General features: G+C 44.9%; 3 protein-coding genes and 2 long non-coding RNA genes across 7 annotated transcripts; 1 reads left to right on the top strand and 4 right to left on the bottom strand.

Annotated features, from left to right (window-relative positions):
- Positions 1-66,236: 66,236 nt before the first annotated feature.
- On the bottom strand, positions 66,237-66,886 carry LOC135367379 (uncharacterized). Its single transcript, XR_010414446.1, has 2 exons — positions 66,621-66,886; positions 66,237-66,565 (listed from the first exon to the last, which is right to left on the bottom strand). It is a non-coding gene; the product is annotated as an uncharacterized LOC135367379 (long non-coding RNA).
- A 49,142-nt stretch (positions 66,887-116,028) lies between these two features.
- On the bottom strand, positions 116,029-252,640 carry LOC135367369 (uncharacterized). Of its 2 annotated transcripts, none has more exons than XM_064600613.1 (3): positions 252,552-252,640; positions 154,648-154,943; positions 116,029-116,353 (listed from the first exon to the last, which is right to left on the bottom strand). In XM_064600613.1, exons 2-3 carry the CDS (start codon positions 154,936-154,938, stop codon positions 116,114-116,116), a joined length of 531 nt encoding a protein of 176 aa, XP_064456683.1. In that variant the 5' UTR covers positions 154,939-154,943; positions 252,552-252,640; the 3' UTR covers positions 116,029-116,113. The 2 variants fall into 2 exon arrangements, with proteins under 2 accessions (XP_064456683.1, XP_064456673.1); XM_064600603.1 differs by lacking the exon at positions 252,552-252,640 and adding an exon at positions 251,623-251,764.
- Positions 192,595-194,793, bottom strand: LOC135378700 (uncharacterized). Its single transcript, XM_064611792.1, has 8 exons — positions 194,548-194,793; positions 194,245-194,446; positions 193,827-194,106; positions 193,701-193,769; positions 193,510-193,643; positions 193,357-193,421; positions 192,892-193,122; positions 192,595-192,621 (listed from the first exon to the last, which is right to left on the bottom strand). The coding sequence occupies exons 1-8, from the start codon at positions 194,755-194,757 to the stop codon at positions 192,595-192,597; spliced, it is 1,218 nt and encodes a 405-aa protein (XP_064467862.1). The 5' UTR covers positions 194,758-194,793.
- Positions 252,641-266,994: 14,354 nt separating the features above from the next.
- LOC135378535 (magnesium-dependent phosphatase 1-like) lies at positions 266,995-275,006 on the top strand. The gene is made up of 6 exons (XM_064611590.1): positions 266,995-267,209; positions 267,262-267,322; positions 268,035-268,145; positions 268,217-268,324; positions 274,594-274,679; positions 274,777-275,006. The coding sequence occupies exons 1-6, from the start codon at positions 267,179-267,181 to the stop codon at positions 274,872-274,874; spliced, it is 495 nt and encodes a 164-aa protein (XP_064467660.1). The 5' UTR covers positions 266,995-267,178; the 3' UTR covers positions 274,875-275,006.
- A 2,809-nt stretch (positions 275,007-277,815) lies between these two features.
- LOC135378536 (uncharacterized) lies at positions 277,816-279,097 on the bottom strand. 2 transcript variants are annotated; one of them, XR_010418444.1, is made up of 4 exons: positions 279,059-279,097; positions 278,644-278,970; positions 278,503-278,573; positions 277,816-278,448 (listed from the first exon to the last, which is right to left on the bottom strand). It is a non-coding gene; the product is annotated as an uncharacterized LOC135378536 (long non-coding RNA). The 2 variants fall into 2 exon arrangements; XR_010418443.1 differs by having other exon boundaries at positions 277,816-278,573.
- Between the last annotated feature and the right edge of the window lie 3,470 nt (positions 279,098-282,567).

Here is a 282,567-nt window from a genome sequence, read left to right as displayed (position 1 = left end):
GGAAAATGTAGTCTAGATTAAACGTAGGGTCATCCGCAAAGATGCGTCCCAAGAATGGAAACTATGTATATTAAATTACATGCCAATGGTACAGAACATACCACATTGTTTGCACACGGAACAAGATCTAAGGTTTTATTAGGTACGCTGCACTCTAACTGTGAAATTTGAAAAAGCGTGTAATGCAATCTAGCTAACTTATTTCGGAATAAAACATACCTTTAAGTTTGACAGGGTCTGCTGAGCTTGCACAGGTTAACTCGGGCGAACAGGAAACTGTTCTGAAAGCTTCTGTTCAATCAATATGAAATCATAACGCTTGCAATCATAGGCTTGCAATAACTTTTTCACTTGTTGTACTAATGCATCGGTAACCCAACTTTGAGCACAACTTCGTCAAAACATTTTTGATCAAGGCTTCTTCACTAACTTATGGTGACATGCTTTGAATGCTTTGTCTGAGAAGTTCTCTGATATGTTTTCTATTTGGTTTCCCATATCCTCAGCATAACCCAATCATCAAGGTGATATGCCGAAACCTTAGCTTCACATCAAGAGGGAACTCTTTCTTGACCACAAACACTACAGCAGAAACACACATGAAACATTGCAAATCTTACAGGCTGGATTTAACACGCTACAGCTCCTACTCTTCCTTTTGTGTAGTAACGGATAACGCCAGCTTTCATCTAATCCACAATCGAGATCTTTGGCCAGAGGGCTATTTGTCCCGTGTATTTTGTGACAGAATTACTTCACTGGAGGCTACTGTAAGTGCTACTACTTTATCTGTACATTCGGCATGACTAACATGTTTTCTGTATATTATCAGAACGCTAGAGGTCTCCGCACAAGGCAAAGAGTATTCTCAGCTAGCCTGTGGCTTCCAGTTACGATAATATATGGATTACCGAAACTTGGTTGCATTCACATTTTCTTAGTTCCGATTATTTTGGTAACGAATATCAGGTCTTCCAACGTGACAGAGCTTATGACTCATTGGGTCTACAAATTTGTGGGGGTGTCCTTATCGCTGTTCATGCATCTGTTCCTGCCTTTCGACGGTACAACCTCGAAAGTAATCACTAGAGCCCAGATTCTTAAGCAATTGCCTTTTTTTGTTTGTGCGGTTGTAATAGTGCCTTATCAATACAGGAGCACGAACTGGGTACTGAGGAACCTCCTGTATCGATTTGATAGTGCCTATAAATGCCTATTCCAGCATTAGTGCCTATTTTGGCAAATATGCCTAAAACTCCGATTACACATCGAAAAATGCCTTTAACAGCTCTAAGGCGGTGGCGAAACTTCATTGGCCAGGTGAAATTGACATTGGTCACGTCGCACATCCTTTTGAAGCCATCGATCGCTTGAAAGGCCCGAGTATCTCAAAGGTGCTGCAATGTAAAGCTGATAATTGAGAATCTGTTACTCTGTACAGTTGCTCGTTCTTTCTCTACCTTCTAGCATTGTGTGGTTTTGCACGTCGTAATTGTAAAATATAGGCATGTTTGTCGGGTGTGGGGTAAATGAGGGGTGTGATGAACAAAGAGAGGCACAGCACAGGCCCGGTACGACCCCTACAGTTTTGCAACATGAGGACGCTGAACTCCGCGCGGGCAGTCAGGGCCAGAGTGGAGTTTCTAGTCCACTATAGCCATAGGTACACGAGCGAAAATGACACCATGTCTAGTGTAAGCAGACTTGATCTTCCATATCTTCCTGCTAGTGCGAGTCTTGTGGTAATGCTGAAAACGAAATGTAGAAGGTGCAGCTTCAAAGATTCTAGGACTAAGAAATTTGCGTGTTAGGCTAAAACCTCCGATGCTCCAAGCCTATCTCGCATAGCGCCAGTACGCTGCCCGTGACAAGCCCTTCTGAGAAGTGTCAATGACTAGAAGCCTTGTGACCACAGTAGGATGGATAAGCTTTGCGTTTCGTGCAGCAAAAATGTTAGAGAAATAGTCACAACTCTCACGAAAGAAAGAAGTCACTGTGCTTTGGTGTGTTTATCCTTTTTCTGTGTTCCAGCCACAGAACATCAATTTCCACAACTCTCATTTATCATACTGTTCTTGCAGATGTAACTTATTTATTCACTTTGTTTTTGCACTTTCAGAGCTACAGATGAAAAAAATTAATAAATTTATGATGTCTATAATGCCATTTTTGGTGCCTAAATGTTTTTTTTTCGCCTTATATAGGTGCCAAAAACAAGGTTTTTTCGTGCTTAAAAATCCGGGCTCTAGTAATCACAAGTCTGTTTGCGTCGAAATACCAAGGCTCAACTGGCGAACTAAGGCTCAAGGTCTCTTATCTCCTTGAGTTTCTCGATTACCATAGCCTTGTCCTGTCAAATATATTTAAGAACTGCTCCTCCAACACACTGGATTTGGTAATTAGCAACTTTCATATGAAAGACATAATAACCACTTCAACGATGAAAGAAGGAAGTCACTGAAAAGCTAGCCAGTTGTAGTGGTTGGTTTGTCCCTTCAGATGACGCACCTTTGGAAGTCGCTGGGGACGTATGTTAGCTTAGCTTAATTGATAAGAGCCCTGGACCGGTAATCCAGAAGGTGTGGGTTTGAGTCCTACAGCTAGCTAACCTTTTCAGTGACTTCCTTCTTTCATCATTAATTTCTTAGGCACTTGAGGCTTTGTATGTATCTGTCCTTTCTATCTGTTCCAGCCTCAGAACATCAATTCCCGTCATAACTACTTCAACCGCATTAGTTGAGCCTGACAAATATCATCCACCCTTGATCACTATTTTTCCCCTTACTGCTAATCGACGGTATCCAGAGGTCAGAAACGGCTATGAGTACAGTAGGGGCAACTACTTACAGCTGTGCAGATTTTATGCAAACGCTGACTGGTCTCCAGTAACAAATGCTGATGACATTAATATTGCCACAGCTAATCTTACCAGCTTAGTTCTTGATGGCATCGACAGATCTATTCTAAAATGTAAAGTCAAATTGAGAAGATATCCTTACTGGTTTTCTCGGAAACTAAGATGCCTCATGCGCAGAAAGCTTCATTTTCACCACAGATATGTCACTATGGGCAGTTCCTACTGGCACAATAAATTTTCAGTTGTTTGTCGTCAAATAAAAAGCTTATATAGACGGGATGATTTCTGTAGAGGGTTCGCTTAATAGAAATCCTAAAATGTGCCGGAGATATGTTAAAATCAAAATGTCGCCTGATACCTGTTGTATGTGTATGTTAGAAGGCAATGCCTCTGTGACTCACTCAATTGAAGTTGCCAATGCTAAGCAGTTTGCTGAAGTGGTTTGAACAAAGCAAAACTCCCCTTGCAATTGTGCAAAGTGTACTTCCAGCATTACGACAACTTCTTTTACACTGTCACACATTTACATAACTGAGTGAGATGTTTATTTTGCTATAAAAGACCTGAAAGGTAACAGAAGTTGTGGCTTCAGCAAGATACCCAACTTCATTGTGAAAGGTCGTGCTTCAGTGTTTGCTCCCATAATAGCAACTATATTTGATAGGCCTCTTAGACAATGTGTGTTCCCATCATTATGGAAAAAATCTATTATTCCTGTACATGAATCTGGGTCGCACCAATTCTTCGGCACACTATCGGCTGATATCGCTATTTTCGTTTCTCGAAGTTCTTCGAAAAGATAACATTCATCCACCTTTCGTCGTTTTTTAAATCTTTGCTGTCTTCTGGTAGAGCAGTAGAAACAAACTTGGTCACTTTCCTTAATTATATGGGACAAAGAGTAGCATCGGGTTCACAAGTTGATACTATTTCTTTTGATTTTTTGGAGGGCTTCAATTCGGTTTGTCACCCATTGTTATTATGTACATTATCACACTATGGTATTAGTAATCCACTTTGCCCATGGTTTGCCTCTTATCTCTCTGACAGATTGAATGTTGTTCGTGTCAACGGTTATTCATGCTCTTATAATGTATCCGCAGGTGTACCACAGGGGTCTTACCTATGTCCCCTACCTTTTAACATCTTTGTGAATGACCTGCCAACTTATGTGAAAAATTAAAATGTTCTTCAATAAGCAGATGACCTGAAGCTGTTGAGAGAAATTAGATGCTAATTAGAGATTGTATATTGCTCCAGGATGATATTACATACTTCTGTTATTGAGGGGTGCTATAAAAACTTACTCATGCTTAATGAGGGTAAGACACTCATGATTTCATTCACAAGGAAAATTAATTGGGTTACCCACAAGTACTATCTTTCGACTTTAACAATTGTACGTGTCCATGTTACTTGTGATCTCAGCGTTTATCTTGAACACTCCTTATCTTTTGTTCACCATGTCAACAAAGTAACATCTGCAGCGATGAGAAACTTTGGTCTTATTGCCCGCATTTCTAAATTATTCTCGAGTCCTTCTTGCTTCTTACGTCTGTACATCACTTTGGTTGTGCCACATCTAGAATTTGCTTGTACTGCATGTAATTCTTTAGACTTGACAAGACAACAAGCGATCGAAAAAGTGCAGTAACTTTTCATCAGATTGTTCTATGATAGACAAATTGGCGTTTCTATTTATTACAACTGTCATCACCTGCTACGAAAATTAGGTTCGCCAACATTATTATCTCGTTGAGCTATTCATGATCTTTTGTTCCTGCACAGAGTGCTGCAGAGTTCATTCCCTCCTTGATTGTACCTATCGGCTATCGTCTCTTTCTTTTAATGTGCCGTCAAAGGTGCTATGTCATTCGCCTATTTTTTACACCGCTACACACAGTGACTATAGTCAATTAACATGCCTAATGACTAATTTCAATCACTTTTATCATGAGCACAGTGTCAGCATTTTTATGCCCTGTAACTTATTTTATATAGTGCTGTAAAACCTATTGTTTAGCCGTTTGTTATATGATGTTTCTAATGTTCATTATTTTGTTTTAGGTCATTGTGCACCATTAGGTAGACCTTTATAGGTTGTTAATGGGCACCTTATAAAAATAAACTTGAAACTTAGAATGAGACACAAGAACTGGTTCACCAATGAAACTCGCAACAGGCATGGCGCGTGCTAGGTTTATGTCTTTTGGAAGTGAAGACCAATAACTTAGTAAGCACATACCTTCTCTTCATCTCGAAAATGAGCAGCATACAAGCTGTGTATGTGTGTCCTCTTTTCTGCATTCCTTCCAGTTTCTGATAAACACCAAGGAAGGGAACCCGAGCCAGGGATGACTACACAACAAATTCTCAAACACAGCAAAAAACTTTAATGCAACTTGCCCTATATATCCAAAAACCTCCGTTTTTTGCTGCGTTTGAGAATTTGTTGTGTCGTCTCTTCATCCCTGTCTCGGGTTCCCCTCCTTGATCATGCACCAGCTTGTCAGCGCTTTGTCTCTTCTATCGATCATCTGATAAACACCCAGTGTGAAAACTTGTTGTTCGTACTGTCTTTCCCAGCCATGATCAGTTCATGAGTTCTGGCTGACAACTTCATGAAATTTGGTGTGAAGAAGTATAAGTTTACATACATGATGATATCATAATTTGGTGTGATGTGAGAACACAAGATGGACACTCATCATTTTGGCTAATGTGCACATGGTGCGCATGAATCCAAGGAAAATATAACTAATGGTTGTAGTATACATAGATAATGTTAATTATAAGTGCAGGCAAGCCGGTGGGTAAATTCCATACTCAGGTGTGAGTGTCTGCTATTCTTCCTAGTGCCCAAGCTCAGGCTTCTTCAAGTTTAGATATTATGTACACTTTTGATGACTAGCAAATAGTTGCATATTACACAATATATATATATATTATATTATTATAATATTAATTATATATTATTATATATTATATTACAATAGTTACATAGCACATATTACAGAAACAATAAGACGGAAACAACGGTCTCGTGGGGGAAGGGATGCCCCAACCGTGTGCTTGTCTAGTGTCTCTCATGGTGACCACTGGGGTGATTGGCAAAATGCAGGACATTGTTGGAGGCAGTACTTCTGCCTCAAGACCAGCCTTCTGTATTTTTCTTGTCTTTTGTCTTCCTTCTGTTTGCATTGACAAATCTCACAAAACCGTGATTCAGGTTTCTGAGGAAAGCAGCTGGAAACGCAGAATACTTGCAGATCTTCCTGGATAATAGAGAGTGACCCAACTTCAAATGGCATACTTTGCCAACTTGCACCAGCTTTTGGCCCACCAGCTCTCCCATATATTAAAACCGGAACTTTACACTAAAATGTGCCTTTTCCCCTTAAAACATAACTCGTGAAAGTATGACGTCTACTATAAAATAAGGCTACCATAAAGCAGCCTGGAAGCACCATCAGTTTACACGGGACAATTTTTCCTCCCATGCCAGCTGGGACATTGTCTTTGGTGCCATTCTTTTCGGGACCCTTTTTCCTGGAGCAGGTTTTTCTCTAACCCAGGACTTCCAGATCTCTCTTGAGAAGGGTCAACGTGCAGCACCTTGGGTTTGTGAGCTTGTGTGAGTAAAGCATTAGACCCCGACCAGGCAGAAGGCCCGTGCCGAATGAGGAGTGAGAGGGCACGTAAAATGTTAATAGGGAGTTTTAGTACATCGGCACATTGCTAAGCTTGGATTTGATAGCTTCTGTTATCATATCATTTTCATTCAAAAATTCCTTAATAACCGTTTATGAGGACGGGTGGATTTATGGAGGGGGGGGGATGTCCTGACCCCACCCTCAATTTTTGTTGTTACATAGAGTTTCAATTGACCTTGGTTGTGCAATAGCGTGTTGTGCAAGGCAGGACCCCCCCCCCCCGAAAAATCCTGGATCCGCCTCTGTACGAGGACACTAAGCAACAATGAATAGCAAAGCGACGGTGAAGTCAGTCATTTCTGTAGAGCATTCGTTTGCATGTGTAGAGCACCTATTCAATATTGGGTGTAGTGCTTCAAAATGAAAGGAAGAAAACTGTGAAGGCTATCTGATAGTAACAAATGTAAATGCAGCAAGTGACACACATGAAAGGAAGAACTGTGTGCGCATCCCTTCTATAGAGTTTAAGAAAGAAGAGCTCATGTTCGTATGTGTTCAGCAAGAATAAACGTTTTTGTCCTTGCAAATTCCTGTCTGTGAGTTACTGATGACACCCTAACAAAGCTGGTATTTTAGAGTGTGTGTTCCTTCTTCATTTCATGTGGATGTGTCACTTGATGTGTTTCCATTTGTTACTGTAACATACCAACTACCCTGCTTCAGCACTTCAAGATATTGGAAAGTAATTTCAAAAAGCAGTTCTCCTTGTGAACTAATAAGGACTTCTGATGCCATTCACAAATTCAAACACCTCAGGGAAAAGAGGTGCTGACGCCAGGAATCGAACCTGGTTCTTCTGGTCTGTTCAATCCTTGGTCTCGGCACCTCTTTTCCCTGAGTTGTTTGAATTTGAGAATGGCATAAGAAAGCTTTATTAGTTCACAAGATGAACTGCTTTTTGAAATTACTATCCAATAGCTTGAAGTGCTGAAGCAGGGCAGTTGGTATGTCATAGTATCAAACATAAATGCAGCAGGTGTCACATTCACATTCACATTTGATTTGATTTGACTTGGATTTTAGTGGTGCACTAGTTACTAAGGCCATAATGTGCCAAATACTACTGGAAGTTTTACCTAGGTAAAATTAGTGTCAATGAAAAAATGGCTAGGAAGCAAGCAAGCTGGTGAAGATGATGCATAATGTAAAACCCCGAGACTAGGGAACACGAAAGGACAGACACAACACGAGCAACATGACTTCGTGTTGTGTCTGTCCCTTCGTGTTCCCTAGTCTAGGGGTTTTACATTATGCAAAACTAGTGTGTTCACAAAAATTAAGATAAATGCTGGATTAGTAATTAAAGTCACAGAAAGGAATTTAATTTCTGGGCGTGGGAGGCTTACGTGTCTCTGTCGTCTCTAATTATGGTCTGCCTCGGCCAATTCTCGTTTGAGAGGTTTGGTTTTACGGACACTACATATTTGATTCGAGTGGGACTGTTGTTTCTGCACACTGTTACATGTTCTTTCTTTCTTTATTTTTCCTTTATTAGCAATACAAAACAAAAGAAAACATGCAAGAAATGGGATTGTAGGGTAAACCTGCGACGCAGTCCTAGATACAAAAAATAATATAAATAATACTAATAATAAAATAGTGTCACTGTCTTGTGAGGATACAGCAGAGTAGCAACAAACACACTTTGAAACTACAAACATAAATCTGATGTCAAAAATTAACAACACACAAAAAGTAACAACAAGCACACTTACAAACAGGAAACAAAATTTGACAATGTTAAAAATTATTTATTGCCGTTAGCAGTAGAAAAGAACACTTAAACTTCCTGTTGAAATTTACGAATGGACGAAGTCTGATGTGCAACCAAATGCAAAATGTTCCAGACCTTGACACCAAAAAATGCAACAGTAAACTGCCCAAAATTGGTTCTGGAAATTGGAAGCTTCAGAGTAAGGTTATCAGTACGCAGTGAGTATGGTCCCAGTAAACCACAAACGTCTATTAGACATACCAGAAAGATCCAAACATCTAAGACATTTGGGATGTCTAGTAGACATCCGGATATGTCCAGCTAACGTGGAATGGATGTACTATGGATCGTCGGAAGCTCATCCATAACTGTATAAATGGATATCCTCTGGATGTAACAGCTGGACATTTGTCACATCCGGTGGACGTGCTTGTGAGGCATTGTGACGTCTAATATACGTCCAATCGATATTCCTACCGGTTTAACATACGATAATATAGACGTACGTTTACGAAACGTCGTTTCGACTATCAATTCAATAGTAATTTTTACGTATAGCTGTAGAAGAAAGCGAATCTATCTTGCAAGAACGTGAGAAACTGGAGAACAAGTAAAAGCAATTTTTTTCATTTGTTCGCGTCTTGCTCTCTGCAAAGTATCTACGTGGCACTCTTCCACTAACACAGAAAACCTGTCAGTTTGCCAGCTCTACTCAGTAGGTAACCTCATCATAGACAATAGCCTGAATTACAAACACAATATTTGTTAGTAAGGAATATCAGAAATGTTAGCGGGCAGTTTGTCTCATTGCAGACGTACGAATTAATTGCAGAAACACATCCTCGTCACCGTTAGAAACGTTTTCGGCCCCACTGCACTTAACAAACATCCCGCAACTACTCGTATTTTAGTATATGTTCCATCCAGTACGCCAATAGAGGCTACTGAGAAATGCCCAAGCCGTGTCGAGTGCGGTACGGCCGCGGCTACGGCATTTGCGCTGTTCATGCACACAAAATAGCCGAAAAAGTAGATTTGCAATCTGGTCTCTATATTGTCGTATGTTAATCCGGTAGGAACATCGATAGGACGTATATTAGACGTCGCAATGCCTCACAAGCACCTCCACTGGATGTGCAAATGTCCAGCTGTTACATCCAGAAGATATCCATATATACAGTTATGGATGAGCTTCTGACGATCCATAGTACATCCATTCCACGTTAGCTGGACATAGCCGGATGTCTACTAGATATCCAAAATATCCACGGTGTACCATCCTCTAGATGTCTATTAGACGTTCGTGGTTTACTGGGGTGATGAATAAAGTTGTAAGGAGATCATTGATGAATTGCAGATCCTGCTTATGAATCTATAGACAAGGCTGGCAAGTTTTACCTTTAGTAAGTCAAAGACACTACTTACAGACAAAAAGGAAAGGTGAGACTAACAGAAGCGTGAGGATGTAACGACAGCACAATCCTAAGCGTCCTTTTTTGCGTAATACATCATCTGTTCAAATGGGATGCGTATGTGAGTCAGTAAATGCATAATTTATGTGGCTCTGGATCAATGCCCAATATATCAGAAGGACTCTGGTAGGTAAAATAGATTTGACTTTTGCAAGTGCAAGAAGACCGGGAACAATCATGGTCTAAACATCCAGAATATGTGGCTTCCATCAAGGTGCTCAAGCAGTAAAACACCCAGAAACTTTGCAGACGAGAATCTGTTCATGGTCTCACATGATCTCAGAATCTGCTCATGGTCCCCAAAATGCAGTTCATAGTGAGTAGTTGCGATTGCTTCCTGTTAAGGATGAAATATGATGTAGCTAGATTTACTAGGCATTTTCAATATTTCTGTTTGGAGATAACCATGTTGAATACCTCAGAAGAACTGCGTTAGCTTTGGAAAACAATGAGCGTGTATCATTAGCCTCGACAAGGATGTTTGTGCCATCCGCATATAATATACATGTAACTCGTAAATAGTCCAGTACGTCGTTTACATATACTAGGAAGAGAAATGGGACGAAAACTGACCCCTGTGGAATGCCGCTGTTTCTTGGCAACATGCGTGACTATGCTTCACAGATCTGTACATACTGATATCTGCTGTTAAGGTAGCTCTGGGGGACGTCACATACACCATACCTGGGGAGCTTCCTTAGTAGTATGCTGTGATCAAACTGATCAAATGGTTTTTTAAGTCAATAAATATGCCCATAGTCAGCAGCTTCTGATCAATGTTTTGTTTTATGTCTTCTGTTAAATTCACAAAGGCCAACTCTGTTGATTTTGCTTTGCACAAACCAAACTGAAAAGGTGTCAATAACTTGTGACAATCAAAGCAATGCTGCAAGCGCTTTAAGATTAGCATTTCCACAATCTTGCTTAGGACCAGAAGAATAGCTATAGGTCTGTAGTTCTGAACTCCTTGTTTAGCACCTTTATGTATATAGGTATGACCCTTGCTATTTTTAACTCTGATGGATACACCCTAGCCTCAAACATTTTGTTGACAAGGTTGCCATGGGTTGTGAGAGGAGGCTAAAGGAACCGCCTGACAAATTCAGTTGAGATCCGACCGTAGTGGACCGAACATGTTTTTTTGAGTCCGTTAATTAGCTGCTCAATTTCGTGGGGATCTGTAGGAGCAAGAAAAAAGTGTTAGGTATGTTCCAGTTTGATTATAAGGGTTCGGCTCCAAAAGGCAGCTACAGGGTGTGTGCACAAAAACATGACCCGCATTTTTACATGTAACTCGTTCTCTGCTTAGCCGAGGAACTTCCGGTGGCGCACGACGGCGTATTTATGCGTGCGAAAGCTACAAAAAAATCCTGGAAGCCATACTCAGTGTAAAAAAATAAACAGAGCGCGAAAACAAGGGCTTCCATGCATTATAATAGGGCGGTCATGACAGTGCATGGTAGTGCATTTCGGTCTCATGAGAGTTCTGTGCAGGCACCGCTAGGGGTACTGCCGATGAGCATCGCTGTGGGACATCGTTTCGATTTATGCACCGATAGCTCCCCTAGCGGTACTTGAACACAACTCCTACGTGCACCGTGTTGCCCTTTCACATACACCCTGTTGTCCACCATGTTGCCCTATTCTGATGCACGGAAGCCGACGTTTTCGTTGTTCCGTTTATTTTTTAAGCTGGGTATGGCTTCCACAATTTTTCTACAGATTTTGCACGCATAAATGCGCCATCGTGCGCCACCGGAAGTTCGTTAGTTAGGTAGGCAACAAGCTATGTGCCTAAATGCGGGTCACGTTTTTCTGCACACACCCTGTATAGTGGTTCAAACCTGTTATTTCTAAACAGTTCGGTCCATGAACGAGCTCAATAACATGAACTTGCCTCCATTGGAATGATCCACATTATGTCTACTGCACTACATTTGTTCGTTATATTTAATTTTGTATGGTGGACTGAGGCAGGGGATTGCAATGCTCATGACAGATTTTTGGGATGGTTTATGGTGGGCACTCTAGTGCGGAGAATCGGCAATGTGCACAAGGAAATCAGGCGTTCTCCTCCTACCACGTATGGTATCATTACTTCCTCTGAGAAGTTGAGAACAGGCGCTGTACCATTATCTGACACTTTGCATATATTTTAGCAGTAAGTGAAAGACGAGCACCCTGCTTTCATAGCAAATAGCAAGCTTAACTTCAATCCTTTAAACTTGCGCTAGCATTACTATAACATGTAACTTTCATCTTGTGAAGTAATGGCTCCTGAGCGTATTAAATGATGATGCCCTGCTCATGAAACATCGAGTGGCAACCACTGCCACTACCTGCTCAAAATCAGCAAAGCCATCACCTGTGAATGAAGAGAATGTAGAAGGCAGCGTATACTACATATGTCAGTCTGACTAAGTAGCGCTTACAATGACATTGGCCAGTACCACTTTGTTTAAAACCTGATCATGTATATGTCCTTTTGTAACACTATGAATGTTTCTGAGTAGCCACAAGGATTGTGCTCTCGGTCTCACCGGGGCATATGTTACCGGCAAAGTATTCTGTTGAATACCAAGATCTCTTTCGCAAAGTATGAAGTCTGCTTCCTGGTAAACGTCCTTCACACTCTGCCTAGGCATTCTGTACATTGCCAAAGCCGCTTCGGGCAAAGTATGAAAAATGTTTCTTCTCGACAGTAAACACTTGTTGACGAACGTAATCACTAATTTTTGTTATTTTTGGTGTGTATTGTTTGCAAAAACATGCGACCAGAGTGGGTCCGCCCATAGACTGTTCATCCGTCGTGACTTGGTTAGTTCTGAGTATCCTTTTGCATCAACACAGGGCCAGAGTGGGTACAAGTACACTGTTCATCTGTCGTTACAGACTTAGGTAGTTTTGTTTATATTTTGCATGATGAAAACAAAACATTTTCGCACTTTGCCTGCCACAGCGTACACGTTCTGTGCACATTCTATAGAATGCCTAGACACTGTATGAAATGCATTTCATTTCACACCTTGCCGGCTGATTTCGAATAGTTTATAAAATGGCTGGGGGGAGGCATTCTATGGAATGCCAGATTTAACACTTTGCCGGTAATATACGTATTATCATGAAGAAGTGTCTGCTTCGTGCAACAATTAATCAGTTCAACGCATTGATTCTATTACCTTGCATCCCACATAGGTGCCCTTTAAATTTCTTGAGTATTTTGTAGTAAACCTGTCTCTCCCTTCACTGCTCCTGTCTGATATTTCTACTGCTATTAAACTTTATACATGTTTTGCCTGTGTGTATGGTTAAACCTTTGCATTGTTCCATGTTCACTTTTTATATTTTTGCTGTCCTTCTACTGTTGCACATGCATGTGGCAGTGCAATTCTCAATTTCTCGCTTCTTCAGCAAATTTTACTACATGTTATACTGTTGAGCACAAAACAAGTGAGATGTTTCATAGAACAAATCGATCGCGTCACCTGATGTAATGCAGACATAGTGCAGAAATACTTGCGATTAAAAGTGCACCAGAGTGCTCAGTCCCTTGCATTGCATCTGCTTTTTCCAAACAACAAATGGACCACCTACGTTTAATGTTTTAACATAGCAACTTGTTGCAAGCGCCCACGTCTTGACACTCGACAACCATGCGTTTTGAAAGCCTCGGCAAAGTGTAAAATGCCTTAGACTTGGGAGTGCTCAAAAAGAAAACAAACAGGTGTTGGGGACCACCTGCACTCTGAGCAGGGAATGGCTTATTATCATTAACTCCATGCAGTGGCGTAGCCAGACCTCCAAGGTAGGGGGGCTCGATATGAAAACTCGCCCGACTCCCCACCCCACCCTCTGGAGGGGGTGGGGAAGCTCATATACTTGTGCGCACTGCAAAGTGCGGATGGAAAAAAAAAGGAACTCAAATAGTTGATTTGGACGTTCACAATACGATTACAGGTACAGGCTGTCATGATCATTGAGGTAGTGTCACGAGATTTGAAAAGCTCATGCTTTGAAAACCATTCAAGGGTGCTGCTTAGATAGACGCCATGAACTGCAAGAACTTTCGCGGTCGTCACTCTGGTCCCCCCTCCCACCCCCATATATTATGTTCTTCACTGATTTGCACGATTTGCCTGGGTCGGTCCGTGGCAGGTAGGGGGGCTCGAGCCCCCCCTAGCCCCCCCGTGGCTACGCCACTGATTCCATGCCATTGTGTTTGCGTGTCAGAATGGTCTACAGTTTGTGTAACTAAGCAGACCAAGCTGTTAGCGAAGTAAGAATCTATCGCCAGGCATCGCTGCTTCTCTAAATACATGTATCAGATGACAACGGAGGCGCACCGGCCGACGCCCGACAGAGAGAGAGAACCACGAGACACGAACGAAAGCGGACACGTGGCCGCACGGAGAGTTTAATTTCATCCTATATCTAGTATGTAACCTACCAAATAAAATTCAGTTATCCCGTTACGAATTCACTGTGACTACGGTGCTCACAAATGACACCACACTGCATCAAACTGTGCACAAATCCGATCATGACACTTAACAAGTGAACGGCATGTGTCTCGTGCTTCTTGAAAATAATGATTCAAAATAAAGATCGCGGCGTGGTAATCCAATTGTCTCCTCAACCGTCACCAGCGCAGGCAGCATAACATGAAACTCCACGTAACATCGGCATTTTCCGAGGCGCTGTTACACACTTCGGGTTTACGCAGCAGCACAGGTACACAATATCACACGATATCCGAATCCGATCGGGCACAGCGATGCCTTCCTTGCTCCTTCCTTCAATGATGATTTATGATGAGATTCACCAATAACAGAACAAGTAAACACCTAAACATTTGGCAGTGTGGCCCACGGCTTTATCGACACACACACACACACACACACACAAATAACAGCATATCAGCTTTCTTGCATGATGACAAGCACACTAAAGATAACACCGTGTCCGTGCAGTTGTTTCATGGTGCGAAGCATATTTTGGACCGAAAACCAGAAGAAAACAATGCAGCTAAAGTGCCGCGTCTGATCAGTCAACACAAAGCTCACAAGACATTTGGAACTATTAACTGCCGCGGGTGTGGCGCTGTCACAAGGATCATCCGGGTTTGGCCAAGCCACGACGAATGGAAGTTGAGAACTATTTTTCAGAGCGGACAACGACAGCCCCGTTTGCTGCTATACCACTTGACTACACCGACCAATTAAATCGGGTGGATTCTGAACAGTTCATTTTTAACGATATATTGTTAACCGTAGATTTTTGAGAATTTATTGTTAAAAGTGGATAGTTACGCGGTTTATTTTTAATGGTGGATTCTTAAGCGTATATTCTGGACGTTTTATTTTTAACGGTGGATACTTACGCGATTATTCTTGAGCGTTTATTTTTAACGGTTTCAAATAGGTTACACCCGTTTCGCCCGCTCGGCCAACTTTACGTCTGTTAGTCCTGCTTCCCCGTTGATTCCGCCAGACAAATATCACACCCCCCCTTTTGCAGTGTCCGTGCCTATTTCTTTCCGTAATCATCATGTAGCATCCGATACTTTCGATCTTCGTCGAGGTGATTACGTTGGTCTATATCATCATCTCGAGCTGCTAATTTTGGACCCGTATTCAATGGCACTGATGGGAACAGTGCTGCTGTTTTATTTACGGATATTGTTCATTCAGGTATAAGTTCCTTTGTCCCCACTCGGACCATACATAAAGTTCATAGATACCCTACTTGGTTCTCGAAGGAGACCAGGTCTTACCTAAAGAAGAAAAAATTCCACCACCGGCAATTCAAAAAGCATAACTCCATAACACACTACATACTATTTGCTCACTACCGGACACTCTTTAAGCAGGCACAATCACGTGACTATGCTAATCACATCAAATCCATTGAAATGGATCTCAAGAGTAATCCTAAACAATTTTGGAAACACGTGCGTCTTTCTAAAAACGAAAACAGTCTATGCGCTTTGAACACTAACGGTGGGGTATCTTCTAACCCAACCTCGATGTCTCAGCTCTTCGCTACACATTTTTCTTCAATATATGAACGCGGTAATGCACAGCCAATTGCGAATTCGAGCTCCGTGTCGAACGCATCTTATCACCTTCCTTGTATAGCAGTGTCCCACGAGGAGGTCATCGCAGCTATTCGGAAGCTAAAACCTACTTTGACCCCAGGGGTCGACAAAATTCCTGAAGTATTCGTTAAAGCCTACGGTGACCTCCTTGCACCCGTCCTCCTTCATGTATTCAACCTGTCTCTACGAGACTCTGTGTTCCCCACCTGTTGGAAAACTTCGGTTGTCGTACCAGTCCACAAGTCCGGCGATCCTTTAAATGTGTCAAACTATCGTCCTGTCAGTCTACTGTGCGCGTTTTCAAAGGTGTTTGAGCAGATCATCTATGATCGCACGTTTTCTTTTCTCAAGTCACAGATATGTGAGCAACAACGTGGTTTCATGCCAGGCAGATCCACTGTCACCAATCTTGTATCGTTTATGTCCGTTGTGGCTCCTTGTGTCTGAACACGAGGACAAGTAGATTCAATTTATTTCGACATTTCAAAAGCATTTGACACGATGGACCATACTATTTTACTTCACAAACTTCATATGACTGGTCTCGCAAATGCCCTCATTGCTTTCTTCCTTTCGTTTCTGAGCAGCAGATGCTGTGTCGTAAAGGTGCACGGTGCCTTTTCTTCTCCTTACTTTCCCCCTTCAGGTGTTCCTCAAGGCTCCATTTTGGGGCCGCTCCTTTTCAATGTCTTTATTAATGACTTAGCTGGGCATATTCGTCATTCTTATGTTCTTGAGTACGCCGACGACGTGAAGATATTTAAAGTTATCCACGACCCAAATGACGTTCATAAACTACAAACTGACGTTTCCTCTGTGGTTGAATGGTGCTCTAAAAATGGGATGACTATTAATCCATTGAAGACGAAACATGTGACTTACTCAAGAAAAACTAACATAATATGCAATACATACATGTGTTCCGATGCCATCAAGCGTGTCGATGTACTGAAGGATTGGGGGCCGTTTTCGACCCCCAGCTGCGTTTTTATGATCATGTCTCTTACGTACGCTCTTCAGCTCTCAAAATTCTTGGCTTGCTCACATATACATGCAAAATCTTTTCCACACACTCGGTATTTCTTCACCTGTATCGTTCCTTAATTTTACCGCGACTGGAATACGCGTCTCCAGTGTGGAACTCCCTTTCCTGCACTGACTCGTCACGGATTGAATCTGTCCAGAAGAAATTTCTACACATTGCACATAGCGTATTTTTGAGAAAAAGCCCTCACTTTAGAATGTATGTCTATAGTGAGATAATGTCATTTCTCAACCTCCAACCACTCTCAACGCGACGCCGTTTTCATGATATTATGCTCTGTTATAAGATCTTACACAGTTTTCTCGGTACACCATCTTTATTACATCAGCTTCATATCGCCGTACCTGTCAACGTAACCCGACACACGAATATATTGTACTTATCCCACCACATGCCTGCAAATCCGATCGTACGTATTCAACAAATGACAAACGCGATTCACCCTTCTGTTGATATCTTTAACTCCCATTGAAGCATTTTTAAAACTCTCCTCTTGCGTTCACTCAGTAACACGTGAAGTTGTACAGTTTTTCCCCTTTTTGTGCTATGTACTCTATATCTCTAGGTCTGTACAGTATGTATCAGTGTGAATATCTTCCTGTTACGTTCCTCTTCCTGAATATGTTATGTTTCGCCAAATCTGTATATGTATGTATATATATGTGTGTGTATATATTTGTAAATACTGTATTGTCTGCGTGCGCCAACACCAAGGCTTCGGCTGTTCTTGGGCACATTAATAAAGGTATTATTATTATTATTATTATTATTATTATTATTATTATTATTATTATATTATCATTATTATTATTCAATGACACGTTTTCTGGTACACCCTATGCATCTAAGCACTTCGATCATCTTGAAAAAGCCCTCATTCCTTTTAGCCGTACTAATCACTTCCAGAACTCGTCTGTTCCAGAGACAGCTAGTGACTGAAATCACTTACCTGCGCCTATCGCAGTGGCTCGGCACTTAAATAGGTTCCGTAATTTACTTTATGATGTATTTGCTGTGCAAGTTTTTATTGTCTCCTTCATTGTTATTGCCACTCCCCTCTGTAATTCCATGCGACCTGAGAGTAAACAAAGAAAGGAAGAAACAAGTACCTCTGAGATTTTTTGCTACGTCTTGCCAAGAAGACTTTGCGTGGAATGACTCCTTCTCTCCAACCTCCTCACAGACTTCTTTTGGCAGAAATGTGCATTTTGTCGAGGTTGTACAGCTTCCCGGTTTGCTGTTTTTTTGTGTGTTTCTTTTTTTGCTTTTTTTGCTGCGGCTTACATTGCAAAGACGCAGTCTTCTGTTTTTCAAGCAGAATACTAAGGGCGGTATTCGCCAACAAATTTTGAGGAAAAACTTGTGTGTGTAACTTGTGTATTTTATGTTGCCAAAAAAACTGGAACTGACACAAGCTGTGCAAGTTTCGTGCATGCCACAACCCTTGAGCTCGTAGAGTGTGATCATGAAAATTGCTTAAATACGGTAAAATTGCCTCTCTCCTATCGAACGACAGCTTTGTAACATGCTCTGTGCCTTACGTGGGCTGTAATGTTTCCACAAAACACAGATAGGTTTTCGCCAAGCACTGCAGCTTTGAGGGGGTCTGCGTTCCATAAGGTTCAATTACGTCAGAGAAGAACAATGTTTTGTTGCTTAAGGAACCACCAACAAAATTCATAGCAAATTACAGTGGGGTCGAGCGGCACCTGTGTATCATTTGGTATGCAATGGCCCACTATCAGTTTGAAAGAATGACAGGAGGGAAATGTCCAGGTAGGGATATGACCGCACCGCGTGAGCACGCAACGTACCAGGTGTAATGTCCGGATAATACGATAACATATATGAAAAATCGTGTTCCAATGTAGTAGACCCTTCATCCTCGATATCGTGAGCGTCGAAGAAGCAGACTAGGCATCCAGGTACTGAAAAAAGAAAACGTGCAAAAAAAAAAAAAACTGGAGGAAAATACTTACTTTCGAAGCACGTTGGACGCATACACATAAATGGGATGATAATGTGGTCGGTCATTCCCCGCCCTTATGGCACGTTCCAGGCACACTCAAAACGATCCAAAAACTGCGTTTTCTTTTTATGCTCCTTCCGCCCACCAATGGGCAACCCCGCTGTGTGCCCCAACACGCGTGGGGGAACCATCTTTGTGTATATCATAGCACACTACTACTTGTTCTGCATCATGAAACAAGTCGGAGCTTTATCAACTGACGGAGGTATCAACTGACGAAAAAAAATTTCCAAGCCCTGAAACATAAATTGAAGTCGCCCATTTCATGTAAAAGAAGTTGTGGAGTAAAATAAAACTAAAAAATGTCAAAAATGCGCTTCGAGCGGTGTGCGAGTTTTCCTATCACCCTCCCGTCGTCCCGCTTCCTAGCATTTCAGTCGATAGCATTATTTTTGTTTGGTTAAAACCTGGAGGAACGCGCCACACTTTTCGAGCAGCGAAATCGGCGATTTTATTGTTGTTATCTGCGTGGTTGTTGGAAGTTATAAATTGGCAGCTTTATTCCCTGACAGCCCAAGCAGCACAATGTACTGAAAGTCGAGTGCAATAGGGCTGGACGGTATGTGTCTTATCAATGTTCTTTAGTGTCACGAGTCTGTTCAAGGCCTTCCACCTACCGGTCTACCCCTATTGCACCCGACTTTCAGTACACTGTGCTTCTTGGGAATGTCAGATGAAATCCTGAACTGTGTGTTGGAGGAGGGGGGCGTTGACCAGGTCAAACAAGATAATGGATGGAACAAAATGAAAAGCGTTTTGGCGATAACGTAGGTTGAGGAACGGGATCACTGTTCTCCCTCACACTCACTCCTGGGGCAAAGCGGAGTGCTCCATGCTTTGCGGAGCAGCCTGATGAGAGTTGAGAAAGGGTGACAGACGAGAGCGGGTTCGGATAAGGCGGCAGCAAAACTCGGTCGACGCTGGAAAATTATGCATTTTCCCATATTTCTTACTGGAACACATAAAAGCGGTGCTGTTCGATTCTAGCGGACTAGGCTGCTCAATGTTATGCTCCACAACTCTGCAATTACGCGGTAAACCTATTTTCACTAATTAATAAGATTAGTTATGAAAGTTAGTTAACGGCTGCACTGATTACTGATACAGCACTTCCTCCGAGTAGGCCGTATCGGGAATAGATATATTCAATGTCTTCTCGAAAAAGAGAACAAATCGCGAATTAAGAAAAATCTGGTCAGCTTTATGTGACAGGCCCTGCATATACAGGGGAACGTGAGGCACACTGAGGCATGGGGCAGAGTGAACACTGCCGATATTTGGGGGTAGGGGGACATATCTATTTTGACAGGATAAGTTGGCCAGAAAGGACGGCTTGCTATTTCTTGGTAATAATTCATTTGTGCGTATTCTTGGAGTAGTTAAGAGTAAGGTGATGTGGGGTCACAGGTCGGAGGACTTCCGCGGTCCCACCCACGATGTCACAGCTGCTGAAGAAACCGGTATCAGGCAGGTAGCAGAGAAGCGCCGCGGTTACACCACTGATCCGTGTGCCTAGTAGTGTTGCGAGAGGGGTAGACTATCCGAGGCTGGTCAGGCGATGCTTGAGCTTGTCGCGGAAGGACTTGGAACGGCACCAGTCGACAAGAAGGTGTCGAATGCCTTCCTCAACGTTGCAAGTAGAACATAAGGGTGTGGCTTGCTTCTCCATTTTGAAGAGCAGCGACGGAGTGCGTGCGACGTTGAGGCAAAGGCGATGGATGACAGATTTTTCCCTCCTTGAGACACGACTGCAAATAGTGTACTCCATCGTTGAGTCAACTGACCCCAAGAATGGGTTGGTCCTTGCAACATCCTTGACAAACAGCTCCGTGCTGACGGTGTAGCTGCAGTTTGCTAAATCTGCGCTATTGCACTCATCTGATACGAATGTCTATTTTTAACATAACCTTCATTTTCTTCTATTCTGATCTCGTTAGATTTACACATAGTCGCACTGCCTGTGGGTGCATCACGACCTTCTGTTTACAAACATGTGATAACACTAGAATACCGGTTCGATGTTCTAGTTTGCTGTGGTGGGCAAAAATCGGGAAAAATGCATCGGCTGATAGGCTGATAAAGCTGATAGTGCCCACCAGCATGGTTTGCGCAGAGGCGTTATGTAATCAATGATGTAGGAGCGCAGGTCCTCCATAGACCAGTTTGCGCGCCTGACGTCACACTCAGCAAGTCATCTGCTTAATGTCGGCAAAACAGCAATCAATTGATCAATGATCGTTTTCATGCAATATGTGGTCATGCCACAAAGTGGTTCCACTTGACGGAACCTCCTGCAAGCGGTTTATGAAACCTTAAATGCAAGGGTCCAGGCGAGCTGGCACACTGTAAAAACGACAATAAAACCTGAGACAAGGAACAGAAAAATAACACCACGACAAGTTCTCAAACTCAGACTGGGTTGTTGAGTATGAGAACGTGTCGTGGTGTTATTTTTGTGTTCCTTGTCTCAGGTTTTATTATCGTTTTTATGAAACGTTTCCCACTTTGGGGAACCACTTGCAAGTGGTTCCATTTGGAGGAACTACTTGCAGGTGGTTCCACTTCTGTAGCCCACTTATTGCCAGCCATAGACGCATATTTAACAGCATAGCCTATTTAACAGCATTCTGATTTTTACACTCTCAGCTGGTTTTGACAAAGACAGAAACAGATGCTGCAACAATTCGTTTGTACAGGGCGGCTACAGAAGTGGGGCAAGCCAAGCTCAAAGCCGTATCGTGACCACGACCATCTCTATAATACACGACCATAACACTCGCACCTAGCCCCAGCGCCGCTGATTTAGTTTCGCCAAGCAGGTGCCGCACGTTTGTGGCGCTGAATACGGGGCCCTCGGCAGACGACGCATGCTATGCGGGTACCGTCGCTGCCGTCATTCGCGTTTGGTTTTGGCTTGTTTTCACGCGGTGGGCAGTGTTTGTCTCCAGTGCATGGTTTGTCAGACTTGAGACGTGATGGTGTACTGCACCGTCCCACTTTCCAAGCCGAAGAAAGCAGTGTGAGACCCAAGTGTTTCCTTCCACGAGTTCCGCTCAAATATTGCCTTACGGGAGAAGTGGCTCGAAATGACCTGACACAAGTAACGTCATTGCGATTGTTTCATTTCATATACGCTGTACTTACGGATGGCAGTGTGTACCATAAATAGTTTTATCTAATAGCTGAGCACCTTTTACGCATCTGTCTCTGAAAGAACGAATAATGAACCGTGGCCTACGACCAGGGATGAATACATTTTTCTACTCTGTATTTAAATACAAAATATAAATACGTGTGGTATTTATATTTTAAATAGTACTTTGATTACAATGTATTTAAATACTACCATCCCTGCCTCCGACAGACTACTCGACAGCGTATTCTCGTCATTTCAAGGACGAAGACTGTAGCATCGGCGCAAAGCGCAAAATCTCAGACGTGGCGCCGTGGTTACGGTACCGACGTTTAGTGATCACGAAGTTTACGCGGCTTTGCATCTCCCACGCGTGCAAAAGGAACATAAAAAAGGCACCACAAGGTAGCATCGCAGAAAAGCCACAATCAATAAAAGTTCTCAAAATGGCTTCTATCCGAACAGCATAATAAAGGTTAGCAGAGCACTGTAATGGCAGACCGCAAAAACAAAAGGAAAAGAAATGTAAAAGTAAAATAAAAAGGGACCAATAAGTAGGAAAACAAAACCAGCAGCTGCTGATTCCAAGCTGAAGTGTTTGCTTCGACAACAAATTCTTTTGGACGTCGTAACTGCTGTCAGTCAGCTGTTTGCCAGGAACAGTTTCTTCTTACGGTCGCACTCACCCATTCTCTGTAACTGCCCTGTATGTTAACACGGCACGCCTCTCCCGCTAAACGTAAACTCTGAACGCGCTTGCGCCTGCCAATCATAAACGCATGATAAATGGCCTAACACACAGGGTGCTGCTGCCAAGTTTATGTGTACGATGTACGGCACATAGCGCGCGAGTTTCACAGTTTTACATGCCACCTTACGCTTCACAGCACCTTCCATTTCTGAGTATTTAGTTGCATAACTCTTAGCTCTACATGCACAGAGAACTTTTTTTTTTTTTTTGAATAACAAGCCGACATCCTGTCTGGCTTACCTTTACCCCGTTCCTCTTCATTGTTATTATTAAACATATCCCCCCCGCCAGCGACAATACACAACCATGTACGCACGAAGAATTAACCACAAGGACCACTCATATTGCACACAGCTGAGCTACAACAGGCGCGCTTCTGGGTACGGCAGGTGGCGCCCCTGGCGGGCGCTCCGCGCGTAAATACTGCACTTCCGCTCCTCGATCCGCACGGGAGTCCCATAGGCGAACGGGCGAGAGTTATGAAGGAGTGTGTGGAGGCGGGGTAGTTGGTGTACATTCATCGTGATTAAGCAGCACAAAGACGCGGACAAAGAAGGAAGCCAGGACGACTGCTAACTCTCAACTGGCAGTTTTTACTAAACAAAACATGTTTATATAAACAAAAGAAAGGGGGGAGCCTGTTCCTAGTCACATGACACCATCGGGTTACACTGCAACGTGTTCCCGAGATAACTTATCTCCGCGGGGGAGAGGCTCAGTGACGGAGCGCTTACGCATTGATCATCGTCGTGTTTTGTAATGAAAAATGCCTCTACTATTTCCCTCGTTAGCTGCTCATTGTGTACTGATAGTACATCTGTTCGCGCGAGGTCTGGCTTGCACCCACAGTCACGACAGTGCAAAGCAAGGTGCCCGGGTGGTGTTTTCTTAATGGATGCCCCATGTTCTTGAAGTCTGACGTTAAGACATCTTCCGGTTTGCCCTATATAAACGCGTCCGCACTGCAGTGGGATCCGGTAGACCACTCGTTGTTGGCATTCTACATGTGGGTTCCTAAGTTGGATGGCACACCCTTGTTTTTTCTTCGGTCGTTTGACCTTGGCGCACAGGGAACTAAACTTGACGGGTGCTGACATGACGACGGGAACGCCATGCCTACTGGCGACGTTTTTTATATTGTGGGCTATGGCGTGAATGTAGGGGATACACACGGGTCGACCCGGGGGTCGCGGTCTCGCTGGCTTCGCGCTCCCTTTGATCTTCTTCAGCAATGTCTCGGCCACTTTTATTATCATCACCTCTGGGTAGCCACCCTTTCGTATCTTTGCTACCTGTGCGTGAAAACTGTCCGTAACACAGTGCTCGCATGACCTGGCAAGGGCTGAGTCCAGGGCGTTCATGACAATTCCCCTTTTGACGATCTTGGAGTGGGCTGACTTGTACGGGAGCACTTCCTTCCTTGACCTGGGATCATATGCCCAGCACATATGGAGACCCGCGTCATGTAGGCGAAGGTCAAGGAAGTGAATGGTCCCATCCACGTGGACCTCGTATGTGAAATTGAGGCCCTTTGCGCACGTCCTGAATGTATTTAGGACGTCCTCTTTTGAGATGGGGTTACTACTTGTCACTCCCCGAAAAAAGACCAGAAAGTCATCCACGTACCGGAAGATTTGAAAGTCACAGGTCCCTTCGAGAGCCCGGTTGATGTTAACGTCACAGGCGCCGAGATATATATCACACAGCACGGGCGAAAGTCCTGAGCCGATGGGGGTCCCACTCTTTTGTATGAAGAGCTGATCTGCTTGCCTGATGATGGTTGAAGACAGATATGCTGTAAGAAGCTCCATGAAAGCCGACGTCGCCATGCCTGTGTTGTTTTGGAATGCGATGATTCCAGACCTGTCGATCACTTCTTGCACCTCGGGGAGAAGGACCTCTTGAGGGATGGAATAAAATAGGTCTTCCACGTCGATAGAGAAAACGTTCATGTCCTTCGAGGAGCCCTTCTGTAGATATTGTAGCACCGGGTCCGAGTTTCTTACGAGGAAGGGATCCTCTATCTCTAGTCTGGACAGATGTTTCTGTAAAAAGCCCGAAACGCACTTCTGCCACGTGCCCTTCTCCGAAACAATGGCCCTGAAGGGGATGCCCTCTTTATGTGTCTTGGCCGTGTAGAAAAGTTCCAAGTGCTGTTTGTTGTTGCCGTCCTTGATGCGTTTAGTGACCCTTTCTAGGTTGGATTGCTCGCATATTTGCAGGACTTTTGAACGCGCCGTCTTTTCTACTTGCGTAGGGACTGGGCGAAAATTCTTCTGCAGGGCGGCCTCACTTTTCTGTTCATACAGTTGTGCTGGAATGATGACGAGAGTTATGGTCGTGTATTATAGAGATGGTCGTGATCGTGACATGAAAAAGAGTATAGGCCAGTTTACTGTTTACAGACAAACGGCGCAAACCGGAACACCTACGGAGTACAGAAGAGGTCAATGCGCGCTGGCGCAGCCTGGCGGCGTGGAGCTGTCGAAAAGGGTCTTTGCAAACGACAGGTGTAACCGGAAGGCCAACGGGGTCACGTCCCCACCTGACACGCGTTGGCACACCCTGGCGTCGCGAAGGGCTCTATCGCCGACTTATTTCCGAGTACGTATGTATGAAATGTGGACAGTGTGCTTTCAGAAAGGAGCTTGGGTGGACATCTTTCATATTGTACGAGGGGTGTTCAAGTCAAACCGGGACTTTTCATTTTTCGCATAAGTAAAATGAACTTACAGCGATAAATTATTTTTATTTTTCAACGTAATCTCCAGCTGCACTAATGCACTTGTCCGAGCGTTTCACGAGGGCTTGGATGCCAGCAGCGTAGAAATCCTTACCGGCGCGTAGCAGCCATGATCGGACCGCATTCTTGACCTCGTCGTCGCAGCTGAGGTAGCGGCCCCCAAGGAACGCCTTCAGTGGCCCGAAGAGATGGAAATCGCTGGGAGCGAGGTCTGGACTGTAAGGGGGATGTAGCAGCAACTTCCAGCCAAGTTCCTGTAAGGTGCGTGTCGTGAGATGCGCGGTATGCGGGCGGAGAGCTGCACGGAGAGCCTCGGGACCCAACAGGCACTAACTTTCCGAAACTGGAGGTGTTCATGAATGATAGTGTTCAACGTTCCCACAGAAAGGTCCGTCTTTCGAGCCAGTTCGAGACATGTTATCCGTCGGTCCTTGAGGATCAGGCGCTCCACAAGTTGGATGTTCTCAAGAACTCTGACACTGGGCTCTGAGCCGCCCCGGCCGGGATCGTCCTGCACTGATGTACGGCCGTCTATCGGAACCGTTTGCACCACTCAAACGCTTTCCTGCGCCTTAGTGTATCGTGGCCATACTGAGCCTGAAGTCTTTTGTGAATTTCAGATGACTTTACGCCTTGATTCACGAGAAACCCCATGACAATTCGCTGTTCGATGTGCGCGCTCACCTCGTTGTCGGCCATCTTGTCCAGTACATGTCTTCTGTTTTGCACAAACTTTGGACCACCACGTAGTGGACGCGGAGGCCTGTCGCGTGTGAAAATGGCGGAAAAGAAGTAGCGCGAGCCATTTGTACACTCGGGAGACAGAAAGTCCCGGTTTGACTTGAACACCCCTCGTATTTTTTAGAGCTGATGAGGCTGCAGTCATTTCTACTGCATCGTTGATCATTTGCCAATGATTTTTCTCTACTGAATGCTGCTGGTGTACTCTGCTACATCGTTGGTCGTTGGCTATTTTGTCAATGATGATTCCTCAGCATTTTATACGTTTCATCAGCCAGTATTGTACCGTGTGCCTAGTACGGTGCCTCGAAAACAATGCTTTATTGCTCTTGGTAATAAACAGCTTGCAACTTATATATTTTTCCTTGTTTGTGTAATGTTTACCTACACAGGTACATCAACCACATATCTCGCCGCTGCAAAAACAAAACCCCTGGTCATATCCTTCACAGGTACCCAGATATAGAGTGTCCCCTCGCTAAGGTCCTTGAGTCTGAACAGAGGGGCCTTGCAGTGAGACTGTAAATAAGTTCTGAACGGCATTTTGGACAATGTAGTGATGGGAGAGTAAATGGAAAAGCTATTTAGAAGCTATTTAGAAGAAGACAGAGATACGCACGGTGTTCCATTATGACATTCTAGCGAAAATGCCAGGGGTAGCTTCATAGCGGCATCTTTCCTAGCTGGAGAACGTAAGCAATGCGGTCATCGCTTTTCTCGAAGTAAATATCAAGCCGCACGAAATCCCTCGAGCATAGCAGTAAGAACAACCGGCCAGACTCGATGCCCACAGTCAGCCTTTGAGATTTCCCTCTAATCTTCCTGCGTTATGGACGACCAGTAATAACTGTGTAGCGCAATTTGTTATATATCCAAGTAACTTTGTACCGCAAGCTATTTGAGTATAACTATATTATCTCCAGGTGCAGCGCAGGGCGGAAACATTGCGGCGTTTTTACGGCGTACAGAGGCAATACACGCTATAGCAGGGATGCAATTCACGGGGAAGCGACAAAAATAAATTTTGGAACGCTACCTTTGACGTTTTGGAAGCTGTTATAGTAGCCAACTACGCAACAGTAGTGTGTTCCCGATTTGTGTTGTGGTTTGCCGTGCATTGGCTATCTGAATGGCGGCATATTTAACTACCATACATGCCTGGCTGTGCGAAACAGCCACTGCGCCCGCTCCCGCTTTGCCAGATTGGCGCTCACGTGAACGGGCAAACTTGAGCGCAACGGGCATATAGGAAGCATTTCAGTAACCACTTAAATACATGCCGTTGTGATCGAATCCTCTTGACAATGCTGTCGAGCTCTATACACAAAAACGCTAAACAACTAATGGGCGCCGCCGTTACTACATGCAGCGACCCACTGGCTGTCATAGGAACTGTGCACGTGTGGACTGCCGTTAGCAGAGTTTCTTCATTTTTCTGGGTGTGTGTGCTCGTTGATTTTCGTGTTGTGAGTGTTCATTTCGTCTTGGTTCTTTTTTTTTTCTCGATCTGGAATCGATGTAGAAACGATGTCGAATCAGCCAGCACTCCTGACGTGGAAAGCAGTGTATATCACTGAGCTGAAGCAAGCAATCTTCTTTTCCCTCAATTTTTCAAACATTCATATGGAACTCAGATTATTATCGCATGACGAGTTATATGGATTATTATATGGATTATATTATTATTATTATATGGATAGTTATATGGATTGCATTGCATTGGATTGCATTGCAGTTATATGGAATGCATTCATACCAACGGAAGCAGACGATTGTCACAGTTCACTTCTGTGACGTCGCTGGACTAAGGAGTCCACGGAGACAAGCGGTTTGAGAGTAACGTGACAAGGTCTATACGATATTGCTTTCCATTACAGTGAAATACCTCATAGACTTGAGCAGGGAAGTACTGGAAAGAATGCAGTGCAACGCACTTGATGCAGTATGTCATGCTCACTTGTGTTAGCATGTCACGGTTCATAGCAATCACCTATATCCGACTTCTGTACGAATAGGACCACTGCTGCGCTTCAGAAAAAGGCCATCTCGTGTCAGCCAACCAGGTCAAAACCAAGCTCCACCGGACGCAGCGCGGCAACGGCGGAGCGACCGACCGCACGTCCTCACTCCGCGAGAGCCAGCACGCGAGTGACGAAAGCGACTCCGCGGCCGCTAAGCATGCCACGTCTGCATGCAAGCAATCTTCTTTTCCCTCAATTTTTCAAACATTCATATGCTGCTCAGATTATTATTGCATGACAAGTTATATGGAATGTTGGCCGTCTTATGAGTCATACTCATTAAAGACGACGGCCAACGCCATTCATACCAACGGAAGCAGACGATTGTCACACTTCATTGCAGCATCTCCGCGGCCTCTACGCATGCGCACACGCTCCGAGCGCACTCTTCACCGCAGCGGTCGGCTGGAACGGCCATCTCCTCGCGGGCACTCCCTGTTTCGGTTTCGCTTTCTCCTTCCACTGCGCGCACACACACCTAGCGGCAACGGGTTGCTTCTCCGTTTCGGTTTCACTCTCGTTTCTTTGCGTGTGTTTATTTCAAAACGCTGTATAAAGGCAGCGCGCACTGCGCATGCGTCATCATTCTGACCAATATGTGGAAATGTTTAGCTACCTCGCTTTACAAACTTGTCCCCGTATCCACGCTTCTTGGGAAAAAGTGGAGAATGAATGTTTCAACAAGGAGAGTCCCCGTAACGAACTCGTCATCACTGCTTTTCGCTATATCATAGACATGGTGGGCTTTGGCAATGTAGGAGATGTCTCTCCGGGGCCACTGCAGGAGATGGTGCGTCGGATCTACGCCCGTTACAAGAACGTCTGTATAACGGTTCTGGACGGACCCTTGAGACTGATGAGCGAATATATGAGCTCGACCAACACCGAATTCAACCACGTCTCTGCAGACATCATGGACCTTCTCGCTCCTGCCATTGCTCATATTAAGTACGCCCTGCGGAAGCAGCATGATTTACAAGCAGTCTACATCTGCGAACTTTGTCACTGATTTATTGAAACGCCGTTCGGTTATCAAAATGCAACGCAATAAACAGCCTGAATAACTTTGACGAGACTCCGTGTTTTTTCAGTCTCATGGAAACATCTTTATTGAATATAAACATACAAAGACATCTCTTGAGTTTGTCGGTAGATGTCTGCACCCTTCATGACTTGCCTGATCTCACGAGCAGATCATTACGAGAAGATCAGACGTGACAAAAAAGATACGGGGAATCTTCATCGCAGCGTTGTCATTGCGCAGGTTACGCCACCAGCACGATGACGGAATGGTCAGTCTTTTTATACACCCATTCCGCTGCCACGATGACCCGTAATTCTCCTGTCTGTGAGAGAGAGCATATCTCGACTAGAACTTTTTATTTGTATTCTCGATGATATGCGCCTGCATGAAGGCCTTGCACCTTATTCCACGGTTACTCGATCCCCGATGACGTTCTCGGGCTCTCTCCCGGGTTTTCCGATGCTGCACAAAGAGAGAGTACTACCGTAATGCGATACACGTCAAAACACAACAACGCTCACCGTATTCGCAACTTCCGTAGGGGGAGGACTGTACGACATCCACGAGATAGCGCTTGTCGTCGTAGGGGACCAAGCTCTTCTTCAGTCTCGAAATGGTGTACATTGTTTGCTTTATACTCTGGGTGGTGCACTGCTTCTGAGAGACAGGGAATCTCGGTACACTTCGTGCAATAAGTGTTTCCTCACCACGTCTTTCTTTACTCCTTTCGCTCTAGCAATCTGTTTGTGTATTCCGGCCAAGAGAGTGCTGTACATTTTGCTCGGATGGCTACGACTTCCTGAATAACTCCACCTCCCGTTTCGTCTTTGAATTACCCCATCTGGTTCGCATGCTCGTCGTTGAAAAGCGGGTGGTCCGGTGGATAGGAGGACAGACCTAGCTCACTCTCAATTTCCATCAGCTGCTCTTCGAGGCTTTCACAAGTGAGAGCAAAAATTATAATGTCCGTATCTTCATAGATCACCTGCACTGGACACGTCCAGCGAAAAAAGAGCGACTCGTAGATGAAGCTGTACATTCGGACTTTGGATATCTCTAAAATGGCAAAGCCCACTTAAAGGAGGTGCGTTTATTTGATGCGACGTTGTTTCATCTCGTACAAGATGCACTTACTCAGAATGAGAAAATGCTGACAGTCGACGGAACTTGCTTTTTGGAGCGTGGTGTCTTTGTCGTAGGCTAGGGCATGCTTTTTTGTGCGTCTCACATTTTGTATAGTCTTACTGAATGTACTGTTTGACATGGATTTGTATAGGAGTCGCTCGAATTTCGTGGATGCGACGTTCCTGTGCACAAAAGTTCACAAAAAGTTGTCTTGGCGGAACAAGAGGACGCTGTGAACACGTTTTATTTTCATGTCCAACCTCACGTACAGAGCAAGCAACCCATAATGAACGATGTAGCGTTCTTTGTCGTAACACGTCAGCCAGAGTTTCTTTGTGGGTGGTGCGCTCAGTGTGAAAGCGTCTTTCAAGTGTCTTTGGTAAGGAGAGAGTTCGTTCTCGTCCACACACCTGTTTTCGGGTGCCTGGGGAAAATCTCCGGTGAGCGTGTGCAGTTCTTCGGGATACGACAACTCTACCACATAGACGTAACCCACTTCTGAATCGTGAGGAATGTTGAGAAAATTGATCTCGCTCCACCTCGAAAGATCGACCCATTCAAAAGCACCTCTCGGGAGATGGAAAGTCATCGCGTACAGGTACAAACTGTTCACGTCGAGGTACTGGATAAAAGTATTTTCTTGCTAGGGGTCGTAATCGTCACGCCCCTCGTGATTAGCCCGACAGTATCTATGGATGCTATTACAAATGCCTCCCTTGATCGTTTCGTACTTCTCTTGGCCACTTATGAGCTCAAGTTGGACCTTGGTGAGCTTCAGAGCGCGGCTCCATGCGTAGCTGGCGAGGGACACGGTGCGTAAGATATATATCCCATCTGTCTTTAGCGCAATCTTCCTGAAATACAGCACGATGTGGCACAGCTGACAGGTGTCGAGCGTGACGTTGAGACGCGTGTAACCGCCCAAGTCCTCACATTTGAACAATTTGAAAATCTCGAGGGCGTACTAGTAGTCACTAGATTAACTCTCCAGCCAGGAAATGACGTCGTCTGACGTCACTCGAGGCTGCAGCCACTCCCCCTCATATCAGGGGATAACATAGTTAATCAGTGATACGCTATCAAAGATAATCAGTGACATCATACCATAGTTAATCCTAGTGATATCATATCATTGAGGGATTATTAAGTAACAATAATGACGTCATGTTGAAACAAACTAGGAATCGAACGTGGGCCTTTTTGGTTGTCAGCCGAGCACCTTGAACCACTGGGCTCAACATGTTTATACGGGTCGCTAATCAGAATAGAATTTTGGGGGAAACATCGTTTGATTTCTTTTACGACAGATGGCGTCACGGAGTTGTTATAGTCCGTCTTCAAGAGATGGCACCACTTCCACCAAATATTAAATTTACCCCCGCAGCATTGACTCGCTGTAGTTTGCTGTTCAACAGATGGCGCTACTTGCGCCCGAAATTTACATTTCGCGCCCATTTGACTTCGCTCTTGCTTTAAAAGAAGTCCTCACGATCATGTTGTTTTCATTTTAGAAAAAGAAAAGCAATGGCGAGTCAGTTCTATGTCAATTTACTGTCAAACGCCTCGAGTGATGTATTTCCTAGTAACACAATGAGCAACTTCAGAATTAAACTAGCTCAGCCAGTGCAATTAGATGGAAAGTGGGAGGTTGCTCTGGCAGAGGTGAATATCCCATTTGCAATTAATAATGCCACACATATCGTTAATGCTATATCGGAGACTAGCCTTTTCGGTGGTGTAACCACGACAGAGCAAATTAAGTTTCCTGTGGGAGAAAACATTATTGTATCGTTTCGTCAACTGCTAATGAAACACTTCAAAACCCAAGCTAGAATAATACGAGTCCCCTAGTAGCACACATTGTGGCAGTGACGTTGAAGCAACATTGCAAATGTTGCCCAATGTGGAGCAACGTTTTGCAACATTCGTTAACATTATTGTAATATTAGCAAAAGCGGGCCAACGTTACTATCTGTTTTACTATGTTCCTGCAACGTGGCAGTGCAATGTTCCTCCAATGTTGCTAGGGAACAGTGTCGGAACTTTCCTCAGTCACCTTCGAGCAACATTACTCATCCAAGCACCTGACAGTACCCTATAATCGCGCAATATTTTTCAAGACGGTTGTGAAAATGTTATCTCAAACATTGCACAAACGTGGGTAATGTCCCCTTGAAAATTTTTCGCCAGCAGCGATGCTGGAGAACATTTCTGCAACATTGAGACAGCATCCCTTCAATACAAATAAAACATAGAGGGAACGTTTGTGTTATATTGCTGCGACATTGAGACAGCGTCACAGCCATATTCTGTCAACGCAAATAAAATATCGAGGCAACATTTGTGTTATGCTGCTGCAACATTGAGACAGCGTTACAGCCATATTTTTTCAACACAAATACAATATTAAGGAAACATTTGAGCTATGTTGCTGCAACATTGGGACAGCCTTACAGCCATAGGTTTCCAACAAAAATACAATACTAAGGCAACATTTGTTTTACGTTGCTGCAACATTGAGACAGGATTACAGACATATTTTTCCAACACAAATAAAATACTGAAGCAACATTTTTGTTATGCTGCTGCAACATTGAGACAACCTTACAGCCATAGTTCTCCAACAAAAATACAATATTAAGGCACCATTTGTATTATGTTTCTGCAGCGTAGAGACAGTGTCACACCCATATTTCTCCAACACAAATACAATGTGGAGGCAACATTTGCATTGTATTTTGCAATATTTAGACAGCGTTACAGCGATGTTTCTTGGAAAACAAATACGATATTTCAGGCAACATATTCATAATGTGTCCAGGTTCTGTGAAGTGGTATAGTGCATTCCTCTCAGTTAATATCCCATGTAGCACAAGCCTGAGTTACAAACATGGTACTTGATAGGAAGGGATGTCAGGAATATTGTTGGGTATACTTGACTCGTAATAGATACATGGGTTAATTGCAAGCATGCATCATTGTCACTGTTACAAATGTTTTACGCCCCACTACACTTAATGAAAGCACCCCAACGGTTTGTGTCTCGGTATATGCTCCATCCAGTGGGATGCCTAAGCGGTTTCCCCAGCAGAGTCTACCTCCATAGGTAGCTCTCCTGCTTGATGACAATACGGGTCTCCCCCACCCCCAGTCAGACGGGAGGGGCACGGCACTTATGTAGCCACGCATTGAAAAATGTGTACATGCGGTGCCGCAATGTTGTTGCAGTGTTGTGCACACATTGCTCGGGTGTTATAAATGAATGTTGCAAATGAAGTTAAAGTCGTGGACATTAGCGACGTTTGGGCAACGTCACAGTATGACATTGATGAAATGTTGCCATACCATTTGGTGCTACCTGGGGTTTGTTCAACAAATATGGATGCAACCCTTTTACAATGTTCTAGGAACGTTGCACAACTGTTGCCTAAATGTTATGTTGTGTTAAAGAAATATGGCTGTAACACTGTCATAATGTAGAAAAAACATTACCCAAATGTTGCCACAATATTGTGTGTGCGTTGAAGAATATTGCTGTAACGGTGTCACTATATTGTGGAAATATGACGGAAATGTTGCCTCATTATTGTATTTGTGCTGGGGAAACATGGTTCTAGTGCTGTCACAACGTTGCAGAAACGTTGCTGCAACAGCTTTTCAGGAGGACATTAGCCACGTTTCTGCAATGTTTGAGTAAAACATTACCACAATGTTCTGGCAACAAATTGTGCTACTAGGGTCAGTGGTCATTATGAAATACAACTTCCACTAAATACTGGTCTGGAATTAAGTTCAACTCTCTCTGCTAAGCTTGGCCTTCCTGAAAACATTATCGGTTCTTCGGAATTGGATGAAGGTCAGCCAGTAAAAGTATTGAAATATCAGGTGGACACTGAAGAGAAAGTCACCCTAATCACATATCGTTCACGTACAACCAAATACGAAGTTCCAGAAGGGTATTACGAGTCAGGGAAGGGCCTCGCCGATGCAATAAATCATGCATATCGAGTACACTTACACCTACCACAAGATGCTGGTCTCATATTTTACAATCCCTACAATGGAGTTTGTCAAGTGGAACGCCGCAATGAGGGTTACGTTACATTTCACCCATATTTAGCTCTGATGCTTGGATTTGGAAAACGAACAACCTTCTCCAGTTGCTCAGCGTGATGTCTGCCTCTTCCCAGCACAAAATTAAATTTCCGTTTACAGCGATATCATCGAAAGTGAAGCTGTAGGTGACATAACTGCAGCCCTTCTTCTTCTTCGTCTTCTCCCATTTAGACTGCAGAGTCGGGATGAGGTTATGTCCTACTCTTTCACAAATCTTTACTATAAATATGTGACTGTCAAGCAGCTGACTACCATTCAAATCGAACTGGCAAACGAGATAGGTGATTTCATTCCCTTCATTGCCGCTTCTGGTCGTATGGGAGTAACATTGCATTTTCGAAAATGCATATAACTCAGACACCCTGTTGTATATCGCATTTCGGTAGCGGTAAACGAGATCAGCCATTGCCACATTACTCAGCTCCTCTTTACCAAGTTAGATCTAGCTTTTTCTCTGAGTTGGTGCAGCGATTTATACATATACTGACTAAACAAGTAGCGCCCTATGTATGTCGGAAACTTCTTGACACAGGACGTCACATAGCGGAGGAAGTGAAACAGGGAACACCATTTGGAGAGGCACAGAAGGCAAAGAAAGGGGTTGGCCGCACCATCCATTCAACTCGTGACGAGTTGCTCCTTGGACTCAGAGGGAAGGGCAGGAAACGTAATAAAAGCAAGGGCTCCTTTAGGTTTGGTTTGCGTAGGAGTTTGAGTACTTGTTTGTCGGTTACTGTGAGACGATAGTTGACAAACTTTCTCACCTGCATACACGAACGTCCGTATACGCTATTAATTCCAGTCTTAGCTTGGGAGCTCTTGAAGGTGTTTGTAGCTCGTTTTCGAAGATCGTGATTGAAGTCCACATAGGATCGGAGAAAGGGCTTTTGATTGAACTTTAGAACCCTGCGAACTTTGGTGAGTCGCAAGCCCAAATGCATATACAACTGCAGATTGCGATAATGCAGAAAATATCTCTCTTTCTCGAATAATGTCAACACTAATTTTGCATCGGGCGCCTTCTGAGGAAGGTGGAACTTCTTCATCAATTCGTTTTGATACTCTGACAGCAGAACATAGGGAACTGACATTTTCTCGGGGCAACTGGCAGATCTCTGTGATGTTGGTGAACTTCTTTGTCCTACACTAGATCTACCTCGAGGAAGTAACCCACAGGTGCGTCATCTCGGAGGTGTTTTACATCCAAGTTCGCGATTTCATCCTCTGTGAGTCACTCGAAATCTCCGTAAGGTAGTGGCTTTCTCATTACTGAACCGTAAAGCCCATTATTTATTTTATTTTTTTTTATTTATGTGAATACCTCAAATGCCCGCGAGGGGCGTTACATGAGGGGGGGGGGAACTAATAATACAACAAGCACTATCACATAATGAATATATTAATATAACTAGTACGCGAGGTTACATATGTGAAGTAACACACAAACAAAATAATACAAGTAAATGAGACACACTTTATAATTCAAAAAAAAAACACAACTGTCTGCGAAATGCAGAAACATCAGAGATGATGGCAATGGATTGGGGAAGGTCATTCCAAATGTCAATAGCATGTGGAAAGAAGGAATTGAGAAACTGGGATGAACGACAATGGATATGCTCAACTTTGCATGTGTGATCAGTCCGGGCGGAGATGTAGTGTGCTGGTGCAATGAAAGAGGGTCGGATGGCTTGATTGATGTAAAACTTGTGAAAGAGACACAAACAAAAGTATCTTCTACGGAGTGCAAGAGGGGGAAGATCGATGGATGACTCTAACAAGGTAATACTAGACGGATATGAGTAGTTGGACAAAATAAAACGGGTTGCACGATTTTGAATGGACTCGAGAAGATCCGTAAGAGTTGATTGGTAGGGATCCCATATGCTGCAGGCATACTCTAATTTGGGCCTAATTAGGGTTAGGTAAGCAAGACGTTTGACGTCCGGGGGAGCAGGCCTAAGGTTACGACGTATGAAGCCAAGTTTACGATTTGCATCCCTTACAATGGTATGAACGTGATCTGACCAGGAAAGATTTGATGAGAAATGAAGCCCTAAATACCTGTAGTTATCAGAAGTGTTGACAACCGACTCGTCAATGTGGTATGGTATTAACGTCTGTGTAGTGGATCAAGCTACTTGGCCTTTTGGGGTCAAACTGCTCTGTTCCTGGTCCATTTGCAGTAGCTTTCCTCAGTGAACACTGTGTAATACCTCCTCGTCTACCAGTCTCAATCAGTAGGTATGCGTCAGGGTCGTAAATCAACTCTAGCTGTACCTTATACCCCTGTCACACGGGCATTTCGATCCTTCTCGAATCCGATCTGCATCGAACTTCCCGAGCACACTCGAGTTTTGACGCTGCTACACGGCCACTTTCAATGCGCATTGAATCGTTGACGGTGTCGAGAATATAGGCAAATGAATAAACGGAACTCATTAATTTCGCGTTTCCTATATAACAGCGATATTAGTGGTTTTATCGTATACCGATGTAAGCATCATTTGTAGCTTCGCGCGCATGTCCGTCTTAAGTTATGACAGTTCACCAGGGTCGGGGATGCAAATGGCGGCCGTCGAGCCGTCTTGAAATTCTCAATCCTGTCATGGGAACTGTCTTGAGTGAAGCAGGATCAAAGTTCGATTCTGCTTGGAAGCGGCCGTGTAGCACCATCCGATCTGCATTGGGTTCAAGCAGGTTCGGTCGAGCAGGATCCAAAATGCCCGTGTGACAGGGGTATTACTCAGTTTTAGGGCGCAAGACATGCTAATCTGGGAACAGACACAATGTGAAAAGGTTCAATCTTGTGAAAGTCAAGTGTCCACTTGCAAAAGCTCTGAAACACGTCTGCTAAAAGCAGCGCATCTGTGAGTTAGTATAGGTCTGAATCAGAGAGTCGAACCGAAACGTTTATCGGTTCGGTTCGGGTTTAGGTTCGACGATAAGGGTTCAGTTCCGGTTCAGCTCCGGAAGGCAACTATAATGGTTCGAACCGGTTTTTTCCAAACGGTTCGGTTCCCGAACTGGTTCAGGGGCCACGGGTTTGCACAACAGGCATAAAGCACAACAGGCATGTTAAATCACACTTCCGTTTGTGTGGTATAGTGCTTGAAGTGGACAGGAAGGCCTCAACAGTCGTTCGAGATTTTGAAAGATTTTGCGCGATATGAAAGACATGATTAGTCGTGGTTACGATAGGAGCATAACCATGAATTACCAGTTTGGATTGACGTAGCTCGTGTCGCGGTAGTTAATTAACTAACCCACCAGAATCTCGGCAGGTATATAACAGTCAACTAACCAAACCTGCTCCCTTAGCCTAAGCCTTTTAAGTCATTGAAATTATTGATTCCCAGTCTGTATAGACGCGAATACACGTTAAGCAGCGAACGACGTTTCATGACATTTCATGACAGCCGCTACTTTCGGTAGCCATTACTTCATGACACGACGTTTCATTCTTTCCATGCTTCATGGTAGTTGGATTAGCTCATTTTAGCTTCCAGGCATGGGGGTTCACGTGTTTTAATTAAATTGGATTGGAACGATGCCATTCTGAGACCGGGGTCCTTAGGTAAATGGCGCGTTAACGTGTTATCACTGACCGCCGCCGTGCTACAATGTCGCCGTAGCGTGAAGTGTCTGTGGAACAAAGAGAGTACGGGCAAGACTAAGTGCAAACCGAGAAGATCGACCCATTTTCGCCGCATTGGCGGTGCTTAAATGCGATGTTAGATGCAAACTTTTTTATGAACATGAGACACCATGTGGGTGTCAAAATTGTGGGTCCGTGTCCTACACCTAGCTAACCTTTTCAGTGACTTCCATCTTTCATCAACTTTGGTATGTTCTTAACTTTAAATAAAGTAGTTGTTCATTCTGACCACCATGAGGGTGGCAGACCCATTACTTTCTAAGTGGCTTATGTAAGCTCACACGCGATATGTGTCAACGATCAGTTCTGTCAACGACAACACTCCAAACACAACTCGCACACACACAAAGTTCACGCAAACTGTGACACGGAAGACCACAAGCACGCAAACACAGACAGATGACATCGAGGAACACAGCGAGTCTCCACAGCCACCGACCCCACAGACACGACGCACGCGCACATCACGCAGAAAACGCTGTTGACTATCTAATCACCAGCCTACCATGCAGTCAACGAACTTTCTACGAACGCGAAAACTCATGGAGAAACGTAGCCGATACCTACATCATCTACGGATCTACACCCACCACCTGGCTCATAACACAGTACCTAAAGGCCTCACCCCTAAAACAGTTCCTGCATTAGGAAAACTGACACCTGAACTAGAGCTAGAATTGGCATCAGCCCTTAGCAACACAGCCCGTACGCTTCTAGAAATATTAAAGGGACCGAAAAGTGAATATAAACCTATCGAAACTTTATGTTCAGTGAAAAGGTTGAACCTTCTAAAGTTCAAATGTCAAAGAACTCTGCTGAAATCGCTGTAGTTTTTTTTTTTTAATCGAATTTTCGATGATTCCATGTCTAGGTACCTAGTAGGAAACCGACAGTCTCTCAACAATGGCATCACACCGCGCCATCTGTCGAGGACGCATGTAATACGCGCGCTTCCACTCGCTAATCCGGTGAAAACGAAAGTGGCTGTGAGCGTCTGCAACCACTTTCTACGTCGAAAATGTCGAGTCTCCCGAACCTGAGTGCGCTAGAACTCCGCATTCTAGAACTATCGCGCGCACAGAACTTCTGTTCGTACGATAGCATGCCGGAAAGTGTGTGCGTCGCAGCAGAAGATTCATCGTCCTCAGATATACCGGAGTCACCGCCGTCCTCACCAGGATCTGATCGTACCGGGAACGCGGACTGGTTAGTGAAATTTATATGTATTAGGGAGAAGCACTTGTTTCACGTGAAACAAGCACTGTTTTTTCGTTGTGTAGGTGTTCCTGCGGGAAGTGCAAACCGATGGATACCGCGGACGAGTGTTTGTGCTGCCGGGAGGTAGAGAACGTCTGTAAAAAGCAGACGGTCAACTGCATTACAGACAACGAATATTTCGAGGTACTCTGCCTCGACACCGAAGTTCTGCGAGTGTCTTTTACGTACATCCGAGATACTGAAGAGTATGGCAACATACGTGACATCGCCGTGAACAAGTGAGTACGTGTTTACAAGCTACTTGAACGGCAAACTGAATGGGAAAACCTTATTTCTGCAGGAAATTCCGTTATATCGCCTATCGGCAATTCACAAGGTGGATATGAGGTGGTCTGCGAAAGCACCATAGGAAGATTCTTCCTGCCTGCGTGGTGCATGCCATTAGGGATGCTTTTCCATCAGATGTGTATAAGGGCTTTGAACCTGCACACTTGTAAAAATGTATATTGATGCCTGCAAATTTTCATTTCTAGCTTGCTGCAAATTTTTTCATTGCTTTTTCCTTTCAGATAGTCACACAATATTGTAATTATTATGTTTGAGCATGGATGCCTGGGGGCATATCTATTTGTACATTAGTGTACTCATGTCTTGTATATATGGAGAGTAAATAACATAATTTTTATCATTGTACTTCACCTGAACTGTGTTTATAATTTTTATACACTAGAGATTGACCAGGTTTGCAAATGATAATTAACGGTTGAAAACACTTAACTTGATTTCACTAAAAGGAGCACTTGTAACTGATCCATTATCATATGACCAACTAACATTTGTAAAGAAAGTCCTTAGTGCTGACTTAAATGGTACAGCACCTCTTCATCTCAGTTCACAGTTAACCATGCAGCATCGGTGTGGGCAAGAGTACTCCAAAATGGCTACATAATTTATTATGCAGTAACAGGCACACACTACCTTTGCAATGCTATTTTTTAAGATGAAATACACTGACACTTTTCTGCACACAGTATTCGATTCATCACCATTCGACAACAAAACTACTGTGAACAGTCTCTGTGAATGAGAATGACTGTACCCACGTATTCTTTTTTTCATAAGTTCGCGGTGACTGAGACCGAGATACTTTTGTAAAGAAATTTTGACAGGCCTCCAAATGGAAACTGGCTTCAGTGTACGCAACAGACTTCTCGGAACAATTAATTGAAATATAATAAAACAGCCGAAACAACACTCTGTATTTTTCTTTTTTAATGTCCAGCAATTTAGGAGACAGAGTAGGACTTTCTGCTCTCTGATGTTTTCATGTACTTCATAGAGCTGTAAAACCTGAAAAAAAAAGATAAGATACAGAATGGAAGTATAAACAGTTTTGCCTTTCACTTTCGAGCTTAACAAGAAAGTTACATTTTACCATATATGTGCTTTTGTATTCTCCTGTTGATGAAAAGGGTACAGGAATAATAATGGAGCACATAGATGAAGCTGAGAACTGTTCTTCGAGAGTGTGCTAATTGTGACAAAAGAAATATACGATGGAAGTTGTACAGAAACAGCAAATGTCTGCTGACAAAAGTTTTAGAAATCTGGATGTTACTACCCATTGTAGTTTCCGTCCAAAAGTAGGACTACTCGACATTCTTCAGTCGCAGCACGGTGTAGAGGTGGAAGTTGTGGCTCGAAAAAGATTTAGCATGTTCACAAGGTCATTAGTGCACACCAACATACATGACAACATAGACAACATGATGGCTGCAAACTCACAATTATTCAACAGCACAAGAAACGGAAAGCATGAGTAAAAAAAGATGGCGTCCATGCAGCACGTGTAGAACCACATAATCTCAGGGAAGGTAGAATCGGGAGAGCAATAAATGACTTGAGTCCGAAATTGGGTAACTTGGCATAGTTAGGATCAAGGATATGGGCTGCTCCAATACACACTCTGTTTCTATTGTACCCTTTCAATTGTCTCGCATGTATTTTTCAGCTGCATCGAGCGAAAGAACATCAAGGTACCTAGATTCACTCTACATTCAGAATTGCAATAAATATTATGGGGCTCTACCCCATTTCTTGAGGCAATGTGCTGAAATGGAGTAATGGGTTGCCTCAGAGCGATGACGGAAATCCTATGGTGTCCAAAAGCGTTAGAAGTGCTTTGACAATTTGTGTGGGGCCAGTGAATAGTACTGCAAGGCATATTTCCTTGAGCTTGACGTGCAGAAGCTGCATACGTGCATCAGTGCATAATTGATGTTAAGATACAGAAACTATAAAGCTACGACCTTAGGGTGTTTGTATGTCAAATGAAGTCCATTGGTAGCAGCCCAAAATTCACATATGAGGTCTTTACCAACAATATGCATGTTAGAAGTGTCCTTGTTTAAGAAAAAGTGTTCTGCTGCAATTGCCCCCCTTTGTGCCCTGGACTACGCCATTCTCTTCATGATCTGTGGTTATAGGGTCCTGTTATGTACCTGTGCGAAGACTTGCAACTGAAAGACAAGGAAAAAAAAGAGAAAAAATACTGGAATTACAATGTGAAAGCGTGATATAAAGAAGAGTGCAGCTACAGCCACATAGCGCGGACAATGACAGTGATATTTTAACATGCTGTGGTACGTAAGTGGTTGCAAAGTTTTCCATTAGTCTTGCCATGGTCACTTGACAGTTGGTTAAAAGTAGAAAAGCTTTTCATGCATGACACCAATCTCCTATTTCATTCTCCCAAGGAACCTACCTCCCCTCACTGTACAAAGAGTTGCGTGGCATGATGATGCCACAGACGGACACTTACAAAACATATGAGCAAATCTGTCTGTGCAGTCCTGTACTTCTCATACTATAGAGTACAACGAAGTCAAGTCAATAAGTCACATTGCAGTATAGTTAACTTCAATGAACAAAAACCTCAGATAAGGAGTCGCAACACTTTATATGAGTAAAAAGTTCTGCTGGCCACCTTATCATCACTGGCGTCACGTAACAGTATATACATATTCATGGATAAGGAAGCATTAGGTGCACCTTCATGCACTTTGTGAGTATGGAGATGGGAGGTAGGTTGTGGAACACACTTTCATGGAGAAAGGATTAAGATTTCAAAGAAAAGCAAGTAAAACAATATCAAACAAGTCTGGCATTCTATAACAGGCAAATAAACAGAAAGCAAGAAAAAGCGTATGCACTGCAAATTGCAGTGCAAATTGCAGTGGACAATGTGCTGGCAGCATCAGTAGTGTCATCCGATACGGTGACTTCCATGCACAAGTCCATGAAATCATTGCAGTCGACCTGAAACAGTTTTAAAACTATTTCGAAACAGGAATTTTCAAAAGATGACCAAATGATGAGATCTCTACATACTACGAAGCAGTCCGGCGCCACTTCAACGCCGGAATGTCCCTAAAATTAAATTTGTTCATGTTCACAATGCCTAGTAGGTAGGATAACACAAGTTAAATGGTATACGTCATCGCTATATTATAATTTATACATGTGTGACACCTGTACATACCTGAGACGTTGTGTTGAGCCCGTCACCAATGCGAAGCAGAATAACAGGTGACGGAACGGCAGTTTGCTTCAGACGTTTTCGCACTTCGCCGACTGCGGCACCTTCGTAGTCATCGGCAGAAAAATGGGATGAGCACACACGACACGACTGCTGTATCTCATAGCCGAGTGCTTCGAACCACTTTCGTTTTCGCGCATTGTCCTGTGGAATCTTGTGGTAGAAAACGCCCGTCGTCGAAGATGAACGATTTCCGCAACACCGAACGCCACAACGTACACCAGGCATTCGTAAATACGTGACACAACAGTGACAGACAAGTGATTTGATTACTTTCACTTTATGCTTCGCGCTGCCGGTATGACCACCCACGGCGTAGACAATAAGCGCGATAACACAGACGGCCTTGCAAACGGCACGGCGCGTCGTAGCTGAATGTTTTATTAGTATAGAAACTATGTTCTTGAAATGCCTGGAAGTGAACGTCATTTTTAAAATGACGTTTAGTTGTAACGATAATGTGTGTCAACTTTGTTCTCTAGAAACTAATTGTCACGTGGTACAGGTTGACCAATCCCGGACGCCCTGGACCTGAAACCCAAGTTACTCTTTTTTGCCGTTTGTTGGCAGCACCGTCCATGTTCCGGCAACCATCAAAATATTTATACGTAAAAAATATTCCGATTTGTGAGGTAATGCTTTCTCTGTGTTATCAAACAACGATAATGTGGAGGATGGTGGGCCAAAATATGGGGGTTATTTTACACTTTTCGGTCCCTTTAAAGAAACAGTGCCACGCGCAACTCGCTACGATCCAGGCCCATATAAACAATATCAGTCTCACCGACGCGGAGGCAAACACTCTCGAACTACACATTCAACAACTCAACCGCGAGCTAGCTAACAAGGAACACTCACAACTCGGAAAACCTAATTCCGACAACGACACGGATACCGGACCCACTAACACAACACACGCAGTAGCCGAACAAATCATTTCCAGCACCACAACCACAACTCTCCACAACATCGCTGAGACACCCCGAGAAAACGCTGACGCCAGCACCGTAATAGATATATCACGCTTACTAACCAGCGACGAACTACAAGTCCTCTCTAGGGGGTTAACATTCTGCCCTACACTCAATTCTGTTATCGAATACGAAATCCACAAAGACATATCAGACTTTGCGAGACGGCTACGCCTCAGAGAATTCTTCGCTGATACAACACAAGAAAACAACAACGACCTCCGACTACCATCAATCTGGACACCAAATCACGGCCGAGAACCCGCATTAGACCTGTACATTAAACAAGTAAGCAACGACATCCTTCGCGGTATTTGCCAAAGCTCGCGTGGTCACAACCTCACTAAAACACAACGTGACATCATCAAAGCGCTAGCTGACAGAGATGATATCATTATCAAGCCCGCAGATAAGGGTGGGAGTATCGTCATTTGGCCCACAGATAAATATATTTCTGAAGCTCATAGGCAACTCAACAATACGCAACACTACCTCAAGCTGGACCATGACCCAACAAAGGAGTACACGGCGCTAATAACCCATACCATACAGGACCTCCACGAACGAAAGCTCATCACACGTGATGACCTCAGATATCTCACTCCATCAAACACAGGCGCAGGTCGTTTCTATTTATTGCCCAAAATCCACAAGGTACACGCCAACGAGCTCTAGACGGCTGACATCCCCGGCAGGCCAACTGTATCTAATAACAACACACCAACAGAAAGACTCCCGAAATTCCTGGACCACTATTTAAACCATTTTCCGACAACACTGCCATCGCATGTACAAGACACTCCCCACCTCCTCAGAATAATCAGATATATAAACAACACTCGTACATTTGGTAGGGACACAATACTAGCCACGCTGGATGTGACATCACTGTATACTAACATCCCACACAACGACGGAATCACAGCCCTCTGCAATACCCTTTCTACAACAAACATCAGAAAAGACACGGAAACCATACTTGTTCTAATGGAATTTGTCCTTAAACTGAACTACTTCGAGTTCAATGGCGAATACTACCTACAAGTACACGGTACAAGCATGGGCACACCTGTTGCACCCACATAGCGCAAATATCTTCATGGGGTTCTTAGAAAACAAAGTTCTCAACGCCCTCTCATTAAAACCCACTGTGTACATTCGATACATCGATGATATACTGATAATATGGGAACACGGGGAACATGAACTTCAAAAGTTCGTTGATCTACTGAACACCGCGCATAGCAACATAAAGTTCACATCACAACAGTCAACTCACTTAATTAACTTCCTCGACACCACAATATCACTAGACAACGGCAATCTCACCACAACCCTGTACAAAAAGCCAACTGATAAACAACAATACCTTCACTTCAGGAGTCACCACCCGCGTCACTGTAAGGTTGGAATTCCTAATGGGCAGAGTGTAAGACTACGCAGAATTTGTTCAAACGAGACAGATTACGCTGAGAAGGTTGACGAACTCCGCAGTACACTTGCCCAGAGGGACTATCCAGACTCCCTCTTAACCGAATTCCGTCGCAAGGCACTCACACTCGATCGAAACGAGGTTCTGGAAAACCGAAAAAATCCTGACGCGTGCCAAATAAGCTTCATCACAAGATATTCCAACGCACTTCCAAACATCAAAGCCATTTTACAGAAGCACGAGCCCCTCTCCTCCAAAGCAGTGACCGACTTAGAAATATATTCACCCATCCCGTATAGGTGACACCCCCCCCCCTCATACCGACGCGCAAAAAACCTAGCAGACTCCTGGGTCAATGCCAAAATCAGCAAAACGAGCACCCCGTACACGGGAACACGACCCTGCAACCTCCCGCGCTGCAAAACATGCAAGCACGTTCAACACGCTAACTCCATCAAAAGCACTGCGAGCAATTACACCCACCCCGTTAACCACGCATTCACATGCACAAGCTCCAATGTCATATACTGCTTTGAATGCGGTGAATGCTCTATGCAATACATCGGTGAAACCGGCCAACAAATGAACAACCGCCTTACCGGACACAGAACCGACACGTCCAACAACAACAACAACTGCGCTGCTCTTAAGAGCAGTGCAGCAGGACTTTTATGAGTTGGCTGGATTTCCTGGGGTCGTGGGAGCTGTAGACGGCACGCACGTCCTCACCCAGGCACCGTCGGAACACGACGGATCCTACGTCAACCGCAAGAACTACCATTCCATCCATGTTCAATTGATCGTAGCGGCTGACTCTAGGATTTTGGATGTGGTCGCCAACTGGCCAGGAAGCACCCATGACTCCCGGATTCTGTGCGAAAGCACCATAGGCAGGGAGTTTGAACGTGGGGTCCACACTGGACTTCTCCTGGGGGACAGTGGTTACCCAAGCAAATGCTGGCTCATGACTCCGTTCCTCCAGCCACGAGACAGGCCGCAAGCGAACTACAACACTTCGCATTCGACAACGCGGGCTGTCGTTGAACGGTAAGCTCACTGACCCTGTACCTTTTGTAACGTTTGTGGAAAAACCGTGTTTCCACAACCTCGGGGCGTCAGTCCGTCCGCTCCGTCGCCGAGGAAGACACAGCAGGCAAAAGGTTCAAACAACAAACAAGGATTTATTCCATACCTTCGCACAGCTCTTGCCGTCCCAATCGCCACAGCAAGAAAGAGACACCCGCATCAGTCTCGATGCCTTTTATCTTGTTTACGGCGTACGCGCCCCCTACAAAAGTTCCAAAAAGTTCGGGGTGGAGGGGCGTCCGGAACGTTCAGGAGGTCTGGGCGTTGGCGCTGGAGGAGTGCGACAGCCGCCGCCACGTCGTTCGCCGCCGCACGCTCCCTGCGTGCTGTGCGTGCTGCATCGAGCCGGGACTGATGTAGGCGTCCTCTGCGATGAGCGGATCGGTGGATCCCCGGCACCGCACACGAAGGGCAGAGTGCCCGCCGTTCCTCTTCGGACAAGGGGGAGAGAGGGTCCGCCGGATGCCTCTCCTCCAACGTAAGGCCCCTGAAGGGCCGAGGCACTTCGTTGAGGTCATCGCCGCGCAGGGGTTGGTGCTGGGAGGCCCAGCACGACCGGGAGGCCCATGCCATCGGGTACTCATCCGCAACCACGGTCCATGTAGCAATGGTCCTCGGAGGCAGGCGTCGTCGAGGCTGCGGCGGCCTGGCCGAAGGAGGAGTCCCGGGTCGGGTGTTGGCGGGCCTCTGTCCTCTGGCGGGAGCACCCTCGGCTACTGCTCCGGCCGGTCTGGCTGTGACGTGGAGCCATCTTAAAAAAATGATAAAAGGAGGGAACGGTCAGGAGGGAACTCCCAGCCAAGAGGGTCTGTCCAGCCCTCGCACAACACTAATTATCGTAAACAGTCGTGAAAACGAAAGACACACAGATAATTAGCGAAACGGCCAAACCAAATCGAGAGCACTAGAAACTAGCGGCCGATGAGGTGGCGTCACGTGCGCTGTCTACGGGGACGTAGGTTGTAGCGACGTCTTGCAGGTCCGGGAGGGGCTCCCTGGTCCAAGTCCTGCAGGGGAGGAGGCGGAAGGTCGGTCTCGTCTTCATCCGGGTCTCGGAGATGGTAAGACTTCAAGTCCGAGATGTGAACTGGCCCAGTCTCTTCGCCGGTGTTGCAGCGACGAAGCCTGTAAGTGAGGCCGGAGGAGCACGCACTTACCTCGAAGGGGCCATCCCACCTATCTGTGAGTGAAGCTGCAAAGCCTCGTGACGCATCACTTACCGGGTGAGTCCGTCGAAGGACGAGGTCACCGACGCTGTAGGTGAGGTTCCGACGTCCACGGTTGTACTGGCGAGCCTGTTCCAACCTTGCGGCGTCCAGGTTCTCCCGAGCCGTCCGGGCTGCATCGTCCAGTCGACTCCGGAGGTCCTCAGCAAACCTTGAATAAGGAGGCCGGGTAGCACCATCCCGGAGGCCCAGAGCATTCTCCACTGGAAAAGGGGCATCTCGTCCCAAGTTCAGGAACGCCGGGGTGAAGCCTGTAGATCTGTTTACTGTTGTTCGTGTAGCGAACGCCAGTTCAGCCAGGCGAAGATCCCAATCACGGTGGTGCTGACTAGTAAAAGCAACCAACATCATTTTCAGGTTCCGATTAACACGTTCGGTAATGTTAGCCTGAGATAGCGTTATCTGTGATGAGCTGAGCAGGAAACCCGAACCGGCAAAAGGTGTCGAGTAGTCTTTCCCACACTCTCTGGGAAGTCAGCGTACTGAGAGGAAACAGCTCAACCCATTTCGTGAAATGATCAGTAACCACAAACAAATACTGGTTACCTCTAGGACTACGTGGAAACGGTCCCATCACATCACAAGCAACTATCTGCCAGGGCCTATTACTCTGAATAGACTGTAAGCGCCCAGGGGGTAAACCACCACGAGGTTTTGCTCTCTTGCATACGGAACAAGTACGAACATACTTTGTTACATCCTGCCTCAATCCTGGCCATGTCGCAACACGACATAACTCTTCATAAGTTTTCCTGCCACTGCTGTGACCTGCCAAGGCCGAATCATGAAAGTAACGTATGAAAGACTTACGCAACTTCCGTGGCACCACGACGCTGAATGGGGATGAGCCGTCATCGTCATCCGCCTGGGGTATGTATCTGAACAGGATGCCATCCTCGCCCAGCAGCTAGGAGTCGTGCCGTCCGTCAGTCGTTCAGGTGCCTGCCGAGTCCTGCTCAGCTAACCATTGAGACACCCGCTGACAAAGGCCGTCCGCTCTCTGAGCGTCTAGGAGCTGCTCTCTGCTCACGACCGTGCCCCAAGACGAAGATACGTCTCCTGGCAAGGCACCTCGGTGCCTTCTTCTCTCCCCTCCGGTAGAGGCGCACGGGAAAGCGCGTCTGCTACCACGGTCGTCGAGCCCCGCCTGTACTCCACGTTGAAGGAGTAGCTTTGTAGCGTCAGGGCCCACCTGGCAAGACGTCTAGATGGGTTGCGGAGCCGCTGCAGCCAAGAAAGTGCCTGGTGGTCAGTCTGGACGGTGAAAGTGGTGCCGTCCAGGTACAGATCAAACTTTCTGAGATCGAAGATGATCGCCAAGCATTCCTTTTCCGTGACGGAGTAATTCCGTTCTGCCGGATTCAGCGTGCGACTTGCAAAAGCCACTGGACAGAGAATAGCGTCATGCTCCTGCAGGAGAACTGCGCCAACCCCATAATCGCTAGCGTCTGTTTGCGCTACAAACGGTTTGTTCAGGTCAGGCAAATATAGCCTGGCCGTATTAGCAATTGCGTGAGAAAGAGCTCGAAATGATCGTTCGTGCTCCTCTCCCCACTGCCAGGGTGTATCGTTGCGCAACAACCGGTTAAGCGGCTGCGCTAACTCAGCGCAATTAGGGAGGAATTGTCTGTAGAAACCAACCATACCCAAGAAACGCTGCAAGGCTTTTACGTTACCGGGAACCGGATACTCCATGATCGCCTTTAGCTTGTCATCGCTAGGACTGATGGTTCCTCCGTCCACCATGAAGCCGAGAAGGCTGATCCTAGGCGATGCCAGCTGCACCTTGCGGGGGTTGATGGTTAGCCCCGCCTGCTTCATCCTTGCAAGGACGATTGACAGGTGTTCCAAGTGTTCCTGAAAGTTTCTCGAAAACACTACGACATCATCCATGTACGCCATCGCGAAGTTATACTTCGCATCTCCGAATACGGTATCCATTAGCCGTTGGAAACTGGCGGGAGAGTTAGACAGACCGAAAGGCATCCATACAAACTCAAACAAGCCCCTATGACAGGTAAAGACTGTTTTCGGGACATCCTCCGGGGCAACTTGGATTTGCAAAAACCCTCTACTACAATCAAGCGTTGAAAACACTGTAGCGTTGCCCAGGGAATACATAATAGACTCAATGGACGGAAAGGGGTAAGAGTCCCTTACAGTTACTGCGTTAAGTCGACGGTAGTCGATGCAGAACCTAGCCGTACCGTCACGTTTCGGAGCCAGAACAACAGGAAATGCCCAAGGGCTCTGAGACCTTTGAACTGCACCGGTTTGGAGCATTTCATCAAGAGCAGCGTCTAAAAAAGCACGCTTATGCACACTCAATGGTCTCGGATTACAACGCCAGGGCCTAGCGTTACCCGTGACTATGCTATGGTGTAACACAGACGACTTACCGGGTTTTTCCGTGAAGACACCGTCAAACTGCCGCAGTACTTGTTCAAGCTGACGGCGCTCCTCCTCGGGACCATGGAATGACCCCAAGACAGTCGGAAGTGGGGACGGTTCGACGGACGTTGCTGCAGCTTGCTTAGCTGAACTGCTGTCCTGTGGCATGGCGAAAGGAAAAAAATCCTGACGATCCGTGGTAGACGTATCCTCCATTCGGCAGGTCCAGCACAAATTTCTGCCGGATGATGAAGTCTCTGCCCAGGATAATGGGCACTGCCAGGCCAGGAAGGTGGACGAAGCGCTGCTTTCGTCGTCTCCCATCAAAGCGAAGCCAGAGCACAACTGCAGTTTGTGCTGGAATCACGTCGTTGGAAGCAAGACGTAGAGTGACATCTGTGGATTGCAATTCCACATTCCATGATGCGCAGTGCTCGTAAACACAATCGCCGATAAGGGAGACTGTAGCTCCCGTGTCGATAAGGGCGATGTAATCTCTCCCCAAAATTCGAACAGCGATGTTTGGTTCCTTGTCCTCGATGTTATCTCGGACAGAAAAAGCAAAAGGAGCTAAAGCGTCTCCTTTTATCTTGCTGCTTGCAAAGCCAGCTTCTGAATTATCAGGGTCACGGATTGTAGCCGTTCGTTCGCTCTTTCGGCAGATAGCCGACGTCGCTGAGCGGTTGTTTACCGGCGTCGGCTGCCACCGTTTCCCGTTGGCACATTACGGGGGTGTGGTCTTTGCTGCGGACAGTCCCGACGAAAGTGGTCCGGGCTGCCGCACCTCCAACAGCCTGCTGGCATTCTGCGTTGCTGCCACGGAGCATGCCGCTGCTCCTGCGGCCTCCTTGGGGTTTCGCCAGCTAAATAGCCGGGTTGACCATGATTATGGGACAGGACGGGTCTGCCAAGGCTCGTTCCTGCGGGGATCGCCCTCTGCTCATAACGGAAGGGATCGGGTTCTCGGCGTGATGGCTCCGCATAATAATTGCGGTTGTGCTCACCCAGTCCCACTGGGCCCAGTCCCAAGATAGGGCCGGTAGCGAGGATGACACTGACGGACAGCCCGCGTCACACGCTGCTCCTCTGTAGCAGTAGGTTCAGCTCTGCTATACAGGTCTTGCAAGGCCCGGACGAATTCTGCTAAGGTCTCATCTGGATGCTGAGTACGCTTATGCAGCTCCTTAAGGATACGATATTCGTAATCCGGGGGAAGAAATTCGCTCGTAAACCGCTTCTGAAAGTCCTGAACGGACGTAAACCTCGACTGTAGCCGAAGCCAGCGAGCGGCGTCTCCGATCAAAGCAACCTGCAGGATGCGTTGTGTCAGGACTTCATCTGAGATTCCCATACCAGTCTGATAGGCTGTAAGGTCATCCAAGAAGTCTGCGACCGACTTTTTATCGGTGTACCCTGAGAAGGTAGGAACCGGTAAATTCAGTCGCAGGGGCGCTTGTGCCTGCGGCGGCGAAACCGACCCGGCATCAAGACGTCGTGCCACCAACGAACATAACTCCGTCATGCGTGACAAGAGTTCTGTCGTTATAGTGGAGTCAAACTGCGGCACTGCAGGTACCGTAGTTAACGTACCTTGGGACGGACGCACTGCATATGCCCCTTTGTCCTCGACTGGTCCTTTCGGCTCCGAAGGCGCCGAGTTGTCCGAAACCAGTCTCTCCTCTGAACGGGACTGCTGATGAACAGGGCCTTTGTTCCGGAGGTTGTATCTGCCTGGCGGCGAATGGTGCATCGGCTCCGGGGCTCGGGCACCGAGTGGGAGCTGCGAAGCACTCGAAAACAACTTAAACACACTCAAAACAACAACGCTAGCTGCTCAAAAAAGGACAAGAAAAAAAATGACACCCCGGAAAAAGAACGCAAACAATCCGGCGGATCCTGAATGAAAGAAAAGAACAAGAAAAGACGTACCAAACAAAAAATGAACAACGCGTGCTGCGTCTTTCCCGCTGTCGAACGGACGAACTGTGACCCCAAACGTTGGGCGCCAGTTGTGGAAAGACCGTGTTTCCACAACCTCGGGTTGTCAGTCCGTCAGCTCCGTCGCCGAGGAAGACACAGCAGGCAAAAGGTTCAAACAACAAACAAGGATTTATTCCATATCTTCGCACAGCAGTTGCCGTCCCAATCGCCACAGCAAGAAAGAGACACCCGCATCACTCTCGATACCTTTTATCCTGTTTACGGCGCACGCGCCCCCTACAACAGTTCCGCAGCTACAACAGTAGATAACGCCAGCAAATAATGATAACAACCAACGACGATAACAAAGTTCAGCCCGGCGAAACGTGGAAACAGATAAAGTCCTACACGTTTCATTGTACACCACCCCTGTTGCGTGCCTTCGCCGCCTCCGCTGCTGCTGCTGCTGCTGTTGTTGTTGTTCCGGCTGTTACTGGTCGCCCTCCTCACTGCCAGTGAACTCCGGATAGGGGGAGATTCCTGCACCTGGCATGACACGACGACCTGGCCGCCCTGATCCAACACGTCGAATGGAACGCCATCCTGGACCAGGGCGTCACTTCTGTCGTCCTCTGATGTGGAAGGTCCTGGCAAGCTGACCATTATATTTTCAATCACAGCAGCACTGTTTGTGAAAGAACTCTTTGTTAATAGAAAATTAATTTTGACGCTTACATAATGTACCCCTCTATTATTACTGTCATTAATAATCATCGCAATTCAGTAATAGTTTGTAACATGCCGCGTATCCCCATTCTTCTCTACGTCTGTTTACAATTTGATCGTGCATAGAGCATTTGCTATTTTTCCTTTGTATATGTACTTGCTGGCTTGCACTGTGGCCTCCACAGGTGGCGCCGTCACCATGGAACATTGACGTCTCGCCGAAACGCACTGTCAGAGCGGACCCGAGATCGTGTCACTTCCCTACGCCGGGCTGACGAGTCCCAAGTAGGACGAAACAGCTGTACTCGGCTGGGAGTGCACGATCAAATTGTATATATATATATAGTTCTCCTTTATGATAAAAGTACATCATTTCTTAACTAGCTCATTGTTTCAATACAAAAGTATAAATTCGTGTTTTTCATCTTACAGTGCACAGCACTGGAGCGTACATGCGTGACGCTGCATTAAGCATTTATCTTCCCACACACTGCTAGTGTCCATTTTTACTTGTATTTCTTTTCTGCCGGTTGCAAATTTGTTAATAACTTTTTCTGTGTATGTTATGCATACATGAATGTATATGCTTCTCCAGTTTATCCAGGGCATAGGCATCACTGAGCATTGTCACGTTGTTCCCAGTAGCCGTTTTGTTGCAGTAGTGGGCACCACTCCACAAGTTATCGTGTTTCGTAAACTTTTGTCCCAATGTGTAGTAATTATTCTTGTTACTGCAGTATTGCATTCATATAACACGGCTGCATTTGAGCTGTGTGAGGTAAAGCATCAGAATGGACAGAGTGTGTGACATCACATGCTTTTAATAAACATGTGTTGTGTTGTACGACATGCTCTGTTGTTTGCAAACATGTTTTCGAACTGCTAGGCATTTCCAGCTGTTCAGTAACTATGCTTCAAATTAGTGTACATACCCGCGGCTGTCCATGCCACCCTCGACTCCAGTGATGGCTGGGTTGTCATACCCCAGTATATCGATGACCGCCTCAGTGATGAGAGACGGCGGCTGCACGTCACCTCCTCGCCCTGTAAATAGGATCCGCCTTCACTGTGTTGAAAGTGCAAGTGACACAAATATTCCTCTGAAAGCTGGACCATCTATAGCGACTCAAAATGTGCGTTACAGACCCTAGCTACCATGTTTACTACGGGATCTCTGGCGACAGCAGCACAAGATGTCTTACACGCACACCATGCAGCAGTTTTAAAAGGTCATGACATCCAAATGCAGTGGATCCCTAGCCACTGTGGCATTGCAGGTAACGAGGCTGTGGACGCTGCTGCACGCCGGGCTCTTCAACTAAGGCGCGCCCAGGTGTTGCCCATTTATTTCACCAAGGGTGACGCGGGGCGAATGCTGAACGAGTTCAAACAACGAATGTGCAATACCTCCTGGTTAACAGGATCGGCTCGGGATTCGCTTCTGTACAAGGTCGACCCAGGGTTACGCTTTCGAGTACCACCTTCCTTTACGCGACAAACGACAACTGTCCTACATAGGCTACGGCTCAATGTACCGTACAGCGCACGTCTCCTCTTCAAAATCGGAAAGCGAGACTCTCCGAACTGTAGTGAGTGTGGCGTTGTAGAGGATGTAGAACACATCCTTCTCAGGTGTCAGAAGTACGTCGATGCTCGAAGGACATTAGAGACAAGCCTCTCTCGTTTGGACTCCCGAGCCTTCGACATCACGAAACTATTAGGTCCTCCTTCGTCCGACAAGGCGCTAAGGGCACTTGAAGACTTTTTGCATACAACCGGGCTTATGGACATCCTATGACACGGTGAATGTGTGATGTGTCCTGTGTGTGCCCCCGGTGATTCCGCCACTTTACTCTAACTTGGGCGCAGCTCTTGAACTTTTGACCTACATGTTGAACTCGATTATTATCTCTGTTCGTCTCTGGACATCATCCTTTTGCGATTTCATCATATCATGGGATTGAACTTTCTGTATTAAGTGTACTGGGGTAGCCAGTTTGACTTCGTCGAAACTTACATCCCCATTTTTTTCTTTATTCACATCACATCACATCACATCATCCTCTGAAAGCTGTATGGGAGTGACCTCACATTTGTGGACTAATAGCAAAGTACTGCCTGATTAAACAGATTTTCATTTCAAATTACATTTTTGCTCAGATGAATTATGCAAGTGGTTCCTGACTGAACATGTGAAAGTTTTAGTTTTTACATCCGTGTGCTCACTGTATGTGCAACTTTCCTTCATTTCTGCTTATTGTACTCCTCACAGTTATAAACAACATGTACGTAGTAAAGGGATGTTTGTCACATACCTGTCTGCGCAAATTCCCTCCTGTACGCGGCAAACAGGGTGCGCTGTTTGGCGAGGAGGTTGTCCCATTGCTTTTTTAGCTCTGGGACCCTTCTCAGCACCGTCGGGTTGCGCGCGTTCATTGCGTGCGCAATAGCTTCCCAGGGTTCTTTTTTGGCCTGCTTCGTGACGCAGGCGCTGAACCTGCCGTGAATAATACCGCGCCTCTGCATTATCTCCTCCAACAGTTCCATAGGTTCCTCGTCGCTCCACTGTGCACACCGAGGTCTCTTCGGAACGCTCGCCATGGTGGAGCTTCGAGGAAAGGCGCGGGAATATTGCGGTGGCGACTGCTTGCAAAAAGCGCACGCGTTGCAATACCTGACATATAGCATCCCAGAACTTCACAAGTACGCACTTTCCTCGCAATACTAAAAACATTTCATATTTTTATTGTGTGGGTACTGTTCGTTTTGTGGTTTTCGTTAGCAACATCACTCAAAGTGATCGCCCCGCGAGGTGCCTGTCACCGGCGGAGGTAATTTCTCCATCATCAAGAGATACAACACATACTTTGGGCCACAGGCTTTATTTTATTCCACGAAAGTATGCAACAAGTGATCGAATGCGTTGCTGCAGCTACAATGGTATTGCAATTCTTTATTTTGGTTCTGCAAACTGTTACGTGCGACGGCAGAAGCAGACGACATCTCACAATCCGTGATTGGTCCAAACATGCAGTGACGCACGACTTCCTGGGATGAACTCCCGGAAGTTCTCTTTCTACCAATGAGAGCCCTCCGAAAACTGCTACTGCTCGTAGCCACGATCCACTTTAGAATACTTGACTTAGGGCGTTCGTCGAAGTGTTTGTGCAAGCCACTTAACTGCAACCCTAAACTTAGTGCACTAACGCGTTAGTGCAACACTTGTTAAGTGTTACACTTAGAAAGGTTTCGTGCAAGCGAGTCAACTACAGCGAGTCAATGCTGCGGTGGTAAATTTAAAATTTGGTGGAACGACGTTTCCCCCACAATTCTATTCTGATTAGTGACCATATAGACATGTTGAGCGCATGGCCCAGTGGTTCAAGGTAGAGCCCCTCGCGGATGAGATATTTGGTATCCGCATCCGCGCATACGTTATCTGCATCCTACCAGCTCCCGTGGCATAGTGGTTAGAGTGATCGCTTTCCACGCCGAGACTGGGAGGTGACACGGGTTCGAATCCTGTCACCGGCTGTGCTGTCTGAGGTTTTCCCTGGGTTTTCCGAAGACTTTCCAGACGAATGTCGGCACAGTTCCCCTTGAAGTCGGCCCAGGACGCATACTAACCCCCCTGTCCCCCACTCCTTCCTGCTGTCCTCTCTTCATCTGTCCACGTCTATACGCCGCTCATAGCCACAGTTGCTTCGCGGCGCTAACACGGAATTTAAAAAAAGAAAAAAAGTTATCTGCATCCGCAGCATACACAACAGTTAACATCCGCATCCGATCCGCTGAGGAAAACGCACCATCCGCATCTGATCCGCAAATCCCCACGTTTCAAAAGACGCGTAAAGACTGCCAGAAGCATGTTGGTATGATTTCGGATGCCTCTATGCTGTCACGGAAAGACTCACGACGACAAGAGCAAAGGTAAACCTTTCAATAAACGCGATATGGAGAGACATCTGGAACGCGTGGAACATTACCTCGTTGGTGGTCGCGCGGTTCGAGATACCAGAATGCCTCCTCTCCCATCTTTGCCGTGCATGGCCAAAGGTGAACCTCAGCATGCGCTCGCTGTCGGCGCGCAATAAAAATAAATTGCCGGTGGAAAAAATTATAGCACGCGGTATATCCGATCCGCATCCGACCTCGCGCCATCCGCATCCGATCCGCACACCGCAGAAAGTGCCAAATTTTCATCCGAATTCGCAAGTAAATTGCGGATATCTGCTTCCATCCGTGTATGGTGCAGGGCTATAGTTCAAGGTGCTCGGCTGACAACCAAAAAAGACCCAACTTCGATTCCTAGTTTGTTTCACCATGATGTCATAATTGTAACTTAATAATCTTATCAATGATATCGTATCACTAGGATTAACTATGATATGATATCACTGATTAACTATCTTATTCACTGAGGTCACTGATATGAGGGCAGAGCGGCTGCGGCCTTGACTGACGTCATACGTCCTTGATGACGTCATTTCCCAGGTAGCACAAAAAGTTGCAGCAAGGTTGTCTAAATGTCAGCTTGGAACATTGCTCAGATGTTGCTAATGTCCGCGACTTCAACGTTATCTGCAACGTTTATTTGCAACATTACCGCAACATCCATTGTAAACATCACATCAACGTATGCCTGTGATGTCCTCTTAACGTAAATTTTGCAACGACAGTAATGTACGCGTGCAACGTTACAACAATGTATGAATTTATAGCATAACCTCAATATGGTATTTGTCCAAGATCGTCGATTGGGAATGAGAAGTTTTGATTACTTTCAATGAGAATTGTGAATGCGATATCCACTTTAACCGAATGAGATTTCTTGGCTATTTTGAATTGGACTATTTCCAGCAGTCAAGAAGCTTCAACAGTGATGTACTGTACAGTATATCACTATTAAAGCTGCCTTACTGCTGAAAATAGTCCATTTCAAAATAGCCCAGATCTCTCATTCGGTTAAAGTGGATATCGCATTCACAATTCTTATTGAAAGTAATCAAAACTTGCCATTCCCAATGAACGATCTTGGACAAATACATATTGAAACAAACAATAATTTAGTGGGCTTCGATAATAAATCACTGAAATGTCAATGGGAACGAAATGGAGCAGAAAGCATGTTCTAACCGTAAAAAGAAATTACACTTGATGCCGTTTCTGTGTGAACATTTATTCTTGCACATATAACAATACAGTAGACGTGAAAATAGTACAAGTGATAGGTATAAGTGTGAAAGCTATTTCAGATGATTTTATACGTTTCAAATTTTTTATGTGGGAATATTCACCAAGCAGTCGAAATCGCTAGCAAGACATAGAACAACAACAGTAGAAACCTGGTTCACCACTTACATGTTCTGAATGCATACTGTCCATCACCAACACACACAACGTCGATCAATGATGAGTAGATTTATAGGGATATGTGTCCCCAATGTCTGAACAGTCCTGACGAAAAAGACATGCCTTCTGCCATGCTCTTGTGTTTTGTAGATGATTCGCGATAGCCCATCCAGCTTTTGTTTCTTGCGTGAAAATTAAAGCCATCAAACTTCAGCGAGATTCCGTTTTGACAAACTGCTGACAAATGCCGACGCACCTAAGTAGTAAGTACTGACCACTTTTATCCGGAAACGCTACAAGCCTTCTGGACGTCCTTAATTAGCAATTAGAGCTAATTGGGACCCCCCACATTAATCAGCATCATCCAATGAGTCATCACACTAATTGGGGAGCGTCTAATTAGTGTCCAGACCACCCTGTGCGTTTCCGGATAGACGTGGTCATAAAAAATAAAAAAATAGATAGAGAGAGAGTGGAGAGAAGGAGTTTAGTTGAAGATCAACGACGCCATCTTAAAGAAAGCGGCCCGGAAAGGCCGCTGACCGTCGCTCTGCGACGGAGCACAGAGGCGGGTTGCAAAGCATCGCAGCTATGACAACCAGTTCCGGACATCCTGTGACGTCAGCTGTGACGTCATTACGGCATGTCTGGGCAAGTTAGGACAGCTCTGGGCATGCAAGGAGAAAAACACTCGTAATACACAGGCTGGGAAAGCAAGAGTATGCAAACCATCAATAGCTAACAACAAAAAGAATTAGTTACACAACAAATGAGCCCACCAGAACAGGAGCGCAGAACCATGCGACTGCTCCATCCGGGAGGCAGGCAGAAACTGACTTGTAATGCTTTTTTGTCCTGTATAAAGCCCCGCAGCTGCACCCCCTAGCGGTTACTTTCACAACTAATCTCACAACAAAATTATTAAGAATCCCGCGCTACTGCCGTCCCCAAGGCAGAAGAAGATAGAAAATGGCGGGGATGCCCGGACAACAGCAACCAGCACCCGACGTGCACTGGCACGAAAATCGCAAACAAAGCGGGAACAAAGTTGGCGAAAGCATTAGTTACACAACAAATCACCTCACCACAGCAGGAGCGCAGACCGATGCGACTGCTCTCCGTGACAGCCAGCCAGAAACTGAGCGAGCGCGGGGAGCGCACGTCTGCTTTCCGCGACAGCCGGAGAGAAACTGACTGGGGCGCCGCTCCGCGGCCGCTCCGCATACGCCTCTGGGGCGAACACCTCGGAGAGGCTAAGAGTGAAGAGCATTCCTGCGGCCCCTGCTGGCCGTTCTCATTGGTCGTGAGGCTAAGAGAGAAGAGCATTCCTGCGCCCCCTGCTGGCCATTCTCATTGGTCGTGACGTCATCCTATTGTCTCAGGGCTACCCTGTTTTTTTCCACTAATGCTCCTTTGGTCAATCTGCAATGAAGCCACAGTATGACGTCATCGTGCACCTGCGTGGCTCAAGGACGCGTACGCTCTAGACAGGGGACCTATTATTTATTAAATCACTATCCCAAGATTATTTCCTTTATTCTTCTATAACGATTCAATAGGAAACTACTGCAGAAGAGCACCATGCATGAAAGCTGATCGTAGGAATTCCAAAGTCTTACTAAATGAGACTTGCAAAAGAACAAAATATCCTAACATATAACTCCATCAACGGCTAATAAGAGGACTAGGCACTCAACAAATCAACACAGAGTATGGGTAACAAGGAGCGCAGAACTCAGGGCAGCACTATCGTCAAGACAACAATGTTCCTTGTCAAAAGAGAAAAAGTACAAAGCGTCAACAAAGGAAAGCATGCATATCGGGTCATGTCAGAACACGTCAGGACAAATTGCACGACTGCTGGGCCATAGAGGAAAACAAACACTTGAACAGAGTGAAAAGACACTCACCATCATTTTTCTCGTTCACAGCATTACCTCATTGTAAATCCGCCCCTAGATTATTTCCTTTATTCTACTATAATGATTGCATAGGGAACTATTGCAGAAGAGCACCATAGACAAGAGGAGATTGTAGCATTTCATTCCCAAAGTCTTACTGTACAGGAAAAAAAAAAGGTTCAGCAAGACATGTCCATCCCAGCCGAGAGCCATGCAGCTAAGTGAATAATGACGCTTTATTCCTCCTGAATAAATTCACACACCTGTCCCCCTCGCGGTTACTCTCTGAACTAAATGAATTGCAAAATTATTAAGAATAGCTCTACTCCCATTCAAGGCAGCACTATCCTCATCGTCAAGAATATTCCTTGTACAAAAAGAAAAAAGCTACATGTAGAAGGAAAGCATGTCAGAACAGGCCCAGGCATGTCAGCGCATGTTTGTCAGACAACAAGGGGGAAAAAAGAGAAAAGAAACAATGAAGAAAACCAGTATCAAACTATTTCTAAGCACACGCACTCCTCTTATTCAAAAACAGTGCTCATCATAAATCCGTCCAGGACAATACACACCATCTTTCTATTTCTACACTTTTTTCCTGTAACGGTCAATGCATTGCTACAGACTGCGTAACGTCATCACATCCTGTCTGAAGCAGAAGACAGCGGCAAAGACTCCTATTATTTATTGAATCGCAAGTTTATTTCCTTTGTCCTACTCTTAATGACATTCATTCTCTCATTAAAATCCAACAAAAAAGCACCCCGCATATTAACGATTTTCACCCCAAAGGCTCATCATGGTCATTAGAATTACAGTAAACTACCACTGCTCTTTAAAATAATAAGTGAGTCCACTCAACATCACCTCCAGGCTTATGTAATACATGACCCTTTCTATGCTCATACATTCGTTGTCTGAGGCTACACCTGCGAGCAAAAAGGCGCGAAAGCCGGGTGGGCAAAGTTCCATTCGCGCATTGCGAGCAAAAAGGCGGGAAAGCCGGGGAGCAAAGTTCCATTCGCGCACGCCAAAGCACAAGACAGAGAACGCCTTTACGGGAACACGATGGCATTCCTATACTATATTAATGATTATTGCATTGCAGTTTAGAAAAACTACAACTAAACTATAATTTTAGGAGCCCATTAAAATTCTACTTTCTATGGAAACTATAATTGCCCTATTCCTTGGATCGCTATTAATGAAGCGCTCCATTTTTTTCTGTCTCCACATTTCAGCCTTGTCATGCAGTGAAGCAGACTCACATCCAAAATAACTAATTTACACTGAGGGTGCCGTGCTTCAGGAATTCCTATCCTGCGCTCAGATGCAAGCATTTCTTCACGGATACCTTTAACAGCTGACTTCCTCAACATACCGAGCTCCTAACAGCATCTAACAAACAATCAGAGAAACCCTCTTCTCAGCTGCACCATGCGACTTTCTTCTGCGTAAAATCGGTGATTTGAGGAAGAGAGCAGCGAAAAATTGCGCGCACTTGTGCTTGACTTAAAAAACATGAAGTATATGCTAATAAACTAAGAAAAAGACACTCATGTCTGGTATCTGATAGTGCCACATACACAGACGCATTGCCCTTGCATAAAGAAAGCACAGGACAGGGATACACAAATTTCCTTAGGTGAGCAGGCAAAAGGCTTAAGACCTCAGGTCACCACACATCGCCACGCGGCTATCACAACATGACACCAACAACATACTAGCAGCGGGAAGAATTGCAACACTGCTAAACAAGTCCAGACATGCCACGATGACGTCACAAATCAGGAAAAAAGCACACGCACGCACACACGCACAGAGGACAACGCAAAAAACACACGGAGCGCTCAGGAATAATCGTAGCGTTACCGCAAGTCGCTACGAAGCTCAAAGTCTAACACAAGATGACAGCAACAAGATATTAGCGAAGAGTAAGAATTGCAACACTACTGAACAAGTCCAGACATGCGACATCGCATACAAAACACTGCTCATCGGGGAAAAGGCCTAAGCCCGCGGCGGATCATCATAGAGGATACACAACTTCATTTTTCTACTTCGCGTAAACTAAACGCGGTCTGCTTGGAAAACGACGTACAAATTTTCTTAAGGAGCAGAGAAATATAGAAATTTCTACTCTGTGCTCAGATACCAGCATTTCTGCTCAAAAACCTGCAAAATTAAGCACTGCTTACTTCGTCAAGATATCGAACTCCCAACAAAATAAAACAAACAACCCCACTTCCACTGGTAGAACACTATTTAGCTTTTACGCAGGAGGCTTTCTTCTACATAAAAAGTAGAGAAAATAAGAAAAGAGCAGCGAAAAATTACACGCACTTTTGCTTGACTTAAAAAACCTGAAGCATATGCCAATAAACCAAGAAAAAGACACTCATGTCTGGTATCTGATAGTGCCACATACAGAGACGCATTACCCTTGCGTAAAGAAAGCACAGGACAGGGATACACAAATATCCTTAGGTTAAGGCTAAAAGGCTTAGGTTAAAAGGCTTAAGACCTCAGGTCACCTCACATCGCCACGCGGCTGGCACAACATGACACCAACAACATACTAGCAGCGGGAAGAATTGCAACACTGCTAAACAAGTCCAGACATGCCACGATGACATCACAAATCAGGAAAAAGCACACGCATGCACGCACGCACGCACGCACGAACAGAGGACAACGCAAAAAACACACGGAGCGCTCAGGAATAATCGTAGCGTTACCGCACGTCGCTACGAAGCTCAATGTCTAACACAAGACGACAGCAACAAGATATTAGCAAAGAGTAAAAATTGCAACAGTCCAGACATGCGACATCGCATACAAAACACTGCTCATCGGGCAAAAGGCCTAAGCCTGCGGCGGATCATCATAGAGCATACACAACTTCATTTTTCTATTTTGCGTAAACTAAACGCGGTCTGCTTGGAAAACGGCGTACAAATTTTCTTAGGGAGCAGAGAAATATAGAAATTTCTACTCCGTGCTCAGATACCAGCATTTCTGCTCAAAAACCTTCAAAATTAAGCACTGCTTACTTCGTCAAGATATCGAACACCCAACAAAATCAAACAAACAACCCCACTTACACTGGTAGAACACTATTCAGCTTTTACGCAGGAGGCTTTCTTCTACATAAAAAGTAGAGAAAAGAAGAAAAGCGCAGTGAAAAATTACACGTACTTTTGCTCGCATAGCTATAAGAGAAAAAATAAATAAAATAACGACGCACACGCTAATAAACTGTGACAAAGACACCCATTTCTGCTATCAGATAATTATTGCATAATGCTAAATACTCATTTGCATTGGCCCTGCGTGAAGAAAGCACAGGACAGGGATACACAATTTATCTTAGGCGAGCAGGGAAAGTCACTTCTACTCGAACAGCTTAATACCATAAAGTCTGAATTTTTACAAAGAAAATAAAGCTTGAACAGCGCTACGAAGGTGACAGACACATACTAACAAACAAACAAACATTTCTATTCATTTCTATTGATAAAGGCGTAAACCACACTACAAGGACAAAGCACACTGCTTCAGGAGAGCGCATCAAATGCAACGCAACAGGACCGGCTCTCATAAAATAGCCTACCCAAAACAAAGACTTCACCAGGTTCGCGAAGGCAATTCCATTAAAAACGCTCTCGATCTATCCTACAGATAGCAATGCAAGCGCTGCTACCCTTATTTTTTTAAACCACTATTCCACGCAATAGTACATAAATGTATCACTCGTGTCACATGAAAAGGCACACACAAAGAACTTACTTGTCAAGTGGGATCCCTGGTTCAGAAAAGCGTCCGCGCGCACACACAGACGCACACTCACATTTTCACACTCACAAACACAAAGTCTATTCTCACAACCACATAAATCCACATTATTCCTCAGGTCAATAATTATCCTACCATCGTCAAAAGATGGCTCACTCTTGTATGCGATCGCAAAGCGATAGGTCCTCGTTCCGGATGTAATAGGATATCGCCACTCCACGGACGCGAACCAAAAAAGAAAGAAAGAAAGGAATGCACGTTCGCTATACCCCCACGAAGAAAACACTGCTGTGCTTCTACCAGCGATCATCATACAGCAGTGAATTGTCTTCTTCGTTTTCCTTTTATTTTCTTGCACCCATATATTTTGCAAGAACACTATAGAGACCCAACAGAGCAGTAGTGCGCTCCCATCAACACATCTTGGGCTGACCTTACACACCCGAAACCTTTTCTGAATACATTCTGCTGGCGCTGGAATAAAAAGATTTATCGCAAGGGTACAACAATGTCAGCTCTGCTTCCGTTTAAGTGATAAAACAGTGCTCCTGCTCGGGGAAACGGATCGCGCGCGTCCAAACCGCGAGGCCCGCGTTGCGCTCGCACGGGGAATCGTGCGCGTCGCGTCCCGAGAACGGGCCCGTGTGCGGCTCGCGTGGGGCGCACTGTTTTATCACTTAAACGGAAGCAGAGCTGACATTGTTGTACCCTGGCGATAAATCTTTTTATTCCAGCGCCAGCAGAATGTATTCAGAAAAGGTTTCGGGTGTGTAAGGTCAGCCCAAGGTGTGTTGATGGGAGCGCACTACTGCTCTGTTGGGTCTCTATAGTATTCTTGCAAAATATATGGGTGCAAGAAAATAAAAGGAAAACGAAGAAGACAATTCACTCCTGTATGATGATCGCTGCGTAGAAGCACGGCAGCGTTTTCTTCGTGGAGGTATAGCGAACGTGCATTCCTTTCTTTCTTTCTTTTTTGGTTCGCGTCGGTGGAGTGGCGATATCCTATTACATCCGGAACGAGGACCTATCGCTTTGCGATCGCATACAAGAGTGAGCCATCTTTTGACGATGGTAGGATAATTATTTACCTGAGGAATAATGTGGATTTATGTGGTTGTGAGAATAGACTTTGTGTTTGTGAGTGTGAAAATGTGAGTGTGCGTCTGGTATGGTTTAAAAAAATAAGGGTAGCAGCGCTTGCATTGCTATCTGTAGGATAGATCGAGAGCGTTTTTAATGGAATTGCCTTCGCGAACCTGGTGAAGTCTTTGTTTTGGGTAGGCTATTTTATGAGAGCCGGTCCTGTTGCGTTGCATTTGATGCGCTCTCCTGAAGCAGTGTGCTTTGTCCTTGTAGTGTGCTTTACGCCTTTATCAATAGAAATGAATAGAAATGTTTGTTTGTTTGTTAGTATGTGTCTGTCACCTTCGTAGCGCTGTTCAAGCTTTATTTTCTTTGCAAAAATTCAGACTTTATGGTATTAAGCTGTCCCAGTAGAAGTGACTTTCCCTGCTCGCTTAAGATAAATTGTGTATCCCTGTCCTGTGCTTTCTTCACGCAGGGCCAATGCAAATGAGTATTTAGCATTATGCAATAATTATCTGATAGCAGAAATGGGTGTCTTTGTCACAGTTTATTAGCGTGTGCGTCGTTATTTTATTTATTTTTCTCTTATAGCTATGCGAGCAAAAGTGTGTGTAATTTTTCGCTGCGCTTTTCTTCTTTTCTCTACTTTTTATATAGAAGAAAGCCTCCTGCGTAAAAGCTGAATAGTGTTCTACCAGTGGAAGTGGGGTTGTTTGTTTGATTCCGTTGGGTGTTCGATATCTTGACGAAGTAAGCTGTGCTTAATTTTGAAGGTTTTTGAGCAGAAATGCTGATATCTGAGCACGGAGTAGAAATTTCTATATTTCTCTGCTCCCTAAGAAAATTTGTACGTCGTTTTTGAAGCAGACCGCGTTTAGTTTACGCAAAATAGAAAAATGAAGTTGTGTATGCTCTATGATGATCCGCCGCAGGCTTAGGCCTTTTCCCCGATGAGCAGTGTTTTGTATGCGATGTCGCATGTCTGGACTTGTTCAGTAGTGTTGCAATTTTTACTCTTTGCTAATATCTTGTTGCTGTCGTCTTGTGTTCCCAGGCAAAAATCTGGAGTGGGACCACTTCGAAGTGGATTATCGGACAGGAACCACTTGGAATGTGGAACCATTCTCTGGCTGGGACCAGTTAAAAGTGGAACCAGTTTCACGGTGGTGCCACTTGAAGTGGAACCAATGGAATTTATCCAGTGGTCCCCTCTGCTATGTGGTCTCGGATCCGACCACTTAGCAGATGGGACCACTAAATGCATGACCGAAAGTAATGCGTAGAAAAGCACATACAGTTCAAGTAACTATTGTTTATTCTGCTATGAGCATACACTAAGGATAAAGAAATAATCGATACATCTCTCACGTACTTAGTCGCACACGGGTAATCACTCACTGCGTTCAGACGAGGCATGTGCTTGTGTTGAATTTGCGATGCACTCACGGACAACATGAACAACAGGGAACACGGCGTTTTGTTGACCACCTGACACCTGTACTTTCTCAGAGAAGATGACACCTCCGTCCATGTAGGTCGCGGCATGTACCATTTTCCTCTTCACCAAACGATCCTAATCTCTATACTCGTCCTAACCATGTTTCTCAGGTTCCTCTAGCTCCTGAAATAAAACATATAATCAGTAGCAGTCGAAGCACCACGGTAAGCACTTATACCTCTTAACATCGGAAGAAGCATTATGTGCAGTCCGTTTGGCGTTTCATCGTCCGGTTCTTCTGAGGACGCCGTGTCTTCCTAGCGTCGAAACTTCTCCGAGATATCGCCAGTATGTTTCACATGAATCATTGTGATCACGTTGTCTTAGAAAACGCACTAAAACCACGTAAATAGTGCACAGGAGATGCCCGATCTCTGCCACGGCAACCGAAGAGAAAAAAACGACCTCGCAACGCCGCGTCAAAGTTCAAACTGACGCTGACGCCTGCGCCTGCGCACTGCGCTCGCTTTGCTCCCTCTCGCCTCTCGCGGCCCGCCGTTAGAATTTGAATTGAAAGCCTCCCGCCGCACCGAAGCGCCCTCATAATTATTGCATCTGCTTTGGGTCAGCCCGTGCAATTACCTGTTTGTTTTTAGTTCTTCTAATTATTTGGCGGAGTGTGTCATCTTTTGATTGTGCCTTTTGACATTTTGATGGTACATTTTATGACATTTGCCTTTAGATGAGAATATGAGCACGAATTGAAGTTACAGCATATATTTTATCGAAGACGTAAACGGATAAAAAACAAGAAATATAGATCATACGTGTGCTAAAATACATCAAAATAATGACTAAAAAAGCAAAAAACAAAAAAGAAACAGAAGGGTATATGGCAAGAGTGGACTCTTCTTCCCCTAACGGATCTCAAAGGGGGAAGCTGCCCAGCTTGGAACCTCAAGTGGTCCAATTGACCATTGTGGGAACAAAATGGTACCTGTGAGGCTCCCACTGTAAGTTCTGGAACCATTTGAGGCCAGAGTGGTACCACTGATTTCACCAATGTGGAACCAGCCACCCCACTTGCGAATCCAGCTGGGACCATCAAGATTCAACTGGAACCATTCCGGGACCATCCACATTCAAATGGAACCAGTCCAGATTCAAATGGAACCATTCTGGAACCAGTCCAGATTTTTGCCTGGGTTGGACGTTGAGCTTCGTAGCGACGTGCGGTAACGCTACGATTATTCCTGAGCGCTCCGTGTGTTTTGTGCGTTGTCCTCTGTGCGTGCGTGCGTGTGCTTTTTTCCTGATTTGTGACGTCATCGTGGCATGTCTGGACTTGTTTAGCAGTGTTGCAATTCTTCCCGCTGCTAGTATGTTGTTGGTGTCATGTTGTGCTAGCTGCGTGGCGATGTGAGGTGGCCTGAGGTCTTAAGCCTTTTAACCTAAGCCTTTTAGCCTTAACCCAAGGAAATTTGTGTATCCCTGTCCTGTGCTTTCTTTACGCAAGGGTAATGCGTCTGTGTATGTGGCACTATCAGACACCAGACATGAGTGTCTTTTTCTTGGTTTATTGGCATATGCTTCAGGTTTTTTAAGTCAAGCAAAAGTGCGTGTAATTTTTCGCTGCTCTTTTCTTATTTTCTCTACTTTTTATGCAGAAGAAAGCCTCCTGCGTACAAGCTAAATAGTGTTCTACCAGTGGAAGTGGGGTTGTTTGTTTGATTTTGTTGGGAGTTCGATATCTTCACGAAGTACCCCAAGAACACACGCGGTCCTCAGGATGTCCTCAAAGTGTCATCACGTCCTCGTCCGTGATGGGATGAACGGAGGAGGTCCACAGGCTGTCATCATAGGAGCTTCCAGTGATTGTCATTTGCGTACATCCTGCGGTCGTCAACCGGAGGACAAGCACAGGAGAAGTCAATTATTTTAATACTGCGTTGTGCATTTTAATACCTGTTAGCCAGTAATCAACTTCCCGATTTATTTCTCATTACCCAATACAATCAAAGAAGGAGTGCTCATGCATAAATTAAAAAAAAAACTAACAAAAATATAAAATAAAAAGAGATATAGGGGCGCAAATACTGATCGTCGGATTTTAAAGGAATCCGTCCATGTGCAGCGTTTGACGTACGTGCACTAAAATACAGTTTGCTAGACCTTTCACTGAGGACTTGTTGCATGAGTGTCCGCAAAGGGTCCCTGGCAGGAGGTTGCGCGGAGCCTTTTATTTCCGAAGAGACAAAAAATAATAACGTTTCACTGCTCAAGGTTCACTTACGATGCATGCATCAAACCAAAGCAGTAAGAAACATGGACACTACCTTGATAGCGATTTAATACTCCAAGGAATTTCTCACTTCATTGTTGGTTATGTGCGAAATCAAGTTAAACTTAGATACCTCACCCTTTGTTTTGGCTGAGATGCGAAGAGGACTCCCGAATCTGCTGAAGTTCGGAAGACAAGCAATAACTTGTATCTGTTCTGTCTTGGAAAGAAAATGCTGCTGCATCATATGCCTTTCTAAGTGGTTTCGCAGGTTTTAGTGACCTAGGGGCCTTTTATATATAACTTTTTTTTTGCCTTTTAAACTGTGACACTCATTGTTTGTGATGAGAAATACGCTGAACGAAATACAGATGAGAAACGACGAATGGTAGCTGGTGACCAAGGTTGAAAATATATAAAAACACACACACGCTGACTGGGTGCTGCAAATGTGCCCTCACTTCCCAAAATAAATAATTCACTAAGGTATCTGCTTGCTCCCAGAACTGTACTAGCCGCGTCATTTGGTAGCTCCCATAGGAGGTCCTGAGGATATGACGGGGAGTCTCACTTTGTCACATTTCTAACAAATTGAGGACCTGGTAGGGAAGTCCTGGGGATGTTATCCCTGTCCGCTGATGACTTTCCTCGGACGTACCCAGGAGGTCATTGTGTTCTTGGGGTAAGCAGTGCTTAATTTTGCAGGTTTTTGAGCAGAAATGCTGGTATCTGAGCACGGAGTAGAAATTTCTATATTTCTGTGCTCCTTAAGAAAATTTGTACGTCATTTTCCAAGCAGACCGCGTTTAGTTTACGCGAGGTAGAAAAATGAAGTTGTGTATGCTCTATGATGATCCGCCGCGGGCTTAGGCCTTTTCCCCGATGAGCAGTGTTTTGCATGCGATGTCGCATGTCTGGACTTGTTCAGTAGTGTTGCAATTTTTACCCTTCGCTAATATCTTGTTGCTGCCATCTTGTGTTAGACGTTGAGCCTCGTAGCAATGTGCGGTAACGCTACGATTATTCCTGAGCGCTCCGTGTGTTTAATGCGTTGTCCTCTGTGCGTGCGTGTGCTTTTTTCCTGATTTGTGACGTCATCGTGGCATGTCTGGACTTGTTTAGCAGTGTTGCAGTTCTTCCCGCTGCTAGTATGTTGTTGGTGTCATGTTGTGATAGCCGCGTGGCGATGTGTGGTGACCTGAGGTCTTAAACCTTTTCCCTGCTCACCTAAGGAAATTTGTGTATCCCTGTCCTGTGCTTTCTTTACGCAAGGGCAATGCGTCTGTGTATGTGGCACTATCAGATACCAGACATGAGTGTCTTTTTCTTAGTTTATTAGCATATGCTTCAGGTTTTTTAAGTCAAGCACAAGTGCGTGCAATTTTTCGCTGCTCTCTTCCTCAAATCACCGATTTTACGCAGAAGAAAGTCGCATGGTGCAGCTGAGAAGAGGGTTTCTCTGATTGTTTGTTAGATGCTGTTAGGAGCTCGGTATGTTGAGGAAGTCAGCTGTTAAAGGTATCCGTGAAGAAATGCTTGCATCTGAGCGCAGGATAGGAATTCCTGAAGCACGGCACCCTCAGTGTAAATTAGTTATTTTGGATGTGAGTCTGCTTCACTGCATGACAAGGCTGAAATGGGAAGAGAGAAAAAATTGGAGCGCTTCATTAATAGCGATCCAAGTAATAGGGCAATTATAGTTTCCATAGAAAGTAGAATTTTATTGGGCTCCTAAAATTATAGTTTAGTTGTAGTTTTTCTAAACTGCAATGCAATAATCATTAATATAGTATAGGAATGCCATCGTGTTCCCGTAAAGGCGTTCTGTGTCTTGTGCTTTGGCGTGCACAAATGGAACTTTGCTCCCCGGCTTTCCCGCCTTTTTGCTCGCAATGCGCGAATGGAACTTTGCCCACCCGGCTTTCGCGCCTTTTTGCTCGCAGGTGTAGCCTCAGACAACGAATGTATGAGCATAGAAAGGGTCATGTATTACATAAGCCGGGAGGTGATGTTGAGTGGACTCACTTATTATTTTAAAGAGCAGTGGTAGTTTACTGTAATTCTAATGACCATGATGAGCCTTTGGGGTGAAAATCGTTAATATGCGGGGTGCTTTTTTGTTGAATTTTAATGAGAGAATGAATGTCATTAAGAGTAGGACAAAGGAAATAAACTTGCGATTCAATAAATAATAGGAGTCTTTGCCGCTGTCTTCTGCTTCAGACAGGATGTGATGACGTTACGCAGTCTGTAGCAATGCATTGACCGTTACTGGAAAAAAGTGTAGAAATAGAAAGATGGTGTATATTGTCCTGGACGGATTTATGATGAGCACTGTTTTTGAATAAGAGGAGTGCGTGTGCTTAGAAATAGTTTGATACTGGTTTTCTTCTTTGTTTCTTTTCCCTTTTTTCCCCCTTGTTGTCTGACAAACATGCGCTGACATGCCTGGGCCTGTTCTGACATGCTTTCCTTCTACATGTAGCTTTTTTCTTTTTGTACAAGGAATATTCTTGACGATGAGGATAGTGCTGCCTTGAATGGGAGTAGAGCTATTCTTAATAATTTTGCAATTCATTTAGTTCAGAGAGTAACCGCGAGGGGGACAGGTGTGTGAATTTATTCAGGAGGAATAAAGCGTCATTATTCACTTAGCTGCATGGCTCTCGGCTGGGATGGACATGTCTTGCTGAACCTTTTTTTTTTTACCTGTACAGTAAGACTTTGGGAATGAAATGCTACAATCTCCTCTTGTCTATGGTGCTCTTCTGCAATAGGTCCCTATGCAATCATTATAGTAGAATAAAGGAAATATTCTAGGGATAGTGATTCAATAAATAACAGGTCCCCTGTCTACAGCGTAAGCGTCCTTGAGCCACGCACCTGCATGATGACGTCATACCGTGGCTTCACTGCAGATTGACCTTGTCTAGAGGAGCATTAGTGGGAAAAAACAGTGAAGCCCTGAGACAATAGGGTGACATCACGACCAATGAGAACGGCCTGCAGGGGGCGCAAGGATTCACTTCTCTCTTGGACACTGGCGGGTCTGGACACGCAAATTCTGCTCCTAGCAATTGCGTTGGCCGTCAGTGGAAGAGCGTAGCTTCGGTGGGGTTCTGTCTGCCCCTGATGGGGTGTGGATGTGTGGTTCGTCACTGGTGAATGGGGTTCGACGATGCAGGTGGATTTTGTGACGAGCGGATTTACAATAAGGGAATGCTGTGAACGGGAAAAATGATGGTGAGTGTCTTTTCACTCTGTTCAAGTGTTTGTTTTCCTCTGTGGCCCAGCAGTCGTGCAATTTGTCCTGACGTGTTCTGACATGACCCGATATGCATGCTTTCCTTTGTTGACGCTTTGTATTTTTTCTCTTTTGACAAGGAACATTGTTGTCTTGACGATAGTGCTGCCCTGAGTTCTGCGTTCCTTGTTACCCGTACTCTGTGTTGATTTGTTGAGTGCCTAGTCCTCTTATTAGCCGTTGATGGAGTTACATGTTAGGATATTTTGTTCTTTTGCAAGTCTCATTTAGTAAGACTTTGGAATTCCTACGATCAGCATTCATGCATGGTACTCTTCTGCAATAGTTTCCTATTCAATCGTTATAGAAGAATAAAGGAAATAATCTTGGGATAGTGATTCAATAAATAATAGGTCCCCTGTCTAGAGCGTACGCGTCTGTGAGCCACGCAGGTGCATGATGACGTCATACTGTGGCTTCATTGCAGATTGACCAAAGGAGCATTAGTGGAAAAAAACAGGGTAGCCCTGAGACAATAGGATGACGTCACGACCAATGAGAATGGCCAGCAGGAGGCGCAGGAATGCTCTTCTCTCTTAGCCTCACGACCAATGAGCGACCAACGGAGCGGCCGCGGAGGGGCGCCCCAGTCAGTTTCTCTCCGGCTGTCGCGGAAAGCAGACGTGCGCTCCCCGCACTCGCTCAGTTTCTGGCTGGCTGTCACGGAGAGCAGTCGCATCGGTGTGCGCTCCTGCTGTGGTGCGGTGATTTGTTGTGTAACTAATGCTTTCGCCAACTTTGTTCCCGCTTTGTTTGCGATTTTCGTGCCAGTGCACGTTGGGTGCTGGTTGCTGTTGTCCGGGCATCCCCGCCATTTTCTATCTTCTTCTGCCTTGGGGACGGCAATAGCGCTGGCGTGATTCTTAATAATTTTGTTGTGAGATTAGTTGAGAAAGTAACCGCTAGGGGGTGCAGCTGCGGGGCTTTATACAGGACAAAAAAGCATTACGAGTCAGTTTCTGCCTGCCACTCGGATGGAGCAGTCGCATGGTTCTGCGCTCCTGTTCTGGTGGGCTCATTTGTTGTGTAACTAATTCTTTTTGTTGTTAGCTATTGATGGTTTGCATACTCTTGCTTTCCCAGCCTCTGTATTACGAGTATTTTTCTCCTTGCATGCCCAGAGCTGTCCTAACTTGCCCAGACATGTCGTGATGACGTCACAGCTGACGTCACAGGATGTCCGGAACTGGTGGTCATAGCTGCGATGCTTTGCAACCCGCCTCTGTGCTCCATCGCCCAGCGACGGTCAACGGCCTTTCCGGGCCGCTTTCTTCAAGATGGCATCGTTGATCTTCAACTAAACTCCTTCTCTCCACTCTCTCTCTATCTATTTTTTTATTTTTTATGACCACGTCGATCCGGAAACGCACAGGGTGGTCTGGACACTAGTTAGACGCTCCCCAATTAGTGTGATGACTCATTGGATGATGCTGATTAATGTGGGGGGTCCCAATTAGCTCTAATTGCTAATTAATGGCGTCCAGAAGCCTTGTAGCATTTCCGGATAAACGTGGTCAGTACTTACTACTCACCTATGCCAGCCACGTCGCACAAGCATAACCTTCAAGAAATACAATTTCAAAAGGTGTTAGCACAGCACCATGTTGGGCGTCAAATACATTACATACCGTTGCTCACAGCGTGTGCGGTAACACTCTGACAGAACATCTCGCTCTCCTCCCATCAGCGGTCGTATTGCCTACGAGCAGCGGTAAAAACATGAGAAACGACGTAGAAACAACAGGAATGCCTGACACATCAACTAAACACCTTAGAAACGGATAAAATCCTCAAAATGAAGCCCGAATGATGCAAACTGCTCGTCAGCGCATAACCGAACACTTCAACATTTCATAGCAGACTGGCCGTTGACAACTGTCGAACGCTCCACTTACGTGCACAAGAATGTTGTACGAAATACAGAAACAATAGCTTAAAGTTGTTGTATCGGCCCGAGGGAAAAACACACGTCTGGGTTTGCCGGCCATAAGTACACAACAAGAAAACACGCCCCCTCACTGATAACACTTTTTGCCGGGGCCCTATCTGATCTGCTGTCAGATACAACATTCTCTCACACACACATCCGAAGCGATCAACAAAATACAAATACATGTCAAGAACAGTACAAGCAATTTACCCTGGTTCTCCAAACTTTTCATAAGTAAGCCTGTCTGGTGGTCTCGTTACTCTTGTACTTCTCCTAAGTCCTTCGTTAGGAGTACCATCATTAGAAACATCACCAGACGCTGGTGAATCACCAGATGCATCAAAATACTCATTATCAGACTCGCCAGAATCAGATGACGATTCCGGTGAAAGGCTCCTGAGAGAACCGTTGTCCTGCGGTCTTACAGCGTCGTTCACCTTCAACTTCAGGTGGTCAGAATGAACAAAACGAACTTTTCCGCAAACGCGCACTAAAAATGTTGTGTGGCTAATTTTCTTGATTACTTTTCCTGGTGACCAGCAAGTCTCTTCTCCCCGCACATTCTTTACCCAGACTTCATTTCCGACTTCAAATGTTCTTGGCCTGGACCGTCGCTTATCAGCGTAAGCCTTCATTTTGTTCTGCTTCTCGCGACGTCTGCGTCAAGTCCCGGCCACCAGACAATTTGGCGGCTCAGCATTTTCATCCTGACTATCCCCGGATGTCCTTCATGTAGAAGTCCCAGGATGACTTCCCTCAGATTTTTAGGTACAACCACTCTTGCTCCCCACACCAGGCAGTTCTCGTCAATGGAAAGAGAATCTCTTCTCTGAAAGTACGGTTGTAGATCTGGGTCGGTCACTTTACTCGGCCATCCACTCTTGACCCGTTCAATTACCCTTGGAAGCACAGGATCCTGTTTAGTTTCTTCTTGAACTGTCCAGTTGGTAATAGGGATCCTTTCTAACGGTGAAAAGTACTTCAGTGTGTCCTCATCTTCAGCTGTTGCTTGTACTGGAAGCCTTGATAGCGCGTCTGCATCTCCTATGTGGCTGCCTTTCTGGTAAACGATGTCGTAGTCATATTCTGTGAGTAGTAGGCGCCATCGTTCAATCCGGGATGCAGCAACACCAGTGGTTTTGTGGCCCAACTTAAAGAGGGACGTCAAAGGATAGTGGTCTGTAACCAGTGAGAACCTTCTACCAAAAAGGTATTTGTGAAACTTCTTTGTGGCAAACACAATAGCGAGCGCCTCTTTTTCTATTTGTGAATAGTTTTGTTCAGCGGTTGTTAGCGTCCTTGAAGCAAACTCCACTGGTTGAAAAACACCCTTAGTCACTTCCTGTGACAATACAGCGCCTAGACCGTACTGGGATGCATCACAAGTTAACCGGACAGGCTTACTTGAACAGTATATTGCTAACACCTGCGCGCTACACAACAAGTTTTTTACAGTCTGGAAGCTTCTGACACAGTCCTTGCTCCAAACCCAAACGCTGCCTTTTTCTAGAAGGCTGTACAATGGTTTCAGAATCGTAGCTAAGTCCGGAAGAAACCGCGCATACATGTTAACCATGCCCAAAAAACTTCGAAGTTCAGAAATGTTTGAGGGAGCGGGGGCTTCTTTAATGGCCCTGACTTTGTCTGGACAAGGGCTTAAGCCATCCTTACTCAGTACGAAGCCAAGATATTTGACTTCCTTAACGAAGAACTTGCTTTTTTCCACATTTAGTTTTACACAATGCTTAGCAAGTCGTCTCAACACCTTTTTTACATTTTCAAAACATTCATCATGGTCTACGCCTCCAATTAATAAATCATCAATATAACAGGCAACCTTAGGTAAACCCTGCAGTATCTTATCCATGGTAGCCTGAAAGATGGCAGGGGCACTCGACACACCATACGGCAAGCATGTAAACTCGAACAAACTCATGTGAGTATTCACAGTAAGAACCTTTCTAGCGCATGCATCTAACTTAAGCTGCAAGTATGCAGAACGCAAATCCAGAACTGTGAAAACAGAACACCCAGCAAAAGTTGCGAACAGTTCATCCGTGCGAGGAAGTGGGTATTGTTCAGTACGCAGACTAGGATTGACAGAAACACTATAGTCGCCACAGATTCTAATTTTGCCCCCGACCTTTGGTACAACAACAAGAGGAGTAGCCCAGTCACTTGTCTTAACAGGTGTCAAGATACCCTGTTCAACCATGTGCATCAACTCTTTTTCCACGGCGTCACGGAAAGCAAAGGGAACGTTGCGGTGTTTACAAAAGACCGGCTGAACGTTATCTTTAAACACAAGGCTCGCGCTGAACCCATCGATAAAGCTCTTATCCCTGTCAAACACGCTAGGAAACATTTCTTTTAAGGACTGAAGGGTCTTCCCTTGTGACGAGTGATAAAAAATAGCTTTCCAGTCCAACTTCAATTGCTGTAACCAGTTCCTGCCTAGTAAGGCTGGTAGATCAATCCTCGTATTCTTAACAATAATCAAGGGCAATACTTCCTTGCCTACTTCATTTTCTACACATACATCAACAACCCCTACAATAGGGACTTGATCACCAGTGAATGTATGCAAGACGAGGTCACAATATTTCATCGAACCCGACGGCCGTAGTATGCGGTACATTCTTTCGGGCATCAGCGTTACCGCGGAACCTGTGTCAACTTCAAATTCCACGTCATGACCTTCTACTTTCAACCTGGACTTTACAGGTGGCACGCCAGACACTGTGTTACACCGTACCACACTAACCCTTTTACCTGGCGGTCTCAATTTTGCGCGTGTTGATCTCGTAAAACACTGGCTCTTAATGTGTCCCTTTTTACCACATTTAAAACACTTAGCGCCAGTAAGAGGCGTAATACAAAGTTAGCACGGTACATGTACCTTTGTAGATATGTTCACAAACATTTTAAATAACACGAACTATTTTCAACGCGGACGAGCCACTATGTGGTGTGGCACAGAGACGTACGTGTTGTGTTACAACGCGCCCTGTTCGTAGTTCGGACTTGGTGAGCGTCCGCGGCCAGCCTTCGACAACATCGGCCAACGGCCGCCTGCTCAACAGAGAATAAATTTTACTTTCAGATTTACGTTCAGTGTTCACTTGCAATACTTGCGATACCATGCGTATTCGGAATTTCATTAGAATTGAACAAGTTCCTCAAAGTAGTTAATTTGCTACACAGACATACGGCGTTCTTCTTAATCATATTATTATTTAATTTGAGAATATGATGTACGATTGGTCGCCATTACACTCGTTGCTCCAACATCTCTCTTTGAAACACATAGGCCAATTCCTCCATTTTAAAATGTCGCAGTGTGAGCTCTGTGAAATGTAACAGTAATGTTCTGAGGAAATATCTAGACAACGTTTCTGATGCAACGTAGCGGTGTTGTTTCGTTATGTTGAAAACGTAACGTTTCTAAAGCAACGTACCAGCAATGTCTCTTTTTTGTTGAACATGTAGCATTTCCAGGAGGACGTTGCAATAACATCATTTTTTCTTGGAAACGTTGCTCTCACATCGGACACATTCAGGCAACATTGCTGCAACTTTTTGTGCTACCTGGGTTCCTGTTTGACATCATTTCATGGCTGGAGAGTTCATCTACTGACTACTCATACTGATAGTCCTCGTCCGTTATCCCTTGCTCTTTCAAGTCACTTTTGAAAGCCTCTTTTGTTGGTAGTGTGGGTAAATTATAGGCTTGGAACCGTCGACGAAGGTGTATGGATAAATGCCCTTCCTGAGGAGGCGACGCCTGGCCACCGCTGTCGAGCAGCGTTTCTACCAGGTTAGACAAGAACAGGTTGAAAAACTGCGTGGTACCGCGGAGAAGGGAGCTCACCAATATTGAAGCCTCATATTTTTTCTGTGGTAGACGCTAAGATCCACGGTTCACCCATATTTAGAACGTGCATGTGGCGGAGAAGGGAGCTAAAATCGTATTGCAGGTTGTGCACGCACACAACGAGTTATTTGGTGTTACGACATGTAAGGTTACACGTATCACACAGCATTACAACAAAATTCCGGGCTCTACGAAACGGGTGTGGTCGTGATGTGACACCTTCCACGTATGTCGGTTAAATTCACACCCGCTAAATTCGCAGTGCGTCGCGCACTCGTGTCGAACAAGGTCTTCCACACTCATGACCAACGGTGAGTGGTATTTTCCGGTTACTCAAAAATAACAGACTATTCTGTCACATAAAGTCCTTATGACCCGTTCTGCCTGTGATGCTTTGATTACTGGAAAGAAGGTGGAATACATGTGGGCCTTTTTTTGAGCCAGGTACTCCTTGACGGTCTTGTTGTAGAATTCCCCTCTTCTGTCGCAAAGGATGCGTGTAGGCACGTTACCTCCCCGGAAAAGTCTTATCACGGCCCTTTTCATTTCGGCGGGGCATTTTGGCGTTAGCAGGAGAGTGCGCACAAAACGGGAGAGGGAATCGGTCACCACGAGAATGTAGTGGTAGCCACCCCACCACTGAACCTCTTGTATTTTGAAAAGTCAGTGAGATCCATCTGCCACACGTCATTGATCTTGAGCGCGATGATCTCCTATTAAACTTTCTTCTCACCGGATGGAGTAGCGTGTAGGCGTCCAGCTTTCTGGGAAGGGCGAGAGCCGTCTTTTTGCTCAAGTGCCGGACTTTTCCATAGCGGTCCACTCCACCCCAAACCACCCTCTGGTTTCGCATATCCCTCCATAAGTTGTCCATGGAGTAGAGGCTTGCTGCCGCTGCTGCTGAGGCTCGCAAGATTTGGGCAGGGAAATCAGGCGCAATAGTTTCAAGACTTTGGGGAACCAGGAAGGTATGTTTCCCGTCTTACGTTGCAACACATAATTGACGAGTTTGTAAACGGAGGAGTGCCTCATGGGGTTGCCAGACACGGAGACACAACTCTCGCGATCCCAGGAAATAACCTTCTTTAATTCCGAGACGACCCTTTCTGCTTCCTCTTCGTCCACCTCTGCAGAGAGGAGCGAATAGTCAAAGTCATTTGTACCGTCGGACGCCTTGTTTTTATTGTCGTAGGGATCGAATTCGTACCGCTTGAGAATGCGATACAGTGCCTGCAGCATAAGTTTCACTTTGAAGCCGTCACTCTTCTTCGAGGAAATAACTTTTCCAATGGAGCCGGTCACTTTAATTCTCTTGGCCATAGGCGAAAAGGTTCAACATGGCAGAAAGCTGGAGAGCAGCCACCAACAAAAGAACGCCCTGCCGTCGCTGCTGAGACAGGTAGCGCTTCAAACGTTGCAGATTCTAGTGAATCTTTTTGTAGGTCAGTCGACGTCAGAAGCGTTTGTGTTTCTTCAAACGTGCAAACGTGTCTGGAGCTAGAGCTACCTTTCCATTCAATACATTGAGACAAATATCGGAGAGGTGTTTCATGTCGGATGAGGAAGAACGTCTCAAGACGTCGTGACGGCGCGGAGGGGGTAGAGTGGAGAGTACTTTGAGTAAAGTGAGGTGAGGGCGGAGATTCATTTCAGAGCGTAGATATATTGACGTTCTCCCGGAAAGATATTGCTACGCAACCTGTGATCCTCGTGCGTATAGTTGTGAAGATCCACGAATAAATAAGCGTGGGGTGACGACATCGCTTGTTTATATGCGTCCAGAAAATACTCCAATCTTTTTCTGCCAAATGGCTGTTGGCCGAAATGTTCCATCTGGTGCACGCTGCGCGCGACAGGACGACGTAACTGGCATTGTAGGATATAGTTCTAAAATGGCTACTGTCGAAAAAGATGTTTTGAACGAGTAAGAAGATCGACGCGTTGGCGTGGTGAGAACCCCGAATGAAAAGATCGGTCACCTCCTTCAAGGGACCGGCGTCGGTCATGTGATCGTCGACGACGATCAGCGTAGTGCGCGACGTGTCTGTGGAAGACGACTGATCAGACCAGGGCGATAGGCAGAACTGACCGTTTATTCCAGAGCGCGAGGGGAGACCGCGCTTGGTGTCGCGCGGATATGGCCGCTACAGGGCTCCCCCCCAGAAACGACAAGGTCGCTCCAGGATACCCGTTTGCGGGGTTTGGGAGGTAGGTCTAGTTGACAGGTGGGGGTGGAGCCTGAAGCGGTAAGGAAGGGAGGCTGAGTGTCGGATTCGGTGAAGGCGGGTTTGAGCCGATCGATGGACACCGTTTCCCGACGACCATTGTGGTCGATGATAAAGTATTTGGGATGGCGTTCGGGTCACCAGTGTGGAAGACGACTGATCAGACCAGGGCGATAGGCAGAACTGACCGTTTATTCCAGAGCGCGAGGGGAGACCGCGCTTGGTGTCGCGCGGATATGGCCGCTACATGTCCCACTCTCGCGGTAGCTCCTTGGTAAATTTTACAGGGTCACCAAATTCGTCCTGCATGCTCGACGAAGCATATTTCTGTACGTAGAATATTTATGACGGAGGCTTGTCCACCACGTCATTCAGGTTCCTCAGCACGTTCCCAACGAACGTAGATTTGCCGCACATGGAGGGGCCGCTTAAGATACAGCGAAAAGGATGACGGAAACGAAAAGCTTCTGGGGAAGACATTTTGCGTGCGTACACGTTACACGAAGAAAAAGAAGAGATTGAAACTCGTAGAGAAATGCATTGCTTTTATTTACACGTCGTCGCCGTCCTCCAGATCGGAACTGCGTTCCCAATACAGATTATCCAGGCTAAAGTTGGACTTCTTTTTCGTCAGGCTGTCCGCTGCTAAGATGCGGTCAAGCGTCTTCATCCTGTCCTGACACATTTCTTGACGTGCTTGCAACCATTCCAAGCGGTGGACTTGAAAGGCTTCCTTCACGATGACGTGAATAAATTCGCGAGGTTCTTCGTTTTTTGTCTTTCCTCGCCGACGAGAAACACAGGAGAATAAACCACACATAGCATTTTCCACGTATCGGTCAGAATGATGACGCGAGCACAGTGCACGCTGCCTTTATACAAATAAACATGCGCAAAGAAACGAGAGCGAAACCGAAACGGAGAAGCAACCCGCTGCTGCTAGGACCACGCGCACAGTGGAAGGAGCAGAGAGAGAAACCAAAACTGCCCGTGGGTGGGCAGCGCAGAGGGCGCTAGGAGCACACGCATGCATAGCGGCTGCCACGCGGCGCCCCAGTCACTCACTCGCTGGATCTCCTAGAGTGCAGACGTGCGCTCGGTCGCTCCGCAATCCCCGCGCCAGCTCAGTTTGTGCCTGGCTGCCGTCGGGAGCGGTGGCACCGTCGCCGCGGGGGGGAAAGGTGAGTGATTTGCAGATGTTTGTGCATTGTTTGACCACGCTCGTGTTAAGCCTTTTCTCGCATGTTTGCCGTAACGGATATTCGCCGATGTTTGACCGCGCTCGTGTTAAGCCTTTTCTCGCATGTTTGCTGTAACGGATATTCCCCGTACGTGCATGTTTAGACTTGTTTAGCAGTGAGCAAGCCTTTTGTCCATGTTTAGCATTGTGTGCCTAGTGGTTCCTGCCTTGTGTTAGCTGCGTAGTGTTGTGATGCTGTGGTTAGGCCTAACCCGTCGCCCCTAAGCCTTTTCCCCGATGTGTACTGTTTTATCTGTGCTGTTTAGCAGTAGCGGTTAGACCTTTTCTCTTGCATGCCGAGACTTCTTTAGCAGTGTTGCCAATTTTACCTGCCGCCAGTATCTTGTTGTTCTCTGTCTTTCTCACATAGAGTTATGATGGTGGCCATCTGGTGTAATGCCTTGCAACCAGGTGGCCACCTGTCATCGGTCTCTGCAACTGACGGGTGCCAACAAGCAACATGGAGGTCGCTGGTTCCGGAGCGGTTTCTTCGCCACAGCATCGTTGATTTCTGAATAAACTGTTTCTCTCCACTCAATTTCTATCTTTTTTTTCTTTATTATGAACACAGGTTGCCATCAAGTCATAGCTTGGTCTGGACACGAGTTAGATGCTCCCCAATTAGTGTGGTGACACCCTGGAGGGTACTGATTAATGTGGGGGGTCCCAATTAGCTCTAATTGCTAATGAAATCGCGTTTAGACCAAGTTGTGAGTTGGCGGCAGTCTGTGTCCAGTCCATACTACTCACGTGATACTGCTGCTCTTGTACACGGCGATTTACACTGTGAACGAAGGTAGCAGTGGCATAGCTTACTTGAGGCTTTTCTGCATTCCTTCTAGTTCATTGTCGCCAAGGGTGGGTCGTCCCATTTATTTGAAAAGCCTTTGTCGCCTGAAAAACTGCGCCTACTCCAGCCACTTTTGTAGGCGGTTCCAACATGCACGTTCACGCAATCTTAGACCGCACGTTTTTTACATGCAGTGGCCATGATGCACCTTAATTATCCTGACCACACTGCCGTCTTCACAATGACCACACAATGCCGTGACCACACAATGGATCTCCCACACGGGAGTGTTGATCGTGTACTTTTGTCGTCCCATCTGATGCAGTCGCACGTGGATATATCGTCTCTCACATCGTACGTCATCAACATCGGCAGAGCTGTAGGCCATTCTACACTTTCAGTAGCAGATATCCCAAGTTCCTCCGCGTGTCTGGGTGGTCTGCACCGATTCACGGGCTGCTCTGCGATGTGTGGCAGCCTTGGGGCTTCGTGCGTCGCAGGCCTTCATCGTAGCCCATGTAGCTAAAGGTGGGATAATAAATGTCTAATCGACGTCTAAATTTGGACGACTGGCAGGTCTAGTAGATGTCTCTCAATAGCCTTAATGTCTAGGGGAGTTCCTCTAGCCTTCCTCTAGAATAAGGTTACGCCACCTATAATGTCTCGAATTAGACATCCAACGTCTACCCCCATCCCAACTTTAGACCTTTTATATACCAGACTGAGGCGGCTCCCAGCCCTGTACTAGCCCTTAATTATCCATAATGTCTAGGATTATACCTTCATTAGCCTTTACTTAGACCACACCTAAAAGCTTTTCTTTGTGTGTGTGTAGTTTCAGAAATGTGTGCTGTGTGTGTAAAAGTAACATGCAGTAGTTCACACAAGCACTTTTTGCTAGAACTTTATTTAAGATAAAGCAAAGCAACCAGCATTTGCACTCTGTTTGCGCAGCACTTAACTAGACAATGGTACAATTCCTTACCAAGGGCTAGTATCACAACTCATGTTTCTTTGACTTCAGGTAACATTTAAATATTGCAGTGCGGTTACTTGTGTTCCCTGATGGCCTGGAAGTACTAGAGGCAAAAGCAGCTCTGTCAAAGCTGGAAGTACCCCCTGTGTAGCTTGTACATCATGTCGCCCCCTCCAAAAAATCAGTGAAAGATATTTTGGCAGCATATACATGGTACAATAGTAATATACTGAATAACATTGACTAGATAGTAATCACAGCAATCACAAAAGCAAATATTTGTCACTTGGACATTATGTTCAGCTGACATTTGAGTAACGTAACTTCAGTTCGTCCACCCTCGTGAACACACTGCTGCAAAAGCTGTACTCCAAACAAGTTAGAAATAACACACACTACATATAGACTTTGTTCTACAAAAAATGCCCAGCTTCAACTGGTGCAAAAAAAGCAGTTGCCTGCCCAACAGTGCAATCATAAAATAACATTTTATATACATGAAGACATAAAATTGTGGTGGCCACTTCCTGATGTGGCAAAGCATGTGTGTGTGGCTGGCCAGGGTTTGTGGAATAACTACGGAAAGGTGTAGCTCTGTGGCTCTCCAGTGGTGTGATCATTGCTCTGTATTTCGGGCCTCGAAACTCATGACGATCATCTGATAAGGCGAGTTCAGTTGCAGCTACGGACTCGCGTGAAGGTCGACATAGCGCGTCGGTGAGCTCAACCATGCCGCATATTAGTGCACTCAATAGTTAACATCACACTTGTGAACTGAGCAGATGTGATGCTGTCTGGCGAGTGCACTAATATGCGGCATGGTCGAACTCATTGATACGCCATGTCGACCTTCACGTCAGTTCGTAGCCGCGGCTGGACTCATACCTTATCAAATTCAGATGATTGTCGTGAGTTTCGAGGCCTGAAATGTTGAGCTATGGGCGAAGGCAAAAACAGAGCAAAATAAAAAACAAAAGCCCACAGCATGCCTTTGATATTTCCTTGTGCAGTGCCATATTTTTTCTAGGAATCTCGGAAAAGTGCTCTGTACATGACATTTAGCAAGACGCTACTATGCCAGCGCTTGACGAGAACACACTACACTGAAGCCAGAGATACAGATTGTTGGCTAACAGTAGCAACAGTGCATAGAAGCAGTGTAGTAGAGAAATGCACTGGCAAGTAATGGATTCAGTTTACAAAAACAATCCACTGAAGTTTGTCACTAAGAGTGGACTCACATGGTCACTGAATGTCACCACATGGACCACTGAACAGGTGCAAGTATTCCTCCTCAGTTACAGGAGTGTGCTCTTCACACTTCCTTCTAAACTCACCAAAAAAAATTACTTTCAGAATGCAAACTGGAGGCCTTTCTTATGCTTGTAGTGAGTCGCACCTCAGCAGACACTGCAACCCTCAGCTGGACTTCTTTCACTCGGGCTGTTAAGAAGAGTATTGCTTAGCTTAGTTAGCATGCCATAGGTGTCCTACTCCCTACACAAGTCTCTGCATTTTGCTAGCTCTATGTTGCATGTTTCTTTTTTCCTTTTCCCTATCATATTCCTCAGTGTATCTATCTCTTCCTAGAACCCATGGACAACGTGCCTTATGTTTGCAACAGAGATATTAAAGCACACTTGTACAAGATACTCCAGGGACGTTAAGTTCCTATATACCAAGCAGGAAACAGCTCAGTGCACTACCAAATACACCAATAAATAATAAGCATGTAAGATACAGCAATAAATACTAAAAACTTTCAAGATATTCTCAGGTCAAGATTTTCTTAAATGCACTTCAAGGAATTACAAGGCATAATGTGCATGTATACTATTTACAGACCTCAAACTCATCATTGATAATTAAATGATATTTATAATGAGTGACTTGTTTATGCCATCCAAGAAGTCTGCACAAGAAAAGCAAAGTCATTCAGCTTGCACAGCTGGCCTTCAAGTATGGATGAGAAGCCATAATCACTAGCACTCCAGAAAACATTTGATGTCAAAAAACCATGATCGTGATTTTTCAATCGTCAGATGAGGCAGACAGACATGAAATTCTCCAGTGAATTTCTACCTCATGTGTAGCTTAAGGTCTTGCATGCAAAGTGTAACTGACAATTACACTTTCTGGCTACAAGATCCCGATCATTTGTGAAGGGTTTTGCGCATGCACAGATATTGCTACCGCTGTGAATGAACCTGAGACACAAAGGAACTTCGCTACCCTTCCCCAACCTCTTCTTAACCCTACTATTACACCAATGTACCACTATAATAGCGACCACTCCGCTGCCCAGGCATCAAAGAATTGCCTCTCATGTAAACACGTCCATTGCCAACCAAGACAGGTACCATCGTTGGAGTCCATTTGTCCGATTTATCCAGACCCCCTCCCCCCCCCGCAAAAAATATTGGAGACCCCCTTAAATTATGTGAGACTGCAGCAAGCGCATGTATATAACCCAAGTTGCTGAGCCTAACACCTCCCCCCAAAAGACGAAATCGTGGAGAAACCACAACTTCTCATGAATTCGCTTGCATGCAGGGTACACACCGCTTTCGATGCATCACAGCCTCGCTTTCACTTGCTCACGAGGGCCAAAACCTACGTTGAGATGTCCACTCACTCCCACTAAAGGCCATAGCGTTTGTATCTACTGCGACATACACGGGCGCCCCGCCTTCGCTGTGCGCACACTGGGATCTTTTCTAATTTAAGTGTACCCCCAAACCCTAAGACAACCGTTTTGTGCGCGTTGTTGGTGAGAAAAGCAGTTGTGCAAGGCTTTTTTGGCCCAGAGAACTTGCTCTGAATGTATTTCCAATAAAGTGTCAGTTTATCGTTATGGCTAATGTTCATGATGGGGACGGGACGAAATTGTCTACGTTCCTCTGGGCCGCCGGGCAGCGAAGATTGAGAACCACTGGCGTACGCGAATGAAACAGTTGCAGTCATGGGATTTGTTTCCGCCAGCAACATTAGCCACATATAGGTACCATTTTTATTTCATTTCTATCGATAGAAACTGAATTCTTTGAATTAAGGTATGAAATGTCTAAAGTTAACCTAATGTTTTCTTTGCAAAAATGGGTTCCTCATGGGAGGCAGCTGCCCTGAGCTCCCTCGCGAGATTGGGCACAAGAATGGCAAGCCCCTGGCTGTTTGGTTGGACAGGATACAGCGGGAACAAAAAGAATTTGAATTTACGATATCGGCAGTGCAAATAAGCATTTTCCTTTCTCTGTTTACAGGCCTTCTGATGGTAGCGGGAGAGGGGGCGCTTCAGATTTATCCTGCCCTGAGCAAACTTGCCTCCCTACGGCTCTGCTTGTTCTCAATTTTACTCAGAATAGCATCTGTGCCACAATGAGAATTACTGAAAAAATTGATTGAAAATCCGCAGAAATAAGTCCTTCACTCCACTTCTTTCTCGGTTTTATTTTGAGCACCAAAGTGCAACAAAAGGAGGTTACATTGATACCATGAGTACGGGAGTCAAAAACGAGGTCACCCACGATAGGAATTCTGTGTATCAGGATACTAACATTCTCCCCCTCGCATGGGATGCCAATGTAAGCTGCTTTCGTCACACTTTGGCGCTCAAACTAGAAGCAACAAAATATGCGAAGGCGCCCAGGACGCCTTTCAGTGGTTTTTGACCAACGTATTTCAGCAATTGTCGTTGCATTACAGTTGCTATACTGAGTAAAATGACTACGAGGAGCCCATTTTGGCAAAGAAAATTTAACGTTAGCTAGGAAAATTTCAACTCAAGCAATTAAATTTCCATCAACTGAAATTATGTAAAAATGGTACCAATATGTGGCAAATGTTCCTGGCAGGAAAAAGTCCCTTGACCGTATGTCTCACCTTTGCCTACATTGGTTACTATGAATTTATATCATGGCTGGTGGACCATTCCGTACAGCATGTGAGAAAATTTCCGGACACATTTCTTAACGTTATTAAAAATTGTACATAACAATCGCAATGCGAAGTGGCTGTGCTATAGTTTTGTCAAAAGTTTTATGTGACATCAACTGCAATGTTCAACCGTACATATGATAGGAGTGAATCTGGGCGCACACATTTTCAATGGCCTATACTGCTTACACATGCCTATGTTGATATACACACTGTATATCTCCAAACTCTGACAACAGTAAACTAAATATTGGGCTTACTATACAGTATATTACGAACTTGTCTATAAGACAAAGCACAGAAGTAAATACACATAGTTACATTTTATTCTTCAGCATCATCCGTGTCCAATAGTTCTTCAACCATACCCTGAGACAGTGTTCAATTTCTTTGGCGCTTGCCGCCACGTAAGCTCTGTTGCTCCTCACAGCATCTGGAAGTGTGGTACATATTTTGTATTTCTGTTGCCCCTTCCTTTGAAATAATTGCCCTTAAGAAATAGAAATTCAAAAATAAATATCAATTCTTCAGAAATTTGTATTGTTCCTATACTCAGCCCTGCCCTACGTGGCTTCAGTGTCACTCCCACAACCATTACGCTGTCGCAACATCTTTAGAGGATGTGCAAAACGTCTTCTGTGCATGCTGGCAATAAGCTGCTACTCTGAGCAGCAACAGACGAACTACTTCACGACTTTAACTATAAATTTGTCCTGTACCAGACACAACAAATATACACTATGACCATTAGAAGACATATGGCAATCATGGAGCAAGTTTAATGTGCTAAGACTTTACAACTACATTCTAAAATGCTGAGTCAACTGTAGTTTTAAGATAGGTGAAGTGGATGTGGCAATAGAATTTTGAATAACTTGAATGAAATCCGAAATAGTATTTCAATATTTTGAACTGTTTGAATAACTCAATATCTCACATTCAAATACTTCATAACTCTGTACTCATCTTGCTGCTGCTTCTCATGGGCAAGCCATTTCATTCTACAAAACATACGAGACATGGGGGTATTTTTTCTTTCAGGGTCACTAGACTACATTCACGAGCAACGCCCTTGCACAACACTACATATTTCCCGGTTACTTTTACTGGTAGAAATGAGATTACTTTACAAGCCACACTTCTTTCATGTGAAGTCCCCACCACAGCCAAGGAACCTTAACAATGCCACAGCAAACAGGTTCAGCAGGTTAATTGTGGCAGTAGCACTACTATCATCAGTTTAGTCTGCATTAAATAGTACAGCCAAGTACTAATCATCTACTAAGAGACTAACCTTGGAGGACAGTGTACAACTTCAGGGTGCAGAACGCTTTTTTCCCCTTTGCTCCAAAACAGCTGTACTTCTATCCTAAACCATCCGAAACAAGGCGTCTGATGATGAATGCAACTGTTGACCTTAGATCGTTTCCTCCTATATAAACAAGTGCATTGACCTTCATGATAAAATGTGTGCAATTATCTATGTCTCCACTCCACGCAGCTGCTTACCAAATCTGCCCTAAACGTGTCATTTTCAAGGCGAGATTCGAAGTTGCCGACTTCCTCCTCTGTAAGCAGGGGTAGGTCCTTCAAAACATCTGAGGGCCTAGCAGGAGTCCTCTTTTCCAGCATACTCATTAGAGTGCAGTTTTGGTCCTGCAGATTGTGAAGCTCCTTCAAAATGGCACGAGCAAAGCCTGAAACAAACCATGGTGGTAGCTGAACAGGACACTAGATGTAGAACGTAACTTCATATAGTTGGTCGCGCCTTTGATCGCTGTGCCGCAAATTTGTAGTTTGGCACAATTGTTACACTAGGAATTTCTGAAATCTTCCCTCAATGAATAATGTGAAAGCAACTAACATTATCTATCATGTAATTTTTTTACAGAAATTTGTAGCATAAACTATAACCTGACCAGTGACTCGGTTATAAAATTCAAGTGTGGTCTATTTTTTGCGAAATCTATACACATAGGACGTGTTATTCAGCCACACCTCATCATATTCCGGCTTGCATACAGATTTTGAAAAATATCCCAGACAACAAAATGTCATCCCGCAAACGTCCCAGGGACATTCCTCTATGGATATTAAATATCCCACCTGCATTCCAGAAATGTCCCTGGGTTGGCACATGCATGTCCCCGTGGTACCCCTTTGGACATTCCCAGGAATATCCCAAGAATGTATCGCTCGGATATTAATGACCCTTAATACACCTACCATTATTTGATGTGTCCACTCCACCAGACGGTGTTCCAAAACTTTACATATGTAGTGTACTGTGCACAAGTTCCAGGCATTTCGTACATCCGAGTGAAATTACACTGCATTTCTTCGATCGCACGCAGACGTGCACACATGAGGACGAATGATGAGTCTAATAAAAAAAGCGTCCGCCAATTCATGAGTCGGTGTGTAATGTTCTGGCAAACTTTATTTACTCTGGTAATCTACAAAAATTACAAACTTCCAATTACACTCGATTTGCATGTCGTAGGTAGGACTGGATGACGCTCTCTATCTCGAAAGCGTTTACTTCTCGGAGGCCTGCAAGAGAGGTATATTTGGGTATTAACGTGCTAATGTCGCCACACGGACCACACTACAACAAGCGTCAAGTGTGTAGTGGAGACCTATAATCCAAACAGCGCTCGCGTTCATGTATAGTGCGTTCGTTGTGCGTCTCCAGTTCACACCGATCCCGTTCAATCCGCGAACGCAATTATCTTCTGTGCTAGTTACCACGTTATTACCCAGGCGTAAACCTGCACTGATTTTGCCTAGTAATGACGCAGTATTTCTCCGATAGCGTTTCTATAAGCAATCCAAGCGGTACAAGATTGTTCAAAAAATGGCACTCTGAGCAACGTGGTCACGCCATTATGTAGACATCCTGCATTTGCTTTCTAAGACTCTATACCCGTGCATTATGTATACGGTATAGTATGGCATACTTACTTTTACGAAAGAAGAAACTTTGCGTCGCAATTAATTAATAAAGCTGTCCAGCAGCCGCGTCTACTCACTCGATCACATCACTTTCAACTAACTGAACTGCGTCTTGACTGGGCTTCGTGCTTCATCGCCAAATAGGCAACTTCACCATTCGTCTTCCGGCTCGAAAAGTGTCATGTGAATATGTGAATACTGCCAGCGCGAACCCCACTTGCCCCTCAACATTTCCTCCCCAGAGGAGGGAAAGGCCCGACCGCGGTGTTCTCGGTGCATTTTTTGGACATATCTTTGTGGATGCTACCCGAAATGCCCTCTTCGGCAATCTTCGAACATTCTTTGGATATATCTTTGCGGCCCTCACACGGAATGCCCGCTTCGGCAATCTCCGAATATTGTTTGGACATATAAATTTTGTCGTGGTTGTCTGGGAACCTACTTCAAAAACTTTTCAAATTATCTAGCTGGGACATTTTTGAGGAATGTGATATTGATATGAATATGATATGACTTTTTTCTGTGGTGCTTGTGCGACAAGCACCACAGAAAAATGTGCGCACTATGACACAGCAGACAGAAAATTCTAAAGCATATGAGGCAGCAGTAAAACAATTAGTAGAATTTCACTTGCCCTCGAATATTTGAAAAGCAAGAAACACAATCTGTAAAACATCACAGGGTGTCACTGGCAACTTTTAGTAGCAAATGTTTCCGGTCACCGTCAGCACAAAGGAGTTTCCAGGAAGCATCAGTACTGTGTATCTGGGTTGCTTGCGACCTGGCTAAGAACATGATACCTAATTTTTGCATTTGCATGCATGCCTTTGACGTATGTGTTTTAAAACACACTCAGTCCTTTCTGCACAACTGGTAACTACTCCTGCTACTACTGGTTCCTTCTGGTAACTACTTGTTTCCTCCTAGTTTTATTTCTAAACGCCTAGATCACGAACGCAAGATTGAGCCTTACCGTTTTAGATCAACAATCTTTCAAAACTCATTTTTTGTTAGAACTATCCCCGAATGGAACAGCCTCTCTCGTGACTTAATTCATTCTGCCTCCAATGAAATCTATTTGGAAAGAGTGCAAGAATTTCTGTTGTGTTAAATGCTATTGCAATCTTATACCTTGAAAAGATGGTTATTTGTATGTACTGTTATGTTCTCCTCTCCTCTACGTAGTGCCACTCACGTGGAATTGTAAGGTACATTAAATAAATAAATAAATAAATAAATAAATAAATAAACTGTATTCATGCTGTAAGTGAAGGAGCTGTTTGCCATGTGGAATCCATGCTGTGATGCGGTTGTCCAACTTTAACACAAGTAAAGCAAGTCTATTTTACATAGAAACATATAGTGGCGTTCAACTTAAGGAAAAGAAATCTAGTCAGTCAGCTCTCAAAATACGCAGATGGGGCATCTGGACACAGAGGCATTACTCTCTCTCCTACACCACATGATGTCAGCCATCATACTCACTCTGCTTCCATATTGGGTGCTTAGACTGGCCACATAATACTACACTACGTCGTTTCGCTGCTTACTTCTCCTGCCGTGTTACTGAGTCTCTCTGTCAGCAACAGCGCATGTGGTTGACTATTTCTTTTCCTTCTTAAGTTGAATACAAGTGTAGTTCCTTATGTTTCTGTCACTCCACTTCCTGTATGCAGCTTTAAATATTCCATTGTTTACCAAGGCAAGATTTAGCAGTTTGCACTTCAAAGCATGTGGATATTTGAACATTTTTTACTTTGAAAACAATATTTGCAAAGATAGAGTGCCCCTGTGCCTGACACCTCAATCACAGTTCTCAGTCACACTGGGATAATTTCCAGGGGTCCTCAAGGAAACTACCCAAATAGATTTGGTCATGTATCACAAGTGCAGCAAAGACCTTGTCGGTCTTCGGTCATATGGTTTTCAGGGATTATCTGCTGTTTTTTCAGGTTTCTTGATGTATTCCTCGTTATACAGGGTGCCCCAGCAAAATGTGACCATATCTTTTGAAAATATATCTATCACTTTTTCCGAGATGTAATCAATCATTTTTTTATTTTTTTATTATTTGGTCATACGCTAAAGACCCAAAGGGTACAACATAACGGAGGAGGGAACGGCACCATAGGTGCGCAAGTAAAAAAAAGGAGCATGCAGAACGTGACATGAATTGTAATGGTCAACACACAAAGATTATAAAAATATTAACTTGGTAACAATAATACAAGATAACACTTGCGCTCTCGTTCTTTGTGGTACACTGAGGAAAGTCGTCATACAAGATACACAAGGGCAACTAGCCATCAACAAATCGGCTTACTGCAGCTTTAAAATCCTGAGGGTCACGGAGATCAACAATGGATTGGGGAAGAGCATTCCAGGCCTTAGCCGCCCGAGGGCAAAATGAGTAGAGAAAGAAATCGTGGTTGCAGTGAGTCATCCCTACCTTGTAGAAATGATCCACCCTGGTAGAAATAAATGATGCTCTCAACAGTAGCTCAGAACAACAACAACAACAACAACAACTAAATCATGACTATGGCCTGGGGTGATTCACCGCTTGAGAGCAGTACCCTACCCCATTACACGCAGTAGCTCAGAGTGTAACATGTGGTTATGAAAAACTTATGAAATAGGCACAGACTGGAAACCATTCGACGCCTGCTGAGGTTAATGATAGAAAGCTGAGTTTTCATGCTGGATATACTATGCTGGGAACTGAACTCGTTATAAATGAAGCGGACAGCTCGATTCTGTACTGCTTCGAGAGCATGCGCATATGTGACTTGGTATGGATCCCATATTGGAGAGGCGTACTCAAGCTTAGGCCTTATAAGAGTGGTATAAGCAAGTTTTTTTTACTGACAGTGGGCTCAAGCGAAGATTGCGACGTATGAATCCTAGAGATCGGTTGGCGCTAGCAATGATATGAGATAAGTGTTCTGACCATGACAAATTACAAGACAGATGAAGGCCAAGGTACTTGTAAGAGGAAACAAGTTCTATTTCATAACGACCCAGAAGATATGTAAACGCATGCCCTGAAGACACTGTGCGAGAGAAGGTCATGACCTTACTTTTGATGCTATTAATTGGCATCTGCCAGGTATTGCACAATTCAGATATTTTATCTATGTCAGACTGAAGAATCTGATACTCAAAGCTGTTACGAACTGAACAATAAACGACGCAATCATCAGTGAAAAGTCGAACTCGAGGAGATAAACCAACTGGGAGGTCATTAATAAAGATTAAGAAAAGTAAGGGACCCATAACTGTTCCCTGGGGTATTCCGGATGTAACGGTCGCTAGAGAAGATGAAACGCCGTTGGCGGTGACAAATTGCTTTCGGTTCGCGAGAAAGTTGCGGATCCAGATAAGAACAGACGGATCGATATTAAGACGAGAAAGTTTCTGAAGAAGGCGATGATGAGGCACCCTGTCGAAAGCTTTCGCGAAATCAAGGAATACCGCATCCACCTGACCCCCAGTGTCAAGAATGGAAAGTATGTCATGGGTTAGACCTGCCAGTTGCGTCTCACAGGAATATCCTCTACGAAAACCATGCTGAAAAGTGTAGAAAAACTCATTCGCCTCAAGAAAGCTTGTCATGTGCTCGACGATAATATGCTCCAAAAATTTGCAAGGAAGGGAAGGAAGAGATATTGGCCTGTAGTTAGATGGGCTGTGTTTGTCTCCGGATTTATACACTGGAATGATCTTCCCCACAAGCCAGTCACTGGGGATATCACCGGTCACAAGAGATTGTTCCAAAATTAAGACCAAGTATTTAGCTGATATGTACTTGGTATTTTTCAACAGTTTTGAGTTTATGCCATCCGTGCCACATGACGAAATCGCCTTAATCACCCTCCAGAAGCATTTGGGGTTGCGTTGCAGCAATGAGGGTAAGGTTTGCTGGTAAAACCTAGTCTTAGCAGATGTTAAAGAGGATACAAAATATTTTTCGGCATGGTGATATTTCTGCCATGCACTTGGGGACCTAGAACGTTTAGCCTTCCTAAACATAAGCTTCTTCCTAGAACGGAGGCGCTTCAAGTTATTGTTAAACCATGGAGCTGTGGGAGAGGAGGTGACGGTAAACGTCGGTATGTATCTCTAAAAAGGTTCCAATTTTCGGCGACGGACCGGTGCAGAAAGTCAGTAACGTACTCAGCATAATAAGACGAAAGTTCACATTTAATTGCCTCAAAATCCGTCATACGGTAGTCCTTGATTATTTTTTTAAGTTTTCCCACTCTGCGGGACGCGGTGCGAAGGTGGAACGATAAAAATTTGTGGTAACTTGGGCAATCAAAAGAGCAGAGATCAGATATGAGTTGCGGCTCATTTGTCAAGATTAGATCTAAGGTACTAGATGAAGACGGAGTCACTCTAGTGGGCTTTTTGACGAGTTGAAAGCTGGAGCATAAGTTTGCAAAATCACGCGCGTGGGAGGGAAGATGTACTTTAAAAGGATCTTGAACCCAATCAACTTGAGGGAAGTTAAAATCCCCCATGAGCAAAATCCGTGAGGATGGGAATGCACTGGTTATATTTTTAAGATCATCTTCCAACTCGGTAACAAAGTCAGGTCGGTCTGGTGGGCGATAACAAACGCCTAGAAGTAGGTTGCATGACCTGAGAGCAATTTTAGCCCAGACAATCTCAAGATTAGAATGTATGTGCAGGGGTGATATTGGCAGACCGTCCTTGAACCCGAGCAGTACGCCACCCCCTCTACGACCCACGCGATCACACCGAAAAAATGTAAAATTTGGCAGTATTTCACAATCAAGGACAGACTCGTTCAACCATGTCTCAGAAAGAGCGATAATCTCAGCATCGCAGTTGTGCGCAAGCGAACTCAGATGATCACGTTTGTTGACGATACTTCTTATATTTCCCGTAAGGATACATAAGTTATGTGCCTGAGGTCACGCACTGTGAGCATCATTCGTTTGCGTGCGACTTTTAGAACGTGTGATAGGTGGGTCAGGAGCAAGAGTGTCCGAAGACGGTGCGGCGGCCTTATCGTTGTTCTTGAAAAGCTGACGGTGCGAGATCGCCTCATTCCAAACGTAAACCGCATTGTTCACGATTAACTTATCGTAAATTAGGCGAACCTTGTGTCCTAATTTCCTTTCATTTACACAGCTATCCCAAAGGTTCTTCCTTAACATGCGAATGCGGTGAGGGAAATCTTCAGTGATGGAATATTTCGTGCCTTTTAGTCTCGAACAGGCTCTCAGTGCATCGGATTTTTCAGCTGCATTGTAGAATTTTAAAATGGTGTGCCGTGGCTTCTCAGACCGCCTGGACGTGAGCCGATGTACGCGCTCAATAGAGCTGACCTGGACCTTTAATATGTCACGAAAAATTGACTCCTTTACTGTTGCCAGCAAACTGTTTTGCGTTTCGGACACCCCTTCTTCGATCCCATAGATAATGAGGTTATTTCGGCCTTCAAGATCTTCAACCTTTCGTGCCAGGTCCGTCAAGGTACGTTCTAGCGATTCGATTTGCTTTGAAGATTCCTGAACGGTATTGCGCAAAACTTCAAGTGTGACGTATTCTGTCTTGGCAGAGGCGCGAGAGCAGCCGGTTCACATACTGCGGGATGGTGATACCCTCCGCGCTTATACACGCTACATTACACGGCACCCGCTCCACTCTCTTTGTCGCATTGATGAGGACTGCCCGGCGTCTGCTTTCGGCAGTGCCATTGCCCGCCTGAAAGGGAGCATTCCATCTCCCGCGTCTATACCATCCTATGCACCGGCGATGTGGACTCTTGAAAGACCCTGTATTCACTCTAACATCCCTGGACTCCAACGCAAGAAAGACGTCCCCACAGTCGTGGCCCACCAGCTCACACTGGAGCACCTCGCCTCAACACATCGACTAAGTCGCCATATATACACAGATGGCTCGGTAACCGAAGGTAGTTCGAGCGCGGCTTTCTACATTCCGGATGAAGACCTGGGCCACGGTTTCAAACTCCCCTATACAGTGTCCTCGACAGAAGCCGAACTGTTTGGTATCCTGGCAGCACTGGAGCATATTACAGAATCCGGGCACGGAACGTGGATCATTCTTACAGACAGCAAGGCATCACTAGATGTTGTCGTCATCTCGCCCCAGCATAATAAGCGATTTGCGTACCATGACGCTTCAAAAATTCAATGAACTCTTCGCCACTGGTTACAACATCACGTTTCAATGGGTCCCTGGCCACGTAGGCGTGTATGGAAATACCCGAGCAGACGCAGTAGCGAGACGCGCTGGGTCTGATGACACTTCGGCCCTGGCACCTCTGCCGCTTACAGCTTCAACATGCCGTCTATACATACGCCGTCGGTGTGCCACATGTGCTCAGCAGTTCCGTGCCGAAACAACGACTTACAATTCATTCCTACGGTCTATCGACCCATTGATGGAGTTCGTCATCACTTGCCACCGCAGCCGTAAAGAACACGGTGGTAAAGAAGAATCCCTTCTCCACCGCCTACGTCTCAATGTTGCCCGTACACCCTCACTTCTCTTCAAGATGGGTCGGCTAAATTCACCAAACTGTAATGTCTGTGGAGTGGAAGCGGGCATCCCACACCAACTCCTGTATTGCCAGCAGCACCTTCAACATAGGGACACCCTCCGTTGCCGTCTGCTCCAGATTGGTTGTAACGACTTTTCGTTGGCCGCTCTTCTTGGCCCCGTCTTGCACCCCAACCAGTGGGCTGTCACTGCCGCTCTCCTCGGTTTTCTCCGAGTCTCAGGACTCGTGAACTGCCTGTAACGTTGTGCTAGTGTTTATTCTCTTCTTTCTTTTTGTTTCTCTTTTCTTTCTGTCTGTTTCTCTTTTCTTTCTTTCTGTTTCTCTTTTCTTTCTTTGTGTTTCTCCTTTCTTTCCTTTCTTTTTGTTTCTTTTCTTTTCCTTCCCTTTCGTTCTGTTTCTTGTTTTCTTTCCCTTTCCTTTCTTTCTGTTGCTTTTTGTTTTTCTTTCTTTCCTCTGTTTCGATCCCCCTTTTTCTTTTTCCTTCCTTTTCTTTTTCGTTTGCCCCTTCCCCCTTTTTTTCGGAATAGCAAGCCGGCTCTTTGCCTGGCTAACCTTTCCTTTCTTTTTTTCTTAATAAACATATCCCCCCCCCCAAGTGTTTTGACTTGGTCTTCAATTTGCTCAACTTTTTTGCTCAGTTCACTAAGTGAGGATTCGGTTGACTTTTGACTGAGTTGAACAGACTGTAGTAATTTACGGTCAGATTCCTGATTGGCAAGTATCTGAGCCAGCATTTGATCAGAAGACAACGTACCTGGATTTGTTTCTATGTCACCAGACAACATAAGAAGATTATGAACGATATCAATGCTGTCACAGAGTTGGCACAATAAACGTTGTGGGCACGGCACGACTATGAGACATAGGCTGTTACCCTTAAAAGAGTAACTGTAAAATGTAGGCGGACTAACCTGCAGTATAAAGTGGAACGGTGTAAAAGAGACCATGTTCGGTAGCCTGCCGTGCCCACAACTCGTTGCAATATAGTATATGCTGAAGGGCACTCCCTAGGAGGGCATTAGCAGACTCCTAAGGCAATGTCTTAATTAACTTTCAATAATTCACTTTTTAATTATCAAAGCTACGAAGTTGTTCCAATGAGAGCATCTCATCTCCCTGAGCGTTACTGTGCGAGCCCTCAGGTGGATAGCCAACTATCTACGTGGTAGAACTGTCTTTGTGATGACTTCGGATGGTGAAACGTCTCATCACAGCACAACAGCAGGTGTCCCACAGGGCGGGGTCCTCAGCCCACTCCTCTTCAATGTCGTGATGGCTGCTCTACCAGCTCTCTTGCCACGGGACGTCAACATCAGCTTGTATGCTGACGATATATGCATATGGACATCCGGCAAGCAGTGACCAGCGCTCCAGCGCCGCTTACAGTGTGCCCTTGATGTTGTAGCTGCTTTCCTGGAAAACAGAGGCATGGACCTCTCCCATGAGAAGACTGTTTTTTTGCCTTTTACTCGCCGTCATTTGAAGAACTTTCAGCTTCATATAGGTGGGAATGTCGTGCGGTGTGTTACACACCATAAGTTTCTTGGTGTCGTTCTTGACCGCTGTCTGTCCTGGAGAGCGGAGGTTCGTTGTCTGAGAGGTAGAGCTGAGTCTCGACTGAGTGTCCTGCGATACCTCTGTGGTGCCCGCTGGGGGCTTTCTACAAGGGCATTGCTTGGTCTGCACCGGTCCCTCATACGACAAATGTTAATGTACCATCTTCCAGTTTCGCATAGTCTTTGTCCTTCGTCTGAACAAGTGTTGGAAACCGTCCTTGCAAAGAGCATGAAACAGTGCCTTGGTGTCCACAAATCAACGCCAACTGCCCCTGTCATGGCTGAAGCCAAGGAGCCTTCGCTGGTCTTTATGCGGACGGCACAATCTCTTGGGCACTACATGAGGCTCTCCACTCGCCACTACCGTCACACATTAGTGCGCGACATTCTTCGGCGACCAGCATCCGGGTACTGCCAAGCCGTTTTAGCTCACCGCAGCCTCATTCCAAAGCATAAAAAACTGGTTCTACGCGCAGTCCCTCCATGGGCCCTTCAGGCACCATCTGTGCATGTCAATGTCCCTGGCTTGACTTCCAGAAAATCGGCTACAACAATTGTTCTTCGCCAACTCACCTTGAGTCTGCTTCATCGCGATGAAGGCAGAATTAAAATCTTTACTGATGGCTCGTCGACACAGACCGGCTCTACCTGTGCATTCGTAATCCCTGAGCTGTCGATTGAACGAAGCGCTAAGCTGTCGCACCCGACGTCGGCTGCTGTGGCCGAGCTGCATTCCATTCTTATGGCGCTTTCCTTCATTGTGTCCCGTCAACCACCGATGCACTGGACCATATACAGTGACTCCAAAACCGCCCTCCAAGCTCTGCAGTGCACCCTGGGCTCGAGCTCCCTCGCTCCACTGGTGTGTGACGTCCTCAGGGAGTATTCATGTGCTGTCACATAGACACATAACATCACCTTGCAGTGGATCCCAGGTCATTGTGGCGTCCCTGGGAATGAGGCTGCCGACCTACTTGCGAGACGGGCTCATGTGGCACGAGGCGTACCGACGCACCCTACGTATTTCACCCAAGCGGACGCGAAGCAAGCAATTGGTACTCTCATGGGACGTCTGTGCAGTGAACACTGGCGCAGAAGTGTCCCTTCTACGTCGTTCCTGCGCAGGGTGGACCCAGATCTCCGTTTTTATATGCCGTCAGCGCTTCCTCGACCCATCACGTCGCTCATCTACAGGGTTCGCCTCAACGTGCCATACAGTGGACGACTTTTGTTTAAGCTCGGCATGGTTCCGTCCCCCAACTGCAGTCTGTGTGATGTAGTTGAGGACGTGGATCATATACTCCAAGACTGCCCGAGGTACAGTGCACACCGATGTACCCTTGTGTCGTCCCTGTCTCGCCTGGATAATCGGCCATACTCCACCGAAAAGGTTCTTGTTTGTGTGGGAGAGATTTACTAGACGGATTTCACATGGTACTATACAACAAGCACAACACACACATAACATACACAACACAAGATCAACGATACAAGGCGATGCAAATTGCGGATATTAACAAATGAGAGGCAATGAATGATAAATGATCATGGATGGGATGCGTGGAAAGGTTCTTGGGTGCTGGCCAGCAAATCAGCTCATACCTGCCATACGCGCCCTTGTGCAATTTCTCGTCTCGACGGACCTGTTTGACACATTGTGACACTCTTTGTTTTTAGTGCCTTGAGACTTCGCTTTTGGTGACAAGCTCGGTGATGATGTTCTCATTTATTCTTTCAAAGCGTTTCAAAGCGTCGAGGTTAGTGTAGTTTCCCTTTCTTTTATTAATAACGCGTCCTGGAGTAGCCAGTCCCGAGTGGCTCGAGACTACCATCTCCATTTTTTTCTTTTCAAATCAATCAATCAATCAGAGCATCTCATCTCTACTGTCATCAGACACGAAGCTCGTTTTCAGAACAAAAATCCGTTCGATAGATCGTTCGCAAAAAAATCGTGAAGGAACACCTTTTTTTTCTTTTTTTTTATTCATTGCGCATCTCTAGAGACGAGTCTTTCCTTCACCCCCAATATGAATGAATGAATTAATTAATTTTATTTCCACTTTAAGTCGTGGTGGGAGCCGTGAAAAAGGTCGTAGTAACGTCTTGGCGGGCTCAGAGCACCCGTACAAAATGGCACTGGTTAAACGACAGGAAAAGCATCCGTGGAAGGTAAACTAAATGCATGCAATATGAATATCTTTCTTTGACACTGTTAATGGATCAGTAGAGGATTCGTTCAAGATACATGGTAATATATATGCAACACTCTGTTCACCATATCTGGTTCTACATCGGGGGATATGCCAAAAGCTCTTGGCGCGATGATTTTAAGGATAACTATGCCCTTTAATTTCAAACACTGATAAGATATTAGCCAAGGACCTGAGCAGTACGGTTGTAACACAAAAGTTTATATCGATACAGGTTAAGAATATTAATCAGCGAGTACCGTTCAAAGAAACCAGTTGTGGTGTGGTTATATGGTAGACAATCCTAAATTCGAAGGAATTCCTTTTGCAACACAAGCAACTTACCTAGGTTGGACATTGTGGTTGTTCCCCATACCAAGAAGCAGTAGTTAAAATCTGAGTACATTAATGAGTTGCAAAGTAGCATGATAACTTGTTTGGTTAGATGCATACGATATCTATACAGAAATCCAAGGATTCGCGATGCCTTGGAATGCACGTCGATAACGTGGGATGACCAAGAAAGTGTAGGAGAAAAAGTTACGCAGAGAGTTTTGGCATTTTCTACTATGTCGACAACTGTGTTACGTATTTCAAGATTTACTGAGTGCTGAACTTGTCTATTTTTTGTGTTGCAGAAACCTCCTTAGTTTTGCTGGCGTTCATTTTCAACAGTAAAGGTCAGCCCAATACCTGATTAACGCATTGGAGCAAGTGCAGAACCGAGCCGCGCGATTCATTCTCTGCAACTACCATCGAACATCCAGCGTGACACTAATGAAGACTCATTTATCATTACGATCATTACAGTCCCGACGCGACTTTTCTAGCATTTCTCTGTTTCATAAAATTTATTATCACAACATGTCGCTAAAAAACGAACTTCTTTCCTCTGCACATTATATATCCTTGCGAGTAGATCATTCTCACAAAGTGTTTGTTCCCATAGCTGCAACTAACACACTGGCTGATTCGTTTATCCCGCGCACAGCACGTAGGTGGAACCACCTTCCTTCTTCTGTTTCCAACATCAGCTCTATCACTCATTTCAACAATGCACTTAGCGAATATAGTATTTGATACCTGTTTTGATACATGTGCTTATTTGTCCATGAAACCTGCATTTTGATCAACTGCATTTCTTGTTCTTGTTTTTTGTATAACATATGTGTATGTCTATTTTCAATATATTACCCACTCCCCTCTGTAATGAAGAACCCTGAGGGTAAATAAATAAATAAATAAATAAATACTTTACCCGTTCCAGTACCCATTTGCATGTGTGACAATCCCGTCATCGTCTGAACCGTGAAAAAACAAGCTCGTATCTTCGGCATATATGATAAACTTAGCGTTCTTAGTGATCATCACTATATCATTGATGTAGACACAAAAGAGCAAAGGACCAAGTAAGCTACCTTGCGGAACACCACGGCTAATCTTATTAAGTGCAGAAGAGTAGCCATTAATGACAACCTTGATACCTATTATCTAGATATGACGAGCACAGCGAAAGTGCCGGGCCCCGGATTCCATAACGCGATAGTTTTAGTAATAGTATCCTATGTGATAACGAAGCAAATGCTTTGCTGAAACCAATGAAAATTCCCAGAGTAGTGAGTTTCTTTTCAACGTTTTTTACTATGGTTTCTTTCTGTAGTAAGAGAGCCAGCTCAGTCGATCTGTTCTTTCGGAAACCGAACTGCCATTCTGAGAGACAGTTATATTTTTCCAGGTAGGAAGAGAGGCGGTTACTAATGATCCGCTCAAGGCCCTTCGACAGAACGGGTAAAATGGAAATTGGGCGATAGTTGGATGGACAATTTATGTCACCTGATTTATGGATCATGGTAACTTTGGCGACTTTCATGCCTTTCGCAAAACGAGATACGACGATCGTATACGAGAATACGACAGGATGAAAGAGAACACTATCGCCTCTTGCGTCCTGGAAAAAGATTAAAAGAAAACAGAAAATGCAGCCCAAGATAAGGGCAGTTGCAATATAGTCACCCGATACATTTGTTTTTGTTTTGTTTCCGCAAGTTAAAGCTGATCTTCGACGCATGAGGCGGCACTGTGCTCTTTCATTCTCTCACGTTGGGGATCAAGGAGATCAAAGGAAAGGAAAAAAGAAAGAAAAGGATCGACTGCGAAGATGCGCAATGGACAAAATAAAGAAAAAAATTGTGTTCCTTCACGAATTTTTTGCGGACGATCTATCGAACGGACTTTTGTCCTGAAAATGGCTTTGGTATCTGGTGACCGAAGAGATCAGATGTTCTTAGTGGAACAACTTCGTAGCTTTTATAATTAAAAAGTTAATTATTGAAAGTTAATTAAGACATTGCCTTAGGAGTCTGCTAATGCCCTCCTAGGGAGTGCCCTTCAGCATATGCTATATTGCAATTGATTTCATCTCGGAAAAAGTGATAGATATATTTTTCAAAGATACGGTCACATTTAGCTGGGACACCCTGTACAGTAGAATAAATCATACAGTGCAAGCATTGATGCTCTCAATGCAAAATGGACCTTTTGTTGCCAGGCATTATTTACAAATACCATTGGGTGATGGCACGAAGTCAGAACAAGATAGCTAGTACAATGTGCCCTTACCAACAATTTCCTAGAATTCCTCGTGTCTTATGATTGAAGGGTTTTCAAGAACCTGTTCAAATTTCACAGGCCTTGAAAGCCTTCAAATGTGGATATTTACATGAGATTTTGTAGGGGCTCCAAGGTGCTGTGCAAATATTGCTCACATTTTGGCAGAAACAGGTAATTTATGCCTTAACCTGTACTTTGCATCAACTTTACCTTTACAGTGCATACTATGTATCAACCTAATACTTTGAATATCTCAAGCAACCTTGTTCTCGTCACCACTAAGTTCTGTGAGCTGATGGCAAACCCATGTGTCTTATGCTGCTTATTTAAATTTGGTAGGGATATAAAAAAAAAAGAGCATGCAACCCTATAGTTGTGGATGTCAGTTTCTCCATATCTTCTAATCATTACTTGTAAACAGTGAAAAAAGTAAATAGCAGCTACTTACCTGCTGAAATTGAATCTTCAGAACCTTTGCGACCAGGACGTGCTTTAGTAGCAGCAGCATCGTTTCCCCAAGATTGTGCAGCAGTATGCATCTCCCCTTCTGGGTGAGAATGACAGTGCTTATAATGGATTGCTCAACTACTACAGAAAAAAGAGCATCCCTTAAGATCTGGGATGCCTCCTATGAAATTCACTTACCAAACAAGCTTTCAAAAAAGTTACTTTCACTACTGCAATGGAAGGCATGTCAAAACATAAGCATATCCTGTACTATCCTGCTTTACCTTCTAGAAGATTGGTGCTCTGGAAAAAGATCCTCGTAAAAGTCATCGCTCCCAGATGAGGGGGAAGCTCCCATGAATCATGAACACAAATGAACACAACTTAACAGCCCTGCTATTTTATGCCAAGAAGCCTCCATTCGTCGAGACACCATGAAAAAAAAAAAAAGAAGATCATGGCGGCACTCAAGACAAGGCACTATGTTACTCACAGCTGGAAGACAGTTCGTTATGACTATCTTTTGACAGCTCCTTCTCCATCCTGCAAGTCAAGCAGTATTTACAGACTTACTCTAGGTGACCATGAAATATAATCATGAAACAAAATTACAAAGACAAGAAAGGACAGTTACGCATGAATCCATCAGCACACATGTTTAGTGGTGGTGCCTAAACTGTCGAGCTTGAGGAGTAGATGCCGCAGAATGGGGCCCTGCACGAGTAGGGACTGCAACGGAATCTGAAGCTGGAGGAGTCAAGGCTGGAGAATGGCGAGCTTGAGAAGTTGTGGGTGGCACAGGATGGGAAGCTGGACGGGGAGAAGCTGCTGCAAAATGGGGAGCTCGACCTGCCTTCGTTGCCAGGGAATGGGATGCTGGTGGAGTGTTAGCTGCCGCAAAATTGGGAGCTGAGGAAGATAAGGCTAGCATAGAACTTGGGACCGGTGGTGGTAAAACCAGTTTTTGGGTTGCATCAAAGAGTTCATCATCACTTTCCTCATCAGAATACACTTTCCGGGGTTTCGTAAGCCTCCTCCCACGACCAAGCTCTGCAAAAGAGTTCAGCAAAGTGCTACCTCACAAGCCTGCTCAAGTGAAATATATACACTGTGTGCTACCCTTGCAACCAACCTTCTGTTTCTATGGCATCACTCCAATATGGTGAGGGGCAAGGGGGCAGCACACTCATTAAGCGCGTCCACAAAATTTCTCAATACCCTCTCCCAGACTCAGACAGGATGTGCATTTTCCTGACCCCCCTTGTTACTGAGCAGAATGAAATGCATGTGATAGGTGGCTGAAATGTTATGTCAAATCTCTATAGAAGGCACAGCGCATGTGCAATGCCTATCTGCACTAGTCACCGTTCAGTGTAAAGCTGGTTTCATTTCACTATTCCTGTGCATGAGTGTGAATTATGCCCACTGAACTCACCCCTCCTCGCTTGGTTGGGGTATTTTAATGCTGCGGCTCAACAATAAGGAATCAATGGCTGCATTAAGTAGCGGCTTCAGAGCACACTCCTTTTTCCTAAATTCCTTTACAACTAAAATTCTTACATGAGAGAACTGATGTTCTGAGGCTGGGCTTTCATCGTTAAAATTCTTACGCAGCTTGGCTCTCTTGATGACCTCTCAGTCTATTTTGTTGGGGGGCGTAAGTGCTCCTCTTGCTCAGTGATGCATGGAGGAAGAGGAGGCCAGAAAATATATAAGGTTTGGTAGAGGTAACAGTATAAGGGATGGAGTACAGCAAGCGTGTTGGACAGTGCCGCTAGTTAACGCGCCCAATGTTGGGATAACACAATAATATGCACACCAAGAGCTGTGTGTAAATATCCAGAGTGCCAGTTAGGGAAGGCACCACATACGAGGGAGAACTTAGAGCGTAAATTGCTAGTGACAGCAGAGTGTAAGGACTGCCATCAAATTTCCCAAGTACTAGCGAAGTACTGCATCTCTGCTGCACAATCTAATGGAGTTACACCCTAGTACCTCAAGAGTGTCTTCTTATAAGCAGTTGTTGTGAACAGGACAGGATGTGTCCCAATGACATGTGTCGTGAAGCATAAGTAGTGCCCAGTGTTTTCGAGTAAAACCCGTTTGGCAGACGTCACAAGCCAGGCATAGCTTTTTGCGTTAGACGAGGGCAGGTTAATACTACTATCAACACAGACTAATTTAGTGCCCGCTCTCAACAAGTGACATTTGCACTTAGTGTCATCAGTGAGCTGTCGCACACCATCTTGTAGTGACACTCTGAAGTGAACTGATTTAGTGAGCTCTCCAAACTCACTTCTCTCCTCTTCTCTTCAGCTGACCGAGTATGTGCCTTCAACGGCAGGCTTTGTGGTACAGGTAAAAATACTGAGGAAAAGCAAGAGCCCCGACAAAATATTTCTGAACAAGTATTTTCGATAGCCTGTTTTTTCGTTTTGTTTTTATTTTGCACAGTGTAACATTTACAAAAAAAAATATTACTCTGATCAACAGCCTGTGAAAACTTCATGGTCTCGGCGATGTGGAGGCGGCCATTTTTGTTGTTGCACATGATTGAGCCCGATTTGTTTTCTGTTGGAACATTTGCATGAAGTGTTTCTAAGAATTTCTCAAGAGTGTGTTGTGGTGTACACCTCAAAGTTCTCCCACTGTTTATTATATATTGTAATTGCCATCATCACTAGTAACATTTAAAAGACTACAGAGGGCCATCCAAAAAAATTTGAGATGAAGGCAAAAACCTAATAAGAACAAATGCCGTTGACCGCATGACTCTAGGTGGCGTAGTTTTTTTATTATAATTCAATGACACGTTTTCTGGGACACCCTGTATATTCCGTATGCTCCCGTCGTATGAATGTGTGTATGAGTGAGCAAACATGTAAGAGTGAAAGGAGGATGAGTAAGAGAGTGGCTGGTTTGTCCGTTCAGATGACGCACCCTTGGAAGTCGCTGGGGGGGGGGGGGTTAGCAAGCTCTGAAAAATAAAGGTGGAAAAGAAAAAAGTTAGCTTAGCTCAATTGGTAGAGCCCTGGACCGGTAATCCAGAAGATGTGGGTTCGAGTCCTACAGCTGGCTGACCTTTTCAGTGACTTTCATCTTTCACAGTTTTGTAAGTCAAGGTAGCGCGATGCGCACCAAAATTCCTGAAAAATCAGCTGATTTTGAACGCCCATATCTCTGGGACGGGAGCTCCGTCAGGCGCAATTTTGGTATCGTTGGAAAGGGCATTCTTTCGACTTCAAAGTTCCCGCTCGGTGATGCGGTCCAATGAGAGGGATGGCGGCAAACTGCAGAAGTTGAAAGGGACCCGCTTGAGCGCCAATTGGCTTTTCCGTGCCATGTGATCGCTAGGAGCTTTGCCTATGGTGGGCTAGAAATACGGGTGTGCCAATCAGCAAGTTTTTCAGGTACCCAGAAATGAAGGATGCTCCAGGGACGTTGAAGTCCGCGATAGGGCCGCGCTCTGGCGGATTTTCCTAAGTCACGTGATGTTTCACCACAGTTTGCCCAAGAGCGCTGGTGTGCGTATGTCAGTGCTTGGGATGCGATACGGACAAACAAGGACACGAGTCACTCGTTATCAGTTGTTTTGTTGCAGGTATCACCGCGGCTGGCCTTCACTGCTTTTTTATTTGTTTGCTTTTGAACTGAGGCAGCCCGACGAAACAACAAACTCTATACAGCAATCTATTCTATCAAGCATTAACACAGTACCATATGACGACAGTGGCATGTCTTGCGACTTATGACTTACGGCACGACGGACAGGTTTCATACCAAACGCCGCAAAATTGTGACAAAAATTCTCAGCAGGTGAAGATAGGCGAATCGACGATACTTTCTAGTCGCTCGTATAGTATCACAAACTGACGAACAAAATCTGTTGTGGCCCTTCGTACACTGCGAAACAGGAACCATTCTGCTGTCTACTGATTTCACACTAATGACAATAAATGTCCGACAAACTTCACGAGCCGAGTCTTTACGAGCAGTATTGCAGTTTGACAAGAAACATTTACGTGAAGTCCTCTTGTATACTTTATTTTCCATTGCTCAATCAACTATCTGGACATGGATAAAACCGATGGGGCATAAGCTCTCGAAGAAAGCAGAAGGAGCAATGTTAGAAGTATTTTCACCAGTAGAATATTATTCCACGAGAACCCCTTCATTTTACGTCTGTCGAAGCAAGAAGTAGACGAGATAGCGTTTTTTTTTTCCTTGTTTATTTTCTTGTTCACCGAACTTGGGAATCAAAGCATGTACACGCCCACGCGCTTTACTGATAAGGTGACGAACGAACATCCACAGCATGGCATGTGTTATCACATCGAGACGTTCAGGTGTGTGCCATTAGGCACACCCGTCTGCCGTTGTCACTTGACGACTTCGACGTACTGTCCCCTAATTGACAACCATAAATGGAAGCAGAAGGAACAGTTGCCGCTGAAGAAAGCTTCGACATCAAAAATGTTTTATTGCTTAGACGGAGACACAGGCGGAGACTTAGTTTTCCTTTGTAGTTCGTGGCGAATCCGCATGGTTCGCTGCGAGCGACGACTCGATCTATCCTTCATTTGAGGGACCCCCTTTCCCCATGCATTTGATAGGCCGATTGGCACACCCGTATTTCTAGCCCACCACACTTTGCCATTGAACTCCTCCGCGGTTGGCCTGGCAACGAGCGCCGTCTCCGCCAGGACGTCTGCTAACCCTTCGCATGGTCGGCAGCTTCTCAGGATTCCCATTTCGTTTTTCGCGTGTTTTATCGTCCTATCGCTTCGGAAGTTACGGAACGACAATCGTTCCAGAAAAAGTATGCTACAAGGCATCAGTTCGGTAGCCGTAAGCGGAAGTCACCGAAAGTAAAGAAGACGACGACGACTCCTTTGTTGGAAATCGAAAGTGACCCTCCATGTTGATGCGCATCAGTGTCCTTCCGATGACTTTTGACTAAACGATGGTGATAATGATTACCACATGCCGTCCACAAGCTCAGGTGCGACAATTCAGATGCGTTTAGAGCCCAGCTTTGTGGATACAGAAGCATCGCGTCAGATGCCTGAGACTGTTCAAGCCTATCGTTGAGTGCTGTGTCCGCGACCGAGCGCAAGATGGAACTGACGGGTGACAATCATGATTCTACAGATGCACTGGACTCCGAGGAATTTTTGATGTGCCATATTGTGGAATTGATCATACTGCAGAGCCAAACGCTCTACCAGGAGTGCGGGCGGCCCTGAGGAAGTGTTGTGCTGGGCACTATACAGAGACTGGCGGCTAAGATGCAACTGACGTGCGAATGCTGCGCAACTGTCGCTACTGAGTGGTCCTCCCTGCGTGTCGAGGGCAGCGGAGCCGAGCAAATATGAGAGCAATATTTCGAGTAAATATGATATAAATATTTCGAGTAAATATGAGAGCTATGCAAGCTATCAAGAGCATTGGGAGAGGCTCTACTGCCCTGACTGTCTTCTGGTCCATAATGAATGTTTCGCACCGTGGTTTGCATCACAAAACGTTTCAGCAGCACCTGAAGCAAACCTTTCGACGTGCTGCGTCTGCAGCAGCTGATAATGTGTTCAGGGATGCAGTATCAGCAGTGAGAGGGACCTAGCAAAACATGAATGAAACTTCACACAAAAACATCCCTGTGGCCTATGATGGCACGTGGATGACCCGTGCCACACTTCACACATTGGTGTGGGAACAGCTGTAAGTGAGGCTATCTGCAAGTACTACTCTGGAACTGTTCACGCCAATAAGAAGTTCTGCAGTTCCCTTGGACTTCGACCGGTGTCCATGCATTACGCAGAGAGGGACAGAGAAGGACCACTTGCGCCGAAAGAATGCATCGATAGGTCATCAGATGAAAGGCCAGAAAGGAAAGAAGACCCGCATTGAAAGTGACCACAAAGATTATAATCCTGGTGACTTTTACTCCAGTAAATGTTGTTCCAAACTTCAAAGCTTGTTTTCTCAAAATGAGTTTTTCTGCTACTTACTTCGCTCGTGGAGAGGATAGCTTCACAGCCACTAGGTCTAACTTAACCCTGTTTGTTTCGTTAGACTCGTGAGACATCACTGCACATCGTGACACTCTCATGTTTTCAAGTTCGATGGCCCCTGGTTTGTGACAGGAGTATCTGTACACGTAACAGAATGACTGGTTATAACCACACAACTAAAAATTGAATCCAGAAATTGCCAAACGAGAAAAAAAAATTAAAAAAGAATGTCACAAAGTGTAGCAATCATTTGGGAATATACAGCAAGTAACGGCACGCTTATATCACATTTTTTTAGATCTCCAGCCTCTCCACGAGACAAGAAGGTGAAACAAATTATAAAAATTCGTTTTAAAAAATCTGCATGGAATATCCCCTTGAAACTTGGGCAGAGTCATTTCAGCCACACCGTGAACATTTACACCAATTTTCATCAAAATCTGCCTAGAAATAAAAAAGTTGACCTCGAAACCCACGCCCCCCCCCCCCCCCCTAAATCGGAAAACTACCTACACCGTATCAAGAAGTTTGTCGGCCCTTAGAACAACTTGTTCACAGAACTGCTGAACTAAGGGAAATAATGTGCACAAAGACATGTTCTACTAGCGATCGTGCAAAATCCCTCGGACTTAAAGTACCACATGACAAGGGTCCAACAGTGCGCCCTGACATCATCCAACAATATTGTAAGTTGGTCCTCTAATCATTTGAGTTATCTATAGGAATGAAAGATGGGTGTTGTCTACTCAGTGACTGATCTGTTGTTATAGCTGAAAATTTTGTTACTAATACTTCCGGCAACAGTTGCATTGTTGGAAGAAAGTTCCTTGAGATGTCTGACCTTTACTCAATCCCTTGTCCATCATCTTACCTTGGTATCCGTCAGGCATTAGGCCTCTCCGACCTGATGCACTGGCCGTTGTCTGAAACTGTATACAAAAATGTCGTGCTTCCTTTAGAAAGTGGCAACACTGTTGCAGTCATGCCCGTAATACACACAAGCTCATAAGCAGCATTTCATTTTGCTCCATCCTCTAGTGCAGTAGGTAAACTAGCACAGTTTGTTTTACGTTCTCTGTAATTACTGTTCACAATTGAACCTCTATGCAATAAGGGGATAAGTCAAATTATCCCCTTTTTAGTATTTTTGCAATGACATCTACATACCAGTATGTACCTGCCAAAAAAAATTTGGGACCGTATTGAAATTTATTGACTCGCTATAGGAGGGAAAGAAACGGGAAATGCATCCGTGTCAATGGGATGGACGGTCAGATCAGGCCCCTTTTCTACACACTCTTACAAAAGGTCTAGCTTAAATTTTACTACGATGCGGAAATAAACTTACACTTCCACTCGAGAAGAACGTTCTCCCTACCTCAAGTGATCATGTCAGCAGTGCTACTGAGCATTATAATCTGAAAACCCTGTGCACTATGCTAATAAGTCATATTTTGCTGGCCATACAGATTGTTATTTTCAAGATTGTGCTCGTTTAGCAGCACGATAATCACGATCTAGGCTGCTCCACAGCGTAAAGGTAACTTCGCCCGTCCTGACGTCACCATGAAAGTCCGACACGTGATAACAGTTTTTTCCTGCACGAAAACCCTGTGGGTTCGGTGTTATATAGAAAAATGGGATATGTCATGCTCCTGAGTTTTGTTCGATTTCTGCTAAGTGGCACAGCCAAAAACAATACTGACGGGACATGTATGTAGGGTAGGCACACGCATATGCGTTATACATTTGGTATATGCGTTATTCTAGGAAACTCATCTGCAATTGCTTTACCAAATGTTCACTTGCAGTTTCTCGGTTTGGGATGTTTCGACTTATCCCCTTATTCCATACAGAGGCTCGGTTGCCTTGTATTGAACTGAATTCAGTAGCTTGTGGCCGAATCTGTCATCAAATTACTTTTTCATACATTCCCTCACATTTATGCGTCCATTTTACCGATGGATTGTTTCTCAGATGCCGTATCTGATTGTGTGTATGATGCAGTTGCATGTTTTTGTGAGATCGTGGTCACAATAATGCTGTTATATTTATTCTACTTCTTGTTTTGTAATACCGCATATGTCAATTGCTTTCTTGTGCATATATTAATATTTTCATGTAGCATTCCATTCATCTTTTGATAGTGTATTTGATGCTTGTAGGACACATTGCACATGACTGGGAAGTCTGTGCACGTATTATCACCATGAGCAGTTAACCCCTTCGTTCCTCCATTAATTACTTCATGCTCACCCTACATCTACATATTTAACTATTGATTGCTTCGCCAGTGTTCTCTTTGCATGTGCTCACACGTGGCTTAAGATACATTACAAAGTTCCGTAGAAAATGCTGTTACCAGAAAATGTCTTCATTGGGTAATTTTTCATGTGCATTATATATCCTTTACTTGAACTGAATATTTGAGTGGTGAAATGTAAATAAAAAGTTGAAATAGAGCTCGGACGTTTCAGTTTTCATTTTGTCAACATTTGTACAGTTTAAATAGTACACTCTAAATCGTTTTACACCTTAAAGGGTGTAGATCAAAATGTTCATGGCGCACACCTTTTAAGGTGTATTTTAACACCCTCATGGCAATTGGGGAGTAAAGGCTGTAACGCCGAATATAACTCGTGGCAATACGCTGGTAACTGTGTATTCACAATTACCAGCATATTGCATATAATCACATTGAGGTCCATATATGTATGCACATCAAGGTGATTAAATATGTGTGTAACCATGCACAGCCGACATACAGAAAATCATGTGTGGCATGGCAGCTGTGCATGGCAATGAAGCATGGCACGCTTTTCGTGAAATTGTAGACCTTCTCATGAGCAGGCACCTCCCCCATATGTATGTTCATTACTTAGAACGTTGCATTTATTCGTTTCTTCAAGGCTTTGCAGTGTTGTACCCACAAATATCTAACCCCTGTACAATGCATTACGTTGTTCATTATCCGCGACTCATCATGATGTTTGGTTCCTCTCCCAGCTGTATCGTGTATGCGTTTCGGAGGGAAACACCAGCATTTTAAAGATGTTCCTAGAAAAATAAACTCGACATTTTAAGAACATAACCCTTTCATTAGCAAGAAGACATCAATTTTATCAATTGTATGTGGGGTCGCAGCCCTTCATCAGAAATGCAACATCTACTGATGGTTCCAAGGAGATACAACTTCAACATGCCCCAGAAACAATTCAGAGTTACATTCATAACCGTGATATTCAAAGAAATTCTATAGTCTCTGTGAAAAGTGCAGTTGATAATGATAACACATTTGCTGTTGACTGTGTTGTGGCCAAAGAATCTTGAGAGGAGGACTTACCCGTGTTCGTTGAGATTACAGGCATATATGTTGTTAACCCTGATACCATTTTTCTCATACAAACATTAACTATAGTTGAGTATGGTGAGCACTATCATGTATTTGTTTCTGGCTTGCAATGAGGAGCAACGTGTTTTAAGAAATTTAAGCACTATCTCAACAGATCTTCTAAATCTGCATACATTACTGGATGGTAGACGTGTTGTAAATCCACGCCATGCACTTTTCTAATGTAGCTTCCCGTCCCCTGTTGTTTTATATATTTACTTTTGTTCATGTGAACGAAAATAAACATACTCCCTTTCTACACCCAGGCGACACACTTATCACCATATTTCACCTGAGGGTGTAGTACACCATTGTTACATCCTCAGGAACTTCCAAAATAAAGTTGTAGGGTGTGAAAGGGGTGTGATCTTTGTTAATACACCTATTTTACACCTTTAAAGGTGTGAAACGATTTAGAGTGTACTCATAACACAAAAGTACCCTGCTGAGTCCCTCTTCCATGGGAGTGTGGTAGTTTCAGGCTAAATTTCAAATAGAGCACCTCTTACATGAAAAAAATTGAAATTTATATATGCTGGTAAAAAGGTACAGCTTGGGACAAAGTTTACGGAACACGACACTAGCGTATTTCTGCATCGGAGCGGCCCGCCGCTGCTTATCAGGGAGAGACAGAATAAGAAACGGGTGACCAGCCACAGTATCAATCCTTCAGTATGTGTGTCCGCTCCTGCACGCTGCTAGGGTGTCTCTCTAGTGGAGAAAGCGACACCCCGGTGTTCCGTAAACTTTTGTCCCAAGCTGTACACTTGTACCATGGATGTCTTGGGCTGGGAGGTGTCGTGGGCAATTTTTTTGTACACATCTAAATAACATATAACACTAGAGGTCTAGTACATTTCTAAATTGAGATGTCTATGTGATATCTAACCCCGTAGAGGTCTAGCAGATGTCGTAATGCAGACATTCACTAAACATCTAACCCCGTAGAGGTCTAGTATATGTCTACTTTTAGACCTAGCCCTAAAGTCTCAACCTATCCCTGGTTTACACGTCTATTATCCCACCATGTGCTACATGGGAGTAGACATCCTCCACCAAGATCATCGTCTGCATGATGGTCATTATATATCCCTGCAGTGAATTCCTGGCCACTGTGATCTAAGAGGCAATGAGGAGGCTGACAGAGTAGCAACGGCTGTCCATGAGTCCCCGACAGCCTGCTGTCGCGAGGTGACAGAGGGACCCTACTAACTGCGTGGTTTCAACCCATTGCTCTGCAGCAGTCGTGCCGGGACATCACGGCTCAATCTCTCATGTATTCGGTAGACCCAAATTTGACGTTTTCTTTCCCTGCCCGTCTATTACGTGTTAGAAATGTGTACGCAGTGTGACCCGGCCCTAGTATGGAATGGCGCTGGAACAACGGGACGAACGAGGCTCAGGTCGACGCATAAGCCAAGGTTTTTTTTTTTTTTTTTTTTTTTTAGTAGCGAATGGAATGGCTTGCGATATCTGGAGGAGCTGCGACAGCGTTGACGAAGCAACACAGCTGATGAGAGATTTCCTCAACGTTGAAATGAAGAGGAGCGACCTCATGAAGGACTGTCTAGCAAGACTAATGGAGCTGCACAGGAAGCTGTCGAATGCAGGTTACGCCATTCCATACTAGGACGTGGTCGCACTGCGTACACATTACATTTCTAACATTACGCTATTTTACCTCCCTCCTGCGTAGACTCCGTCTCAATGTGACTTTCACCCAGCAATTCAAGTGCATGATCAGATGCTGTGACACAAACCTCTGTTCCCCCTGCGGTATCGTAGCGACCACCCAGCACATTCTTATGGAATGTGCTCTCTACTGCCCGCAAAGGCGGATACTGTGTAATGAGCTTGTCCGTATCAGCAAGAGGACGCTCAATTCAGCTACACTCATTCGCCCAATGAAGATCCAGTGATCCATCACCTCACCTTGTCGGTTCGTCACCTGTTCACGGACTTCCTGTTGTCCATTGGATTGCTCCAGGCGCTTTAGTTACTTCTTGTATTTCCATCCTTTTTTCATCATCTTCACAGAATGTTCCACGTGCAACGGGGTAGGGTACTGCACCACCGCGGTGAAACACCCCATCTCATCGTCATCATTTATTGTTGTTGTCGTTGTATGATACTACAAAATATGAGTATTACTGCCTATCCCTGTCCTGTGTAACATTTACTCTACGTTAGCTATACAGGGTGTCCCAACTAAATGTGAACATATTCTTTAAAAATAGATCTATCACTTTTTCCGAGATGAAATCAACTGCAATATAGCATATGCTGAAGCGCACTCCCTAGGATCGCATTAGCAGACTCCTATGTATACATCTATGCATCTACATAGCAGTACATCTATGTTATGTTGACGGTCAGTACGAGGCGAGAAATGAGGTGGCCGCTTGAATAATGATTGCCTAAGGTAGTAATACATTGGGGTTGCTTTGTGTGTTTGCTAATTCAGGGTAACACCTTGTTGTGGACTTAGTTTACTTTTATTCGGGGGAGGAGGGAACCATGACATAAAGGAATCGCCGAGTTTACCTTGGTTGCGTCTTTCGTTTGTTTTCCTGGTGAATCCAACTATGTCCTTCTAAGTTCCTGGCCGTTTACCACGCTATTTTACGTCCCTCCTGCACAGGCTTCGTCTCAATGTAGCCTTCACTCCCCAATTCAAGTGCCGAATCGGATACTGTGACAGCAGCCTATGCTCCAAATGTGGCGTCGTAGCGAACATTGAGCACGTCCTAATAGACTTAAGCTCTACGAAACGGAGAGGCGGCAACTCTGTGCTCAGCTGAGTGGAACTAGCCGACAGACGTTCAACCTGGCTGCAATTCTTGGCCCATGTCAGAGCCATGTGCAACACCGTCGAGGTCTTCTGATGTTCTTGGAGTTCCTCTTGGCTACCGGCTTGCTCCAGACGCTGAAGGGTCATCCCCTGCATTTCAAGGACCATTGGCGCTTCTTTCATGTGTTTCTTTCTTCCTTTTGTGTGGTGTAGCGTGGCGCAAATAGTGGAGGGGAGTTCAAGAGTTGTACTTGCACATAACTTCATTTTCATATTTCACATCTCATGTTTTTCGTGTAATGGGGTAGTGTACTGCTCCCAAGCGATGAATCACCCACGGCCATAGTCATGATTTATTTGTTGTTGTTGTTGTTGCTGTTTTCCTGGAATTACCATTATTCGTGTGTTTTCTTCATTTCCAGTGCTTTTGTCAGTTCTTTGAGGAGTATTTCCATTACAAGTTTCAGAGCACCTGCATGACTTCATTTTTGAGGCATCGTGATTTCAAAACAACAACGGGAATGCCCAAACTGTAAACAAGCACCATAAAACTGATAACATGTATTAAACTGACCAGCATCACGTTGTCATTTAATTGTCTTTTAATGAACCAGCCCGTTAACACCAAGGAATGGGACATTTTAGCTTCGAAGAGCTGAGCGTTGTTTCTTACTTGGAGCAGCACTTTCTCGACGACTTGAACACAAATTCGGTCGCCGATCCAATTACTTTCGGGATCTGGTTCAGGTCCATGTCATTAAGTTTAACATCTGCGATTTTAAGGACTGCTTTAACCCACATCTGGCAGTTGTTTGTGACGAAATGGTAACGGGAACTGCCCATGTTGAGTTTGTCCACTTCTTCTCTTATGCGTTCCGGTGGGACATCTGCATCCTTCTTCACCAGCTCCTGCATCAGAAGAAATACGCTTCTCTAGACATTGCAATCGAGAGAAACAATGGTATTCGAAAATTTAAAATACGTTCTCCTAGAAATATCCCGAAGTGGCGTGCAATCCCTGCTCACGGGTGCAGCGTTCAGTGAACTAGTTAAAAGATCGACATTTCATTGCTACGTGTGACAGACAATAATTCATTATTTCTTCTAATGGATGTCTACGGCCCGCTTGTGGCCCGCTTGTGGCCCGCGCTATCAGCTCTTTCGCACTCCAAGATATATGACCACCGAAAACACGAAGGGTGCCTTTTGTAAACTTTTGAAAGGTGGCTTGGCAACGGTACGAGACTCTCAAGCAATTTTCTTATGCCTGCACCGCTTAGTGCTAATCCTGCCCAAATTTCTAACACACAAACACATACCCAAACACATGCGCACACGCGCGTACGTGAGCATTTCTTTTCGCTTATGAATAGGCCCCAGACTTCTAGATGATTGTCTGTTTTTCTGTTATCTCATTATTATTATTGTTATTATTATTATTACTTCTTTCGTACGCTTTTCTTTGCATAGGTGGGGAGTAACGCGTTACAAAGTAGTGCGTTACAGGTAACGCGTTACATTCGAGTAGCGAAATATGGTAATGCATTACATTTGGGAGAGAAGTAATGAGTAACGTAACGTCATTACATTTTTACTAACTAACGCGTAACGGCGTTATGCGTTACTGCGTGTCCGGAACATTGCTTCATCGTCTAAACTTGAAAGCATGAGCGAGGACCGTCCCTGCAGAATCCGGGAAAATCCCCGATTTTTTCTATTCATCTTCAACAATGACAAGAGTGTCACGTCGGCACCCTCGAAGAACGCAAAAGAATGATCATTGACCCACCGTGGTTGAGATGTCACCTTTGTTTACCACCTCTATGTTTCACTCCCTCTGGTATTTTTCGGACGAATGGGGCAAAAGCGACAGAAAAATATCCTCTACCCTCTGAACAAGTAACAAAGTACCAAGGGATTGGCTGTTAGGATTTGTACTGTGTGCACTGTGTACTGTGTGAGCACTCACTGGTCATTAGGCGTCCTCTCAGCCAAACGGGCGAAGATGAAAATTTTTAACATCAACTACTTCTGCGTTGCAATAAATCGTACATGTAAGTTGTGGTCATGCGTGACCCTTGTTTGTGCTCAACATTGCTTGTATTGATTTGCGGAATGCACTTATGTGACTCAACAACAAATGGTACATATTATGAGGACAACTGGTGAAGTAATGCAAAAGTAACGGCATTACTTATCAGAAGTAACGGCGTTAGTAACGCGTTATTTCTTGAAAAAGTAGTGAGTAACGGTAGTGCACTACAAAATAAAAGTAACTTCCCCACCTATGTTTCTTTGTCGGGGGCGAAAGGGGAAATCCCTCACAAGGCGCCTGGCCCTCTGTAGACTCGGCCTTCGGGAGAGGAAAATCAGTTTCGCTGCGCATGCACCTGCAGTGACATCACGTGTCGTTCCTTGCCGCTGCTGCCGCCGCCTTGTCGTCTGCCCCATAGAGTTAATATAGGAAGACTCAGGAGAACGTACTTCGTGCGCCGTCAATGGGATTCTCCTATCCCCGAGCGTGACCGCAAGGGCGCAGCCATCCGTTGGTCATGGACAGTGTTAGTGGACGAATTTCAGCCCCCTAACTACTGCGGAGCTGCTCCGTTGGTTGCCAACGCTGTGCAGTCACGTGGGATGAAAAAACGGGGGAAGGAGCCTATGGAGGCAACAGCGTCCACCGTAGGAAGCGAGGCAAGCCGTATAATTGCGTTGAGTACGCACGAATCTTCGGGATACGTGCAGAATTGAGTAGTGCTATCGGAATCACAAGGTAAACGTTGCCATATCAAACGTGAATCATATCTATGAGATTACCTGCGACACCGCCAACCCTTTGCTTTCCACCGACACGGATGAGGATGTTTACTGCCTATGACGTGTTGAAGTGGCGTATGCTTTGCGAGCGAAATCAATAAATCGTTACCCATCGTAACAAATGTAGGCATGTATTTCCGACTGTAACATAATTCCAAAGATGAATACACACAGTAAACCGCCATCTGCGAACCAACGTGAACCGGATATGGCAAAAACGAAGCCACCCGCCATTCCATGCTCTGGTCTGTCGAGTTTCGTGATAATAAAGTGACGGACGAACGGCAGCACACAAGCAAGTGGTGTAGTGGGGAAAATTCACTGCTTATTTGTTTAACGAATACATATGAGATACGCACATAGTACGCCGAATTTAGATAGCAAGTGATGAATTTAGGAGAACGAGCACGTCAAGTTTAGCGGAATGAAGCAGCCAACGGAAGGCAACACCTCCCATGACCAACGGATGGCACCACTGATCTCTATAGTATAGACTGGATCGCGCATAGGGTGTTCCGTGCTGCGTGGTCACCGGCCGCCATATTGGTGGGCCCAACGCATCCTGTCGTCTGTATATAGTTCAAGCGGGGCTGCCCGTATTTTTTAAAATTTACTTTAAACTGAAGGGCATGTCATGCCAGTTTGTTGCAGCTTTGAGTACACTTCACACGGACACAGAAAGAGGGATAATTTTTCGCAGGTAAGCTCTTCATTTTGAGGAAAAATCTGTTTATTTGTATCGCATGCATCTGAACTCGGACTTGTCTGCATTGCTACTTCGCTGGTGCCATTACATACTAAGAAAGTATTTGTGGCTGCTCCTACAAATCTCAAGACCATGTATTTTCTATAAACAATGCGCTTGTGCTTGCAGATTCCCCTCACAGTCGCTCAGCTGTGCCGAGGAAGCGGATGAGGAACCTGCGCCAATATGCCAATTTGTTCCACTGTTCTTTTAATTTGTGAAGTACGGCGGAAGTAAATAAACTGCTGTGTTAACCTCGTATGTGCAGTCGCTCCTACAGCGTATGTGATAAGTCATGCACGTGCATGCTCTTCGTGCACAGCGCTTCGAATTTCTGTAATGAAATACGCTGACAGCTGAACAACTGCAAAGCACTCGTGACAATAACGTTATTTTAAGATGAGGAATAGGGAGTTTCATCGCCAGGGTCTATACTCCACCCCATTGCTGGTGGTGATGTGATGAATAAAATAATGAGCCCCTTCAGAATAAGGATCGAGGTCTTATTGCAGAACACACACAGAGACACTCGTAGAACATAATACGATAAAGGAAAAAGTCAAACGAGAACCGTACAATACCAAACCACATAATAATGAACGAGAACCGCGGAACACCACACGAAAACCGAACAACAAACGAAAACAAACAAAAAATATAAAAACGGAAGTACCTTACAATAACAAACAGTGTGAAACCTTCCTGAGCAAAAATAATTGATTTTATAGGTTGACATTCACCAAATTCACCTTCATGCGTATGCGCCCTGTGCACGACAGTTACGACCCCCTATTCGGAATATAGGCAGCGGAGAAGAAAAAGAAGGCAATTACCATTAAAAACTACAGGAACACGGCTGAAGCACGTTTGGAATACATCAGCACACTGATTCCTAAGAAAGATGCGTGCTAATCAGCAATGAGGAGCGTTTAAATCGCAATAAATACTCCAAATCAAATCGCTTCCCATTGTTTCCTATAGGAGCAGCCGGCGCCAGTGGGCCCTCCAACATGGCGGCCGGTTGCCGTACCTCTCTCCCACGCGCCCATCTCCTGTGCGCGATCCAGCCTTTATACATAGAGATCAGTGGATGGCACCTCCCGTATGGTCACGCTTTTTTCAGCGAGTCCGTACCAGGGGCGCGAAGCTGTAGTAGAAATCTATTGTACCTGAAAACTCACGTGACCTCCGGAGCTGGACCAAGGACTGAGGACTAGCCACCCTTTTTTTTATTATTATTATTATTATGTCGCGAATTACGTAAATGACGTGTCATCCGTTTCTCTCTCACTACTTTCCTCCTTCCTGCTCTGCTTCCAGTCTCCCCCCCCCCCCTTTTATTGTCCCTTTTTTTCTTCCATTCACTGTTGTTGTTTTTTTCGTTGTTTTTTTTTTTTTTTTGTTCGCGTTTGTCGGAATGCAGTGAGAGTTACAGGAATACGACGGAGCTTTGATTGTTTTTGTCACATGAAATATTTTATTGTGCGACATACGGTTATGCAAGCAAGACGTACACAGCATGACTGCGGTAACGAAAACAACATGACATAAATATTGCTCCGGAATTTACTTGAAGAAGCCTGATAATGTCGGACTGCCTCTGGCAAGGACTGCTACTGGGGACTGGAGCTCAGTGGCTGCAAGATGAAAATTAGTATCAGATGTACAGCTATGCATGTGAAATTTGCAATGTAAATAGAAAGAATAAAGGTGCTATTGAACGCGAAAAATAAGAACGGTGGTAGGGTTGTGGGAAGCCACCCAAATAAAACTCCATTCCACCATTTTAAATAGTTTGTTCAGTAAGATGTCCTGGAGCTGATCCGTCTCATATGCCGAGGCTATCAACAACGCGATGATAGTGTAGCCGTTGAGCTTGATATCTGAATCTTGTCAGCCAAATTCTACAGTTCGAAAGCGCTATCAGGCCACACTTCAGCAACAGGAAAGTCTATCGTGTTAGTTTAATAACCCGGCTTGAATCCTGTTGAAATCGGCAAAGGAACATATCGTTTCCTCCGTAATTACAGAGTATTCGTCCGAACTACATTCAGGAGGCACAAATCATTGTGCCTGCTGGTTTTCTTGTGATCTTTCACAACGAGTTTTCCAATCATCTCTTCCAAAGCGTGTAAAAATTGCTCTCTATACGATACGTTAAACCTTGTGCAAGGCACTGCACCACATAAAAAAAAAAGCAATATAAGCATATTTGCTCGCCAAAAACGGTCGAGCCATACGATTTAGTTTTCCGCCGGCTCTGATACCGCCAGAGATCATTTTAGATGATTAATATACAGGATTTCTATACGTACTTCTTCTGAAGTATTATCTGTCTGCGCTGAAATAAAATCACCTCGTCATTTTATCTCTGTTCAAGTTACAACAAACTGCAACGAGGGAAACAACAAAATCATGCGTTTGGAAAGTTTCGCCCTCACGCAATAACTACGGAAAGCCTCATTAGCTTACAATATATCACTGGATTATGCAACAAAATGCAATAATATGTTTCTCAACCATCATTGAGAGCCCCGAGTGAGAGCACTGAGCTGAACAGCGCCTGCTCAAATCATGAATCGATTCGAGAATTAATTGTTTGTCTTGTGAACACAAAATGAACTTTAAAAAATAACCTATCAAATATTCCCTGAAAACACGCAGTAACAGAGCGGCCCATGGAACAATTTTGTACAGACGCTCTCACGTTTTGAACCGAACATGCGTGCGGAAACGTCGTCACGTCTGCTCCACGAGGGTGTCTCCCCCCCGAACCACGCGATCGCCCCAAGAGGGAGCAATTTTCCCTAAGTGGCCTAGTCTATTGTATTAGAGCGGAGTTTCCTGACCAGAAAGAGTATTGAAGGAGCGTGGTATGACAGACGACAAATTACAAACAGAAATCAGGCAACAATAAACAATAAGGTGTAAAAACAAGGAGTAAAGATAAGTCGACACCTGTTAAACATAATGTGGGCAACATAACGTAATAACCGTAACACATGTGTTTTATTATCCTTTACAGAATTTTTATTAAGGGTACTGTAAAGCAGTGGACCAGCAGATTATACGGCCGAAGTCTCATTACGGCCGAAAATCCTTTAATCCCCAAGTGTCTCAATACGGCCGATGGTAGTCTCATTTCGGCCGAAGATGTTTCATTACGGTCAAAAAGAAAAAAAGAAGCATCCACCATATTAGCCATCGCTGTGTTTTATGCTTCCCCAAGTGTGTCCGAGGCGGTGTGCCCCCACGGCTTGTGTCACACACAATGGTTCATGCATACAATACTGCGACACAGTTGCATGCATCCCTCGTGAAAAATGTTTTTATTCCCATATGTATCTGTTACGCCATTTTCTCTCAGTATTCGAGCAACATTCTACTCATTGGTTCTGCGAAAAAACTGTCAGTGTGTGTTCTGAAAAGGTTACTCCACAAGGGCATGTACCAGGAGACACATGACCTATGACCATGATCTTTTCCCCCACTAGCTGCCTTGTACAATGTACGTCCACCTGAAATTAAAAAAAAAGTACATAAGGTACATAAGGTGTGTCATAAGTTAAACGACATATGCTCTTGTTTGATGCTGATCATAAGACATATGTTGTCAACCAGACTTTTTTTTTCATACATTCAAAACATATTCAAGAAACTACAGTAAACAATGACAATTATGTCATCATGATGCAGTTGCATAATCACAAAAATATTCCAGAAGGTGTTTTATGAGGCTTTACCTGGGGTGGAAGAGTCCCCCTCGTTCATCTTTGAGGGGCACTACACTAGTGCTTATGCCACTGCACTGATGTCACAATGTTGTAAGCGTGTGTCACCCTGGGCATTCGGAATTACTCTAAGCTAGAATGTGTAAATTCAGAATCAATATACCAGAATGGTAAGCAGCAAATGTTACCTGCACGCTTCACGCTGAAACGCTTGTGCGCAAAACACTTCCGCCGTGGTGGGCGACGTCGTTAGTTTAATCATACACGCTGGACAATTGCGGGCACATGGAGCAGTGGTAGCAACCTGAAAACGGTACATTTTCTCGTTATATATGAGCAATCAGAAATATACCTTCCCACATGTTTGGTTTTGTCGTTTGTAGGAAGCGCTAGTAGGGGAACAGCTCTTGGTTGGTCACATGTAAGCTACTACACGCGAGGTGCCGATATTTTGATTACGCGATCAAAAATAAAAGGTCTAGAACCATGCACACTTCCCCATGCAAATATTTCCCCAGCATCGCGAGACACCGTACCCATGTATCCACGTAAATCAGGTGCAGGAATGAAAAAGATGCCAACATACCTGTAATCCAGTGTCCCATAAGTTTGATTCGATTTTCTGGCAGCTACCATGAAGAGCAAATGCACGATTCACAAGTTTCGTTTCGCCATTTGCATTGCTGTTAATTTCGCAAGCGTCAAGCAATCCCACGTGACCTCCTTTGGATCAGTGAAAAGTGAAAATTACTCGCGTCATGAACATATATGCTCATCTCAGCGCAAATCAGGTTTTGCATGCTATAGAAGGAGGGGGGATCAATACTCTTACTTTCGTGTTTTGATATCTTGTTGTTTTGCTACTCTCACTTCGGAGTTCGGATGGTGTCTAGCAACGTTGGGTACCTCGTTTCTTGTGTGCGCGAGTGGTTGCTGTTTACGACGTGTTCATATATCGATTTGTAGTGCTGTAATGTGCAAATTAGCGGACTTTATAGCGGCTCCCTATTTTCCGTCGTTGTCTTTCGAGCAGCGCCAGTTGTTCCGGTGAAAATCGAGTTGAATGAATCGCCACAGCCCCACCGTATATCGCGCAGTGTTGACCAAGACCAAGTCAAGCAGGAATTCTGGTGAGTAATGCTTTCGTAGATTGGGGGGGGGTCTGACTTAGTAGTGTGCTGTCCACACATAGTTGCATTCTCATACCAGTAATTTAAATGAATCAAAACACCCGAACTGCCTGTAATAGATGTAACTCGGTATCTGTTCGTAGGTTTGCGCCGTTTCTAGTAGGTTGCGCGTTTAGGAACAACAAATTTATTCGAAGATGATAAGATACCGATAATGCATCACCGTACAGCAGCATTTACTCGTATCATTGTGAGCCATATTTAATTTGTTAAAGTTTGTTGTCGTATTTGTTCAAAAATAAAAGCGCAAGTCGGCGTACTTGAATCGATCTCCTTGAACTGCTTACGTCGAACGTCCGCAAATGTTGTACTTATGTGCCTTCGCGCACCATACTAGGCACAAAAGCTTATCTGATTTGAATAAATACTTCAAGAGGAAGTCATTCAAATACATTGTTATTTATAGTTGGTTTTCCATTCCAGGCATGGTATGTGGCTGCACGGAGGATTCCGAAAAAGAAAAACAACAACATGGCTAATAGGATGTTGCTGCCCAGGGAGTCCTGGCCGAAGAGGTGAGCTGTTAAGATCATCATAAGGTTCTGTTGTGAAGTGAGAAATTTTGTAGTAGTGCACGAATGGTAATTCGTGCACTACCTTTATAAAAAAAGAAACCAGAAATGGAAAGTTACGCATGCATCATTTCATGAATTGTAATGTATCACTATTTGATGTTCACATGTGAACCTAAATTCATATCATGGTCATTCTCTGTGTTTACCTGGAAGTCACATTTTTAAGGCTTGTCATTCTTTTGTCTAGATGAAGATTTATGTTAACCTTGTATGAAATAACAGACACATATCAACACGTGTGCAGCTTGTGCACATTAAAACCAGCCATGTAGAGACAAATGCTTGTTTTTTTATATATATCTTCTATCCTATTCATGGTTGGTCTTCGCTTCTTGCAGGTTTACTCATTCCAGAAGCAAGAATTGTACCATCGTAAGGCTAATGGAAATAAACTGACATCGACTGAGATAGGTGTTCCGTCTTGGCCAGTGACTGTAGGATGGCTCCAAAAGCGTCACAACAAAGCCAATATTCATCTAGCTCTCTACAAGTAGCTAACTCCACATAGTAGCCTGCTTCACAGCAACATCAATACTACCTTGTGGGAGTACACATTACACAATATGTTGCATTGTGCTGTGGTATGATAACATACCGTTTGTCTCGCAATATGTGTATATAAATATGATAAGGGCCCTAAGGGCACAGTGCATGGCTTATACCCTGCTGAATATATATCCATACCTGTCTGCGATATTGCATATCAATGCAGGTTACAGTACACATTTTGACATTTGGCCGTTATGAGACATCTTTGGCCGTAATGAGACTGCCTTCGGCCGTATTGAGACTTTGTCCGTAATGATACACTTGGGGATTAAAGGACTATCGACCGTATTGAGACTTTCGGCCGTATTGAGATACAATCAGATATACTGGCGGCGTAACTTGAGACTTTGTAGCGTGTAAATGTGATATGTGGAACCATACGACCGACAACGCGCTCTGAATATTTTAAACTTGTGATGAAAAACTCGACGTGGTGCAGCGGCGTGACGCCTGGCGTCAAACAACCCCCTTGCAGCGCGCAACACTGTGGATAAGTATCTTTGTCGAGGTTTGGTTCTTTTGGTGACGATATAATTTCTTGTCATATTTCCGCATGAGTGCAGAAACCCCTGTTTAGTGATATTTTTGCAAAATAAAATGAAAGAATAAACGCAGCGCTGTTCGACGGAGCTACCACCTGAACCACCACCCATAGCCTCCTATATACTACATGCCTGCCCACTGAGGCAAATGTGGCCGTTCACGGAACTGTACTGGGGGCGCCAGTTTCCTAGGTCGGAAACACGAACAGTCAGAGCAGTGACAACCTTTTCCTACCCCGTAAGTGTACCCTGCCGTGCGCTCGGTGCATACGTTGCTCTACAGTTGTTTGCGGAGATAAGCGTCCTGGATGGGCGCGTGCTGTGCAGGCTGTGTCATCGCTCGATAATCCAGTGGTTATCGAAAGACGTCGTGCCAGTTAGCGTTGTTACAGTCTCTTTTGGGTGTCACGTCATTTCTCCGCCTGTCAGACGCCACCGGTTGTAATCTGCAATCTGTATGTAGGAAGACGGCGTCATGACCAATACTGCTGATATCGCATCGAGGTAGCTATCACCGACCTAGGAAACTAGCGCCACTATCGTGGACGACCGGCGCCTGTGTGTTCCGGGATCATTGGGCAGGCATGTAGTATATAGGAGGCTATGCACCACCTCAACCAACCTGTTCGCGGGCCGTCTTGTTCTGATCGCGATGTGTCGGCATACCGTACCGCGCGGTGCCTTACTATACCGCGCGGTGCCGGCATACCTTAAGCTCACTGTTTTGGTTTTCGTTTGCAGGAGGAGACTTCGTAAGAGAAGGTACCACACATCGTCATCGTCATCTCTATCACGTGACCACCTTGTTTGTGTGAAGCACTAATCTCTATGTATAAAGGCTGGATCGCGCATGGGAGAGGGGCTCGTGGGGAAGAGGCACGCATTCCGGACGCAAGACGGTCCCGCAATATAATCTTGCTTTTCTTCGTGCCACGAAATTCGAAATGCTGTGCTAGAAAGCACGCGCATGAAACATGGGGTAAACATTATTTTTAGAGCCTAAGGTTTTCGGGAAATATTTTTCCAAATTTGAGGGGGGGGGTAAAAATTGGGGAAATGAATGTGTGCTCTAAATTAATATTAATTCTGATGAAAAAACTTCTAAAAACCTAAATTTGGGGGAGTGGCGAATTGGGCTGTATAACTGTAACGGCACATTCGGCCTGCCAAAACTGAGTCATGCCTAAAGTAAAGTGGAAGCTATGTGCACACCTAAAGGCGTAGAGGAAATCAAATCAAGCCTTTACGGTTTATCGCGATCAGTGTGACGGGGCTAGTTCCATCTCAAATGGAACAATCCGGTGCACTTGATATCTCGAATGAACAGGAAAAAAACATAGGTTGAAGCCATCGGTGAGTTAGGAGAAATAAACGCTTGTGGTGGCGTAGTACGCATGGTGGCGTAAACGCATAAAAAGGTGGCGTAGTTTTTTTATTATAATTCAATGACACGTTTTCTGGGACACTCTATGTTCTTCGGTTCGACATGCTGCGACTAGCTGCCCCCATGCGAAAGTCCTAGTCGGATTAGCTCAAGGAAGACACATTGTGCAAAGTTTCGCACAGAGTTGTGCCTAACTCGTTACAAGTAACTCGTTACTTGGTAACGGTTACCTTTTTTGGTAACGAAGTAACGATTCAGTTACTTTTTTAAAATATGGTAATAGTAACGGAATTAGTTACAAAAATTAGTAACCCGTTACTGACGTTACTTGTTCTTTTTCTTCAGAGCGGTGGAGCACATTTCGGCACTCCGTGTGGCGCAATGTGTGCAGATCTGACCTGCGTTTTCCCGCGACGACGTGTGAATCAAAGTATTATTGCAATCCCTCGCTGGATGTGTTGTCTTTTCTCTTGTTTCCGAAATCTCCGACCATCACTCCTTCCCAAGAATGGGCACCAATTGTGCAATGGCTACAAAAAAACGCGTTTCGACTTCTAGTCTTTTCTTGTCTTTGCTAAGCTTCTGAGCGCCCTAAATTATGACGCAGCCCCTCGTCTGTTTTCGGGAACCGTTGGTGATCGCTAGCACGAAAACCGGTGTCTTTTCTTGTGTTTTCATAGTCTCCGATCACCCCCACTTCGGGAAGAAGGGAGGGTCCAGGCAAGGTGATATAGACTTATTTTAAGGGGCCGAGAAACACGGAACACGAAGGACGGACGACAAATTATCAGACTCAACAAAAGGTTTATTACAATGACCCATACCCAAGACGCGACGCAGAGGGGCAACAAGACAAAACGAAGGGTCACTAATCACGTGTCACGTGTCGCGGCATGTTTGTTGGCTCCTTTAACTAAGCGGCGGTAACGTAAAAGTAACTCGTTACTTGTGAGTAACGAGACCTCGTTACTTTTGTCATGTCAATGTCAATAACGTATTTAGTTACTTTTTTCTGAAGTAACGGGTAACAGTATTTAATTATTTTCTCTTTTTTTTTTTTTTTTTTGTAACGGGCACAAGTCTGGTTTCGCATCGTCCCCGACTACAGAAATGCACGGAGTACCCTTATACAGAATGCGTGACATCTGCATTACTGCACTGTGTCGTCCTGGCATCACACCTACCTCAATGACCTCTTTCGTTGTACAGCACTGACTACCGCCTCACACACAAGAAAAAAGTGCTTCGGACAAATGACTTTCGCCTTGCCTCGGAGATCGGCGTAGCTGCCATAAAGAACGTGGTTCCAGCGGATCAAGGAATAAGAGAAGTTGCCCAGCTGTGCAGAAGTTGCTTCAAGTACTTCACAGAAAAGGTGACTGAATCACAGCACGCAGCAATGTCGCACACATTTGAAGGAAGAGGGTGCAGTGTTTTTGCACCAGTCCGACGTGGTCGAAGAAGTCAATGAGTACATATCATCTGAAGCCGTTAACGTCACACCGCTTAGGCAAAGAAGGAAGTCGGTGGAGGCATATGCACAGCGGAAACACTCCGAAATACGTGAAGAAATGGGAAGGAAGAAAGGCCATAAACTGGAGGCCGCTTTCGGTGTTGCCTTGCCAAGAATATCCAGGAGTAACTGCCAGGATTACAGCGAGTCAGCATGCAACGTGAGAAGAGCCTATCAAGAAAATCTGACAAGAACCTGCCATCAAAAGTAACATTAAGGGAAGTGGCTCCTACAGCAGCCTAAAGCAGTTCATGACATGAACACTCCCATCCACCCGCAATGCTCTATATTACGTTACTTTCTTACCTTCGTTACCTTGTCTTCTTCGCTGTCCAGTTATTTTTATTCTGCAAATTGTATTTGTATTTGTACTGCAAATATGCTTCGATATGATCACCGTGGACAAATATACCTCTTACACAGACGCAAAAGTATTCTAAAGCATTATTTTCTTCACCGACTCCCAGCACTTGCAATGCATGTGTGTCATGCCACAAAAAATGTGAGCACACCTGGTTGTTCCACAATCTACATTCAGCGACTCCCACACTGTTATTAACGCAAACGCTCAGAACGGTTTCGAATGATCGCAATTGCTTTTCATGTGAAGACAGAAGAGTGAAAATCCCTTTGGATAATAGGATTTTGCCCCACGCGGGAGACGGTGCCACCACTTGAATGTGCTCCACGTATAGGGCTGGCAAAAAATTCGCAGTGCGCCTACTGATCGAGTCCGAACTTTCCTTTTTCTTCTGAGCATAGTCTAATGAACTACCTACAACTTATAAAATTTTCGAGGCAAGGTTTTGGTGGGTTTTTGTAGATAAAGGCTTCCGAAATTCGTCATTTTTCGGCGGTACGGTGCTACTTAAAGAGCTATCGCTTACATTCCTGACAGAGTAGAGCAACAAATTATACATCATTCGATAGCCCCATAAATGACAAGTTAAACGGCATGAAGCTCAATCTTATCCGTCTTTATCGTCCGCAAAGTTGCAGTGAATATGGTACTTTTCGGCGCTTTGAGTCAACTTTAATTTTTTTTTTTTTTTGCTGAAAAACAAAAACCGACACAGCATTACCAACACATAAGCCTATTGTGCCGTAAGTGGTCTAAAGCCAGATCAAGAAATTACTATAATTCGACAAGAAATAGCCTTGTAGGGAACGCTCAAACCTGCGCGCGACGACATCGTCTTAAGAGAGGCAGTTTTTTCCTCCTCTCCTGTTTCCCGGACCGCGCAACGCAGAGAATCCGAAAACCGTTTATTCCTCCTAACTCACCGATGGCCTTCAACCTATTTCTTTTTTTTTCTTTTTTTTTTCACGGACCATCAACATCTGCAGAACGGCTAGTATTACAGGCTATATCGCTATATTGTAGGCTAGAATTACGGCTTTAGGTTTCCTGCACCTGTCTGTGAGTATTGCCTGCCAAGTAGTATTGCCTATCCTAAAATTTTATGCAATGTACTTACCTGTCAGCTCCTAGGTGTTTCACTCAAAATTCTATACTTGTGACAGAAATTGTGGTATGTACCGAACTTCACAGTAGTGGTGAATACTATATTGAGCCATTTACAGCAAAGACAGCGGGAGGTGTGTTTTGTGAGAGTTTTATTTGATGCGTCACTTTTCCTGCCGCTGTCAGTTACACGTTGTCTAGTGTTGCTCTGAACTTAGTATTTTTGTGATGTCAGCATAACATTTAGACGTTGCCCATTGAGTCGTGAACAGCGTGAGTTCAATGATTTTGTGACACTGTGTTGATATTTTTCAAGGTTTGCATATAATGAAACCCGATCTACTTAGCTACTTATCCTATGCCAGACATGTACAAGATACTCAAAAATGTATTTAAGATAAGATAATAAATACTGACGTTAGAATGTAATTAAGATAGAGTATAAATGCATGAAAATTAAAGTAATTAAGATGGAGTACGAAATACTTGAAATTATACTTGAAATACTATGTGAAATACAATTAAGATACTATTTATCCTTGAACGGAAAAAGTCACCAGTCACTGGTCAATGCGGAAAGTCGCCTCTATGTGACATGAATCACCTAAACCCCGCGTACTACGCAAGCCGTCCCTGTGTGATAGGAATCATCTAAACACAGGTCCCAAAAAGATGACAAAGAGATACCACATAACTCCACTAAGTATATGTGACCCAGTATATGTGTAGCAGACGTCGAGCACCTCCTATTAACCTGCCCGGAGTACTCTGCAGCCCGCGCTGTCCTCGCCGATCGCCTCCAACGCCTGGGACACGGTTCGCTCTCACTGGCCGTGCTTCTCGACCTCGTCGCACGCCAACAGCAGGGAGCCGTTACAAGGGCTCTCCTCCAATATTACAGGACACCCAGCTGAGGGTTACGCTGTAACCTGAGAACCGCGGCCTTGGGCGCTCGCCTCCACTGCCACGAAGCCGGCCGTTTTTTTCTTTTTTTGCTCCACCTGGGCGTAGCAAGCCGACATATCTCTGGCTGACCTCTCCCTGCGTGGACGCCACCTTCTCTTCATTAAACTTATACACCCCCCTCCCCCCACAGAACAAAGCAAAGTTCTAGCAGGTCCCTGCTCGGCGAGGTCAGAATTCGGCATTACCGCGTCAGGGCACACATAATAGAACCCTCACTCGCCAAGGATTAGTACACACGGGGCAAGATGTCTAAATTGAGACTTCCAAGAAGGGCAAATGTCCGGGTCAAGTCCGAGGGACTCAGGAAATTTCCACTGACCAAGCAAGATAATGAAAAGACGAGACACAGAAAGTTTGAGAGGGAGATCCAAAATATGTAATTAGAGTATTGAGTAGAAAATACCATAAAATGTATTTTAAATAGTGTACAAATACACAAAACAAAAAGTATTGAGTAGAGTAGCAGAGACCAAAATACCGCAAAGTGTATTTAAAATACAGTTTTTTAAATACAATACTCTAAATACGTACAAGTCTGTCCTATGCTTAGCATCAGATTTTGGCGCAGACGTCATCTGTTTTTGCGGTCACGTTAAGTTCTTTCTCTCCTGTAAAGTGCACCACTCATAAGGATTATTTCGGTTGGTGGGCAATAAGAAATCAATCAATCAATAAGCTATCCTGGCTTATGCTATTTTTGGGGTCCGTGTCATTGCTTTTGCATGTCCCGTGCCAACTGATTATATCAATTAATCCGTTCTAACTTTTGTTGTGTCTGTCAAATAAAAGTGCTGTTCACAATTAAACCGTTGTAAAATATTGTTACAGTTCGTGCACAGTGGAAGCGCAGTGAAGCACACATAAGGGTGAGGGAGAGCTCGGTGGTAACGTCTCGTAAGGCGTCCCTAAAATGTCCCTCTGTATGTCCACAGGACTGCCAAAACCATGTCTCAAGATGTTGCATTACCTGTCTTATGAACATCCAAAGTAAAGCCCAATTCTGGATGTCTTCCGGTCATCACGTTATCAATTCATTCACATGTTGCAGATGTCCACAGGATGTGTTATGGTTCACTGGGTATTCATTTTAAATGGTCATGCTCCATGACATAGCACTAGTTAGTGCACGTAAGGTACACACTGTTATGTTTCGGTCTGCGGAGACGCGTGACAGAACCTAAGTTATCTTGTACCACATCATACCTAGTTGAACAGCGAAGAAGAGAATGGCCTTGGTTGCTGGGCATAGATTTGCAGACAAACCATCGTGTGTGCTCGAAACACTTCACGTTGTACCCTTAAAGGGATGGTCTCGTACCCCCTGCCCCTCTCATAAAGTGTACCATTTGATTGCCCTTTGTTGAAAATGGAATACTGCGAATTTACTCGACAAAACACGCCACAGTTATTAAATAACCGAATTAAATTGATAAAGATTGCAGAGCATGCCGCGATCTGTGTTGGCAACAATAAGAACGCCCTGCGGGAAAGTCCGTGATAGGATACAGAAATTGTCTGCTTTTGCGCGCGCTCGTGCATCGGCGTGAGTAGACGACTTTACGACAGACGAGAGTTACTGGGCACCGCGGCAACTCTCGTACATTTTCTTTCAGTTCTCAGGTGCAAAATGCACATTCTAAGAAGTGGCAAGCATGCAACTATGTTAATTCTCAGAGACAAGTTAAAAGTCGCAGGACAACCCCACGCACAATCACAAATCTCAAGTCGCCGGCCATCGGCGCGTGCGGTCGCATTACAGCTCCGACCAAAAATATATTACGCGCGCTTCCATTACACTCCGCGTTGCACACTGATCATGCTTCGAGATGAAGTGTCGCTGACGACGTACATCGGGAAGGAGTGCGTGTTTATTTAAAAACTGCATTAAATACCCGCGGAAAGAAAACATGACTTAGCTTCCACGTATCCGATTATGCGCCACATTATCGGAGACCCCACAGTCAATCCTCGGACTACATTCTCCGCTCGCGGAGGTATATGCCTGAGTGTCCCCATTTCGAGAGCAAAGGGGATGACTCAACCCAAGGTGTTTCTGCAAGTTACAATTACCATGACAACGACGACGTACCCACAGGCCGACGTCATACGTGACGTATGCATGAGAGAGGCGCACGTTTCGTCGTCTGCTATTACGGCACGTTTCGACAAATTCCTCGAAAACGACTTGGTTATTCCGAATGAAACTTTGACGGTTGTATGTGTACAGTACTCGTGAAGCTAGTTTTGGCTAAGTTTCGGAATCGCCCCGGCTGTACGAGACCGTCCCTTTAAGACGAATTCCCGCTGGCTCACAATGTCTACGCTTGAAAAAGTCAGCGCGACCCAAGTGCCAATCAAAAGCACCGACAGGAATCGCAGATGTTAGCGAGGTTCGATAGTAGGACATGCACAGTAACAGGTGGTCATTGCGTACTAAGGCATTTTCTCGCCGTCTTAATGCTATTTTAATGTCTTGTGAACGTGTAATAGTATCTGAGTCAAGTGTGCTATGTAATACTTCTTTTCATGTTTGTATGCGAGAAGGATTCTGAGAATGCGCATATTTCACAGGGTGTAAGGCTATTGTTTCCCACAGGTCTTGAAACTGCTGAATTTCCTGGAATTCAAAAATGTGATTTTCAAGATTTGGAAAACCTTGGAGTTTTACACGGCCCTCGAAACCACCTGGTATGTCATGTTAGATACATGTTATAGTGCATTATAGTTGCACATTTGCCTCTTACAGCAATTTTCCATCCTCTTCTTTAAGTGTTTGGCAGACTTGTACGTATTCGGAGTATTGTATTTAAAATACCGTATTTTAAATACAATTTGCTGTATTTTGGTACTCTACTCAATAATTTTTACTTTGTGTGTTTGTACTCCATTTAAAATACATTTTACGGTATTTCCTACTCAATACTCTAATTACTTATTTTGGATCTTTCTCTTTTTTGGAGCTTTCTGTGCCCCGTCTTTCCATTATCTTGTTTGCTTGCTGGAAATTTCCAGGGTCCCTCGGACTTGACCCGGGCACTCCGACGTCCCAAATCAACCAAAAGCTCATTTCATCCGAAAAAATGTTCGAAGGTTCTGGGCTCTCGGTTGATCTGGGCACGCGGGTGGCAGTGACAAGACTTGTGCGTAACGCGTTACTAGTAATTGCGTTACTTGTAATCAATTACCTTTTTGAGTAATTTTTCGAGTAATCAGTTACTTTAAAGTCAAAGTAATTTTTCGAGTAATCAATTACTTTTCTGAGTAATCGATTACTGAGTAATTGATTACTTTCCCGGCAGAGACTAACTCATCTCTTAGATGTTCTGCCCCAAGTCAAGATCTTCGTGCCATCAGCCCTTGTTCTGTAATTTCAGAGTCTCTCTCCCTGATCTCTTCCTTGTTATGGTTCCCTTGGTGGTAGCTTTCGAGGTTTAGTGAGTCATGGGGAAGTTCCACGCATGATCTTCCACAATCGGGTCAACGTCTTCTTGGGTTGCCACCAGGCTGGTATTATACCGGCACGGCCGGTTATTTGGGTGCTCTGCCGGTTGCCCGTAGGAAGGTGATACCGGCTGCCTTTTGCCGGTGATTTGTGGCTCAAGACCTTTCATAAGGGCTTTTACGGGATTTTCCCTTCAACATTCCACTACAGCTTGAATAAATCTGGAACACAGACCCAGTTCCGCAGTCACCAGTCGTTTTCTTAGTTATTCATTCTTATTATTATTCATCGTTATTATTATTATCATTGTTATTTCTAGCATCAATGATACAGCCAAACACAGGAACACATGTTTCCTCGTATTATCTTGAGCGAACACTCTCTCTCTCTATGTGTGTGTCTCGTCCACCCATCACTCACTTTCCCTTTTCCACGAGCCTTTCCTTCTTTCCCTCTATTCCACCTCCTCTCCCCCAGTCGGTATTTTTCACTACGAAAGGTGGCAACCCTAACGTCTTCCAGGGCGATAACTACAGTAGACGTACATATTTTTGGGTTATTTCAGCTGTTCCACTGTTGAACTTTTCTTTTTTTCTCTCTCCCTTTTTTTTTTTTTCTTGCTGAGGCACACAAAGACGGGTATAATTTGCGTGAATGCAGAGTAACGACCCGAGTAACGCGTTACTTTTCTACTCGTTACTCAATTACATTTGAAGTCCTGTAATTGATAACGGTAATAAATTACTTTTTCCGTACAAGTAACGGTAACAGTAATCAATTACTTCTTTCGAGTAACGGGCACAAGTCTGGCAGTGACCCATATTCCCCAAATGCTCTTTTCATTCGAGCGCCCAGAACCACCGAAAGCGGGATACTTGAAAGGACACTCTTCCCCCGTTTGTCAGGGAGAGGAGGAAGGCTGAGCGGTTTTTGGGTGTGCGGGAATCCAATCCTGCAACTGAGTCAGAAGTGAAGTTTGCAAAGGAAAGACTATTGATGTCGATCGCGTTCAAGAAATGATCCGATCCGAACAGAGAGATATTTTCCATGTGAGTGACCGGGCTCCAGGCACTGTGTAGGTCATCATAGTGGAAAGCAAATATGTAGTAACAAAGCGCCCACTTCACAGGTCTCGAAGAAGGTTACAAAGAGGACCTCCTCCTTTACTTTTCTTTTATGGGTTCTGTTAATACAGTTCAGACGTCCAGAAAACACGCTATTAACCGGCTGAAATAACCCCTAGAAAAAGCTTGCAAACAGTATCTCCTCTGAAGGCGCTTGAGGTTTGTTTGTTTTCCGCCGTCCCGCTAAATGTTCCAGCCACAGAACATACCACTCCCACCATGCCCTTTTTCCGTGAATCGTGACGCGGACTTCCATGACCTTCCGAAGATAGTGCTTCTCCCGTCAGCAACGTGCATACCAATAAAATTCATTTTCGGGATACCTCTCCGTTCAGATCACTTCTTCAACGGGATCTCATTTGTACACACCGAGTGTCGTGTCATTTCTATCCAACTACGCTCAAGCTTTTTTAATATAGATCTCGTGCATCAGCTCTCATATTTATATTAGTCATATATGTTACATCTCTAAGGAGAACTATTAGTAAGCAGGGGAACAAAGGAAGCTGTGCAAATCAACGGACCGCATACCTCACGCTACAGAACATTTCGAGCACCGGATGAGCAGCAGTCAGGAACCCATGTGACCCTCTCTGGCGAGTTGAAGGAAGTACAGCTCGAAGCAGAGTTAACTGGAACGCCACTTCGACCGCTGAATCGGGAAGAAAATCGCCCTAGCGGCGCTTAGGAGAAATAAAGGGAAATATTGTTTCCACTGTCCTACTTATGGCGAATTGGGGTGGTCATTTAATTCCAACACCGCCTGGCGCTCGGAAATTGCTAGGTCGGCTCCGGAGCTGGATCATGTGACAGTTGCCACCCGAACATGAGTGCCAGGGATCTGGCGGTTAGGATCGGGATCAGGCTCGCCTCATCCCTTTTGAATCAGGGCAGAGTTCGTACATTTGGATCACGCTAGGGCCATCGCGGTCGCCTGTCTTCGGGTTCCGTCGTCTGCTAAATCACGTGAACTTCGACGTGCGGTCCAATGAGAGCACTCGCCACTGTTGCAGTGCGGATTTGACGACACCGGATATAGTTGGGCAACCCGCTGCTCGATCGTTTCGAGACCTTACGAAATCAGCAAAAGCTGGGAAATTCCGGGCGCACGGAAAGTGCCACGCGAACATGCAAGATTGCTTGACTGCTCGAGATCTGTCAAAAAAAAAAAGCAAAGAAAAGTTGCCACCAAATGACCACCACTCGCCATGATGCTGCGAGGGTGTCCGCCTTGGCATGAGTTGTTGACTCGGCATTACTCTCAACGGTGGTTATCATCGCGATGTTTGTTTGGGTTTGAGACGATTATGTAAAGGTGTATGCTGGCCGATATCACGCGGATACGATGCTGTTATCTCATTGATACGCGCAAAGGTGGACAGCAACTCCAATAAATTTTCCACTAGACCCTGTGCATCTTCATTTGTTTTATCACAAATCTGAAAATGCCCCACTAAGCGAACGCGACCACTTTCGCGTGTATCAATGAGATAAAGGCATCGTATCCGTGGGATATCAGCCGGCATACACCTTCACATAGTCGCCGCAAACACAAAAAAACATCGCGACGATAACCACAGCTAAGGGCAATGCCGAGTCAATAGCTCACGGCAAGACTTACACCTCCACAGCAACAGTGGGACAGCCGGAACACTATTTGCTTTTATTTCTCGTAAGAGCCGCTAGGGTTGCTCTCTCCCCGAGTTTAGCTCCGCCAGTCGAAGTGGCGTTCCAGTTAACTCTGCCTCGAGCTGTACATCGCGAGCAGCGAGCGAAATGGTTTGCGCAGTCACCGCTTCACAACATTTTGGCGCTTGCTTGGAAATGCAGTACCGCTGATGTAACGTCTTCTTTTTGTGTTATTTTTGTTTTCTCTTGGTGCGCGACGGGTCAAGCGAAATCTTGTGCAAACATATGACCGCTCGTGCTCACCCATGCTAAGTCCAATACTGTAAACACGCATATCGCGCTCAGCCAGACGGAACAATTAGTGGCGCGGCTTTTGAATGCGCACAGGCTGTCCAGCTGTCTGCTGAACTTCTTCGTTGATCTGTTGCTGTTCCGTGCTGTGCTGCTGTCGGGCGAAGGGTTAGTCACCAGTCGTTTCGTGTGATTTCTGCAATGCTTGGGCATATAATAAACCAAATCTCTCGGAACACAAAAAACCTAAGTTGGAGAGGACGCGGTTGAAACAAGTTTGTGTCGACATATTATAGCCTACCGACATTACTCGGAAATTGCGAAACGAAACCGCAACCTATTTTTCTTTATTTCCTGTCACCCTGGGCTTACAAATTTCAGACCACGTTGTGGTGGTGCAAAACGCTTCATTTACTTGCACAGTCAACGGAAATGAAATAAAACTGCAAAGAGGCTGCATAGCATTTCCCATATCATTGGACTTCAGTGGAGGAGGAGGAGAAAGGCAAAAGAGAAGAAAAGGAAAGAAAAGCAGGGTAGAGGAGACAAATGTGTGAGCGTGGACCATACAGCTGCTTGGAATGTAAAGTGCGAATGGAGGTTTCCAGTTTGGTCGAGTATATAATTCGGGTCTGTTGTGCTCATCCTGGACGTCACTAACCACGGCCCCAGACTTCGCCCATGTACAGATCAGCAAGCCGTGAACTGGGTCTTTGATGTCCAATTCGGCTGCAGATGACTTTCAGCTCGTGGATCGCGGAGTGAGAGCATTTCATAACAAATTGTCATTGTGAGTGTCACCTTGCCTATCCGCGCAGGAACTTCCAGAGATCCACTCTAGCTTTCTTTCTCGTCCTCGTCGAGGCTGCCGACATCACATGAGCTGGTCCCGATTAGCAAAAGGCACACGGTACACTGATTACAATTCTTCTGGCTTATCGTACTTCCTTCTGTAATCGGGAGCCTTAATTCGCATGCTTCGAGGATAGCGAGGGTCAACAGGCTGTGGCAGGAGGTAGTCGTTATAAATTCGCGCAAGGTACGCCACCCTTTTCCCGTTCCGAAAGGCGTCGTCCAGTACCTACAACGAAGAGGCAGTACTGCCGGTTGGTTATACGTGGAGTTGGCCGTGGATATGGTACCAGTAGACACGCGCGCACTTCCACAGACCGCACTTCCTCAGTTCCGGTACGTGACTCTGTCCTGTACGCTTGCTACCGTCCACCAGTTGGTCCTGATATTTCGCGAATGTTCCGGTCACCATACACGGCATGCTTCGTGCGGCACAAAACTGATCATCGGCTCAATATGCTGTTCCACTAGAGAGGGCTCCCAAGACTACAGCGGTGTTCACGTCCATATGATCTTGTCCGATGCTTGGTGGAACCTCAGTGTCAGCCACACCCTTTAGTGCGCACATTTTGCACTGCAGTGTTAGTTCACTGCGCAGTCCTTTTCTGCGTTCAGAAACGACTTCCATGTCCGCAAGTGCACAACTGAATGGGTGATAGATTCCGAGCGCCTTGAAGCTACTGATCCGCATGTGAGCATCCAGGTGTTGTAATCTTTGCTTCATCGTGCGAGCAAATACACATGTATAACTTTCTGAGGTACCACTAAAGTATTACTGACATCATATGCTCACGTTCATCAGTGTCCGCCCTGACGCCCTCATTGTGTAACGGTGTGAGGAAGACGGTACTGTGGGTTTGCCGTGCCGCCGGTTTTTGATGCTTCTGCCATCCCAGTGCTCGCTCATGACGTCGTAACGCTGATATTCATTTCCCAATCTGAGGGAGTTTCTATCACGCATTTCTATCCGTTTATTTACCGTACTTCGACCTGGGTCCCAAGTGCTCAGATTCCATTTCAGCTTCCATTCTGATTCAACTTCGATCCTGAATAACTTTTCTCAGCCGAAGCATATTTGCACACTTGCCCATCAAATTGTCTGATGTACCTTATTGTACACTAAACGATATGGACGTGTCTGAAATCTGCCCCAACAAGCTCCATCCGCCGCTCGAAATTCCAAATGAATTCCAAATGCTTAGAGTCTAGGGTACTTGATCCGCGCTCCTAACCACGTCACGGGACGAGGGGATACCCAGTGCGGTTCAAATAACTATTGTAAAGTTGTCCCATGAAACAATGGACCCCCCTTCCCGTTGACACCCTACTGGATGAGTGCTAAAAGCGCTGCCAGGTTTCCGGCATCCAGTGTAAAAGAAAAGATTCCACTGTATAACCTATCCAGCGCCACTATTTTTTTACAAGCATGATCCTTCCACATTTCTGTGGCTGCGACTGGGAATTCCAAGACAAATAAGTTTCATCTACTGTTCCCCGAGAAAATGAGCATCGTTGAACAAACAATAAACAAAATTTGGGGCTGGGCTACGCTGCCCGTGCTCGTGCTCCCGCGTCATGGTCAACGTCGGCCTCGTCGTCTTCCGGCCATGTTCAGCGGTATATCATTTCCAGCGGTCAAATTGTTGTTGCTTGTGAAGACACACTCGATGATAGATGGCAGCACTGCGCTTCCCATTCTGAAGGGACGTACTCGACGGATGACCATACCTGACAAAAACTCGTGTGCCGAGTCAACGGCTTCATATAGATGAAATCTTTTTGTTGGTATTGGTTCTTGATATGTTTTTCTAGTGCGTGATCGAGCCTGATTTTCGATTTTGGGCGGCTCTATTTTGTAAGCGAGCGGAATCTCGAAATATAGCTTTTCCCAAACCTTTCGACGACGATATAAAAATTTCTCAGTCTAAAACGCAAAATCTGCTTCGATCATACACTAGATCTAAGCATCCTCTTCCATTTAAAAGCAGTTACACGGAGATCAACCAAATTTTCGCGGCGCTACGAAAGTTGAAAAATGTATGGGGATTCCGATAGAGCGTCGGTGGTGATGCACCGCCTTAAGTGTCCTTTGAAGTGTCCCGCTTTCGGTGGTTCTGGGCGCTTGGATGAAAAGATCATTTGGGGGATATGGGTCACTGCCACTCGCATGCTCAGATCAACCGAAAGCCCAGAACCTCCGAATATTTTTTTGGAGGAAATGAGCTTTTGGTTGAATTGGGACGTCGGTGGAAATGGGCGTTTGGAGGATATGATCTGCTACCAGTGGGGTTATGTGGTATCTCTTTGTGATATTTTTGGGACTGGGGGTTTCCGTGACTCATATCCTATCACACAGCGGCGGCTTGCCTAGTGCGCAGGGTTTAGGTGATTCATATCACATAGCGGCGACTTGCCGCATTGACCAGTGACCGGTGACTTTTTGCATTCAAGGATAAATAGAGCATCAGTCCGCGTCCATTCCGCTCACCGTCAGGCTCGTGCTACCTCGAGTGACTCTTGTGCTAGCTTACTGTATATCACAGGACGGAATGGAGCCCACGGAAAGGGCGCGGTTGCTCCCTTGGCCACCTGCGGCCATATTTTGCGTATGATTGCTCACCGGACAATTGCTCACCGGACAGTTGCTCACCGGACAATTGCTCACCACAGAACCGCTGAACTTAACCGCCTCTTTCACCGCACTTATATGTAACTTTATTTCGCGGTTTTATGTGATGTGATTTTATTTATCGTTTATGGTGCTCGTAGAGTTGACTTTTTATTTGTTAGCTGAACTTGGGTGTACCTGGAAATAAAGTGATCGAAATCCCCATTTCAAAACAAACCACTGTAAATAAATGTTATCTGGCCAGTGCACAGTTGCGCGCGGGAAACTGCCAACAGCGAACTTAGACTAACCTGGACATAGCGGTGCAAACACTGAACTTGGACAAAATAATTAACCACCGTAATAACCACCGTACTGTTCTGTCGTCTCCGCCCTACTAAGCCTAACGGGCGCTAAAATGTGTCTTTCGTTCGCGAAACCGACTCGGACAGATATAGAAAATTCGTTAATTTTAGTGGTTAAATAATGATGTGATTTTAAATCTTCCCCGTCTCGTGTCTTGGAAGATCCTGGTGACGCAGGCATGAGCGTACCGAGAGGGGCACAAGGTCACTTTGTAAAATTGCGCACTCTTTATTCATAGGTCATGATTATTTTCTCAGAGTCATCATAATATGAACCTGTGAATACCCGCACAGTCCGCATCGTCCGTCTCCAGGGAAGGAGGTGACATGGTTGCACGCTTTGCCCTCCAGGAAGCACTTTGCTGCCCCCCCCCACCCCCACCCCCTTGGGAAATAATCATCTAGGAACGCCCCATGGACGCAGATCCTGACAAAGATGCTTCAGGTGTGCCTTCAAGTGGACGACCTCTCGCCTCACCCTCTTCACTGGTGGATTCCTAGATATATTTGAAGCAACTTACACAGCTAAAAAAGAAATTCAGCTAACATAAAAAAGTCAAGCGCCAGAAACGTAAAATAAAATCACAATATAAGTGTGGTCAAAGAGGCGGTGAGCAATTGTCCGGCCTCAGTAGTTTTTGGTGAACAATTGTCCGGTGAGCAGTTGTCCGGTGAGCAACTGTCCGGTGAGCAACTGTCCGGTGAGCAATTGTCCGGTGAGCAATTGTCCGGTGAGCAATTGTCCGGTGAGCAATTGTCCGGTGAGCAATTGTCCGCGCCCCGACGACAACATATTAGTCGAATGCAAGCTCTGCTTGCCCAGGAAGAACTTTCGGCCGGGAAGACATCGAACTCAAGTTTGAGAAAGCAGATTAAGGTGCGGGAACGTAAGAAAAAAATGTCAGAGGAGCATTTTGAAATGCAGTTACTACGGCGGGCAGATAACGTGTATGCTTGAAACGGAAGACCTATTTGCGAGAGGTACTCGAGTGTCTTAATTGTATTTCAAATACTGTTTGAAGTATTTATACTCTATCTTAATTACATTCTCACGTTAGTATTTATTATCTTATCTTAAATACATTTTTGAGTATCTTGTACATGTCTGGTGTTTGGCTTATGAGTGCCAACACGTCGAATGTTTTGAGACTGTTGATTTTGGAGGATTTTGGAGGAAAATTTTGTAGAGTGTGTGTAGCTGAGAAAGAACTTAATGACACGGTATCCACACTTCAGAACATGATACATGCTGCCTATAAAAGAAGGAACGATGAGAAATGTGCAAGCGAGCCAGTGATCATTTAATGAAGGCAGCATCTTTTTTTTTTTTTATTAGAGGAATGAACAAAATACAGAGGATAGACACTAACACAACGAGGCTTAATTCACTTCCTTGCGGTTTCTGCCCCTTTACAACTTACACGGTCATGAAATTCATTCGCTTTAGCGACACTTCCACATATTCATAGCTGTCTAAAAGAGGCTTTGGTTTTTTTCTCGTAGAAGTATCTACTTTAATAACCAACATTGTCTTAATCTGGGGTACCTTCAGTTACTTTCGCATCGGCGCACAGGTCGATTTTGAACTCAACGAGATCGCCAAGGTGGTTGAGGTAGCGTTTCGCCCTGGTTTTCAACGTATAAACCGCGCACGAATGTGAACTTACAATATTTGTTTCTGAAGTTCTGCATTATACGTCATAGTTTGCTTTCCAATCTGTGCACAAGTGGCGATACATTCGGGGTAGATGTGACGACTGGTCGTTGGTGTGACGTCCATCAATGTGCGTTTTGTCCGGCATGATGTGGGCAGTGGTTGTTCATTGGATATGGACTACAAGAAGAGAGGACGTAAAATGTGACCGAAGAGTAGATCGAGTATGCTTTTCTAAATTATAACTGTACCGCATGTGGTATATTGCAGAAGAAATAACATTGCACCTCTTTGTGCTTTTTTATTGTGGTGTATATGCTTCTCCTAAATGTGTATCATCAATGGCAGCAACAGCTTTGTTACACGTACTTTTTGTTACACGTACTTTTCTGATTCTATTCAGAATACTCATAACCAGAATTCAAGGACACCTCCTCTGATACAGGTTCTGCCTGATAGCAGAAGAACGTGTAAGAAAGCCAACTTGAAAGAAAAGTATGAGGCGAGGAGGAAGGAAGATGGAAGTAGGCGTGGACAGACGAGAAAGGGATTGATTGATTGATTATTTAAAAGAAAACCAGGGAGAAATTGAACTTGTCTCCTGACTAGTTCTGCTACTCCCAAAATAAAACAACAACCTACAAACAACCAAAAACAAACAAAGTACATTCCCCATCCCCAACAATTAGTGTGTTAGTACACTAGGTGCAAGTGAATAAATATCACTAGAACATGCAGAGAAACAGATACACACTAATGCAGAGATACACACTACAAAGATACACACTGATAGAGGCACTCGCACAAAATCCTAAAATATGAGTTCCATGCCGCAGCTCACAAGGAAGTTCTCAAGTGCCGCAAAGGCAGTGTCTCGCTTTCTTGGGTCCCACAGTCCGAGTACTTTCACCACGTCGAAACGCCTGTTGTCCAGGCGGTCGAGGGTATACATCAACCTAGCCCTTTGTGGAGCATACTTTGTACAATGCAGGAGAATGTGCTCAGTGTCCTCCACTGTCGCACACACTGAACAGTCTGCAGAGTCTGCCCGCCCAATCTTTTGGAGGAACTGTTGACCGTACGGGACATTCAACCGAAAACGATGCAGCAGCGTCTCAATGGGCCTCCGTGTACCGGATGGGAACCTGTATTTCCCTTCCGGGTCGATCTTGAAGAGGAGAGATGATCGGCGATCAGCTTTCTGCCACTGTTCCTCCATACCTGCTCTTGAAATGGACTGAAGTAGCGATTTCACGTCTGCCTTGACAAATGGCACCACATAGTTTGTTGACGAAAGATGTGCTATGTCCGCTAATTTGTCTGCGGCCTCATTACCCGTTATGCCAATGTGGCCAGGTATCCACTGGATGAGGACGTCATGACCGGTGATGTACGATCTTGCATATTCTTTCAGTATGTCGTGAACAACTGGATTAATACGTCCGCCAGTCAAGAACGATTGTATAGCTTCAAGTCCAGCCTTGGAGTCACAGTATATAACCCACTGAGCCGGTATCTCCCTTGTGCCTATATAATCTATTGCCATTTTAATCGCAACTAACTCAGCCATGGTCGACGACGTGCGATGCGATAGTCTCGCGATCCCTTCCCTACTATGCTCTGGTACCACAAATGCAGATGCAGATCCTGAGGTCGTCGTCGAGCCGTCAGTAAAAATCGCCGTCCTGTTCTTGTGATTGTCCATTGCGGCAAGGCAGTACTGTCGGATCGCCAAGGTTGGGTGATGTGCTTTTTTCTGCAAACCTGGTACGGACGTGCAAACTACCGGGGGTATAAATGTCCATGGAGGATGCAGCGCCGTTTCCTGTCTTTGCGCCTTAGGAATTGTTCGGTGGTGTTGAGCGATCGCATTTGAAAAATTCGATTTTCGGTGGACTAATTGTCGTGCAAGCGGGTGTTTGTAGTGTGACGTGCTTAGCCGCGCATAATGACGCACTGATTCTTGTGTCCGCAGCACAGCGAGCGAAAGTTCTCGGGATTCTATTGTGGTTAGAATATTAGAAGTGGCGCACGGTACTCCAAGACATATCTTCAGGCCCTTGGCTAGTGCACTCTGCAGTGTTCGCTCTGAAGTGTCAGATATACCATGTAACACCGGAAGGTGGAATGCAATCATCTGCCGAATGAGAGCTCTGTGTATGGCCAATAGGGATCTGGTCGACATTCCCCAGTGAGAACCTGCGGTATGACGCAACACGTTGCTTCTCGCATCGGCTCTTCCTTTTATATATTTGACATGAGCAGCCCATGAGAGTTGTGCGTCGATGATTACTCCCAGAAAGCGATGGTGAGATACTCTTGTTACTCGCTGCCCATTTAGATGCAACTGAAAATGCTTCAATTTCTTTCGGGTGAATGGAAGGAAGACCGTCTTCTCTGCTGAGATGTCCATTCCTCTCTGCATTAAGAAGCCTTCAGTTACGTCTAGCGCATTTTGAAGACGTTTTTGTAGCGCAGGCATCTGCACTCCGGAGCCCCACAAACATATATCGTCAGCGTAGATGGTAATATGTACATTCGTTGGCAGCAGCTGTGGCAGAGATGATAAGACCACATTAAACAGTAGAGGACTCAGTACGCCCCCCTGTGGGACTCCACATGTGAGAGCATGATTATCGCTTGCACCGTTCTCCGTCCTCATGTAAACAGACCTGCCCTGGATGTAGTCAGCAATCCACCGTAAAGCCCGCCCTTGGATGCCTTGAGTGAAGAGGTCGTGGAGCACGTGACTGTGGCTGACCGTATCGTATGCTCTTTTAATATCCAGAAAAACTGCTGCAGTTGTCCGGCCTTGAGCGCGCTCATGTTCTACATACGTGACCAAATCCAGCACACTATCCATTGTACATCTGCCTTTACGAAACCCGGACATGGAGTCAGGGAAAATGCAATGCGCTTCTAGGAGCCACTCCAACCGACTCAGGACCATTTTTTCCATGATCTTGCACACACAGCTGGAGAGACTGATGGGACGAAACGAATTGACGTCACGAGGGGACTTTCCGGGTTTGAGTAGAGGAACCACTCTAGAGACTTTCCATGACGCTGGTAGTTTGCCTTCAGCCCAACTGGCGTTCATGATATGCAGTAAGGTCGTCTGAGCAGTTGGGTCCAAGTTAACCACATGTCTATATGTAACACCATCAGGACCTGGCGATGACTGGCGAGCCCTTGATTTCAATGCAGCCTGGAGTTCCGCAAGGCTGAAGTCGAAGTCAAGTGCTTCGCACTGCGCATTGCGAGTAAAGCACGTGGTGTCCATGACCTCTTTCACATATGTTTAATGCACGCTAGTTGCAGATGCCACTGACGGTTTAGCAAGTGACATGCAGAATTCATTAGCCACCATCTTCTCGTCCGTATTTCGATAGATAGCCAATGCTCTAAACGGGTATGTCTGGGTAGTCGGCGTCCCAAGCGTTCTAATGATCTGCCATACTCTCGTTGTAGGTGTGAAAGGAGTCAAAGTAGAGCAAAAGGTTCTCCATTGTTGCTGCGACAACCTTTGAAGATGACGGCGGATGACCCTCTGTAAGCGGCATGCTTCGCGATAGTCGGCACGGCTTCCAGATCTACGGAACCTCCTTTCAGCCCTGCGCCGTATCGCCCGCAGTCTCTCGTATTCCGCGTCCACCTGACGATACGTGTCGGGAACTCTGACAACCTTGGTTGCAGCCTCAGCTGTGGCCTTCACCGCAGCTGAGAATTCTTCCCCTGTACTTACTGAGGTCATGTGGCGAGGGGACTGAAGCTTGTATAGCCTCCAGTCTGTTACCCGAACTTGCCTCTGTCCTTTCGTAGGTGTGAACAGACGGTGTATAACAAGTACAGGCATGTGGTCGCTGTCCAACGAATCTGTATGGGTAGTCCATTCCATGTGGTGAGCTATGTCACAAGAGCACAAGGTGACATCTATGGAACTGTGGCAGGAGTGGCCTCGAAAGAATGTCGGCGAACCGTCATTGAGGACAGTCAAGTTAAATTCATCCATCACACACTCAAGCACGTGTCCCCGAGTATCGGTGTGCCGGCTACCCCAAACAACACTGTGGGCATTCATGTCTCCACAGATGATGACCGGTGAAGGAACTCCTCGGAGAAAGTCGCGAAACTGATCCACGTTGATGCTTACATTTGGGGCCACATACATACTAGTCACTGTGATACGCGTACTCTTGAGCTGCACCCGGCACGTTACATATTCAAAATTTTCATCTGTCGAGCATCGTAGGAAGGCACACGGTATGTCTTTTCTCACGCACAACATTGCTCGACTGTGGTTACCTGTCCTCTGAGAACTGTACACCTCGTACCCTGAGAGACCAAAGCTACTGTCCACTCTCGGCTCGCTCAATGCCAATATTGGGAAACCATGGCGAAAAATAAAGTTGCGAAAATCTCCCATTTTCGGCTTAAGGCTGTTGCAATTCCACTGGAAGATGATGGCCGACTTAAGAGCCGTTGCCATGATGTGAGTCAGTGCTTCTTTCATGGTTTTTCTCTAGTAAGATAGCCTCCATGGCTAGCAACGCTTGTACCTCAGGGAGGTTCTGTGACGCAGGGTGATCTCGCAGAATGACACGCAAAACGACGAATAACATTGGTACAATCATATCTAAGGACTCCACCGTGGTCCTGCACGAATTCGCTTTCACACGAAGTCGTCGGGGCTCCGGGGTTGTGCTATGACATCCCGCCGACTTCTCAAGGGGGCCATGGGTCTCTCCTTGAACGTGAGGTTTTCCAGCTGCGACGACAGCATACGTTCCTATGCCCTTATTCTTCCCAGCTTTGGGTTTTGCCTTTTGCTTTGCCTGGCTGGTGAGACGGGGATACTCTTGTAAAGTAGCTCTTACGTAGTCGGGGTTAGGTGGTGCCATCTTGCTTGTAGTAGGCTGACCATTTGTCACCCGACGAACTTGAGCTGCGACTGCCGCTCTAACCACCCTGCACGCTCCGTACGTCGCTGCATGTGGGAGGCTACAGTTAGCGCACTTTGGCTCCCTCCGTGCGGTGCACACCTTGTAGTCATGGGGGCCCGCGCACACTTTGCATCGTTCATCGTATCTGCAATGCCGAGCAATATGCCCGAATCGTTGGCAGCGAAAACACCGAGTAGGAGGTGACACATATTCTTCTACAGGGTAGCTAGTGAAACCTAGTCGAACCTCCGACGGCAGTGCTTGCCCTGACTGAAATGTGAGGATGACGCTGTCCTTCTCAACAGAGGTGCACGTCCCGTCATCGTCTCGGATGAAAGCGAATTCGCGTTTCACAGCTTGGATGTTATATGCGCTCAGGTAATCTTTCAACTGAAGCTCGGAATATCTCCTAGGGACCTTCCTTATCCTTCCCATTGTCCGAAGATACGACGATGGCACAAATACCTCAACTGCGAGGCCGGCAACCACCTCAATTTTCAGCAGGCTAGTTGCGGACCCCTCCGATGCGACGTTGATGACCAAACAACCTTCTCCATTGATCCTGTGCGAGAGGATTTTCTCTTGCGTTTCTTTTAGAATGTCTTTTGCGATGGTGTTTGGGTTAACATCCCAAAACGTCTGACTTGAGTCCTTCGGTTTGAAGACAACTGGAATGCCCGCAGGACGGTTCTTTTTGTATGTGACCACTTGGAAAGGAGTCGTGTTGTCGTCGTCTTCGTTATCGTCGATTTCCAGGTTTACCACTGTGTCGTCGGAGGCGGGGTTCGAGTCATCGTGAGGGACGTACCCACGCTCAAAGACATCATCATTTTCGTCTCGTTGGCGTTTCGCTGGAGGTTCTGGAAGCCTAGCAGCTGCAACGGCACTTGTTCTTGCTGTGTCCATGACACCGGCGGGCCGACGTCCGTCAAAGGCCCCAATGGGGCTGGAGGGACCTCCCCCTGGCGAACTAAAGGACGGTGCAGGGCAGGGCAGTGGAGATAGGAAAAACTTCGTCTTGAGGATAAAATTGACAGAAATCGCTAGGCCTAGAGTGAAGAACGCGCAGAAAACACGTCCTCTTGGGCCGTCTTCGTCTTCGTCTCTCACGAGAAAGGGAATTTGTACATCCGATATCGCGCGCAGCCTGGCTATCAGCAGCAATTGCCCAACGCAGAACGAACACGTGATGAATGAGCTCTGATAACTTTTGCCTAGCTTTTCTTTGCTGTACTGCTGCTCAGAATTCTGGGTTGCTACTCGTAGAGTGTGGACCCAAGCAGCACAATGTACCGAAAGTCGAGTGCAATAGGGGTGGACGGGTAGGTGGAAGGCCTTGAACAGACTCTTGAAGCTAAAGAACATTGATAAGACACATACCGTCCACCCCTATTGCACTCGACTTTCGGTACATTGTGCTGCTTCGGGAACGGGATGACTGGCACTCGTAAGGCTGGTCAATATTTATTTTTGTTCTCTCTGTGGGGAATAGGAATGCCGTCGACGATGAGAAATGTGCGGCCTGGGGAGACTTCTAGGGGAACTGTGCCGATGTATGTGTGACAGCGTCGGAGGATAACACCTCGGAAATTACCCTACATTATGATGAAAAAAGAAATACTCTGTAAGCTACGAAGACGAATTCAGTAACTGCACTTCACTTTGTTACTTGCACCTTGTTACTCCGTTATCTCTGTATCATACACTTCAGTTTATTCTTGGCCTTATCGTGAGGACATTTCAATGCGTAATTCCAAATTTTGCGTGTTAGACTCTTCCCGCCACCGCCGAGAAGGCTTGTCGGTTACCAACACCCTCCCCTAAAAAAATAAATATAAAGAAACAAGCGGAAGAGTGCTTATTTTCAGAACACCTATAGGTGGCAGCAGAGTCGCGTTCTACACAAAAAGTTATCGGTAAACCAACACCTCCTAGTTAGCGTCGGGCCCGCACGCTTACGTCGCCTATGGAGGCCTGTCCTGCTTTGCGATCTGCTTCGAGCTTTCTTCTCGTTCGCTCTTTCATTTACTTCATGACAGCATCCACAATAGTAACAGCAGGCCTTCTTCTTATCTTGGAGGTGTTGGGTAAACTCCGCTCAAATAACTCCGAGCAACAGAGAAAAGGGAAGAAAGGTGCAATCGTAAACTGTGGTGATAAGATGGTAGGGAACATTGGACGTCATATCAAAGTTTCCTTTCATCGCACCAAGAGTAGAGTCGCTCGAACGTCAGTCGCCAGTCTTCTGGAATTGTTACGGGCGTCTAATTCTATTTATTGTGAACTGGGGTGAACATGATAGAAAATTTTAGGAAACGGTTTATAACGTGGCTTGCCTGAACCAATCAGTGGATAAGATTCTGAGTCTTACATAACTGCAACTCAAAGTGGCACCGACAAGCATGATAACCCTACAAACGGTCTGCTAAAACTGCTTTTATGCGCTTCAACTTCAACTAGCAAGCAACGACAGTCCTCGCGGTCCCATATGAAGACACTTTGTAATACGCGAGAAGCAGTAAAGAAAAACACGGATGCAAGTACAGTATGCTTAATCCGCAGTCTCCGTGGGACGTGCATGACTTGATGAGTTTTATTAAACTGCATGGGAAGCCTTGTGATTGCGAACAAGAGCACATTGCTAAGGGTGAACAAATGCAATTTAAAAAGAGGAACAAGGATTTCTACCCCACGCGCCTTGCTGTTGTAAAGATAGCGGTTAATGATGCTCTGTCTGCTGTTGTTCTGCAATGGCATTCTGGAAAGCGGGGACTTCCTATAACGATGTAGTAGGCTCGGATGCAATGAAAGGTGGTCTACCTTTCACATACTAGTCATCTTATGTCATAGTGCCCATTAATAAACCATGCAGGAAGAAAATCGTGACGCTCTTGCCTTTCCGCAATCTCAAAATTATCTTGATAAAAAATAAGAAAGGCATAACCCCGAGATCGAAACAGGGAACATGAAAGCTAGAATACACATCTGCATCACTGAACCACCAGCCCAGAATGTTGTCATCGTGAGCGACCAAGACGCAACCGCCTTAGAACGCACACTCAGCAGCCGTTACTTCTTTCGTCGTGTAAAAAAAAGAGAAGAAAAACAAATAAAACAGCTGAGGCATACTACAGTTCCACGAAAAGAACCACCTTTCATGCCTGACATGAACACTTTCGAAGAGGACGACACTTTCTGGGGAACAAATTTCTCGATATACAAGCACAAAGGCACGCCAATGCATTTGAAACGGTGAAAATTAATACAAGAGGAAAAAAAAAAAGAAGAAAACTGACGCACTTGCGCTTCCATTCCAGTTGTACACCATCGTGGGACCTCTCATAGAAGTACCTAAGTCAACTTGAGGAAGGTGTGTCGTGCAATTCTGGAAATGATTGAAATATCAGACTCACGTAAAAATCTGTTTATATGGCGAGTGTACTCCGCAACGCTTCCAATTGATAATGACGACTTGTATTGCGACGTCTGAAACTAGAGTGAGTGATATACTAGTATATATGTACTGGGGGCGTCACTTGAGACTGACCAGAATTTTATTAAATTCGTGGTTTGTTTTTCTTTCCAAAAAGCCGTTGAATACTATATCTATTACAGACGGGGCGTAACTGTGCACGTGTAACTGCTCCATTAGATTTCTGATCAGTAAACAGCGAAGCAGACCACAATTAGGGACTACACAGAACACGTAAGCGCATGTTGATGTCGTGTGTCTGTAGCATATCTGACCGAAGATTGAAAGACCCAGGTCCTATCCTGGTGTCCGCACCTCAAGTTATTTGAATTCATCTAAGCTGCCTCTCGTTTTCGTCTGAACTTTGTTTTGTTAATCCAAGTTCTCCTTCGTTTAGCAGATTTCAGGCAAAAGCTGGATAGCAGAATGAGAGACTATCGTAGTTGAAAGCCATTCCATCTTTTTTTTTATTGCGTGTTAGCGCCGCGAAGCAACTGTGGCTATGAGCGGCGTACAGATGTGAACAGACGGAGAGAGGACAGCAGGAAGGAGTGGGGGACAGGGGGATTAGTGTGCGTCCTGGGCCGACTTCAGGGGGAACTGTGCCGACATTCGTCTGGAAAGTCTTCGGAAAACCCAGGGAAAACCTCAGATAGCACAGCCGGCGGTAGGACATTCCATCTTTAAAAAATCATGAAACACGCGCGTGCGTACGGCCAGACGAACATCCTCTGGAATAAAATATGCAGCTACGATAGGACTAATTATCTAAAATTCATTAATGAACTCTTCAATTACGGGATTTCGTGCAAAAGCGAGATACCAGAATGAGAGACTACTCTAGTTGAAACCCATTCCATCTTTAAAAAATCATGAAACACACACGTTCCTACGGCCAGACGACCATCCTGTCAAAGAAAGTATGCAAGTACGATAGAAATAATTCTCTAAAATTCATTAATTAATGTGGGTATACCCGCATTACCCTCGGTCGCATTGCTGATACACGAGCATTTTACCCGCTACCCGCTGCAAACCATGAGGATGTGCGGGTACCTGCGAGTACCCGCGGGTATACCCGCGCTCAGCTCTAGTAATTAGTTATGTTGTCGTTGCATACTTTCTTCAACAAGATGTCCCAGTGGCCGTAGAACTCAACTGCAAAAACGACATCTATGCTGCTCTCATAGCCTTTTATAAAAATCATGTAAAGGACTAAAAAAAACCTATATAATGTACGCAAGTGGTAGAAGTTATGATCATGCAGCAAAATAATAATACGATACAAAAACATTAAACAAGAAGAGTGACCCAATCTGGTCAATATATGGCACAATATCATGAGCAAGTACCGGCTCAGTTAACTTTTTTATATTCCTGACATCTTACCTACAAGTTGCTCAGACATGCCGTCTTCCGCAAGGGACGTTAAATACGGTGTGCCGTGTGCTGTTCTATAGGCGCGGGCCAAATTAATTCTCAGACCGACCTCTGTGGCGTCCCTCATGGTCACCATTGCTTCGTGACGTAAAGCTACCAATTATCATTAAAGGACAACGGAAGCGAAATTTGACAATTGCAAGAAATGATCTGAACAAGGTGTAAATTTTACGTAGAATTATGGTGGCACTAGAATTTTGCGGGTACGGTGTACGGATGGGCATATTTTTGACGATTACGAACCCGCCGGGCTGCCCGCCCGACACGATCGCCCATGGGGCGCCCACGCTGCCGCAAAGCATTGCGGGAAAATCTGAGGAGCGCATGACGTCAAATATCCCTCGAGCTCCATGTGCGGCTGCCAGTGCCAGGTGAACGGGATAAACACGGCGAATTCCGAACAACGCCTCAAGAGGTTCGATTCGCAGATCTCGTGAAAGTCTGAAGGCGACATATCCGATGAGAGATGGGTTCGTACCTATGCTTCTTCTTCTTCCTCCCCCCCCCCCCCCCCCCGCAGCGAGAATCAGATGTACGCCGAAATGCCAAGTGGAGTTAAGGATTCCTTCCTTCCTGGAGGTAAAGCCTTCCGTTTCCGTCGAAATACGGAAGGGGACGCTCCTTCGTTCAGCCCGATGTACTTCATTGATAAGCCATAGAAACGGCCACAGACTAGTAGGGCGTGTTTGTTCTGAAACATATCCTGGCCGAACGCAAGGTAAGACAACCAGCAACGTAAGCAGCAAGACTCTCACCCCTAGAGGGAATGAGGTCGCCTTCCTTCGGAAGGATTTTGGGCGCCAGCCCCGGTAGTGTTGTCTTTGTAATAAACGTCAGTCGATGTGTGACGCTGTGTTTGTGCTGTCTATCCGTGTATCGCTCGTCCAAAGAACACTTTATCCTCGCGTTGCCGAAAGGAAGTGCTTTAGAGCACCCAGGACAGCAACATACTGAGCACAGCAACATGCTGTAGAGCACCCAGGAAACACTTCACAAGCATGCACAATTTTTCTTGTTGCGAAAATCAACCTCCGATCGCAAAACAACCGCGGAATGAAAGTCTCCAACGGGAAAACTCCAACGGGAGAGACAACGCGCGTCACTTCCGTGGTCTGCTACGACGGCGCGTCGACGCTCACCAGGGGCTGAGAGTGCTCCACGGCCGAATTTTATATCGAGATTATGGTGGCATTTCAACTAACAACTAATATATGTAAATCTAAGTCGAATTCCGTATTGTTGTGGTACACACGCAATATGAGGTAAACAGCTCCTCAGTTTATTTTCGCTTCCGTCGTCCATTAACCTTGTCTCGTCCTTCGGCATTTTTTTTTTTTTAGTCTTTGCACTGCGGTTTGTGGGATTTGCCAGTGCAAGTAGCCTTCCCCACCGGGTTGTGGTCTAAGTAACCAGTACGTTCCCTATCACCAATCAAGAATGACTCCGACACCAGACTGGAATGCAACTTACATCGTTTATTCGTCTCGAACAGGTCTTCCTCCTGCGCTGCTCCGGTCCCGAATGTCCCGTTTTCCCCGTCGCTCCCTCCCGCCTCACCTCCCACTGACCTCAATCCGAGCGACAGAACGGCACGTGCGGCGATCTTGGTCAGTGGAAGAAAACCTGCCCGGATGGCAGCTGGGAAGTTTGGGAGGCCTCAGACAAGGGGCCGCCCCCTCCTCGCGACCGCGTCACCACAGGTTTTAACAACTTAACAGTCACCATTATCTGATTTGGAGCGTAGCTACAATTGACCATAAAATCAGCACGAAAATTTGGTATGAGACGCCTATTCTGAGTCGAACAACCAAGTCACTTGACATAGTCCAGGCATCAGTTCACCGCAGACATTGGCTAAATGTCGTATCTATTGCTATGCTGTCTGTATATTCCAGTGGCTTCTTACCATATCCTTGATGAATGGTTCCACATCGATGAAAGGTACCATCTTGGCATCCCCGTAAAGTTGCTTGGACATGGGGTCCTCTGCCGCTTCACATTGCAGTACCTTTCCATCACAGTAGATAAAGTACACCACCCAGTGTCCAAACATCTTTAACGCGCGGCATTTGATATTTGATGATGGTGATGACCCCGTTGATGGAGCCCATGATTGCAAGGCCCGGTGGAGCACGTAAACGTCGCAAAGACTCTTGCTGTCTGTTTTTCCTCCATAAATTCCAGTGCAACAATCCATCAGCGCTGTAAGAGATTAGATTGAAAGGATGAGAATATAGATCTTCAAGCAATTCTACCGTCATCGTTTTGTGGCATATTGCTTGACTTACTCGAATTCGGCACACTGAACAGCCTGTCACGCTTTTATCTTCATATATTCAGCCCAGACTTGTGCGTAACGCGTTACTAGTAATTGCGTTACTTGTAATCAATTACTTTTATGAGTTATTTTTCGAGTAATCAGTTACTTTACTGTCAAAGTAATTTTCGAGTAATCAATTACTTTTCTGAGTAATCGATTACTCAGTAATTGATTACTTTTCCAGTAAAGATTAACTCATCTTTCAGATGTTCTGCCGCAAGTTAAGGCCCTCGTGCAGTGAGCCTTTTTTGGACTGTTCTACTACACCAAGCGGAGATCATTGTAATAAGGTTACGGAATTTCAGAGTCTCTCTCCCTAATCTCTTACTACATCAGTGTGGTGGTACCATTGTGGCAGCTTTGGAGGTGTAGTGAGTCATGGGAAGATCCACGCAATGCTCTTTCACAATCGGGTCAACGTCTTCCCAGGCGATAAATACAGTAGACATACAGATCTACTTGTCCTGCGCGTTTTTGTTTTTCGTGTTATTTCAGTTGTCCCGCTGTTGAACGATTTCTTTCTTCCCCCCCACCCTCTGAGGCACACAAAGACGGGTATAATTTGCGTGAATGCAGAGTAACGACTGGAGTAACGCGTTACTTTTCTACTCGTTACTCAATTACATTTGGAGTCCAGTAATTGGGAAGGGTAATCAGTTACTTTTTCCGTACAAGTAACGGTAACGGTAATCAATTACTTTTTTCGAGTAACGGGCACAAGTCTGATTCAGCCCCACTACTTACCCAGTGACTTTACGGTACTTCAAAACGTCGGCGTAACGTTTTGAATCACACGTACAAGGACAAACACGACGCCATATGATCTATGCGTTCGAGTCGGCGCTTGGACTTCTGTACCATACCATCAGGATTCCGTGCTAGAACATTGGCAATGTGTTTTCAATATTGTTTCACGATGTTAGTTTATTATAGCCATAAAATTAGAAGTGTTTCGTCGGTTATTTTTACAACTGCGGTAACATCCGTAATATTAGAGAAGCATCGGCTTCGGAAGCACAGTACTAAGATGGGAATCTGACCTGCAAAAAATAAGAACACGCTTACTGGAATTCGACAGAACCTGCACACAACGAGATCTGCACCACGATCACCAGGCAACGTGAATGATCTCGAAGTACTGATATTGCTTGACGCAAGCAGGGGCGCCGGAATTCCATCGCCACGGGTGGGGCGAATACCAGGCATGTTGCCTGACCTTTGTACCTGAGTGAAGGCCCTACGTCCTCTTGTCAGGGGGCGTCTGCCCACTTTCTTATCGCCCCGCTGCTGGACTACAGCTAGCGGGCCCCTCTCAAACGGAATTAGGCTAACACAAGGCAACCGTTTTCCAAGCAACCTGGGAAATGGCCGAACGGGCCTTAACATAACCTACTGTCTAGTGACACTATGCGACATGAGGACATCTTGTTCAGCGATTCCAATGTCGAGGTGCCTGCGGGCAAGAGTGGAGGAGTTGAACCCCATTACATGGATGCCTAGCGGATTGTTCAGAGGAAGAATGTTGCACAGCGGAATCGAGCCAAGAGAGCCACCCTTCTTCGCACAGGGGCTCCTAACCTGCGGTTCGGGTTACTGAGAATACGAGGCGCAAAGGGAAACAAACCCCGCCAACCGCTGATGTGGGCATGGATTTCTTTGCTGACCTTTCTAGGCAGGCAGACCGCTCGAAATCCCCACGACACCCCCCTCGTGGAACACTCAAAACGAAGTATCTTATATAAAGAGTTTTTTTTTTTTACATTTTACCGCGGTATGTGCATTGTACCGGTGGGTGCATTCTTCATAATTTTCTGCGTCTCTGCTGTTTTATTCTCCTTTTGTTTGTTCGTGTTTGCGTTTGGGAATACATCATGGCTCATCTTTCCCTTCTTTTTTTCTATCAGCATTAAACACAGCCGCCCCTTTCGGTTTTTGACATTTTTTCGCATTAGTCCAGAAACGTGGCATGCACAGACAGAACTCTTTCTTGTGTGGGGTCCAGAAAGAAATGCCCCCGGAAAAAATGTCCCTTGGGAGACATGTTCCCTGAGGAACATTCACTTTCGGTACGCGTGGACTGGTTGTCTTCGGGCGTTGACTTTTTACTAGGACGGTGTGAATATTTGGATTTTTGAGCACCGAAGCGAGTAATCGTATATCCCGTTCCATTGCCGAATCAAATATGGAATTCAGTGTTCGAATTCCGAATCGAATTGATGTCTCTTCTAAACCCAATATATTTGAATAGTCCCGAAGCTGCTCACGTAAGGCCGGCACATGGTGGGCATAAAACAGAGTGAGCGCTATACTTACGCATACATACCGTACATGTTTCTATTCCAACATATGCGGTATATGTCTCCGATTACGGTTATTCCCAACAAGTCGCTTAATTTAATCCCTATTCAATTCCGTTTTAAAATGACTATTCACACCCCATTATGTAAAAGCCTGAGTCTGGGCACACAGACTCAGACTTCCACCAGCTTGCCTGCATATACGCCACCTTGTCAGTGACTATTCACACATAGCATTTTTTTACCAGGGGGTGGCTCTCGATACGCAACGCGTGGCGCCGCTAGATATATTGAAATGTATTTTTGCCTGTCAATTTTGTTGCTTTTCCCCCGGCATTTTATTTTCCTTTTTACACGTCACCCTGCAGGTCGATCTGCGCAGTTTTAAAACAGAACTTGACATGGTCCTAGCCATTCCGAATGACATATTCCCTCCTCCTTTGTTGAAACTGGGCGGAGTACGCCTTCTGTGACACTTTATATTTGTGCTAATTAGCAGAGAACATGTTTTTCCGTGTTAGCGCCGCGAAGCAACCGTTGCTGTTCGCGGTGTACAGGCGTGGACATAGGACAGCAGGAAGGAAAGTGACAGGGGATAGCATGCGTCTAGAGCCGGCTTCTGGGCGAAGTGTGCCGACGTTCATGTGGAAGGTCTGCGGGAAAAACCAGAAAAAGTCAGACAGCACAGCCGGTACGGGGATTCGAACCCGCACCACCTCCTAGTCTCGGCGTGAAAGGCAATCATCTTAAGAGGGCATATCAGCTCTCCGTCCCAGTGTATTTCCCATGGAACAGTTTTTATGCTTTTTCTCGGTAACCACCGCGCAGATTTTAAGGCGGGTGGTTTCACGACAAAGAGGACGACGAGATGAAGAGAATACCGTTATTAGATTTCTCATACATGTCGCATGTATTTTACGGCGACCTCACGAATGTGAAAAGAAAACAATATTTCTCCTCCCTCTTTGAACAGGTTTTTATTAAACTTCTATAGCCATTTCGAAAAAAACTTTCCATTTACTTTCTCTCGAAATATTTCAGGAATCGATAGACACCAAATTTATATGTCTACCACTTTTAGTTTTTATAAAAAAGCATGAAATGTGAGTACACGTAAACACCGGCCGAAGCCCAGCGAAACACGTCCGAAACACGTCATTCTGTGTTGCCATCTGGTGACGCGAAAGCAAAACCGCGCGGACCGTATCCTTCCGCCGATTAAGCTTGCGCGCTTGCGCGTGGGCTTTACAGTCATTCTTTACAGTAACTTTCAACACGACTGTGCTGTAATGTTCGTAATGCTGAAAAATTGCTAGAAATTCTACCGTCGCCTCCCATAATAATAACTCGACGTTTCCTTTTCTTTTCGCTAAGAGTGCACGCCTCAGTCTGTTCCGAACTTCTGAAGTTTTCGGGAGGATCTCGATATTCCCGGTTGCGAAATCCACGATCCAAAAAAAAAAAAAAAGGTCCGTGGTTGTGTGGACGGAAAAAGTGGTCCCGCAAGTACCTGCGCTGCCAAAAATACAGGGGCGTAGTTGCAGATGGCCATGGAGCACATAACAGCCGACCAAGTGTTACCATTCGCTCTCCTGATTTGTAATTCCATTGAATGGGTAACATAAAGTCCATATAACTCGCTACACTAGTTCGCTAGTGATATCGTTCTCTAGATGCTAGTATTTTTCTACAGTTGGCCAGACACAAGTTTGTCAGTTGTTCCCTGCATCTTTTCTGTGCCTATGTTTATGTTCTATGAAAGCTGTACACTCATTTATTCACTGTTTCATGGCCCGTATAACTCCCCTTCTGCTGAAAATACGGTTCATGGACATCGAAAGTATGAGAAAACAACCGCAAGGTCTGTGTCTGTCCTACAATAAGAAAATACCATACTGGAGCGTCGTCCAAAGATGTCATTTATTCATTTGACTGATTTATTTGTCAAGAATGTTTATTATTTGACATCAATGATTACTTGAAAAAGGGTTGGGTATTAGGGATGAAAAACAAGACGTTTACGAGCAAGCGGATTACACAGAGATAAATGTTCCTTGTGATAACGGCATTTACAACTGCAGCTTTCTTTGTTCTTCTCTTTCTTTCTTTTATTGATTTTTAATTGTTATTTTACTTTATTTTTCATCAACGCTCCAGGTGAACCAATATGAAAAATCGATCAAACTACCGCTGCACCATTATTTCTGCCCATGCAATGAGGAACCGTCGTCCCCGGACAATATGTCCCTAGCTGACTACGGAATGAAAGTTAAATTTTGGGTTCTTGTTACACTGCCGTTGCTAGCTTCCGTGACGACACATGTCTGTTTTCATGCTGTCCCGTTCAGATTGTGCATCCTGGGCCGACATCTCTCTCAAGGGAATTTTTCGCAAAGTCGCACTTTGCTACTCCGGCAATGAGGGTTCGTAGGTTATAATAGGCCGTAGAGACTGACCAATTTACACATAATTATGACGCACAAAGCCACAAGTTTTTTCACGTAAAGTCATAGATAGCAGAACTGCAGATAGTAATCAGCATGCCAGATCTAGCGCTGCAATCTGTTAGTTTACATACGTGTATTACAATGTTGAAAGCAACGTTGGAAGCACATATATTCCACCACCACATTCTCTCTCTGTGTGTGTGTGTGTGTGTGTGTGTGTGTCAAAGTTCATTTTCTTACTCACGATAAACAACAAGTAAGAAACCACACCCAGTTACTCTGGGAAGAAAAGGTCACTGGGGAAAAGGCCCCTGAAGTAGACGCCGCACGAAACCTAGCGATCGGCATGAATATCAAACGCGTGCATTATGCAAGATGTTCGTAATCTAGCCTCGGTATCTTCGTTGTATGAAGCGCAGTAATGTGATATATCACTTGTGAGAAATCATAATAAGCATTTTCCAGTGCCTGATACGCCTAAGCTTGCTGTTCATTGCTATTTTATTACTGTATATCCTTTTGTTTGTTGCATTTTAGCGCTGAATTGTCCAATGAGCAACCGTCCGCACCCCCACTGACGATCCCACGTTCTTTTACGATCCACACTTCTGGATTAGAAATTAATCTTCCAACTTGGGAATGTGTTACTATGCACAATACGGTACAAAATTTCGATTATACCATTTCTGCATGTCGATTATGTCTTTCGATTCTGCCCGAACTCAGCCCGCTAACAAAGAAAAAGGACGGAAATGTTAGCCTCTGAATAAGGGACAAACACACAAGAGAAAATATGGGTTCGAGTCCTACAGCCTGGCTAACCTTTTCAGTGACTCCCTTCTCTCAAAGGTTAGCCTGCGCTACGGCGACTTGCTATTCCCGGCTAAGAAAAAATAAAAAAGAAAGGAAGAAACAAATCAAAATAAGAAAATAAAAACGTAACAAACACAAAAGGAAAATAAACACGAAATTGATCACGGTTCACCCAGAAGGCCACAGACTCGCAGGAACCGAACAAGTGCCTTTGTCACTTCACTATGTTGTGTAGGGCCTAGCAACGTAGCTGTTGTTTCAACGCTGTTTCAACGCAATGTTGAAACAGTGAGCAAGCGGATTACACACAGATACATGTTCCTCAGGATAACGGCATTTAGAAAAGCAGCTTTCTTTGTTCTTTTCTTTCTTTCTGTTATTCATCGATTTATTTTTTTATCTTTATCTTTATTATTTTCTTTTTTTTTTTCATCAACGCTCCACGAGAACAAATTGATTGGCGATCAATCAACGATTGGTTATTGCTTTAGTGATTATCCTATAATCAGTATTTAGTAACCAGACCGGCATTCAGGCGTTAATGTCCGTTTTCCTCTGTGTGTTCTTGCTGATTAATGTAACCCTGCACCCCTTAAACGACTGGGGCAGGTTGCCGTCTTCCATTTCTTCATTTATCATTCGTGTGAAAGGCTTTTTATGATGCTCCAGAAGCATTTGAAAAAGCTATGTGTCAATCCGTCCTCCCCTGGTGTGTTCTTTTCATTTAATTGCAAAAGTGCCGCTTTTATTTCTTCCGTAAAAGGACTTCCATTGGTTGCCATTGCTTTTCCGGCAAAGCAAATATCTTGATTGTTCGTTTCTACTTCATCTTGCTTGTACAACGGCTCATAAAACGCGACTACGTGATTTCCGATGTCTCTGTTGCTTTAGTTCCTTACCGGACGCGTCCTTCAGTACAGTCATTTCTTCTCTACAAACATCCATGCATTTATTTAACAGGCATTTACTTGCCCAATTCTCCATCTCCCACTTCTCTGCCTTCAGTCGCAGTCTGACAGTGTACCATTTTTTCTTCATCAACATTTTATGTTTTGTTTTTAACCTCTCAAGGTCTTCCTGTAGCCCTGGCCCAGAGCCCCTTGTGCTTAACAACGCTATCGCGTCTGCGGTTTTCCTGATCTCATCTCTTTTTTCTCTGGCAATATTTTTGCACCACCCTTTAAATATTTCCACTGTTTCTTTATCTCATCCCATTTTTCCGGTGATATCTTGTCTTGCAGTCTTTCGGTTAGTTTGCTTTTCATTTCAAGTTTTATTCTTTCATCAGCTCTGGGTTTCATTGCCAAGCTCCTCTTCCTCGCACTTGTATGCTATCTTTCATGAAGCATGATAATAAGAGCGACTGTCGCGATTAAGCAAACAGCCGCCGGCAGCTTACGAGGGTGGTTCCATAAGTTTCCGGCCCGAGGTAGAAAATGCGCGCGAATTTGAAAATGCGATTAAGGACGCGTGGCGCCATCTGTTGGAGGGCCGGAGCACCACCCTCAACCCTCTCCATGCTTTTGTCGGTTGGAGAGCGGCATTTCAAACAGCTAGGGTGCACTCTTCAGTTAAAATGGAAAAAATCGAGTACCCCGCTGTGATAAAATTCTTGACAAAAGAGGGACTTTCGCCTAAAGAAATTAAAGCGCGACTGGACAACGTGTCCAGGGAAGCCTCTCCGTCGTACACAACGATAAAAGACTGGGCTAAGCAGTTTCCTCGGGTTTCCTCGCATTCACTGTTCCACCAAGGCTTAGGTCGCTTTGGCAGTTTACCAGACGTCTGTTGTATGGATTTTTGGGCTGCCTCAAGGATGACGTTGGTGACAAGGTCATTAGTTCCATTAGTTTCATTAGTGCAATGGTCTTAGTGATAAATCACATTTTTCTTAAAATTGCTTCCAATCAGCGTTTTTGAGTTTCCATTTGGGAGGACCAGTATTTAGGGTACTGATGACACGGTTAGATGTTAACACCACTGGGAAGTGGTCACTCCCCAGTGGGTTCTCCTCTACGGTCCATTCTATATCTTGTAGCAGTGATGGACTGCAAAAAGAGAGATCTAAGGCTGAGAAAGATTGAGAAGATGAATGCATGTTATGTGGGTTAGAGCACTGCACGGGCCGACATTTCGGGCCCGACCCGGCCCGGGCGCATCGAAAAATGGCCCGGCCCGACCCGGGCCCGGACCTTCATATTTTTATGCGGCCCGGCCCGGCCCGGCCCGGTGACCCAGTGACTAGAGCCCAGCCCGGCCCGGCGTCTAAGCAAATAGAGCCCGGCCCGGCCCGGTGACCCGGCGAGTAGATCCCGGCCTAGTATTTCCAGCCGCGACGTACGCGTTTCTAGCGATTATCAAACAAATTTATAAGTAAATTTATAAGGAGAGAAGACAAACATACAAGTGATGGCGGGTTAACACCGTAACCGCACGATACCAAATTAAATCCAGAACGCACGGGGCGTTATCGTTACACTGTCAAGATTTTGCGGAGATAGAGCATGCTATCGACAAACTGCTTCTCCCAGTCCCTAACCCTCTCACCAAGCTTTGCCAAAGTGATTGTGAAATATGTGAGGAGTGAGGAGCAATGTAAAGTGGCTTGGAGAATGTTCTAGAGGGTCGAATCATATGCATAATGCAGTACCCTTTGCTTGTCTTTGCAAAATATGCACAGGAATGACGCAAGCGCATGATGATATGAACTAATGCATCTCCAATGTGTGGAATTAGCTGCGTGGCCCGGCCGGGCCTGACTCTCGGGAACATATTTGTCGGCCCGGGCCCGGCCCGGCCCGCGGTGGTGGCGTATTTTGTCGGCCCGGGCTCGGCCCGGCCCGGAGCACACAGCCAATAACAAGCCCAGCCCGGCCCGCGGGCCGAGTCGGGCCCGGGCCCGTGTAGTGCTCTAATGTGGGTCTTCCGGTATACAAGAGACATATGGAGGACGTCAACAAAAGTCTCCCTATATCATTTTTCCTCTTGTGTCTGTTCTGGCACTGCCCCAAAGCGGGTTATGGGCATTAAAGTCACCTGCAAGAATAAAAGGATTTGGAAGCTGGGCGCACAAATCTTCTATGTCTTTTTGTGTGTAGGTTTCTGATGGTGGAAGGTAAACTGAGCATGGTGGAAGGTAAACTGAGCAGACAGTGACGATTTTGTCTAGAGACATCTGCACAGCCACAGCCTCCAAGTTGGCAGTCAGGTGAATTTCTTTCGTTGGAAAGGGACCTCGTGGTATACGATTGCTACGCCCCCAGATGACCGGGATGCATCTGTTCGATATTTCCGAAAACTGTGATGTCTGCGCAGTGGATTTGGTGTGTTTGTGTTTAAATATGTTTCTTGAAGGCAGAAACATGTTGCACTGTACTTGTCAAAAAGATCGTTCACATCATCAAGGTTTGAAATTAGCCCCCAGCAGTTCCACTGAAGGATCTTTCCGCCCATAATTATGGCAGCACCAAGGAGGAAAAAGATGTGTACAGCAAACTTCTGTTGACCAGGAAAATTATACAGCATTATGTATTTGTTTCGGGCTGCTCAAAGAAGCACTTATTTCTTCTTTGGGCCTGTTATTGGCTGCTTCGGAACTTTTCTCCGAACAGCAGCCAATTCTTTTGGCGATATATCGGGGAGGGAAATATTGCTACCCCAAAGATTGCCTTTAAGTTTTCTTTGGTGCTTGGGGCTCGCGCTCGTGACCGAGCCTTGCGAGCTCATGTCGTCATCACAATCCATTGAGCTAGGCTCCAAGGTTGGTGATGACGAAGGTGGCGCCTGCGAAGAAGACGCCACCGAAGAGGTTTGAGAAACTGCAGCTACTGCTGCAGGAGGAGCTGATGTCTGAGAAAGAGCTAAGTGTTCGATACATGTTTGTGTTGAGCATGAGACCATTCGTTGTTTTTATTTGAGCACAGTTGCAAAAGATTTCTGGAAAGATAAAGGAGAAGCCTTCTTTCTGGCTTCTGGGTCGCCCAGCTTTTCTGTTACTTTAATGTGCATTACTTCTTTCTCAAATTTCCATTTTGGACAAGACCTAGAGTACGAAGGGTGATCACCTGCGCAATTGACGCAGTGATCCGGCCCCTCGCACTGTTTAGAGTCACGTTCCGGCTTGCTGCAGCTTGCACAGCATGCAGACTCTCTACATGCGTCTGAAGGGTGGCCATGGCAGTTGCACTTAAATCACCTGAGAGGGTTGGGAATATATGGCCGCACTTCGGTAGTCAGATATCCCACATTCAGTCTTTCAGGTAGAGTTGGACTGTCAAATGTCAGAACTATGTTACGTGTGGTGACGCGGATTCATTGTTCTTCCTTATCTTTATTTTCCTCACGTCTATTACTTTCAGATCTTTCAGGTTTTCGAGAATTTCCTCTGGTGGAACATCAACCAGTTCCCTTAGTGACACCACACCACCGCTAGTGTTCAGGGTCTTGTGCAAACCTGATATTTCTGCTCCGAGCAGTTCGTTGGTGTTTAGTATTCGCTCACAGTCAGTTACAGAGGTGCATTTAAGCAGCAGGTCACCTGATCTAAGGCGTTTAATCTCTGTTACATTTTTAGACAAACTTGTCACTGCCTTCTCAATAAAGAAAGGTGACATTTTCCCGAGTGGCACAGTTTCTTCTTTCTCAGTGCTCACACGATGAAGGACAATATAAGTATTTGCCTTGAAAGACATTGAATGTCAGTACTGGAGCATCGGTCCGGGGGTGTTTACCACCCCCGATCAAGGAGTTTAAAGAATCTTTACCCATAAACTGTTTAGGTAAATAAGTATTCTCATACTGTCACCCATGCTTCATACTTATACACATGGGGAGGTCCCGGAGTCATGATAACCCATCGGCCGGTGCTTGACCAAGACCCCGACCACCACCGTTCAAGGCTTCTACCCTTCGCCTATCACCCCCTCAGCACGGTACGGATAACACCTTGGGACTGGGAACTGGGGTCAGTGGTGGCGCCACGCACCAAACACCAGCCGAAGCCGGTGCCCCCTGCGGGGTATCGTGAAACTTCTACGTTTTCCTAACACTCCCTATTAATTTGCTAGCTGTAGCAGTTACCGTACCGAATTACCGTTACTGTATCAATCAGATACCTCGTGGAGCCAATGCAGTGTAGTGAGGAGGTAGCCTGAGAACTGTGGCTGATTGATAGGGAGTGACTTTTTCGGGTTAAATGCCTTTCTGAGATTCGGGGGGTAAAAATCGGGCGCTATTTTTAAGTCTAATTCGGGGAGAAATCGGGCGATAATTGTGCCTTCGAGTGTTATAAGGTGTTATCGGGTGTTTTTGTTTCTCCTCTTGTCTATTAAGTCCTTTCCTAACCTCTCTCTTTTTTTTTTTTTTTTTTGCGGGATCGTGATTTTCCAGCGGTAATCCCCGAAGGCATAGACAGTGTTGACACACATGGGTGTATTGCTGGGAACGTAAGTGACCCATTCTTACATGAGTTACACGTGGCATCCTTTGTTCGTCTTCAGTGGAAACGTCACTTGAGGATTTCATCGTGACTGGATTTCGGGGAGAAATCGTGTTCAACCCGAAAAAGTCACTCCTAACTGATTGATGGTTTACAGCGGGGGAAGGGGGGGGGACATGTTTATTTATAAAAAAGGAAAGGTTACCCATGCAAAGAACCAGCTTATAAAACGTATTATAGACATTGGTGCAGCAGTTAATCAGATCACATACAAGCACAATTGCGCAGATGTTGTGTAACCTCCTAACAGTGTTGCGAAAATAAGGGACTAAAGGCAGCTTTTGGCCTTGACGTTACAGGTAAAAAAAAAGGAAAGAGAATCAGCCTCGTTACTAATCAGGCGCATCCTCTTTCCAATACATATATCAAACAAAGATGGCTGTATTTCATGCAGCCATGTTTCACAGCAATTTCAAAGAGCGTTTCCACGGCAGTTTTTCAGTCTTGCCACAGAGCCTTTCTCGAGGAGACGCACCAAAAATAACCTATGCCCATATCGAGTACCAACTATTTTTCAAAGCGAATGCCATGTAAATTGTCGGACCGAATAAAGCACGTGTCAATTTCGATTTTGACATGGTTGTGGCTCTAGTAGCATAACGTAAGAGTAACTCGTTAATCCGAAGTAATTCGAGTAACGGGAACGCGTTCTTTTTGCTGCTTTGGTAACTAGTAACGTATTTCGTGGTAACGTGTAACGGTATCGTGTACAAGTCTGAACGTATGGTACATGAAATTATAGACGTTGACATGACAAATAAGCATGGGTGCAACATGACGAACTGTCGACTGCAAAAGGCAGTCCTTTTGTTAGTTCTCTGATTCTGAACATTGAACGCGGTGTCTGCCGCGTTGCTCACGTCGCTTCTCGAATTGTCGATCGAGCACTAGCGAAATTCGTTTCGAACGAAATTATAAATTTTAATACAGGTGAAAACTGGCCGAAGCACCAAGCAGCACGTGGAACACCAGTAGTACACACGATTCCATGCCACTACATCCAACGTGCCATTACATCCAACGAGCCGTTACCTCCAAAAACGAGCCGTTACGTCCAACATGATGTTACATCCATTGTGCCGTTACATCCAACGAGACGTTACATCCATTTTTGGCCACTACATCCACGGGTCATTACATCCAACGAGCCAGTACATCCAACGAGTCATCACATCCATCGGGCCAGTACGTCCAACGAGCCATTACATCCACCACACAGAACACTCGGTCAATGTTCTCGTCAGTGTTCTGTGCTTCTTACGCAGCTCCTTTCATCGAGGAGGAGGAAAAGGGGGGGGGAGTGTCGTTGGGAGGAACCCGAGAGGTCTGCCTGCCTGATGGCAGTGATTAGGCGGCATGTTTCTCGGGAAGGGAAAGGTGGTGGAGAGGAGGAGAGGAAAGGGTGAAGTGGAAGACCGAGGGGAATCCGCTCGGGGGGAGGATAGCTGCGTCCATGGGCCGACTTCAGGGGAACTGTGCCGGCATACGCCTATTACACATCTGAGGGAAACCCAGGAAAAACCCCAGACGGCACAGCCGGCCCGCGGATTCGAACCGCGGACCTCCCAGTCTGGTCCCTTCCATCGACCATCTCGAACGCGGCGCATTCCAACATCGCTGTTCTGTGCTTTATTGTCGCACCTACGTCAGTGGTCAGCAAGTGTTGAGGTAGTTAATTCCTTAGTTGTTTTCAAATTTAGGAAGAGAGCCTTTAGGTGGGTGGTCCCCATGCGAATGTCGCTGTTCTGCGCTTTATTGCAAATGACCGCGTTCACCTATGAGATAGCGTCCTGTGTGTGAATCACATGGTGTGAATACCAGATAGGGATGGGAAGGTGCACACACCGGGTCACCTGAATCCGAAAAAAAAAACCGGGTTGACCCAGAAACGGGTTATTGTTGCTGCCTGGACGATTCGACGGAAACGAATTCCTCCGATTCAGACACTCCACCTTGTGCAGCGAAATTACTGTCTTGTGTTGTGCGTAGATAGCGACTTGGAAGTGCTTTTGTCGGCGGAGTAAGTGTTTGGGGACGTGTCTGGTGTAACTCGCCAGAATTCCTGAATCTCGGGCAGTTGTACACCCTTCATGTGTCGATATCAGGAGTGTGTCACGTCACCCAGTGGTGTTTGCGATGACCAGGCGACGTAAACACAGCCGCCCATGAATAAATCTTTGGTGTAATTCGTGACGCACTCCTACACCGTTTCAGCCACTTGGGAACACTACAAAGCCAGCTCACTGGATGTTTCACTTTGAAGTTGCTGCTATGAATGCAGCAGTGACAGTGTTTAGTGCTGACCGTGCAATCAGCCGATAAAAATGAGTGGCTGCGCCTTTCATTATGCGAAGGTGATAAATGAAAAGCGGGACGAGCTTTGCTTGAGAACCGTCTGCAGGACAATGAAAACGTACGAGAGTGGCTCAGCGTGGTAAGGCACCTGCCCTTCCTGCCAGAACATTTCCGTCTCCCGTTCAGCGAGGATTTCATTTCCAATCCACCTCAGCAAGTATCACCTCTTCATATCGCTCAGCTGCAGCACTTCATATCCTACTTCCGCAATCTTGGCTGACATTCGTTCCCGTCCGTGACGAATGGGAGCTATAATGTGGTTGAGGGTTGGCACAATGGACTCCATGACCAACTCCCGAACCAGCACCCGAGCCGCGCGGAACTGCTTGCATTTTTCCAGAAGGTGCAGCACGCTGCAAAGTACCGTCTGCGGCTTCTGCTGTGCGACCCTGCAGCGCTGCCCAAGCCACAAGCGCCACGAATCCGTGAGAGGAACGCCCGACATGCGGAAGAGATGGAACTATTTCTCCGCTATTTTTTGTATGCTCCCGTTCAATATGAAGACATCGTAACGTACCTGAAGTGTGAGATTGACATTGGGATTTTGCCACGTACATAATGTTATACCCCACCAATGAAGCGCTGTTTGTAACTGATGTATACCTACTAAAATATAGTGTGCAGCTTGCTATGGCCGCGCTATCAATTATGGCCGCGCTGCTCAAGGAACAGCAGATCTTTTGCTGTTAAGTCACTGCCGTTAAGTCGGTACCGTTGCGCAATTGTATAGCGAGAGCAGCACACAGATAAGATCATTAAAGACACGTTCACGCTTAATTCATTTAGTTATGTATTTGATTTTCAATGTCTGCCACGCGTTGTGGACGTGAGGCTGGCAGGTCAAGTTAGCGCTTGGGCAGCTCCCGTCGTGACGAGCCATCTTATGCTTGTAAAAGCTTTATTGTGTGTCTGCGTGTGTTTATCTTATTTTCCTCTTTTTTTTTAGGCTGTCTGCGGTTAGTTTTACTGATTCACGTTTCAAGTTCGTTCGAGAAAGAACGAGGTGGAAATAAAAACCACTATTTGGTAAAGTTTTCGCATCGAATTGTGAAGCAGATCAGCGAGACCTAGAGAAAAGAAAGGATGGGCGGAACTAATACTATTGGCCAGGTACCGAAACGCATTATTGATTCATGCACTATGCATTATGGATGAATGCACATCGCCACTGACCAGCAATCGCCTGCGGGTTGTAGTCGTCTTGAACACAGACAGGTCACCGGTTCACTCCTGCTATTCCTAATCCGCGCTTCTCCTCCCGTCAACACTCTTACCTCCCATCGCCCCCATGGCGACCCAGATTTTTCGACCGTTACGTCCATCGTGTCGTTACATTCATCATGCCGTTACGTCCAACGCGTCGTTACATCCATACCGTGCCATTACATCCAACGAGCTGTTATATCCACCGTGCCATTACGTCCATCGGTGGATGTAACGACACGATGGATGTAACAGCTTTTAACCAAATTTTTTAACAAATTTTAGGAAGTTCGAGATCCCAGTGCCCAAACGAAAAGCATGAACTGCACATATTTGGCACGAAATGTAAATAAAGGGCTACTTTTTTATTTTCTGGATATCGAAAATTACTTTGCTGATATTTGAGTCGCAAGCAGGGGCTACTTTTGGTGCGACACCTGTTTGAAACTCAAGTGCCGCAGAACAGGGAGAGTCTCTGGTTTCCTTCTTGCGCTTCTATGGTGACTCAGACTGTTTCCAGAAAAAGAAAAACAAACTAAATATTGAACGAAATAGCGCGCTTCTTTGAAATTTGGTTACTTCTCTCTTTACGACGTACCGGTGCGCGGGTGCTAACCCGCGTTCACGTCAAATTATGCCCCCACGCCAGGGCGGATTTAAGGGGGGCGGGGAGGCGACCGCCCCCCCCCCCATACGGTCGTGTTCCCTATGTAAAAACCCTATCTCCTGGACGATGCTGCGCAGCAAAGCACGAAATTTTCTTAAGACCGCCCTGCCCCACGCCCCACTATACACCCGCATCCTTGATAAATGTCATTAGAAGCAGAGCTACGGACACAAAGTTCTCAACGCAAAGGAACGTGATCAACGTACATACGCCGAACACATGGTGAAGGCATGAAAACGCCACAGAGCATCAAGAACCCGACCAGACGCCCGTTTCCGTTACATGGAATGGTTTCCGGTTGTATTGGTTGTACAGCGACATCAAGGGGATGAAACTCGCCAGTTCCTTTGCGGACTAAAGTGAGGCGCTGCGAGCTTTTCGCGTCATGAAACGTTAAATTTCTCCGTCGAAGCGCGAGTTCTCTGCCGTCACCAGCCCATTGGCTCCTGCGGCCACTCCCCCGGTATGCAAGCGCTCATTGGCCGATTTGAAATTATAAACTTTCCGTGGCGCGCGTAAGCGGGTGACGCCGTGTTGACGGTGCCGGAGCAGCTCGCCGTAAAGTTTCGAAATATGGTGGGTGCAGCAGGGACGCAAGCAAAGCATTTTTGCCGGTACCGCTTTGGATGTTTTTTAGTGCCCGTCGATACCGACTCTGAAAAACTCGGAGCCTCTTGGCTACATCTGCAAGTCAATTCACTGATAGATAAGAGGAAGGCAGGTCTGCTTCTCTTGCTTGGTTCGACAACGATTCAAGAAGGACCACTACTGTGTTTTTCCGCTACCCACTCGATGACAGGTAAGTCAGTTCCTATTCCATTGTCCCGCTTAGCATACCATAGCATAGCATAGCATAGCATAGCACCACACCTGTGGAATATACGCGGTATTTCAGCCGGTAGAATTTTTGATTTCACGTTTTTGATCCCTGTTCTGGTCTTTCTTGCTCAGGTATCAACTAGGTACTGCTCAACTCATATCTGCTTCAGAAAAGCATCTGCATGGACAAAGTAGAATGGATAATCCATTCTGAGTGGTTGGAACATCATCTTTCGGCATAGCAGCTGCACAGGTTTCTTTGTGACGGGCAGGCCTTGACATGTGACACTACACAAGCAGCAAAGGGATATGGACATGTTTTCTGTCATGCTGGATCTGTGAATGTGTGCGCCTGTGCAGTCAATCTACTGTTGTTCTGCTGTGAAATCTTCCACGTGAGACATCAGCTAACAGTGAATGCGAAGTTGCTTAGGCATAAGAACAAGGGAGAACTGATGTTCTGAGTCTGGAACAACATAGAAAGGACAAACACATGCAAAGCCTCAAAAGTTTAGCTTTTAGCAAAAGTTAGTTTAGCTCAATTGGTAGAGCCCTGGACCGGAAATCCAGAAGATGTGGGTTCGAGTACTACAGCTGGCTAACATTTTCAGTGACTTTCATCTTTTATTGCTTAGGCATATTAGGCTCGAACTTCAGAAACAAAGTTCATGGCATGTTCGTGTTTGGCGCAGATGCAGCAGACTGCATATGTGTGATTTGGAAATATCTATCCCGAAAAATAAAGCACATTGTGTAAAGGAAACAGCCAACGCTTCCGCGTTTTGTTTGTTTCACTCTATGCGAACGAAAATCCACAACCACCCGGAACCGCCAAAGCGGGGGGGAGAGAGAACTGATGAGAAAGGGAAAGCACCGCCAGCGTCACAGGTCACCCAGGGAGACAATATAAAACAAAGCAAAAAGCTACTCTGCTGAGGCCCAACGATTGGCCCGACGTCAGAGGTCACATGAGTTTTTCCCAACAATAGAAATATACTACACGTTCATCCCGCTGGCGCCATCTACCACGAACCTCTGGATCTGCAACCACAAGTGGCCGCAAATCATTACACTAGATGGCGGAAGACGCTGTATACCAACAGAGCCGTATATTAAAAGGCTGTTTTAATATACGGCTCTGTATACCAGTTTCGGTTTCATTGGTCGTCAGCACGTGTCAGCTGGCGTCATATCTCAACTGGAAATGTGTCGATTATTGCGAAATTTTTACAACTTATTGTACGCGTACTTCTACGTTTCTGGTGCTCTTATTGCCTGCCACGGAATCGCCCAATGGTCAAAAGCGACCAGTTGAGAAAAATGCTATTATTCATACTCTTCCCGAAGCAATTACAAATTATTATTACCACATGTCAAAAATGTCGCCCTTCAGCACCCTTCACATTGGATTAAAGAACGGCAGTGTCTAGAGGTCCGTCGGACGGCCCCGGTTCGCAATGTCTAGGGGTCCGTCGGACGGCCCCGATTGTTTACGCTGCGGGGCCCGTCGGGCGGAACCGATACGCCGCCACCGCCCACCTCACGGGTCCGTCCGGCCGATTGTACTTCGTTTCCATTAAATGAGCTGAAAATACTGAAAACTTGTGTATTTAGTGGATATTGAGGATATTTACGTGCATGTTTCGTTCGCGTGATCTATACGTATATGAATGTGTGCATTGCGCGCATCCTGCTCAACAGAGTATCGACTGCCTTTTCCCAGTTGAAGTGATTTTGAACATTTTCACTGCATGTGCACGAAAATAAAATTTGTACCACCTGCAACTGTGTGTCCTTTCATGTCGATTACTTTTTTTATGTTTCTGCTTTCGTCACTCATTTTTGCAGCAATCGCTGCACTAGAATGATACGCGGCGTCTGCAACGTGAGAAGCGCGCGAATGTTAAGCGCGCCAAGCACGATGAAAGTCAGTGCAAAGTTTCGGACTTTTAAAGAGTTTGAGACAGCCGTAGACTGTTACAGCAATGAAAAGTGTGTGCAGTTTTACAAACGTGACTGCCGATCCATCGAGGCTGGAAAGCGCAAAGTAAAGAGATACTTGAATCCTGAGCTAGGCAACTATCAGGTTGTCTATTGCTGCATTAAAGGAGGAAAGAAGTTCAAGAGCCGCAGCAAGGGCGAGAGGGAAACAAGGTATGCTATATTCTCTAATCAATATAATGTGTTACTGCCGCATGTTTGCGAGACGTCGTCATGCATGGAGATATGAGGTTGCTTGGAAGACAGTTGATTTCTACTGACATACCTATTTTGCATCATGTGGTTGTTCTGGCGTTTTCTGTGTTTTCAACACACCCCCTCCCCTCACTGAAGTATTTTGGTTTCATCTTTATGTTTGATATGCAGCACTCTCCGTGATGGTTGTGCGGCTCACATCAAGTGCAGAGCATCACAAGATGGTGAAAGCCTTGAAGTTATTTCAATGTGCGAGGAACACAATCACAAAGTCTCAAAAGTACGTCTATTGTGAACAGAGAAGGAACTGGATAGCATTGGACTGGACTTTGTCAGCTAGTACTGAGTCCTGACAAAGGCAGAGCTTCCGCTGCAACGCTGACTATCCCCTAAACTTTCCACTTGTCCATAAATAGTTTCCCCCTTCTCTGACTTCCTACAAGTTCGTTGTCTGCCTCTTATTTTGTCTCAGCTGGAGCCTCCTGCGAAACGTTGATTCATTTTGTGCTGTCCGTGCATTCTCAAGTAGGTGGTGCATGTTGAAATAACATCAATGTTATGCGCTGTATGACCACTTGCCTCAAAACCGAGCACTGATGGACGGCAGTGCTAGGCAGGATGCAGCAGAGCTTCTTGCTTTACGAGCCAACAAGAAACTTGTAAAGCAGAAAATAGAAGAGAATTAAGACTGGAAAATTGGTTCTGCTGAAGGACCTCAGTAATGTTGCAAGTGGACTGAAGTCTACAACAAAAAATGACCTCTCACAAGCTGTTCAGCTTATCCAGGAAACATATGGTAAGCTCATGAAATTTTCAAGTAACTATTGAAAGAAGCATCATAAATGAGTGAAGAGGAGATGTTCGAACCTAGCTGAGGAAGAAAAAACATACTGCTAGAGAAGTACTTAGTTAAATATGCATTTAATGCATTGACTTTCACTAGTACACTGTTCCTCGACTAGCTTTGGGGATATGTACTTGGCCAACAGCTTGTGATGTCTACAAGAACCATATTATGGTATATGTTTTATGTTGAGCACAAAATAAAAGAACAGCCACGAAGAAAAAAGTTACTCGTTGACAGTGTCAGAACAGTTGCACAGTTCGAACCCGTTTCAATGCAAACGAGATGGCACGTATGTTACCTCAACCTTAGGTTACCCAGTTCACGCTATCATTTGCTTTCATATGTAAATGACATATCAGCTGCGAAAATTTGGCGGGAAAATATATCGGCCTGTAAGTGGGTTCATACCCACGGTTCATACGGTATATCAGGTATCACTTGAGCAAAATATAGTCGGATAGCCTTGTAACAATGCAACGCAAAATAGAACCGCTTTAACATTGTTCACAACTGTTAAGGTCCACTCTCAATACTCGGACAGGCTCTGTAGCACCCAGCCAACATGCCAGTTGCACTGATGACACGTTGAGGAATGATTGTTACTAGCCAAAAAAAAGTGGATTGAAAAACAGATACTTCCAGTTCATTCCTTGATGATTTGTGGATAATCCATGTCTTTTTTTTTTCTTTTTTTTCCTTCTAGGCTCTGACTGTCGAATTCTCACAAGCGACGAAGAATTCCAAGGTCTTCTAATATCAAACTACTCCATGCGGGCAACCATGAGTGCATATCCAGAGTTTTTGGCTGTCGATGCCACGTACAAACTTCTTGATATTAGAGCTCCTGTTTACATAATACTTGCAATAAGACTCTAATGGTGAAGCCGAGGTTGTGTGTGTTTCCATCCTAATGAATGAAACGAAGACAGCCCTTGAATGGATGTGTGCCCAGTTCAAAGAATTGAACCCTGCATGGGAGAAAACGAGATCCGTTACGACAGATAAAGATATGCTTGAGCGGGATGTTATCAAACAGAACTTCCCAAGTGCAAATGTCATCATATGCGTCTTTCACACGCTGCGGACATTCCACCGTGAGGTCAGCTGTACCAAGATGGGGATCACAGCCAGCGAAAGAGACTGCGCATTAGAGCTCCTACAGAAAATGGTAATGTCAAGGTCAGATGAACTCTTTGAAACATTACAAGACGAATTTGATCACATCGTGGCAGCACCAGTGAAGGAATACTACAACAAGAACTGGAGAAATATTAAATATGAATGGTATACCGGGCCACACTTCATGGACAGCAACTTTAACAACACAACTAACAACAGACTAGAATGCATAAATGGTAAGCTAAAATCCCTGATAAGAACCCACAGCACACTTGAGGAATTCATCGAGAGCTTCTTCAGTCTGATAAAGGCTTTAAATGATGAACGAGACCAAAAAGCCATGTCTTGCATTTACAAACGACCCACTGAAGAAATGTCCGACACAGATGTTTTGGAGTACCAGAAGGTTCTTACACCATATGCATTCAACATTGTGAGAAAGCAAATGAAGGCTGTACCACAAGAAGTTGAATATGGAACAGATGCGTGTACGTTCAAATCTTCAAGTGGACTCATAACCACAACAAAAGACAAATGTAGTTGCACATTCGTGGCAGCCATGGGACTCCCATGCAAACATATGTTTGAAGTCAGGAGAAAGCAGCAACTCAGATTATTTGACCAAGCGTTGGTGAAGGAAAGATGGCTGAGGAGCCATTACACCACCCATCAGCGCATTTTTCTTGAGCATAGTGGCCAAGATGAAACTCCAGAAGTGACAGTGTCATCCACACAACCGAAGCCACCGAAGCCACTGTCACAGCATGAGAAATACAGAGAAGTATTTCCCACGTGTAAATACTTGGCACAGTTAGCCTCAGAAGTCACTGGAGAGCAGTACCTTAGACGAGCACGTGCATTGTTGGCACTTTCAAAGGCATGGGCAGAGGAAAATGATGTTGAGATTGTGCAGGTCATGGAAGTTTACCAAGATAAGGAAGGCGCCGCAGTGGACATAGATCAGGAATGCACCGCAATGAATGTAGCACAGGAAGCTGCTGGTGAGTCAACAATCGAAACCACGGCTGGCAACAAAGACGAAGGCTCTGAACTGGGGTCCTTACTGTGTACCGCAGAGACTGAAGCCCCTCCTAATGAGATGCCCTTGAGTCAGTCCACATCCATCCAAAGCTCTTCATGTGAAGACAGGTGCAGACCCACCCCTGAGAGCTGCTATGAACAACTGAAGTATATAAAAATGCCCAAGAGAATGAAGACAAGAGGCCGGCCAAAAGGAAGGGAAAAAAACTGTTGTCGGATTGCCAGTGCGTAAGAGGGGACACAAGCTAAAGCTTACACCAAAGCCATTCAGTAAGCTCCAAACACAACGTAAAGAAAAAATAATGCTGTCATGGCTGGCTCCTGAAAAGCTCGCTGAACAAGCACTTCAAGGATTAAGGCTTCTAGGTACGTATATTTAATAATAGTAATGAATTATTTGTCTTCTCCGCAAAATAGCTACATTACAATGGGGTCCTGCGTTTGTACAGTTTATTTTGAGCACAGCTGTGTAGTGCTTTTACAAAACATTTTGGGGACCTTGGAAACTTTTGCTGGTAGCATCTGAAACCTGGGGCTTTTCTTTTGCATTACGGCATCACTGGATTAAGAGATTTAGTGAAACACGAGACATTACTATGCTACAGAAACTGACACCACTGATAGAACCTGATCAGTGGTTATGTAGGCACGTCAACCACCTCCGGTCAAGCCGTGCCTGCGCGCTTGTTTCGGCTATGTGCATGAAGTGCTCAAACAAAAAGCCAACGAGCATAGAGTTCCATGCATCTCCTTGTTATTTTCTGGCACAAACAATACCCAGAACAAAATACTTCAGGCATTAACTTTTTGATCTGAAAACAAAATTATTGAAATTTGTATACAGGGTGCCCCGGAAAACGTGTCATTGAAGTTTAATAAAAAAAAACTACGCCACATAGAATCATGCGGTCAACGGCATTTGTTCTTACTACATTTTTGCCACCTCCTGATGTGCATGTCATGTAACCTAAGTTTAATTATGTAAATTTTTGCAAACTGAACTCGGCAATTTGCCAAGTAAAGGTCACTTTTTTACACCACCAATGTGAAGTGCGTGCCAAATTTACTCAGATTAATGACAAGTGACAGGAATATTGAGTAGCTATCTCATCGGAAAAAATAGCCGAAAATTATGCTCTACGGGGCACTTGAGTATAACGCGCAAGGAGTTTTTGAGTGAATCACTGTCAGTGCGACAAAAGGAGGTTTGAAACCCAGCCCACAGAGTGACAGTCGAAAAAGTGACAGTTCCGAAAATTGGGAGAGGGAACGTACGGTCCCGGGCCCAAGCAGGACGCGATAAGCTATATGTCTAGTTAAGCTATGTGCCATAGTGCTAAGCTACATGCCGTAGTTTTTTTTAATTAAAATTCAATGACACATTTTCTGGGACACCCTGTAATATCATGAGAAACAACACGACTCAGGTTCTTCGTAAACGAAAGCACCAGATTCAGGGCTTGCCATATAAACAGAAATGTGCAATGTACTAACTGGGAGATGTTTTAATTACACTTTCTTTTTAGCTTTACAAAATGAAGAGCCCTACACATATGTTAGGTGACTTCAAAAGCATTTTACTTCCAGATGAGGACGCTGTGGAAACACTACCTGACAAAGTACCAGAGTCTGTGTTGGATCAACAAGCTAAAATAGAAGGCATTAGAAAGTACTTCACTGAAGACGCCTGGTTAGTTGTGCAGTCCCCAGTTAAGACAAAAAGGGACCACATGATATGGAAGTGTAACACCTGCACTGCTGGCTTAGGGGAACAGCCCTCTGTCATATGTGACTTGTGCCTTATGTGGCATCACCAGGCGTGTGCAGAAGTACCAAGGTCTGTACTGAAACGTGCACCATGGTTCTGTAAGAAGTGCTGAATCTGCCCGCATCAGTAATTTACATAGCTATTTTCGCTCATTGAGTTACATGTTTGATAGCTGCCTTATAGATCTATGTTTGCTCATCAACACCAGTTTGGTTGAGATTTAGTCACCTGTCAGTCACTTATTATTTCTGTGTTCACTGACACCACTTTGCTAGTCTCTACACTTATTCTTTTCATAGATGCTTTCTGTATCCATGTCCTGTAAGTCTAGTTTGTCAGGTCTTTGTATCTAGTCATTTGATATCTGCTACATGGTGTTATATACCACGCTATTCATGAAAGATTCATATTTTTTTGCAAGTATGAAGTGAACTGAATGTTATTTATTCGTTTATGTAGTCATGCTATAGCTACGGAGTCAGTCATAGTCAAAATGTGGTGCAATATCTCATTTATTCTACTTTGTTTACTGTAGTGTAGTCATGCTACCTACGGAGACAGTCATAGTAAAAATGTTGTGCAAGATCTGTTTGGGAACATAATTGCACAGTCTGGTATAGTAACGACACCATAGTGCAGTACTCCTTCGCTAAGTGTTTTAAATACAGACAGATGTGGAATTCAATAGTGTATCATATGTTACTTGAAAATTTGAATATTAAAACTGCAGCCCTTTAAAGGCCCTCAGTAAATAATAATAATTCATTTGTGTCTGTGCACTGTACTGCGTAGCCTAGAAACACTTTTACGCATGTATCATATGCTCAAAAAAGGTCACTTTGCTCACTTTCTATGTACTGTGTTGTGGAGGTTTGCGCCGCTTCTTAGTCACCGAAGGTGCGCTATACGACGTAAATTAAGGGACATCGCACGCTTTCACGTTTTGTCCTGGAAGGATGTGACTGCTGACAGACATTCAAATTGCTCCCGCACTAGCGATGCACATCGCATCCTGTTTACCTTCCCGCAAATGAAGTGTCGAAATCGTACGCAATATACACTGCGCTAACGCACGCCGCACATTTGTCATTAAGCAGCAAGCAAACATCCGATATACGCTCATTTGGTGGAAAAGAGCGTGTAGATGTATGAATCGGGCGGACCGCCGTACGGGCCCGTGGGGTGTCGGGTGGCGGCGGCGTATCGGTTCCGCCCGACGGACCCCGCGGCGTAAACAATGGGGGCCGTCCGACGGACCCCTAGACACTGCGAACCGGGGCCGTCCGACGGACCTCTAGACACTGCCTTAAGAGGCCATACCAGTCGGGGAGCAACTCCGATTCACGATTTTCCCGATTCTAGATGGCGCCACGCTCGCCGTCCTTATCACGCCGTTTGCCTCCGACTCACGAAATAATCCCCATTGTGCATGGTTGACCTCGCGAGTTTAAGGTGGCCCGCGCCCTCTGCGCTGTTTGTCGAGTGGTAAAGTGTCGGACTTTGCCACGAAAGGTCCGCAGTTCGATTCGAGACATTCACGTCTTTTTGCTTGTCTCCTATTGCTACATGAGTACTTTATTTTAATTTTTTTGTTCTTATATATTCATGCTACAATTATTGTTTTCACAAGTCACTACCGCCTGTACTGACTGATTATGGAATTTTTAGTTGCTCTTCGTATTGTTTTACTAGTGCATACTTACTGTATGCCGACGTACAAGTGTGATCGGATAGTACGGATGCCGGTATCTCGGAGGCTCTCAATTGGATCTACCAGCGGCTGTAAATTAGCCTATAAACATTGCCTACACACAGCGCTTACAATGCCAGTCTGGAAAATCCGCTCGAAACGGTATTCCTTTTTTTTTTCTGCACTCGCTTACATAATAATAATAATAAATAATAATAATAATAATAATAATTTTACTCAAGAAAGCAAACTACAAATATAATAAAACAGGCCCGTCTAAGCGGAAAAGCTTGTGGCACTGGGCCTGAAACAGTCAGCGGCATACAGTTTGACAGTACATGAAGATATAAAGGTACTACATCCTATGATAAAGTTGCCGTAGCGCTTTTTTTTAGTTTGTACTTCGATTCCAAAGAAAAGCTGTCGAAGGGGAGCTCATTAAAGATACGAGGTACATAGCATTGCCTGCGACAAAGTCCATATTTTGTGTGTGAGAAATGCACAACAGGGCAGCATTCGCTAACCGGGGTCCTATATGAGGGGTCCCAAAAATGTTTTTACAACATGCAATTTACCTTGATAATAACTCTATTATTCATGCAAAAATGACATTTTGGTATGTATATTTCTGGTAAGTAAGCATTATCAAATATCTGAATTCATTTACAATGCGTTTGTGCAAAAGACTTTTCAAAATTTCCGTCGTAGAACAGACTTCTTATTATTACCAGAAAACTTCAGTAACATATTTGGAAGGCTCCTTTCCTCCATGTTCTTCCTTCTTTTTCTTTCACCTTATACCCGCTGAGAAAAATGATGTCAGTCGACAACCCCAGTGACAGGGGACTTCCGTTCTTCTGGTGTACGAGTTTGCAAAACCGTACAAAGGAGGTGAAGGGCGATAAAGGCACACGGAAACCAACCAAAAAAGATATGGGAAGGTCGAGTGGCAAGGCCTTGCAGCGAGAGTCGCGATATTCCCAACACAGTCTTTTTTTTTTTTTTTCCTGAACGCCAAGAGGAACGGTTCGACAAAAAATAAAAGGACACATTGTAGAAAAATAATAACTATGGTCACCTGACAACATAACAGGTTCTTGTTTGAGTGTGGCAAAAAAGTACAGTTCGGCCTCCTTCTTATGTGGGACAGGATAATATATGCCTTCTTTTCTTTTTTTAGAATAATTTCTGAAGCGTAAATTTTTACTCCAGATTTCGTTGTGTTGGATGCTGAGGTCTCAGTTAATTCAATCTAAACTTGAAAACGTGAAATTCGGTCGTGGAAAAGCTGAAGAACTGGACACCATGTGAGCCAAATTTATGCGTATTTTAGGAAAATCACTATTCTTGAAGGGCAACACAGATGCAATTACAAAATTGGGGTTTCCAGAGATGAATATGTGCGCTAGTTCCCAAATGAAGGAATGATCACGGAGAAGTCGTTTCATATAATCAAAGCTCGCCCGAGATGCCAGATTTCCATCCCCGGAAAAAATGTCCCCAGGAAGAACCGTCCCCAGAGAAAAATGCCCCCGGAGAAATCGTCTACGCAAGAACGAAAGCCGTTTGATTGACATTTGGTCGAAAGTTATTTGATCGAACACCGTTTGATCGAAACGGCAGCGGTCGTTTGATTGAGTTTTTTATTGCTTCGTTTGGAGCAGATGCATACTATAAACAAGATTGATCTAAAGTTTTATATGGCTGTTAATACAATATCTGTATTTTATACTATGGCGAAATTTCCTTCTTAGCATTTATACTTCGAGTGCCTTTCGTGCACATATCACCATCCCATTTCGAATCCCAGCAATGAAAAGGGTGCCCAGAAGAAGCACAGACTATTGGCTGCTCCCAACTTGAAGACATTTTCTTCGGTATGTGTCCTACAGCTACGCGGGATACTTCCGCATTGTTCTATTCAATTCAATTCAATTTTATTCAATTTTATTTCCTTTCGGGTGGGAGAGAGTAAAAAGCCAGAAGGCTATGCTGTTCGTGAATGACCAATAAAACCTTTCTGCAAATGACCAGTGGTCTCCCCTCTTTAGCTGCAAAAAAAAAGAAAACAAGAAACAAACACAAAAAGGAGAATACACTGATTGCCTCATGCTCCGTATGTTCGAATCAAATGTTACAGACAAAGAGGTGCTAAGGACACGCTGCGAGCTTCGAACTCCCTTCGAAAAAACGTCTTTCGAACAGACGGCGTCGATCAACCGGCTTTCGACCGAACAGCTTGCGACCAAGCGGTCTTCGATCAAACGCCTTCTCCTTGAACTCCACCTTTATGAACTCCAACTCCCTTGAACTCCCATTTCGCCTATTCCCATTTTGCCTAACCCGGATTATCGGATTAAAGAGGCGGGAGGGGTAACAGCCGTTAGGCGAAATGGGACTGCCATGCAATCTCATTAGGCAAAACGGGACTGTCGGCAAGTGGGCGTTACTTACACGCTCCGACCCGATGATGACGTGTGCAAGAAATGAATGTGCTCGTCGGACAACTACCTTACGTCGTCCGAAACAAAGACCCTTTACATTTGCAAATATAAGGTGTAAATATAATGTACAAATATAACAAAAACATTTTACAAACATTTTACATAGTGACTCCTGATGGACAGCATGACGAATGAAACAAGGCTGCGAGCCCTGTTCAGTGTCACCTGAGCGATGTTAAATATGGAAACTGGTGTCACTATAGTCGTGTTTAATTTAACTCTTTTTTTTTTCCTTTCGTGTTAGCGCCGCGAAGCTATATGAGCGACGGCGAGGTGGCTATGAGCGAGATGTGGCTATGTGGAGATGAGAGGTGGCTATGAGCGACGTACAGATGAGAACAGATGGAGAGAGGACAGCAGGAAGAAGTGGGGGATAGGGGGTTAATATGCGTCTTTGGCAGACTTCAGGGGGAACTGTGCCGGTATTCGCCTCGAAAGTCATCGGAAAACCCAGGGAAAACCTCAGACAGCACAACCGGTGGTAGGATTCGAACCCACCGCCTCCCAGTTAGCACGGCACCACCGAGCGAGACGCCTTAACCCACGTTCAACCTAACTACCGTATTTTCCGGTGTATAACGCGCGCGATATTCGGTAAAAAGGTGCTCTGAAGAGGGCCTGCGCATTATCTAACGGTGGGAGTTATACACGGAAATATTTTCCGACAGGAATTCCTTTTCTCGGCGGTGTCGTACAAATTCTAGTCTCCTCCAGGGTGTGCTGTGAATTTCTCCCAAATCACTTAGGGTCAGTTGAAAAAGCCGGCGTAGGGCGTTGGAATTAATAAAAAGTTGTGATGCTACTTAAGAATGTCATTGAGCAGTCAATAATTCAGAATGGCGAACGGGACATGATGTCGTACCTCGATGCCGTGGGACATCTAATGCATATTGAGTAGAGCTGCAAATTTGGAAGAATTTTGAAGTGCAGAAAACAAAGCTGCCCTTTTAATTTAAAAAAAAATGTAAATAAAAACTATGTTTTCACTCTTGCACAGTCTATATTTGTGAACCAACAGATGAGGGAAGAAACCCTAGTGTAATATGAATTATAAATACAGACCTCATGCTTCAGTGAAACCAACAAGGTTGCATGTAAAGTTATATGAAGACCCGAAATTGACTTTTGGCAGCATGCCAGAGGACCGCCTTCTTTCTTACGTAACACGGATTAGTAGGCAAAGTGATGATGATGATGATGATGATTCCAGTTTTACTGGCGCATCGACAACAAAGGTCATAATGCGCCAAAACGATGACAGTAATATGATTACATAAAATTAAATACAACCAGTGAGATAAAATATGACGATGTCCGATACTGCCAATATAAAACTACAGAACGTTTAAAATTCCAATGTCTGTTAAAAACTGAAAAACCCTTTTAAAAGGGATTATTGCCTCATCACCAAGCAATAGGGCTGGGTGAAGAGGCAAATGATATGCATAAAAACCTCTAAAGTGATGTTGACGGTGGGCCTCATAATGAGGACATGAAATGAGAATGTGTATGACAGAGAGAAGTTCACCACAGTGCTCGCACTGGGGTGGCTCCTCTCCATGAAGTAAAAACCCATGAGTGATGAATGTATGTCCTATGCGCAGCCTTGATAGTACAACACTCAGCAGGCGATTTTCTGAACCTTCTTCGTGTCTTTGGATGTTCGGTTTAACGAGATGGAGCTTGTTATGTGTTTGGCTGTCCCAGAAGTTTTGCCAGTTTGTATAAATTGATTTCATTAATGCAGATGCAATGTCCTGTAAGGGTAATTCAAATGGAGTAACATCAGTAGAAACTGCAGCTACAGCAGCCTTGTCTGCCAATTCATTGCCCTGTATGCCAATGTGGCTGGGCACCCAGCATAAGATTACAGAATATCCCTTTTTGTTTATCGTGTGGGCTATGTATTGCGCTCGCTGCACAAGAAAATTCTTCTGCTTGTGTATGCTACAGATAGCATTAAGGGAACTGAGGGAATCCGTGTACACAACTGCTGATTTTATGCAGCCTTCAAGAATATAGTTCAGTGCAAGAATAATAGCATATACTTCAGCTGTAAAGATGGATGCAGTGTTTTTGATACGGTGGGACCTTGTGCATGTATCCGAAACCATGGCACATGTCACTCCTGCGCTAGACTTTGACCCATCAGTGTACACCTCAACATGATGCCCAAAGCTTCGCTTCAAATGTTCAAACTCTTGTTGTAGTACAGGCGTGGCAGTGTAATGTTTCCTGTACTTGGTCAGTGTAATGTCAGACCTTAGGGGTGGTTCCCATGGTGGGATCCTCTTACTACGTTCTACAACCAGGGAATTGTAATAAGGGAAATTGTGAGACTCACTCTCATCCATAAGTCGCATACAGAGGGGTGGAACAATGGAACGTTTGTTTATAAAGAGCTGTTCAAACCGTGTGCTTGTAACACACGGCAGTGCAGGATGTTGTGGATGACTTCGTATTCTTAATGCGTAAGATGCCCCGAGGTAAAATCTCCGTCTTGTCAAGGAATATTCATAAGTTTCAACATATAAACTTTCAACTGGTGACGTTCTAAAAGCGCCAGTTATCAGCCGAAGTCCTTGATGATGTACAGGATCCAGTATTTTTAAAACAGATGGGCGAGCTGATCCATAAACTATACTCCCATAGTCTAGTTTCGAACGTACTGTCGAAATATAGACCTTACGCAGCGTCTCTCGATCTGCACCCCAGGACTTGTGAGAAAGGATTTTAAGGATATTATTTGATTTCACACATTTGACCTTTAAGTTTTTAAGATGTGGCAAAAAGGTGAGCTTTTTGTCAAATGTAACACCAAGGAATTTGTGTTCATCTCTTACGTGAATGTCATGCCCATTCAGTTTCAGTGTTGGTGGAGGAAAAACACCCCTAACTCTTGAGAAAAGAACACATACAGTTTTCTCTGGTGAGAACTTAAAGCCATTCTCTGTAGACCATTTCACCAACTTATTTATAGCCAACTGCATCTGTCTCTCACATATTGTCAGGTTCGTAGACGAATAAGAGATTTGTATATCATCTACGTAAACAGAGTATGTTATAGATGGTGGCATTACACTGGCTACAGAGTTTATTTTAACCAGGAATAGGATAACACTCAGTACGGATCCCTGTGGGACGCCGTTCTCCTGCACAAAATCATGGGATAGTATTGTGCCCAGTTGAACTCTAAATGTTCGATTCTCAAGGAAGTTTGAAATGCACTTGAGAATACGACCCCTAATGCCAAAGGAATATAAATCTTGTAGAATGCCGTAACGCCAAGCAGTGTCATAAGCCTTCTCTAAGTCAAAGAATACCGATAAACAGTGTTGTCTTCTAACGAAAGCTTCCCGGATAGCTGTTTCTAAACGAACGAGGTGATCCGTAGTGGAGTGCCACGCTCGGAAACCACACTGAAATTGACATATTAAATTATTTTCTTCTAGGATATGAATGTGACGGCTACCGACCATTCGCTCAAACGTCTTGCTAATACAACTTGTAAGAGCAATAGGCCGGTAACTTGATGGATTCGAGGATTCCTTTCCTGGTTTCAAAAGAGGAATTATGGTGGCAATTTTCCATTGTGCAGGTAGTACTCCTTGTGCCCAAACCTGATCGAAGAATCCAAGCAAGCATGACTTCGACTTCTCAGACAGGTGGTCAAGCATTGAGTATGTGATCCGGTCTGGACCTGGAGCAGTTGCTTTTGCAGACAGTAAGGAGCGTGAGAGTTCTACCATGGTGAAAGGCTGATTATATGCATAAGCATCACCCCCGTGCAGCGGTATTTTTTGTTTTTCAGCCATTTGTTTAAGTTTAAGGAATTCGCTAGTATAATGGGAAGAACTGGATACGCTTTGGAAGTGATGCCCGAGAGCATTAGCCTGTTCCTCCAGGCTGTCACAGGCTTTTCCATTTACATGTAAAAGAGGGACAGATCGACTGATATGGTCGCCTCTAATCTTCCGAAGCCTATCCCAAACCACTTTAGTTGGGGTATTACGACATAGAGACGTTACAAAGCTCTGCCAGGAGGATCGTTAGCTTGCTTCCTCGTCCATCTGGCCTTCGCTCTTGCCTTTTTAAAGGCTAACAGATTTTGTGCCGTGGGGTACCTCCGAAATGTACCCCATGCCCGATTTTGGAGCTTGCGAGTTTCCTCGCAGTTATCATTCCACCAAGGCTTAGGTCGCCTTGGTAGCTGACCGGATGTTTGTGGTATCGATTGCTCTGCTGCCTCAAGGATTACGCTGGTGACAAGATCATTGGTTACCTCAATCGTCATTCTATCGAAAGCAATCAGTGATAGGTCACGCTTTTCTGAGAAGTGCTTCCAGTCAGCTTGTTCAAGTTTCCACTTGGGAGGACGTGTCATTAGGCTTGTGACGGCATGTTTATATGTTAGCACCACTGGGAAGTGGTCACTCCCAAGCATAGGTGGGGAGTAACGCGTTACAAAGTAGTGCGTTACCGGTAACGCGTTACATTCGAGTAGTGAAATATGGTAACGCATTACATTTGGGAGAAAAGTAATGAGTAACGTAACGTCATTACATTTTTAACAACTAACGCGTAACGGCGTTATGCGTTACTGCGTGTTCGGGAACTTAAGCTTGAGCGAGGACCGTGCCTGCAGAATCCGGGAAAATCCCCGATTTTTTCTATTCATCTTCAACAATGACAAGAAGGTCACATCGGCACCCACGAAGAACACAAAAGAAGGGTTGTTGACCCACCCTGGTTGAGGTGTCACCTTTGTTTACCACCTCTGTTTTTCACTCCGTCTAGTATTTTTAGGACGAATGGGGCAAAGGCGGCAGAAAAATAGCCTCTACCCTCTGAACAAGTAACAAAGTACCAAGGAATTGGCTGTTTGGATTTATACTGTATGAGGTAAAAGGTCACCGTCTCTATCAACCTTGACAAGGAGCACGCACTGGTCATTAGGCGTCCTCTCAGCCCAACGGGCGAAGCTCACCGATGAAAATTTTGAACATCAACTACTTCTGCGTTGCAATAAATCGAACATGTAAGTTGTGTTCATGCGTGACCCTTGTTTGTGCCCAACATTGCTTGTATTGATTTGCGGAATGCACTTATGTGACTCAACAAAAATGGTACATATTATAAGGACAACTGGTGAAGTAATGCAAAAGTAACGGCATTACTTATCAGAAGTAACGGCGTTAGTAACGCGTTACCTACTATCGCAACAGTAACGAATAACGTAACGCGTTACTTTTCGAAAAAGTAGTGAGTAACGGTAGTGCACTACAAAATAAAAGTAACTTCCCCACCTATGCTCCCAAGTGGGTTTTCGTGTACAGTCCATTTCATATCTTGAAATAGAGATGGAGTGCAAAAAGTGAGATCTAGGGTTGAGAAGGATTGAGTACATGAATGCATGTACGTGGATCTTCCTGTATTCAAGAGACATATCGAGGACGTCAACAGAAATATCTCTATCATTTTTCCTCTTGTGTCTGTTCTGGTACTGCCCCAAAGCGGGTTGTGGGCATTAAAGTCACCTGCAAGAATAAAAGGATTTGGTAGCTGGGCGCACAAATCTTCTATGTCTCTTTGTGTGAATGTTTCTGATGGTGGAAGGTAAACTGACCAGATGGTGACGATTTTGTCTAGACACATCTGCACAGCTACAGCCTCCAAGTTTGTAGTCAGGTGAATTTCTTTTGTCGGAAAAGAAGCTCGTGTTATGACTGCTACACCCCCAGATGATCGGGATGCATGTGATCGATCTTTTCGGAAAATGTTATGTCGGCGCAGTGGATTCGGTGTGTTTGTATTTAGATATGTTTCTTGAAGACAGAAACATGCTGCACTGTACTTGTCAAAAAGATCGTTCACATCATCTAGGTTGGAAATTAGCCCACGGCAGTTCCATTGTAGAAGCTTACCTCCCATAATTATGGCAACAACAAGGAGAAAAAGGATGTGCACAGCAAACTTCTCTTGAGCGGTAGAATTATGCAGCATTATCCATTTGTTTGGGGCTGCTCAAAGAAGTACTTATTTCTTCTTTGGGCCCGTTATTGGCTGCTTCGGAACTTTTTTCCGAACGGCAGCCAATTCTTTTGGCGATATATCGGGGAGGGAAATATTGCTCCCATAAAGATTGCCCTTGAGTTTCCTTTGGGGCTTGGGGCTCGCGCTCGTGACAGAGCCTTGCGAGCTCAAGTCGTCATCACAATCCATGGAGCTAGGCTCCAAGGCTAGTGATGACGAAGGTGGCGCCTGCGAGGAAGACGCCACCGAAGAGGTTTGAGAGGCTGCAGCTATTACTGCAGGAGAAGCTGGTATGTGAGAAAGAGCTAATTGTTCGATACATGTTTGTGTTGAACATGAGACCATTCGTGGTTTTTCTTTGAGCACAGTTGCAAAAGATTTCTGGAAGGATACAGGAGAAGCTTTCTTTCTGGCTTCTGGGTAGCTCAGCTTTTGTGTTACTTTAATATGCATTACCTCTTTCTCAAATTTCCACTTGGGACAAGATCTAGAGTACGAAGGGTGATCACCTGCGCAATTGACGCAGTGATCCGGCCCCTCGCACTGTTTAGAGTCATGGTCCTGCTTGCTGCAGCGGGCGCAGCATGCCGACCCTCTACATGCATCTGAAGGGTGGCCATAGCGGTTGCACTTAAAGCACCTGAGTGGGTTGGGAATATATGGCCGCACTTCGGTTGTCAGATATCCCACCTTTAGCCTTTCAGGTAAAGTAGGAGAGTCGAATGTTAGAACAATGTTACGCGTTGTGATGTATTCATTGTTTTTCCTTATTTTTATTTTCCTCACATCTATCACGTTCTGATCTTTCAGGTTTTCGAGAATTTCCTCGGGTGGAACATCAATCAGTTCCCTTAGTGACACCACACCTCGGCTACTGTTGAGGCTCTTGTGCAAACTTGCTGATATTTTCGTACCCATCATTTCACTGGCGTTTATTATTCGTTTGCAGTCACTTTCAGAGGTGCATTTAAGCAGCAAGTCACCTGATCTGAGGCGTTTGATTTCTGTTACATTCTTTGACAGACTTGCCACTGCCTTCTCAATATAGAACGGTGACATTTTTCCAAGTGGCACGGCTTCTTCGTTCTCAGATGTTTCACGATGAAGGACAATGTATTTGCCTTGAAAGACATTGAATGTCAGTACTGGAACATCGGTCCGGGGGCGTTTACCACCCCCGATCAAAGAGTTTAATGAATTTTTACCCATGGAATATTTAGGTAATAGGTATTCCGATACTGTCACCCATGCTTCATACCTATACACATGGGAAGGTCCCGGAGTTCTAAGGAAACCCATCGGCCGGGGTTTGACCAAGACCCCGACCGCCACCGTTCAAGGCTTCTACCCTTCGCCTTTCATCCCCTCGGCACGGTACGGATAACACCTTAGGACTGGGGGCTGGGGTCCGTGGTGGCGCCACTCACCAAACACCAGCCGAAGCCGGTGCCCCCTGCGGGGAGTAGGCAAAGTGGGACTGTCTGCAGCATACATTAGGCCAAATGGGACCCCCTGCAGTTCGAGGTCGGTGAACCTGCTAAGGGATGGCGAGATAATCTGCTAAGAAGCATTAGGCAAAATGGGAATAGGCGAAATGGGAAGACACGTATGTATAAATGTACAAGATAAAATGAAAGGAACTTGACGCGCGACGAGGTCTCGGAGCACGATTTCCGTCTCATAACGCTCTGATTATTACCCGGAAACTTCAGTACTATATTTTTAGACACTCCTTGGTTTTCACAGGGTACTTCACATTACACCAGACCTTTCGTTCAGCGTAGACACTAGTTCAGCGGAGAATCCCCAGTGACCCGGAGCTTTTCCTTATCTTCCTTAGAAGGCCTCCCTTTGTGCGCCGTGCAAAGACAGACGGGTACAGGTTTTGGGTCATCCAACGTGCAACTAGCAAGGATTGTCGAAAGATGGAAAATCCAGGGAACCGGTCTCGAAAAATTGGCCGTATTTCAAAATAACGTGATCGAAGTCCCCGTTGCAAAATAAACTACTGTAAATAAATGTTATCTGGCCATTTCTGCGTATGCATATATTATACACCGCCTTGGTTTATTCTGTAGACTGGTGGCAGTACAGAAGCTTGTAGCAACATTGCGGCGCGCGTTATGCACCGGTGCGCGTTATAGGCCTCGTGCACTAAAGTTTGCCCGTACTTGTGGCGCCCTCTACAACGGAGGCCATTTTGAACTGGGTAGGTGGGACCCGGCGTGCCGCTATTGCAGCATGGAAAGTAGTGACCGCGGAGGCGAAAATTTCGAACGTAGAAACGGCTACAACAGAAGATATTGTTGCGTTGTTCACTGCTCCAACCGCGAAGGGGATCTAAGCAAAGAAACTGGTGACTATCTGACATTTCACCGCTTTCCGGGACGGAAAAAGGAGACCGAACGCCGCCAGCGCTGGATCACCGCTGTTCGCCGCACACGGTAAGAACAACCGTCGCTCTCTCGTGGTATTTTGTTTTAACGGCACATCATTTGCGCACAGGCAAGATGGACAACGGTGGCTGCCGACCAGCAACACCCGGATATGCTCAAATCATTTTGTCGGTGGTGCAAAGGCTGACGATGAGGAGAGCCCATCCTACGTACCGACAATATTTCCAGAAGCATATCGGAAACCTGCAAAAGACAACCTTGCCAAGACTGCAAGATATGCGAGGTAACTGTGTGCAAGGTGTATGTGATTGTGCATGTCTCATATTGCTCGTTTTTTAGGGTAATGAAAAGGCGGAACAGATCAGTGCTACAGGGAAGTTACCGTCACGCTCATGCGACGACATCAGTCAGGCAACCTCTACAAGGGTCCCTGGAAAATTACGTGGATGACTTCAGCCAACCTCAGGAGGACTGGTCTGGGCTGTCTGACCTCTCTCTGCTCGAATTCGAGTGCGCAGATGACACTGCGGCAAACGTCCATCACATAGTAAGTATCACAATTTGAGGAAAAGGCTGTCCTTTTGGATAATGAAATGTGAAACGTAAATGATGGGGCATTATGGTGTTTGTGTCACTGTGTAACATATTGCTCAATGTAGGATGCCGCCATGGACGGTGCTGCACAGACAGACTCTAGCACATAGACGGAAGATGCAGACAATGCAGATTGTCACTTCTCTGTTCTCTTCGCATTCATTGGGCAAGGCTGTGCACAAACGCAGGTAGTCCATCCCGTTAGAGTCAGCAAACACACACAACACACCCCATCAGCGTCGGCAGAGCCAATTCCAGGAGAACGAGCTTGTGTGTTCAGTGGTTACAATTCCATAAAGCATGACCCTGATATCCTTGAAGACCTCACAAGTGTGCAGCCCAATGTGTTTGCTTTGTTACTGAGCCTTCTCTCTGTGCTAAGGGTCCGCAGCTGTGATATTACAATGGAGAATGCGTTGTTACTTTTTTTAATGAAGATGAAGATGGGCATCTCCTTCACTGCTCTGGCAGCACTGTTCGCTGTGCACAGGAGCACTGCATCAAGAATATTTTATAGAGTGTTGGAAGTGTTGACCACGTCAACCAAGGGTTGGATTTATACACCGCCACCTGATGTCCGGCAAGCTATGATGCCAGAATGCTTCAAGCTACATTATCCAAAGTGTAAATATATAATAGACTGTACGGAGATAAAGACAGAAACCCCAGCAACGGTAGAACAACAACGTGCCTTGTTTTCAAGGTACAAAGGGACATTTACCTTGAAGTTTCTAGTAGGGATTGTACCTAGTGGTCAAATCGCATTTGTGTCTCATGCATATGGGGGCCGCACAAGTGATTCTGAGGTAACTGTTCATTCAAAATTTTTAGACCTCGTAGAGCATGGTGACCTTGTCCTAAGTGATAAGGGATTCCCCTCCATCCGCTCAACTGTTGAGGGAAAGAATGCGATCCTTGTCATGCCGCCATTTGCCTCAGGCAACTTGCAGTTCTCAAAAGAGGAGGTGGAGGATACCTATTGCATTGCAAGTGTTCGTATCCATGTTGAGAGAGCAATTCAGAGAATCAAGGTGTATAACATCCTGAATAACAGAGTGCCCGTATCATTGATACCAAGCATGTCTGACATTTTCCACATTTGCTGTGTGCTTGCGAACTTCCAGTCACCCCTAATCAGGAAGTGATGCCAGAAGTAAATGGGAAATTTGTAGAGTATGTGCCGTATGTATGTGATGCATCCTCCTGTATAATATTTCTTGTATATATTAAATATTTGTGTTTTGTGTTCAGCCTGCTACGCACACTTCCTGTGACTGCAAAGTTGATGTGTCTGATTATCAAAAACTTTTCGAAACACATACTCTTGGTAAAACCCGCAGGTATGGGCCTGTCATCTTTTATTCTGCATCAACATTTTCTTCCTAGCAAAACTCATTCAATAGATGCACAAAATAAAAGTGCTCAAGCGTTGGTACCAACTGGGATAAAAATGCGTCATTCCTTGCTACATTTACAGTGACCTGTTGGCTCGAAGAATATACATAAAACAATGTCTTGGTGATGTTGAGAATGTACATCATTACTTGTACTTGTGTGTAATAAGAATGCGTCTCTTTGAGGTAGAACTGCCCTTCATCATGATCATAAGTCAGGTACTTCACGTAGCTGAGTTTCTGTGCCCTGTCCACAACTGGTTTCCCCCGCCTGCTGTGAGGACATTTGATCTCGACGAGCACTTGTTCTTCTCTGATCTTCATGAGGCCATCTGGACTTCCGCATAACCAGGGTTGCTGATCATGCACTACCAATCCAATCTGAAATACAAACATCGGGACAATTCAGGGCTTGCAGCACAAGAGAGTAAAAAAAATTACAATCTCGATAGCCATGAACCACGGAGAGGGTTGCAGTTTACGTAGCCAATGACCCGAACATTTAATGCGTTCATGACGATATATTAATAATTATGTACACAATAGACCACACAGGATTGAACATAGAATCAGATGGCTTATGACCGACGACTTTCTAACAAAATATTGCATTACCTGTGTCACAGGTACCTTCATCTCCCTCTGCAGACTTTGCCGGGCAGCTGTCTCAGTTGCTGTGCCTAATAGTGAAATGAAAATGATGTTTGCATTGCAAAAAGTTGAAAAAAAAAAGTAATAGGAAAAAGTGAGATTTCCAAGTTACCGTACCATATGCCATTGCAGCTGTCTGAACTCTCCTCGGGCAGACTAGGCTTTTCGCTAACTTCTCAAATCCATCTTTCCTTGTCCACACCCTGTGTGCATTTGAGGCTGTGACTCTCAACCGTCTCTCTTTGTGCCACCTGAGCAAGAAAAGGTATGCACTGACAAGTCACATGTACCCTAAGTTTACAACATACCTGTCATTAACATTTTGTCCGAGAGTGGCACGCGCAACCTCTTCCACATTACAGTGTGAAACGTGCCTCCTATAAAAGGCAATATTTTCAATTGGGACATGTTGCGTCCAGTCCTCTTTGACCAACCTCAGTGTTGGAGAAGCCTGCACCACATTCATGCACTGAAATACGCTTCTCTCATGTGCGCTGGCCTGAAGTGCAGCATGGATGTCCTCTTTCTCAACTTTGGATGCTGCAGCTTCAATAAGGCTTTGAAGAGTTATGCGGCAGGCCCTCTCAACTTCATCTGCAAATTCAAGCTCAATTGCTTTGGTGACCACACTTCGAATTCCTTGAAATTTTGGTAGGAGGTCTGACAGCAGCACTGGCACAATGCGTTTTGCAGCTGTTGCATTCTTTCCTTCACCTGTAATATTCAAACGCATGTAAACTTGTTGCATTGCCACAAACTTTGCGGTCCATAAAACAATTCCATGAAATCACACAGTATGGGCTACACTGCCATATGAGAGGGTCCACTGCTCAATGTCCCCGTGGTATTTACCTCCAAAAAGATCGTCAATGCTCTTTTTGTCGTCTAGCTGTGGCTTGGACGTTGGAACGCCCCATGACTGCGGAAAGGAGGTGCACGAGTTCACCGCTGATTTGTTGATGAAGGCAGCTACAGCAGCAACATGTTTGCAGCGGCCTAGAATTCCTCCTCTACAAGTACAGGACGCACGGCTGATCTTTCGTTGTTGCTGCAGCTGCGTGACATAACAGCACACATATTTACACTTGTCATACAACTGCATGCGACGCATTTACAAATACATCAGTCGGGACGAAGATAAAACAAAATACGCACCTCGATTACGACGTCATACGCCTGCTTCCCTGTTTGTGCAACGCACTTCCCTGTCACGACGGGTCCAATGTTTATATGGTCCTGAACTTCGCGAACGGCATACACGTGGTTACTGTCGTAAAGCTTAATACCTTTCTTCAAGTTCGAACTTCGAAAAAACTCGCACAATAATTCGATTTTCTCGAAACCACAGAATAAAACGATAGCCATCGCCGGTTCAACACCTCACAACGCACGAGCCATGAACACATGTGGGCGTAATGGCGTAATCACCTACCCAGTTTCGGAATTGAAGGCAGCGATGGTGCTGCCCCCTTGAGAAGTGCGCCACGCGTATACATGGAAGTTTTTTTTTTCAAATTCGGCTCATTTTTAGGGGTGCGCGTAATACACGAGTGCGCGTTATACACAGGAAAATACGGTACTGTAAATAAATGTTATCTGGCTATTTCTGCGCGGAAAATGCCAAAGCCCTGAACATAACCTGATAATAACCTGAACATGAAAATGCAAACACCGAACTTTTACTAACCTAATAATCAACTAACTAACGTGCTGTTCCGTCGCGTCCATTTCATTTATCTCCTATTTCTTAATTTTATTTATTTATTTAGGTATTTTTGGAATAGCAAGCCGACGTCCCGTTTGATTGACCTTTAGCCCGTTCTCTAACAACAAATAAATATTGACTATGACACGAGGTGATTCATCACTGGTGATTTTCCAAGGTCCTGCTACCTTCTACTTATTTCTGGCAGATATGTTAGCCGCGTTCTTTTATAAAGGGGAGTACTACAGAATACTGAGCGCAATGACACATTACCTTCTGTATTCGTATCAATGAAATGAAACGCAAATGCCCACTATCCTGAGGCTCTGACTTCACGCTCGTTGAACGTGGATATCGTCGGACGTAGTTCCCAACTCGACCGGAATACTGGTATTTTCATATATAGTTCTGTTTTGTTGGTGGTGGCGATCAGACAATGATGTTGTAGTTGTTGTCTCATACTTTCTATGTTGATGAACCGTATTTTCAATGCAATCAAACCGCAATGAAACACCTGAATAAGTGGGTGTAGAGCTTTTATAACCCATAAACATCGGCCCAGAAAAAGATGTAAGGACAACTGTAACACCTGTGTCTGACTGACAGTAGAGAAATACTATAGAATCCAGCGAACGATATCGCTAGCGAACTAATGCAGCAAACTATGTATATCCATTTTATGTTGCTTGTTGAATGGAATGTAGATTTAACTACTCATTATTAACACATAACAAACAGAAAAAAAGCACCCTATGTCTCCCAATTTCAACAAATCCGCAAAGCGAACGATAACATTCGGTCGGCTGTGATGTATTTCATCGGCTGTCTAGATTTCAGTTCATACTTGCATCTATATTCCAGGGGCTTTTAATGCACAATTGTCCTCACTTTACCCACCACACACTTTCTTTTCGTAGTAAACATATTGTAGATAATTGTTTTTCATATTCGCTGGCTAGTCTATTTGCGAGCACCAAATGCTATGCATTCCAGTTATTTGATTTCTAATACAATAGCCACAAAACTTTTTCATAATCTACACCATCCCATTCAGTGGTCATTCACTGGAGTGCTCACCCGGTGTCTCTTTGGCTTTTCCATTTTCAGCCTTCTGACAGTTCGGCGTTATGATTTTTTGGTCTTTTGGCTGTCGGCCTTCTGATAGTTCGGCGTCATGATTTTCGGCCTTTTGATAGGCTCAATCAGCCTAAATAAATGCATTGCATTTAGCAACAGCTATTCAAAAAAATGAAAAAAGAAAGGAGAAGGAGGAAGCTCCTAAAACCCCTTGAACTCCATCTTTATGTACAAATAACAAATACGTCGAAAAGGGGGAAAAAAACAAAACACTGTCAAGGAGCAAGAAGTGCAGTCTCTTGCACGAAAGTTCTTGTTCGAATAAATATTAGTTGCTCCCAGACTTGTACGTATTTGGAGTATTGTATTTAAGATACTGTATTTTAAATAGAATTTGCGGTATTTTAGTACTCTACTCAATACTTTTTGTTTTGTGTATTTGTACTCTATTTAAAATACATTTTATGGTATTTTCTACTCAATACTCTAATTACATACTTTGGATCTCCCTCTCAAAGTTTCTGTGTCTCGTCTCTCCATTATCTTGCTTGTTCAGTGTAAATTTCTTGAGTCCTTCGAACTTGACCCGGACATTGGCCCTTCTTGGAAGTCTCCATTTAGAGATCTTGCCCCGTGTGTACTAATCCTTGGCCAGTGAGGGTTCTATTATGTGTTCCCTGACGCGGTGACGCTGGATTCTGACCTCGCCGAGCAGGGACCTGCTAGAAGTTTGCTTTGTTGTGGGTCACATATACTTAGTGGAGTTATGTGGTATCTCTTTGTCATCTTTTTTGGGACTTGTGTTTAGATGACTCCTGCTACCACACAGCGGCGGCTAGCGTAGTGCGCGGGGTTTAGGTGATTCATGTGACATAGCGGCAACTTGCTGCATTGACTAGTGACCGGTGACTTTTTGAGTTCAAGGGTAAATAGTATCTTAATTGTATTTCAAATACTTTTTGAAGTATTTTGTACTCTAACTTAATTACTTTAATTTTTTATGTATTTATCCTCTATCTTAATTACATTCTAACGATAGTATTTATTATCTTATCTTAAATACATTTTGGAGTATCTTGTACATGTCTGGTTGCTCCTAACCGTTTTTCATGTTACGTGTATAAATGAACAAGATAAATTCAAAGGAACTTGACGCGCGACGAGGTCTCGGAGCACGATTTCCGTCTCATAATTGCGCTGATTATTACACGGAAACATCAGTACTATATTTTTAGACACTCCTTGGTTTTCACAGGGTACTTCACATTACATTTACACCAGACCTTTCGTTCAGCGTAGACATTAGTTCAGCGGAGAATCCCCAGTGACCCGGAGCTTTTCCTTATCTTCCTCAGAAGGCCTCCCTTTGTGCGCCGTGCAAAGACAGACGGGTACAGGTTTTGGGTCATCCAACGTGCAACTAGCAAGGATTGTCGAACGTGTCCTCCCAATCTGCCGAATCCCAACTCGCCGAATGCTTTGAAGGCCGGGAGACAGCCGTAATCCCTTGACCTCCAAATGTGCTGGTTCGACTGGCCGAATCACCGACATGTCCCTTCCCAATTCGCCGAATTTACCTTACCACCGTGACTTAGTGGCTAAGACCATCGCCTTCCACATCGCAATTCGAAGGTGACCCGACTGCGCTGTCTGGATGTTTTCTCTGGGTTCTCCTTAGATGTTGGTAAGGTTTCCTGTGAAGGTAGCCCAGGGCGCACTGTCCTCCCGGCAGGGCCGATGAGAGAAATTACAGACCCCGGAGATGCAAGACTACGGAGTCCTGCCCGTACCCCCTCCTCACGTCCGCTGGTGCTTGCAGCTGTCGAGCATTGGGTCGGGATGGCCCGTGATGAGGCCCGGGGCTCCATTGCCCCCCCCCCCCCTCTCGCCGGTCCTACCTCCCAGTGTAACTTGTTGTCCGCCGCACCGGCAGGCAGAACGCTATGTAACTAACACGCCGTAAATCAACAAATTCGATTGTTCGTGGGACATTCTGTCCTTCCTACGTTCATCTCTCATGGGGTTTTCCATTGCCTTGACAAGCATTACGCTTTCGCTGTAATTGGTTAATAAGCGATAATAGAGGGTTTCAAAACCATCCTCATAGCCAGCCACAACGTTACTACGATAGGACCTCTCACGATAGTGACGCAGAGCTTACGGCTTCTAGGTTTAGGAGCCGAAATAAAATACTTTTAAAATATTTAAGTGAAAAGCACAGAAAATTTAACGGACTGAAATGTCTCAAAGAGATATTTTTCTTACTCTAAATGAACAAATGACTAAACAGCACACATACTGTTAATGAAATAATCTCGAGAAGACATGCGAGCTGTTGGCAAGGATTCAATCCTTCAACATAATTTCTAGTTTTCCAGCCACTGTTCACTAAGGCATTCAATGATTCTCGCACGTTTCCTATCTACAGGTCATTTGCCACCATACCCAACTCGCCGAAAAGCTCCCATATTATTTCCCAGCTTGCCGAAAGGGGTTGACCTTTCCCCTCAAAGATAATTCGCTTAACTGCATTCGGTGAACTGGAATTCGGCAGATTGGGCTGTGACCTTGTCGAAAGATGGAAAATCTAGGGAGGTCTCGAAAAATTGGCCGTATCTCAAAATAACGTGATCGAAGTCCCCGTTGCAAAATAAACTACTGTAAATAAATGTTATCTGGCTGTTTCTGCGCGGAAACTGCCAAAGCCCACTTAGACTAACCTGAACATGAAAATGCAAAAACCGAACTTTTACTAACCTAATAATCAACTAACTAACGTGCTGTTCCGTCGCGTCCGTTTCATTTATCTCCTATTTCATAATTTTATTTATTTATTTTATGTATTTTTGGAATAGCAAGCCGACGTCCCGTTTGACTGACCTTTAGCCAGTTTTTTTTTTTTTTCCTTTTCGTCAAATAAATATATCCCCCTCCCCCGTCGCTGTCGTTGGTTGTCAACTTGTCGTTGGTTTTCCTTGCTACGCGAACGTGAATTTGGGTTCCGGAAAAGACTGTTGCTCATTGCGTGGGCGGAAATAATTGTGCAGCGGCCGCTTGATCGATTTTTCTCATTGGTTCACGTGGAGCGTTCATGAAAAAAAAAGAAAATAATAAAGATAAAAATAAATCTATCAATAAAAGAAAGACAGATAAACAACAAATAAAGCTGCAGTTCTAAGTACCGTTATCCTAAGAAACATTTATCTGTGTGTAATCCGCTTGCTGGCTGTTTCAACATTACGAACATTACAGGGCAGTCCTGTTGAACGTTACTGGAATGTTTGTGAAGTCGGCCTTCCACTAACCGTAAATACGAGAGATTCTCGTTAGCGTTATGAGACAGTTCAGTTGACTGAGTAAGCACAAACCCGAAACGGCAAAATCGAGCAAATTGATGTTTGATGTCAAGCTAATAAACTCATCTCACTTCTCTATAAGCGCACCGAAAAAAGAAGAGGTTTATTGGTCTCGGTGGTCTCTTACACGGGCCGCGACAACGCTGGCTGACGATAATCCCTTTACGAGCAGCTAAGTAAGCTTTTGTTCTGGTCTCCAAGGCCATGCTCTAAGTCCGCTGTCCATGAAAGTAAAGAGGAGAGAGGGATCACTACAGTGCGCGTGCGCGCTGCATGGTCGGCGGATGGATAGGGTCAAAATGTTCCGCGCAGTTTTTCCTGTGCGCGGCTAGAGGGCGACACAGAATGACGCGGTTTACGGGGCTTTGAGACGGTATTTATCCGTACTCACTTTTGATGCTTTTTTATAAAAACGGAAAGTGGTAGACATATAAATTCGATGTCTATCGATTCCTGAAATAATTCCAGAGAAAGTAAATGGAAAGTTTTTTCGAAATGGCTATAAAAGTTTAATAAAACCTGTTCAAAGAGGGAGGAGAAAAATTGTGTATTGTTTTCGCATTCGTGACGTCGCCGTAAAATACATACGACATATATGAGAAATCCTGCAGCGTAACTAGTTTCGTCTCGTCTTCCTCTTTATGATGAAAGCACCCGCGTCAAAATCTGCGCGGCGGTAACCGAGAGAAAGCATAAAAACTGTTCCATAGGAAATACATTGGGACGGAGAGCTAGTATATGGTTGTTGGGCTGGGCCAGAGGGCGCTCCTGATTACGGCATTCAGCGCCACTTGTGGCGATAGTGCTAAGTTTTCCAAAGTAGCGGTGTTCTCTGATCACGCACATGGTATGTGCTGTGTGAAAATGGCCAAGCTGTGTTCCGATTTTTATAAGGCAAAAGAGACCGGGGATTGTTTCCTCATCAAGTCGGAAGAAGGGAAACCGTCAATAGCGGCGCGTTTTTGGCGCATGGCAGAATATCATCGGACAGGCTCGAAATACGAGTAAAATGTCGGTGCTCCCCAGGTGCCGTAGATCCACTAGCTCTGAGCGAAACCTAACTGAAGAATAAAGCATGAATGCATACAGTTGGATATCTCTGGTTTCAAATGTTTTACTCGGGTTTACGAAGGAGGTGTGAGCGCCGCGGTGGAGTAATGATTTATAAAATGAACGGAGCGAGGACTATGCATACTTGTCAGTAGCCAGTAGTTGGGTCTTTTTATGAGCGTTACATTCCCTCTTTGCTTACTCGAAACCATGGTACCACTTATCACACATCCGTGACTGTTTCGAAAGAGAAGAATATGGGAGTCAGATCAGAACAGTCATGAGAACAAAAATTTAAATGTCTTTGTGGCTGGGATTATTGACTTTGAGGCACTAACTTAATGAGAGACATGTCTCGAGTGCAATACAACTTTCATAATCCAATGACCAATTGCAATGACCCCCGGTGGATCCTGCACAGGTCTGATCATTTCGGGATTTACATGCGTTCGTGATATCTCATACTTCTCCTGTGCGTGCCACGCACTCGCTGCCTAGGAATTTGTTCCACCTATATCTGTAGAATATGTAATTAAGAATTAAAAAAATAAATGCATGCGTAATCCACATTACTCATGATTTTCACATAGTACTACGCAGCCCCAATCATAGGTCTACGCATGGGTATGCGTCTACGACAGAATGGCGCAGACGCAGACGAGCTGATGGACGAAATTCATTATAAAAAAAACCCGAGCGTGGAGCACGAAGCAGATACAAAAGACCGAACAGTTCAAGTTTATAAGCTTGCAGAATCACACAGCTATCAGCTTGCGTTTGAACGCAAAAAAATAACAGGAGAACAGATATGATACAGGTACGCTCCGGTGTTCTTTGTGCAGTTCGTACATTTTATAACAGTAACGTGGTCCAGGCTTTTATTTTTTCCATTCCACGGGCTCTACATTCCCAGATATTGCACGGAAGCAGGTGGAAGGTCGTGCACAGCGCAGGTAATCACATTCGTCGCTTTACGAGTCCTACTTTGAAACTATGCCTCCCCGTACCACCAGGGGAGAAACGCGGCGCTAGTGTCGCGCTGCCAAACTCCAGACGACCGTCCCTATGCCCTCTTAAAGAACACGCTGCAAGTGGTTGGACAGTGCTACCTTCTTTTCTTTTCGCAATGCCTTGCTAGGATAAACGCAGTTTTCGAGGACATTGTCTTACTGTCGGTCCTGTAGGTCCACTGTCGAGAGTCCTATCAAAAAAGTGCTCTTGGCCACCGTAGCCAAAGGAACCAGCTCCCCAATGATACCAATACCTGAACAAACAGACGCACACATGCAGAGATATCCTGCGCGGAAAATGGCCGTCTTCACGGGATGAGCGGCACCGCAGCCTTAAAGGGGTGGTCTCGTACAGATCGGGCCATTTCGAAACTTATCCGAAACGATATTCAGGAGCACTATAGACACACAACCGGTTCATGTCTAGTTTAGCGGCGCCATTCGATTGGAACCTTGAAATTTACATACCTGAATAAATTATCCAAGGTGCATCATAAATAAGCGGTGGTCGGTTTCAGAAATCCTTCCAGAGAGCATTCCCCAACGGAAACTTTCGGCGTCCGAGCCAACGACTATGTACATACGCCCGTTGTTTACAAATGTGCTCCTTCGCACTCCTTCTGTTGTCTTCGCCTCCTGTACCCTCTTGCCCTTTTCCAGGCAATTCGTTTAGCTACCGGCTAGGGAAGGAACGTGTGATAACAGCTTCCACGTTCCTTGGTGCGCATTTCTCGAGTTAGCTGCGAACCCTGTTACTTTTCACGCGTTCATGGTGGCGCTGCTGGTGACACGTGTTCCACGTTGCAGTGGGCATGGAGTGGTCGCTCCACTGCTCCACATATCCAAGGGACGGGCTTTCTAAATATCTAATGACCGCAGTTCCGAGAACGAGGGATTATTTCCAAGGCGATAACGGCGGTTGTGATGATGCCCAAGCAGCACAATGTACTGCAAGCCGAGTGCAATAGGGGTGGAAGGGTAGGTGGAAGGCCTTGAACAAACTCGTGAAACTAAAGAACACTGATAAGACTCGACTTTCAGTACATTGTGCTGCTTGGGTAGAATTCGATAAAGGCCCAGGAGATACCAATAATCTTTTAGGAAAGCCGGCTGCCCGTCTTTGAAAACATCTGTCCGCGTTTTCATTTGTCTAATATTATTAGAACATTGCACAAAACAAGCTTGAACCAGGGATAGGAACCGGTATTTTTTTCAGTCTGGTTCGGGTATAGTGGTTCGGTTCGGGTTTAGCTCCGCTGAAACGAAATTATAAGCTTGAACCGCTTCAGGTATGTCGGTTTGATTCGGGTTCTGCTCAGGGGACCCCCCCCCCCCCCGCACACACCCAGACAAAAAAAAATCGGTCAGCGGTCGGAACAGTTACAGGGATTGGAACAGTTACTTTTTTCGGTCTCGGTTTAACTGGTTCATGGGCAGTAATTTTGTGACATGAAAGTGAGCTTACGCTCACCGTACACGGTTGTAAGAGAAAGGTGTGAGTTAACCGTTTCAGGTGAAAAACCTTTCAGGAAAGCGGGTGAAAACACAACACAAGTAATAAACACATTTATTATTTACCTGTTGTTTTACTGTATTATACTCTCGTGGTCGTCCGCTGAACAAAACAACAACAACATAGATGAATGGATGATGATGATGTGGAATGAAAACGAAAACCGAAGTGCTGGAATCTTCTTGGCAGAACCCGGTCAGCGCCCTATTTTGTTTGCTGTAAAAAACTGGCGCTACAGTCACAAATTTTTACTCGCATCTGGCATGGTACAAAAAATAAATAAACAGAAAAGGTTGGTCACTAGTACAATTACCTCTGAACCGATTCCCGAACCGGGAACCCGTATGAATTTTTTTTTGGTTTAGTTCCGGTTCAGGACAAGCAAAGAATTGTTCGGGTTCGGTTCGGGTTCGTCAGAAAATAACGTTTCTTTTTCGGTTTTCGGTTAGGGTTCAGTTCCGGTTCCGATCTCTGGTTTGAACTGGAAACTTAAATTGCATCATTTCGTAGACTGCCGGATGTCTTGTGTCATTATTTCAGAACACTAGACTTTTTCTTATTCTTTTCTTTTTTTAACGCGTGTGGTTACTTTTCGTTTTATTGTTTATTTCTCTGTGGGGGAGGGGAGGGCACGCAGCGCCTTTCTGGTAACCAAGTTGTGTGTGAGGCAGTGATTACTATTTTGATCCATTGTGCACGAAATTAAAAAAGGAGGGGACGCGCTAATACGCCAGATTGATACGATCACTAAAGTTATTTACGCAAAGGAATTTAGCATAAGCGTGTTTTCGTCGCGCAGTTCCTGTTTTCTCTCTTTTTTTTTTTTTTTCGTCCATGTGACGTCAGTCCCCCTTCAGCAAACCGTTGGTAATGCGTCTCGCGGCGTACTGTATCAACGGGAACCAATAAAATTCTGAGTCACACACGACTGCGACTGGCTCAGGTAGGCACGATAACCGCGGTGCAATCGTTTACTAAAACTCGCTAATAAGAGGGACTGACGTCACATAGACGAACTTATCAGGGACTTCAGTTCAACCAATGTCTGTCTGTCATTCAAATTATGAGAATGCATTTAAGCTTCTGGAACCAGTTGGTTTCTATCAAATCGTGTTCTGCGATGGCTTCGAACTCTATGATTCAATGAGGAATGACCAGGCAACAATACATTTTCTACAGTCTATTGGGCTCCTAGCTACTTCACGAACGTGTCCACTGTGCGGCACTCAAATGATCCTGAACTGTGATAGTGAGAGCATTGACGGCTATATATGGAGATGTCCAGCCTCCACGAGCGAAGAACGGCCCAAAAGAAGGCACGCCGGTCAAGATGCAAAGGAAAGACGTCCGTGCGCTAGTGGTCGTTCTTTGACAGATCGCATCTTCCCCTACGTACGATTGCCTTGTTCTCCTACTTCTGAGCTCTCAATTATCCAAGTCATATAATCGAGAGAGAGCTCAGAGTAGCGCATCAGACCTCACCGACTGGGCCAGCTTTTGCCGTGAGGTAGTTATCAATGCTATGATAACTCACGGCGAGCCCGTAGGTGGCGAAGGCAAAGTGGTCGAACTAGATGAAAACAGGTTCGGCCACAAGAAGTACAACCAGGGACGAGAAGTGGAGGGCCAGTGGGTCTTCGGTGGCATTGAGCGTGGCTCAAACAAGTACTTCCTGGTGCCGGTGCCTTCAGGGATCCGGACAAAATGTCCCCGGACAAATGGTCCCCGGACGAAATGTCCCCGAAAATGTCCCCGGACAAAATGTCCCCAGATGCCGTCCGGTTGCACAGCCGTTGGTACCTCAAATGTGACAAATGTTTTTCATGCTATCATGTGCAGGGTTGATTGATTTAAATCAGCCAGATTTAAATCACCGATTTTAATCGCGCTTTAAGTCATGAATATTAATCAAGATTTAAATCACCTCCCTTATGTTATGTTTGAATTCGAATAGTAAATTAAAACTCGAGACGCTGGGGAAGATGAGACTGAGCCTGGAAATGAACCACAGCCTGAAATATATTATACTTCAGTGACTTTTAGCGCAAACGGCGTCACGTGACCCCTTCAGTGGCTCCTGCACACTGGCAAACAATTTGGTTACACATGGCGGGTGGTCATTCCACGAGCGTAGAACTTTTCCAGTTATTTCTTTTTCCTATTACTATTCGGTGTAATTCATAATACATAGTTTTCAAATAGATCTCCATTTGCATTAGCTAGTAACTGTTAGCCGCACTGTTAGAAGTCTAGACGCCCTTCTTTGTATGTGCTCAAAAAGTGATTTCGCTACTACGAGGTGGCACACGGAAGCCATGAGGTGAAGATCTGCCTTAGAAGACAAAAATCAACTCAGTGATTTAATCAATATTCATCATATTTAAATGAAAAAAAATCTGAATAATTTGATTTTTTAATCCGCCGAACAAGAACGCAGTTGAGACTGGCAGACGGCTGAGTGACGGCAGCAGGGGACATTTTGTCCGGGGCCTTTTCGGGGGACATTTTGTCCGGGGACGTTTCGTCCGGGGACATTTTGTCCGGGGACATTTTGTCCGGGGACATTTTGTCCTACACCCGTGCCTTCACGCGGCTCCGATGTACTCGTCCCCATCATCCAGCAATGGGTAAGGCCATTCACTTGCTCATGTAATCTTCGTTGTTCTTTTGTAATAGGTTCCCAGAAGGTTATATTTATCCACATGCACAGGTCCTTGGGGACACAGTGGTTATGACGGATTGTTGGGCGGCCTATCGAGAATTTAGCTGGTCGCCCGACTACACTGTGAACCACCGCATTCACTTCAAGGACCCAGAGACCGCAGCCTGCACCAACACCATTGAGGGCACATGGACACATGCAAAGCGGTATATCCCGGCAGGTAGGCATATAACATTTAAAAATTGTAATATGTTTGAATAAACGTAAATTATGCACGCAGGGCGCAGAAACAGAGAACCCGTCATGGGCTACCTGGCGAAGTGCATGTTTGCCGGGTGGGCCGCTGCGCACCCCAGCTGGGACGAATTCAACGCCTACGTCGCTGCCGCCGCTGAGCTGTACAATCCCGAGCAAGACCTTTCCCCTTTCTTTTTTCTGTCAATAAATCCCCCCCCCCCCCCGAGCAAGAACCAGCTCAGTTGGCAATACAAGGCAGCGATTCCGACAGCGAAGAGGGCAATTAGGCGCGTACAGGAAGCCAAAGGCCACCAGACCCACAACAGCGAAGGAGAGGGCTTGTTTTTAGTATCTTAGTTTTTATTTCACTTTCATCCCCTCACTGCCTATTGGGTAGTTTCATTTTAAATCGAACAACGGGTGAAAGTCGCATTTTTTAATTCGGCCAGAAAAAATATATGTTAGAGGACAGCTCAAACGAAGCAAATCGCACTACGTGCAACGCTCGTGCGTGGAGTAGTTTCCGCGTGGGAGAGGAGGAAAGTCTGAGGCTGCTTGAGCCCGCTTTCTTCTGGACCGACTTTGACGGCATCTAGCATTGCTGATTTTATGCCTAGGAACTGGAGGTTGTTTTTGATTATAGGCTGCACCATAGACACTGTTGGCAGCCACCCACAGAACTCTGAGGGCCACAGATTTTCTGTTAAAAAATGCCAAACTTGGCGTAAACGTTCAAAAAGGCCAAACTTTGGTCCTAATTTGCTTCATAACAGAACGTCTGAGGACATCGAGCTTAGTGTCATTCGATAGGAAGTTGAAAGAACTTTCGTGCTGTATACGTTCATTTTTCTCATCCTAGTGATTTCTGCGTTATTAGCTTGAGAATCGCACATGGTATGCGAAAATTGCAAATGTTGCATCTCAATTTTCTCAAAAATGCCATCTTCGATTTCCTTAATTATTTTTGAAAAGGTGGCGTCATGTCTCTACTTTAGACCTCAAGTGAGGCAATCTTATTTTTACCTGATAGACGCGCAGCGATTTTTTTTTTTTTGTCAGGCAGGGTCTACGAGGGGAGTAATGGATGTGCGCAAAATTGTTTTGTTATTCGCTATGAACTTCGTCTTTCCCTGAAATGTGAGTTGCATCTGCGCAAATTTCTAGAGAACGAGAAGTGGAAACACGTTCCGGAAAGGGTAACAGGGTGTTTAAAGCTCGCGATTTGCATCTGCGCAACGTTCGTTCATATTAGGTGGAGGAAAAAATACTGTGTCCAATAAGTGGTACATATTACTACTCTGACACTGTCATACTGACATCTAATACTTGCTGCTGTTATGGTCTACGTATTTAAAGGGATTGTGACATTCTGATAGACATGATACATTACACATGCACACGATGTACTACATGTCACAGTATTGAGGAAAAAAGAATTGTAATGTCGTAGTCTGTGATTTATACAACGTCGCACGAACTAATTTGTGTAATTTTCAATGAGTTACACTTGCACTTGGTGGCATTCGTGTGCTGTGACACGGGACCTTTCATGACACTTGGCAGAAAGTGCACTAAGGGTAGTGTGAGTTTCCCAAACTCCCTTCACTTCTCTTTGGCGGATCGAGTGCGTAGCTTCGACGGCATGCTTTGTGGCACAGGTAAAAATGTTGAGAAAAAAAGGGGGCCGCACACCACAATATTTTTAAACAAGTACTTTTGACAGCGTGTTTATTTGCTTTTGGTATACAGTTATTAGCCTGTGAACACATGTTTGAGACACATGTTTCAGGCGAATTTGTTTTATTTTGGAAGAAGATTTGCAGAAAGTGTTTCTAAGCAAAAAAAGAAAAACATTATCAGGAAGGTATTGTGGCGCGCATCTAAAAATTTTGAGGCACTTTAATATTGCCTATCGTAATTGCCATCATACTGCTACTCGTGACACTTAAGCCATGTAGCAACAACGTAGTGAACGTGACGTGACGTAAATACCATTCCGGAGGCCATGGATTGTGAAGAGTTGTTTGAAGTACTTCGTGCACGATCTGAATGTTCCGTCCATGAAAATCTTATCCAGGGTGCAAAGAAAAGAAACATTTGATGCGCATGAAAGGACAACCACTCTCATGCTGCTGTCGTTCGCCAGTACGAAGCTTTCTCCTCTGTTTGTTGTTGTTAAAGATGCAGACGATGCCGAAATTTTGTGTACGTCTTCTGTGGACTTTGGCAGACGAGGGAGAATACGTCGCCGCGCACGGTATGCCGCTTCTCGAAGTAATTTCATGTCAGTGTGATCGAGAGTTGCTTCATGTGTTTCTGCCTTTCGTATCTCCGCGCAGATTAGTCGCGACGGTTTTTCTGTGCAGTTTGCCGCAGCTTTTTGTTTCACTGCAGCTCGTACCACTTGCCTGTCTAACTTGTGGCGCGATGCCTCGTGGTTGTGGGAGAGACGCTGTAGGTGATCTTGTACCATGGCTTGTTGGCCAGTGGTGGAAAAGCCAGCACTACAAGTTTTCACAGTGCCATCGCCATCTTACAGATTTATCTTTCCTTGTGTAGCCACGACGAAACTTAAATCCACTACCTAGAACAATTATATCCTTGGATTTGTCGCTACCGCTCTTGACCAAATCCAAGGTGATAATAAGTGAAACCAGCGCGAATGCGTCCAAGTGCACGAGCAACAGGCCACGCGCATTTTGCGCTAATGCATTACGCCCGCTGTATTGTATTAATAGACTGAATCGCATAGCTCAATCCTAATTTGAGAACTCTCGCCCAAATAAAGCCTCTTCCTTTTTGCACAGATGCATGGTGGTATTTTGCGCAGATGCATGACCCGAGCGCGTGCTCATGCAGAATGCAATGACATTTTGCGCAGATACAATTCCCCCTCTACGAGACTGCGGCCTTGCGCGCCCCACCCACGAGCACGCGACCTTCAACTTCTTCTTTGCTACAGGTCTCCCGCTGACAGAGAAATCAATGACCAGACTGCGTGAGCTTCTCGTAGTTAAGAGGCCATACCAGTCGGGGAGCAACTCCGATTCACGATTTTCCCGATTCTAGATGGCGCCACGCTCGTCCTTATCACGCCGTTCGCCTCCGACTCCCGGAATATGTCGAGTGGTAAAGTGTCGGACTTTGCCACGAAAGGTCCGCAGTTCGATTCGAGACATTCACGTCTTTTTGCATGAGTACTTTATTTTTATTTTTTGGTTCTTATATATTCATGCTACAATTATTGTTTTCACAAGTCACTACCGCCTGTACTGACTGATTATGGAATTTTTAGTTGCTCTTCGTATTGTTTTACTAGTGCATACTTACTGCATGCCGACGTTTTCTTTTTTTTTTTAATTGGGTGTTACCGCCGCGAAGCAACTGTGGCTATGAGCGACGTACAGATGTGGACAGACGGAGAGAGGATAGCAGGTAGGAGTGGGGGACAGCGGGTTAGTATGCGTCCTGGGCCGACTTCAGGGGGAACTGTGCCGACATTCATCTGGAAAGACTTCGGAAAACCCAGGGAAAACCTCAGACAGCACAGCCGGCGGTAGGATTCGAACCCACCACCTCCCAGTCTTCAGCACGACCTTGGTTACCAACGAGCGGACGCCTTAGCCCACTCAGCCATGCCGCTGGTCAGTGTATGCCGACGTACAAGTGTGATCGGATAGTACGGATGCCGGTATCTCGGAGGCTCTCAATTGGATCTACCAGCGGCTGTAAATTAGGCTATAAACATTGCCTACACACAGCGCTTACAATGCCAGTCTGGAAAATCTGCTCGAAACGGTATTCCTTTTTTTCTGCACTTGCACTTATAGCACTTAAGCAATAATAATAATAATAATAATAATAATAATAATAATAATAATAATAATAATAATAATAATAATAATAATAATAATAATAATAATAATAATAATAATAATAATAATAATAATAATAATAATAATAATAATAATAATAATAATAATAATAATAATAATAATAATAATAATAATAATAATAATAATAATAATAATAATAATAATAATAATAATAATAATAATAATAATAATAATAATAATAATAATAATAATAATAATAATAATAATAATAATAATAATAATAATAATAATAATAATAATAATAATAATAATAATAATAATAATAATAATAATAATAATAATAATAATAATAATAATAATAATAATAATAATAATAATAATAATAATAATAATAATAATAATAATAATAATAATAATAATAATAATAATAATAATAATAATAATAATAATAATAATAATAATAATAATAATAATAATAATAATAATAATAATAATAATAATAATAATAATAATAATAATAATAATAATAATAATAATAATAATAATAATAATAATAATAATAATAATAATAATAATAATAATAATAATAATAATAATAATAATAATAATAATAATAATAATAATAATAATAATAATAATAATAATAATAATAATAATAATAATAATAATAATAATAATAATAATAATACCTTTATTAATGTGCCCAAGAACAGCCGAAGCCTTGGTGTTGGCGCACGCAGACAATGCAGTATTTACAAATATATACACACATATATATATATACATACATATACAGTTTAGGCGAAACATAACATAACATATTCAGAAAGAGGAGCGTAACGGGAAGACATTCACAGTGATACACACAATACAGACATGGAGATATACAGTACATAGTACTAAAAGAGGAAAAAACTGTACAACTTCATGTGTTAGTGAGTGAACGCAAGAGGAGAGTTTTAAAAACGTTTGAATGAGAGGTAAAGATATCAACAGAGGGGTGAATTACGTTTGTCATTTGTTGAATACGTACGATCGGATTTGCAGGCATATGGTGGGTTAAGTACAATATATTCGTGTGTCGGGTTACATTGACAGGTACGGCGATATGAAGCTGATGTAATAGAGATGGTGTATCGAGAAAACTGTGTAAGATCTTATAACAGAGCATAATATCATGAAAACGGCGTCGCGTTGAGAGTGGTTGGAGGTTAATAATAATAATAATAATAATAATAATAATAATAATAATAATAATAATAATAATAATAATAATAATAATAATAATAATAATAATAATAATAATAATAATAATAATAATAATAATAATAATAATAATAATAATAATAATAATAATAATAATAATAATAATAATAATAATAATAATAATAATAATAATAATAATAATAATAATAATAATAATAATAATAATAATAATAATAATAATAATAATAATAATAATAATAATAATAATAATAATAATAATAATAATAATAATAATAATAATAATAATAATAATAATAATAATAATAATAATAATAATAATAATAATAATAATAATAATAATAATAATAATAATAATAATAATAATAATAATAATAATAATAATAATAATAATAATAATAATAATAATAATAATAATAATAATAATAATAATAATAATAATAATAATAATAATAATAATAATAATAATAATAATAATAATAATAATAATAATAATAATAATAATAATAATAATAATAATAATAATAATAATAATAATAATAATAATAATAATAATAATAATAATAATAATAATAATAATAATAATAATAATAATAATAACTTTACTCAAGAAAGCAAACTACAAATATAATAAAACAGGCCCGTCTAAGCGGAAAAGCTTGTGGCACTGGGCCTGAAGCAGTCAGCGGCATACAGTTTGACAGTACATGAACATATAAAGGTCCTACATAATACCTATGATAAAGTTGCCGTAGCGCTTTTTTTAGTTTGTACTTCGATTCCAAAGAAAAACTGTCGAAGGGGAGCTCATTAAAGATACGAGGTACATAGCATTGCCTGCGACAAAGTCCATATTTTGTGTGTGAGAAATGCACAACAGCGCAGCATTCGCTAACCGGGGTCCTATATGAGGGGTCCCAAAAATGTTTTTACAACATGCAATGTACATTGATTCTGTACATCTGTACAACATGCAATGTACCTTGATTCTGTATTCATGCAAAAATGACATTTTGATATGTATATTTCTGGTAAGTAAGCATTATCAAATATCTGAATTCATTTACAAGGCGTTTGTGCAAAAGAATTTTCAAAATTTCCGTCGTAGAACAGACTTCTTATTATTACCCGAAAACTTCAGTAACATATTTGAAATGCTCCTTTCCTCCATGTTCTCCCTTCTTTTTCTTTCACCTTGTACCCGCTCAGAAAAATGATGTCAGTCGACAACCCCAGTGACAGGGGACTCCCTTTCTTCTGGTGTACGAGTTTGCAAAACCGTACAAAGGAGGTGAAGGGCGATAAAGGCTTGGGGTCGACACACGGAAACTAACCAACAAAGATATGGGAAGGTCGAGCGGCAAGGCCTTGCAGCGGGAGTCGCGATATTCCCAACACAGTAAACATACCCCCCCCCCAACACAGTATTTCTTTTCTTTTTTTTTTCCTGAACGCCAAGAGGAACGATTCGACAAAAAATAAAAGGACACATTGTAGAAAAATAATAACTATGGTCACCTGACAACATAACAGGTTCTTGTTTGAGTGTGGCAAAAAAGTACAGTTCGGCCTCCTTATTATGTGGGACAGGATAATATATGCCTTCTTTTCTTTTTTTAGAATAATTTCTGAAGCGTAAATTTTTACTCCAGATTTCGTTGTGTTGGATGCTGAGGTCTCAGTTAATTCAATCTAAACTTGAAAAAAGATACGAAGGCAGAAAAAATAGGCGATGTTAAGTTGCCGGTGGTGAGTAAATCAAAAAGTGATATTAAACGGTAGGAACAACTTATTTATTTACACATGGTAAACAAGACTTTCGTGCACGAGACTGCACTTCTTCAGGTTACAAAAATATATAAACATGGTGCAGGCACATATATACAGTTGAAGGGGGAGTTCTGGCATGAGAAGAATCTCTCATTCAGTGGTCATTCACTGGAGTGCTCACCCCGTGTCTCTTTGGCCTTTCCATTTTCAGCCTTCTTATTTTCGGCCTTCTGACAGTTCGACGTTATGATTTTTTGGTCTTTTGGCTTCCGGCCTTCTGATAGTTCGACGTTATGATTTTCGGCCTTTTGATAGGCTCAATACTTACACTCAGTCAGCCTAAATAAATGCATTGCATTTAGCAACAGCTATTTAAAAAAAAAAGAAATAAAAAAAGGAGAAGAAGGAAGCTCCTAAAACTCTTTGAACTCCGTCTTTATGTACGCGAGGAGGTCTCGGAGCACAAATTACGTCTCATAATGAACTGATTATTACCGGTACTATATTGTTAGACACTCCTTGGTTTTCGCAGGGTACTTCACATTACACCAGACCTTTCGTTCAGCTGGTTCAGCGTAGAGTCACTAGTTCAGTTGAGAATCCCCAGTGACCCGGAGTTCCTTATCTTCCTCAGAAGGCTTCCCTTTGTTTGCGGTGCAAAGAACGACGGGTACAGGTTTTGGGTCATCCAACGCGCAACCAGCAAGAAGTGTCGAAAGATGGAAAATCCAGGGAACCGGTATCGAAAAATTGGCCGTATCTCAAAATAACGTAATCGAAGTCCCCGTTGAAAAATAAACAACATGAACATGAAAATGCAAACACCGAACTTTTACTAACCTAATAATTAATTAACTACCTAAAGTGCTGTTCCGTCGCGTCCGCCCCGCTAAGCCTAAGAGCCAAAAATGTGGATCTCGTTCGCTAAAATGACTTGGACAGATAGCGAAATTTGATGCATGATGTAAAACCCCGAGACTAGGGAACACGAAGGGACAGACACAAACACGAAGTCTCAAAAACAGCTGTTTGTGTCTGTCCCTTCGTGTTCCCTAGTCTCGGGGTTTGACATCATGCATCATCTTCAGCAGCTCGCTTGCTTCCTAGCCATTTTTTCATCGGAATTTGTTGACTTTGTGTGGTAAATAGTGATGTCGGACTTTTAAACACGGCATATCATCGTTCGAAGCAATCGAGCATTGTCGTTGGTTTTCCTTTTTTCGCGAACGTGAATTTGGGTTCCGGAAAAGACGGTTGCCCATTGCGTGGGCGGAAATAATTGTGCAGCAGTTGCTTGATCGATTTTTCTTATTGGTTCACGTGAAGCGTTGACGACAAAAAAATAATAATAATAATAAGATAAAAATAAAAATAAATCGATCAATAAAAGAAAGAAAGAGAAGAACAAAGAGAGTTGCAGTTCTAAATGCAGTTATCCTGAGGAACATTTATCTGTGTGTAATTTGCTTGATCGCTGTTTCAGCATTACGAACATTACAGGGCAGTCCTGTTGAACGTTACTGCAATGTTTGTAAAGTCGGCCTTCCACTAATCGTAAATACGACAGGTTCTCGTTAGCCTTATGAGACAGTTGACTGAGTAAGCACAAACCCGAAACGTCAAAATCGGGCAAATTGATGTTTCATGTGAAGCTAATAAACTCATCTCAATTCTCTATACGCGCACCGAAAAAAGAAGACGGCTGTTGGTATCTGGTTCTTGGCGACAATGCTGGCTCAGACGATAATCCCTTTACGAGCAGCTAAGTAAGCTTTTGTTCTGGTCTCCAGGGTCATGCCCTAAGTCAGCGGTCCGGGAAAGCAAAAGAGGACAGAGGAGCCAACAGGACGGTCAGGTGCGCACGCGCACGCTTGCTCGGCGGAAGGATACGATCCGCGCGGTTTTGCTGTCGCGTCACCACATGGCAACACAGAATGACGCCGTTCACGGGGCTTTGAGTGGGCGATTTTGCTTACTCACGTTTCATGCTTTTTTATAAAAACTATAAGTGGTAGACATATAAATTTGATGTCTATCGAGCTTTTGTTCTGGTCTCCAAGGCCATGCTCTAAGTCCGCTGTCCATGAAAGTAAAGAGGAGAGAGGGATCACTACAGTGCGCGTGCGCGCTGCATGGTCGGCGGATGGATACGGTCAAAATGTTCCGCGCGGTTTTTCCTGTGCGCGGCTAGAGGGCGACACAGAATGACACGGTTTACGGGGCTTTGAGACGGTATTTATCCGTACTCACTTTTTATGCTTTTTTATAAAAACGGAAAGTGGTAGACATATAAATTTGATGTCTATCGATTCCTGAAATAATTCCAGAGAAAGTAAATGGAAAGTTTTTTTTCGAAATGGCTATAGAAGTTTAATAAAACCTTTTCAAAGAGGGAGGAGAAAAATTATGCACTTTTTTCGCATTCGTGACGTCGCCGTAAAATACATACGACGTATATAAGAAATCTGGTAGCGTAATGCTCTTCATCTCGTCTTCCACTTTATGATGAAAGCACCCGCGTCAAAATCTGCGCGGCGGTTACCGAGAGAAAGCATAAAAACTGTTCCATAGGAAATACATTGGGACGGAGAGCATGGAGCGTTCTCCCGACGTTTTCAGGACGCGCGCGCGCTCGGCGTGCGTGTGACCTCGTAAAAACCAGTTTTTCAACGCGCGCAGAGGGCGTACGCAGGAATCTGTCGACTACAGATATTCGCGCGCGTCTGGGCGCGTTTTCCGAGAAGTAGACAGAACCATGGCCGTCGTGCGGCAGACAAGGTGGCGTATGAGCAGCTCGCATAAATTTTTGGGACACTATCCATCACACTAAATTTACGTGAACATTTTAATGGTATCTGGAATGAAGGAACGCAGGAACCACAGGAAAGAAGAGCAGCTGCACTTTCTAACAGATATTTGTGGTCGACGAATATAGCAACAGTGGCGCGCGTCACTCGCTCTGTGCGCGTCCCATGCGTTTCGGGTGGTCGCGTCGCTGGCGTTTCTTCGCCGCGTGTGCAAGGCCATGGCGTACGCGCGACGTTTTGACGCTGAGAAAACGTCCAATGCGTTTCGCCCTTAACGATGAAAGATGAAGGTCACTGAAAACGTTAGCCAGCTGTAGGACTCGAAGCCACAGTGTCCCCAGAGCATCACTTTACGTTTACCCAATGATCTCCCAGTTCTATCAGGCTCATTGAAACCGTGGGAGAGTACATGAGTTGCCTGTGCGCCCTTGATGAGGAGCCCCACTCCGACGAAGATACCGACAAAGCAGTGAGAAGAAAGGAAGAGCTTCGTAAAGATGTTTATCCAGTGGTAACATCATAGCTTTTGTTTCAGGTTGCCGCCAGTCCCCTATAGGCAGTGTGAAAGTGACATCCATTTCATTGGTAAAATAACGTTGTGGAAGTTTCGAAAAACGTGAAATGTGCCCATTGCGAGACCCCTGCAAGTGATGGATGCCACCATTGGATTAGCATCACCCGATAGCTTTACATGACCTTTCACATGATATAAAGTGACTGGGTTCAACGCATTTTTTGTCCGCCTAGTATCGCAAAACCACGAGTCCTACGCCAAAATTTTGCATGTTCGATCTTAATTATTTCTAAGACGCCACAATATTTTTTCACAATTTATTCCACAGGGGAAGAATTATGTCTGTAATTTGCGCTGCTGGTAAGGTACATTTTCTCTTTTTGATTGAGACGCAGGGCTACCTTTCCGTGGAGCGATTTTTCCACACTAAGGCGCTCCTCGTATGTTTACGAGCGCGTTTTGCTTCGTAGTCTTTGCTTTTTAATTTATTGTCCAGATGTTGCATTGTGTACTTATTTTGCACTTATGGTACGTATGTTTTTTTGTTTGTTTTTTTTGCCTTTGGAGACGCAGGGCAATACTTTCGTGGGCGCCTTGAACTTGCTATTACGCACTTTCATGGGAGTCGCACGCACCACGTGCGCATATTCACTATTCTCCCGCACATGTGCTTGAGGCAATGTACATACGCACGCTATGAGGCTGCCGTGCGAGTTAATATTAGGAAGGCAGAACTACGGCCACTGAGGACAAAGTTACAACACCTGAGAATACAAATTTGTGGCCGCGTGGTTGCAGCCGTCTCTTAGCTTGGGCGCAATAAGTGATATATCCGAAGCTGTGCATGCTATCTTTAATTACTTTTATGCCCCGTAGCGTTATTTCGGAACCGCGACGAGTGCTACAAAACCTGTAAGACCGTTGTGATGACAGTACGTTGCTGCTCTCAAGTAAACACGTTCGCCCTCCACGAGCTGTGCCAGTGCACCGTGGGAATCAAAATATCCGACAGAACGACGCACAACTAAAATCCCTCGTTCCCGGTAGCCGTAGGTACCCTAAACCCTCGGCGTGGTCTTCAGTAATCCTTTTGGCATTAATGCGTGTGAACCCAGTCAGTATATATCATGTGAAAGGTCATGTCTGAAGCTATCGGATGATGCTAATCCAATGGTGGCATCCATCACTTGCAGGGGTCTCGCAATGGGCACATTTTACGTTTTTCGAAACTTTCACAACGTTATTTTACCAATGAAATGGATGTCACTTTCACACTGCCTAGGGGACTGGCGGCAACCTGAAACAAAAGCTACGATGTTACCACTGGATAAACATCTTTACGAAGCTCTTCCTTTCTTCTCACTGCTTTGTCGGTATCTTCGTCGGAGTGGGGCTCCTCGTCAAGGGCGCACAGGCAACTCATGTACTCTCCCACGGTTTCAATGAGCCTGATGGAACTGGGAGACCATTGGGTAAACGTAAAGTCGGATGCTCTGGGGACACTGTGGGTTCGAGTCCTACAGCTGGCTAACCTTTTCAGTGACTTTCATCTTTCATCGTTAACTACAAGAAGCTCACGCAGTGTGGTCATTGATTTCTCTGTCAGCGGAAGACCTGTAGCAAAGAAGAGGTTGAAGGTCGCGTGCTCGTGGATGGGGCGCGCAAGACGCAGCCTCGTGGACCCTGCCTGACAAAAAAAATCGCTGCGCGTATCTCAGGTAAAAATAAAAGATTGTCTCACTCGGCTTCTAAAGTAGAGACATGACGCCATTTTTTAAAAAATAATGAAGGAAATCGAATATGGCATTTTTGAGATGCAACATTTGCAATTTTCGCATACCATGTGCGATTCTCAAGCTAATAACGCAGAAACCACTAGGATGAGAAAAATGAACGTATACAGCACGAAAGTTCTTTCAACGTCCTATCGAATGGCACTAAGCTCGATGTCCTCAGACGTTCTGTTATGAAGCAAATTAGGACCAAAGTTTGGCCTTTTTGAACGTTTACGCCAAGTTTGGCATTTTTTAACAGAAAATCTGTGGCCCTCAGAGTTCTGTGGGTGGCTGTCGACAGTGTCTATGGTGCAGCCTATAATCAAAAACAACCTCCAGTTCCTAGGCATAAAATCAGCAATGCTAGATCCCGTCAAAGTCGGTCCAGAAGAAAGCGGGCTCAAGCAGCCTCAGACTTTCCTCCTCTCCCACGCGGAAACTACTCCACGCACGAGCGTTGCACGTAGTGCGATTTGCTTCGTTTGAGCTGTCCTCTAACATATATTTTTTCTGGCCGAATTAAAAAATGCGACTTTCACCCGTTGTTCGGTTTAAAATGAAACTACCCTATTGCAGTTTTTAATTTCATTTCCATCCCGCCCCCCACTGCCAATTGCAGTTTTTAATTTTACTTACATCCCGCTCCCCACTGTCCATTGCAGTTTTTATGTCATCCTACTGTTTTTATTTCATTTGGTAATTTCTTTTTGCCCTCTCCTAGAAACAATCTCCGTATATAGCCTCACTGCTCTGACTATCACTGTTGAGTGACAACAGAGTGCTGCAAAATGTACATGTTTGTGAACTTGTTAAGAGCCCAAAAGACTCTAGAAAATATATTGTTGCCAGGGTATTGCTCGTTAAATCATGAAGTTCGAATGGTTTGTTCATCTGTATTCTTTTCTTTCTTTGCTGAATTGGAGGGAGAACTCTACCAGTACGCCTGTGAGCTACGCCAAGAAACCAAAAGACCATTGCGTCATTGTTATAAAAAAGAAAAAAATACAATAGACAACCAACGACGCTCATTTGGCTGACCGAATACGCACGCAGTTATGGTGTGGCAGAAGTGGGCTTGGCTTGCACGCCTTGTATGGATGTGCCAAGTTGAATGGAAAGCACGAAGGTATGTGTAAAGGAAGATGAGTCACCGCTGGCTTCGTGACCTCGCGCCTTGCATCCCCCACCGAGATTACCTTTTCGTTTTGGCAATAAACCCGAACGGTTCCTTCGGTACGGACGTCTTGGCTTCACTTCTTGCTATATTTGGTGCCGAAACCCGGGAGCCCCGGACTACAGACGACCAAGGAGCGTTGACAAGACTTGGAAGGAGGGACCGTACCGAAACTGGACAATGGCGAATCTCGAGCACCTGAAGAAGCTTCGAACGTCAGCACGATCTTCGGTTACTCGCACTATCACCGAACTGAAGACTCTTCTGACTACGACGCCTTTGCCTCGCGATCAACTACGAGATAAACTAGGCTTCCTGGATGAGAAGTTTTCGGCCCTTAGCCAGCAAGACCAGGTGATTCAGAATCTCATCACAGACGAACTTGTGGAAAGTGAGTGCGAGGCCTGCGACCGCTATCTGGAATCGGTCATAGCAATCAGGTTTCAAGTCCGCGCTGCGCTGGGCACTTTGACCTCGACGCAAGTGTCGCCCGCTACAGGTGATGCCCCATCATTGCCGACAGTCCAACGTCTCGCATCCCCTACAGATGGTATTACCCTGCCGAAGCTGAAGATCGACACCTTCAACGGAGACCTGTCTAAATGGCAGGGTTTCTGGGACCAATTCCGGGCAACAGTTCACGATAACCAGCGTCTGACTGACGTCAACAGGTTGAAATATCTTGTCTCCCTCGTTACCGGACCAGCAGCTCGTGCCATTGAAGGCCTTACGATCCTCGACGGGAATTACGCGACTGCAGTTGAGATCCTTAAGAAGCGGTTTGGAAAGAGCGAGCTTCTGGTGACCGAACACATGGGATCGCTCTTTGATCTCAAGCCGGTGACGTCCATTAGCGATGTCAAGGGTTTGCGTGAGCTGCACGAGACGGTTACAGTCAGAATAAGGAACCTGAAGAGCCTCGGAGTCACGCTGAGCCAGTACGCGATTGCCGTTCGTGAGGCTGTCCTGCGGAAGATCCCCAAGGAACTCGAATTGGAATACTATAAACAGAAGGATGAAGAGTCGACTGTTGACACACTGACATCTCTTCTGGACTTCCTTGAGACTGAGATTGAGTGCCGCGAGCGAGTTCGACGTTCAGCGGAGGACGTTCCCCTTCCGAAACGCAGGGCACCCGTAACACCTTCTGCGTCGTCACTTACGGCCAATGCGACGGACTCTTCATGCATCTTATGCAAGTCCTCCCAGCATCTTCTGGAAAGCTGTGACAGAGGGCTGAGTCCAGATGAAATCAGAAATACCCTACGTCGCGAAGGTTGTTGTTTCCTCTGTGGAAAGAAGGGCCACCGCTCCAAGGACTGCCGTGTCTGCTGGAAGCTCCGATGTGGACGCTGTCACAGGCGACATCTCACTCAGCTATGCCTGGGCTCGTCTAGGACTGAACAGCCTGCCGCCTCCAATCCCTCTTCTGCGCTTGCCGCCACTACCTCCACCGAAAACGTTGTGACGTCCTTGTCGTCATCAACTATTTTTTCATCTCCACGCTCTGAGGTACTGCTGCAAACTGCTAAGGTGTGGCTCGAAGGAAGCAACGGCCGGAGGATCCTAGCCAGAATCCTTCTCGACGGTGGCAGCCAGCGTAGTTTCATCCGTCAAGAAGTAGCGACGAAGATCGGGTGCAACATGATCAGAACCGAAAATTTGAGGGTCCATACTCTTGGCAACGTCTCTTCGCGCCGCAATAAGTACCGTTGCGTTCAAGTGCTTTTACGGAGCCAGTTCTCCTCCGCGAGTATCGTGATCGAAGCAGTGGAGTACGACGACATCTGCTCGGACAGCTTACCGTCCTTGAATTCGACAGCGGCACAGCATGTGAAAAGCATGGGTCTCCAGCTTGCCGACGAGCCCTCAGCTCCTACCGAAATCTCCCTGCTACTTGGATCCGACTTTTACTGGAAAGCAATCACCGGCGTAACAGTCCGGTTGTCCGAGTACCTGGTAGCAGCAGAGACGCTCTTCGGGTGGACAGTTCAAGGCGCAAGTCGAGACGGCAGCATCCGCAGTCGAAACGTCGAGGTGATGCGGGTAGGCGTGCTATCCGAAGATACTGCGAGTATCGACTCTCAGCTACAAGCGTTCTGGGAACTAGAACATTTAGGCATTACTGACCCCTATCCATCTGACCTCGACACCGATTCCGTTCTGCAGGATTTTCGGGCCACCACAAAGCTGGTTGACGGTCGTTACGTTGTACGCCCACCTTGGAAATCGGAAAGGCAACCAGCCTTAGGAGACAATAAGGCGTTAGCGGTTCAACGACTTGAGGCTACTACAAGGAAACTACGACGAGATCCAGCACTGATGGAAGAGTATGATTCTACCATTCGGCAATACCTTAATCTCGATCACGCTGAGCGTGTTTCTGCGCCTGAGTCAGTGTCTGGACCTCTGTATCACATGCCGCACCATGCAGTCATACGAAGAGACCGCGAGACTACAAAGGTCCGTATTGTATTCGATGCGTCGTCGAAGTCCCCTGGTTGCATCTCCCTCAACGAGGCCTTACACGCTGGACCAAACCTGAACCCCGACGTCCTACAACTGTTGCTACAGTTTCGCACGTACGAAGTGGCTCTAACGGCGGATGTAGAGAAGGCATTCCTTCAAATTCAACTGGACCCATCCGACCGTGACTGTCTGCGATTCTTGTGGTATGCCGCTCCTCCTAAGACGGGTGAACCTTTGCCACCGGTTGAGACTTGGCGGATGACACGGGTTCCCTTCGGAGCGAAATCGAGCCCCTTCCTCCTTGCAGCGACTATACGTCACCATCTAAAGTCAGCAGAGACATCGTACCCGCAGACAGCTCCTTTGCTGTCAAACCACTTTTATGTGGACGATCTCGTTGTCGGCGTCGCCACCGTCCAGGAGGCACTCACTCTTTACCACGAATCACAAGCAATATTTCGTGACGCTGGCATGAAGCTGGTGAAATGGACTACCAACCGCTCGGAGCTTCAGGGAACTTTCGAGGCCGATGGAACTGCAAGCCCATCCGCTACGTCACAGAGGAAGGTTCTTGGACTCGGTTGGGACATCAGCACCGATGAAATCCGGTACTCCCTGAAATCCATCACGGAGTTCCTCGAGAGTAACTTGAACACCGGCACTAAGCGTTATGTGCTTCAAGCCGTTGCACGTATCTATGATCCCTTCGGCTACGTGACGCCATACGTTGTCACGGCCAAGATTCTGCTACAACGTATTTGGCTGGCAAAGCTGAACTGGGACGACCGGCTACCAGAAGATCTCATGAGCACGTGGTCTACGTGGTGCAGGCAGGTACCCCTACTGGCTCGCGTTTCCCTACCGCGGAGGTTAACTGCTCTCAACATTTCTGAAGCCTCCTGCTCGTTGCACATTTTCAGCGACGCCAGTCCGCGAGCATATGGGGCAGCAGCTTATCTTGTGATTAATGACGGTAGTGGATATACCGAAGCGTGCCTCGTTTTGGAGAAGACCAGAGTTGCTCCGCTGAAGACAGTCTCACTACCAAGGTTGGAACTGATGGGCGCAGTAATCGCTTCTCGGCTTTTGAAGTTCGTTCAGAGTGCGTTAGCAGTAACTCATGCCGCGACTATTCTGTGGACGGACTCGGAGATAACACTGCACTGGATTTACGGAGCACCAAGCGACTGGAAACCGTTCGTGCAGAACCGAGTGGCTGAAATACAGGGCGTTACGGATCCTCATCAGTGGCGACATTGTCCGGGCCATGACAATCCTGCAGACCTGCTCACAAGGGGTACTTCATGTCTTCACCTGATAGAGAGCAAACTCTGGTGGAAAGGTCCGTCATGGCTCATCGATCAGCAGTCTTGGCCTCCACCTTGGCGGGTTCCGCAAGAAACGTCTGAGGAGGTGCGAAACGAGGCTAAGGGTAGCGACTTGTACTCCGCGCCCGCATCTGTAAAGGTTCCCATAATGAATGCGGACAGGTACAGTTCGCTTCACAAGCTGCTGCGGGTTACCGCCTGGGCCTTGAGGTTCCTGTACAACAGTACGCACCCCTCCCAGAAGAAGACTGGTGTCCTTACAGCCGAGGAGATCTCAGCGGCGGAAGAGTACTGGATTTTGACGGCTCAGCGTGAGTCTTTTGGGCCTCATCCGACCACTCACAAGTCCCTTCAGTATGTATCGCTGTTTCATGACGGGAAAGGCGTCCTCCGCATGACAGGTCGACTGCAGTACAGCGATCTCCACGAATCAGCGAAGCACCCCATTGTCATACCTTCGGATCACCCGATTACGGCAATGCTGATTATCCGGGCACACACAAGACTGCTTCATGCCGGAGTTCAAGAAACCTTGGCAGAACTGCGCGAAGAGCATTGGATTATTCGGGGACGTCAAGTAGTGAGGAAGACTCTGCACGGATGCCGTATCTGTCGCCGAGCAAAGGCCCAGGCCTGCTCAGAAGCCACTGCTCCTCTGCCACGAGACCGTTTATCCCAGGCGCCGCCTTTTACAGTCACCGGTACGGATTACGCAGGACCACTGTACTACAAATGCTCGGAGCGGTCCGCTAGGAAGTGCTACATCCTAATCTTCACTTGTGCGGTGACTAGAGCAGTCCACCTGGAATTGACTAAATCTATGTCGGCCGAAGATTTCCTGATGGCATTCAGAAGATTCCTGTCGCGAAGAGGTATCCCTGAGACGATGTATTCGGATAATTTTAGAACGTTCAAGCGAGTGCGGCGCGATCTCACCCTCGATAGGCTGTCGCAGCATCCTCAAGTAAGCGGGTTCCTCACGGGGCGCCGCCTCTCATGGAAGTTCATCGTAGAACGAGCAGCCTGGTGGGGTGGGTTCTGGGAGCGTCTGATTCGAACCGTAAAGACGTGCCTGCGCAAGATTCTAGGCAGAAGCACCCTTGGATACGAAGATCTTGCTACGATCCTCGCCGAAATCGAAGCTGTGATGAATTCTCGGCCACTAACATACGTCTCGGAAGACCCAAACGATTTTGCGGCCATCACCCCCTCCCACTTTTTAGTAGGCCACAGGCTCACCGCTCTCCCATCACGCGAGCCAAGAGCCGCAACCGGGTCAACTCCCGTGGACCTACGACGACGATGGGTTTACCAGGAGAGGTTGACAGACCGGCTTTGGGAAAAGTGGACGAAAGAATATATCCTTTCCTTGCGATCGGCCAACACCTGCAAGCCTGTCCAGTCACGCAGTGTTAAGGTCGGTGACCTGGTGCTGATATCCGCTGAGCAGAGACCACGAATATCTTGGCCTCTAGGGCGAGTCAGCCAGGTCAGGGTCAGCCCAGACGGAAGGATACGGTCGTGCGAAGTGACCCTGCCAGGAGGACGGACACTCAACAGGCCGGTCCAGCTTCTCTACAGACTGGAAGCAGACAGCTGACCACCTTTTCGGGCGGCGGAGTGTAAAGGAAGATGAGTCACCGCTGGCTTCGTGACCTCGCGCCTTGCATCCCCCACCGACATTACCTTTTCGTTTTGGCAATAAACCCGAACGGTTCCTTCGGTACGGACGTCTTGGCTTCACTTCTTGCTATAGTATGTATAAAATATAAGTGCCCACGGACACGCAAAAGTCTTCAACAATGACCAAAGTATTCCTCTGAACAAATAAAAGAAAACAGGAACTGCGCGATGAAAACACGCTTATGCTGTATTCCTTTGCGTAAATAACTTTAGTGATCGTATCAATCTGGCGTCTTAGCGCCTCCCCTCCTTTTTTAATTTCGTGCAGAATGGATCAAAATAGTAATCACTGCCTCACACACAACTTAGTTACCAGAAAGGCGCTGCGTGCCCTCCCCTCCCCCACAAATAAATAAATAAATAATAAAGCGAAAAGTAACCACACCCGTTAAAAAAAGAATAAGAAGAAAAAGTCTAGTGTTCCGAAATAATGACACAACACATCCGGCAGCCTACGAAATGATACAATTTCAGTTTCCAGTTCAAACTTTTTTTCTGGAATGTTGTAATAATATTAGACAAATGAAAACGCGTACAGATGTTTTCATTCGACGACGAGTAGCATGTTTTCGTAACAGATTATTCGTATCTCCTGGGCCTTTATCTAATTCTATCATCACAACCGCGTTATCGCCTTGGAAATAATCCCTCCGTGAACGCTCTGAACGCTCCCTGAACGTAATCGCTCCGTGAACGTGCTGCAACAAACTGCCGTCTAAATACCATGCGATCCTAACCTCAACACCCTTGCTTTGTTTCTTTCGGGAGCTCCCAGTAGCCTTTCCACAGGGGACATTTTTTCCGGGGACGGTTTTTCCGGGGACATTTTTTCCGGGGACATTTTTTCCGGCTCCGGAAAAAATGTTCCCGGAAAAAACGTCCCCGGAAAGAATGTCCCCGGAAAAAATGTCCCCTGTGGAAAGGCTACCGGGAGCTCCCGAAAGAAACAAAGCAAGGGTGTTGAGGTTAGGATCGCATGGTATTTAGACGGCAGTTTGTTGCAGCACGTCATGGGTGGGGAGTAACGCGTTACAAAGTAGTGCGTTACCGGTAACGCGTTACATTCGAGTAGTGAAATATGGTATCGCATTACATTTGGAAGAAAAGTAATGAGTAACGTAACGTCATTACATTTTTACTAACTAACGCGTAACGGCGTTATGCGTTACTGCGTGTTTGGGAACATTGCTTCATCGTCTAAACTCGAAAGCTTGAGCGAGGACCGTGCCTGTAGACTCCGGGAAAATCTCCGATTTTTTCTATTCATCTTCAACAATGACAAGAAGGTCACATCGGCACCTGCGAAGAACGCAAAAGGACTATTGACCTACCCTGGTTGAGATGTCACCTTTGTTTACCACCTCTATTTTTCACTCCCTTTGGTATTTTTCGGACGAATGGGGTAAATGCGACAGAAAAATATCCTCTACCGTCTGAACAAGTAACAAAGTACCAAGGGATTCGCTGTTTGGATTTATACTGTGTGAGATAAAAGGTCACCGTCTCTATCAAGCTTGACAAGCAGCACGCACGTGTCATTAGGAGTCTGCTCAGCCACACAGATGAACATTTTGAGCGTCAACTACTTCAGCGTTGCAATAAATCATACATGTAAGTTTTGTTCATGCGTGACCCTTGTTTGTGCACAACATTGCGTGTATTGATCTGCGGAACGCACTTGTGTGACTCAACCGAAAATGGTACATATTATAAGGACAACTGGCGAAGTAATGCAAAAGTAACGGCATTACTTATCAGAAGTAACGGCGTTAGTAACGCGTTACGTACTATGGCAACAGCAACGAATAACGTAACGCGTTACTTTTTGAAAAAGTAGTGAGTAACGGTAGTGCACTACAAAATAAAAGTAACTTCCCCACCTATGCAGCACGTTCACGGAGCATCCTGTCATTGTTAATGCTTATTCTGTGCTGTGAAATGAGGGTCAACGTATTTCCAAGCAGTAAGCTGAAGGTCCCCGGAAGAAGTGTCCCCTGTGGAGAGGTTACCCGGAGTTTCCCCAAAAAACAAAATCGGGGTGTTGAACAAGTGCAAAAAGTTAGGCTCGTTGATGGGATAGCATACTGCAATATTTGTGGACATAAGGTACAGACAGAACGTGCGACTGAACAGAACGGGGTGTTGAGGATACGATCGCATGGTATTTTCGATGAATAGAATATTTATTTCACCCGTCTACGAAATGTTCAAAATTGGTATTTAGGCCGCATTTTGTTGCCGTGCATTTATTGATCGTCCTGTCATTGCTGATGCTTATTCTGTGCTGACAAGTAAGGGCCAGCGTGCTCAAAGGAGTTAGTTGAAGGTAAGCCTGTTCACAATTACCGTCTAATGATTCATTTGCTGTCGCATTTACATGGTGATGCTTACACAAGTCTGCTTTAATTTATCTATAGAAGCAATAGGAATACCGCCAAAAAAGCGTGTAAAGCTATCGAAAATGATTAATAAAAAATTTATCAATGAGGTTCATCGGTTTTAAAGTGTGTAAAGCTGGCTTCGGAATCTTTGTATGCAGTACACACCGGGAGAGAAGAGCCCTTTAGCAATTACTTCGCGGTATTGGACGGACGATACGGTTTTAACGTCAACCGAACACATGTGGATCAGGAAGTACATGAATAAATATAGAGTTGCAGAAAAAAATAAAGAAATATAATGTACGGCATTTCCTTCTACTCGCCTCACCGTTGTTTCGTGCCTATTGAGAATAATATCATTTATTCACTCTCGTAACTTACTCTATTCCACCCCCAGTTGTAGGTATGTAGTTGAATTTGAAATACCTTCTTTGGTATGATCAAAAAGTCGGTGCATTGTTTTGCGCTATATAATCTTACCTGATGGGCTGGGAACGTTGACATTTTTTTCGCGAACATTTTTCTCGGGGACATTTTTTCCGGGGACATTCTTTCCTACACCCCTCCGAACCGTATTCTGCAGCGCCATTTGTGGTCGTGTAGACGGAGATTTTTCTGTACATAGGTATGTATCACCTACGCTGCGGCTGTGAAAAATCGTGGCGCAAGGATTTCCACAAAAGAGATGACGTTCCCGGTACGGCGGAAAGGCAGGGAATACGCCGGACACGACCGGCTAGTAAGGGCGCTCTACACTAGAGGAGGGCAGTTGGCGCTGCGGTCGCCGGACGAAACTTTAGTGCGACAGACCCATTGCAACGTGGAACACGCGTCACCTGCAGCGCCACCATGAACGCCCTGAAAAGTAACACGGTTCGCAGCTAACTCGAGAAATGCGCACCAAGGAACGTGGTAGCTGTTATCACTGTTGCGACTGGCCCAGTCAATGTGATCGTCGCCTGAGACAAAGACAACAGCTGCGCGACACTTACTCCAAAAGAGGACACCAAGGCTACTTCTGGTTAAGCCATTCATTATGTGGTGCCAACCGTCTGGATTGTGATGAGCAGCGAACACGTTAGTGAATGGACTCAGTCTTCCTCGTCGTTCCCTTCGGGCACCTAAGAAGGTCACCTAGGGATAAGCTCCCTATTCATCTCCCAGACAGCCACTCTTCGAGATCTCAAACAGGTGCGTCTGGCGACCTCGAGACGTCTGGAGTGACCGTTGCCTGACCGGGACCGATCAGCGGATTGGTTGGACAAGGTTAACACGTGACTCTCTCGCCCTGTGAATTTGCTTTAAAAGAGCGCGGCCATGATGGCTTGTTTGTCTGTTCTTGAGATACTGAACATGGGAATAAACATCTGTTGTTGTTGAAGACGGACCCCTGCCTGACTACCTCCAGCACAAGTCCGCTCGGACCCCCGAACCGCAACATCACATGTTCCTTCACTAGCCGGTAGCCAAACAAATTTCCTGGAAAACGGCAATGGGGTACAGGAGAGAGAGACAACAGAAAGAGTGCGAAGGCACACATTTGTAAACAATGGGCGTATGTACATGGTCGTTTGGCTCAGACGCCGAAAGTTTCCGTTGGGGAATGCTCACTGGAAGGATTTCTGAAACCGACCGCCGCTTATTTATTATGGATTATGATGCACCTTGGATAATTTATTCAGGTGGTGTGAATTTCAAGGTTCAAATCGAATGGCATCGCTAGACTAGACATGGACCCGCTTATCAACACACGTGTTACAGAAAAGGCATGTCGAGAATGTAAAACATGCAGAGAAAAACTCGTGAGCCCACTCAGCGATAGGGTGCGGAACATGTCCCACATTGGACACGCTCAGATTTAGCACTGGGAATGAGGCTTAGACGGAAGTGCAGCTGCTGCAGCAACGGTTGTTTCGCCTGCCGCAAGGCTTCTGCCATGGCGCACCGACCTAACCAACGGCTTCGCCGTCTGTTAGTAGGTTTCTTAAAGTTACTTTTTAAAAGTAACTAAGTTATCAGTTACAGTTACTCAGCTTCAAAATTAATTAAGGTACAGTTAGAGTTACTGACAGGAAAAAATACTGAGATACAGTTACAAATACCTTGGAAAAGTATCCGAGTACGGGTCCAGTTACTTTTTGCAATTCTGTGCGCAGACCATATCTTTCGCCTTTGGCTCATAATAGGTGTCACTTCAGAGCCACAGAGACATCCCTTCTTGGGTAATCGTACGCAACTGCAGGCAAAACATTAAGAGGAACGCCTAAACAGGGGGTAACCGGGAAGGTAAGACGCTTATAAACATCGTCTTCGGTTCACAGCGAAGATATTCAGCTCAAGATTCCCGTTCTCCTTCGTTGCAGCGAATTTAAAGTGCTCTCATATTGTGGCCACGGTACCTCTGACAGAACGGAGGCAACTTTGCTCGGGCTGCTCGTAGTTACAGCAAGGGGATGAAACTCGCGAGTTCACTTGCAGACTAAAGTGAGGCGCTGCGAGCTTTTCACGTCATCAAGCGTCATGAAACGTCAGAATTTTTACGTCGAAGCGCAAGTTCTCAACCGTCACGAGCCCATTGGCTCCTGAGGCCGCTCCCACGGTATGCGAGCGCTCAGTGGTTGGTTTGAAATTATGAACTTTCCTTGGCGCGCTCAAGCCGGCGACACCGGTAGCAGATCATATCCTCCAAACGCCCATTTCCACCGACGTCCCAATTCAACCAAAAGCTCATTTCCTCCAAAAAAATATTCGGAGGTTCTGTTCTTTCGGTTGACCTGGGCATGCGGGTGGCAGTGACCCATATTCCCCAAATGATCTTTTCATCCAAGCACCCAGAACCACCGAAAGCGGGATACTTCAAAGGACACGCGTCCACCGTTTAACAAGGAGAGGAGGAAGGGTGAGCGGTTCCCAAGTATGCGGGAATCCGATGTACAGCTCGAGGCAGAGTTAACTGGAACGCCACTTCGGCTGGCGGAGATAAACTCGGGGAGAGAGCAACCCTAGCGGCTCTTACGAGAAATAAAAGCAAATAGTGTTCCGACTGTCCCACTGTTGCTGTGTTGCTGTGGAAGTGTAAGCCTTGCCATGAGCTATTGACTCGGCATTGCCCTTAGCTGTGGTTATCGTCGCGATGTTTGTTTGTGTTTGCGGCGATTATGTGAAGGTGTATGAGATGAGATAACAGCATCGTATCCGCGTGATATCGACCAGCATACACCTTCACATAATCGTCTCAAACCCAAACAAACATCGCGATGATAACCACCGTTGAGAGTAATGCCGAGTAAACAACTCATGCCAAGGCGGACACCCTCGCAGCACAGCATCATGGCGAGTGGTGGTCATTTGGTGGCAACTTTTCTTTTCTTTTTTTTTACAGATCCCGCGCAGTCAAGCAATCTTGCATGTTTGCGTGGCACTTTCCGCGCAAGAGAGAAACTGATGTTCTGAGGCTGGAACAACATAGAAGGTACAGATACAAACAAAGCCTCAAATTGCCTAAGAAATCAACGATGAAAGATGAAAGTCACTGAAAAGGTTAGCCAGCTGTAGGGATCGAACCCACATCTTCTGGATTACCGGTCCAGGGCTCTAACAGCAGATGACGCACCCCGAAAGTCGCTGGAGAGGCGTGTTAGCTTAGCCCAATTGGTAGAGCCCTGGACCGGTAATCCAGAAGATGTGGCTTCGATCCCTACAGCTGGCTAACCTTTTCAGTGACTTTCATCTTTCATCGTTGACTTTCCGCGCGCCCGCAATTTCCCAGCTATTACTTTTTTCGTCCGGTCTCGAAACGATTGAGCAGCGGGTTGCCCAACTATATCCGGTGTCGTCAAATCCGCACTGCAACGGTGGCTCTCATTGGACCGCACGTCGAAGTTCACGTGATTTAGCAGACGACGGAACCCGAAGACAGGCGACCGCGATGGCCCTAGCGTGATCCAAGTGTACGAACTCTGCCCTGATTCAAAAGAAATGAGACGAGCCTGATCCTGATCCTAAAACCGCAATTTCCTAGCAATTTCCGAGCGCCAGGCAGTGTTATAATTAAATGACCACCACAATTCGCCATAAGGACAGTGGAAACATTATTTCCCTTTATTTCTCCTAAGCGCCGCTAGGGTGATTCTCTTCCCGATTCAGCGGTCGAAGTGGTGTTCCAGTTAACTCTGCTTCGAGCTGTACTTCCTTCAACTCGCCAGAGAGGGTGACGTGGGTTCCTGACTGCTGCTCATCCGGTGCTCGAAATGTTCTGTAGCATGAGGTATGCGGTCCGTTGATTTGCACAGCTTCCTTTGTTCCCCTGCTTACTAATAATTCTCCTTAGAGATATATGACTAATATAAATATGAGAGCTGATGCACGAGATCTATATTAAAGAAGCTTGATCGTAGTTGGATAGAAATGACACGACACTCGGTGTGTACAAATGAGATCGCGTTCAAGAAGTGATCTGAACGGAGAGGTATCCCGAATATGAATTTTATGGTATGCACGTTGCTGACGGGAGAAGCACTGTCTTCGGAAGGTAATGGAAGTCCGCGTCATGATTCACGGAAAAAGAGCATGGTGGGAGTGGTATGTTCTGTGGCTGGAACATTTAGCGGGACGGCGGAAAACAAACAAACCTCAAGCGCCTTCAGAGGAGATCGACAGTTCAGACGATATGTTGGTTTCATGCATTCATACTGTTTGCAAGCTTTTTCTAGGGGTTGTTTCAGCCGGTTAATAGCGTGTTTTCTGAACGTCTGAACTGTATTACCAGAACGCATAAAAGAAAAGTAAAGGAGGAGGCCCTTTTTGTAACCTTCTTCGAGACCTAGCTGTGAAGTGGGCGCTTTGCTACTACGTATATTTGCTTTCCACTATGATGACCTACACAGTGCCTGGAGCCCGGTCACTCACATGGAAAATATCTCTCTGTTCGGATCGGATCATTTCTTGTACGCGATCGACATCAATACGTAATACCTTTCCTTTGCAAACTTCACTTCTGACTCAGTTGCAGGATTGGATTCCCACACACCCAAAAACCGCTCAGTCTTCCTCCTCTCCCTGACAAACAGAGGAATCGTGTCCTTTCAAGTATCCCGCTTTCGGTGGTTCTGGGCGCTCGGATGAAAAGAGCTTTTGGGGGATATGGGTCACTGCCACCCGCGTGCCCAGATCAACCGAAAGCCCAGAACCTCCGAACATTTTTTCGGATGAAATGAGCTTTTGGTTGATTTGGGACGTCGGTGGAAATGGTCATTTGGAGGATATGAGGCCTAACCGGCGACACCGTGTCGGCGGTGCCGGAGCAACTCGCCGCAAAGTTTCGAAATGTGTTGGGTGCAGCAGGGACGCAAGCAAAGCAACTATGCCGGTACCGCTTTGGATGGTTTTTAGTGTCCTTCCCTAATACGTTGTCGATACCGACTCTGAAAAGCTCGTTGTCTCATGGATACTTCTGCAAGACACTTCAGTGATAGATAAGTGGAAGGCAGGTCTGCTTCGCTTGCTTGGTGCGACAACGATTCAAGAAGGACGAATACTGCGTTTTTCCGCTACCCACTCGATGACAGGTAAGTCAGTTCCTATTCCATTCTGCCGCTTAGCATAGTATGGGCACCGTGCACTAGCGAGAGGACGCTGCGGTCGCTTGACCGACAGCGCCACCCGTGGCGATTTCGCGCGTAACGGTCTGGTACTGACGCCGTATCGGCGCCTTCGCGTATGTAGCTTTGGTGCGTACGGGTGTTTTCCCGAATTTTATATATCGGCTTTGGACTCATTAACCCGTGAGACTATTTGTGTGGAAGTGGTTCGTCACGTAAAATGTATGCGATGGGGAAGCCTTTTGCACGTGGAACATTATGTGTCTATGCACAATGTGTGACACAGTGTGTAGCGCAGACAAGCGTGTAGTATTCGTGGCCCGTTTTTACGTGAAGTTAAGTGCATATTTATCCGCAAGGGACTACCAATTATAGACTACACATCAGAGACTAGCTATGTCCACTACCTGCGCTATGAGGACGGAAATCTCGCACTGAAGAATTCACATGAATAATACAGTCAACAACAAATTGGAATATACATTACGAAGATAGCGAAAAAAAACCTTCTCATTTCTTTCTTATGCATAATCCGTTAACGTGATGATGCACTGTGAGGATAAGTTTCTTAGTCAAATTATTCCCAATCTTGCATCGCTCATGCATGTCGTGGGATTCCCTTTTAGCCCTTTGTGCCTGCATTTGATGCACAGTCACAGTAATAAAAATCAATCAGTCAATCAAGATTGTTTCAGGATATAAATAAGGCGTGTTTTTGTTTGAAACTGGATATGTAATGATAATAATGTTTTATTAGTGCTAAAAACGACCACAGCGGCCTTAGTGTAGGTGAACATAGCGCATCAGACACGTTGTTGCAAATTGCAACATAGAAGCAGCCAGAAATATCACGCAAAAGAAACACAAAACATAAACTATGCTAAAGAATAAAAAAAATTGACAATAACTAAGAAGAAACAGTGAGGTTGCTGTTCGACAAACGCATGATTACTTTTGTGTGTGTGTGTTTGCGTGTGTGTGTGCGGACGAATAGGAAGGAGCAAAGAACCACTTGTAAACCGATATCACAAGATTTGGCAACTATAATAAGATCATAGGGACAGAATGCACCTACATAAAATGATGACGGCTTACGAAACGCAGCTCAGGGAGGACAAATAACTCCCTGTGTTCGCATGCAAGCTTTATATTGAAGGAAGACGAGGTCCAAATCCCGTCTTCGCCGACACGCCGCAAAATTAGGGTCCGAGTAAAAGAGATAAATACTGTACGACATATGGCAGACACTAATTTTAGCCAAGCTCCACGATGTTCATTGGTCATTCATTGGTGTATTTCGCAACTTTTTCACGTCAGTTGCTGTGCTATAAGTTCGCATCGTGATGCTCAACTGGTCATTGACAAATATACTAAATGCAAGGAATGAGTTCTAAGTTTGAAACAACAGATTTGAGCGGCACGTTGGGTGGATTGCCGTGAAAGCGCTCTCTCAAATACGTGATCGGCGGGACGATACAGCGAGAAGGACGAAAACTTTACGTCAAGTTGCCTCTCTTTCACAGTAACTTGGTTGTCGTGGCAGATTACCACATTGAATTAGTTTCCATTTTGTCTTCTCCTTTGACTTTCTATGCAGGCAGCTTCAAATCGCTCTTTTCGAACGGCGAAACTAGCACAGCACTGCTAGACGCTGCTGGCTGGTACCAGCGCATTACGCCGCGTTTCCCCTCGAGGGGTCGCTGCCGTCGATAAAAAACTCTAGCGCACGGTGCCCATAGCGCCACACCTGTGACATATACGCAACATTTTGGCAGGTAGAATTTTTGGTTTTCACGTTTCTGATCTCTATCTTTCTTGTTCAGGGATAAGCACTCAACCCATATCTGCTTCAGAATAGCATCTGCATGGATACAGTAGAATGGATAAGCCACTCAGAGTGGTTGGAGCATCATCTTTCGGCATAGCAGCTCCACAAGTTCCTTTGTGGCGGGTCAACCAGGCGCCTACACAAGCAGCAAAGGGATATGGACAATGTTCTCTGTCATGCCGGATCTCTGAATGTGTGTGCCTGTGCAGCCAATTAACTGTTGTTCTACTGTGAAGTCTTCCACGTGAGACATCAGCTATCAGTGAATGCAAAGTTGCTTCGGCATATCATTCGAACATCAGAAACAATGTTCATATCATGTTCGTATTTTGCACAGCTACAGCAGACTGCAGTTTGTGATTTGGGAATATCTATCTCGAAAAATAAAGCAGTTTGTGTAACAGAAACAGCCAACGCTTCCGCATTTTGTTATTTATTTCACTCGACGCGAACGAAAATCCACAACCACCCAGAACCGCCAAAGCGGGGGAGAGGGTAGAGAACAGATGAGAGAGGGAAAGGGAAAAGCACCGCCAGCGTCACAGGTCACCCAGGGAGACAGAAAAAAGCAAAGCAAAAAAGCTACTCAACCGTCGTCCAACGATTGGCCCAACGCTAGAGGTCACGTGAGTTTTTCCCGACAATAGAAATATACTACACGTTCATCCCCCTGGTTACAGCCTCACAGACGGCGTCCGCGCCCGTGGTGGCGTCGACGCCTTCAAACTCGGCCATTCTCTTCATTGCCGCCAAGAGAGTGACGAGGGACAAGGAATGTCACGTGCGAGGGCGTGAGCACGTGCAGGCGAGGAGGAGTGGAGCTCCTGCCTGGTGTCGGCTAGGGAGCCTCGAGCCTCGACGGGTTGCTGCAGCTTCTCACGCACATGGAGGATCCCTATTGTCGGCGCGCCCTTCGCGCCACCTCCAGCTCGGCGACGGTGTTTCGTCATTTTTACTCAAGAAATACTCAAAAAGACAGATACAAGTTACTGAAAAAAGTAATTAAGTTACAGTTAGAGGTGTGTGTTTGAAAATGTATCTAATATTTCCTCAAGATACACAAAAAGTATCTAAGTGCAGCTCCCCGCAACCTTAACTTGAACGCCGCTTCGCGTGGCGGAGAAGGAGGAGAGACACCCTAGTGGGATTCAGATGAACTATTGGGAGAGCGCGTTTCAGGCTGTTCCATTCGCGTGTAGGGGTGTTTGCAGTCCTCAGGTAACCGAGGATGCGGCTGCAGAGTATGTACCACTGCGCCAATCTACAACGTTGCAAGCTCATTGGCCCAGACTGTGTGCGCGCTCCGATTGGTCGACAATGTTTTGAAATCGCATTTTGTACGCGCGCATGTGCGCGCAGCGTCCCGGCGGCCGTTTCAGCATAGTTTCGAAATAGTTCGCATCGGTCGGCACGGCGTCCGTCCTCTTGTGTTCCGTGTTCCGATGATGTCAGTCGGCAGAACAGTTTGTGATTCTACGCGTGTTGTGCTGTTCCTGGACACGACCATTATCCCACGTACAGTCTATTGTCACGAAGCGAAATGGGCCGGCGAGTCGTCGAATAAACAGCAAACGGTTTAAACTACTTGGTAGCAAAAGCACATGAGTGATAGCTCTCTTAACACAACTGAGTCCAAAGAATGAATGCTCCAGCCTGGAGCGCACAAGCATTTAAGCGTCGCGCCGAAAAGTCTAGAAACAGCACGTGCAGCAGGCGATGTGTCTGGAGGCTTCTTTCTTCTTCTTCAGCATGCGCCGGGATGAATTAAGTGTACCGTTTCGTGCCTGCCCTGGAAGTTTCTCGAAGATGATTCGTGGCATTGCCCCCTCCGTAGACGTGGCATCGTCCCGATGCCAGAACCTGTGTCGGCTCATCGCATTTCGTTTGCACCCTGAGAAGCCTCGTAGCCAACGTCGTCGTCCATTGTCCATTGTCGTCGGCGCCGTTATCGATTAATGCAGTTGTCTCGTGGTCGTCGATGAGTATTTGCAGGTCACTGGTAAGGTTTTGAGCGTCGCGGCGGTCTGTATTGCTGTTCGTCGAGCTCAGAGACTGGTCGCGTCGTGAGTCAGCAGAAGCATGCTGCTGCCATAGAGAGTCTTCAATTGCGGCGGGATGACTACGCGCTGAAGGCGGGAGGCGTCAGGGGAAAATCCGGGTAGACCCAGTCGTCGGTACGGGAAACGGCGGTGGACCCGGGTGGCTTCTTCACAATGGTAGCAGAGCGGCCTCAAGTCTGACGTTCGCCGTACGTCTGTCTTGCGAGTTCCTTGTGCGCGTGGCTGGTAGCTGAGTGGTGCAGGTTGGGCGGGTCGCGTATGCGCCCAGCTGTTGCCGTGCCGCGCTGCCGATGGTGGCTGTCGTATTTCTCTTCTTGCGGGTTGGGGGACCCAATGGCCTGAATTCCGAAGGTAGACCACGCTGTCTTCGACTCACTCGTTGCCTTTCTTCCAGGCTGTTGAGCAGGGATTACCCTGCATCCCCACCAGAAATGTCACGAAGCGAAATGGGCCGGCGAGTCGTCGAATAAACAGCAAACAGTTTATTAAACTACTTGGTAGCAAAAGCACAAGAGTGATAGCTCTCTCAACACAACTGAGTTCAAAGAATGAATGCGCCAGCCTGGAGCGCACAAGCATTTAAGCGTCGCGCCGAAAAGTCTAGAAACAGCACGTGCAGCAGGCGATGTGTCTGGAAGCTTCTTTCTTCTTCTTCAGCATGCGCCGGGATGAGATGTCCCGTTTCGTGCCTGCCCTCGAAGTTTCTCGATGATGATTCGATTCGTGACACTATCAACTACGGAACTGGAATGCTTCGTGGGCTGGAGCGGTTGGCGAGTGAAGAACGCGTTCGGGCGCCGTCGAATTTTGAGGCCTGACTACAAAGACAGGATTACGATTACGTGCCACACAAGCGCCTTTTCCGCTCTGGAAGCAACGAAAGAAGATGCTCATCATAAAATCGGCCGGCAAGGCGTCCTCTTGTGTTCCGTGTTTCGGTGATGTCAATCGGCAGAACCATAGGCGCCGACTGCGGGGGGGAGCGGGGGCCCTTGCCCCCCCCCCCGGAACATGAACTAGGGGGGGGCGCCGCCTCCCCCGGGAAGTCCCGCTAAGAGACTGACACCAACCTTTGGGGCTCGGCGCGCCCGGGTCAAAAGAGCGAAGAGGCACCAACCCCAAAAATGCAACTTGCAATTTGTAAAATATGTATCCGCCAACCATATTCATTATCACAGTAGAAAGTGAGGCGAAGAAACACAGAGGATGACACAACACATAGCCTGAATTTCGCCCAAAGCAATCAGATCAATGAAACGAAGCATTCGAAAGGTACCAGCAGCTGCCAGTGAGGTGTAACGGTGGAACCTTCGGAACGCATATCCGTTGGGAACGGGTTCAACTCCCGCTGCTCCATTTCATTCACCATATTCATAATATTGCGCGCATTTCGGGTCAAACACCGAGGATTCAATGCATTTTGTTCCTTTTGCAGTCAGTTTTCAAAGGCGTAATGCCTTCAGTTGTGCACATGTTCACTGTTTACGTTCTCTCTGTTTTTTCGTTTTTTCCGTTCTTCCTTCCTCTTATTTCTATACCAGTTCTGCATACATCATAAGATCCCGCCAGAGTGTGTTATTCTTCAGGTTTAGTTTTGGGTTCTTCGTTTTTCTTTTCCTTTTCTTTCCTTCTTTTTGTTTTCTTTTGCTTTCTTTTTTCTTTGCCTTTTTTGTCTTCCCCATTTCACTCTTTTTTTGGAATAACACACCGACATCCATCTGGCTTAGCTTTCTTTTTTTTCTTAATAAACATATCCCCCCTCCCTCCCACCGCCAGAGTACTTATTTCGCGGTGCGCCCTTGCCCCCCCCCCCCCCCCCCCCCGGGGAAAATGAAAACTCTCCGCCTCTGGGCAGAACAGTTTGTAAAAGTGTTCGCTGGTTTATTCATGCGTCGATATGATTCAACGTGTGTTATGCTGTTCCTGGACACGACTATTATCCCACGAACAGTCTACCAGCTCCGGAACTGGAATGCTTCGTGAGTTGGAGCGGTTGGAGAGTGAAGAACACGCTCGTCGGATTTCGAGGGCTGTGTTCGTTTTGCTTTAAGTTCGAACTTAGTTACAGTGCGTCAGCAACGCAGTGGACTTTGTATTCACAGTGCACCCATGTATCAGATCTTTGAATCAGTGCTTTGTGTGAAATAAATATTTCTTTTAGCCAAAAGAAGCTTCAGTTAAGCTTCAGCTCCTGATTGGCCGACTGACGTTGCATAATTTCTACAACGCTGCACTCTCATTGGTCGTGTGCCCAGTGTTGTGTGAATTATCTCAAACTATGGGCTCTATGGGGAGCTGTTGGTGTCTGGTGTTTGGTTGTTGCTCAAACGCCTCGAAGGCAGGCGGGCGTTGCTTTCTGAAGACGCCGTTATCGGGATGGCGGTTGTTTGTGTTGCTTAGTATGTGAGATGTATGCTGGATGATATCGGTGATATTCGAGGCATGGCGGCGTTGACAGCCAAGAATGATTCTGTGCACCCGAATGGATTAGCAAGGATGCTGCATCAACTTGAGAACGAAATAAACGGAGGATAAAACAAGTTTATTTTGTGATTAGGGAGATTCAACTCCTTGTGTGACGATGCTCTACACCAGCGTTTCCCAAACTTTTGGCGGTGACGGACCCCCAGAAGCGATGAGAACTAATTCACGGACCCCCCCCCCACACACACACACACAAATATACCGGGATACGCGCTGTGGAACACAGCATTGCAGACCGCGTTTAATATGCGCGACAGGGTATAACAAGGTACGAAATTACATTTGTGCAGGCATGAACATGGTCAAGTGACTGTCTAGACAGAAGCGAAGTTGACTTCCAACGCCGCGCTCAGTGCGAGGTATCATCTGTAGTGCTACCATCGCTGCAAGAGGTCCGCAGGGTGCCAAATATAAAATGCGCTGAATACAGGAACACTCTCAGTCAGTTCGAACTCGAAGCAAAACGAAATGACGCACTGTATTTCCCATGCTAGCCAGTGCATAACCAGCAACCTCGTCAGCTGCTGCGTGCTTTCGATACAGCTTCAGAAACGATTCCGGTCTGGTTTCTTCGTCTTGTTTGTATGTGTATGACGCGGACAAACGTGCATTGCAGGACTTTTCTATCAGAAATTAGAAGCTAGCCGTTGAAGCATACTTGTAGCAATTTTGGAAGTTCTGGGTGTTTGGAAATCGGGCAGCATGTACGAGCGCGTGTTTGTGGGGACGAAAATCCTCACTGAAATGTCAGAGACGGTCGCGGACCCCCACAGACACTCTCGCAGACCCCCAGGGGTCCGCGGACCACACTTTGGGAAACACTGCTCTACACCATTGCTGATGGTAACATGGTGAAATAAGGATAGAAGTGCATCATACATTTATTTCACTCGGGAAATAATGAAATTAAGTGAGCCGTAGTAGGTGTGAGCAGTGATCTCCGCACTATGACATAGTGTACCGGAACGGCAAGTGAAACAGGGCAACTTGTGTATTTTCATGTCGCCAGACTTGCGAGTGTTGTTGACAGTCAGTACATCGTTCCATGAAGAAGATCCGCATAGATATAACCTGTAGTCTGCATAAACTGCTATAACGTAAGACTTCAGAGAGAAAAGTAACACATACAGTTAAAAGGACTTGAAGCTGTCGACAGCTGAAGGCCCCAAAACTGCTAGGCAGCATCTCAAGGCATGGGCTAGTCCCGGGACAGTCCGAATATGTACGAGGATGTATTGACCGTCAAGAACACTCGCAAATGTAGCGACATGCAAAAGAAATGCACAAGCTGTCCTGCTTCAATTGCCACCTATTACGGCTTAACCTATTATGACTTAATTTCATTATTCCCTCAGTCAAATAAATGTATGATGCGCTTCTATCCTTATTTCACCATGTTACCATCAGCATTGGTGTAGAGCATCCCCACATAAGGGGATGAAACTTTCCAATCACAATCACAAAATAAAGTTGTTTTATTCTCGTTTATTTCGTCTCGAGTTGATACAGCATCATTGCTAGTCCATTCGGGTGCACATAATCATTCTTAGCTGTCGACGCGGCCATGCCTCGAATATCGCCGATATTACCGACATCATCCAGCATAACACCTCACATAAGCAACACAAACAATCGCCATCCCGATAACGGCGTCTTCAGAAAGTAACGCCCGCCTGCCTTCGAGGCGTTTGAGTAACAACCAAACACCCCTGCACGCGAGTGGAACAGCCCGAAACACGCTCTCCCAATCATGGAGTTAGGAAACACAGGAGCGGCCGTTTCGAGCAGATTTCCGTGGGACCCCTCTGGCGGTCGCTCCTGTCAAAACCGCCATTACCTCCTGTCCACCACGTGATCCTGTCTAAAGTTTCGGTTTGGAAACGCTTTGTTGCTAGCGCTGCTTTTCGTGCTTTTATGTTTTTCCAAAGTCACTTACTCTTAAAATGTGAGCACCACTGCGGAAACAACGTTTTGTTAACGTGTTCTTACCGCGGTTGCGGCTGTCGTTCAACAGAAAGCAGCTCTGACACGGGAATAACGTTTCCTTCGTAAGCACGTTCTTGACCGGTTGTTTCGTACCCCTGTCTGTGAGAGAGTCATCTTGAATCGTTCCTTTCCAAGCTGGCGCTGTGATACAGCCGCAGATTCAATTGATTTCCTCCATCGTTGTACAAATTTGATTACTGGCATGCTTCACTTTGTGGCACCTCAGCAATAAACACACAAAACGCGGCCACGTCGTCACACAAACATCGCTGCCGCGAATGATGTTTCTAGTCCTGCGTGGTTGTCCTGCAGACCCTGACCGGTCTTGTAGTAGAAGGGTAAACTGAGAGTAAACCTCCTAACACACACAAATAAAGCTGGACGCGCGGCGTTCATCACAATGCAGATACCTCAACTGCAAGGCAATCACGACTCCTGTCGTCTGCTTTGGGAGCTGGCCTGCGCATGCTCTTGGGGTCACGTGAGCGGTCACATGGTAGACAGGAGCATCCCAGAATGCAGTGCGAAGCTGGCACGCCCGTCCCAATGGCAAAAAGTTCGAAGGGCCGCTCCTGTGTTTCCTTCCTCCATGCTCCCAATAGTTCAGCAGAAACAGAACCACTGATCTCTATGTATAAAGGCTGGATCGCGCATGGGAGAGGGGCTCGTGGGGGAGAGGCGTGCATTCGGGCCGCCATGTTGGGAGGCCCTAAAACGCAGTGTGCGCCCATAGAAAACAATGGGAGGCAACGGAGATTGTGAGTATTTATTGCGCTGCAGGCGTTATCGTTGTTTGTCATGACACAATTTTGTAAGGTGTCAGTATACTGATGTATCCTAACACTGTTTCATAGGTGTCCTGTCGTTCGATTCTTAATTACGTTATGTTTTGCATTCCGAAACTAGACCGTCACGGCAGTGCAGCGCTGGGGATTGTACTACAGTACGTTTCCCAGCCAATATTTCAATAAGAAACGATGTGAGGTTAACAACAACCATGTATGTAATATCCCGTGCTGCGTTCTGGACAAAAATTGTTCCATAAAGAACGGTCCGGGATGATATATACTCGCATGGCAGAAAGAGATCGTACTGTAGAATCACAACCGTTGTCTTAGTCGTGTATGGGTTTAGTATGATTTATATCAGGCATCGCCGCAGAAACAGTCTTTTAGTAAACGACAGCGGTGCTTTGCCTCGCAAATATGGACACACCGAAGCAGCCCTAAATACTTCACGCAATTAGATCACGGTCGTTAGGACAGTTAAAGGTCAGATATGCCGATTTTGAAGTGCCGCAGAACTGAGCGATACTCGCGCTGTGTGTTCATTACCGAACACTGAATATGTGTGCGAAATATCTTGCTCCAACTGTTCGTAGTTTTTTAGAAAACAGTTTTTTTAGTTCCCACGCCCGGCCGTCAGACCGTCGGCAAACCCTGCGCACGGGCGCACCGACGTCACTGCTCTCGGTTTATCTGTCTTTGGCTTGGCTGCTTGGCTTCTTTCGTTTCCTCCTCTGTGCATCGTACATAAGCGAACAGCTGTTATGTTGTTGCTAAGCCGGAAACAAAGCATGTGAATGTTTTTTTTTTTTTTTTGGCACAGCGTCGTTTGGAAAGTGCACTTCCTTGTTCTGACCTTGCCTTTTATGGGCTGGAGCGATATGATTCGTAAATATGCCACGGCGAAGTTGTCGAAGATGCGAAAGTGCTACGCTGTTAGAACAATTCATCGGTGCATTCAGGTGTTACCTATTATAAGCTGCCAAAAGACCAAGCAGTGCGAAGCTCTTGGCTGACAGTGGTGCCTGCTAATTTCCACTGCAAGGATTTCGTCCACGAATGTTATCATAGGTTAGCGCGACTCCAGAGGCAATTTGGAATCTCGGCACGAAATCGTCTGATGAAAATCGGAGGTGCCCGACGCATAACGTTTTGAACGTGCCACGGAGGATCAAAGCAAAAAACGAGAGCAAAAAATGGTAAGTCGAGGTTCAGATATAAAAAATAGCAAGCTTAATGAATCGATTGTGCAGCTGTCCTACTGCGCTTACTCTGATATAACCACGATTAACAACACAATAGTACTATTGATAATCTAACTTCTGAATTATCACAGGTGCACGCTGAAGGCGGAAATTAAGCATGATCTGGCTTGCATCTGGTCATGAAGAAATTGCTGACATGTTAGTTGCAGTCCACCTCCACCAACAGGTATGACAATGTGATGTTATAATTTGAGTATTCATCTATGTTCAACTTTTCATGTGCACTCGCATGCAGACATTTTGACACCACTTTTAAATCTGCCCTCAAAGTTACAACCTGTGCTTCCAGGGTGGAAAACAAAGATCGCCATTCCGATTAGCTCCTATCTCCCAGTTCAAGCACTTTTGTGTCTGGACACTGGTTCTGTGGATGGGGTGTTACAAGCTTTACTGTCTGATATAGAAGGTACGTTACATTAGTTCATTTAATTTGTCTTTTGCACATTTTTATTACAGTTAGCTGGATTACTGTTGGACATACAATCCTTTGACACACCGAAGCTGATGTCGCCTCTGATAACGTTTTAGAATTTTCAGTGTCATCAACGTCCATTGAGGAAGGTGCCTTTACTATCTGTGAATCTTCAACTGAAGAATAGCCCAGAATTCATGTTAACATTGTCTACTCTTATTAATTCACTGTCTGTTTTCTGAGAGCTAAGAAAAATGGAAACTATTTATTTGTCACAACTTCACACTGGATACTGGTGTGGTACTGGCTTGACATGTAAGCTAAAATACCTGGATTCTACAATAATTGTGTTCAACTTGGTGTATTACCGTGGGCAATGCCACATTCACTACATTTTTAGTGGGTCCGGTGCACAAATACTGTGTGCATACTGCATATATACATACTGTTCGATAGGCAAAAATACCTGAGCAGTGCTGTGTAGTCTTTTTACCCAAAGTCCATACTCTTACTGCAAAGTCACAGTACGTAGAACAGCAATGTGCAGGTATGCTGCGATAGAGATTCACAACAGAAAGAAGACTGTTGAGAGCATCTAAATTTTAATGAGACGAGACTTTCGTGCACAAGGCTGCTCTTGTTAATGTCTAACATGAAGTTACAAAATCCCAGAATATATAAAACATGTTGTAATGTAGAGAGCGTGGGGTGGTACAGACACAAAGATAATTATATAATCATATATAATAAAATAAAAAGGGGGTACAACTGCCCCCTCAACTCAACTCGACAACTCAATAACTCTACTTATTCTCTACCTTACAACATGTCATATATTCTGGAATTTTGTAACTTGATGTTAGACATCAAGAAGTACAGCCTTCTGTGCAAAAGTATTCTTTCTGTTGTGCACAATCATTATGCAGTAAATGCGACTATCCATTTCTTGTCATTAAATGCTTTTCCTTTCTTTCTTTCTTTTTTTCTGCAGTGATGAGCATCCATAAGGACACATGCCAGAAAGGGAGTCTCTTTGGGATGACAAACCCTCATCACCTCATGAGGATACAATGGTTGACGAATGGTTCTCAAGCACATCGAAACTTCCAACAAATAATTCATGAAAAAGCCAGTCAGTGCTAGCCCCAGGAATTGAACGTGGGCCATCCTGCTACCAGTCAGAGATGTTCAGTGGTGTAGCCACGGGGGGGCTAGGGGGGGGGGGGCTCGAGCCCCCCCTACCTGCCACGGACCGACCCACACAAATCGTGCAAATCCGAGAACATAATATATGGGGGGGGGGGGGACCAGTGTGACTATCGCGAAAGTTCTTGCAGTTCATGGCGTCTATCTAAGAAGCATTCTTGAATGGTTTTCAAAGTATGAGCTTTTCAAAATACTTCCAATCTCGTGACACCACCTCATTGGTCATGACAGCCTATACATGTAATCGTACTGTGAACGTCTAAATCAATTATTTTCGTTCCCTTTTTTAATCCTCAGTTTGAAGTGTGCACAAGTATGTGTGTGTTGTCGACACAGGATCAGCGGGGGGGGGGGGGGGAGCAGACTTGTACAAAATACTGCGCAAAAGTATTTAAAATAAGATACTAAATACTCTACGGAAAAGTATTTAAAATAGAGTACAAAATACTCAAAGCTGAAAGTAATTTGAGTAGAGTACTAAATACTCTAAGAAGTATTTAAGATACTCTTTAAAGTACTTTAGTATTAGCAGTAAGTGAAACGCGTATTCTCAACGTGGCCTTACAAACGAAAGGAATAAACTTCATGAGCCATGCATATCTTTCATTTGCAACGTCTTGGTGTCAAGTAATGTTTGGTGAACTTTAATGAACCCAAGTAAACTTTGTTGATATATTCTGACCCAAAACTTCGTAATCCCTCCTGTATGTCGATTCGGGTCTTTCATTCTCTGGTACGTGTTTATTGCTTTGATGACCAAGGAAACAAATGCCGGGATTATCTTGCACCTAATCCCCTGGTGATTCACCTGGCAATATGAATAGGAACAGTCTTCTGACGAAGTTGGTTATTGACAAGCAAGGCCAGGCTTGGGACCAACCTATTGTACAAGAAGATAAATGACAGATTCGCGAATTCCCGAAAACAGAAAAAGAAGAAAAAGCGGGTTAAATTCCAGTGAGTTGAAAATCTCGGCACGGCGGGAAGCGTGCTGGATATGGCTTGACGAGGAAGGAAAGTATTTTGAGTACTGAGTAGCAAATACCGAAAAAAGTATTTTAAATACATTAAAAATACTTGTCGCAAAAAGTATTGAGTAGAGTACCAAAATACCGGAAAAAGTATTTAAAATACTGTATTTTGAGTATGTACTCAAGATACGTACAAGTCTGGGGGGGGAGTTTTCGTATCGAGCCCCCCCTACCTTTGAGGTCGGGCTACGCCACTGGAGATGTTACATTTCAGGCGCTCATTGACTTTTGGTGAATTACTTGTTGACTTTGTCCCAAGGTGGAGCTCGCTACAGCTCATTTGCCATCTGTTAATGTTGTGGCGTGTGTTGCGTTTTTCTCTTTGTGTGTTCCAGACTCAGAACGGTTAATTTGGATCAGGTCAGGTACGTTTCATTTAGACATGGCAAACATAAAGTGGTGTTTCTCAACACAACTTAGCAATGGTCTTCATGCATTACTGCTACGGCCATTAAGCGTGAATAGAAACCTAGCCAGAGCAGCTGATACACAGAGAGAACATAGCCTGTGTGTGTTTGTCTTTTCCACCGCAGCCCTTGGGTTTCCTCCCTGATGGCTACACATGTCAGGGATAGGTTTCAGAACCGGTAGTTCCCGCCAAGTGTGAATTACTTTTCAGGGGATCATCACGCTGGCAGATGAAACATATGGTTTAAATTATTTGCAGGACAGGAATTGCGCAGCTTCACACAAATACTACTACTACGACGCAAGAGTGGCTTAAAATCTATATTTTTTGTGTTCCTGACATTATCGCACAAGATGTAGTATCCACTATGATCCTTTATGTGGGGGGTATGTACAGTGCAATCAACAAATGCTATTTACAAATCTGTGTTTTCTACTGTGTTGAAATGGGGTAGTTTGTATCTGAGAGCCGTAGTGAAACACAGGCCCTCGAGAAACATGGCAACACATTGCAGGGACTCTGGATGCTGCCTAAATTTCCAGAACACACAGCTCAAGGCAGCGGTTAAATAACAAGTGGTTAGAGAAATCCAAGATAGTTGCATCTGTAAGCAGTCCGCTGTTGGATTTGCTTCTGTCAGAGATACGTTATCTCACAGGGAACGCACGGACAGACTCAGAATGATACTAGGGCTGCCTGTGAAATAGAATGAGGAGAGGGGAAGATATATAACCCTTTTTCTTGTCTGTTATTCTATTGGTTAAATTGTCATTTTCTTAGCAGCATATGTGTGTATATTCCAGAGTCTGCTAATAAATATATCAGTTTAGAGCTAGCAGTCGCATTGTAGATGTCTCATCCTGTACTTGGTTGCTTGTGATTCACTATGGCCATGCTTGCTAATGCAAAAACAGAAAACAAAAAAAGACAATAGAAAAACACGGAAAGAGCGACCTAAAAAGCTGCCTGTTCTAGTGCTCACATGGAGGCAATGCAATGAGGTAACATGTTCCATTCATGAACTGTGCATAGTAGTACACATCACAACGGCAACCGATTATTCAGATTTTTCTTGAAGTACTTTGTTTTGTTTTAGCTTTGTTTGCACAGTCTATTATTGGAGCTTTATGTGATTCCCCTCTTCAGATACTTTAAGATTGCTGATGCTGTGCAGTTTGTTAATTTTGAAACTGTACTGTGCTGAGGTACAAAAACAGAATTGTCATATCTGCATTTGAGCACATAGGAATAATTTGTAAGTACTTTACTTGTTGACATTAATATTTTCACCAGGTCACAACATTGTTGATTTATGGAAAATGTAAATAAATATATTTATTTGCTTGCCAAACAATGCACAAATGTCTTCTTTGCTAGTGAGATATTCCCTGTTCACCAGACATAAATGTGGAAAAGTTAAAGGGGCACAATGATGGTAGAGTCTAACGTTGCTTTTTGCCACTTCACGTATATGCACTGTTATTCGTGTGCACATGTAGGAATAGGAAGGTAGAGGATGCGCATAAAAAATTTCGTATGCAGCCACACATATGGTTCAGAAGATTAATTAGATGATGTCCAAGCATATATAATTGTGCTTCATGTGCAATGGGTATGCTAACGGATTGCTTCCATGAAGCCTTTTTATTTATTTTTATAAATTCTTTTTATAAATGTTATTTTTGATTTTATATAAATTTTATATACATATTGTATACTTGTATTTTTATAAATTTTATACTAAAAACTCAAGTTACACGGCCCCTGTAAGAGTGCCCTTTGCAAATGGTTTGGTAACGTGTCTCGAACTGTAAAGGTAAGAGGCAATCGAGAATGCTGCAGACAAGGTTGCAACTTACATATTGCTTATCACGTCCTACATACAAAGTGCTTTGTACAGTAATTCCTGAGCACGGAATTAATCCCGAGGCTGGCCAGTGGTGTCACCCACGACGACAAGTCACATAATTGCCTTTAATACTTTTACACCCCATGGGCTGAGTTGTGAATTGAAAGAGCACTCTACAGAAGGATAAGGTGCACCTCATTTCTAGGATCTATGCTATGCCCTAACTCTTCAGACACCACATTTCTAAGTGGCAATATGTGCTCTGGTACTTCTTTTGCGTCTGCATAGTGTGCAACCACATGGCTACTGGAGCTTTCGTGTGCATGTTTTTGTGCGACGGTGTTCATTACAAACAATATCCAGATGTTAGACATAAAATGCAGTAGTTTGTAGCGTACCACACAACGCAGCGTGACATGGGAGTGCGTGATTCAAAGAAAGCTTCTGGAAAATGCACAGAATCCCACAAAAAGTTTAAAATGTGATTTGTATTTCGTTTTACGTCTTTCGTCGTTACATACCATCGTCGACGCTGTTGCACATTGATAAATCGTACGTAAAACTTGTCCCATAGTAGTATGCGGTTTCTCAAATACATAGCACAATTTTCCTGCAGTAATAAAACGCTGTCGGCATTTTCTTGCTGACACGGCTGTCGAGACGTCAGCCTCTACAATGGGCAAGTGCTGTAAAGGGGCTAACGCAGACGCGACTTGATACAAATTGTACGTGCTCACAAAACACAAACGACGAATTCCAGTCACAACATCGCACAGAGGTTGGTTCGCGAATGAGTTCGCAGCTCCTGCACTGTTTACTTATCGCAAAACGGTGGAACCCGGCTGTCCGCCATCTTCAAGCACAGATACGTGAAGCCGCGAGAAGCCGTAGCTGAAATCCACTGACAAGTACGAAGGCGCGTACACGTCACAATGCCCGTTCGGGCGCATCTACGTCATAAAAATGGCTGCGCCCATGTGTGTTTCGGAATGAATTACCTATTTTTTTGACATGGTACTGTACCGAACTGAGAGAATGAAGGAGTATTTTGGGGAGAGTTGGATGTGGGCTTTCAGAATATCACAACCGTTTCGACTATTTGGGATATCGGCATAGCTGACCTTTAATCATGTATAGTGATGTAAGCTTAATCAATTAAGTTACTTAGAAAGTGGTAACACCTCCTTGAGACACAGGACTTATCTCTTTTTGAAGTACAGCCCTTCTATGTTTGTTTGCTTCTTCCTTTATTTGTTCTGATTATTTGCAGGCGCGGTTGTGCCAAACTGAATGTCCTTCTCCAGCACTCACATGCTTTTGTTGAATACAACTGCAGCATGAGAAAAGCTGCTTGGGGACGGGGTCCTGCTATCCAGTGCTGACTTTGTCATGCTTGTTATGTGGAGCATGTTCCAAAAAATTCAGCTCCACGTATGGTCTTCAAATTGCAACAAGACTATTTGGAGCTTGAAACAGTTGTGATTTTGTCATTTTGGCCCTCGTGTACCCAGTCTGTGAAACGCAAACAAAAAAGTCTAACATGATATGCTTTTGTAATGAAGATCACTGATGATGAGTAAAGAGAATATACAAGTTCAAGTTTATTCAAAAGGTCGCAAAAGGCTACATTTATTGTTTTGTGACCTGGCTACAATGGCAATATATATTTTAGGAATGACAATGGTCAGGTACGCTCTCTAAATTTGTAGCACTCAATTTTAGGTTGGAATGAGCAATGAATAGCAACTTCCCCACTGATATTTTCTCATATATGCTAAATTTTAAATTTAATGTGATCGAATATGTGATAATATAATAATAATATATAAGAATATAATATGTGATAAATGAATGTGATCAACAGTAGATGTAAACAACATGAGTAGCCAGAGAAGTGCATTCTCAATAAATAATTGTCTTCTTATAGCGTATATGTGCATGCCTATTAACTGAAACAATTATCACTGTTCCCTGACAAGTTTTAATTTCTGAGAGTGTACAATAGAAGCTGCTTAGATCTACAACAGTTCATACAAGGTATTATATACTGTGAATGCCTTTAAAAGTCCCATGTGACACATATCCCTTTACTTTCTGGAGATGCTGTGGTAGTCAAAGTTTGCGGGCATTACGCAGGTTCTGCACCCATTTCTTGAGTATGTCGAGGCAGCTGTGAAGTAACCTGCATTGATGATGATTATTCCAACTTTTGTGGTGCATCGACAACAAAGGAAATAATACATCAGAACATTGGTTTGGGTGCAACCAGTTAAAAATGAATATGTTGTTTAATAAACGCATTGGACAAATGTTAAAACATCAGTTTAAAACATGGTTTACAATCCCTGTATCTTCTAATAATTAAAAAGATTAAAAACTATTCTAAAAAGAATATGGGGAACTCTTCTAAAAAGAATTATAATCTCTAATTATTATATTGCTGGGTTAAGGAGCCTAAAGTGTAAGGTGTGTTTCTGATGTGAACATGTAAGAAAATATGCAAAACTGAGAGAGGCTAACCACAGTGCGTGCACTGAGGTTGTTCCTTCCTGTAAAGTAGAAACCAGTGGATGAGGAACGTGATACTTACCTGTACACCCAGCCGTATCACACTGCACAGATTATTCACTGGGCAGCCCTCATGACGAAACCTGTATTGAGAGACCACTTTTGCCTTAAAACTGCTACAAATAGCACGACACGCTACAAATTATTACTATCGTAACAAGCTGACGATACAGCTCAGACACAAAGGCGTTATTCAAGTCGCGCCACACCACCGTTACGTAGGATTCTTTGTCACAAATCAAACCAAGGCACAAAACAATACCAATACATGAAAAAATGTGACAATCGTGGTCTTATTATGACGTAATACCGAACTTGTGCGCGAAGGTAATTCAAAGAAATGAATGTGGCACTTGCTTCCGCAGAGAACACCGTGTACCATGCTAGCAATGCATGCAAAAAAGCGCTCGAGTGTTCGCACATATATTGATGACAACACTACCTGTGTAGTGTAACATGTTCTTTCAAGCATATTATGCACTCAAACTGTATTTGCCGCCGGGTAAAATGCAAGTGTGCTCGATTGAACGTCGGAAGAGCGATCAAGCAACCTGCATCCAGTGCTCGTTTTGGGCAAAAAAACACTTCATAATGGTCAAATAAATGTACAGAATGGACGCCTATTTATTCCTTGATGAAGAGTGACTCACCTGTATAAGTTTAGGCCCTGTAACCTTGCCAGTACGGTTGGTACGACCGTAATTGCAAGAAGTTGCCATGATCGCTGCGGCGGCTGTTGTGGGCACCGTAAGATGGCGGCCGGTTTCTTCACGCTCGCGCTCCCTATCCGCGATCCAGCCTTTTACAATCGAGATCAGTGAGCAGAACCCTCTAGGGTGTCCCTCGCCCTTCGCCACGCGAACGGCGTTCAAGTTAAGGTTGCGGGGAGCTGTACACGTACTCAGATACTTCTACTAAGTTACTTAACAACCCTGTCTGTTAGTCTAACCAACCTAACTTCACTTAGAAATTTACAAATAACATCGTAATTCATTACTAGCGTACGCGCGACTTCCGGTTAGCCTCGTTCACAGGAGTAGGGCCCGATGTGGGAATTGTTCTATTTCGCTCAGCGATACCCTAACCCGAGCTAGGCCTATTGGAAATGCGACAGCTTCAAACAAACTGGAAAATGTACAGGTAAACCACTGTCCACGGTTGTACAAAACAACTCACGTTTCATGGTTCCCCGAAGCACTTTTTAACGCCGTTCACACTATTATGTCCAAAACAGTCCAACTAGAGCTGCTGCAAACAGCTCGACTTGCCAGAGAAGGAGTAATCGTTCTTGACGTCATCCTTCTGTCGCCCCTTTATCGCAACATGCTACGGATGCTACGGGTCCGGATATAATGGTGCGTTCCAAAACACACCCTCGAGTCGAGTAAGTCACGGGACCGAGTTGTACCATGTGACCACAGAGTACGCGTCCGGTCGAGTAGCTTTGGGAACGCATGGGGGATTCCGACCGACTTAAGATGGAGGCTGATGTCGTCACCGCTCTCATCTCGCTCGCGTCAGATGTATTTTTATAGCTCAACGGCTGAAACAAAAAACGCAATCAGAGCGTGATGAACCGGTTCCGCTAGTACACGTATCGCGAAGAGCGCAAAAGCCTCCTGTTTCATTCATCTTGAAAGAAGTCTGAGCTTGGGCGAAAAGACGGAAAATTCGTGGCAGAGTTCTGTCGTGTTGTCCCTTCCTTCCACAGCTCAGAATTTATCCAAATTACACCTATGCATTTATCCACCAGCTAGCCTGCGCCTATGGTACATATTTTATCTTAAACCTGTTCACACGAACGTACCGACAAACCATCTTACAATTGTGAAGGTAAAGGAAGAAAAGTAAAATTCCATTTAAAATCCCATTTCCGGCACACGCACACAAAAGCAATAATAATAATGCTGGCCAGTAATCGCCCTTGCGCCTAATATAGTTTTGAACGTTTCACATAGAGCTGTGCCTTTACAAGGACCATGTGGCTACAAGGCAGTGAAACAAATAAACATTGCAGGGCAGCTGTTAGTGAACATACGCTAAATGGGTAATGGAAAAGCAACGTACATGAAGACAAAATAGAAAAGCGCACCAGCGAGACTCACTTTGTCCTGGGAAATGTATCCGGCTCACATGTCTTTGGACGTTCGACTGGTCCTCAGAAACGGAAGGTGGTTTTCAGGCCCCGACGGGCGTGACGTTATCTTGGGCTTCCGGTTCGAAGTAGCCGCGCGTTTGCCCGTTCGCTAGCGTGTGAACAGCCGACCACTTCGTGCGTTCGCGATTTGACAGGCAAAAATGGTTGGGTGTTCGGCCCTGGGTTGCACTAACTCAACGGAGAAGGGTCACAAGGTGTTCCGAGTACCTTGAGACCCTCAGCGTAAGATGCAATGGGCAGTAGCGCTCTGACGAAAGCAAAAGAACGGCGACTTGTGGATTCCCGGCGTCGGCGCACGTGTGTGCTCTGCGCATTTTGTCGAAGGTAATGTCTTTGTGTTCGAAAAGCGCCGTTCATATGCGTTACCGTCGCATATTTTGTTCAATAGAGAAACGCAGCGACGACCCCAGCCACATCGATTATGTGGGTGCACCCTGTTTTACACCATTAAAAATAAATTATTGAAAAACACACGCTTAAAATTCCAGTCACCAAAATCCATCTGCTGAAACAAACCTCTGAAAAATCCATCCCTTTGAAATCCACACTTTTAAAATAAATCATAGTTAGGCTTATGTGTACACTATGCCGTGCTACATTGGGTGAGCAACGCAGTGTTTTATGTGGGTCGCAACAAAAGATTGGGGCATTTTGCGATGTTCTGCCTCGCATTTATTGTGTTTCTTCAAATTTAGAGCTGGTATCATCGAAATATTGGCAAAATGAAATGTCGCGTGTGAATACACCGATCTACAGGTCCCTCAGCGGAAAGAAACCACTGATCTCTATGTATAGACCGCATCTTAGCGCACGTGACCTTGCCCGCCACTGGTTGCCTTCCCTTTCGGCTGCCTGTTGGCACGGCGCACGTAGTACGGCGGTGCAACCCAGAGACGCTTTCTCCGATTTTAAATTTTTTGCAATGAATTCCGGATGGAAGGATGGCACGAGGCTTTGGCCGAAGCTTCAACGGTCAGGTGAGTGCATTCGCTTGATTTAGAGTGATATTTCTGTCCTCGTGCGTCCCAGATGATCGGCCCCACTATGCTCGAGTTACTACATATTTCGGCGTTGTTTTTTTTTTTTTCTCATCTTTTGTTGCGCATACGTTGCGATGTGGGTACGTTCATAATGTAATATCGTAAGATCGTGATTTCTTGCTTTTTATGGCAAGAGTTGCGGTACAACTGCCTGAGAAAGCTATGCATGTAAGGGCTGTTATGTTGTCGTTATGAAGTAGCATATACTTTTATTGTTGATTTCAGATGTATACAACCACATGATCAACGAGCTAGAGGGAGACGGAAAGCCTGCGCTGAGCTACAGAGAATTTCCGAAGGGAACGAAGCAGTTTGACAGCGGCCATGTTGGTGTAGTAGTGTGCCAGTGCAACGATGGTGTATGAATTTTAAAGGCTGACATCAGGTCGACACAAACAGTGAGAAGAACGTGTAGTACAGAGACTAGCTTCGGGCCCACTTTGGCAGCAACATGCACATATAAAGCGGGTTTGAGCAGCAGGTGCAGTCATATTTGTACACCGCTCATCAAGGTTGTAGAGGCGACAAACAAGGGGCTCACGATCGAGTGCTTCGTGCACTGACAAGGCATGTACACGGAAGCGTTCAACTGCAAGCAACGTGACCCCTGCAGCTATGGGGAAAGTTTATTCTCACAAGCAGCAGCCAACGCCTACAGCGGAGTTTAGGGCTCACACAGAAATGCTGCGCCACTAGGGCTGCATTACTTACCCTCGCTGGCTCTCCGGGTTTGAAATCCTTCCTATGAAGATTCGATACCTACTGTTGTCGAGTCAGCTTGTTTTTCTCTCTTTGTGGAAACCCGTGCATTGCAAAAGGCCTCAAACGCGGGCAGTCTTTGTATATCGACGGCTCGTAAATTTAACAAACAGCTTCGTCCCACACGATCAGATCCCTGTCACAGTTTCTACACTCAATCATGGAACAAGTCTGCCCTCTGCTTTTCCAGATTTTGCACAGAACTGTAGCACAGCGGCAAAAAAAGTTCGGAAACCACTCACATAGGCAAAGGTACACGGGCTCTCGCAGAAGGCAAGCAATGGCGTGGCTACTGTGGCGCCATCTACTAGCGCCCGAAGCAACTGGCTGCTGTAAACGGTCTATAAAGGCTGGATCGCGCATGGGAGAGGGGCTCGTGGGGGAGATGCGTGCCTTCGGGCCGCCATGTTGGTGGGCCCTAAAGTGCTGTGTGTGCCCATAGAAAACAATGGGAGGCAACAGAGATTGTGAGTATTGTTTGTCATCATACAATTTTGTAAGGTGCCAGTATACTGATGTATCCTAACAGTGTTTCACAGGTGTCCTGCCGTTCGATTCTTAATTACGTTATGTTTTGCATTCCGAAACTAGACCGTCACTGCAGTGCAGCGCTGGGGATTGTACTACAGCACGTTTCCCAGCCAATATTTCAATAAGAAACGACTTCAGGTTAACAACAACCATGTATATAATATCCCGTACTGCGTTCTGGACAAAAATTGTTCCATAAAGAACGGTCCGGGAAAAGATATACGCGCATGGCAGGAAGAGATCGTTCTGTAGAATCACAGCCGTTGTTTTAGCCGTGTATGCGTTTAGTATGATTTATATCAAGCATCGCCTTAGAAAGAGTCTTTTAGTAAACGACAGGGGTGCTTTGCCTCGCAAATATGAACACACCGAAGCAGCCCAAATAATTACTTCACGCAATTAGATCAGACTCGTTAGGACAGTTAATCAGGTAGTGATGTAAGCTTAATCAATTAAGTTACTTAGAAAGTGGTAACACCTCCTTGAGACACAAGACTTATCTCTTTTTGAAGTACAGTCCTTCTATGTTTGTTTGCTTCTTCCTTGATTTGTTCTGATTATTTGCAGGCGCGGTTGTGCCAAACTGAATGTCCTTCTCCAGCACTCACATGCTTTTTTTGAAAACAACTGCAGCGTGAGAAAAGCTGCTTGGGGACAGGGTCCTGCTATCCAGTGCTGACTTTGTCATGCTTGTTATGTGGAGCATGTTCCAAAAAATGCAGCTCCACGTATGGTCTTCAAATTGCAACAAGACTATTTGGAGCTTGAAACAGTTGTGATTTTGTCATTTTGGCCCTCGTGTACCCAGTCTGTGAAACGCAAACAAAAAAGTCTAACACGATATGCTTTTGTAATGAAGATCACTGATGATGAGTAAAGAGAATATACGAGTTCAAGTTTATTTAATATTTTATATCATTCATTAGATTATTCAACATTTTATGTCAAGTTTATACAACATCAAGTTTATTCAAGTTCAAGATTTATTTCTTGCACTTATGCGTTTCAGGATACAATGAACATGCAGGGAGGTCGCAAAAGACTACATTTATTCTTTTGTGACCTTGCTACAATGGCAATATATATTTTAGGAATGACAATGGTCAGGTACGCTCTCTCAATTTTAGGTTGGAATGAGCAATGAATAGCAACTCCCCTCCTGATATTTTCTCATATATGCTAAATTTTAAATTCAATGTGATCGAATATGTGATAATATAATAATAATATATAAGAATATAATATGTGATAAATGAATGTGATCAACAGTAGATGTAAACAACATGAGTAGCCAGAGAAGTGCATTCTCAATAAATAATTTTCTTCTTATAGCGTATATGTGCATGCCTATTAACTGAAACAATTATCACAGTTCCATGACAAGTTTTAATTTCTGAGAGTGTACTGTAGAGGCTGCTTAGATCTACAACAGTTCATACAAGGTATTATATACTGTGAATGCCTTTAAAAATCCCATGTGACACATATGCCTTTACTTTCTGGAGGTGCTGTGGTAGTCAAGGTTTGTGGGCATCACGCAGGTTCTGCACCCATTTCTTGAGTATGTCGAGGCAGCTGTGAAGTAACCTGCATTGATGATGATTATTCCAATTTTTATGGTGCATCGACAACAAAGGAAATAATACATCAAAACATTGGTTTGGGTGCAACCAGTTAAAAATGAATATGTTGTTTAATAAATGCATTGGACAAATGTTAAAACATCAGTTTAAAACATGGTTTACAATCCCTGTATCTTCTAAAAATTAAAAAGATTAAAAACTATTCTAAAAAGAATATGGGGAACTCTTCTAAAAAGAATTATAATCTCTAATTATTATATTGCTGGGTGAAGGAGCCTAAAGTCTAGGGTGTGTTTCTGATGTGAACATGTAAGAAAATATGCAAAACTGAGAGAGGCTAACCATAGTGCGTGCACTGAGGTTGTTCCTTCCTGTAAAGTAGAAACCAGTGGATGAGGAACGTGATGCTTACCTGTACACCCAGCCGTATCACACTGCACAGATTATTCACTGGGTAGCCCTCATGACGAAACCTGTATTGAGAGACCACTTTTGCCTTAAAAACTGCTACAAATAGCACGACACGCTACAAATTATTACTATCGTAACCAGCTGACGATACAGCTCAGACACAAAGGCGTTATTGAAGTCGCGCCACACCACCGTTACGTAGTTTCTTTGTCACAAATCAAACCAAGGCACAAAACAATACCAATACATGAAAAAAGGTGACAATCGTGGTCTCATTATGACGTAATACCGAACTTGTGCGCGAAGGTAATTCAAAGAAATGAATGTGGCACTTGCTTCCGCAGAGAACACCGTGTACCATGCTAGCAATGCATGCAAAAAAGCGCTCGAGTGCTTGCACATATATTGATGACAACACTACCTGTGTAGTGTAACATGTTCTTTCAAGCATATTATGCACTCAAAGTGTATTTGCCGCCGGGTAAAATGCAAGTGTGCTCGATTGAACGTCGGAAGAGCGATCAAGCATCCAGTGCTCGTTTTGGGCAAAAAAACACTTCATAATGGTCAACTAAATACACAGAATGGACGCCTATTTATTCCTTGATGAAGAGTGACTCACCTGTATAAATTTAGGCCCTGTAACCAGAGGCGGAGAGTTTTCATTTTCCCGGGGGGGGGGGGGGGGGCTTTGTTTATTAAGAAAAAAAAAGTAAGGAAAGGTAAGGCAGATGGATGTCCACTTGTTATTCCAAAAAAAAGTTGAAAGGGGGAAGACAAGAGAGGCAAAGAAAAAAGAAAGCAAAAGAAAACAAAAAGGAAAGAAAAATGAAGAACACAAAACTAAAGCTGAAGAATCACACACTCTGGCGGGATCTTATGATGTATGCAGAACTGGTATAGAAATAAGAGGAAGGAATAACAGAAAAAAAAAGAAAGAAACAGAGAGAACCTAAACAGTGAACATGTGCACAACTGAAGGCATTACGCCTTTGAAAACTGAGTGCAAAAGGAACAAAATGCATTGAATCCTCGGCGTTTGACCCGAAATGCGCGCAATATAATGAATATGGTCAATGAGATGGAGCAGCGGGAGTTGAACCCGCTCCCAACGGATATGCGTTCCGAAGATCCTGCCGTTACACCTCACTGGCAGCTGCTGGTATCTTTTCGTCTGCTTCATTTCATTGATCTGATTGCTTTGGGCGAAATTCAGGGCTATGTGTTGTGTCATCCTCTGTTTCTTCGCCTCACCTTCTACTGTGATAATGAGTATGGTGGGCGGATACATATTTTACAAATTGCAAGATGCATTTTTGGAGTTTGTGCCTCTTCGCTCTTTTGACCCGGGCGCGCCGAGCCCCAAAGGTTGGTGTCAGTCTCTTAGCCGGACTTCCCGGGGGAGGCGGCGCCCCCCCTAGTTCATGTTCCGGGGGGGCAAGGGCCCCCGCGCCCCCCCCCCCCCCGCAGTCGGCGCCTATGCCTGTAACCTTGCCAGTACGGTTGGTACGACCGTAATTGCAAGAAGTTGCCATGATCGCTGCGGCGACTGTTGTGGGTACAGTAAGATGGCGGCCGGTTTCTTCACGCTCGCGCTCCCCATCCGCGATCCAGCCTTTTACAATCGAGATCAGTGGAGGAAGCAGACGAACTGCTGTTTTTCTTCTTCTTTGGTTCGAATCCCGGTGCCGGCTGTGCTGTCTGGGGTTTTTCCTGGGTTTTCCTCAGACGCTTTCAGACATATGTCGGCACAGTTCCCTTAGAAGTCGGCCCAGGACGCACATCCCCCCAGGGCGTCAGTCGTGACGTTGCCCACATACGTGAGGCCGACAACGGCAAGCCCTATCACCACCACCACCACCACCACGTTCTTCTTTTTTCTTTCAAATGGCCGACTGTGTCCTACCAATGCGCCCTACTTATGAGTTCAATTAAATTGCCTGTTTTTTTAAATGAAATAATGATAATTATAATAATTTATTTCACCAATGACACTTAGTGAGGGGATACAGACAAAAAGCTGCAAAAACTGCAGCTTGACGAGGTCTGACCCCCCTTTGTACACTCGACAGATACAACAAAGCAATGACAAAATAGCAAACCAGACGAATTACGGAGTGAGACAATGGTAATGAACACAATGCATTAAGATGCGTAAAACAAAAAAGCTATGAGAACACACGAAGTAATATGACTATCCTAGTGAACATACATGGCCTTTGTAGAGCGAATTGAAAGACAGCTAGCTGATGTTAATGTTGTTTTGGATATGGGAATTGATATGTCGTGGAAGATCATATGAAACCAACTGTGAGCCATAATTTATCCGCAGAGAAACAGACCAAGCGGCATTATCGACATAAAATTTTGGGGCATAATACGTCTTCTAACATCTACTTTGGCTTTCCGACACTGTTCTAATTTGTTTTATCTTCGTTACAAACCCCGAAGTTTATCTTGGCGAACCCTGTATATTTCCTCTTAGCACTTTTCTCGAGGTAGTAATATATGTCCACAAGGACCTCGTCCACCTTTGATGGCAGGCACAATGCTGCCTTCTCAGCTGCAAGATTGATAAGGTGACATGGGCACCCAACTTTTATCATGTTTTCTTGGGCTTCCGTCAGTACTGCAGCTACGCCGTTCTCTTTGCCAAGCATCACGTTCGCATTGTCCGAACCAAACGCTGTACAGTTCGCGATTGGAATGTCAAGTGATGCGAATGCATCGGTGACCAATTTGGCGATGTTTCGCCCACTTGCTTGTCCCTCCAAGGTGCTTAAGCTAAGCATATACGGCTTTCAATCAGGCCCGTCTCCTCCACATAATATGTCACAACAATCGGGTACAGCTGTGCATGGCTATCATTGCTCCCATCAAGAGCTACTGAGAAAACACTTTGTTTCAGTGTGCGTACCATGCGCTCCTGTGCGTAGCTTGCCATTTCACCAATAATTGCCGTAATCTTGGCAGAACCGTACCCGGCTTCGCAATGTCCGAAGTCGGGAACATCTTGCGAAGCAGAGGACCCACGTGGTCGGCGACAGTCAGAGGGATGCTATGCTCCAGTAGAAACCCGGCAAACAGGCACTCCGCGCGGGTAACATCGTTGCCACTGTCGTGTTTTCGAAAAAAACGTGAAAGTTCATGCTGATTCTCCTGGCACTCAAGGTGGCTTGTGTGCTTCATGGATGCAATGTGGGCAGCAACGTCAGTCTTTCCGCCGTGCGAAACGCTTATGTCACAACAACAAACTGTGCAGAAGGCATGGTGCTTTCCTTTCCGTGACTCCACAATACAACCAAATTCATTCGTATACTGCTTCAAAAGTACCCGCAGATACTTCTTCCGGTTACGCAGAGCCACCGACGGCATCCAAAAGCAGAGAGGAACGAAAGTTATTCTTCCGCGAGTGTTCTCACGAGTTTATTCCCTGATGCGTCCTTCGTGTGCGCAAAAATGTAGCTCCCCCTTTTTATTGGCTAAAGTATATGGATGGCAAACAAGTGACCTTTACCCCTTTATCATTGGCAGCACTGATCTCTATAGTATATGGCTGGATCGCGCATAGGGTGCTCCACAGCGTGGAACCGGCCGCCATATTGGTGGGCGTTTAAAGAGTAACAAATGCTCCAAATCGAATCGCTTCCCATTGTTTCCTATGGGAGCAGCAGGCGCCATTGGGCCCTCCAACATGGCGGCCGGTTGCCGCACCTCTATCCCACGAGCCCCTCTCCTATGCGCGATCCAGCCTTTATACATATAGCGAATTCGGGTGGTCATTTCGTAGCAAAACGGCCGAGCGCTCGGAAATTGCTAGGTCGCCGACCGAGATGGATCACGTGACCGTTGCCACCCGAACGTGATTGCTAGGAATCTAGCGGTTTTAGGTACTTGGATCACTCTAGGGGCGTCGCGGTCGCAAATCTTCGAGTTCTGTCGTCTGCTAAACCACGTGATTTCAACATGCGGGCCAATGAGGGCACTCGCCACCGTTGCAGTGCGGATTTGAAGACACCGGATACAGTTGAGCAATCTGCTGCGCGATCGTTTTGAGACCTTGCAAAAAAAGTGCTAGCTAGCAAATTCCGAGCGCTCGGAAAGCGCCACGCGAACATGCGAGATTTGCTTCATTTTGACCAAGCGAACATGACTGCTCGACATCTGGCAAAAAAAGTTGCTCCGAAATGACTCCCCGAATTCGCCAATAGAGATCAGTGATTGGCAGTCTCGAAAATCGGATTGGATCGACTGGAGCATGGCTCGGGGTTGCGGTTTTCGCCTATATGTGACCAGACCAGAAGGGGGCGCCTCGCTAGATACGGAAGAAACTACGTTTTCCAGGAGATTTCGGACGCAGTCGTACAACCGTACAAAAAGATCAAAATCCGGGAGTCTCCCGGGTAATCCGGGAGACTTGGCAGGTCTAAGAATGTCTAAGGCTAGACCTAATGTCAAGTAGACGTCCACTAGCATAGCACTAGACGTGCTAATGTAACACTAATAGCCGTCTAACCTTAGACATTGAATGTCTACGTACGTAGACATGATTTACCCCTTTTCTAGACATGATGCCTAAAATTAGTCATGGCTCTTAGGCATCCATTAGCACTGAAGTTTAGTCTTAGATCTGTTTTATACCTCCATTTCGGAAGGAGGTCTAGGATTAGACCTTTGTTATACCTCACTTTTGCTACCCTTATCCGTAGTTTAGACGTCTTGTCTATCGTACCCCCCGTGCATATTAATGTGAATTTTCTGTCTGTGTATAACCCCTTGTGAGTACTTCAGTCTGAGAGCACGCATTTTGTAATTAATTTATTTCAACCAAAGACTGTACACAAAGTATGCAAAACTAGTCACAGGGGTGAACCCTTCAGATCTGTTTGTTACAATGAAGCACAAATATTGTGCAAAAATGTGATGAGTTTCGGTGGTTAAAAACACGCTAATCTACCCATTTGTAGTGTCACTTGCTTGAAAGTGTTGGCAGGAAGCACCACTGGTGCTGGAACCACAAAGTGGTGTGGATCCTCGAAAAAGTGCGGTAATTGTAGGATAAGCATTCCCTCTTGCACCCCTGGTTCTCCGACACATGGACGCTGTTGCCCAGATAAACCTGCAGAACAAGAAGTCAGTTTTAGAGAGCATAAAGCAGCTAGTCATGTTACATATAACCATTCCAGTCGAAACAAGCCAGAGTTGTGGCTCCACCCTCTTAGATTTTGCATTACAAAATAAGAAAAAATGTATGCACATGTTTCAAAACGAATGTTAGTACTGAAATGAATTTCTTTCAAATCCCTGGAAGTCATGACCGGAATGACTTGTTAGCCTCGGTATGTACTCAACATCATTGCTCCAGGAATGTGTATATCGGAAGTGAATTGCCAAGTACCTTGCTCCAGATACTTCACGTAACACGGCTTTTGCTTAACATACGTCGCATGTGTTTCGTTGATAGCGCTTGAAGATCAGTCTTTTGACCAGGCAGTATTTGAAGCAATGGGTGTTTCAGTAGGGTAATTCCATTTTAAATCGACCAAGGTCCACCGATGACATTTTTTTATTTCAGTGAGAAAAATATCTGTTGGAAACGACCTTCGGTGAAGATGAAAGGAAGTTTCTGGAGCTTCGATCAGCCAGTCCACAGATGGAGAGGGGTTAAGGTGGCGCCGTCTTCGCGACGTGATTTTTTTTCTCAACTTTGCAGCCTTACTGATGCCATTCCATTCGCGTCACAGCACTCATAGATAGCACACTTAAAGTCTGGGCACTCTAGTACACCTGTACGAAGTGAAAATGGTGTAACTTTAAAGGGACGCTGAAGAAAAAATGCCAAAGTCAGAAGATATGACAAATATTGTACATTTTTTAGCGCTCATAGCTCGTCGACAGCAAGCCAGATATCCGTAAATGAAATATGCTTTTAATGCACATTCTTTCCTCTATCGTTCAATATATAGAACACCATTCTAACCCGTTTCGTCGCCGAAAGAGATGTCAGTAAAGTTAGGTGAGACCAGAAAATTGCCGATGTTTGGTATGGCATACCTCGGCCACTGCAATACCTATTTCAATAATTTTGCGGTTACTGAAAGGCCAACGTGTCCCCTAAATCCAGCTCCAAAAATATGTTGCACTGTTTTAGTAGGGTGAACGCAGCGAATTTTTCTGTGGCCAGGTTTCGCCGTTGCGGCCTTGCACTCCGACTCCACTTTCGACTGGCACGCCATCGCGCGTTTGCCTTCGGTCTTCCTGATGTTGCACTGATTCTCGCTGCTTGCACTTGTTTGTGGACATGTCCACGTCGTCATTCTTCTTTACTTGCAAACCTTTCATATGCCTTTGCGAGAGGAACATATGACTTCTGTCTATTATGCCGCAGCGACTAAGAGTGGAGTACTGACTGGAGTAGCTGAGTATAGCAACACTTTTGTCAGTACCGCACAAGGTGTTAATTTTTTTAGATTAAATTATGTACTAGGAAGCTCTACCAGTGGCTGACTGCTGGAAGTGCCGTGTTTATTACAGCTGCAAAAAGAAGTAACAAAGACTGTCAGCCTACATTGCATAAGTATCATGCCTTTCTGCGATGGAAATCATCGTGACATCTATGTGTGACATATATTAATAAAAAAATATGAGAGGCGCATTCTACCGACAAGAGTTCGCCTGGTCTGGCGTGGTGCAACCTTCCTCTTATTGACCAAATCCTGTCTAATTGACCCAACAATGTCGGGGCTCAGGGGATGCATATGCTACCTGTGTAACCAACACATGCGGGTCAAGTGCAAGGAGTGTGTTTTCAATTTCCGTCACCTTATTTACCATACTTCTGGCATTGAGATTAACGATTTGAAACTTACCATGTTAACTAACCAACTTACCGATTCGAAACATGCCTAATATTTTCCGGTGCTTCATCCTTGCAGAGCTGACATCATTCCTCTATGTCTTCGTATTTGCTCCTCAGTACCCTGGTTCGGAGCATTCCCGATCTCGCGTCGAATAATAGCCCGCTCTCCAGTGTGTTGTCATAGAGATGTGCCTCGTTCCTTATGGATGATTTTGCAGTTCGCTATAGTTCCAATGATGGTTTCTGCTACATTTTCCTTTGCCGCTCTTAAGTTTTCTTTTCCGTGATTCGCTTTCGTATTTCCGCGTATGAGGCATTAGCCGAATTTCCGTTGATGAGCACTGTCGGTATTCCATATTTGTCTGAGAGTTTTTTTTTTTTTTTTGTTCTTGATTTCCAATTCGTTGTTAATCCCATGAGGTGGATGGTTTTATATATTATCTTCGGCCACCTGTAGTCTTCCATATCTATAAGTCTTCTTTCATATGTTATCTTGCTCAGGGCTTCTCTTGCTTCGAAGGACGAGATTCCTAGGTCTCCCATGACGGCTTCATTCGGAGTAGGTCGCCCTCTTCTGAGGGCCATTCTTCCCACTTGCCTTTGCTTTCTCTCGAGAAACTCTCTTGTTGCGCTTCCCAGGCAGATTACCCCATTAGCATATGTGATTCCAGGGAGTACCACTGACCTTCATAGCTCTCTAACCACGGTCAAATAGCTAAAGCTCCACTGCGCTACTCTATTTAAGTAACACAGCGCCTTCTGTGCTTTTGCCCTCAGTTTCCGTTCTTGCGCTTGAAGTCCTGATTGAGTGCTCTCAATTATTATACCCAGGTATTTGTAGAAGTCGAGATGGGGTATTGCGTTTCCTTGGATGGTGAAAGTCGGAGGTGGTTCCAGGTTATCAAAGTTCTAAAGTTGCCGATTTTTTGGTGTTGAGGGACAGACCACTTTTTGTAGCAAATTCCCCGCATAGGTTCAGCATGTCCTGCAAAACTCCCACGTCCTCTGCCAGTATCAGAAGGTCATCGGCATATAGTAGGCCTGGGATCGTTATCTTGTGTTGTGTGCCTTGCTCCCAGTATTCCAGTTGTATGCCTAATTGTGACTTGATGAGTATTTTTTTCAGTTTTGCTATATACATGTTAAAGAGCATGGGAGACAGCGGGCATCCTTGCTTTGCTCCTCTGGTGACTGCTATGGGCTCCGTGGTTCTACCTTTCCATTTTGCCCTTACTACTGCACCGGTGCACATGGCTCTGATAATCCCGATTGTGTTTTCCTCAATGTGGTATTCCTGCAATACTTTCCAGAGTTCTTCCTGGCACACCGAATCGTAGGCTTTTTTGATATCGAGGAACCCCAGGTATATTTATTGGCTTCTTCTGCTTCCTTTTTATGTCCAGGATCTGGCATAAGACATAGATAGAGATTGTCCTCTAGTCGTCTTTCCTTCCTGAAGCCCTTTTGCATTTCTCCAAACACTTGTAGGTGTTCCACCTGTTGCTCTAATCTTTCCGCTATGATCCCCGCCAGTAGGCTGTACGCTGCTGATGTCACCGTTATGGGTCGGTAATTGTTGAAGTCCACTTGTGGCTGGGACTGGGACTTACAAACCATGGTTACTAACTTACGCGGTAAATCTCGCTTGCCACAGCCCATCGGTTTCGGTTTCGCTGGGCGGTGAGTGGATAGCTTTTAGGCATTCTGGCTCCCCTTGATACACTCCGATTACGGTGAAAATTTCAGGATTTGTTCTGTGCATAATTGTCTCTCTTCAGTACGGATTTTGTTTTCAAACAAGCACTAGAACAATCCGAAATGACAAGTTGAAAAATCCAATTTTTCAGGTTTTCTTAGGAGCGTTTATAAATTACCTACGTCAAATATCAATAATACGGGGCTGTGGCACACTTTGTGTATCCCTGGACACAACGCTGAAAAAAAAAAACTACATAGCGATATTTTCTTTTTTCTTCGCGTAAAGCCTTGGCAAAGATGAGCAAAAAATGAAATTATGGTCATATTTCCCGCTTTATAGTAGAACAGCTGAGCGATGTATAAACAAAAGGGCGCTGTAGCACATTTGTATAGAAAAAATGCTTTCCTAGGATATCAATACTTCCAACGTCAGACAAATAGGAGCGCCGCAATCTCTTGGCAAACATGGCAGTTTTCACAAGAGGAGTGGGACCGATTTGGTCACAACTTTGACAATATTAAACTATATATTCTAGAAACCAAGTTCATATCCACACGTGACAGACGTGATATAGGGAGTCTTATCTCATATACAAGTTCAATGCTCTTCACCCGTTCGCGGTATCAACAAATCATAAGACACCCTAGAAACACTTCACAAATAAAATATGCTCAGACCTTTCCCTCCTATCCCCGTTATCATCTGTTATGTTCTGCATGGCCACTGCCTTTTGCTTTCTTTATTGCATGCCACAACTTTGTATTTCGAACAAAAATATAAAAAATTAAGGTTTGCTCGATCGCTCTGGAATTTTTCCCCACGTAACCACTACAACCTCCTTATCTTTCGGAATTCCTGCCTGCTGTCCCATTTTCTTCCCCATGCACGTGAACCTTCCATTTCTGTAACCGGTCTGGAGCCAAGATCCCTATACGTTCACACAACCCCCTCCACACTCTAACAAAGCGGCCATTCACTCCAGCCGTAGAAACCTGTACGGACCCTTTCTTCCCTCCGGGCTGTTGACCCACAATTCGCACGAACCTTTAGCACGTCATACCTAACCCTTTAAATACCATATGCCAATGATGAGGACGGTGCCCAGAAGAAGAACAGTCTCTGTTCGAAATATCGGCGGCTCCTGTCCTGAGGCAACTCCCTTCGTGAACGAGAGGATAGAGAGGTAGCAAGCGAGCTGGTGGTATAGATCCATTACTTAAAAAAGTTGAGACCTTGTCTGTGTTTGTCGTTTTTTTGTCCCCTAGTCTCGGGTTTTTAAGTTATGGATCCCTTCGTGAGCTTTTGCGTCCCTTGTTTTCGGATATATTTTTTAGCTATACTGACGTATTTTGCAAGGCAATGAATATCCGACGTGCGTTTTCCGTTTCTGTAAAAAAATGCCTTAGGTTGAATTTAATTTCTCGAGTGTAATTTCCCGCGTGTCCGTGGACAACTGGCCGGCGGAGGCTTGAACGGTAGACCAAAACCGAAACACCGATGGACGCAGGAGTAGAGGGGTTAGAGGTCGGTTTCATAACAGCACGCGGCAAAAGAAGCTTCGCTGCTTTTGACACCTAAACCTCACTTCATTAGCTTCTCATAGAAGTTCTTATTTTTTGACACAAGGCGATATTAGCCTAATCGCGAAGAAGCTACAATTTTTTCTAATCACCTGTTTGTTTCTCGTCGACGATGCCGCCAAAACTAATCGTGTTTGATTTGGGTGAGCCTTGTGGCCGTGTTCATTTCTACGTGAACGCTTCATTTGGTTTCAGATTACACATTGTGGCCCTTCTATGTGGACACGCATGTGACGCCTCCGTTCAAAAAAGCAAGGTAACAGCCCATATTGTCCCAATTTAAAAATCATTCATAGTCTCTATAGTCGCAGCTTGTGGATGTATAGAGTTGCTGTTGGACGCTGGCTCTCAGGCAATTTCTGTTGTATGCACATCGACCAGCCAGAGAGGTGTTTCGTGGTGTATTTCGAAGAGGGGAAATGAGAGTGAAATCCTCTTCGCTGTGTAAAGTTCCCGTAGATCCCATCCCGAAATATTTTTCTGGCGACGTTACTGCTTCTAGGTGTGTTCTATTGGTTTTATTCCTAGTGCAATGCAGATTTTCAACATAAAAACGACGCTTTTTTTTTTATTAATTGAAAAGCATGCCTCTCTACATGTATTATTCAAAGCGTATATCCCAGTAGTCTTGGTAGTTCTTTCTGCTGTCTCCCCTGTCCGTAGGTACTGCTTCAAATTGGTTTTGGCACGCTACGTATGGCCAGGGGCTGGTCGACGGGGGGGGGGGGGGGGGGGGGGGGGGGGTCTGGATGTCCAGACCCCCCCACACACACACTCAATTCTTGTCCTTACATAGAGTTTCAGTTGACTTTGGTAGTGTAGTAGCATGCTATCCCATGCAGGACTTCTGTCCACACACACACTCACAAAAATCCAGAATCCACCCCTGCAAATGAATGAGGTCTAAGATGATGCAGACTTTAGCTGTCTACAAATGTTTCAGTAACCACCTCTCTGTATTCCAATAGCAATGGAGACATCATGGATACTTGTGGACGGAGAATATCTGTGTACCCCGATGTTCCTGAGATGCTGGAACGCTTGAGTCGTGAACACTACACTCTCGGTATAGCATCGCGGTAAGTGTGAACGCCACAGAGTTGGGTCTTGAAGTGTGTACAGGTTATGGAGAATTCTTTCCCAATTACAGTACTGAGGAACCTGATGCTGCAAGAGAACTACTTGGTCTCCTTGACTGGAACAAGTATTTTACGTATCAGGAGATCTACCCTGCTTGCAAAGTTAGGCACTTTAACAAGTAAGCATGCTACATGGAACATACATATGGAATGGTACTAACCCTAGCAGAAGTGTACATGCTGCAAGTTAAATGCTGTCAAATACATGTGCACTTGAGAGTACCAAAATGTACCAACATGAGGATGCATGTCATCCTGTGGAGTTGTACCTTTAGAAGGTCAGAAAGCATGAAGCGTGGAACATGAGGACACCACAGCGAATTTCTCGGACATAGCAGGCTACCTGCAGACACCTTCGCAGTCTTGCATTTTCGGAGTAGAAATTAAGTGCCACTGCAGGTAAAATGCTGGTGTACCTGCATCATCATCTGCAGTTAGCTTGTGGAAACCAATATTACTGGCACCCACTACGCTGGCATTTTGCCACAATCTATCTAATTTCCTAATTAACTTTGATACTCTTTGCAGTTTTCAATGAGAAAAATACCTGAGGAAGTGAACTTTTTTAAGTAGACCCTCGCTGATTTGACCTTTCAGTGGGGCACCTGTGGTTTCACCTGAACAGGCATAGCTGACAATGTCGACGACAGCACATGCTCCTGGGAGTGCCTCGTGCTTGTTTCAGTTCCACTCTGATCTGATCTTCTCACAGTGTTGCAATCAGATTGCGGTAGCTGTTTCCACGATTGTCATTTTCCTATACACATAATGAAAATTGTGTTGGCGTGGATATTGGTATGAAAAGACAGCACAGCTCATTGGCCATTCCAACAACAACTGCAAAGATTAGAGTATTTAACAGCCCACAGCCTAGGAGGGTATAACAACACAAAATCACTAAAGGTCTTTGCTATACATCCTTTTAGCATGGGCTGGTAAATTTACATAGCTGTAACAACAAAATAGATAAAACAGCAAGCCAGCTGGTAGCATTTCTCCATGACAAAAACCCCAGAGACAAGGGCAGGGCCGTCACGAGGCTAGTTTGCGCCCAGGGCGGGGCAAATCTGAAGAGCCCCCCTCCAACTCCCTGTTGCCGTCAGAAACCGTGTGAACAAAGCAAAGAAAATGCTTATTTGCACTACAGAGACCGTAAATTCAAATTCTCTTCATTCCCGCTTTATAGAAGGTACGCAGAGTGCGTGACAAAATTTTTAACTGAAATCTTCCGAGTATCTCTGTCTGGTTATAACATTCCTGATGAGTGGAGGACTTCGCGTGTTGTTCCACTTTTTAAAAAAGGTGACCGGTCACTTGTGAGCAACAATCGTCTTATATCGCTGACCTGCATCCCCTGTAAACTTATAGGACATGTAGTGTCCCGAAACTTGATAAGTTTTTCTTGAGGCAAATAATATCCTTACGCCATGTCAGCACGGTTTTCGACGGGGCCTGTCTACAATTACTCAATTAGTAATTACTGTTCATGATTTCGCAAAGATGCTTGACAAAGCTCGACAGGTTGACGCGATATATCTAGATTATGCAAAAGTTCTTATAAGGTGCCCCATGTTAAACTTCTGCTAAATTTACAGCGTCTTGGTATCCCCGTAAACCCCTTGCCCTGGATTGAGGCCTATTTATCTCGTCGTAGACAATATGTAGAAATTGAAAAGAACGGATCCGAAATTTAGATGTGACTTCAGGGGTCCAACAAGGGTCAGTTTTGGGCCCATCGTTGCTCTTGATTTATATCAATGATCTGGCAGGCTTCCTAGGTTCAGAAGTATCGCTGCACATGTTTGCGAACGATTGTGTCCTATACACTGCAATTGATTTCAGTAGTGATCAACAACGGTTCAACCATGCATTATCTATGGTGAAATCATGGTGTGACACGTGGGACATGATGATAACATTGACAAAACTGTCTCCATGACCGTTACGAGTAAAAAGTATCCCTTGGAGTTCGCATATGCAATTGATGGAACTGTAGTTGCTAAAGTAAATCACTACAAATATCTAGGGGTCACAAGTACAGTGACTTAAAGTGGTCTAGACACATAGACAATATAACTTCGATAGCTCACCAAAAACTTGGTGTCCTTAGAAGGCATCTGAAGCATACAACTGTGGATTTAAAGCTATGAGCTTATAAGACAATTATTCTTCCATCCCTTGGCTATGCTAATATTGTATGGGATCCCTATGTGAAAAAGGATGTTGAGAAACTTGAAAAGGTACAGAAACTAGCGCTTCGATTTATACATAACCGATACGAGAGAGGAGTATTGCTAACTGATCTCTTGCGTAGGGCTAGACTTCCAGTACTGAAGCACCGACGTAAACTTGCTCGGCTTATGTTTATGCGGTCTCTTTATTTCGGGAGATTAGGCATAAGTCCATCCAGTTATATTTGTCCATTGACCTCGAGGACAACAAGACATTTCCATCAACATTCATTAACACCTATCTTTGCCCACACTAATAGATATAAATACTCTTTCTTTCCCCGGACTATTGAGGACTGGAACAATTTTCCGCCTTGCGCGTTCGCCTCTGATGATGCCTTCTCAACAGTAATCAGTGCTACATTTTAAAAGTTGAATTGCAGAGCTTATGTACTGTGTTATGATGAAGTTCAATGTTGCCAATCTATACCTTCAACCATTTGTATTCACTCCTCCATGAGCCCTTTAAGGCCTCCAGTGTTGTTGAAAATAAATAAAATAAATACTGTCCAACCAGCCAAGGCCTGCTCATACCGGATTTATGCCATTCTGTTGCAAAATATGTTCACTGCTGCCATGGTAATAGTCTGAAACAAATTGCGAAAGCCATAGTCTCGAGGCGTACAAATCATCGGTCGCCCTCAGGTTTTCGAAAGAGGCGATGCAAGGAGGCCATGTACCTGCCCTTTCACTTTCCCTTTTCCAAGATTCTGCTGATAATAGCAGCTTGGTTGCAACGCAGAGTTATCTGAAATAAGGACAAGAAGGAAAGAGCAAGGGATAGGTGACCATTTTTCTACCACTGTATCTCGCATTAACTTGACGGAGAAGGATCTCGGCCGACAATTTGCATACCTCAAAACGACAGTTTCACAATGTTTTTCAGCTATTACCAAAATACTGTGAACGTATTTTTATTCGCGATGTATTAATTTTTGTGAATTACGCATTCAGTCATTCGCAAAGTTATTCGCGAGTATTGAATTTTTGCGATTCCGTTTCCTTTCGCGCCATGAACGTAAATCTGTGTTCGCGAGTACAATTTTTCGCGATTTTTTAGCATAGCAAAATTCGCGAAAATTACGTTTACAGTAGTAGGGAATGTATTTTGCAAAGCAGTGGGGTAAATGCTGTAGAGAAGTTTCTATAGTCGTGTTCGGCTAAATACGGAAATAAATCTAGTCTGTCAACTACGTATGCAGACGGAGATAAGGAAGCACAATAGCGCACCAGGAGACACTGCACCAGGTGGCACTGCAGCGCCACAACACGTGTCATGTGGCCAGTCTTGAGTCAGTCAGTGAGTGGGTTACATTATCTCGCGGAGTAGCGAGTGTGACCTCTCTGTGTCAAGCCATTCTGTCTGCAGCGCAGTAATATTTTGAGATGTGACGGACAAGATTTATTTTCTCTCTTAAGTTGAACACGACTATAGATGTGCGCTTTCTGTATAATGTTCCGACAAGTACGTTTTTTACTAATACAGTAGGACCCCTTTATATGAAGTCAGTCGGACCACTAAAACAGTTCACTATATCAGTAGTTCATGGTTGGGGTTTCAACATATGTGGACTGTGGGCTTAGTTCACTATGTATGCAGAGACAGCAACGTCACAGTGGGAGAGGAAGCAACTTTCCCAAAGAAGGACTAAGAGTCAGGGAAGTCTTGCTGACACAATTCACACATGTCTGAATGGGAAGGGTTTCCTTCAAGAGCCCCTTATTGTGGTCGGGTTCTTGAGCTCTCTTATGGAGGTAGCTTGCCATACCTGTGTGACTTGTGTACGTGTGCGTTCCTTTTTGGTCCCTAGTCTTGGGGGTTTTCGTCATGGTCATAAGGGGGCGTTTCTTTTTTTTGTTTTTGTTTTTTGCCTACACAGAATTTTTATAACACAGAGAGCAGCATATGTGTCGTTTTAGCACTTTAGTTTTACGGCCAGGCGGACACCCTCTCGAAGAGAGTGTGCAACTACAAAAGGACTAATGACCTAAAATTCATCACGTAACTCTTAATTAGAGGATTTCGGGCAGAAACGAGATAGCAGATTGAGAGGCTATCCTCGTTGAACGCCATTCCACCTTTAAAAAATCCTGGAACACACACGTGCGTTAAAATATACAATCCCCGAATTTTGATCAACAACCGGGAACGCAGGGAGTCTGACATTTTACATCAGAGGGCCACGTGATTTGGAGCGATGGAGAAGATTGGAGTAGGTGCCGCTCAGCTGGCCAGATAAACCACTTTCCGGTCCAGATAGGACTCCATCAGCATGGGTGATGTGCCCTTGAGGTTCTCTATTTCGGTTTCGACTCATTTGCATACCGGAATTCTGCGGGGGATAGTTCAAAGCACGTGCTCTTTTCATTATTTGTAGGAGATAGAATGAATTTCAGTGAGGATTGTCTCCCATTCTGCTATCTCACATTTGCGTGAAATTCCCTGATTCGAGAGTTAATTAATGAATGTTAGGTAATGAGTCATCTTGTAGTTGCATACTTTCTTTCAGCTGAGGATGTCCGACTGGCCGTAGAGCTCAACTACAAAAACGACATCTATGCTGCTATCCTAGCTTTTCTGTGAAAATTATGTAAAAATGCTGAAAAAGAAAAACACCCTGTATAACTGCAAAATGATATGTTAATATTATGTATATTAATGGAGTACAGAGGGCCATCAAAAAAAATTTCAGTAAGACGTGTGATGAAAGTTTGTGTGTACAATTTACCGCGTAGCATGAACTGTTTTGATGTGTGCAATTTGTTTCACAGAAAAAAACTCACATAAACATACTAACGTGTTCGTGTGGGGTAGTTGGTACGTTCAGTTGACTTATCGCCACAAGAGATTAGTTACGTGTTCAACACGCACTGTTAGACTGCCCTAAGAAGTCAAGGAGCCCGTTTTTCCTGTCAACTCCCCTTGTGTATTTTTTTTTCTTACCTTTCCCAATTAAAATTTCTGTCAGTTGTCAGTAAGCAGTTGTAGCATAAAGTCTTTGTCCCTCATCTTTAGCTGTGCTCTTTTGTATCACATAAACATAGCTCCACGCGTTCACCCTTAACTCGCCACTCCGGGTATAACGAGGAGGAGAAGGTATGATGCCACATCGCTGCCACCGTCCAATCATCGTCTTCATCGTGGCATCGCCCATCCACAAAAGCGATGGGCGCGAGAGAGGCCACGAGAGTTCATCCGCCAGCGTCGGCACGTCAGCATGTCATGAACTCTTTAATTGCTCTATATTGCCTCACATGGCGCAGTTGACAGGATGAAGACGATGATTGGACAGCGGCAGTGATGACGATGCTGCTGCTGCTCACAGGGGGAACTTGTTCTGGTTCGCCGGTCAGTTGGGGTCAGCGCCCTGTCCCTTTGCCGCCGTCAACTGTAGTTTTGCCAGTTCCCCTGGAGAATTCGGATGGAAGGAGCGTCCGAATCATGACCGGGCGAGGAGCAATGCTTTTCAGAGCCCCGAACAGCCGAGTAGCAGACAACATTTCTCTGCACCAGTCAGCAAGTGTGGACCCTGTAGCGTCAGCGTGAGGCAGTTCAGAGGCTGGTATTGCTCTCCACCACTGCTGCACGCGGTCATTTTTTTGTGGCGTACTTTAAATTCAATTTGTGCAATAATTTTGACTCTGTGGTGCAAATTACTTCTCATGGTGCATCTTACTGGCCTACTTAACAGTTTTATAGGAAGAAAACAGGTTGTTAAAAGTGACTTCTGTGCTATTTTAGTGCCACATAAAATGTGTGATAGGCTTTGTAGTTTTACTGAACAATGTGGAGAATTGTAGGAAGATATAAAACATGGCCAAAGACAACGACATGATACTAGAAAATAACCCAAATGTGCGTTTATGCTATATTTACTTCTCATAACTTTCATAACACACACTTACTGTGTGCTGTTTAGATCTGCCATTTTTTAATTGAATGCCTGTTCTGAAAATTTACAAAAGAAAATGCTTTCTACATTTTACCTGAAGTACCAGACAAGTTTGAGTGCCACTTCACTTAAATTTCATGTTACAGGACACTTTTTTTCTCTCTCTCTCTCTCTTTTTTTCCTGTGAGATATGACAGTCATGCATGGCATATGTGTTTGACACTTTGCCATCTGAAATGCACAAACAAATAATTATTGTTTCAGGTTTGCCTCAAAAACAGGCATCCCCTACAGAGACATGCTATTTTTTGATGATGAATACCGCAATATAAGAGATGTCTCAAAACTGGGTAAGCCTTATTGCTTGCGACATTAGTGAAAGAAGAATATCTGCAATTGCACACTCTGTTTTGTATCTACAGGCCAAGTGTATCTTCTACATTGCAGGTGTCACATGTATTCACGCACAGCACGGAATGTCAAATCAAATATTAGAAGAAGGTCTGAGAAAATTTGAAGATTTCTTGATATCTCCTGGCCTATAGTTCCCACATTCACTTCAAATGCAAGTTACGCTTGAAGAGTGACACAGAATTTGTCTTACATACAGTATTTATGGTTATTTATTGATTGACTCATATATCTGCAATAAATTAATTCTACCATCTGGTACATAATTTTCTTGTTTGTGTATTTTCCCTGCAGTTTTTTAAGACCAGTATCAAATTGGAGCACAGGAACGTAGTTTTTGTCAATGCTGGCAGCATTTTATATTTCAACAGCCTCATAGAAACATGTGCTCTATGTACGTGTTTCTCAAATCAACAGCGGCAGTTACATTCTTCATATCGACCATATACTTCTCCCCATTGAATGCATTTTACTGCTGGTGAGGTGCTTGCACCTTATTCATTGCAACTCACAAAATTGACCAGGATTGCATTGCCTTGAGAGCTCCATGTGGACAACACATTTCTCCAACTGCATTGAGCAATTGCTGAGCCTCGCATGCCAGCGCGGGTGCACTTATACAGGGTGTTTCAGTCAAATCCCTGGGCTAAAGAATTTGAGAACTGGTGCACCAATCAGAGAACTTTCTTTTTTACAAGTATCTGTCCGATACCACCTACAATGAGCAGTATATGTTGTTGGGCTAGTTGGTGCATTACTGTACAGAGGAATGCGCTAGAATAGACGACCACAAGGTAGATGCAGACAGGACGAGCACTTACTTACAACTAACTCTAATTGGCATCAGCCGAACATATAAAGGTTCAAAGGAGCAACAGAGTATAACCGGTTCAGTCCGGTGATTACACTCGAGTAATAAGTAACAAAGTTATCTCTCATCACCCGTCTAGGAAGCTCATTTCAATTATGTGTAAGTATATCGAAGTGTCGCTTACACATTTTTCACCTAGTTTTCTTATAGGATAGGCTTCTACTATCTCCCGTGCTGTCGCATCCCTGCTCCTGCACAATATTTTTGACATGTTTAAAATCGCTTCGCACATGCAGCTTTTACAGTGGGCTGGCAGATGTACAAGGGAGTCATTTTTTACAGACAGTTCATGTTCACGTAACCGTTGATTCACTCCGGCCGGTCTGTCCTACATAAACCCTACCACAGGTGAGGGGTATAAGATACACAACTCCCACCGCGCACTTCACATAGACATTGTGGTGTTTCTTGCCGCATCCCTCATATTTTTTGTTGTTTTTCCTCCCTGTACACAGTGTGAATCAGTGAGATGCGCTCATTATTTAAATAGCAATTCAAATGAGTTTCGTGAAAAACAACTTCTATAACGAGAGGATAGATAGGTAGCAAGCAAGCTGGTGGTATACATCCATAGCTTCTATAAAACAGGGTGCTATCGGCAGTAAAATGGGTACTACCCCTTTTGGGACCTTCAGTGGGTACCTTTTAGAGAAAAATTCTGCCACCAAAACATGGAATTTGTTGCAGTTATTAACTGGTTTCAGATTGCATAGTTTTGTAGGGGCTGGTCGCAGTGAAGCGCAGAAGGATGCTCATCCACTCCCTTGTCCACCAATGAATTACGTCCTTACACCAATGAATTATGGCCAACCACGACAAAAATATGTAAACCGAAACCAATTAATTGCTGGAACCAATGACCTGCTTCACTGGCAGATTTTTCTCTAAAAAGTGTCCACGAAAGGTCCCGAAAAGAGTAGTACCCATTTTAATGACGACGTCGCCTTGCTTTCGAAGTTATTTTTGTCATGAAACTAATTCGAATTTTTATTTAAATAATGATCGCCTCCCACTCGTTCACATGGTGCCCTGGTTGTAGGCGATATCGGACAGATACTTGCAAGAAAGAAAGTTTTTTAATTTGTGCACATTTTTGTGAATTATTTAGCCCGGAGATTTAACTAAAACACCCTGTATAAGTTGCTGTCTTTGCGTACCCTCTCTGGTGTGTGACACATAGTGCCAGGGCACATGAAAGCCACATGGCAGTGTGCCACCGAAGGCATATCGATATGCCAAGAACTTAAAGGGGCACAAAACAGGTCGACGAACATTCTCCAATTATTATGCCTAATGAAAGAATGTAGCTCATGATATCCAAATATGAAATTCTTTTGCTTCCAGCGAGCGTCTTTAACATGAAACAATGCAATTCAAAGAGCATAATCCGTGCGAGCCTCTCCTTATCCTTGGAACGGAGTCACGTCACTATACTCCAGCGTATAGCAACGCCGAATTCTAGGCGCTGGAGGTGGGGGAGATTTCGCTCTCGTAGCCAATGACGGACCCCACCGAGACAAGCTGCAACTCGCGAGGGAACCGGTTACGGGAACATTTCGGTGACCTCGAGGAGCAATACAGCACAGAAAACATAGTGCGCACGTGAAATAGAATATTGAGGGTTTTTGGTACAGTTTGAACTGGCTACCTTAGATTGGACAAGTGGAAATACGTTTAGAGTTGACCTTACTACTCGATATTACAAAAAAGTTAATGTATAAGCGTCCCGCATTCTAAATGATTGAAGATGCGCGACGTCAAAATGATGTGCCGCTATTGTCGCCAGGACATCGCAGGGCGGGGCATGATGGCGAAAGAGTGCAGTGAATATTTAGTCGGTTTGGAGCCATTATTTACTTTTTTGCGACAACATTTTTTTTTAAACGTTTACCGTCGGCAAAGTATCACAATGTATTTAAAAAAAAGTGTGCCTTGTACACCTGTTTATTGCCCCTTTAATTTTTTAACTTCCTCTCAGGGCTGAACCAGAACATTGCTTAAAAGCTGAACCAGCTCAAACGGGAGAAGAGATAAGCAGATAAAATAGCAGGCAAGTTGGTGGACGAGATCCATGACGACTACAGCCTTGGGCACAACAACAGCAGGACGCAACGTAACACGCTTTATTCACAGTACTGTACGTAACACACACGTTACATAACTCAGCAGTTACAAAGACCACACCATTCACCTTTTGGACATGATAGAGAAAGACCTTTTTATTTCTGCAAATTCACAATGTTTTAGCGGTTGCACATTTCTCATCTGAAATGCCGGCTGCCTTTCTTCCATGATGCTACATTTGCATAACGACTGTAATTATACTGGTGTTTCTGCTCAGATAATAAGATGGAGACGTACCTAAGTCCTGCTGGAACTTTTTAAAGAGACTGCAGGTGTTGAACGGAGAACATACAGAAGCGTTCAAATAAATAACTAGTATGTATTTGTACATAAAAGTAAAATTTGTAAGCATTAGCATGTTGGGTGAAGCAGCTCGACGACACGGACGAAGGACATAACGAACACCAACGCATATGTTTGTCTTTTGCTCTTGTCGTCGAGCTTCTTCAAGAACACGCACATGTACCAACCTGTTCCCACATGCTGATTCTCCACCCATGCCAGATATTATTTTGAGCTCTCTTCTTGAAAACAGAGAATAAAACCCGAAACAGGGAGGAAAGGGCATCACACAAATGTGGCGCGCACCCTTTAATGACAAACACATCTACACTCCCAGCAACCTCCTGATGGGTGGAGAGAGGGAATAGAGAGGACACCAGCTAAATCTCCCTAAACTCCACTAAAGCTCATCCAATAGGGTCATGCACCTTCTGTAGAACAAAAGACAATTGGCTAGTGTACAAAAATAAATAAACAATACTTACAGGGCCGTCTCAAGTACGCTCACATTGCAAAATCTAGTGCACAGTTTTGGCCAGTGGTTTGTTGACCACAACTGAAAGGCGAAAGGTAACACATTAGTGAACAGTGCACAGAATTTTGTGTTTTACTGCAGTTGGACGAACCAAAGTGTTGGACAGATGTCGTGTGCATCGTAGATATCGTGTTGCAGAACAGGAACATTTGGTGGCCCGTTTGCGCAGGTGTTGAGATTTCTCGGTGATGTCCACAGTAGCTTCCGTTTGGGCACGAGCTACAGCCATCAGCGCTCCTTCGGCATAGAGCACTGCCAAAGCTGCACAGGACTTTCTTCGACGTTTGTGCAAGGACAGATTTGCATAGAACAAAAGACACACGAGGCATGAAATCTTGAGTACCCCGTGCACGGACTAGGCAGTGCAGTCTTGCGGACCAAGAATTTGTATGATGGGGATCCAGCCTTGGATAGCATTCTGCATACATAGCAAGAGTCAATTGAAGCAAAAAATATATAGAATAAGAGGGGGTCAGGACATCCAGACTGCCCCCCTAGATATGCACCTGGTGCTGTGCCGACATCAGACTGAGGTACAGTGGCATCACTAGTGGGTGAGAGGAGGTGGTCTGTCCGTCTGGTGTGCGCCACACCGGTACCACTGCTTCTCTTTCTCTGGGACTCACTGCTGAGGTAACGAGGTGAAGTCGCCCTTATCAGAATGATGGTGTTGTGGCAGTGATTTATCCAGACCCCCTCGCCAAACACCCTCCAATTTTTTTCTTTGGGAAGAGGGACAGCTAGCTGTCGTAAAGAAAAAAAAAAAAAACAAGCTGTCCCCCTTCCCAGTTTTTTGCGACCCCCCTATGCTTGCGATTCTGGATAAGCTACTGCTGGGTGGTAAGGTCAACCCAAGAATACCGTTGAACGGTGCTAAATAATTTGTGAGTTTTAGTGCACCGTCCGCTATCGCCTTTTCGTATGCAAACGATATAGCGTTGGTGGTTGTGCGCACGCGCAAACAGTAAGACCTTCGCGCTTTCAGCAGCACAAAGGCGATAGCGTATGATGCACTGACAATCTGTCCATGAAGAAAGACCAAATGAGCGAGAAAGGGATGTCTATTTCTCGCTGATATGACCTTTACCCACAGTATTTTTTTTTTTTTTCATTGTAGTTAATTTGATCTTAGCCATGGACATAAATTAGACGCACATAAATTTTGGCTTTTCGTTTTTGTTTTCTCAATGTACATGCTTATTAAAGTACTTACTGCAAATTGTGGCGTCCAGGACATGTCAGAAAAAGAAACCGAAACGAAAGAGACCTTAGCCCTTAGCTAGCCGGAAACGTAACTGGCAACCATGTTGGCCTTTATGGCTCCGAAGGCTCCGGCTCCGAACGAAAGATGAATGTGTGCATGAATGTGTGCACGGTGTAATGGTTAGGGCAAATTTGACAATTATACAGGAACAGACTAAAGCTTTGTGCCATTTGATTCAAAGCTGCTGCTTTCTTACAGGTTACCGTTTCGCTATAAATCCAAGCATCCCCTCCTACATTGTTGGTCCCCAATCGACCAGCTTCTGGTTTGATCTCTGCTGCTGAGCTGTATCTTGCTGCTCGCCGCAACGTACATCGAGTATTGCTCGTACGGTGAGTATAGTGGTTTTTGTCTGTGGAGAACTGTTTCATTTTGTTCCCACGCGACAAGCGTTCAAGAGGAGAACAGCTTGGTATGTGGTCAAAACCGCTGTTCGATAGGGCATTTCTAAGTTTCGTAAGGTTACAACGAAGTCTACAATGCAAAGCGTGCAGACCACGACAAATTGAGACGTAACAGACGGGAAACTCTGCAACAACAATAGGTAAAAACAACACAATGTTGGGCTCCACTCCACAACAAGCCCAGCAGTTCGTCGTTACAAAGGAATGTTGCTGCTATGAGATTGCGTTCATCTAAGCCACAAACTGAAAATAATCTAGAGTTATAGAGGCACATGTGGAGAATTATCCGAGCTCAAATGTGTATTTTATTAGCACCAAGACAGACTATTGTCTTTGGAAATTGACAAGTAGAAGCTCAGTGGAATCATCATCAGTTCATCGCATCACCAGACAGGGAAGTTTTGCATCATTATTTTTAGTCTGCGAAAAAATGCGTTAGAAATAGTATTAGATTTGCATGCCATGCAAGAGCAACACGTATTGCTAGTTATCACCAGACTGTGTTTGCTGGACATTAAAATACAGTAACTACAACAGCAACAAAGGAGAAAAATTAAACAGTTTCACATACTATTAAAATCAATACCATTCAAAATTGCCGTTCGATCAACATTTAAAGGGACTAAATGCAAAATAAATTGTTCTTAGATGAAGCTTTCTATACGCACTGTGACACCAAAATTATTTTACCTAGAGTTCCTTTCTGCCCAGAAGAAAGTCTCTTCGGAAACATCCACGGAAAACACCATCAGCAGCAGCTGCCAATTAGATGGCCAATTAACATATTCCCAAACTTCTTTCCGAGAATCATTCCAACAGTGCACTACAACGTACGTAAATTACCAAATAATTTGTTTTGATATCAAATATTGCTGCTATAAACATGCCAAAAGGACACATCACATTATAACATTAAGCAAAATAAGTATTCTCGAAATATACTAGCTCCTACATACTCAAGTGCGGAATAACATATGCCAATAATACAGAATGCCATTGTAATCACGCCAAAATAGCGTGTGGCATTATGACATCTAGCGAAATAACCTCCCGAAATTCTTACGTTAAAAGAGACCTTTTAATATTACGCTGGCCACTGTGCCCCGGCGTAATAAGTGACAAGTTAAGTGGCAAATATTCAAATTCATTGGCACTTTGGTTGTTGTGCTAATGTTGTAATTATGTGCTAATTTCTTCTTGCAGGATTGTCTCCATTAATTTCATGTTGGTATGATAGTACTGTGGATTTGGCCAGTAAACATAAAGGTTGAGCATAAAGTAAACACTTTACAGGAACGTGCCACAGAACACAAGAATAGTTTCAGTATGGCAGTCCCCGAAAAAGCCAGACAGTGGCAGGATTTGAACCACGCATCTCTCTATTACCGTTCGATCGCCTTGACCAACTCGACCATGCTGGCATCAGTATTCCGACGACTTGTTAAAGGGGCACTGAGCAGCACCACGAATATTCTCCAATTATTATGCTCTATGAAAGAATGTGGCTCACGATATCCAATTATGAAATTCATTTACTTCTAGCGAGTCTCTTTACCACAAAACAATGCCATTCAAAGAGTATTACCGCATGAGTCTCTCCTTCCTACTCCGAGAGCCCTTGTCTCCAGAGTGTAGCGAAGCTCCATTCCAGTCCTTGGAGATGGGAGAGATTTCGGACTCTTAAGCAGGTGATGGGCCTCGTTGACACAAGCTGCAGCGTGTGGGGAGAATTGGATGTGGGAACATCGCTGTGGCCTTGCGGAGCAATACAGTGCTGAAAACATAGTGCGTACATGAAATGGAATATTGTGGGCTTTTGGTACCTTTTGATGTGGCTACCTTGGGATTGACAAGTGTAAATATGTTTAGAATTGACCTCACTTCCCAATATTACAACCAAATCAACATATTGGTATCCCATGTTTTGAATGGTTGATGGTGCGCGACGTCAAAATGACGTGCGGCTATTGTCACCAGGGCATTGCAGTGTGGGTCATGAGTGCAAGAGAGTTCAGTGAATATTTGGTCGGTTTGGAGCCATTATTTCCTTTTTCGTGACAAAAATTTTTGCTAAGCATCACTGTAGGAAACGAATCACTCTGTATTAGAAAAAAATGCACCTTGCATACCAGTTTATTGCCTCTTTGAGGAGCCTCATTTGACAGATAGGACACGCATTCACACTCTCTTCCACATTCCTTCTCGTTCGCACACACATACATACCAGATATGACACAAGTATGAGGCAGGTGGCATGTATGTGTGTGAATGAGCAGGAATGTATAAGAGTGTGATGGGAGTGAATGTGTGTCCCGTCTATCAAGTGAGGCTCCTTAACATGTCGTCT

This window comes from Ornithodoros turicata, chromosome 1, assembly GCF_037126465.1.
Source record: "Ornithodoros turicata isolate Travis chromosome 1, ASM3712646v1, whole genome shotgun sequence".
NCBI classification, from domain to species: Eukaryota; Metazoa; Arthropoda; class Arachnida; order Ixodida; family Argasidae; genus Ornithodoros; species Ornithodoros turicata.
The sequence above is the reverse complement of the archived record's forward strand: the minus strand, read 5'-3'. Positions and strand labels throughout refer to the sequence as shown.

What these genes read in the sequence shown, in the direction of transcription:
- LOC135378535 (XM_064611590.1), top strand. Translation starts at nt 267,179, where the DNA reads ATGCCGCCAAAACTAATCGTGTTTGATTTGG. An exon ending in ACTAATCGTGTTTGATTTGG is followed by an intron (nt 267,210 to 267,261) that starts GTGAGCCTTGTG and finishes ATTTGGTTTCAG; the next exon opens with ATTACACATTGTGGCCCTTC. An exon ending in AAGAGATGTCTCAAAACTGG is followed by an intron (nt 274,680 to 274,776) that starts GTAAGCCTTATT and finishes TCTACATTGCAG; the next exon opens with GTGTCACATGTATTCACGCA.
- LOC135367369 (XM_064600603.1), bottom strand. An exon ending in AACCATTCATCAAGGATATG is followed by an intron (nt 116,354 to 154,647) that starts GTAAGAAGCCAC and finishes CTTCTGATGCAG; the next exon opens with GAGCTGGTGAAGAAGGATGC.
- LOC135378700 (XM_064611792.1), bottom strand. Translation starts at nt 194,757, where the DNA reads ATGGCTATCGTTTTATTCTGTGGTTTCGAGAAAATCGAATTATTGTGC. An exon ending in CGTATGACGTCGTAATCGAG is followed by an intron (nt 194,447 to 194,547) that starts GTGCGTATTTTG and finishes TATGTCACGCAG; the next exon opens with CTGCAGCAACAACGAAAGAT. An exon ending in CATTGACGATCTTTTTGGAG is followed by an intron (nt 194,107 to 194,244) that starts GTAAATACCACG and finishes TGAATATTACAG; the next exon opens with GTGAAGGAAAGAATGCAACA.